Source organism: Emydura macquarii, unplaced genomic scaffold (assembly GCF_026122565.2).
Source record: "Emydura macquarii macquarii isolate MOO-44397 ecotype Brisbane River unplaced genomic scaffold, CSIRO-AGI_Emac_v2 contig_629, whole genome shotgun sequence".
NCBI lineage: Eukaryota > Metazoa > Chordata > Testudines > Chelidae > Emydura > Emydura macquarii.
The window spans coordinates 9,028,397-9,242,650 of NW_027130766.1; the positions used below are offsets into that span (position 1 = coordinate 9,028,397).

The 214,254-nt window shown below is 57.5% G+C and overlaps 7 protein-coding genes across 19 annotated transcripts; 2 read left to right on the plus strand and 5 right to left on the minus strand.

Moving 5' to 3' along the window:
• Positions 1 to 1,134: 1,134 nt before the first annotated feature.
• Positions 1,135 to 7,180, minus strand: GHDC (GH3 domain containing). Its single transcript, XM_067540961.1, has 9 exons — positions 7,091 to 7,180; positions 6,611 to 6,887; positions 6,299 to 6,426; positions 5,178 to 5,754; positions 4,586 to 4,775; positions 4,351 to 4,422; positions 4,043 to 4,176; positions 3,328 to 3,416; positions 1,135 to 2,635 (listed from the first exon to the last, which is right to left on the minus strand). The coding sequence occupies exons 1-9, from the start codon at positions 7,178 to 7,180 to the stop codon at positions 2,435 to 2,437; spliced, it is 1,758 nt and encodes a 585-aa protein (XP_067397062.1). The 3' UTR covers positions 1,135 to 2,434.
• Positions 7,181 to 8,112: 932 nt separating this feature from the next.
• On the minus strand, positions 8,113 to 42,420 carry LOC137148497 (signal transducer and activator of transcription 5B). 4 transcript variants are annotated; one of them, XM_067541348.1, is made up of 20 exons: positions 42,332 to 42,401; positions 36,500 to 36,594; positions 20,512 to 20,649; positions 19,530 to 19,686; positions 18,874 to 18,963; positions 18,435 to 18,609; positions 17,815 to 17,945; positions 17,551 to 17,702; positions 16,906 to 17,061; positions 16,362 to 16,541; positions 15,598 to 15,685; positions 15,397 to 15,519; positions 14,805 to 14,897; positions 14,276 to 14,482; positions 13,416 to 13,510; positions 13,196 to 13,326; positions 11,627 to 11,782; positions 11,272 to 11,323; positions 10,343 to 10,450; positions 8,113 to 10,175 (listed from the first exon to the last, which is right to left on the minus strand). In XM_067541348.1, exons 3-20 carry the CDS (start codon positions 20,637 to 20,639, stop codon positions 10,049 to 10,051), a joined length of 2,349 nt encoding a protein of 782 aa, XP_067397449.1. In that variant the 5' UTR covers positions 20,640 to 20,649; positions 36,500 to 36,594; positions 42,332 to 42,401; the 3' UTR covers positions 8,113 to 10,048. The 4 variants fall into 4 exon arrangements, with proteins under 4 accessions (XP_067397449.1, XP_067397450.1, XP_067397448.1 ...); XM_067541349.1 differs by lacking the exon at positions 36,500 to 36,594 and having other exon boundaries at positions 42,332 to 42,420; XM_067541347.1 differs by lacking the exon at positions 36,500 to 36,594 and having other exon boundaries at positions 42,212 to 42,332.
• Positions 42,421 to 69,370: 26,950 nt separating this feature from the next.
• LOC137148296 (signal transducer and activator of transcription 5B-like) lies at positions 69,371 to 79,130 on the plus strand. Its single transcript, XM_067540941.1, is given in 20 exon segments — positions 69,371 to 69,416; positions 70,089 to 70,226; positions 70,923 to 71,079; positions 71,646 to 71,735; positions 72,000 to 72,174; positions 72,665 to 72,795; positions 72,908 to 73,059; positions 73,549 to 73,704; positions 74,069 to 74,142; positions 74,145 to 74,247; positions 74,921 to 75,008; positions 75,087 to 75,209; positions 75,747 to 75,839; positions 76,162 to 76,368; positions 76,798 to 76,892; positions 76,982 to 77,112; positions 77,467 to 77,622; positions 77,936 to 77,987; positions 78,651 to 78,758; positions 78,925 to 79,130. Coding segments are annotated over 19 exon segments (2,346 nt in total). The 5' UTR covers positions 69,371 to 69,416; positions 70,089 to 70,098; the 3' UTR covers positions 79,052 to 79,130.
• A 2,784-nt stretch (positions 79,131 to 81,914) lies between these two features.
• STAT3 (signal transducer and activator of transcription 3) lies at positions 81,915 to 109,196 on the minus strand. 3 transcript variants are annotated; one of them, XM_067541354.1, is made up of 24 exons: positions 109,169 to 109,196; positions 95,419 to 95,565; positions 94,292 to 94,436; positions 93,827 to 93,925; positions 93,144 to 93,239; positions 92,933 to 93,014; positions 92,414 to 92,508; positions 91,840 to 91,991; positions 91,174 to 91,332; positions 90,972 to 91,064; positions 90,055 to 90,114; positions 89,639 to 89,668; positions 89,441 to 89,534; positions 89,311 to 89,358; positions 88,828 to 88,911; positions 88,284 to 88,382; positions 87,476 to 87,611; positions 86,976 to 87,028; positions 86,784 to 86,878; positions 85,741 to 85,880; positions 85,079 to 85,291; positions 84,758 to 84,800; positions 84,141 to 84,253; positions 81,915 to 83,953 (listed from the first exon to the last, which is right to left on the minus strand). In XM_067541354.1, the coding sequence occupies exons 2-24, from the start codon at positions 95,544 to 95,546 to the stop codon at positions 83,898 to 83,900; spliced, it is 2,313 nt and encodes a 770-aa protein (XP_067397455.1). In that variant the 5' UTR covers positions 95,547 to 95,565; positions 109,169 to 109,196; the 3' UTR covers positions 81,915 to 83,897. The 3 variants fall into 3 exon arrangements, with proteins under 3 accessions (XP_067397455.1, XP_067397453.1, XP_067397454.1); XM_067541352.1 differs by having other exon boundaries at positions 85,076 to 85,291; XM_067541353.1 differs by lacking the exon at positions 109,169 to 109,196 and adding an exon at positions 97,458 to 97,478 and having other exon boundaries at positions 85,076 to 85,291.
• A 4,608-nt stretch (positions 109,197 to 113,804) lies between these two features.
• CAVIN1 (caveolae associated protein 1) lies at positions 113,805 to 141,921 on the minus strand. The gene is made up of 2 exons (XM_067541355.1): positions 141,329 to 141,921; positions 113,805 to 117,075 (listed from the first exon to the last, which is right to left on the minus strand). Exons 1-2 carry the CDS (start codon positions 141,746 to 141,748, stop codon positions 116,410 to 116,412), a joined length of 1,086 nt encoding a protein of 361 aa, XP_067397456.1. The 5' UTR covers positions 141,749 to 141,921; the 3' UTR covers positions 113,805 to 116,409.
• Positions 141,922 to 148,158: 6,237 nt separating this feature from the next.
• ATP6V0A1 (ATPase H+ transporting V0 subunit a1) lies at positions 148,159 to 194,157 on the plus strand. Of its 8 annotated transcripts, XM_067541364.1 has the most exons (23): positions 148,159 to 148,227; positions 149,970 to 150,130; positions 150,442 to 150,520; positions 150,913 to 151,010; positions 151,671 to 151,799; positions 157,649 to 157,752; positions 159,042 to 159,168; positions 161,191 to 161,273; positions 162,080 to 162,173; positions 163,908 to 164,120; positions 166,602 to 166,752; positions 168,917 to 169,056; positions 169,885 to 170,042; positions 170,699 to 170,789; positions 171,675 to 171,793; positions 172,238 to 172,454; positions 173,275 to 173,382; positions 174,114 to 174,188; positions 177,186 to 177,293; positions 178,060 to 178,077; positions 181,145 to 181,262; positions 183,246 to 183,417; positions 192,103 to 194,157. In XM_067541364.1, exons 2-23 carry the CDS (start codon positions 150,014 to 150,016, stop codon positions 192,194 to 192,196), a joined length of 2,613 nt encoding a protein of 870 aa, XP_067397465.1. In that variant the 5' UTR covers positions 148,159 to 148,227; positions 149,970 to 150,013; the 3' UTR covers positions 192,197 to 194,157. The 8 variants fall into 8 exon arrangements, with proteins under 8 accessions (XP_067397465.1, XP_067397460.1, XP_067397457.1 ...); XM_067541359.1 differs by lacking the exon at positions 174,114 to 174,188 and having other exon boundaries at positions 157,670 to 157,752; XM_067541356.1 differs by lacking the exons at positions 174,114 to 174,188; positions 192,103 to 194,157 and adding an exon at positions 191,705 to 191,906 and having other exon boundaries at positions 157,670 to 157,752.
• A 2,929-nt stretch (positions 194,158 to 197,086) lies between these two features.
• Positions 197,087 to 209,918, minus strand: LOC137148501 (serine/threonine-protein kinase 17A-like). Its single transcript, XM_067541365.1, has 7 exons — positions 209,331 to 209,918; positions 204,530 to 204,742; positions 200,937 to 201,081; positions 200,544 to 200,670; positions 200,238 to 200,286; positions 199,439 to 199,618; positions 197,087 to 199,220 (listed from the first exon to the last, which is right to left on the minus strand). The coding sequence occupies exons 1-7, from the start codon at positions 209,423 to 209,425 to the stop codon at positions 198,953 to 198,955; spliced, it is 1,077 nt and encodes a 358-aa protein (XP_067397466.1). The 5' UTR covers positions 209,426 to 209,918; the 3' UTR covers positions 197,087 to 198,952.
• Positions 209,919 to 214,254: the final 4,336 nt, after the last annotated feature.

Genomic DNA, 214,254 nt, shown 5'->3' on the forward strand with positions numbered 1-214,254 from the left:
AGGACTGAAATCACGGGGGCTGTGCAGGCAGTGCCTGTCCCTGCTGACGGGGGGCCCTGGACCAGGGGTGCTTTGGCAGGGGGAGGGGCTAGGCCCACTGACCATGGCAGAGCATTGCCCAGCGCCAGGGCTCTGCGGGAGGGGTGGGTTTTGCAGGGCTGAGGCCTGCTACCCCGTGGCGGGGTGCAGAAGGTGGATTTGAACAGAGGCTGCAGGAAGAAAGCCCTGGCCACCAGCTGTGCTGACATGAGGCAGCTGCCCCTCTGCCCCCGCGCCGAGCCGGCCCTCTGCACGCAGCAATTCCTGACAGCCTGGTGTACAGAGCTGCCCTCCGGAATCCAGGCAGGGGCTTTACCCAGCCCCACGCCCCATGCACGGTGCACACTGGGGGCCAGACTTTCAGGACAGGCTGAGCCACGCCAGGCGGGCCGGCTCCCCGCAGACCGCCCGGCTCCCCGCAGAACACCCTGCCCTCTTTCTCCCAGCCCTGAACTCTTGGGGGCAAACACCTGAATGGCGTTTTTTCCCCACTTGCAACCAGAATTGTGGTTCACACTTTTCTCCCCCTCTGGACCGGGCGGGGGGAGAGGCTGGACCGGGTGGGGGGAGAGGCTGGACCATGGCATTTTTCCAGCACATGTTCCGTGCCCGACCAGCAATTCCAGGAGCACAGGGGGGGCTGCTTTTTGTGCCACTTCTGAAGGCAATACCTCCTGCCAGCGGCTCTGCCAGCCCCTGCTCCAGGAACAGCTGTCGCCCAGCAGGCTCCCGCCGCTTCCCAGCTCAGCTGCCCTCACAATAAAACCTTAACAAGCTGTTGGGAAGAGCTGGCTCCTGGGCCCGCTGCGTGCGTATCTCACAGGCCCAGCAGCCGGGCGCTCCCCAAGGCCCCGCGCCAGCTGTAGAATTGGTTAAATATTCATGGGGTGGCCTGACTTCCTCATGGCAGCGCGGGGAACTCTTTAATCAAGCTGAGAGTCGGCCTTCACTCAAGAAATCTCTTAATGGGGATTAAAAAAAAACCCACTCACAGCACACGGCCCATTAGTCATGGATTGCCAGAGATAATCCGCCTTTATTTTGCTGTTTTAAACATTAAACGCAGCCCCCCCACACCCCGAAGTTCATGAACTGGAGGGCAGACGCTGGACGCAGCATAAAGGCCACCCCCGAATTCAGCCTTGCAGAGGGCAGGCGCGGCCGCACACGCGAAGGACGTCTTTGCTAGCAGGTCCAGCCCGCTGTGAGCCAGGCGCCTGGCACAACGCAGGACACCTCAGCTGGGAGCTTCAAAGCAGGGGACAGGTCAGACAGCCCCAGGCCTGCCATCCCTCCCTGCCCCACAGCGCCCAGCCGGATCCGCTCATCCCCGTGGAGCAGAGCCAGCTGGTTGCCAGGACACACGGGCTGGCGGTTGGGAGCTGGGAAACGAAGGGGCTGACGGCGCGGCGCAGGCGCCGGGTGCTTCCCCCCCCCGGCAGAGCAGGGATGGCTCCCGTCTTTGGCTGAAATGTGCCCGACCCCTTTGGCTGCTGCCACCGCCCCGCGGGGGCTGCATTCCAGGGGGGCCTGGGGCAAAAGGCACGAGCAGAACATCTGGTGAGACATTTGTCAGGGACAACCACAGCCGCCAAGCCCAGGGAGAGCAGCTCCGAGCCCAGCTCCCCCGGGGTGCAAGGGGAGAGCGGCCCCGCCCGGCCCTGCCCCACTGCCAGGGGCACAGGATCTGGGGATGGGGCAGCCCGTGCTGCCCAGCCCGCCTTCATCCTCTTCAAACCCGGCCCCAGGCAAACCTCCCTCACTCTCCGCCCCCTCCGCGCATGGGGCAGGGACACCCAGGGAGGGGTGTGGGCCGGGTCTCCCCTTCCCTGACCCCCGACAAACGGCCGGGACCCTGCCCCGCCTCACCCCTCTGGACAGTGAACGTGATGTTGGCGCCACCTGGTGGGCAAGCCCCAGCTCGGCAGGGCCACCCCTGCAGCCGCACGTGCCCCAGCCCCCAGAGCTGCTGCCCCGGCTGTGCCTGGTGGGGGGTGTGGGGGGGGCCTCTCGGGGCAGGATCGAGCAATTTCTCCTCTCTGCACCACTGCCTTGTGCTGCTGGCAGGGGCCCGCTGCTCCCAAGGCCAGGAGGGTGCAGCGCCCCACAGGGTACCCCTGCTTGCTGCAGCACCATGAAACGCCATGGGGCAGAGGCCATGTCTCCCTCCATCTACCCCCCGCCCCCGGCCAAGTTCCCCATCCAGCCTCTGCTTGTGGAGCAGCGTGACGCCAGGTGGGGCTGCCCCACTCTAGACACAGGAGCCCCGACCTCTCCTGCCCCACGGCCTCCCTACGCCAGGGACCCTCCCTGCCCCACTGTGAGCAGCGGCAGTAGCCAAGAGCCTGAGTGTGAGCTGACGGCGCCGTGGGGCTGGCCGGGCGCCCTGCCGGCCTCAGGAGATGACTCTGCTCTGGATGAAGTGCAGCGGGCGCGTCTCCCTCAGCACTCTGGCCATGGGGGCCGGGAGGCCCACAGCGTCCCGCAGCTCCATGAAGGCCCCCGCCGCCACCAGGTGCAGCCGCAGCGGCCCCACACTGCCCTTGAAGCGGAAGGATTTGTAGACAGGAAAATCCTCCTGGAGACACTGGTCCAGCTGCAGGGAGAGGGAGGGGGTGGATCCCAGGTGTGGACGCCACAGGCTGCCCTGGGCCGCACGCAGGCGAGTTCAGGCCAGCTTGGATCAGTGGGGCCCGGCCCGCCCAAGCTCCTCTCCCCACAGCGGCGGGGCCCAGCTGTGGCAGAGGAAGGTGCCCGATGCCCTGGAGTGCCAAGACAACCTGCCCCTGAGCGCTGCTCGCAGGAGTGGCGACCTCCCAGCCCCGTTTTCTCCTCTCACTGGCACCCGGGGGGTCACTTTACCCCCAGCAACACTCTGGCCTCCTCGGAGTCCTGCTGTGCTCCCAGCTGCAGCCAGACCCTGTGGCGAGGAGTTCCATCGGCTGAGCCGCTGGCCCCGCTGCGCTGCCAGGGAGGTGCTGCCGCTCTCTGCCCCCGGCTTTCCTGTGCGCCCCAGCACGCCCCCTTGGGAGCAGGCAACGGAGCTGAGACCCAGCCCCATGGGGCTGGGGGACTCCCGCGGGACCCAACCTGGGCACTGACCCATCAGTGCTGCCACCTAGTGGCAAAACCCAGCCACAGCCGCACAGACTGTGCAGAGGGTGGGGGAGCCCAGACCTGGGAGCAGCCCCAAGCAGACAAGATCCCTCCCTCCTGCCGTCTGGAGGGGCAAGGGCCCCCCCCACACCCCCGGGACGGGGAGACACCCCGCCTTCCCACGCTGCTCACCTTATAGCGCTGCCCCTCCGACAGGTCCCGCAGGCCCTGCAGCTCCACGAACACCTGATAATGGGGGGCGGAGGCCCCAGAGGAGGCACCTGGGGGGAGGCATAGACCCACATTAACCCCCCTGCCCAGAAAGGGCAGGAGAGACAGCATCTCTGCCAGGGGACTCAGGCCAGCCTCAGGCCTCCCCCATGCCAGGAGCTCAGGAATGGGGGCAGGGGGTGGAGAAATCCCAGCACAGAACCGCCCGTAGGGGGGCAGGAACCCAGACTGCCCCCGGGCCAGCTGGCTGCCTCGGTGCCGGCCCCTCGCTCCAGACGGGCACGGAGCCGCACCCAGGTGGCACCGTCTTGTCCCCAGGCTGCACGGGGGCTGCCCCGGCCCGGCCCGGCCCCCCCTCGGCTCCAGGACCTGGAGCGCAGGCGGGGTCTGCGAGGAGCCAGTGGGCTTCCCCCGGCCCAGCCAGCCCACTCCACCACACCCAGGCCAGGATCAGAACCCAGCCCAGGGCTGAGCCAGGCTGGGGGCACGGCCAGGGCCAGGCAAAGCCCGGGGTGCTGAAAGGGGCAGCAGCCGCAGAGGCAGAGCAGCGGGGGGAAGGGGCCATGCTGCCTTGAGCCAGGGGCCCTGGGTCACCTGTGGGGCCCTTGGCCGGGGTGGGACTGGCCCGGCCCGGCCCAGGGGGTGGGGGGAGGAGGGTACCGGGAGAGGCACTTACCCAGGAGGCTGCTCTCTGCACAGACGTAATCAACCAGCCGGGCTCCCGGCCACAGGGCCACGGCGCGGCGCAGGCTCCGGTAGAAGCCCTCCTCGGGGATGCCTTCCCCACGCACGCTCAGGGTCTGGCTCAGCCTGGGGAGAAGAAGGGCAGGGGGTGGGCGCAGGAATCGGGGAGACTCAGAGCACTGGGGAGGGGAGCCCCCAGCCCCCGCCTCGCTTCAGCCCCCCACCAAACCACCCCGCGGGGCAGCTCCCATCCGGTCCCCGGCGCCCCCCAGGCAGCAGCCGAGCAGCCACTCTCCCCACCTGCGCACGGGCTGCACCACGGGGCACCGGTCGTGGAATCCGGCCACCTTCAGCACCTCCCCGACACGGCACCTGCCGGAGAAAGCAGGGGAGAGGGAGCGTGAGCCACAGCCGTGTCCATCCCCCGCCGCCGGCCCCACTGCATCGCGCCCCATGGGCAGCAGGGGCAGTGTGCAGGGCCTATGGGGTGGCAGATGTCATGGGGCAGAGGCCGTGGGGCGTGGGCAGGGGGCACCTGTACAGTCCAGGCTGGGCCGTCAGGACCAGCTCGTACTCCTGGCCCTGGCACACGTCCGACAGCAGGAGGGTCTCCGGGGGCCCCTGGCTGCCCGGCCCCACCGGCAGGAACTCGCAGAAGGCCCAGCCGGAGCACAGCAGGTAGCGGGTGTCAGGCTGCTCCGGCCACAGGTTGACGCCGAGCAGAGCTGGTGGGAGACGCCGGGGTGAGCAGGGCCAGCGCGTGGTACCCCCCGCCCCAAGCCACCCAGCCCCCATGGCCAGAGCCACAGCTGCCCCGGGCCAGCACCGAGCTGCTGCTGCCTGGGGGGCGAGGGGGGGCTGCAAACACCCACAGACCAACATCTTAGAGCCGAGGATCACGGACCGGCAGGGGAAAGACCCAAACAGCCAGTGCTGGGCCCTGGCCCCTCAAGTGCTCCCAGCCGCAGGGCCCCAGGCGGAGCTCCCCCCTCCTGCCCCTGCTCCCCGGGGCTGTGGGTCACCGTGTCCCCCCCGTGACGCAGCGCCGGGCACTGCTCCCAGGGCTCCCGTCCACGTACGGCGCTGACCGGCCCCTGCCTGGCATGGCCGGGCCGACGCCTCTTTACCTCCTGCGGCCCCGTAGAAGGGGGAGTAGAAAGGGAGGCCCTGGCACTCGGCCGCCCGCAGGGCATCCCCATAGAAGTGCTCGCTGCTGGGCTCTGCCGCCACCACCACCCGGAGCCGCGGCCACAGGCGCCGGGCGAGGCCGTCCCAGCCCCGGGCGCACTCCGCCCTCAGCACCGCCGCCCGGGCCGTGTCGGGAGCCAGCCGCGCGTCCAGCCGGCGCCGGGTCTCCGCAGGCAGCTCCAGCCGGCGACTCAGCTTCCCCGAGGCCAGGTCCTGCGCCAGGCCCTCCCAGCCGGCGCGCAGGAGGCCCAGGGCGTCGTACAGCTCCGAGACCAGCCCGGCCTCCAGCACCCGCAGCGCCCGCTGCCGCAGAGCGAAGAGCAGCTGCACGTACAGGGCCACGGCTCGTGAGGGCACCGTGCCCGCCTCGGCCGGCGGGGCGCAGTACAGGGTCGGCAGCGGCCAGGCTGCGGCAGGCAGGGAGCGGCCCGGGGCCCAGGAGAAGCGAGCGGTGCCCAGCGGGCTCAGGGCCTCCGGGTGGGCTCTGCCGAGGACGTCCAGGTACAGCACGGAGCCCTGGGCAGGGAGAGAGACGGGTGGGGAGACGGCGCCAGGGCAGCCGGGGTAGGCCAGCCGGGGACCAGCCTGAGACCCCCCCCCCCACCGCCATCCCCCCCATACCAGCCTGACGACCCCCCCGCCGCCATCCCCCCCTGTACCAGCCTGACGACCCCCCCACTGCCATTCCCCCCCCTGTACCAGCCTGAGACCCTCCCCCCCCACAAGCCTGAGACCCCCCCACCGCCATTCCCCCGTACCAGCCTGAGACCCTCCCCCCACCAGCCTGAGATCTCCGCCCACCTCTCACCCCCCAGCCTGAGACCCCCCGGGGAGGAGGGGTGGTAACAGCCCAGCCTCGGACACTCCCTCCCCCCAGCTCGCCCCCATTCCTCTCTCCCCCTCCCCGGGCAGCCCCCCCCCCAGCTCGGCCGCAGGCAGGCGCAGCGGGGCCGCGGTCTCTGGGGCTGGCAGCGCCGTGGGGCCCGATCCCCGCAGCCCGGACCGGGGGGAGATGGGGGGGTCTGGTCTGCAGGACCCAGCCGCGCCCCCCGCTCGCTACCTGCAGGGGCGGCTCGCTGGAGCAGGCGCTGAGCAGCAGGGCCCGGAGCCCCGGGCGCAGGGCCGGGCTCTCGCCGCCCGCACCGCCCGGCCCCACCAGCGGGCGCCGCCTCCGGAACGTCTCGGGGTCTGGGGGGGAGAGAACGGGCCAGGGTCAGCCTCAGCCCCCCGGCCCCGCCCAGCCCCCCCCCCCGACACCCCACGGGCCCCCCGACCCCACAGACACCCCACGGGCCCCCCGACCCCACAGACCCACCCCTCCACCCGCCCCCCGGCCCGGCCCCACGGGCCCCCGCCCGGCGCCCCCCGGTACCTGGCTCCGGCGCCCCGGCTCCGCCCAGCAGCCGCCGCAGGAGACGCTCCTGGCTCCGCCGCACGGCCCCGGCCTCCAGCTCCCGCTCCAGCCCCCGGCGCTGCCGGCCCGCGGCCCAGCCCAGCGCCCGCAGCGCCAGCCGGTGCCGGAGAACCAGGAGCCAGCGCGGCCCCGCCCGGCCCCCCCCGGCCGCCGGAGCGCAGCGCCGAGCACAGAGCAGCAGCAGCAGCAGCAGCAGGGCCAGCGCCGCCAGCCCGGCAGGAGCATCGCGGCAGCGCTGCAGGGAGAGAGACGGGGGGGTTGGTACCGAGCTGGGGCCCCCTAGCGCCCCCAATGGCCCCCCCAGATTCCAGAGCCCCCCGGACCCCCACCCAGTGGTCCCCAGTGTCCCCTCCCACTGCCCCCACCGATTCCCCTCCCCCTGGCCCCTCGGACCGGACCGGACCGGACCCGCCCCCCCCGGGCGCCCGCGTCTCCTACCAGCCCCCCCGGATATTCCGCCTCCGGTTGAAGTGACGGAGAATTAAAGGGACTGGAGCAGCCGCGGGTCTTAAAGGGCCAGATGCCCATTAAATCCGCCGCCCCCCCCCCCCCCCCCCGGGCGGGCCGGGGTGTCCCTGGGGCGGGGCAGGGCCGGGGTAGCTGTAAGTCGGGAGTGAGGGGCACCGGCAGAACTGGGGGGCAGCAGGGGGCTGTGGGTGGGGAGTGAGGGGCATCCGCAGAGCTCACAGCAGCATCCTGCCTGGGGGCAGGGGTGCCGGGCACCACCCCTGGGAACCAGGCCAGGCCCCCAAACCTTCCTCCTGCCAGCCGCCCTTCTGCCCCAGTGAGCGACTTGCCCTCCCCAGCCCCACGCCGCCAACAAGGGACCCGAGACACCCAGCAGAGCTGTCACCGCCCGCCCGCGCCAGCCGGGACTTGACCGGTGCTCTCTGGTTTAAGGGGACGGGGCCCTGACACCGGGGTGAGGGGAGCAGGCTAGAGATCCTGACCCTTGCTGCCTGCTGGTGACTCTGCCAGGGGGCAAGTCCATGAGCCCCAGCGCGGCGCCTCCCCCCTCCTGTAGCACCCACCGTAGGAGAAAACAGCGACTACAAGCAGGCTCCAAGGCCCCTTCCCCTCCCGAACCTTCCCCATGCCCGGGCAGCAGCTGCCCTCCCCGGCACTGCCAGCCTGGATCGCCCAGCACTCCTAGCCCTCAGCTCCTGGCACCAGCTTGAGGCCAGGCCCCGCTAGTTCAGTGGAAGATGCAAGAAAAGCTGCAGCAGGGGGAGAACCTGCCCCCAAGGGGAGTTCCTGCCGCCCTCAAAGCCCTCTGGGGATTCTCCTTTCCCCTATAAACATCCCATTCTTTCCCTGCAGCTGCAAGCTGGGGTGGGGGGGGGGGGGGGGGCGTCCCCAAGCGGCCTGGGCGCTGTGCTTGGACTCTAGCACACGGGGTTCCCCTCCCTGGAAGGGGCCTTTCTGGTAAACGCAAAGCCACACAATTTTGCAGCCCGCAGAATAGTCAACAATGCTTTATTAGTGCCGCAGGCTCGCCCGGCGCAGAGGGTAACACTGAAAACAGGCAGACAGAACTTCCACATACAAGGTTTGCTGGGTTTCTGTTCTGTGTTTTAAAGAAAAATGGTGGCCAGTGCCGGGTTTGAAGGATACTCTTTATTGCAGTTCTTTTCCTTCCTACAGAACAGGTGACGGGTCACCTGCGGGCAGCCCACCGCGCAGCTACGCCTTTCCTGCGCCTCTTTGCAATGCAAGGTTAATTCTGAAAGACGAGCGCTCACCCCCACCGCGCCCGGGCAAGAGAACGCGTCGTTTCTTTTTCAGCAGTGGAATTCGGATTTTGTTTTTTCAGGACAGCATTAGCCAGAACGGCAGCAGCCACCTGGGCACGGCTGAGCTGGGCCAGCTCCGAGCACAGGGGCGAGCCCCATCCCCTTCCCACACAGGCAGGCAGCCTGGCGCAGCAGGGCTGAGCTAAGCAGTCACACGCCAGCTGCCCCGGCGGAGCAGGTTTAGGACAGAGCATCACATAAAGCTTCCCCTCTGCCTTCTCCCCTGGTGCCCAGACTGCATCCGGGGCTTGGCATTTCAGCGACTAGCGCAACTCCCGGCTGGGGCGCATCCTTGGAAGGGCCACAGCATCTCCCCGCCAGGCGACAAGCACGGCGCCTCTGGTCCATGCTCCTGGGGCGCTGGCCAGACATGGCCTGGCTCGGCTCCTTCCACCGAGGGCACACGCAACACATGGCAACGCTGGGGGGCGACGGGACCTGGCTGGAGCCTTACGAGCCCGTAGCCAGGATCAGCGCCGGTTGCCTCCAGCCAGGTGGGGCCTGCCCAGCCAGTCGATTGTCTGGGGGCTGCGCGAGTCCTCTGGAAAGGGGGGGAGGAAAGTCACAACTTCCTCGTCCTCCCCCCCAGCTGTCCCCCACGGAGACCGGCCATTGAACCTAGCTGGCAAATGCAGCCTTGTCCCCAGAGCAGCTCCTCCCAGGACATCCGTCCCTCCACACAGGGTGCGGGCGGCTCAGCCCTGGGCTCAAACGCCTACTGACTGGTCCCCCCACCACAGCCCGGGGACCACCCCAGCCCCCGGGGATCTGTCTGAGCCTTCCCCAATCCCCCAGCTGGCTACTGAGCCCAGAGCTGACCCTCCCACAGAGACACCGAAAGCCAGAGCTTTGTGATACAAAAATAGTCTGTGCTTTATTTACTCAGCCGTAGAAAAATAAGGTCGACGGTCGAGGGTACCAGGGGCGGGGAGGGCAGCGTCCCACCAGCTGAGTGAACACTGGGCAGCAGACCGGGCCCCACGGCCAGAGAACAGATCCCAATTCCCTGGTGGGACGCCTTCCCAGAAAGCCACGGCCCAGGCGCAGGCTGCGTGGGCTGAGAAGAAAAAGCCCTCCCAGGACGGGTCAGCGAGCACTCCCCCTGCCCCGTCTCTGAGCACACAGACAGGAACCCACGCCCCCCCCAGGACGGGGTAGCTAATAACAAAGGAAAGAACACGAACATGAAAGTCCTAGATGTAACAATGACCACAAACTACCCCCCTGTCCCCGCTGAGTGGCTCCTGGCTCCGAAGGCAGAGATCCGAGCCCAGGGTGCTGGGAACACGGGTGGGGCTCCGGGGCGCTGCTGCACGCACAGGGGCAGCTCTGCAGAAGCGGGACGGCGAAGGCAGCCTCTGAAAGGAACATACGGGGAACCACACGACAAACCTACTGCCTTTAGTACACAGGGGAAACACCAGCGAGCCAAGCGCAGCCCCGGACGCTGCAGCTGGCGCAGAGCAAAGCCTGCGGACGAGCAGCCTCCCCCACGGGCCCACGCACACAGACACGAACGCAGGGCTGCCCTCAACGGGGCGCGGTCCCCACATCGGTGGCCAGGGACACGGCTGCCGGGCCGGGGCCGCACCAGGGCGCAGGGTCACGACTGGGTGTGGGGGATCCACTGACTGTCCATCGGCCGCCGGAGAAGTTCCTCGACATGTCGCGCGACGTCCATCGTGTCGTCCAGGTCGAAATCGCCCTCGGGATCCAGCACGGAGTCGGGGCTGAGAGAGAGAGACAGGGAGAGCCTGGGGGAGGCAGCCCACAGTAGCCCCGGCGGGGGGCCGAAAGCCGCGTGCTCCGGCTAAACAGCTCCCGCCCCCGCTGGCACGGGGGAGCCCCGTCGCCCCAGGCCCGGCTGGCTCGGGGCCAGGGAAGGAGCAGCACCTACTTCTGCGTGTAGACGTTGTAATGCGGCTGGGAGCAGACGGCGGGCGACGGAGCCTGATCCATGTAGGTGACGCCTACGGCGGTGGGATCCCCGGACGCGCTGGCAAACCTGGAACAGACGAGGGGCTGGCCCGTCAGCCGGGCTGGGGGCACCGGAGCCAGGGGGAGAGAGCATGTGGGCGAGCAGGGACTCAGCGCTACACTGCAGGGCAGGCTGCGGATCTGCCCCAGCCCTCTGGCTCTGCTCCCTGGCCGTGCCGCCGGCCCCCTCCTACCAGCTCAGCCCCGGGGCTTATCACAGCGGGGGGCTGGGGGATTTCACGTGGGTCTGGCTCCTGGATTGATGCCGTGCTCAGCTCACCCGGGGTGAGGGGCACACGGCTGTGCCCGGGGCACTTTACACCTTCCCCCGCAGGCCAGGGGAAGCCAGACCAGCAGGGGCCAGCTACAGCCACAGGCAGAGCTGGAGCCATCTGTGCAGATCCTGCTCGGCCCATGCCAGCCTCTCCTGAGTGCCAGAAAACTCCCCCACGGCCTGTTCGGTTCTCAGGGGTGTTTTAAATCCTCCCAGTGCCACACACACCCGGCACCAGAGCCAGGCTCCAGCCATGACACAGGTTCCCGGCACTGATCACGTACTGCTGCAGCCTAGGGGAGCTGCCTGCCGGGGCTCCAGCCTGGAGCGCTCATCACCTGGCCATCTGCTCTGCCCCCGAGTGAGCAAACAGGGCAAGCGGCTTCCCACCCCTGGTACCTGCAACCCAGAGACCCAGGCCCCGGTCAGGCCCACGGCTGTGGAACAGACTCTCGGGGCTGGGCCGCCGGTTCAGTATCTGACATTTCCTCCGCGCGGGGCGTTAACGTCGGGGCAGAGGGACAGACGAGCACAGCACAGCACAGCACAGCACGCGGGGGCACGGACGGACTTACTCTGGCACCACTTGTTTGATCTGCGGCTTCACGTATCCATCCACGGCTTTAGCTGCAGACAGGGCGAGAGAGAGAAAACAGCGCTAAGACAGGGGGATGCCAGGGGCCGTTCCAGGCAGACTGAACTGACAGCGTCACCTGGGCTAGCAGCCAGCCAGCACGAGGACGCCGACTAGCAGGAGAGCCGGTCACCGCTCAGGGTTCGGGTCTGTGCCACGAAGCCAGACACCATTGAGAGGAACTGATCGACGCCGATGGGCTAGACCCTCGGCGGGTACGAGCTGGTGCCGGCTCCCCCAACGCCAGAGCGTGCCGGAGGGCTAGGGGAGCACAAGCGAGCATGGTGCAGACTCACAGAGAACCGGCGTGTAGTACTTGGAGAAGACCTCGTCCTTGGGCCGGTCGGGGAACACGTAGTTGAGGTAATTGAGGTCGCCCAGGCGGTCGGCCAGCGAGCGGATGGAGAAGTCCCTGGTCGTGAAAGGCATGAGGTTCCAAAACATCCTTTCAGCTAGAAACGCAACAGCAGAGAAACAAAACAGTGAAACGCAGAGTCCGGAGCCGCAGAGGAGCCTCAGAGCCGCAGAGGAGCCTCAGAGCAACTCGGCTTAAGAGGAGCACAGCCGGCCCCCGGCGTTCGAACGTCAGGAGTCAGGCCTCCAGAAATCACAGGGCTGGCTTCAAAATCATGAAGTCTCCAATAATAATCAACACTAGGTTCTTTTTATCCCTTTCTGGCTTTGGGCCTTTAGGATTCCCTCCATAAGGGCGGGAGACATACTGGTTTTGTACATGAAAAGTGAGAGTCTCATGCAATCACTTGATTCCAGGAGCTGGGGCTTTAAGAAAAAACCCGAATATCACCAGACTTGCAATTCAAGTCCCACGAGTTTCCCACCTGCTTGGGTGGAGAGTCAGGGCTGCTGCGGCAGGCAGGGTGTACCAGCTCCTTTCACATTTTCCACAAGAATATTTTTTAAAATCTTAAGTTAATGAAAACAGCTTTTCTTTGAGTTCAGCCCTCCCTTGCGGCCCGGAATTTAAAACAAAGGCCCGTTGAGAGAGCCAGAAACTGAAACTAACTAGAAACAAAAGTGAAATAAAACCTCATCTGGCATCGGCCAAGCTGAGCTGCAAGCCAGAAGCAAAGCAGAGCTGGGAAACACGGTCACCTGCCAGTAAGTGCTGTGCTTCGAGATGTGCTGCTCATGTCCATTCCACGATAGGTGTGGGCCGGGAAGGACCAGGTCGAGATCCCAGGGAGGCCCTGGGTTGTGGGCCTACGGTTAGAGCCTCCCACCCCCCTCAGGGGCCGAACCTGCCCTCATTGGCCCCGGATTGGCTCCGTTAGAAGATTTCCTGACCGAAGAGCCACTGCTCTGTACGGCCCCACCACACAACGACTCCCCTGGGCTCACAGATGGGAAAGGAAACCTTGTGATGGCAGCACATTAGCTCCGGTGTTGTGAGCTAAAAGGAAAAAGCCAAGCCCAGCCTGCTGATGGTTCTCGAGAGCTCACACACAGCCGGCGTAGGCTGCGTCCCCTGGACAGCAGCACTGGTGTAGTGAAAGGTCAGACCAGTCTGACAGTGCTTGCACCAGTACGACCTATTCCTGCGCGGGAAGGGGACTAAGTTATCCTGGTCTGAGGCACCTTTATCCCAATATCACGACACTGGTAACAACTCACCCCCAGCCCACCACAGGACAGCTTCCAGCCCCATAGCCGGCCCTCCAAGCTGGAGGAGCCGGAGGCAGGAACTGCCCCAGCGTGCTGACTGGGTCTGCTCTGTAACATGCACAGCTCACGGGCCACAGACAGATTCAGCCCGCAGGAGAAAGTCCCAGTCACACGCGGGGGCTGAGTCAGCCCCGTTCCAGCCCAGGGACAAATCTGGCTCCGCGCTGCCGGGCCACACTCACGCGAGTCGAACTTCCAGGCGATGGTGATGCCCCCGATCTCCGAGTCGCTGAAGCGCAGCAGGAAGGTCCCGTCCGGCTTGTTGATCAGCAGGTCGTGCGCTTGCTGCTTGTTGACGAAGCCCAGGATGGCCCTGCAGCACAGAGAGGGGGTGAGGGGCCGGCGCTCGGAGCAGGGGGCTCGGCTGGGCCGCGCCAGCTGTTCTGGGAAGGAGGGTCTCACCCGTCGTTCCAGTGAGGCTTCAGATGCTTCTTCAGCACCTCCATGACCCCGTCAAACCACTGCCAGAAGGTGTAATTCCGCCCCGGCAAGTTTTCCTGGGCAAAGAAAACAGAGCCCTGAGCGTCTCTGAGCCGGGAGCCCATTTACCAGCTGCTCCCGCCCCCACGTCCCAAGAGACGTGGTTTGGCAGCGGGGCGAGGGGCCCATCCTGAACACCCTGCCAGGCAGTCGGGTTCAGAATTCCCGCCGTCAATGCGGCAGTGCCAGGCACCCATCCAAGCAGGCTCTGCTCCCGGGAACAGCTGTGGGCACGTCCCCCCATGGGCACAACCCTGCCAGGGCATCTCTCCTGAGCGAGTTCGAGGCAGGCGGGCAGCAGAGCAGAACCGGGGAAGTGTGTTGGGCCCCTAACCCAGAGGGTGATGGATCATCACCATGCCTGCCTGCTTGCTCTGGACAGGAAGGCCAGCCTAGCCCTGGTGTCCCGTGCCCTGGGGCCAGACGCCTGGCAGGAGGCCGGCTGGACGGCCCCAGGGTCCCCCTCTGGCCTCACAGTCTGTCAGCACCATTTGCGTCTTGCTCCTTTCCATGTGCTGTTCTGCAGCGAGACGCGTGCCGGAGGGATTTCTGGCTGCATGTCCCAGAGGGACAGCGAGACACAGGGCCGGATCCCTTGGTGCCAGGCTGGCCTGGCCAGGAGCCCTGGAGGGGAGGGGCACGGCGGTGGTGACTCACCAACACCCACAAATGATCTCTGTTGCTAGAGGATCCCCTGGCCCAATGTGGCAGGGAAACGCCCATCCCCTGCCCCACCCAGAGCCAGGTGCCCTGGCCCGGGACCGGCCCCGCGGGCGGCTCACCCTGTTGAACTGGGACCAGGAGACGGACATGGCGCTGTACTCCTCCAGCTGGGCGCTGCTGCTGTTGAAGAGCTTCTGGGCCAGGAAGAGCAAGTTCTCCTTCGTCAGCCCCCGGCTGCTCTGCACCTCGGCCTTGAACTTCATGTTGAGGGCCTCGCACAGCTGGGGCCACAGCACCTTGTCGGGCACGGCGAACGGCACCCGGCCCTGCGGGAGGAGGGGGCGCGGGCGCCCCGGGTCAGGGGGCTCCAGCTGCACCCGGGCAGGATCTGGCCCCAGGCGCCAGCCGCAGCCCGGCTCCCGGCCCAGCGCTCCCGGTACAGGGCCCGCCCGGGGCACGGATGGAGACAGACCCGAGAGGGATGCAGGAGGGGCCAGGTGAGGGGCTGGGGACCCAGACCAAGGAACCTGCTGACGTGGGGCGGCCCAGGGCAGTGCAGATGGGCCCCAAGTGAAGCGGGGAGGGTGGCGGGGAGGCCCCCCGTGTTTGGGAACCGGCCGCGCCCCCAGCGCGGTGCTGGCTACTCACCGGCTCGGCGAAGGCGTTATCCCACAGCACGGTGGCCGTGGCGTTGTTGTCCTGGCTTCCGTGCACGATCACCACCACGGGCAGGGACAGCGTCTGTGGGGACCGGCGGGGACGGGCTGAGTGTGGGGGGGCCGCCGCAGCAGGGGGGGCCGCCAGCCCCCCAGAATCCCAGGGGCCCGAGGGAGCAGGGTCCTGCCACGTGCTTTGCTGGCATCTGCCCTCGGGTGGGAACCAGCCCGGCCTGCGGCCGTGCCGCCCTGCCGCCAGGCGCTTCTGAATCAGACCCACCCGCACGGAGCCCAACCCCCCCATGCTCCTCGCCCCCCACGGAGCCCGCGCCCCCTGCGCCTGCCCCAGCTAGTGACATTCCCGCCACCGGGAGACGCCATTCCCGGGACGGGGACACGTCCTGCCAGTGCGTGGGTCGGCCTTCCCCCCCCCCGATACCAGCCCCAGAAGGGCTCCGAGGGCCCAGGGCAGGGGCCACGGGACGCCGTGGGGCTAGGGCAGGGCAGGGGCCAGGGGACGCCGTGGGGCCAGGGCAGGGCAGGAGCCAGGGGAGGCCGTGGGGCCAGGGCCCGGCCAGCCGTACCTTGACCTGGAAGACCAGTTCGTTGCCGCCGACGCTGAACTGCGACTCGAAGAGGATGGTGAACTTCTCCTCGGTCACCGACTCGGCGCCGCGCCGATCCGAGCGCTTGATCCGCTTCAGGGACTGGGGAGGCAGGAGAGTGTGAGGGGCAGGGCGGGGGGGAGCAGAGGGCGGGCGGGGCGGGGGGGGCCCGGCTCTCACCATGTTCCTGAAGTGGGCGCTCAGCGTGCCCGTGGCCTGGTGGTACTCCATCACGCAGCAGTTGTTCAGGATCTCCCCGCTGCTCTCGCTGCAACGGGAAAGGCAGGGTCAGGGGCCGGGCACGGGCAGCTCCCACCGCCACCGGGCCTGGGGGCAGCGCGGTGCCGACGGTCACCATGGGGGCAGCTCCCAGGCAACCACTTGGGGGGCTGGAGTCCGGCTGCAGGGGCAGAGAACAGGCCAGGGCCCGGGGAGACACAGCGCCCCACTTGCCAGCCAGGCTGGGCGGGGGGTCTCCTGGGGATGGGTCCCCATGGGGGGGCGCTGGGCGAGGGGCCAGTCTCCAAACACACAGCGGTGTGGGAGGCAGGGACCGCACTCAGCTCACCCGCCCCCCACCCAGTGATACCCTGGGGTCAGAAAGGCCAGCACCAGCCACGCTCTGTGCTGGGCTCCCCACGGCGGGTGGGGGGATCCAGGCCATGTGGGCCACAGGATGCAGGGAGAGCAAGGGACCAGCCCCACGGAATCCTGCTGGAGCCCCCCAGTTTCCTCCCCCAGGACTCCCCAGGACCTGCACTGGTTGGCGCCCCCCGGCGAGGGGCAGGGACTGCCCGGGGCGAAGGACAGGAGGTGCCTGGGGGGGCGAAGGGCAGGGGTGCCCGGGGCAAGGATTCCCAGGGGGAGGGCTAGGGGTGCCCGGGGGGGCGATGAAGAGGGGGTGCCCGCAGGCAAGGGGCAGGGGTGCCCGGGGGGGGCATTACTTGCGGGTGCTCTCGTTCTTCAGCAGCGCCTTGGCTTGCTGCTCGCTGATGATGGTGGCCTTCACCTGGGGCGGGTTCATGTGGACGTTCAGCTTCCCCCCCACCAGCAGCCGCACCGTGGCCGCGAACTTGGTCTGCGTCTTCAGCACCTGGGGCGGCTGCTTCTCGATGATGAAGGTGCTGGGGGAGGAGCCGGCGTCAGGGCCTGCGGTTCCACGATGGGGCCGGGGCTACGGCCGCCGCGCGGGGGGGAGTGTCTGTACCGGCACCTCCCCGCTGTACCCCCCCAGCTCACAGCACCTGCCCCCAGATCCCCTTCGCGGCACCAGGCCAGGCCCCCCACCCAGCGCCCCTTTCTCTCGCCCCCGGCCGCAGCGTCCCTGCCCCGGACTCAGCTGCCAGGGCCCCTTGCAGCCTGGTTTTCTGGCCGGGATCGGAGCGGGGGCCCTTGTGGAGCCTGGCCCTGTTCCCAGCCGTGCCCCGACAGCCCCTGCTCCCGTCCCCCAGCCGCATGCGGCGACGGCCTGGCCCGGCCTGGCTTTACCTGGTCACCAGGGCGGAGATGATGTCCGTGATGGTGCCGTTCAGCTCGGCCAGCATCTCCTCCACGGGCCCCGGGATGGGCAGCTGCTGGCACAGGTGCTCGGCCCGACGGATCTGCTGCCGGTTCTGCCAGATGATCTCGGCCAGCTTCTCACACCTGGGGCGAGGGGCCCGGCTGGGTTAGTGCTCGGGCAGGGCCCAGGGACATCCCGAAGCCACAGACCTCAGTGTCCTGTGAGGGCCGGTCACAGGGCTCCGTCTGCACCCCGTCTCGGGGTCCCCCAGGCCACGCCATCCCCAGCCCAGGGCATCCAGCCCGAGCCAGGCCATCCCCGGCGGGTGCGGTCCAGCCAGAGCGAAGCCCGGGGGGCGCTGAACCACCCCAGGACGTCCGTCGCTGGTGACCCCCTGGGCCCTGGACTATCCCCCGACTGGGGGGCAGCGTAACCCGAGGGACACCCCTCCCAGGGCCACCTCCTGGGACACGGGGGCAGCACTGGTGACTCCCCGGATTCCGTGTTGCCAGCGGCACCGTTCGGTGGCTTCCCGGCCCACCAGCCAGGAGCCAACCGGCAGCTCCCGGGTGCCCAGCCCCAGCCCGTTCCCAAGGGGCCGCGAGCCCCGACCCCGGGCGGCGCGGACGCACCAGGACTGCAGCACGTCCAGGGTGCCCTCGGGGGGCCCGCCGTTCCCCGCCAGCTGCTGCCGCCGCTTCCACTGGATCAGCTCGTCGTCCAGGATGGTCGTCTGTTGCTTGCGCAGCAGCTGCAGGGTTTTCTGGTGCTTCTCCGCCAGCTCCTGCCAGGGGACGGGATGGGACAGGTGTTACCGAGGGGGCAGAGAGCGTCCAGCACCGGGGCGGGGACGGGAGGGGAGGGAGGGAGTCCCGGGGCCCCGGCAGGGCGCTCACCACTCGGTACTGCTGTAGCGTCTGCGCCTCCCGGTGCAGCCAGGCCTCCAGCGACGCCTTCTTCTGCTGCAGCGTCGTCTCGCGGGACATGCGCTCCTGGGGGCCCAGCTGGGAGAGCTGGGAGAACTGGGCTGGGGAGGAGCAGAGAGCTTCAGGCCTGAGCCCCGCCTGCCCCGGGGGCTCCCGGACCCCCTGCGCCAGGCCTGCCCACCGGGGGAGGACTCGCTCCCAGGCTCCATGGAGCCGGTGGGACGGTGCCGAGCTGGGGACGCCCGTGGGACTGCGGGGAACCGTCCCTGAGAGCCAGATACCTACGGCCTCCTCACAAGGGCGTGCGGGGGGTGCGACGGTGCCCCCAGCCCAGAGGCCATGGCAGAGTCTCACCGGTGCCAGGCGGGGGGCCCGTTTCCCCCCAGGAGACACCTTGTCCCAGCGCCTTGTGCGCCAGCTGCAGCCCCGCCGGAGCCAGGCCTGGGCACCCCCTTGGCAGCTGGGCCCTTTGCTGGCACGGGCGGGTGTCTCCCCCAGGACAGGGTCTCAGGGTGAAGCTGCCTCTGCCCCGTGGGTCCTGCCCCCATCAGTCCCTCCCTCCCCCTGCCCCAGGCGGCTGTGCCCCCGACCTTGGAGGCGCAGGTTCTCCTGGTACTGGATGATGAAATACTCCTGCGTCTGCTGCAGCTTCTTCAGCTCGTTCTCCGTGTCCTGGGTGAGCAGCCTCAGCTCCTCGAAGGTCTGGTTTATCTGCAGGTGCTTCTGGGACATGGCGTCCGCCAGGCTGCTGGCCGGGGAGGGGCTCTGCAGAGAGGGGGGCCGGTCGGGAGGAGGGCTCAGCTCAGGGGCAGGGAGAGGCAGGGCTGCAGGGGCCGCCGTGGGGAGCAGCGACAGGCCCAGAGGGCGGAGGCCGAGGCTCGCGCCGTGGGGCAGTGGCTGGAGCCCCTGGCGCAGGGCGGGGTGACGGGCCCCAGGGTGGCCCCAGCTGAGGCTGCGCCTGGGCTGGGGCCGTTCCCCGGGCCCCCCCGAGACGGGAGCGAGACAAGGCGCCCCTGCCTGGCTACTCACGTTGGTGGCCTCCCGCACCAGCCGCTGCTCATGGTAGAGGATGTGGCGGATGCAGCGCACCAGCTCCATGGGGCAGCGGTCGTACGTGTTCTGCAGGAGGAGAGCAACGGCCCTGAGCCAGGCGCCGAGCGGGGCTGGGCCGGGGGCTCTCACGCCCCACAGCCCTGCCTGCCCCGAGCTGGGGCAAAGGGGGGGCCGGGTGCACTGGGTGAGGGACTGGGGGCTTCTGCTGGGGAACCGCCCCGGCCCGGCCCGGCCCTGCCCGGCCCTAGCCAGCCCTGCTGGCCTCCCTGGGCACATGTGGGGGTCACCGCAACCCGACCATGCCAGGACGGCAGCTCCCCGGGCAGACAACGCCCCGCGGGGGCACGGAAGTGGCTGGGGGCTGCGACACGGCAGGTGACGGAGCTCGGGGCACCAGGGCTCGTGGCAGTAGCGGCCCCAGGTGTGGGGCTCAGGGGCAGTGGCGAGGGGGCTCAGGGATGCACTGGCCCCACGCGGTGAGGAGAGGGGAGCGATGGGCACCACAGACCTTCTGCCCTCACCCCCTGCACTCACACCCCTGCAGCCCCAGCCCCGGCTACGTGCTGGGCATGGCCGGCCCATGGGGAGTCCCGTGGGCGTGGCCGGCCCCGGCAGGACACGGAGGCACCGACCTGCAGCTGGGTGGCATAGTGCCCCAGCTTGATCTTCAGCAAGAAGCCGTCCTCGCCCACTTGGTGATCTGCCTTCTTCTGCAGCTCCTGGATCAGCCCCTCCAATAGCTGGGTGGCTTTGATATTCTCCTGGGGGTTATCGAGGTCGATGGAGTCCCTGGCACAGAGAGAGGCGGGCGGGGTACGGGGGGGAGGTGAGAACGCAGCTGGGGCCCGGCCTACCTGCCCCAGCTCTGTGCAGGGACTGACCCAGCCCGCGGCAAGCGAGGCCCCCGGGCGTCCGTCCCTCAGCCCCGGGGCCGATCCAACCAGCCCGCCACACAAAGTCCAGAGCGAATGGGAGCAAAGCCCCACCCTGAGCCTGCCCCCCCAACTCCACACCTGCCCCCCGGCTCTGAAGCTGCCTCCCCCGACCGTGCACCTGCTCCCCAGCCTCATGCCTGCCCCCCACAGCTCCTCATGGTACCTGTGTCCCCCGACCAGCCGTGTGGGTCCGACAGGGTGGGGCCTGCCTTTAGTTGGGGTGTCTCCGAGTACCCAGGTGGCAAAGGGGGAATAGGGCACTGAGCGCGGCAGGGCAGGGAGCAGGGCCAGACCCAGGAGTCCCTGTGCTCGGTCTAGCCACTAGACCACGCTCCACTCAGCTGTGGCGCTGTCAGATCCCAGGAGAGACGCGACGCCTTAACCCACCGCCCCCTCCCCGCTGCTTGCTGCAACCAGGCGACGGGGACACCTCGCGACGGGGACACTCTGCGCCTGGGCCCTGCCTGGGGGTGTGCAAGAGGCGGCTGCCCAGCTGGTTTACGTGACACGGCCTCTGGAGCGTGGTGTCCTGCAGGGATCCCAGCAGCTCCAGTTCCTGCTCCTTGCAGACAGGTGTGTCAGGGCACGTGGCAGCCGAGCCGCTGCTTCTCTTGCCGGCCAGAAGGGCCAGGGCAAGGGCTGGAGCGTGTCAGGCAGGCCGTGGGGCCGGCTCACCTACCATGCCTGGCTCTCGATCCACTGCGCCAGGTAATGCCGCACCTCGATGGGGAAGTGCTGGCCGTACAGCGCCTGCATCTGGCGCAGGGCCTCTCCCTGCAGCTGCTGGGCCTGGATCCACACGGCCATGGCTCAGAACCTGGGGGCAAGGAGACGACATCAGGGCAAGGCCCCTCCACACACATTCGGGGGAGAAGGGCCCTCCATGCCCCCTGCCTAGAGCAGCGCCAGCCCGATGGCCAAGCCCCTGCCCTGCCCGGGGCGGGCTCCATTCCAACCCAGAAGGATTGGAATCTCCTTAGAGGATGGAGAGCCCATAGAGAAGCGAGTGATGGACCCATGTTTCCTTGGAATCACATGCAACACGATAACCATCTCCCGTAGCAACACACCAAGAGAGCGCAGCCTGGGGCCAGCCAAACAAGAGAGAGGACGTGTGCCCAGGGAGGCAGCTCCAAAATCATCCGCCCTGAAAAGGGGCCCAAGGGAAACTGACCTGCAGAGAGGAAACGGCCACCCCCCAACAACCAGCCCCTGCCCGAGGCTGGCGCAACGAGCTGGCCGAGGGCGCGACAGCAGGGGCCGGCACCCGTCTAGGAATCACCCACAGTACACACTCACAATGCACTGTACACAATCACATAGTACAGATTGCCGGGGGGGATGGGGGGTGTTTGCCCAGGACAATCCGTGCAGCCCAATGCCTTGGGGGGCAGAGACCCAGCTCTTCTACAACACAGTCCCTGCCCCCTTACACTGCCGTGGGAGCGGTAAATGACCAAGCATTCAGGGCCCTCCACCCAAGACAGCCCATCTGCCGCAGCCTGGCAGACAGCACCGCCCCTGGGTCTTACGTGCTTCCCGCGGGGTCCGTGCAGCACGCAGCACTCAGCCTGGGGGCACCGGGCTCAGGAGCCCGGCCAGCGCCCACCAGCTCACCGCCGACTGTACGCAAACGCTCGGGAGAAAACAAACGTGTGAGCTGGGGGTTGGTTCTGAAATCGGATTCTTGGAGCTATTCCGGGCTCCCAAACACTAGGGGAAAGGTGCCAGCTTCTATTCTGGGCCCAGGCCGCGCTGCGCAGCGCCACGCCTGGGCTGCACTTTCGTCTGGGCTCTCAGGCACTGAAACGGGCTGGTGGCAGGGGCACCCACGACAACACATGCAGTCACTGGAGACAAATATAGAAAGGACAGCCAGAGAGACAGCACCTATAAAAAGCAAGAGCTTCCCCTGTCGCACGTGACGCCTGGAAAACCAACTCCTCAGCCGCAGAGTTTTTAAAGGTGACGCAACGAGGCGAGACGGGGGGAGGGCTGTGCCAGGAGCTGCATGGACAAACTCAGAGCCAAGCAGTGGAAAGTTAGGAAATGCCCCAATGCTCCCCCCCCTCCCCCCCCCCCGGCTCCCTGCCCCGGTCCCGTGCTCCTGCCCTGACTAGGCCGTGTCTCCATGGTTTCTCATCACAGTCCCAGTCTCCAACCACTTCCAGTCCTCTCCTCCACCAGCCCGTCACTCCCAGCCAGCTCCCAGTGTTATGTCTCTGCACCCCACACACACGTCCCCCAGTCCCACTGGTTCCCAGGGCCCCCTCCCGGATCTCTCTGTCCAATCTCCGTGCCTCACCCACTCCCTGTCCCAGCCGCTCCCTATGCAGTCCCAGTTCTCCCCCCACAGCCAGGCTCCTCGGAAGATCTGTCTCCCTCGCCTCCTTCCTCCTACCCACTGGTTCCAGTCGAGTCCTGGCTGAACCAGTCACCCCACTATTTCCCTCCCTGGCTCCCAGTCCCCGACCCTCCGGCCCGTCTCTCCTGCCCCCAAACTCCCAGTCCCCATCTCCCCCACCCCACTTAAATGCAGACCCTACTTACAGAATGGGGGGCTCTGAAAACAACGTGGGGCTCGTGGTGGAAAATCAGCTAAAGCTGAGCTCCGAGCGTGACACGGGGGCCAAGGGAGTCAGCGTGGTCCTGGGCTGTACAAACAGGGAGCCCGGAGTAGGAGGAGGGGGTTATTTTACCTCTGTGCTTGGTGTCCTGCTGTCTGAATGAGGGGGGCCCTGGCGTGTACTCAGGAGCTCCGATTACTCCTTCCTACACCACTCTCGTTGGGAGTGTGACGCTGGTTAGATGGGGGGGGAGGGGGGCATTTGTCATACTGGTTAACATCAGTGTGTCAAAATCATAATAATTCACGTGAGACAGGCCATGTCAGGTGCTGTTAGAAAGGTTATAGTGGCTAAGTCAAATGACAACGCTTATCTTCACGTGTTGTATCTGTAATGGAAGCTATGGACATATTTGATGTCCCTGTATTTCAAATTGTGCTGGCTGGGATACACCCCAGACAGAGAGGCGGCAGGACAACAGCCCGCTTAATGGCCCATCAAAACCTTTACAGAAGCAAAGGGCCCAGGAAGAAACTAAAGGCATACCTGAAGAGTTACCAGGATTGCCCCATGTGACTCTGGACTCCATTTTAGTTCTTGTGACATTCCACAAGACAGCATGGCCAGGGACAGGGGGTATATAAGGCCAAGCCACAGAAACCATTTTGTCTTTGTTCCTGTCCAGCTGCAGACACACACCTACCTCTGGATCAATCCATTTGCAACTGGACCGAAGGACTTAGACCTATCCAGGTACTGGATGTGAATCAGAGGAACTGTACAAGCCTGCAAACTCCACAATTCATGTGTATGTATCTGATTGCTCTAATCCTTTAACATTTCTCTCATGGTTTCTTTCTTTCTTTCTTCTTACAATAAACCCTTAGTTTTAGTCACTAAAGGATTGGCTGGCAGCGTGGTATTTTAGGTAAGACCCAAACTCATATTGTTCTGGTGCTGTGACTGACCCTTTGGGGTCAGAGGGACCCTTTGTAGTAAAGAGCACAGAGTTTAAATAACTGGTCTCTTTACTGGATCTAGTGCTGATTTGGGAGCCAGAAGCTGAAATGCAGTAAAGGGCTGTGTGTATTTGTGTACTGGCTTCTATGAGGATTCAGAAGCGCAGTTTGTGGCTGGCTGGGGAGTCTGGCTTCAGTGCCACCCACCAGTGCTGGGAGAATCTGCTCTCCGTTTGCAGCCTGCCCTGACCTTGGCATTATCAGTTGGCTGCCCTGGGCACGGGACGGGTCACACTTGGCCCTGCCGGGTTACTGTGCACAATTCCAGGAGGACGTTGGTAAACTGGAGGGGGTGGGCGAAGCGCCAGGAGAATGAGCGAAGGACGAGAAAGCCTGCCTTACAGCGACATAGAGCTCCCTCGATCTAGCTTAACAAAGCCAAGGTTACAGGGTGACTTGCTCACGGTCTGTAAGTACCTGCCTGGGGCCCAGATACTGAATGATGGCCTCAGACAAAGCTCTGACCCGAGCCATGGAGGAAGCGGAGGCTGGAAATTCAGGCTGGAAAGAAGGTGTGCATTGTCAACAGTGGGTCATTGCCCACTGGAACCCAGCCTCCCTCAGCTCCGGCTGAGCTGTGCCGGAGCCCAGGGCTCAGCAAACCCCCGCAGCCCCCAGCGAAGCTGCACTGAGCCTCGTGATGTATATGGCGAACGCCAAGCTCTTGCTAAGCATCTGGGGCTGTGTGCGTGAGGGTGGGGGACAGGAAAGGTTCTGTGCAGAGCTGAGTGCCTTGCAGACCCATAACCCTCCCCTGCGGGCATCTCTCCCGTGCCCCGGGAGGTTTTCACCAGGGAGCCTGGGGGCCGGCAGCAAACTCCCTCTTTCCAGCACAGAGCAGTGTCCCTGGCAGCGATCCCCTCCCCCAGCACCGGGTCACAAGCTGCCAATCCCACCCCAAGTGCAGGAGATACTCACGGCAGGACCAGGTGTTCTTGCTCTGCCTTCACCCTGCCCCATCCACTGCCTGCCCCGCCGGCTGGGCACCCCGACCCTGGGCAAGGAGGAGAACGCTGCCCCTTGGCGAACGGTCCGTGCCCCGCAGCTCCCAGCGTGGCAGCCCAGCGCCGCCGTTTCACAGGCTGCCCTGCTACAGGAAGGAGCAAACAGCAGCTATTTCCTTCCAAAATGTCAGCTGCCGCTCACAGACCAAACAGCAAGCGCGGGGCTCCTGGCAGTTTCCTCCCTGCCCCTGCAGTGAGCGCACAACAGTGCGCGGCTTCCAGCCACGCTCGCTCGGGAGCGGCGGCACGAGGGCGCATGGGACCAGCAGCAGCAGGAGAGTCTCACTCCGCTGAAGAGGGGCCATAAAAGCAGTGGGGCAGCTGCAGGCCCCAGCCCGTGGGGCTCTCAGAGTCTGGCTTCAGGCTCCAGCAGTTCTCGCTTTTCACCAGGGCGCAGAAGCAAGTGAGGGAGTCTGTGCCCGAGGCACCTGGCAATGCCAGCAGAGAGAAACGGACCCTGGCCGAGGAGCTGAGACACTACAGCCCCACGCCTGCTATGGGAGGGCAGGGAGCCAGCGGGGAGCACACACAGCACACCTGCCTTCGCCCAGGAAGCGGCTCCCAGGGTGGCTTTGAGGAGGGGACAGCCGAGGCCATTCACCTGCCCTGGGTGCGTGTTTCCTGCCATCAGGCCCTGGGTAAAGGTCGCTCTCCCGAACAGCTTTCCAGCAGGGACAGGCTGAACTTCCCAGTGCCCCACCGTCCACGCACGGCACGCCTGGCCTCTCCCGCTTCTCCCTGACCATTTCACAGGCCGCACTGTCGCCTGGGCTCCCTCCCCTGCGGCGTCACTCTTCTTACCCACAGCGCCCCGGGGATGGGTGTGGGGTGCACAGAGGCAGCCCCGGAGTCCAGCCAGCCGGCACAGCGGCCAGCACGCGGACCCGCACGTTCGCCTCCATCTGACATTTGATTTTTTTAAATTAGGCGTGCACTCACTATTGGGCAACACCCAGCCATGAGCAAGGTGTCAGCAGCCTCTGTGCCGCCCCAGGGACAGCCAGGCTCGAGCCCCTGAACGGCCAGGGCGGCACAGGCCAGGAATGCTTTGGAAGCAGGGTGGGTAAAAATCAATGGGGTTTTTTTTAAATCAGATTTTTTTATTTTTTTTTTAAATCATCAATAAAACACTAAATTTCTCTCGTTTAAAAAGTGACAGTTACTGTTAAATCCCATCACGAACATGCCAAACCTACACTTACTGTCTCGTAAAGATGAATTAATGGCTCCAGCCTAACTACCAGCTCTTGCTTCTTGAACATTCTGGGTTTTCACTTTCAGTTTCTCAGCAGATTAACGTCAGGTGTGCAAAGACAGACACGGGCTGGGTAGGGTTGTTGTTGTTCTGGGCTGATGTGGCGGTGGAGCTGGGCCAAGCAAGGCAGAGGAGTTCGTTAAGACACTGTCTTAAAGGCACAGAGAGAACATTTTCATCATTTGGTATTATTCACTCAGTGCTGCAAACACGGCAAAGATGTGAAGATACTTAGAAGAAGAAAGGGAAGGATGCTCCTTAACAACATATGGCTGCAGTGGCCGTTTAACGCATCTTTGAGCCAAAGACTCAGTACGTCTTCTCCAGGAATAAAAGAAAACGTTGTTGAAGTCACAAAATACTTCCGTAACAACCATTTTGCTTCAGCTTCACTGAAGAGAGCAGGAGGATCCAAGCTAACTCTTCCTCAAGACGGTCGATGGAATTCTGTGGTTGATTGTTCTGAACAATTTATGAAGAACTGGCCTATTCTCATAACACTTTGTGAAGAAAAGCGTGATCAAATAGATGGAAGTATCTCATCCAAAGCATCTAACATTGGATTCCAGGGGAATGTAGAGGATATGCTCAGTATACTGAAGCCTACATCCATAGCCTTAAACAAACTTCAGAGAAATCGTTGCTGCATTGCTGATGCTATTGAAATTTGGAAGGCACTTCAAGAGACATTGAAGAAAGAAATACCTCACCAGAAAGTTCAACAGAAAATTAAAAAGTGTTAAGGACAGCGTGTGTTTAGTGTTGTGATGACCTGTCTGTTAGAGTTAATAACATTTGAAAATTTTTAAAAAAGCGTTTAAGGACAGCCGTCAGCCGGCAACTCAGGAGAGGGCTGCACTTGCAAACGTGAAACATTGATGTAACATTTAAGATTTAGTTTAATAAAATGTAAGTGCTATTATATTTGTGTGTGATTTAGTTCTTACCATTCCTCATGTGCTGCTGCTGCTGCATCTGCAGCTTGACACAGGTAAGGAGTATTATGTGCTATTTCCTCAATTAATAAAAACCAGGTTATCTAAAGAATTACACCAAGTATATACCCCCTCGGTGTTGTAAAATGCTGTACTGAGTTGTACATTAACATGTTTTAGTGATCAGATTTGCACCGTTGTTTAAGAAATACGTGAAGAAGTATCAGTGGGAAACTTGATTTAAATCAATGGTTTTGTTCGTGATTTAAATCATGATTTAAATCAATGAGTTAAATCGTCTTGATTTAAATCAATCCACCCTGTTTGGAAGCGGCTCCTGGAGCGAAGGTCGGGGAAGCCGGCTCACCACCGATGCCTTATGGAGCTCAGCAGGGACTCTTCCTGACCACAAAGGGGCAGCACCCCTGGGAGATATGGGATGCACCCCAGAGCTCTCTCGCCAGGTGACTGCTCACTAAGCAACATGGCCGACCCCAAGCATTCAAAAACCTCGAAGCAGGCCCCAAATAGACCTTGGGTTCTTTTCTTTGCCTACTGCAACCACAAGCGTAGAAATTTCCTTTCCCTTCGAACAGATTCTCTCATCGTCTCAGGATTCTGGAAGCTGGAGCTTTAAGGAAGTTGCCAAACACTGCCACAGCCAGAGATATCCCAGGCAGGGGAGCCGGAGACGTGAACGCCTAGCCTCATCTCCATGCCGGCTGCAAGCCATTCGCTTTGGAAACGGTTGTGCAGTTGGGCCCTTTCATGTCTGCCTGTGGTTTCCAGCGCGTTTGTTTCAAGCGGAGCTGGCACCAGCTGCACTGGAGACACAGGCTTGTTCTCGGGGTTCGGCGGGTCGACAGGTTTTTGTTCTTCTCTTGCAGACGAGCACAGCGTTCGCCCTGCCTGCCTTTCGCTGCAGCTGGTCTGCACAGGACAGCCGACGTTCCCCGGCATGTGGCGCTCTGACAGCCCACACTGAAAACTCTCTGTGCCAGGCGAGCGAGGGAAGGGGAACGTCACGGCCTGCTCTGCATTCACAGAAGAGAGACAGTATCAGTTGTGGAAATAAAATATTTCCTCTTGACAACGAAGGCGAAGGGCCCGGCTACAGACAAAGCCGTTGAAAGCCAACCGTCAGGAGCCAGCAGGCTCTGCTTGTGCTCAGCCTGGCGTGGGAATCCCCAGCAGGCCAGGTCTCACTTGGCTGGATAGGTCCCCAAGAGAAACCTGGTGCTCCCACATGAACAATCAGTAGGAGATGCTCCCCTCTCGGTCACTAGCAAACCAACGCTTCAGCGCGGCACCGGGAGAAATGGAGGGTGAGGGGCTGGAGGTGGGAAATACGCGTTCTGATCACTCACGGGCATGAAAGACCCCAGGGATTTTTCACAAGAACTGGGGTGCTGTTAACTCCAGTGTCCTTCCAACTCCCGCTGTCAGTGGTCTCGCTTCCCTGCACCTACCCTTTGACAGCTGGATGCAATGCTCTTCGCTTCCTGTCTTGACGCTCTAGCAATGTGCTGCTAAAAAGCTGCTGTGCTCTGCCCCCGAGATGGCTGCATTTCAGAGGAGGGTGGTCGTTCTCCATACTCTGTGAAGTGTTTGGACGTTGTTCAGGATGAAAGATGCCATGGAAACACAATAGCTCAGTCTCCAAATCGAACAACACAGTAATCGCATATGTGATATGTAACCCACGTTCTACTCTGCCACCTGCCACGCAGGGAACAAGCAATGGAACCGAGATTGACTGGCTGGATTTCAGCGCTCACACTCTGCATACACTTGTTTTCCCCGATAGTGTATCAGCTAAAAACACTCAGGAGTAAAGACGCAGCCAAGAGGGGACTGCCTTCCCTGCCTGGAATTTCTGAATAGCCACGTATGAATTGGAAGTTCAGAGGCGAGACACCGAACCAGCCTGGACCGTTACATTCTTTGCTGGCACATAAGACTGCTTGAATAGACGTCTCACTCAGGCTGGCCAACACATGAAAGTCAATCAGGGGTAAGGCAGGGTGTGAAGTAAAAGTAGTTCAACTGTTCGTGATTAACTCCATGTGCGGTTGCTCTTATTCCAAATTAGCTGAATCCACTTCCAAAGTGGAGTTAATCAGGAATAGCTCTTGACTCCAGAAGCTGGGGCTTTGAGAAAAAACACCAAGTATTGCAAGCCGTGCGATCTAATCCCAAGAGTTGGCCATACTTGCAAACTAGAAGGAAAGGTGATGCAGCATCTCGCTGCTGGCTGAGGAGGACACACTCATAACCCCCAAGGAAGCAGAGTGTCCGGGGCTCGGCCAGGGCGGTTTATCGCAGGAGTAGCTCTGCAGGCGGTAATCAGGCCAGGAGACTGTGAACACCCGCTTAGCAAGCTCTGGGGAAGCCTAATCTCCGCTATTAACACCAGCCCAGTGCCCCCCCCGTCGAGGATAACCCAGACACAGATTAGACAGGCCCTGGCGGCGCTTTAATAACAGCCCCTGCGTCACTGGGGCCACGGGGGCTTGACCCAGCTGGGAGCCAACCCGGCATAAAGCAGGGACCCACCCGCGCTCAGGCTCTGCCACAGCCCAGGGGCTTTCCCTGCTCAGACGGGATTCCCCTGGGAAGGGCTGCTGCTGGCTGGGAGCAGGCCGGGACAGGTATTCAGAGCCAGGAGCCTCCCTCCTCAGCTCAGCCAGCTCCATCCCGTCCAGTCACAACTCACCTCCCTTCTCGGGAAGGGCCCAGCAAGCCCTGCGCCCGAGGCCCTCTCCCGGCAGCCAGGGACGGGCTGCAGGCTGCACTATCTCCCCCCTTCCCTCCACGCTAGCAGACTGGGACAGCCAAGGATTAAAGCAAAGCTGCCAGTCGAGGGGTTCCCCAGGACCCCAGGCAGGCCTGTGCGTCCGGGCCGCAGACCCATGGCTTCGCCCAGCCCCGGTTAGAATGACGGGAGCAGCTGGGATAACTCAGCCCCGGCGCAGTGAAGGTTCAGCTGCGCAGACAGCATGGAAACCTCGTGATCTAATGGGCAGGCCCCTGCCTTCTCCCCAAAGCACAGTCCCCTTTAAAATGACCTTCCCTCTTCCGTCTGCACGCTGTGCCCCCTGCAAAACCCAAAGGGCTCGGTAAGCCGTAACCCGGAGCTTTCCACAGCCAAACCCAACAGGGCGCGGGATCCAGAGCAGGGCTGCTAGCGTCACAGGAGGAGAGGAGATAAAGCGACGCATTTAGAAGCAGAGAGATTACTTCACCCCTTCACCGTGGCCAGGAAACCAAACAGGGTCTGAGGGCTTCTCCGCCCTTGGCTGGCTCCTCTGCGCACCTTCCCGCAAGGCGGGTATCTGCGCTCCCCGGCAGGGCATGCGGGGAGGGCTGCTTTGCCGCCCGGCCGGGGTGCATTTCAGAGAGCTGCACCAGGGGAGGGGCAGGCTGAGGCGGCAGCTCCCACCACTTGCTATTCTAAGTCCCTAACCCGACACGCTGGATCCAACAAGGCATTTTCCCCACCTGACGAGCCACTTCGCAGAGCGCTTAATCTGAGGGAGATATTCCCGGCCAGGCTGCCCTAAATCTCCGTAATGCAATCGCTCGGGATCAAGCTTCTGTCTGAACAAACCCTCACAAGCACAGAGCGAGGCCAGGCCAGGCTCTAGCAAAGGCCCCAGCAGGGCCAGCCCCACCGCAGAGCGCTCCCATGTTGGACCAAACCCATTGCCTTCCACTCCTGCGACCCCCGCCAGCTGCTCTGCACAGCCGCTCTGGGGCCCCGTCCATCCTGCTGCCACGTACGGCCTGCATCCAGGGCAGCCCAAGCCCCGCTGGACCCCTCGAGAAGGGCAGAAGGGAGACACACCATGCGGTGCTGAAAAGCAACAGAGGGGATCCCCCAGGGGACACCCAGGCTCCTGCTCGGCCAGAAGGATGTGGCTGGCAACGCGGGGCCCGGAAGCAGGGGGAAGTGTTCAGGCCTCCAGAGACAACCCCTCAGCACTCCCAGCTAATCCTCCCCTGGCCCCAGTCGACCTCCCAAAACGGGGTAAGGACTCAAACTGCAGAGGGATCTCCCCCGGACAGGCACAGCCAGGCCCGGGAACCCAGCCAAGAGCAAGCTCTGCTGAACATCCGGTGCTCCAAAGAGGACGCCCAGTTTGGCTTTGCCTTTACCGCAGCCAATTCATTTCCAGGCTTGGCAGCCCCTGCCCTGCCTTACCTGTCTGCCAGCCCTTCAAAGTCCACAGCCAGCGCTGGCAAAGGCAGGCCGCAGCAGGACTGACGATCTGCATTCAGACGCAGCGTCTGCAGGCGAAGGGATGGCAGGGTTTCAGCTCATTTCAGAGCAGAATTTGTCCTGCTTTGAGCCTGGAGACCCAATTTCATTTGATCTGTGAGGCTCAGGCAAGCCCACACAACACGACAATCCGAAGCAGGCCCCGTCGGCCCGAGCGGGGCCCCTGCAGCTTCCGGCACCACAGCCACGTTCTGGACCCGCTCACAGGCAGCTCTGGGAACACAGGCCCGTGTGGCTGGCGCCAATGACTCGGACAGAGGTCGGGACACGAGTTCGAGCCACAGGCCAGCCTGCAGCCCTGCTGGATGAGGCTGACTAGAAGAAGGTGGGAAAGCAGCTCCAGCCAGCCCCTTGTGCCATGGCCCGGGGCAGCAGGAAGAGCGACCCTGCATCTTGGCCTGGAGCAGGATGGGCGCCGACGTCCCAGGCTGCTGATCACAGCAGCTCGCCCAGGCCCCGGTGGTGCCCACCCTGGGGCTATGCAGGCGGTTCGGCGGGCTACACAGCTGCAGCCTGGACGGAAACGATTCCACGCCAGCCATCGGCGGGGCAAGGCGGGGCGGGGCGGGATCTTTCCACTGACAAACTTCCTCTTCTGGCCCACATGCACAAGTAAACACCCCGCCTCTCCGGCTCCTCCCTCCGGCACGTTCACGGCTCCTCTCGCCCCTCCCTCCCGCTTTCCAACCCAGGCGCTAGGTGCCATGCTGCTGGGACAGGCTGGCTGACGACAGCCCACGCTGCCTGCAGCAGGAGCCAGCAGCCCAGCCCCATCCCGCAACGGGGCCGGGCTCCCAAAAGCCTCGTCCTTCTCGCGCCGGCACAAGGGACACGGAGTCACGCAGGGCTGGATCCGCGGGAGTCGAGGGACTCCGAGCGCCAGGGCTCATCTCTGGGGCGTTTGAGAGCCGCGGCACGGAGTGTAACCGAGGGACACGGCCGAGGGGCAGGGGAGACGGGCTACAAACGCCAGCAGCATCCATCGCCGGCAGGCCCCTGCTTCTGAGTCACAGACGAGGAAGGAGCCCGCAAGGGCTGCCTTCAACCTCCACAACCAGTTCACACCTCTGCCACGGGAAGCGGGCTGAGCGGCCTGGCCCCTGCATTCAGACTGATCGCAGGAGGCCGGGCCACATGGCAACAGCCTCTCTCTTCCCCGCTGGAGGGCTGGCCGGAAAGGGAAAACGGGGGCTCACTGTGGGATCAGCAAGGCTCAGTCTGGGTCATTTCAGGGACATTTGTCCACAGCCAGAAAAAGCCACAACTGGCCGCGCACTCGAGAGCGGTCAGCGCCGGGATAGCGGGGACAGAGAGCACCGCGGTGCACCAGCAGAGCAGAACCCCGAGGGCAGGCCAGGGCTAGACCAGCAGCGGGGCTGCCCGGCAGGAGTGAGGGACAGGCAGGGCCAGAGAGGCAGGGGAGCAACCCCAGGCTAGGCTAGCGCTGGGGAGCTGTGTGTCGGGGAGGGGCGGGCAGCAGATTTCCTGCCTGCAGCACACCTGGCTCTGGGACGTTTGACCGGTCCCCAGGCACCCCAAATTACACACACGGAAGGCAGAAGGCATCCTCTCCAGCAGGGGGCAGCGGGGACGGACGGACAGACGGACCAACACAAACACACACACACACACACACACACACTGAACTCAGGCAGCAGTCCCTCGCACACTCAGGGTTGACGGAGACAGAAGAATGAATATGAAACACTTATTTTTAAATGCCCGTTGTGACCAAAAACCCTTGAGCCATGCCAGGGCCGACTGCGTTTGTGCAGCACCTGGCACAGCGGGGCCCGTCAGCCTCAGGAGGCTCCTGCAACAGAGATCATCATCAGTAAAGCCCACCCTGGGAGCGGGGGCCGGCAGTCAGAGTGGGGGCCGGGGGCCAAGGCCGGCGTGGGGGTCGGCAGCCGAGAGCTGCAGCTGGGAGCAGGAGGTCAGGAGCGAAGCCAGGGCAGCAGCTACGTCTGGGGCTGGCGCCGGGGCAGAACGGGGGGCAGAGCGAGGCTGGGTGGCACTCCCCCCACTCCTTTGTGGGGGCTGGCCTGAGCCCTGCCACGGCCCCCCGGACATTCCTTCTAGGGGGCGCACCCCACAGTTTGGGGATCACTGGTCTAGAGCCTTTGGAACATTAGCCTCACAAAGCGCTTTATCTTGCAAACAGCAAACAGCCCTCCGTCTCGGGAGAGGTTTCCAGCTTTTAACGATGCTCCAGCTTCTACGTCAGAGAACAAACTGTACCTTCCCCTCACCCACCAGGAAACACAGCTCTTGAAGATACATTTCAAAGCAAAGTTTTTGCGTGATGGGATAGAGTAAACCCTTGTCTACACACCAACGCTGCACCAATGTAACTGAATCGGCATGGAGAATGGCGCGACCAGCCCCCTTTGTGGACACTCGGGCATTGATTTCAGAATGCCTGACACTGATTTAGCTTAAGACAATGCTCTCTTAAACCAAATGAAGAGTGTCACAGCCAGGAAAATAAGAGCCAGAATTAGGGTGTTGCACCTGTATCACTAAACCAGTTTGCAATCCACTTCAGTTAAATCCATGCAACTTGGGTGTCCAGACAAGGCCTAAGCGACTTTCACCAAAGGAAATCCGCCCCTGGAAGCCTGCGCTAATACGCAACCCAGACACTGCAGTCCAGTCCCAGTCAGCAGCATTCTGAGGTTATAGATAAAACATTTTTACAGAAGAGCTGAGAAGTGTGACCAGCTACACAACAGGTTTCCACACGCGGGCGTCTGACACACGCCAGCTAGCATGCTGCGAAGAGCCCTGCAGCTCATAACTCCAGCTCCGACATTTCTCCAAATCACACGGTCGCACGACCCTGACAGCACCTGGCACCCAGAGATCTCCAAGCACGTCACAAAGGTTAGCGATTCCACCGACGACTCCGCCAGCATCACACAATGAGCCAGCGACACAGCCAGAAGTAAACCAGCTCTCCTGACGCCCAGGCCAGCGCCCTCGCTGGTGGGCCATGCTGTCCCTCTAAGAAGGGTTCTGCATCTGCCCTGTCAATAAAGGCCACCACAGAGGTTTGATGCTCTATTCAGAGGGGGGCTGTCTGAGCCCAGCGCTGCACAGGATTCCCTTGTTCCAAGCCGTCTGTTGCAGACGTACTGACTGCATGGCCAGGATCAAAGCCATCCCTGTATTCGGAAAGCAAGAGGCTTGTGCTGCAGATCCGCCTCCCAGAACACCCTCTGCACAAGGGTACACTGCACACTGAACCAAGACGGGCAAGCCACCCGCAGGCTCAGAAGACCAGCACCTAAGTTTGCCCATTAATATATTTTGCTCAGTCTGCCAGTCAGTGGGCAGCTCAGTCCGCTCCCTTCCCCCCATGAAGGTCTGAAGTGACAATACCACGCGCTCCACGCCCTCAGAGGAGCGATAGCCGGCTACGGTGCCCACATGCTGCTCCCTGAACCTCCACGGTCCCCAAACCATGGCTTTTTGGCTCTCCTCCACTGGCATGACCTCAGCAGCTCTGCCAACGAGCAAAGAGCTGGACTTTCCAGAGACTCCCGAGGGGAAACCCAGACTGATCAGGCCTCTGTCGAGTGCAGATTCGTGGTCGATGTGTGTCCCGTTCAGAGAAAGGTACCTGCCGCCCGGTGCCACAGGGCAGCAGCCGCCACAGCTCTCCAGGACTGGGCGATGGGCTCTGTGCAGCGACACGGGCAAGCCAGGCTCTGGCATGGAAGCGCCAAGCTCCTGAGAAGCAACAGAGCAGCTCAGAGAAATGAAGCCAGGGCTAGGGAACCTGGGAAAAGGCCTCGTACAAAGAGGCAGAGTCCGGCTCCACTGCGATATCTTTCCGCTCTCCGCTCTTCCGGCCCTGAGCGCACTGCAGGAGACTTCGACCTCAGCCCACGGGAGCCCCCAACTCTGCGCGGGGCGAGAAGCTACCTGGACACTCAGTGAAAGGGGTCGTCAGATCAGTCAAGGAGACCAGTATCTCCTCAAGGCTGAGGCGGAGGGGAGGCGTTTTGGATTTTACGGGAGCTGCTCAGGAACTGGGATTTCTATTCCAAGGGAGCTGTGGAAAAGTTTGACTTGGAACAAGGGTTTGCCAGCCTGAAAGGACTGAGAAACTCTGGTCCATGCAGCAGTCCAGGTAGCAGCAACTTTGGGACCGGCCATAGAAGGTCAGCTGCACCCAGGGGGATCGCCTGGCTTATCAATCAAAGGAAACTAGAAGCCAAAGACCAAGGTCTCCATCGTGGTTCACCACAAGCACAGTTGTTCCTGCAGCTCCATACGGGGATAGGGACCCTGGCTGTGAAATTGTGGTGCTTGCCAGAGTGGTTGGGAAGGTGTGAATCTCTGCGGACTAGCTCCACTGTAGCTAGGCACAGGTGACAGCAACGTACCAAGAGCTCAGGGTTACACCAAGGCCCTGGCCAAACCACATGGCAAGCGAAGTCGAGAGGAACGAGTCACAAGGCCCATTAAACGGGGGAAGGGGGGCGGGTTAGGGTGAACCAAGGACCGAGAACGAAAGAAGCTCAGAGGAAATGGAAAAATCAAAGGATCCCTGGAAACCTGATGGGAAACAAGCGGAGCGTTTCTACACACACCGAGCGAACTTGCTGAACCGCCGGCTGCTGACTAAGGTGTGAATAACAAAACCCCCTGGAGAGCAGATCAGGAAAAGGCTAAAGTTAGAAATATGACTAAGAGAGCAGCTCCGAAAAGCCCCGAGGGAAGCACTGGTGTAATGAGCTGGCCAGCATGCGGCAGGGTGGAGGAAGAGGGGGACTCTCTTGTGGCCACTTGCTCATTCCACACAGAAGGGAGACGGGGAGCTTTGGGGCGTGCTCTTGAGAGGCAGGTGCCGCGCAGAGCCAGGAGAAGGGGAGTTTGCTCCCACGCTGGGACGATTCTAAGAAGCTGGGGAAATTCTGGTATTCATCTTCGTGACAATCTCCCCACCGCCCTGGAGCTACCAGCGACACGTGAAGCTCCTGCTCTCGCTTACCCGGGGGACTCCCGTAAAACAGGGACTGGTGCCACGGACACAACACAGGAAGGGCCCGGGAATGCCAGAGCACAGCAGCCCCTGACATGAGCAGTGACACTTGCCCTGGGAAAGCGAGCGCTCCTGTTGTAAAGGTTCATAAAAGGCCCGGGTGACTAATGGGCTCAGCAAGGGTGGGGGGAAGCGCGCCAGGCTGCGGAAGCCAGGCCCACCACACGTGTCACACACGAGAAACGCCACGGCTGCATTTCAGAAAACAACAACAAATGGGAGAGACTCAAGAGCCTTTTACACCACTCCTCAGCCTGTGCAAGGGGCTGGGATCCCCAGCAGGCAAGAACCCTGTCCCCCTGCCACGCTTGACAGACAGCGTTTGTGCCTGCGGAACAGAAAGACAGACAGCGTGTGTACACACCGCGCAGCGTTCACATCAGTCATGGAGCACAGAATACTTGGGGAGCGAGTAACCCCCCGTCTCTAATAAAACACTAGCAACTCCCCAGCCCAGCCCGCCAGTCACAGCCGGGCGCACACTCCCAACCCCAGCGTACGTCGCACAGCACGGAGGTAAGAAGCCGAGAGAGCAGAGACTGCAGAACTTACCAGTAACTGTTCCAGTAAAGCTGTCCCAGCTGTGACCATGTTATGGCTGGACTATAGCATTCCAGTGCAAGAAGCTGCTACGGCGGGAATCCAGCCTACAGCGAAAAGGTAAAACATGGATCCCGGACTCGGCCAAATGTGAGCGTCTGCACAGGGGAAATGCGCACCAAAGAGCGTAGTTTGTTTTGCAAGCAACAAGCGCTCCCGTCCCCTCTCTGGTGCAGCTAGATGGGCGGATTCTGCGTTATCAGCCGCTCAGCTCACCCCTATCAACCAGGAAGCTGTGTTCACAGACGTGCCTCCCCCTGACGTTTCCCAACCTTCTATCAACAGGCAGATGTTGCAAGGCTAAAACTATCCCTGCACCCAGCACGTCCATTTCAGGCAGGCAGTGCACACTCAGGCCCTTCCACCACACCAGCTGCTCCTGGGCAAAGGCCCCCCCTCCCATGCTGCAAGAACAATGCCCCCGGGTTTGTAAATATGCTGCTCACCACCGGAAAGGCAGGGCATGCTTTCGTCTAGCTACAGACCCAGAACCTGGCTCCCCAGGAGCCAGCTGACTCTTTTGGCTCAATAGAGCATCAAGGTACCAGGCTCACAGCAGAGACAGAGCTGGGGCAAGCAGAAGGGCGGTACCAGAAAACCCCCCGGTAAGTGCCCATCCACGGGCCAGGCTGACATTTAACCAGTACCACCACCTCCAGTTGAGCTGGGTGCAAACATCAGCACGCGCCTGCGACGGCCCCCCTCTCATCACACCCCAGAGGAGTTTTGCTCTTGTTGCTTCATCTTTATAGGAGTAAAATAAACCGAACTCCCGCTGGGCTTCCCTGGGGCCTGACTGACTCTCTGAGCATCCTGCATGCTTCTCCTTCTGGGAGCGAAGGTCTGAGACGCTGTCAACTGGGGAAGGGGGCTCAGGTCTCTCTCAGTGACTTTCCTGCACACAAACAACCATTCAGCTGCTCAGACTGCTTTCCAGATCCCCAGTGACGGCTGGTCTCAGCGCTGACACTGACAAGGCCGTGGCTTGTAGGGGAAGAATGGCTGCAGCTGGGGGAAAGTGACTTGTGGCTGGGGCGAAACACTGTAGGCGGCTCAGCAGGGCCTGAGCAGGCGCTGCACCGAGCTGGGACAAGCAGCACCAGAAGAGGCATGGGACACGCTGCCTAGCACACACAAGGCCTGCCCCCACCCCAGCCGCTGCGCCTGCTGCACCGGAGCGCTGGGAAGGGCCAGGCTCCTCAGGCGGCTGAGACGAGGCAGAAAGCAGCAGACACAGGTCAGGGACACGGGGCTAGAGAGGCCTGAGCCCTCTCTGTGCTGGGACAGGCGTCCTCCGGTTGGGACTTCCTGCTCCTGCTCCCTCTTGTGACAGGTACCACCCCCATCAGGCTGCCGGGGCTTCTTGCCAAACCCAGCGAGAAACTGGCTTTTCAAACCAGCTCAGCGGATTCCCCACATCTCTGACTCCCTCACTGCCCGAGCGACAGGAGGCAACACGCTGCATTTCCACAGCCCCCTTCTCACCTGGAGATCTCAAAGCATGCTAGACCCCACAGCGGCCAGGGCGCTCTCGGAAGCCAGGTGCCACACGAAACATTGTGACGTGCGTGCGCCCCAAGGCACCGTGCCGGGCGCGTTAAAAACAAACGCAGACATGCAGCTGCACCAAGCAGAGATGGCCTTAGAATGCAAGGCCCTGGAGAATTAATGAGAAGGAAGCCAATGGGCGCCCTAGAGAACCCACTCTGAACCCCTATAGAACTTAGCAGAGAATGAGATCACGTCTGTAGGGTTCTCTCAACCCTGCGCTAGGTAGGCTTGGCAGGACTAGAGTTGTACTGATAAGTGTTGGTAAATAAACATCCATTTCAGCAAACACACAGAAATACTGACACCATTAACAATCCAAATTCACAGAGGAGCAAACCAAGCAAAATGCTGGTTGAGAACCTACTAGAGCCTGTCCCTAACTAATTATTGGCTCACACCCCCATCGTTTCCTGCAACTGGGAACATTTCAATCGATACAAATTGAAAGAAAATCCTTACAAATCAACATCGATATTATACGTTGAGATGATAAAAAAATCAAAATCCACTTCTGCCAAGCTGAGCGATCAAGTTCTCTCGCAGAGAGGGAGCAGGGACAGCGAGTTCTGTGGGCCAACACAGCCTGTAGGACTCGCCTGCCGGCCAGCCTGCACAAATGCACCTTTCCTTATAGACGTAAGGATTGTTTTATTACACTGGAGTCAGAGATCCAGATTAACGTATTGTAGCTGTCACGCGAGGTACCTGACAGGCCACATCCTGTAGGAAAGCGAAGGCAGTTAGCGTACATCTGTTCGGGATCTTTGGCCCAGATAAGTAATGATGAGTTAAAGGATAAGACATGTACGGTTATAACCTTTACCCTAGATAAGTCAGAAGGCATCAAGACAGGTGGGGCTGCCTCCGTTTATGCCCCAAGTAAACGTCACAGATACACCAGAGAACCCACAGAAAGGGCCAGGAGTAACAACGGTGAGACGAGGGAACCCTCTGGAAAGGATGTGGATGTGTCATGAATACACACAAACCCGCCAGCCTACAGAATACGTGCACCCTAATAATCTGGGGGACTTCGAAGGAGGACCCGTACTGCTCAGGGTATAAAAAGGGGCAAACCGTGTTACTTGGCCGTGACCACCAGCTATTGCTTCTCTAAGCGTCTTCTTAACTAGTGTTTGTTCGAACCTTCGGTTCGTAGTTTCTCCGTAGTATTATTTGTAGTATTTGTAGCCTTACAGCTCTCGAGCAGCGCCCAGCTCTCCACCCCTCCACTGAAGAGTCGGGGAACCAGACATCTCCCTCAGCCATGTCATCAGGGCAGGGTGTGAGTATATTGACCCAGAGCATGCCGTATAAATATCTATATCACACGGGGCTTTACAATCAGACTGTAATCCTACCCATCATCCGTGTGATTGTTCATTGTCTTTTAATCAGTCGTTTGTCTACCATTTTATGTTATCTTAATAAAAGCTTCTAAAACAATACAGATCTGGCTATCAGCGTGAGCATTCCTGTGGTGCACCCCGGGGGTCCCTGTACAAACTCTTCTGGAACCTGATTCCGGGACTAGAACCTCCAATCAGATCAACTGGCGAGCCTAGAACCCCATTCAAATGACTGAACACCCCGAAATCAGGCAACACTAGGAAAACCTGGCTGTTGGCTGAACTCTGTTGGGACAATCCACCCCCTGGAACGCGTCTGAGGCACTTTCAAGTGCAAGTCACACTTACAGTAATTCCTGCTCAGCTAGAAAGTCATTTCCGAGCCAGGCACGCTTCTTCACTGTACTCTGCGGCGCACAGCCACCAACTGCTCGCCTCACAGCTCTGCACTGGCGAGCACAGGGAGTTTGCATAATCTAGACAGAGTCGGGAAATCCCATGAGCAGAGACATCACTGCTTATCTGGGGTCAGAGCTTCCCCAGCTGTCAGCAAGGAGGCAGCTCCATTGAATCCAGGGCCGAGCACCCTGACTGCTGGTGGACTCCACCCAGAGAGCAGCAGAGCAAACATTCCCCACAGTGCCCCACTCACAGGTACCATGCCCTTCTCGCTGCCCTGCCCTGCCCTGCCCTGCCCTGCCCTGTCCTGTCCTGTCCTCTCCCAGGGGTCTGGCTTTCGCACTGGAAGGGGAGAGACTCCACCATCCCACTTCATGATAAAACTGTGGGCATCAGCTTTCCCGCAGGTGGCAAAGCTGCTCCTGAAGGGATCCCGGTAACCCCCAGCTGAAGCCACAGAGCATCTGCTGGTCTCGGACACTGGAGTCAGAGTAGTACGGCTCCTGGCTGGACGCCAAACCCAGGCGTGGCACGCAAGCTGGTTTAAGGTCCCTGCCACCGAGTGGTTTTAAGGAGGCGCGCCTGGGGGCCGGAGGAGCGGGCTGTCGCAGTACAAGCGCTGACAGGAGACAGTCCTACTGGGACATTACGGCAACACAGACTCTGCTAGCGCCCCTCAGCCCTGGCACATGGCACCTGCTTCCACATCACCTCGGACCGCAGCCCGTGCTGCTCCCCGGCCTCACCCTGTTGTGAGCATCTGAGCCCCTCCTCCGAGGAAAAATGTCCAAAACAACAGGCTGGGCTCTCCTGGCGCATCCTTCCACACCCCCACCCACAGCCACAAGCAGGTTTTGCTCCCAGGTAACGATGCCAGGTGAAATTTGAAACAAGACACACGCATCACCGAGATATGGAAGGCAGGATGAGGAGTCTGCCCTCTTTTCAGTAACTCCATGGAAAGGGAAATGAAACCACGCCAGGCAAATACACTGCATCCCAGTTACAGCATCAGACCAAATCAGCTGCCAGCCGCTCCTCACGGTCCTGGCCTCCTTGGGGGGTGAGCCCCAGACAGACGCAGCAACCCCCGGCCACGCAGCGGCTGCTTTCCCCAGGATCTCAGGGACAGCTGCTCGGCACCCACAGTCAGAGGCACGTTTCCCAAAGTGCTCCCAAGGTGGTGCGCTGAGCGCCTGACACAGCCTTGGCCCAAAGCAACCACGCCGCCCTGTGCCTGGGGAGCAGCTCAGAGCGCTGCTGGAAGCTGAGATTCTTCTCACTGTCCCAGGGACGCGGCCCAGCTTTGTCAACACAAACGCCGTGCAGGCAAAGGACTTATGGAAAGTTTAGCCTCGTAACCATTACAAAAGTGGAAATCGCCCTTTCTTCAGTCTGCGGATTTCAGCTTTTCACTAGTCCTCAGCTCAGTTCCCAGGATGACACAGGAGACTAGGAAACGCTAAACAGCTACGTAGGAAGAGACGCAGATGGGGGGAATACCAAGGCATCTTTTTTGTCCTGCGTTTGTACAGTGCCTAGCACAACGGGTGCTGGTCTGTGAGCAGGTCTCCTGGGCACCGTGATAATGCAAATAATAAATAATAATCATGATAATAAAGACGATGCCAGCATTCCTCGGGGGGCGGGGGTCTGAACTGCGGAGGGAAATCCACTTTCTCACGTGATACAACAGGGAATGGAGACCGTACATCAGCGCCGGGCAGCAGGCTGAACTCTCACCTCCACCGACTCTGCCCGGCCAGACAAGCCTAAGGATTTAGGAGGGGAGCAGGACAGGAATGTCCTCAACCAGCCCCGGGAGTCCGGCGCCGGCTGCATCGCTCCCCTCGCCGGGTTCACCCCCCAGCCCCAAGAACTGGAAAGCCAAAGCAACCCGCCTGCGTCCAGGGCCCAAGGTGTGGGCAGGGACGAGCCAGTCAAGGGTGAGAGGGGCATGGGGGGCACCCGCCAGCGTCACGCAGAGCGACCCCTGGCCCTGCGGGGCTCCGGGGCGTCTCCTGCCACTGCTCCCCCACTGGGACCACCCAGACCCTGGCTGGCTGGCTGGGCCTCGGTCTCTGCCAGGCAGCCTGTCTGTGCCAGCCTGTCACTGTCTGTCTGTCTGTCAGTGTCAGCGGCTGTCTGTCTGTCTGTGCCTGTCAGCCTGTCTGTGCCAGCCTGTCAATAGCTGTCTGTCTGTCTGTCTGTGCCAGCCTGTCAATGGCTGTCTGTCTGTGTCTGTCAGCGGCTGTCTGTCTGTCAGTAGCAGGCAGTCTGTCTGTCTGTCTGTCGGTGCTCGCCTGCCCCACTCCCCGCCCGCCGGGCCCAGCCAGGCCGCGGGCTCCCGCCGGCCCTTGTTTACCTGCCGCTGCCCGCAGGCCCCGCGTGTCCCCGGGCCCGGCCCGCGGGGGGCGAGCGGCGGCTCCCCCGGGGTGGCGCGGAGCTAAACCCGGGCCGTCCCCGGTCCCAGTCCCGGTCCCACCTCCGGCCGCGCCGGGCGGCTCCGGCTCCGGCTTCGCTCCGCGGCGGCTGCTCCCGACTCGGCTCCGGGCCCGGCTCTGCCCCCTCCGGCCGCCGCCTGCACCGCCCCGGCCGGGTCCCTCCCTCGGCACCGCCCCCGGGCAGCCCCCCCCCCCGGACCCGGCACCGCCCCCATGGGCCGGGTCACCCGGTACCGCCCCCCCCGGTACCGCCCCCGTGGACCCAGCGCCCGGCACCGCCCCCCGGGCACCCCCCGGACCCGGCACCGCCCCCGTGGGGTTGGGGCCTCACGTCCCCCTCCGCCGGGCAGGGGCAGGGGCAGGGATCCAAACAGGGCAGCTGCCCCCCGCGGCCCGGAGCTCGGAGCTGGGGGTCCCGCTCTGCCCTGCCTGGCTCAGGGTGGCCCCGGCCTGCCGAGGCCCGCACCCACCCCAGGATGTGGATGCCATGGCAGCAGGACCCTCGCCCCCCGGACCCAGCAGGGCGAAGGGCGAAGGGGGCTCCCAGGACCCCTGGCTGGTCCCTCCAGACAAGGGAGTCCATCTCCCTCTTCTACCTGAGCCTTAAAAGGAACCCCCTACAATCTCCCAGCCTCTCAGACCCTCTCTCTGCAGCACAGACATGATACCCGGCTCAGGGCTGCATTTTTCCAGGTCGGCTCCCGGGTACGCGTCTCTCTCTCCTTGTGCCCCAAAATAATCATGCGTGAAATCCAGCCCCACGCCGGGGCCAGTGCCATCCCCTCTCCTGAGCCTCGAAGTAGCCGAGGCCGGTTCCCAGCCTCCAGCGGCCCCGCTCGTTACGTTTCCACGCAAGCACCCTCCTGCTTTCTCCCACCCTGCCCCTCACCCTAGCAGCGGCGCCTTCTAACCCCCACACAGCGAGCGAGCTGTGCTCTTACAGCCCCCTTCTCAAAACCCTCCTGTGCTGGGACGCTGACAACAAGATCAGGGCTGGCGTCCACATCCTGCTGCTGGCCAACCCGTCTTCGTATTCCTCCCCTTGGTCGGGCTGTTGTCTCTTGTCTCATACTTGGCAGTACACGGGCTGGGGCCGTCTTTGTACAGCGCCTGGCGGACTGGGGTCCAGACCCACGGCTAGGACCCCTAGCTGCTACGGTAAGAGATAACAAAGAATGAGCCAGGTTCCAGAAGAACTGCCTACGTGCAGTGTGCTCCAGCCAGCCAATCCTGAGAGAAAGGCGCTTCCCGCAGAGAGGTTTCTTTGGGCTGCAACACCAGCTGTGCCAAGGACTTCCACCGAACTGGGCGGGAGAGGGAGAGGGAAATGACTGGTAAGTGGGTGCAGCGTGAGTGAGGAGATCACCCAGAATCCTGGCGGTTTTCTGGCTTCCTTATTTCTGTTTGATCAGCCAAGGGCATGGCAATGCTGCTTTAGTTTGTTTGGGGGTTTTCCACATTTTATCTGCTCTATTCAGAGTTCAGCTGGATCTTTCCTGTCAGACCACCGGGCGCCTTGTCCCATTAGCCAGGTGCCCTGTGGAAGGTGTCCAATGGGGACGTGACTGCACAGGAACTCTGGATGCTACTCCCACTCCACAATACAAGAACAAGGAAATTAAACAGGCAACCATTTACAACTGCTGACGGCAACATCTCATTAATCAGTGGCACTCCCTGCTGCAGGATACGACTGAAGATTCAAATAGATTAGACACACATGAATAAGGGGCGCGTCCCCCCCTTGCAGTAGTTAAGATACTGATTAGGAACATAGGAATTACCGGAGTGGAGTGGTCCAGTATCCCATCTCCAACCGCAGACACTGCCCAGGGCGTGACCGAGCTCCCTAGCCAGCAGCGTGCAATACTCTGCCCCGACGGTCTCAGCTTGCTGTCTAGTAGTTGGAGAGATGCGAGCCCTGTGCACCAGATTTAACACCCCTGCTCCTCACACTCCAGCGCACAGCTGCCTGTAGGAGACCAAGGCAAAGCGGGGCCTGGCCTCACGGCAGGCTGTGTCACGGCGCACACGGGCGTCTCCGTTCTCACCCAGCTGGAGCACGGTGGTGGGTGATTTGCCCATGCGCAGAGAGTTATGCTTGTCAAGCTGTGTCCCGAAGGTGGGTCGCTGTAACTCCAGTAAGTCTGAGTCACTCTCCGTGGCATGGTTTCCCAGCAGCGGGCCCAGAGCTTCCTGTTGTGTGAAGTGGGGGTTAGGGGTCAGTGGGGGCCCGAGGCCAGGAGGTTTGTTGCTTCTGAAGATCAAAGGGAAAGAGGCCAGCAATATTTCTGGCTCTTCTCGCTCCCCTGGGCTTCCAATTGCTTCCTGGGCCACCCTGAGCCACCAAACGCTTTGTGAAGCCACTGCTGCCCCCAGGAAAATCTGATGCTTTTCCCCAGTGGGGACCCCCCGCCTGCCACACAGCTGGAGGCAGGGGCTGGAGAGCAGCTACTAACCCCTGGCCACAGGCACCACTGAGAGAGACCCAGTGTGCAGGGCCCAGTGCAGTGCTGGCAGACAGATGCAGCTGTCTGTGCCCGGTGCTGCCCCTGCTGACTTCCTGCGGGTTTTTGCCTTCCTGCGTCGGGCGCTGAGGGAGACAGGATAATAGCCCAGAGGTTGCATCGGCCTGGCGGGTCCTGATTCCTGTGGCCCAGGCCTTCTGCTGCAGGAAGCAATACTCAGCATGTTTGCTTCTGCTTCAGCGCTCTCGCTGGCCACATGGGATTTGCTGGGCTTTCACTTTCACTACCAGCCAGGGCTACGCCGGCCTGGGAACTCTTCTGAGCAGAACCTTCCCAGGGCCAGCTGCGGAGCGGGGAGACCCACACCCCCCCGTGAACAGATCTCTGCATCACAGACAGCCCCACTGAAGCCACAAAGACCACCTGGGAGGTGAAATGCTGCGCACAGGAAGCGAGCTGGCCCCTGCTGGGGAACAGCCAATGCTCTGAAGCACACACAGATCCCCGCCACGCCTGCTCCCATGGGCCTTTGACCTGCAGCCCAGTGCTGCCCTGTCAGCCAGAGGAGCTGGAAAGCACCATGCGACCCGGCTCAGCAGCCTGAGTGTTGGACCCAGGGCTCAGCAGAGTTGGTAAACGAGCAGGTAGGATTTCCCCTTCCAAATAGGCAGCTTGTGGCCTGCCTCGGCTTGGCACCTAGGCCCTGGAACCGTTATCACCACAGGACTTTTCAGACATCTGGATAAAAGCCACCCACGGCCAGCCTCCTAGCGGAACCAGCAAGCCAGGCTGGTGCTTTCTTTACCACCCGGACGTGACAGACATTGGTGGGGCAAATGACTAGCCCCCCAGCTACCGCCAGGAGAGGGAGAAAGCTGGCACCGCTCTCAGCCAACGGCTGCAATGCCGTGTGGAGGGGCTGGCTCCTGCAGCGCTGGCCTTCCTGCTCCCTCAGCCCCTTCTCGCTTGCTCCCCTGGCACGGGCAGACGGGTTCAGTCGCACAATAGGGTTCATTTGTGTTCAATAACACCACATTTGCTGGCCCCTCCCATTCCCTCCTTTGTTCCCACCTCTGAACGGCACCACGCTGCACCAACACAGTCGGCTCCATGGAGGGTATCCCCTTGTGCCCTTTCTCCTCTCATACGGTCACAGACCTTGGGTCTCCTTTCATAACCGGCGTTTTGCTAACTTCAGGTCGCCCCGCTGCCCCCCCGGCAAGCTGTTCTTGGGCTGTGTTGTGCTCTGGGAAGGCCCAGGCCGCACCTTGTCTAGACTCAGCAGGTGGCCGGGCTGTGCCAAAGGGGGTCCTTTGTTCTTCAGATGGGGTCATCTCTGAGAACCGCCCCGCCCCGCCCCGTCCCGTCCCAGGGGCTCGCTGGGGAAACACGCCTGCCTGGGCACGTCCAGGCAAGTCCCTGGGTACACACTGCCTCTGGTGTCCCGCAGCTCTATTCACCACGGCCAGACCTTATGGCCCGTCCCACAGGGTCCCACCCCAGTGCACTGGCTTCAGAAAGGTGCTGTGGGCTCCCCTTCCAACCCTCTCCCCGTAGCAGATGAGCAGACAGGGCTGGCCCTCGCCTGGGCCCCCGCAGGCAGAGAGAGAATGATTGATTGCCGGGTGGGACCAGCTGGCTGCACTGCCTCCCTCTGCCCCAACACGCTGGGAACACAAGGCGCGACTGCAGCCTGCCCCCTCTGAACTGCTCCAACACCACCTTTGTCCTTTCCAGCCTGCACCTGGGCAGTGGACTTTGTCTTGCAGCGGCTAATCCAGCGGTGCTCCCTGGTTCCCGGCCGCCTCTGCACCCTCGGCCGGCTCGGGGCTGGCACTCAGCGCCAGTGAGGACACAGCAGCTCTGCTTTTAACGCAAGTCAAAGCCGATCGGGCACCTGGGATGGAGCTGGAGCTGCTGAGCTGAGTGAAAGGCGAGTTGCTGTGCCCTCACTGCTATTTGAACCCGGGGTAGCTGACCCTGGGTTAAGGACACACCTGTTTTTGCAGAGCCAACGTACCCCGAGTCACACACTTGTTCCTGAGACTCTCTAATGGAGGCCAGGCTGGCAGATCAGGCGGAGCTGGTCCCAAGAGAGAGACCTGGCTTTGATTGCCAGCCCTGATCCCGTGAGGCCCAGACTGGGAGGACCAAGGCAACGGTACTTCAGGGAGAAGCTGCTTTTTGGGAAGAAGTGCTGCTGGTGACCTGGGGTGAGCTCTGTCATTGGAAGCCAGGAGCTCTCAAGTCGCTGCGCTGGCTAGAGGCCGTGGGTTCCGAGAACAGAGCCCCGCTTGGGGCATCCAGACAGACAGACAGCTGCCACACCACGTTCCTTGCCCTCCCCGTGACAATGACTTGACCTGCATGTTACCGACCCCTATTAACATAAACCTCTTTCTATTGACTCTCCACGCACCACACCAGATGCCAAGGGTAATCAGTAATGAGGGGACAGCAGAGCGGCCTGAGCCCAGACTCAGCCAGTTACAGTGAGAACAGGCTGGCGTGCCAAGGAAGACTGCCCAGCTTTCCCGCTGGCCCAGTTTCTGTCCCCTCTTGCAGCAGCTCTGGCCACGTGCCAAACATTTACTCTCCCTTTTGAGGGGTCGTTTGGATTTTATTTTCCTTTGCGGAGAGCAAGAAGCAGAAGCAAAGTGGGCAGCTGAGCATCACCTGGTAGGTGGCACACGGGCAGAGGCTCCCGGAAACTCCCACAGAAAAGCTGGACCCAACACTGGGAAATGAGCATTGTATACACACGCTGGGGTCACCAAAAAGTCTCATGCCAGTTGTGATTACGCAGCCCAGCAAGCTGCAGTTCAGAATCCAGGATGTCACAGGATGTTTCTTGGGCGGTTCCACCTCTTCTCCCGTTTTGGGGTTATTCTCTGCTCACGATAATTGCTAGAAACTCCAATTCCCTTTTTTTGGGTGGAAACGGATGGAATAGCATGAGGGAGTCAACAGAAAATTCAAATCACCTCCCTCTCCAGATTTCTGAAGGAAACACTCCCCAGCAAGTTGTACCAAGCAAACAAACCTCTTTCACAATACAAAATCCACATGACCCGTCAGCAGTGCCATTTGGTCAGCAGCTGATCTAGCTGAAAAAACCAAGGTCACTTTTAACATCTCCAAATCCTGGGGTTTCGGCTGCCGCACAGCATGGCCGGACGACTCCAGCAGAGAAGTCTTTTGATAGCTCCCAGTTCTGGTATAACAGTTAGATACACACAAACGGGGGAAAGCTGGAAAATGAAAAATAAGGGTGAAAAGTGGGTTTTTTCTCCACTTCCACTCACTTTTCCTCCTCTGTTTCCAGTGGAAAAAAGGGGGAAAGTAAAAATGGGGGAGAAAAAATCCAAATCAATGCAAATTGAAACCAAAATTTTTCAGTTACCAAAATTAAATTTAAAAATCAAAACAAAATAATCATTTTCATTTCATTTAAACAAATCCCATGGAAAACATGGAATTATCAATCCAAACATTGCAAAAGGGGATTTTTCCAGTGACCTTTTCGTGCGGAATAACTGGATTTTCTAACCAGCTCTCATCAGGAGTAACTGATGGAGTAGAGTCCTGGCAGGGGTCGGAATGTGCTGTGGAGGGTTTTGTACTGGAAGGAGATCAGATGAAGCAGAGAGGATGGAGTTTCTTTGCGATTAAGTTGGCCACTAGACTGGCTCGAGCAACGCATAAAAGGACTGGTCATTATATGACACCAGCTCACAGAACGTCTTGGATGTGAATGTGTGTGAATGCGACGGCTCTTTGCTATTCCTACAGGTACAATGAACGCGGCGTGTTGCCTTGTCCCCCTCAATAAGATGCTGCTCATCTTTTCTCCTACAGCAGAACGCTCTGTCCTCGCCGCTGAGCTCCCCAGGACATGCCACAGTGCAGCGTGGCTGAGCTGCGGAGGGAGTGCAGGGCTTTGCAACTGATTTCCTAGAAACCGGTCTCGCTGGCTCCCGCATTTGGAGCTCGAGCGTGACACTTTCATGGCAACCTTCCCCTCTAATTAAGCGGCATTTTGGGAGTCTGAATTATTGTCCAGGGCTGGAAGCATCCATTTAGCCAGAAGACAAGAGACAGATGTTTCAGAGGTAACGAGAGGGTTTGACACTGTACGGGTGCACCCAGCCAATCACGCCTCCGCTGGGATCCTCTGCGCCACTCACGCCCCTTCTCTCTTTAGACCTCCCTTTGCTCTTGCAGCAGGCACCCTGGAGGGACACAGCAGAGCTATTTGGTGTTGTCACAGCACCGATCACAGACACCGTCTCCAGAGATGGACCAAGGCTGGGTTCTTCGGTTCAGACCCATTTGGGTTTAAGGATGAGATGGCAGGTTTTGCTTGGAAGCCTGCCAATCCAGACCCACGTCTATGGTTTTGGTTCCATAGATTCATAGACTTTTAGGCCAGAAGAGACCATTGTGATAATCTAGTCTGGCCCCCGGCATAACGCAGGCCACATAAGCCTTCCTTTCACTAACTCCTGCTACGAGTCCAATAGCTGTATCGAACAGGAGCATCTCATTTCGAAAAAATCCACTCCTGATTTACGGATTTCCACCCAGGCTTCCCAGGGCTGAAACACCTTGCTACCACCTGCCCTTCACACGAGGGAGCCTCGTCTGTCTGCCAGGGGTCAGCTCCCCGGCACGCCCAGCCACACGCAGCACAAATCCTCCTCTCTCTGCCCACGCGGGCTCCGCTGTCCCTCACGCAGCCTAGCGACAGAGATGCTCCAGCCCCACGGCCACCCCTCGTCCGCTGGATGCTCACAGAATTCCCAGGCCCGCTGCTCCCGAAGGAACAGTTACATGGCAGTTTGCTAGTTCCACCCTCGACCCCAGCTCCGCTGGACACGCACCACTTAGCTTGGTTACACAGGAAGGCAGGATAAAGATGATTTCACCACGGACAGGGATTCAAATGAGAGCAAACCGAAATATAGAAAACCCAGGGTTACAGGTAAAACCAAATCACAGCATGCGTCCCAGAGCCTCGTCGGAACTACCAAGACGCCGGCTTGTCCGATAAGCGCCGAAGTCCTTCCCACAGTGTTTTTCAGCCAGGCTGCTGGCGACCCTCCTTCCATGAATCCGAGCCCGTTGACAACCGCTCTGCCCTTGGTGAAGAGTAACGGGGGTTATCTGCAGGCCAGGTATTGGTCCATACTTCACTGTCTTTGCTCCTAACCAGGATTTCCCCTGCTGCTGTTTCTGCTTTTGTTTTTTTCTGCAGCCTCGGAGGTCTATTCATTAGCGTTTTGCTCCGACTGTAAATGGCCATCCATTGTGAACAGACAATGCTCAATTTGCACACGAGCAGCCGGAGTGACAGCCACATCTCTGTCTCCCCCTGTCTGGCAGCAATTTGGAGAGCATCTTTTGGTGACCTGCCGTAACTCCTGGGCCTCGAGACCAGCACGGTTAGTATATATCCAGGACTCTCCATACATACCTCGCGCAGTGATTCTGGTGCTTCTCGCAGTCCAACGCAAGCCTTCCTTAGAGACCTTCCATGGCATTCTTCAGTGAATCCAGCTGTAGAAACCACCTCCAGAGGATCCCGGTAGCCCTCTGCCAGTTGTCACAAAGTATAACTGGCTTCATAAAAGAATGAGATAAGTTCATGGAAGATTGGGCCTTCTGTAGCTATTAGCCAAGATGGGCAGGAACACAGCCCCATGCCCTGGGTGTCCCTAAGCCTCTGGCTGCCAGAAGCTGGGACTGGATGAGGGGGGACAGATCACTCGATAAATTGCCCTGTCCTGTTCATTCCCTCTGAAGCACCTGGCGGCAGTGGCCAGTGTCAGCAGACAGGACACTGGGCTGGATGGACCATTGGTCTGACCCTGCCTGGCTGGGTCACACCCACGTAGGTACTTTAAGCCCTTGTCTACACTAGAGAGCGTTGTCGATGCACGTGACAGCGAGGATCAAAAGGCGCTACAATGACAATGCGCGTGCCCGCGCACACAGCCCGCGCTGCACCTACCGTTGGTGCTCTAGCACGGCCAGTCAGAGCAGTGCGTCTGGGCAGTTCCCCCACCGGGCGCCTCGCCACCGTCTCAGACTGCCCAAAGCCCTGGGATTTTAAAGGGGGAGGGGCAGCTGGCTGCAGGGCAGCAGAGTTCAAACTGATGGCCACAGTGGCCAGGCCGGGACCATTGTTTTGGCGCTACAAGCTGACTGTGGTCGACAAAAGCCTATAGTGCAGACTGGGATCAAGTCACCCACTAACCTTCTCTCTGAGAAGCTAACCAGGGGTCGGCAGGACTTTGAACGGCACGCAGTGCCCTGGCTGGAGCCGTGCCGCTCTGTGCTCACCACGACACTGCTGCCGGCACGTGGCTCCAGACCCGCCCCGGCCCCGGCCACTGCCGCCGGCAATGGGAGCAGGGCAGGCGGGGGGGAGATTGGGCATGGCCCTTTGTTAAGGTTGCTGAGCGAAACGGCCTGTAAGGCATGTCTTGTGTCTCTTCCTTCAACCCTCTCCAACTGATCAACATCCGTCTGCACTTGTGGGCAGCAGAAGTGGACACAGGATTCCAGCAGCGGCCGCACCAATGCCAAACACAGAGGTGAAATAGCCTCTCTGCTCCTGCTCTTCACACCAGAACCACATGCTGGGTCGGCTCCAAACCCAAAGGAGTCTGTTTGCCAGTCTCACCCCAGATACGAATGAAATCTGACAAGAGTCATGACAGTAGACACCAGCAAGAGCAATTTATCTTACAAACCAGCCGCTATCCAAATGGGCTGCAGTGGTGGGAGATCAGCTCAGGAGATGTTGGCACAGGCACATCTGAACCTTGGACCAAACCAGAACCGATCCCGGTCTCACCATGGCCTCCTGCATCTCTCTCCTTTCAGAGATGCTTGTTGCCCAGTTTGCAAGTTGACAGAAAGACTCTAACCTGTTTCCGAAAAGCAGCAGAGAGAGGGGCAGAGTCACCCAAGATTCCAGTCCAGCTCCGGCTGTGGCGCAGCCGCTCTGTTGCCAGTGCGATTCGGTCGCTCCAGACAAATTGGCTACTGGGCACGGCCCTGCCACTGCTGTTTGGAATCGCTGGGGGCTCCTAATGATTCCTGCTTGGTGAAACTGCCTGGTCCCTTTCCCATGGGCACAAGTGAGCCCCTCTCCAATACTCTCCTGCCCCAATAATCCTCAGAACTCAGACGGTCGCTTGGGGCTCTGACTCTCTGTGCCCTAGAACTGCAGATCTTTGCCCTGTTTGGCAAAGTTTGCCTGTCCTTTCAACAGGGCAAAACTTCCCTGGACTGTTCCCAGCCTCTCAGGCCTACACAGCTGAACCCTCCTGGGAAGAGGCCATTTCCTGCAGCGTCTTAGTAATGCCAGGAGATTTTTCCCGCACTGCATGTTCAACACGTCAGCAATCCTCTCCGTTGTCACGCACTCCCTCTTCTGGATCCTCAGGGCCCAGCCCGCACAGGAGCTCAGACATTTCCCGCTCTAGGAGAGAACACTCTGAGTTAGGATCCAAACTGCCCACGCTCTCTTTGCTGTACCTGGGCAGTAATGGGGTAACCACCAGCTGTTGTGGTGCTGGGAGTTTCAAACTCATCTCACGTACGCCCTCAAGCTGCCGTCAGTCCTGCTGCGGGCTGGCTTTGGACCAGCTGCACAGAAGTGACTGGTTCTCATTCCTGGGCCATTGCCATACCACGGAATAGCTCAGACTGAAACAGATTCTGCACCTGGTGTTCTTCCCTTTTCAAAACATTCACAGTGACCCAAGACAGATCCTGCCTCGCATGCACAAGCAGGACACTGCGTGCAATAGGGCTGGGGCAGGCACAGGTGTGCAATGAGCACCGACAGGCTCACTGCACGGACTGCGATAGCAGAACCGCGTGGCACACTACAGCAGACCCAGCGGTGTGCACAACAGGGTGCGGTGTGCCCAAGGGAAGAGGGGTGTCCTGTGCACCAGTGGAGACTCTGGCAGCACTACTGGGGTGCTATGGGATTTGCAGTCTCTCTGCCTGCCTGCACCAGTGGGGAGTCTGTGTGCCTGGCTCCTCTTCACTCAAAGGCAAGGAGATGCCCAGGTGTGTGGGGTGAAGAACAAGCCAGGTCAGGTTGGGGAGTTGGTGCTTCCAGATTCCATGTATTTGGCGGCAAAATATTCCTTCAGGGAAAACTGAAATCTGCCTGCTGGTTTCCAAAGCCGTGTCGAAAGCTGAAGATACCACGACCATGGGCAGCTGGGGAATGCAGAAAGCAGCTGACAGCGAAAGGGCCCTTGAGAGCTGAGCCATGGTGAATTCCAACCGAAGCTAGGTCCTCGTTTTACTGGGGCAGGGGGGATGATGCAGAGAGAGGGTCGAACCGAACTGGTCCTGCAGGCCTCACACCCATCTCCCCAGTAGGCTGTGTGCCTGCAGGGGCCGGGAGGGAGGTGGGTCAGACCTGCCCTGCTGCATTGCTGGAGCACCAGCCATTCTGATCCGCGTCTGTCACCGTGTGTGCTGCCTTTGCTTTCTCATTTCCCCCTCAGATGCTTCTGCAAAGCACAGGCAGCTCAGCCTCAGGAGGGGAAGAGAAATCGCACGCTGAGCTGAACCACCCAGAAGGAGGGCAGGTGTCAGAGCTGTGTCCCCAGCCTGATATTGTGAACCCCCCCGCCATTACAGCCCTAGCGAGGCGTCTATCGCACACACTGTAGCAGCTCGTGCTCTTAGCTCTGGAGTCCCTGGTTCAAGCCCAGCCTGGCAGCAGCAGCAGCTTGGAAACTGCTCAGGAGAACAGCAAAGAGCCATTGACGAACTAGATAAAACTCCAGTGCCGAGGCCCAGCCAAGTGGGTGAAGGGGCGGCAGCGTCCATGCGAGGAGTCGCATGTTCTCTGGCGGTTCCCATATAAACCCAACAGCGAGCTCCAGAGAGGGCTGCACAGTGCGGCAAGGACAGGGTGCGCGCCCCCGGGGCAAGATGCCTGCCCCATTAGTGTGCACACCATCTCTCCTGTGTACAGAGCGGGGATACACCCCGCGAGACAAGCAGGAGATAAAGGAGTCACGTCTCCAACAGCCTGTTTGTCTTCCCTGGTGGCAACTTCCTTCACAGAGCGAAAACAAGGAGTAAAAGTGCCTCAGCCAGGACAAAGGCTAGGGGGGATGACATGCCCAAGCCCTGAACTCCCTATGCAGCCCCTGCACCCTGACGGTCCCATCTCTGTGCATTGCGTTCCCAGCCTCCAGCACAGGGAGTGCCAGGGCTGCCTCTCCCTGCTCCAGGAGAGGCATGTGCAGCAGACTTCAAAGGAGATTTCAGCTGACCTCAAAGTCATAGAGCATCCCGTGGCTGGTCGGAAAGCGGGTGAGGACCTCCGGCCTGGTGCTAGCAGACAAGTGTCCACCTCCCAGTCGCTAGAGCAATTGCCCCTCTGGTGCCAGCTCTCAAGAGGGGAGCCACGGGGTGACTGGACCCTCTGGGCGTGGGCTGAGGCACAGGAATGGTGTGTGCTGCATAGCTTGCCTCGCTGCAGCCCTTGGGGTGTCTGAGCCAGCCTGCAACACAATGTAACAGGGTGAGGTGCAAAATAAGTCTCTACCTGAAACTCGGGAAGCTGGCAGAGTGTAAACATGGGAGCTGAGATTTGGCCTAGACTGTTGGATTAGAACATCACTGCTCATGATCCGCGCCAGCAGATCCTTGCTAACTGCCAGCGGTCAAGGCCTGGGCTTTGTGTGTCATCTGCAAAAGACCTTTGGGCCCGACAAGAAGGACGTGTTGAAGGAGGAGGCAAGACGCATTTCTTATACCACACACGCCTCTCCAGAGCCTCTTTGCCATACATCAAAAATGCAAATACCATTACAAACAACTGCGAAATGTAACAGCCTCTGCCAGGCCAGGAAGGGGATCCAAAACCACTGCACCCACATGTTCAGGCCTCTGCTCTCTGCTTCCTCCTGCAAAGCCTGGGAAAAGAAATGGGCCTTGCAGCGTGTCCTGAAAGTCAACAGATCTGGGTAGAAGGAACTTGGAGGGAAAGTGGCTGGTATGTTGAAAAGGGAATTTCCACAGGCAGCCTCAGTTTTCAACACATTTTGCAGGGAAATTCACGGAAAAACTGAAAACGAGAACATTTGAAATGTGCCGCAATCAATAAACCTGGAATGTTGCAGGTGGCTGGGGCAAAACTGTTTGGTTTTACTGAAAATGTTCATCTGGTCGTCTGAAAATGGTTTCGATTTCTGGTGGCTGAAAACTGAAGGCAAAGATGGGGTTTGGGTTTTGCAATGAAAACCTGAAAACTCTGCAGGAAAAAAATGTTGATGGCAATGGACAAGTTTGGGCATTTTTACAGGACAAAAAAAAGAAAAAAATCCAATGAAACTTTTCCCCTCCAGCTCCAGGAAGGGCAGCGAAGAGAGAAGAACCAGCCTGGAATATTCCAAGGAGATGGCAACTCCCGGACGCAGCTGTGGGACAGGGACCCCGGCAGGTAGCAACTAACACAAGCTGATGCCCGAAGGCAGCCACCTAGTGCCAGATCCTGGCCCCTAAAAACTGGCCTGATTTCAAGTCCCACCAAAATCCATGGGAGCTGCGGTGCTCAGCGCTTCTGGGCCCTAGCTATGGATTCAGGGGCTCAGCCGCAGGTCCCTGGGTTTGTAAAAGTACCGGGGGTCAGGAGGGATAAGTCATGAGCATGGGGTCCCGCACGCACCCCTCCCCAGTCCGGGTCGCCCTGGATCCTGGGGAGGGAAGGCACAAGCCTGCTTGTTGCCATGAATTAGCACATTTGATGTATTTGCTCCCTCTTTGGCTGGAGCTTGCGGTTGCCATGGTAACTCCTCCACTGCCTCTCTCCCCTGGAGACCTGGTCTTGTGCAAGCCACGCTGGTAAACACGGCGGGCGCGGGGTCACCCTGGTTCATTGACATGGGCCGGTGCGGCTGCTGGCGCCGGCGATGGCTCTGCACCTCACGCACAGGAGCTCCGGCAGGAAGCTCCCTCGGGGCTGATCTCCGGGTAAGCCCCTTTGAGAAGTCTCAAGCCCGCTGTGCATTTGCTCATCCACCCCTCGGCCAGCCAGGGGCTGCTAGAGTCCAGGGACCAGGATCTGTGCCCTGGATGGCTCAGGCGCTCAGGGAGGATTCACTGTCTGGCAAGACAGCACCATAGACATCCGGGCGTGACTAATCTGAGCTGCCCATCCACTGGGAATTACAGCCTTGCCCGCCCTGCATGTTCACAACCCCAGAGACAGGCTTAAAAATCGGAGGTTCTCCGTCTTTGCCTTTTGCTGTCTGAGCCTTTAGGGGCATGCTTGGGGACAGCTTTTCTCCGCACCCCCCAGGGCTAGAAACTCACCTTTTTCAGTATCCATGCTGAGATTCCTAGGCCATCACGCCACTCCAGGAGCTGGGGCTTTGTGACTTTTTTTGAGGAAGGTCAGCAGAAAAATCCCCCCCCCCCCCAGCCCCACTGCCCATGTCGGTAATTTAAAACAGAAAAACAGCAGGGAAGGTGAGACGGGGGGGAAGAAATAAGAGGTCGGACAAACCAGAGAACTGGGCCTGGCACCCCACGCCAGGAGGAATCAGGGGATTCCCAGCTCCCCAAGGCCTTTCGGCAACAAGCAATTCAGCAAGAGCCAGGTTCTGCCGCCCACGCCCACGTGGAATCATGCCCTCGGCTTCGCCAGCACTGGCGTAGCTGAAATCTGACTGTGGCCAATACGCTCCCTGTGGTCCCCCTGATTTACATGGATAAGGAGAAAACCCAGGGTGAGAATAGCTAAGGTAACAAACAGTTTGGCAGGGACACTGAGCCTCATGTGTGACACCCCCCGGGAACTGGCTACCGCCTGCCCTTAGCGTGAGGGTTTTGTCTGTGCCAGCCGGGGGTCAGCTCCCCAACTCCACCAGCCTCTGGCAGCACAAGCACCACCTAGCAGGCCCCCGCAGGCCTCGCTCGCCATGCACACGCCAGCCTCCAAGCATCCCGTCTCCCAGAGCTCTTGGATTCTGTACTCCCGAAGGAACAGAACACGCCAGCTCGCAGGACTCCAGATCACCGCTCCGCTTCCCACACAGAGAACAGATCTTCAGAACATGGTCCGAACTCTTCACACACTATCCGTGCATACATCTTACCGTGACTCTGGTGACCCGTGTGACGCAGGCTTTCACTGGAGCCTTTACCTGACGTTCTCTGGTGGGCTAGTTTGTAGAGACCAGACCCAGGGGATCCCTGGAGTCTTTATGCCCCCCGTGCTCTCAGCCAGGTGGCGTCAAGAGACGTTTGGGTCCCCAACAGACTTCAGTGTTTAAATCAAGCTCTATCAGAGATCTAGAGGAGACTAAGGTGGAGGCTATTGCAGGGGTCTGACACCTTCCTTTGGAGCGTCGGGTGCTGGCCTTGGCTGAGACGGAAGGCTGGCCTCAAATCCTCTGCTTTCTCGGGGAGCTCTCTGCATGCATGAGGGTGGCAGCACAAGCCCTCAGGGAGAGGGGGTGTGTCCCGGTAGCAAAACAACAGCTGTTTGCCACTGGTAAGAGAGGAAGGATTAAGAGAAAAGGCTCCAGATCAAACTAAGTGGAACAAAAATAAGATGGGTTTGTGCAGAGTAATAAGATTACTTTCCTAGCCTGGGTGATACTTCAACCCAGCAGCAGCTTGGCTCATTAAAAAAAAGGACCTGTCCAAAATAAACACCTTGTGTCAACAGCACTGACAGTTTCCCAGCACAGCCAATGTACCTGGATTAAGGAAGGAGAGCGCTTGGGACTCCAGCCTGCAGCGGACAGACCACAAACAACCGCATTGTGCTGATTCCCAGGCCATGTGCTGAAGGCCACTAAGCAATGAGCATGGGGGGTGTGCACTGGCGGGAGCTAGCTGGCAGAGCCGGGCGGCCTGGACAATTCCCCACACGGCAGCAAGGGCCGGGGAGGGGGACACCTCCCCACAACCCCCCCAGGCCTTCAGGGGTAGAATGGCTGCTGCTGAGCTGGCCCCAGTGGCCTGGTGGGACTCCAGGCACGCCCTGAAACAGGTTGTCCTTGCGGATAAATCCTCCACCTGGGGGCAGGGAGCCGAAATGGGGGGCAGTGAAAGTGGGGTACGGGGAGGTGGGGGGGGAGGAAAGGATCTGGGGGAGGGGCTAGGGTGTGGTGAGGTCTACGGGGTCCAGGGGAGACGGAGGCACCGGGTACCTGGGGCAGGGTGGTACCAGGTGCTGGGTCCACGGGAGGGGCGGTCCCGGGTCCGGGCGGTCCCCACATTGGGCCGGGACCCGGCCGGGGGCGGTGCAGGTGGGCGGAGGGGGCAGAGCCGGCCCTGGACCGGAGCCTAGTCGGGAGCCGCCGCTGCAGAGTGAAGCCGGAGGTAAGCGGGGGCCAGGCCGGGGTGCAAAGCAGGGGACCCCGCGGGGAGTTTGGAAACCCGGGACCTACCCCAGCGCCCTGCCGGGGGGAGCCACGCCGAGCCCAGCCGCCCCGCAGAGCAGAGCCTGCCCCCCCTGGGCCACCCCCCGAGGCAGGGACCCCAGACCCGTGCCCAGGCGGGGGGCGGCAGCAGGGCCCGGTGAAGCGGCGGAGAATCGCTGCCCCTGGCGCCCAGGGCGGCCCTGGGGCCCGGGCTGACCAGGACGAGGACAGGCACCGCTCAGCTGCAGGCTAAGTACGACCAGGCCCCCAACACAGGTTCCCCAGGCAGGCTCTGTTCACACGGTCACACCTGTTGTAACATCCCTGGGGCTAAGTCGCCAGCTGACCCCCGTCACGCGCAGCCTGTCCTGCTGGGGCCGGGTTGTGAAACACCTGCACACCTGTGAGCTAACCCTGGGGTCACGGCCCGGTTCGGACGGCTTCGCAAGATGCGGTTTGCCCGTGTGGACAGGCCCTCGAAGGGGCAAGGGAAGCCCAGCGCCCAGCAGGGCAGCTGGCAGCCAGAGCACAGGCTGTGCCCGCCCCGTGCGGACGGGTTGCCGGTTTGCAGCTGCAAGACTGGCTCGGTTCCGGTCCCAGCAGCTGCTCACAGGGGCTGCAGGGCTTTGCTTCGACTTGGCACGTGCCAGGTTGGCTGGCCTGGGCGGTTTTGCCTTTGTAAGGCAGGGATCTCGCTTGGTCTCAGGGCAGCACCCTGCCCAGCCCAGCCCGGCGGGCTCTGAGCCCTGCTGCAGGTGGTGTAAGGTGTGTGTGTGTCGCTGTGCGTTTACAGCACGCAGGACTCGGCTGGATCCTGTTTCAGCCCCTGCCTGGCAGCTCAGCGGAGCAGCTCGGGGCCGTGGGCTGTGACACGAAGGGCGGCTCCACACTAGAGTTTTGTCGACACACGTCAGCCTTTGGCACACGCGCCGCCCTGCTCCCCCTGCCGACAGCACACCTGCTTTGGCAACAAAATAAAACCACCTTGAGGAGAGGCACACAGCTTCCCGCGGCGGAGTCAGTGCGCCAGAGCCTCGGTGTGGATGCTGTGCGCCGTAGCCGGGCTCCAGGAGCTGTCCCCCAATGCCCACCCTGCCCGCTCTGCCCTGCACGCCGGCCACACAGGCAGGCGCCCAACCCCGCCAAAGCCCCACCAAGATTTGAAATGGCTCAGCGTGGAGAAGAGCCCCACGGAGCAGGCAGCTCCTGCAGCAAAGGGGCCTGCAGGGGAGGGGGCGGCTCGTTCTCCTGGGGCTGTGGGAGAACTCGGAGGGAATCGGTCCTGCTCTCCTAGGGCCGGCATGCAGGCAGCGCAGGCTGCTGCTGGGGGAAGAGCGGGAGAGACTCCTGATGTGCTGTGCACCGCCGGGGAAGGAGACGGGCTGATGTCAGGGTGTCCCCTTCCTCCTCTGGTGTACAGGTCTCTGCTGAGCTGAGGGGCGGGACGGGGGGACACCAGCTGTCTGTGCACCAGCTTCTGCCTCAGCCTTGGTTGCTTACAGCTGCTGTCTGAACTTAAAGAGGCAGCGTGTGGACACCCTCACTCCCCCAGCACACACTCGGTCTCTCTCTCACACAAGCACATGCACTGAGGGCTTCTTGTGTTTGCCTTCAGCAATGTCAGTTTGGCTGACAGGGCCCTTGAAAAGCGGCTGTCCGTCCAGTAGGATGCCCATGGAATGATGGATTCAGAAACCTTCGTCCTGGGACGCTGGTTAGCTACCCCCCAGGGGCCTGCTCCTTGTGTCGATGCAAGCGCTGGTGGTGTGAATGCACGGCCCTGCCACAAGAAGCAGAGTGACGACCTGCAAGAGCGGGTCCATTACAGCGGTGGCCGCACGCCAGCGTAACCGGCGTCGACAAAACTCTGCAGTGTAGCACTCCATCCGGGGGAGGTTGCGTCTCTCCTCCTGGTTTATAAACTCCCTTGGCTTGCGGTGCCTGTGACATCCTGGCAGTTAAGCTTCGGTTCTGGGGACAAAAGCTGAAGGCCGCACACAGTCCAAGGTGGTCAGCGCAGGTACCCCACAAATGCTTTTTCCCTGTTGGATGTATTGCCAGCTGCAGAATTAACCCCGGACAATCAAGGCATGCGTTTATAATGGAGGTGAATTAACTCTCGCCTTCCCCGCTTGGAAATGACTGTCTCTGGGTGGGCAGAGGAGTTTTTAATGCCCAGTCCGGGTACCACAGGCATGGCTCTGGACATGGCTAAGACTGTCTGCAGTGTGTGTGTACATGCAGCACCCAGTGCCTGAGTAGGCTGCTAGCTGCAACACAAACAGGTTGTGTAACCTTTCGCTCCCCCTACTTTGACCCTGAGCCTGCAACCAGGCTCTTCTGCCCGGGGAGATTCAAGGCTTGTCTACACACACCGTTGCAACAATCAAAACGGTAACTTTAAATCGGTTGAGACATATGCAAGAGGCTGAGTAGAGACTAGTGGGGTTTGTGTACGCAGGGAGTTCTTCCTGATCAACTCCATGTGTGAGCACTCTTACTCCGGAATACGAGTGCCTTGTTCCTGTTTATCTTACCTCACTTTGCAGTGGTTTAACTGAACCAGGGCACCGTGGTGTGTAGACAAACCTCAGTGGTAAGATCAGAGCCTGTTACCATGGCCTTGGGAACTCTTCCTCTAACACCAAACTCCCCCGAACAGCCAGAAGAGGGTTTAAAATCCAACTAAAACGTTGGGGAGCAGAAAACACAGCAGAGAAATGAAAATGTGCTATGCTCCTTCCAGCTGGAAAAGCCAAATCCCACACCCCCCTGCCGCCTCCCTCCTTCTGTAACTGGGAATTATAGCAGCAATATGACCAATAAATAACCCCATTCACTGCTCCTAGGGGCTGCCCAGTCCCTCCCACCTACTCTGGGTCCCTCTGGCTTGACTGCGAGCTCCTCTGGGCAGGCACCCCAGCTGCATTGTGCAACGAGCACAGGGACATGCTGCTTACAAATGAAAAATGTAGTTAGTGCAGCTACCAGCCGAAGGGGGACGGGGTCCCTGGGCCAGGACGCTGCCCGTGTCTGTAACAGGGCGAGCACCTAGAAGATCTTGGGCACCTCAGAGGAGAGGAACGTTCTGAAACGGACGGGGCCTGTCTGCCAACCCCCCGGTGCTTGTGTGGGGCAGCAAGGAGGTTTGTGCAAGGCTCAGTTCCTGACCTCTGTCCTGTCCGGCCAGCGGCGGTGCTGCAGGGGCCTGTGCTAGCACAGTAACGCTGGCGTGTGACGCAATGTTGTGTTAGGAGCGCTGAGCGCGCTGGGCGCAGGGACGGCGTGTGTTCCCCAGCTCCGCACAAAGCCTCGATTCTGCTTGAGACTGGAGTGTTTTATTCGCACAGAGCTCAGCCTGCCTCCTCCAGCCATTGCTCAGCGAAGGGCCTGTCTTGCTCGTGGCTCGTAGCTTTACAAAAATGGCCTGAGCCGGGACCTGTACGGCTACCGTTCCCTTTGCGGGGAACAGGCCTGGAGGTTACCAAAAACCCCAGCCCCTTGCAGGAGTTGCAGAGGGTTGGGAGCGAGGGGCTTTGGCAGGGACGTGTGTGGGGCGCCCAGGTCGGGCTGGCAGTGGGCTCCTGGTTGGACTGAGGGTTTTACTACAGCGGTTTTGTTGAGGCGTGTTTTAGGGCGGTAAAGGGAAGCTTGCCAGGCTGCCGTGCCTGTTCTCGGCCAGAGAGGGCCCCGGTTCCAGCTCCAGCCCTGCCAAGCCAGCAGAGTTGAAGAGCCCTTCTCATTGCAGTGCGAGGAGGTGGCCAGGTAGCAACGTGCCCCTGGCTGGCGTTGGGCTGTGTGTGTTCCCTGGTGTAGCCCTGGTAACTGGAGAGTGCCTGGTGCACGCAGGCTGGGGCCGGCCCGCTCTCACGGAGACTCTGGCGCTCTCAGCTTTGTCGGCAGCAGGCAGATTGTACATTTCAGGCACAGTTCATCTAACACCCTCCCCTCCCCAGGGTGCCAGGCCTGTCTCTGCCCTCACCCCCTACAGCAGCCCTGGCAGTTCTGGAGCCTGAGCGACTAACCCTGGGGGGTGAGCAGCCCCCACTGCCTGGCCGGGGAGCAGCCGCAGGGTGGGGATGGTAGAGGCAGGGCTGGCACTGGTGAATCCTTCGTGTCCAAGGCCAGAGACCTGCCCCACAATGAGCCCTGGAGCCATCGTCTAGAAAAACCCGTGCCCACAGGCAGGCCGTGCCACGAGGGGCTGGGTGGTGCGGTGCCGGGGACGGCTGTGTGTCTGCAGAGCGCCTTGGAGCCTGTTGACGGCTGGAGCCCACTCCTGCGTCGGCTGCCGGGTCGGGGGGGCTGAACAGCACCGCGGCAGAGGGCGTCTCTCTGAGGAGAGAGTTCTCCTCAGCATGCCTCATTTCTGGGCAGCTGGGCTGGTGTCGCTTTGGCTGAGCGGGAATCCCCCATCGTGAGCCGCTCCTCTGGGGAACTCCAGCCTGACTCAGCCTGGGAGGCAGGTCGCCTTGTGCGTCTGTCTGTCTATCTGACTGACTGACTGGTTCCACCCAGGCGGCCTGGTGCTAGGCCCTGCATGCACTAGGCTCAGGTGCTGTCCTGGACGCTCCTCTCTTCATTTCTCACTGCAAGGGGCCAGCAGCTGGAAGGGGAAAGCAGATGGCACAGCCAGGGGCAATTCAGCGTGGCCCAGGCCTAGGCCCAGCCCCAGCCCGATCCGTGGTGGTGTCATTACCCATCGCGAGCGGATTTTGTGCCCGGCTGGCACGTTGCACCGTGACTTTGCCAGCCGAGCAGCCCCCTCCTGGGCTCTGGGGATTCCTCGCCGCTGCTCCGACAGATGCGAACTCTGTAGGACAATCCCTTCGGCCCAGGGCACTTCAGAACAACATCGCTGCACCCCTGAACTGCAGCCCCCCCGGGGAGGGGACGGCCGACTGCTGAACAGATGTGGGGAGAAAGGCCCGTTGGCGAAGGCAGCTGTAACCGACCCCTGAGTTCTCCCACGGCGCGCCATGGAGTCCGGGGGAAGATCGGTGTGTTTGTCTCTTTGAGCGTGTCAGCTGGAAAGATGGGCTCATCCCTGGAACTGCCTGGAGAGGGGAGGGGCTGGGTCAGTCTGAGCTCCTTGGAAGGTAGAAAAGGGAGGCTCCAGTCCAGGAATTTCAAGCCTGCAGCTGAGCCCTCCAAGCCGGCCCCTTCTGCCGGGATACAGCAGCACTTTTCACTCGCTTGCCAGCTGTGCTGCTGTGAGGGGAGCTCAGCCCGTTTTCATGACTCAGTGCTGTAGTGCTGCTAGCCAAACACGCAGAAATGCCAGGCATTCGAGAGAATGGATTGCCCAACCTTGACCTGACTCATGCTGCAGCAACCACAATACCCAGTAACCAAGGTAGCAGTGAGGAAGGGACACCCCCGAGTGTTTGTCTCCTGAGCGTCTGCTTTGGTTGGAATGCACTGGCTGGAGCATTGCCCCCAACCCGCCAGTGCATCCCGGGGTACAGGCGAAGTGCTGTTCATGAGAGAGGGGAAGCCAAGAAGTCGGTTTTGCCAGCCCGTCCTCATTATCTGTGCACACCCTCACGGGAGCGGAGCCAGAAGTCACAGCTTGTAAGTGAACAGACGCCTGTGTCGAAGCCGATGTGCACAGGGCGTGTGAATGCTCTCGAGAAGGAATGTGCATCCCTAGTCCCAAACTGGGGTTCCTGCTCGTACACCCAGCATCTTCCCCTCGACCCGCATTCTGGGGCAGACTGAGATGAGCAGCCCTGGCTAAGGCAGTCGGCCTGGCTCAGCCAGGGGCCGCCTGAGGCTAACGAGAAGCCTCAGCAGGACATGGCGTGGTGAGTGAGTTGCTCCGAGGTCTTGCTGCTCACTTCCTGCGTCAGATGCCGAGGTAGCCCGGAGCCAGGCAGTCTAGTGGGCAGAGAACAGAGGCCACGAGCAACACCCGAGTTGCTGGGCGAGGCTGCTACTGCCCATACCCTGCCAAGGGCCGAATATCTCCCCTCCCTGGCTTTGGAAAGGTGCAGGAGATTTGTGCTGTGCAGGACCTGGGTTCTCTGCTCCAGGAGTGGGTGATGCCCTAGCAAATCCAGACCCACCAACTCCCCTGCTCTGGGATGGAGCTGGCTGAGCAGAGGAAGCTCCGGGCTTGGAGTACCTGTGCTGGTACGTCCCTGGGGAATCCCGCTGAGCAGGGAAAGCCCCTGGGCTGTGGCTGAGCCTGAGCGTTGGTGGGTCCCTGCTTTGTGCCGGGCTGGCCAGCAGGGTCAAGCCCCCCGTGGACGGCCAGAGAGACGGTAATTTGGCCGCTTGGCCTCCAGCAAGGCAGCGGCTGATATTAAACGCCACCAGGGCCTGTCTAATCTGTGTCTGGGTCTATTCACAACGGGGGGCACTGGCATTAATAGCAGAGATTAGGCTTCCCTGGAGCTTGCTAAGCAGGTGTTTAGTCTCCTGGCCTGATTACTGCCCGCAGAGCTACTCCTGCTCCAGGGCTCCAGGCATGGCTGCAATAAACCCACCCTGGCCGAGCCCCCGGATGCTCTGCTTCCTTGGATGGCTCCGTGCGTCCTCTTCACACAGCTACTGCCAGCGAGAGCAACACACCCGAGAGCTGCACGTCCTTCTCCCAAGAGTCCTGGGAGTTCTGCCTCCACTGCGCTGTGCTGCTGCCTTGCAACAGAGCTGTGCACGGAGCAGGGGAGTTTAGAAACCTCCCCCCTTCCCCTTCTCTTACTCAGGGGACGGGAGCCAGCCCTGAGCAGAGAGAGCCTGGAGGAGATCTTGTTTGCAAGTGACCGTGTCACCCCAGAATCTCAAGGACTAGTTACTAGTTACTGTCCCAGTGGGGCAGGCAAGTCCTACACGTAAACTGAGGCAGAGAGGCCACCTGACTTGCCCATGGGGTCAGAGGCAGCACCAGGAAGAAAACCCAGGTGTCCTGACCCCTAGTTCTCAGCTCTAATGGCCAAACGAGACTCCTTCCCCCCGTGCAACGGTCGCCCAAACGTGCACGGACCTGGCCTTCTGCTGTTGCCTCTGAGCTCTTTAAAAAGGGAAGGAGAGTGCGTAATCGAAGGAAACAGAAGCGGAGGCCGCCCCTCCTCGGTGGCGCACTCGGTGGTGCCCTCCCTCTTCCTATAGGTCTGCATTGCAGAGGGAGCTGCCTGGGCCGTTGGGCAGAAGCTATTCGGAGACGTCTGCTCCTCACTGCAGGGTTCAAGTGCAGGCTGCTCTTCAGGCCGAGCTGTGCAGCTGCTCCAGCTAGGGGAGGTGTCCGGTGGCCACCCTGAGCATTGATGGGAGGCGTCAGCTGCCGGGTGTGAGCTGCGCAGAGCATTGTCTGAGCTTGTGGCTTTTCCTTTTATCCCCAGGGGCTGCTCCGCCAGGGGCTGCCCTGTTCCCCCACTGCCGCCTGAGCGGCTTCGCTGTATTTGGAAATCCCTAATCCAGGAGGGCGTTCAATTTTCATTCGCACTTTCTCACCAGCCCCTTTCCTGCGGGGCAGCTGGCACCGTGGATCGCCCGCTCCAGTGGCCTGCTGCAGGGGGGTGCCGAAGGGGCAGCTCCCCCCCTTCGGGAAGGAGGAAGCCTGCTCTAGTGGCCTACTTTTCTAGCCGCAACAAAGTGCTGCTGAGCAGAGGCCCAGCCCACGGCTGTCCAGCTGGCTCCCTTGCACTGCGTGCGCTGGAGGGGAGGACAGATCCCCAGGACACCCTGCTGCTCTTCCTAGGGCAGGGCCCTGGCTGGGCCGACGCTTTGGAGACCAAGGTACTCCTAAAGTGGAGAGAATCCACCCGTCGGGGCAATCCCGGTGACTGTAACCATTATGAGAAGGGCAGAAAGAGGGCAGCTCCTGGGGTCGGAAGGGGCAGGCAGTCGCCACCCCTGCCTCGCCACGGGGAGTTACGGCTTGTTACCACCACCCCCCCCCCGGAGCTCCGTGCCGCTTTCCTTCAGCCCTCCAAGCTCTGGCTGCTTGTTCTCCCTTGTTTCCGAGGGCCAATGCTCCCTCCAGCCCGGTGGGCAGCCACAGGCCCATCTCCTGCCCTCGCGCAAGTCCAGCCTGATTCCCAGCATGCTAAGCACAGCGGTGCAGCCGCAGCGGGATGGGCTTCCTGCCCTGAACACAAGCCCCTCTGAAATGCTGGGGGTGCCCTTGGGCGGCTAGCTCGTGCAGGTACGTCTACCTGAGCAGGAAATCTCCCCTCCAGCTGCAGTGTAGAGGGGCCCATTGCCGCGTGCAAAGGGCTGGGAGCCCACAGCTTCTGGCTTCCAATCCCGGCTCTGACACAGATTTCTTCCACAGCCTTGGGCAAGTCACTGAGTGTCTGCCTCAGTCTCCGCAGCTGGCAGAGGGGGATAACTCTGCCCCTGCCGGCAGGGGGATTGCAGTTACTCCACCCGTCGTTGCGCGGCACTGGCCGACTGACAGGACTCGGGGATCTTACGGCCGCACACCGCCTAGCCCCATTCACATGAAAGCCAGAACTGTAAATCGCCGTTTTAGGCTCTCGCGTGAAAGCGCCGTTTCCAGCTGGTTTCCTTCTGTTCTGCCTGTGCTGGCAGTAAAACTAGAAATACCTCTCGGGCAGCGAGCATTGCTGTAACATAAGCCTCTGACTCTCACGTTGCTGCCAGTCCCATGCGCCCTGGTGCTGCCCTCCCGAGCGAGCGTGGCTGGAAGCGGCTGGGAGGAAACTGCCAGGAGCCCCGCGCTTGCTGTTTGGTCTGCGAGCGGCAGCTGACATTTTGGAAGGAAATAGCTGCTGTTTGCTCCTTCCTGTAGCAGGGCAGCCTGTGAAACGGCGGCGCTGGGCTGCCAGATTGGGAGCTGCGGGGCACGGACCGTTCGCCAAGGGGCAGGGTGAAGGCAGAGCAAGAACACCTGGTGCTGCCGTGAGTATCTCCTGCACTTCGGGTGGGACCGGCACCTTCTGACCCGGCACCAAGAGAGAGATTTGGTGCCGTGGCCACCGCTCTGTGCTGGAAATAAGGAGTTTGCTGCCAAACTGGTACAAGCCTCGTGGGTCTTGGAGAGATGCCGGCACGGAAGGGTTCTTGAGTCGGTGAGACACCGACACTCTGTGCAGAATCTCTTCCTGAAATGCTTCTGCACCCTAGCGAGGCGCGGGACGCTGCGCCCAGCCCTTTCACAGGCTCCCACAGCAAGAGGGCACAGCTGCACGTGCCCCGGGGTTGGCTGGCTGGAACCCTGCTGCCCAGCTGGAGAACTCAAGGGGGCCGTTGACGGGGATGTGTGGGAAAGCTGTGAGTTAGCCTTCTCCCATCATGTCCAGTACGTGAAGACCGCAGCTCCCTGGGCTGGAGAACGGGCGCTCAGGGTTGCACAGGGCAGGGGGGTCCAGCCTTAACGTCACCCTCACTCCCTGGGTCCTTGGTGGTGAATTTAGCACGGTGTCTGCGTGTGCAGCTGGGCCAGCAGGCGTCTGGCTGGACTGGCTGTAACTTGGTAACGTGTGTGCCGCGAGTTAATGGGCAGTGGGAACCGCCAGACCTGGGAGAACAGGCTCAAGTGGGTGCAGGGAGATGCAGAGAAGTCACACGTGGGTGTGTTTGTGCGGTGCCAGGGGGAGGGGATGAAGCCCTGGGAACGTTCTGTCCCCTGAAGTCACCTGCAGCCAGCGGGGCCCATCGAGCCCAGCCGCCAGGGACTGCGAGACGCTGCACTGGGAAGCCGTGTCTGCTGAAGGAGCAAGAGTGGGCTGCAGACTAGAGCGGGCTGCGTTCACACCTGCTCTAAAAGTCCAGCTCACGCCTGCCCTGCCTCGGTGGGGCTGCTAGGAGGGTAGCAGGGGGCGTGCCGGCCGCGTCGGCCAGGGCCCGTTGTCTGGGTGGAGACACAGCTGTGAATTTAAGCCAGTTTAGTGGAGCTGGGGCAAGCCCCGGGGGATGTTTGTTGGTTTATCTTACCAGCCTGGCTGACGCTAGCCAAAGCCGTTCCTAGGTCACAAGGAGCGTCCAGGGGCCCTGCGTGGAGCTACCTGGAGCAGAGCCCAGTCGCAGGCTGGGTTAAATGGGGCAAGCATCCGGTGCAGCTGAGCCCCCATTCGGCTCCATGCTGGGGAAAGCTCACATGCCACTGCAGCGGCTCCCTCCAACCAGCCCAAGATCATCCCCCTGGGGAGCGTGCCCGGAAGGGGTTTGCTGAGCGCAGGCTGCAGGCGACGGGCAGAGGGTGCTGACTTCTTAGCGTTTCCCCTTCACCAAGGCAGTGCGTGTCCCCCTCTTCCCCCCACAAGTGGAGTGTAACGGGACGAGGCTATTCATACCTGTGGGGCCCACCTCCACCGTGGAAATGCAGCATGTCAGGGAAGCCAGGTACAGCTGGGCTCAGGGGTAGCAGAGGGAGATCACTGGGGGTTTGCGAGGTGCGCACCAGGCCTGGCCTGCTCCAGGGACGGGCCCCTCAGCTGCCCGCTGCCCTCACGCTGGCACTTTCCTTGCTGCGGGTGGCTGGACGCAGCTCATCTCCCAGGTCCCCACTGGAGCAGGGCTGCCTGCCCCTCCGCCTGGCTGTCTCCCGATGGCAGAGCCCCCCACCCCCCAAAATCCAAGCCATAAAAGCCTCCCCCTTCCAGGGGAATAAAACTCCCCAAACCCTCCTTCAGCCTCCCAGCCCCATTCCTGTCGCTCTTCAGGCCTGGGGGAAGGGGCTTCCTCCCCAAACAAGCACAGGGGGGCAGCACTAGCCCTTGCGTTGCCACAGGCCTGGCCCTGTGTTGCGAGGCCTCCCCACAACCCTTTCCTAGCCTTCCTGGGGGCTCCCCTGAGCAGCTCCTCAAGAGCACTTCTGACCCTTATATCCCCTGGCCAGTCTTCCCAGCATGCCTTGCATTGGCCTACAAGTCCCAGGATGCCCCTCCTGCCCCCAGGAAGGAACTACATTTCCCAGAATTCCCTTGTTCTATATGACAGGAGGGGGAGTGCAAGGGCTGGTTCCCTTCTGACAGCTGAGGCACTTGGTGCTCAGGGGGACGTGTTCTCCTATTCCCTTTGCTCCGGTGGCGGTGCCGCCTGCTGGGTGTGAGGCTTTGTCTCCTCCAATTCCCCTTGGCCAGTGAGACACTCTCTGCGGCTCCAGCGTATGGCCAGCGGTGACCCGCCGGGCCGGCCGCCTCCTGCGCGTGCAGTCAGATGTGCAGGGTGCATGCAGGTCCCGTGTCCAGAGCAGCCCTCGCATCACTCCTCGCCTCCGCCGACGGCAGCGGGGTTCTTGCAGGAGGAAGCGCGTTCAGCCAGGGGTGGGTCCCAGGCTGCGTGCGACGCTGAACTCGGGACCGGGGGGAGCGTGGGCACGTGGAGCTGGCTGGCGTCGCGCTCGGGGCACGGGGCGTTCCGTCTCGGAGTTTTACCCACCTCATTTTCGGCACCACTCCCGGCGGGTCACAAGCCTGTGTCTCGCTCCGCCTGGCGCTCGGGGGGGGCTGGTGCGTGGGGGCCCAGTCGAGAGACTCGTGGGGTGCCTGATCTTTAGGAAGTGCCCAGCCCCTGCCCCCTGGAGAGCCAGGCCCCACCAGAGCCCCACAAATCGAGTCTGGCGTGGCAGGCCCAGGCCTGAGCTCATGAGACACAGAAGCTGCTCCTGCGGTTGGCCTTGGCCTGCCCCGTTGTGCCCGTCTCCATTTGTCCCTGTGGCCTGGTGATGTTTGGTGGCTTTGCCAGGCTGCCAGGCAGCTCCTGCTCTAGGCTCCCTCCAGGAGCAGCTCCGGCCTCTCCCCTTCTTCACGTCTCCCTCTGGGTGCCAGCAGGATCCTGTCCCCTCTGTGCCCCTTGCACCCAAACTCATCTGCCTAGGCCAGAGGCTCTGAGGGCGGCAGACGAGCTGCGTCTCCCACAGGCACTTAGCACAAGGTGACAGTGGCCACCGAGCCTGCGAATTCCCCCTGGTTAACCCATCCCGTGCCTCCCGCCAGGTGCTGAGCCATGGCCGTGTGGATCCAGGCCCAGCAGCTGCAGGGAGAGGCCCTGCGCCAGATGCAGGCGCTGTACGGCCAGCACTTCCCCATCGAGGTGCGGCATTACCTGGCGCAGTGGATCGAGAGCCAGGCATGGTAGGTGAGCCGGCCCTGCTCCATCCCCTTCTCACTGCGCCCGTGAAATCTCTTCCTCCCGGGGCTGCAGGCTGGAGCCGGGCGCCGGCTGCGGAAGTTGCTCTTTGCTGCTCGCAAAGGTTGCGTCTCACGCCCGTCTCCTCTTCCACCCGCAGTCCCAGGGCGCTGGCACGGTGCTGCTGCATCCACGCTGCAGCCCGGCTTTGGCCCCAGGCCGCGACTGCCTCCATCCAACGCGTCCCACCCCCAGCCCACTGTGGGTCCGTCTCTGGTTTATAAATTAAAAATCCGGCTCACTCTGCCTCAGTTTACCCGGCAGCTAGGCTGCCTTCACCCGTCGTCGTTTGACAAAGCCCGAGCCCATGGGCCGGGCACCACCCAGGCTACTTCAGGGCACTTCGACTCCACGCAAAGCTGTCTCATGAGGGTCCTGCAGTGGGGCACTGCCTCCTGCTATAGGGAACCTGGGCACAGCCTCAGCCCCCCCTGCCCCCCGTCGCTGGCTGAAATGGCTCAGGGCTGGTGCGGGATGGGGGACAGTCCCAGAGGCAGGGTCAGCTGAGGGACGGATGCCCGGGAGCCTCGCTTGCCGCGGGCTGGATCAGTCCCTGCACAGAGCTGGGGCAGGTAGGCCGGGCCCCAGCTGCGTTCTCACCTCCCCCCCCCCCGTATCCCGCCCGTCTCTCTCTGTGCCAGGGACTCCATCGACCTCGATAACCCCCAGGAGAATATCAAAGCCACCCAGCTGCTGGAGGGGCTGATCCAGGAGCTGCAGAAGAAGGCAGATCACCAAGTGGGCGAGGATGGCTTCTTGCTGAAGATCAAGCTGGGGCACTATGCCACCCAGCTGCAGGTCGGTGCCCCCGTGTCCTGCCAGGGGCCGGCCACGCCCGCGGGACTCCCCATGGGCCGGCCACGCCTGGCACGTAGCTGGGGCTGGGGCTGCAGGGGTATGAGTGCAGGGGGTGAGGGCAGAAGGTCTGTGGTGCCCATCGCTCCCCTCTCCTCACCGCATGGGGCCAGCGCATCCCTGACCCCCTCGCCACTGCCCCTGAGCCCCACACCTGGGGCCACTGCTGCCACGAGCCCTGGTGCCCCGAGCTCCGTCACCTGCCGTGTCGCAGCCCCCAGCCACTTCCGTGCCCCCGCGGGGCGTTGTCTGCTCGGGGAGCTGCCGTCCTGGCATGGTCGGGTTGCGGTGACCCCCACATGTGCCCAGGGAGGCCAGCAGGGCTGGCTAGGGCCAGGCAGGGCCGGGCCGGGCCGGGGCAGTTCCCCAGCAGAAGCCCCCAGTCCCTCACCCAGTGCACACGGCCCCCCCTTTGCCCCAGCTCGGGGCAGGCAGGGCTGTGGGGCGAGAGAGCCCCTGGCCCAGCCCCGCTCGGCGCCTGGCTCAGGGCCGTTGCTCTCCTCCTGCAGAACACGTACGACCGCTGCCCCATGGAGCTGGTGCGCTGCATCCGCCACATCCTCTACCACGAGCAGCGGCTGGTGCGGGAGGCCACCAACGTGAGTAGCCAGGCAGGGGCGCCTTGTCTTGCTCCCGTCTCGGGGGGACCCAGGGAACGGCCCCAGCCCAGGCGCAGCCTCAGCTGGGGCCACCCTGGGGCCCGTCACCCCGCCCTGCGCCAGGGGCTCCAGCCACTGCCCCACGGCGCGAGCCTCGGCCTCCGCCCTCTGGGCCTGTCGCTGCTCCCCACGGCGGCCCCTGCAGCCCTGCCTCTCCCTGCCCCTGAGCTGAGCCCTCCTCCCGACCGGCCCCCCTCTCTGCAGAGCCCCTCCCCGGCCAGCAGCCTGGCGGACGCCATGTCCCAGAAGCACCTGCAGATAAACCAGACCTTCGAGGAGCTGAGGCTGCTCACCCAGGACACGGAGAACGAGCTGAAGAAGCTGCAGCAGACGCAGGAGTATTTCATCATCCAGTACCAGGAGAACCTGCGCCTCCAAGGTCGGGGGCACAGCCGCCTGGGGCAGGGGGAGGGAGGGACTGATGGGGGCAGGACCCACGGGGCAGAGGCAGCTTCACCCTGAGACCCTGTCCTGGGGGAGACACCCGCCCGTGCCAGCAAAGGGCCCAGCTGCCAAGGGGGTGCCCAGGCCTGGCTCCGGCGGGGGCTGCAGCTGGCGCACAAGGCGCTGGGACAAGGTGTCTCCTGGGGGGAAACGGGCCCCCCGCCTGGCACCGGTGAGACTCTGCCATGGCCTCTGGGCTGGGGGCACCGTCGCACCCCCCGCACGCCCTTGTGAGGAGGCCGTAGGTATCTGGCTCTCAGGGACGGTTCCCCGCAGTCCCACGGGCGTCCCCAGCTCGGCACCGTCCCACCGGCTCCATGGAGCCTGGGAGCGAGTCCTCCCCCGGTGGGCAGGCCTGGCGCAGGGGGTCCGGGAGCCCCCGGGGCAGGCGGGGCTCAGGCCTGAAGCTCTCTGCTCCTCCCCAGCCCAGTTCTCCCAGCTCTCCCAGCTGGGCCCCCAGGAGCGCATGTCCCGCGAGACGACGCTGCAGCAGAAGAAGGCGTCGCTGGAGGCCTGGCTGCACCGGGAGGCGCAGACGCTACAGCAGTACCGAGTGGTGAGCGCCCTGCCGGGGCCCCGGGACTCCCTCCCTCCCCTCCCGTCCCCGCCCCGCTGCTGGACGCTCCCTGCCCCCTCGGTAACACCTGTCCCATCCCGTCCCCTGGCAGGAGCTGGCGGAGAAGCACCAGAAAACCCTGCAGCTGCTGCGCAAGCAACAGACGACCATCCTGGACGACGAGCTGATCCAGTGGAAGCGGCGGCAGCAGCTGGCGGGGAACGGCGGGCCCCCCGAGGGCACCCTGGACGTGCTGCAGTCCTGGTGCGTCCGCGCCGCTCGGGGTCGGGGCTCGCGGCCCCTTGGGAACGGGCTGGGGCTGGGCACCCGGGAGCTGCCGGTTGGCTCCTGGCTGGTGGGCCGGGAAGCCACCGAACGGTGCCGCTGGCAACACGGAATCCGGGGAGTCACCAGTGCTGCCCCCGTGTCCCAGGAGGTGGCCCTGGGAGGGGTGTCCCTCGGGTTACGCTGCCCCCCAGTCGGGGGATAGTCCAGGGCCCAGGGGGTCACCAGCGACGGACGTCCTGGGGTGGTTCAGCGCCCCCCGGGCTTCGCTCTGGCTGGACCGCACCCGCCGGGGATGGCCTGGCTCGGGCTGGATGCCCTGGGCTGGGGATGGCCTGGCCTGGGGGACCCCGAGACGGGGTGCAGACGGAGCCCTGTGACCGGCCCTCACAGGACACCGAGGTCTGTGGCTTCGGGATGTCCCTGGGCCCTGCCCGAGCACTGACCCGGCCGGGCCCCTCGCCCCAGGTGTGAGAAGCTGGCCGAGATCATCTGGCAGAACCGGCAGCAGATCCGTCGGGCCGAGCACCTGTGCCAGCAGCTGCCCATCCCGGGGCCCGTGGAGGAGATGCTGGCCGAGCTGAACGGCACCATCACGGACATCATCTCCGCCCTGGTGACCAGGTAACGCCGGGCCGGGCCAGGCCGTCGCCGCACGCGGCTGGGGGACGGGAGCAGGGGCTGTCGGGGCACGGCTGGGAACAGGGCCAGGCTCCACAAGGGCCCCCGCTCCGATCCCGGCCAGAAAACCAGGCTGCAAGGGGCCCTGGCGGCTGAGTCCGGGGCAGGGACGCTGCGGCCGGGGGCGAGAGAAAGGGGCGCTGGGTGGGGGGCCTGGCCTGGTGCTGCGAAGGGGATCTGGGGGCAGGTGCTGTGAGCTGGGGGGGTACAGCGGGGAGGTGCCGGTACAGACACACACCCCCGCGCGGCGGCCATAGCCCCGGCCCCATTGCGGAGCCGCAGGCCCTGACGCCGGCTCCTCCCCCAGCACCTTCATCATCGAGAAGCAGCCGCCCCAGGTGCTGAAGACGCAGACCAAGTTCGCGGCCACGGTGCGGCTGCTGGTGGGGGGAAGCTGAACGTCCACATGAACCCGCCCCAGGTGAAGGCCACCATCATCAGCGAGCAGCAAGCCAAGGCGCTGCTGAAGAACGAGAGCACCCGCAAGTAATGCCCCCCCGGGCACCCCTGCCCCTTGCCTGCGGGCACCCCCTCTTCATCGCCCCCCGGGCACCCCTAGCCCTCCCCCTGGGAACTCTTGCCCCGGGCACCCCTGCCCTTCGCTCCCCCAGGCACCTCCTGTCCTTCGCCCCGGGCAGTCCCTGCCCCTCGCCGGGGGGCGCCAACCAGTGCAGGTCCTGGGGAGTCCTGGGGGAGGAAACTGGGGGGCTCTGGCAGGACTCCATGGGGCTGGTTCCTTGCTCTCCCTGCATCCTGTTGCCCACATGGCCTGGATCCCCCCACCCGCCGTGGGGAGCCCAGCACAGAGCGTGGCTGGCGCTGGCCCTTCTGACCCCAGGGTATCGTTGGGTGGGGGGCGGGTGAGCTGAGCGCGGTCCCTGCCTCCCACACCGCTGTGTGTTTGAAGACTGGCCCCTCGCCCAGCGCCCCCCATGGGGACCCATCCCCAGGAGACCCCCCGCCCAGCCTGGCTGGCAAGTGGGGCGCTGTGTCTCCCCGGGCCCTGGCCTGTTCTCTGCCCCTGCAGCCGGACTCCAGCCCCCCAAGTGGTTGCCTGGGAGCTGCCCCCATGGTGACCGTCGGCACCGCGCTGCCCCCAGGCCCGGTGGCGGTGGGAGCTGCCCGTGCCCGGCCCCTGACCCTGCCTTTCCCGTTGCAGCGAGAGCAGCGGGGAGATCCTGAACAACTGCTGCGTGATGGAGTACCACCAGGCCACGGGCACGCTGAGCGCCCACTTCAGGAACATGGTGAGAGCCGGGCCCCCCCCCCCGCCCCGCCCGCCCTCTGCCCCCCGCCCCGCCCCTCACACTCTCCTGCCTCCCCAGTCCCTGAAGCGGATCAAGCGCTCGGATCGGCGCGGCGCCGAGTCGGTGACCGAGGAGAAGTTCACCATCCTCTTCGAGTCGCAGTTCAGCGTCGGCGGCAACGAACTGGTCTTCCAGGTCAAGGTACGGCTGGCCGGGCCCTGGCCCCACGGCGTCCCCTGGCCCCTGCCCTGCCCTGGCCCCACGGCGTCCCCTGGCCCCTGCCCTGCCCTGGCCCCATGGCGTCCCGTGGCCCCTGCCCTACCCTGGCCCCACGGCGTCCCCAGGCTCCTGCCCTACCCTGGGCCCTCGGAACCCTTCTGGGACTGGTGTCGGGGGGGGAAGGCCGACCCACGCACTGGCAGGACGCGTCCCCGTCCTGGGAATGGCGTCTCCCGGTGGCGGGAATGTCACTAGCTGGGGCAGGCGCAGAGGGCGCGGGCTCCGTGGGGGGTGAGGAGCATGGGGGGTTGGGCTCCGTGTGGGTGGTCTGATTCAGAAGCGCCTGGCGGCAGGGGGGACACGGCCGCAGGCCGGGCTGGTTCCCGCCACAGGGCAGACGCCAGCAAAGCACGTGGCAGGACCCTGCTCCCTCAGGCCCCTGGGATTCTGGGGGAGCTGGCGGCCCCCCCTCCTGCGGCGGCCCCCCCACACTCAGCCCGTCCCCGCCGGTCCCCACAGACGCTGTCCCTGCCCGTGGTGGTGATCGTGCACGGAAGCCAGGACAACAACGCCACGGCCACCGTGCTGTGGGATAACGCCTTTGCCGAGCCGGTGAGTAGCCAGCAGCGCGCTGGGGGCGGGGCCGGTTCCCAAACACGGGGGGCCTCCCCGCCACCCTCCCCGCTTCACTTGGGGCCCATCTGCACTGCCCTGGGCCGCCCCACGTCAGCAGGTTCCTTGGTCTGGGTCCCCAGCCCCTCACCTGGCCCCTCCTGCATCCCTCTCGGGTCTGTCTCCATCCGTGCCCCGGGCGGGCCCTGCACCGGGAGCGCTGGGCCGGGAGCCGGGCTGCGGCTGGCGCCTGGGACCGGATCCTGCCCGGGTGCAGCTGGAGCCCCCTGACCCGGGGCGCCCGCGCCCCCTCCTCCCGCAGGGCCGGGTGCCGTTCGCCGTGCCCGACAAGGTGCTGTGGCCCCAGCTGTGCGAGGCCCTCAACATGAAGTTCAAGGCCGAGGTGCAGAGCAGCAGGGGGCTGACGAAGGAGAACTTGCTCTTCCTGGCCCAGAAGCTCTTCAACAGCAGCAGCGCCCAGCTGGAGGAGTACAGCGCCATGTCCGTCTCCTGGTCCCAGTTCAACAGGGTGAGCCGCCCGCGGGGCCGGTCCCGGGCCGGGGCGCCTGGCTCTGGGCGGGGCCGGGGGCTCATTGGTTTCAATCCTGTGGGGTTGGTTGTGGGGCAGCAGGAAGCCCAGGGCAGCCTGACCCGTTAATGTCCTTCGGCTGCCCAAGGTCTCGTCCCGCCCTTGCTGAGCGCCTTCCCGTCCCGCAGCCACAGGCTGACCTCCGGCCCGGGGGTTCTCTGCCCACGCCCCAGCGGAGACGTGCCAGTGCCGGGGGCATGCAGGGAGGCTCTGTTCTGCGGCAGTGGTGGTGTGTAAACGCCCAGGCTGCTGCGGGTGCCGCCCCGGCGTGCTAACCTCCCCTGCCATGCACGGCAGCTGGCCGGGAGCCAGCCCCGGTTCACGGGACACAGGCCCGGCCGCCAACGGTTCCCTTTGCTCTGAAACCAGGAGAATTTACCCGGCTGGAGTTACACCTTCTGGCAGTGGTTTGACGGGGTCATGGAGCTGCTGAAGAAGCATCACAAGCCTCACTGGAACGACGGGTGAGACCCTCCTTCCCAGAACAGCTGGCGCGGCCCAGCCGAGCCCCCTGCTCCGAGCGCCGGCCCCTCACCCCCTCTCTGTGCTGCAGGGCCATCCTGGGCTTCGTCAACAAGCAGCAAGCGCACGACCTGCTGATCAACAAGCCGGACGGGACCTTCCTGCTGCGCTTCAGCGACTCGGAGATCGGGGGCATCACCATCGCCTGGAAGTTCGACTCACGTGAGTGTGCCGGGCCCGTAGCTTGGCCGCCCGGCTGGTGCACCTCGCTGCTGTCCATGGGGGGGGCACGGCCCAGCGGTTGCTGATGGGAGCCTGGCGGAGAAAAGCTGAGTGAGTGGAGCGTGCCATGCACCCTGAGGCCGGCACGGGCAGACGGCGGCTCGGCTGCGCTCTCCAGCCAGCGGGGATGGGGTTTGTCAGTGCTCCTTTGCCGGCTGCTGGCGTAGGAGGACGTCCCAGCCTCTCTGCCCACCCGCCGGGCATTGTCTCGCACTCGGCTCCCTTGCCCGGCCACGCCAGCCCCCTCGCTCGGCCCTTCTCGGCCCGGCTCACGCTGCGCCCTTTCCTGTCTAGCTGACCGCAACCTCTGGAACCTGAAGCCTTTCACGACCAGGGACTTCTCCATCCGCTCGCTGGCCGACCGCCTGGGCGACCTCAGTTACCTCAACTACGTGTTCCCCGACCGGCCCAAGGACGAGGTCTTCTCCAAGTACTACACGCCGCTTCTCTGTGAGTCGCTCTCTGCGTGCGGCAGGCCCCCCGGCGCGGCGTGGGCTGGCCACCGGGCTCTGCCGCAGACCTGGCCCCAGCTGCTCCCTGGGCCGCTGGCGGGGCTGCTGTGAGGAAGGCAGGTTCCTGGAGCCTGGCCGTGCTGGCGGGGCAGCTGCAGGGCTGTGAGTGCGCACACGCGGGCAGGCGGCAGCGGGAGCCTGTGGGGGACGCACGTAGCCGGGCCCCTGGCAGCAGAGTCTCCTCCAGCGCGACGGGTTCTCGCCCACGGTTCACCGGCGGCGAGGCTCACGGCTCTTTCCTCCTCCTGCAGGCAAAGCTGTGGACGGCTACGTCAAACCCCAGATCAAGCAGGTGGTGCCCGAGTGAGTATGTCCCTCCCCCGACACGGCTCGGCCGGGGGTTCCCCGGGTCCCTGCTCAGCTCCAGCGAGCACAGGTCTACCCTGGACCAGTCCCACGGCTGACACGGCTCCCTGGTGGGTTAAAGTCCGTCCCCGGCTCCCCGCCGACAGCTGAGCGTCAGGGACTGGCCCCCACTATGGCTCGGCTCGGGCGGGCGCCAAACTGGGTCCGCTGCCCCCCCGGCCACACCTGCCCCTCATGGCAATGTGGGCGGTGCAGCGCGCCGAGGGCACGGCCGTGCACGCAGCCTCGCTCATCCCAGCGCCCGAGGACTGACTCACCAGCCCGCCCCACGTGAGAGCGCTCCCCCCCACATCCAGCCTGCTCCCAAAACCGCCCCGGGCTGCAGCACCACGGCGGCAAAACGGAGACGGAGCCAGGACGGGGGCTGGCGTTCCAAGGGGGAGAGCTGGGGGCGGTCTGGAGCCTGCCCTGCAGCGTAACGCCGAGTCCCCCACATCTCTGCCTCCCGCTGGAATTAGGGGGGTGGGCGCAAGCCCCCTTACTACTTCGGGCAGTTATCTCAGTTCTGTCTTGCTTATTTCCCATGTTTGGGGCCCTGCTCCTTCCCCTGGCTCCGGCGCCCCCAGCCCGGCTGACGGGCCGGCCCCTCGTCTGTTCCAGGTTTGCCAGCGCGTCCGGGGATCCCACCGCCGTAGGCGTCACCTACATGGATCAGGCTCCGTCGCCCGCCGTCTGCTCCCAGCCGCATTACAACGTCTACACGCAGAAGTAGGTGCTGCTCCTTCCCTGGCCCCGAGCCAGCCGGGCCTGGGGCGACGGGGCTCCCCCGTGCCAGCGGGGGCGGGAGCCGTTTAGCCGGAGCACGCGGCTTTCGGCCCCCGCCGGGGCTACTGTGGGCTGCCTCCCCCAGGCTCTCCCTGTCTCTCTCTCTCAGCCCCGACTCCGTGCTGGATCCCGAGGGCGATTTCGACCTGGACGACACGATGGACGTCGCGCGACACGTCGAGGAACTTCTCCGGCGGCCGATGGACAGTCAGTGGATCCCCCACACCCAGTCGTGACCCTGCGCCCTGGTGCGGCCCCGGCCCGGCAGCCGTGTCCCTGGCCGCCGATGTGGGGACCGCGCCCCGTTGAGGGCAGCCCTGCCTCTGTATCGGGGTGGGGTGGGGGGGGGAGGTTGCTGCTCAGCTGTGGGCTTGGTACTGTCGCTTGCGCTAATCGCGGCTGCACTGGGGGGGTCCCCGGCATCTCCCCTCCCGCCCGCTCAGTGCTCACCCCCGCCTCGTCCCAGCCCACGCCTCAGCCACCGGGGGCCAGCCCGCTCCTGGGTGCTGCTGCAGGCATGGCAGGGGCCCTGCCCAGCTAGTGTCAGTGGGGCAGGGGGCAGCTGTCCATGGGTACAGGCAGCACTCGGTGCGGGCGACACAGCCCGGCCCAGCCTCGCCCTTTAGCAACCGTCTTCCTGCTTCTTCATCAATAGCGTCCCCTGCCCCCTCCTCCCCAACACGCCCCAGGCCTCATTTCCCGTGGCAGGGAGTAATCCCAGCCGCCCTTCCTCCACAGACAGGCATCTGGGGGGCAGCCCCCCTTCTCTGCGGGGAACGCTGGGCCTCGGGCTGCGGCAGGCCAAGCAGGGCTCGCCCACCCCCGTTCAGCATGTGGCACCCGGGCTCCTTCAGCACCCGGGAAGGGGTGATTCCCCTCATGCCCCAGGGGCTGCTCTGCTCCTCGCACAGCCCAGCCCATAAAGCTGCAGGGTGTGTTAAAGACAGGTTGTGAGGGGAGGCCCTGGGGCCAGCCGTGGCTGCTCCAGGCAGGTGCTCAGGGGCGTCCAGCCCTCCGTCCTCAGTGGAGGCAGGGTGGCTAGCCGTAGCCATGTGCAGGGGGTGCACGCTGCTGGGAGCCAGCGCTGAGTGCAGCCGGCTCACCACCTCCGCCCCCTGCGCCAGCAGCTGGGACCGGCAGGATTCCCCGGGCTGGCCCCTGTGCAGCCCCGCTGGAAGCGTGGCTCTGCTGTCTGAGCGCCTGCTGGTGCAGCTGGCACCTGGTCCACAGTCACCCCAGGAGGCTGGGGCCGGGCTGGTCCTGGCCCCTGACCCACGGCACCAGCCTTCCTTCCCCCGGGTGCTGCGGTCACATGGCTCTGGGCCAGACCCCCCTGCTCTGCCCAGGGAAACACAGTGAAACTGGGAGCTGCAGGGGCCAGAGAAAGGAGCAGCCCAGGCTGGCCCTCGGCATCAGGCCAAGCCCTAGGGTGAATCTCGAACCCCTCACATGCCCCCCAGCCAGCGGGGGCTGGGTTCTGCTCTGGCTGTACCTGTCCTGGCCCAGCCCCTCTGCAGGCCAGTGCTCAGCTGCAGCCTGCCCACTCGCCCCCAGGGGGCAGCACCTCACAGCACTCCAGCCCTGCCCCAGCCCTGCAGGCGCGCCCCACGCTCCAGCCACTCTCTGCCAGGGGGCAGGGGCTGGCACCCAGCCTCCCAGCCCCTCGTCTGCACAGCACCTGGGCCCTACCTCCCAGCTGCCGTGGGCCAGGCGCTGAAACGGGTGGACGAGGACGGGGTGTGTGGGGTTTGGGATGCCTGCTCCTCCCGGCCATCTTCACACAGGGGCCCTTGGGGCAGCTTTCTCTGCAGGGCTGCACCCCAACAGCAGCCCCAGGGGGTGCAGAGACCTTCTCCCACCCGTGCTGCCCATAGCCTCTGGCCTCCACTCTCACCCCTGCAGTAAGAGGGTGCTGGGCTCCTGCCCCCATCACCCAGCTGCTGGTCTCTAGCCCCACAGCTGGCCGAAGGAAGCAGCTCCTTTTTATACATGGGGAAACTGAGGAAGGGAGCCTTCATGCACCCCAGCAAATCCAGGAGGTTCCCAGGCCAACATGGTGCATGCGTGTGAGAGCCTAGGTGTGCCGCTGGCCCCAGTGCTGCGCTTGGGTCAGGGAACGGCCCCTGCAGGGAGCACGGGGAGGCTATGAACTGCCGTGCTGCACGGGCTGGCCTGGCTGGGTGCACTGCCCCGCACGCAGAAGGAAGGAGCAGCCATTGCCGGGCACAAGGCCCCTTCCCCATTCCTAGAGGCCAGACACGCGGTAGCCCTGGGCTGCTCTGCCTGGGCCCGGCTGTGGGTGGTGAGCCAAGGGCAAGGGACACTCCAGCCCGTTTATGGTGCTCCCCTCTCCTGGTAAGAGGCAAAGAGCAGCCGTGGGACCAGCTGACAGCTGGGATGGAGAAGAGCGTGAAGGGAATGGCGCTGTATAAATCCCTGGTGCCCCCAGAGCTGGACCCTGCATGCAGGCCTGGTCACCCCCTCCCCCCCAAAAAAAAAAAAAAAAAAAGAGCGGCTGGAATTGGAAACGGTGCGGAGAAGGACGACAACAACGACGATGAAGGGTCTGGCCCAGCTTCCATGAGGAGAGACTGACAGGGACTGTTCAGCTTGGCAAAGGTGGAGGGGGGGTGTAAAATAGTGACTGGAGGGGGGAAGGGAAGTGGTATTTACCCCTTCCCCTAACACAAGCAGCAGGGTCACCCCAGTACATTACTAGGCAGCAGGTTTAAAACAGACGAAGGGAAACACCACCCGCCCCAGGCAGCCTGGGGCCGCGTGGCCAGGGGACGCTGTGGAAGCCGACAGCATAAAACAGGGTTCAAAAAAGGAGATCAGTTCCTAGAGGCTGGGTCCATCAATGGCTCTTTGCCAAAATGGGCAGGGACTAACCCCCCTGCTCTGCCTGTCCCTAAACCGCCAGCAGCTAGGACTGGACAGCACATGAATCACTGGATAACGGCCCGCTTCTGTTCATTGCCGCGGAAGACAGGACATCGGCAGACTGGGTCAGACCATTCTCATGGGCCCTGGTCTTTGCCTTTAAGCCAAGGGAGGCTGTTAGTTACTGCGCGGATTAATGCAGATGGGGCCCGTACAGTCGCTTTAGCACCTTTATTTAAGAGAAAGTGAAAGCCTGTAAATACAGCAATAAAATATACAAAAAATAAAATCTTTCCAGTACTGAGCTTCCACTGGGGGCGTGACACACACAACAGAGGCGGCTCGATAAGAAGTGAAGTGAAGGGGGCAGCTGGGAGGGGGTTGCTAGTTGGTAGCTGGACAGGTTCCCAGCCCCCTGGCCAAGGCTGCCCTTGCACCCCTGCCCGAAATGCAGGGCCTGGAGCAGCAGCTCAGACTGGCCCTTGCCCCAGACGGGGAGACGTGCTGCCAGGCCAGCACCGCAGCTGCTGGCTTAAGACAGGAACCATCCCGAGGCGTTGAGCAGTGTGGGTTTAGACCGCACTGTAAAATGCAGACAGCTCTCGCTTTGCACCCCCGGCCCACCCCTTTCCCAGTGCCAGCCGCCTCCCTTCGCTCCCCAGTGGCTCATGCTCACCCAATACTGTGACGTCAGCAAGTCTGAGAAATTTGAAGCCTGGCGTCTGGTTACAGCAAGCTCCCTATCTGGCTAAATACGGCGCAGAACTGTTAGTAGCTTCATACGCTCGCCCGGCCGCTATCTACAGGGTGACCCGGGCTCCACAGAGCCGAGCCGCCATCTCTGCCCAACAATACTGCTGGCCGTTTGGCACGTTTCCAGCACAGGCTAGGAAAGTAGTCAGCAGCCTCCGCCCGCCCATGCGCGCCCGCAGCTGGCTGGGAGGTGGCTGCTGCGGGGTAGCTTATCACTGAAAAACCAACATCAGATTGAAATGAAGCGCAACCCCCCCCCCCGCCCCCACGTTTCTGCTCCCAGTTCCAACCGGGCCAGGACCAGCCGGCCGCAGAGCAGCGAGAGCCGACGGCAGCAGGCCTGGAGAGCGGGTGGGTTTAAACGTGAAATAGAGAGCGCCAGGGGAAAGCTGCCCCGCCTTGGTTTGTGTGACCTGACTGCAGGGCCCGGCCGGCTGGTTATACCCCCTAGCGGCAGGGTAACCTCGCCCCACTGGCAACCCGGTGACCACCCAGAGCAAGGACCCAGCTGTGTCGTATCAGAGAGCGGACGACAGCCAGGCAGAACCATTGCCTCCCCCCACGGCAAGCCAAGGCTCCCTGCTGGCGCATTTCCAGGGTGGCTCTGAGCACAGCGGCTGGCCGATCCAGGCAGGGAGCGGACCCTGGTCGGAGGGGCAGGGGCTTGAACTGCGCCATTCACAACTGAATCCGGTTCAGGGGCCGCGAGAACTTTCCCCTCGGGGGGGACGGATCGTAGGATCACCAGGTACCACAGCAGCTTGGCTGATGGTCCATCTAACCCAGCTTCCTGGGGGCCAGAACCCAGGGTCTCCTGGGAGGCACAGCCATTCTGGACTGACCCGCCTAGAGGGGAAGTCGCTTTCCAGCCCCCTTAGCTCGATGCCGTCTGGTGCCCTGACGTGGATGACCCTGGCAGACCAGCACGGAGCGTTCGCCCAGGGTTATGCCCCCCTCTGCTGACTAGCCAAAGCACTTTGGGCTAGGACTCCGGGGGCCAAGTCCCTTTTCCCAGCTGCCTCTTAAAGAAACAGCTTGTTAGTTAAAAGTCCTCACGGGTGTCTGGAGGCTAGCAAAGGGCAGGAGTTGGGAAAGTGGCTTCTGGCCGCGCGCAGTGACCCAGGAGGCCTGGCAAGCGCCTTGCACGACAGGACGCGGCACTCGATCGAGCAAAAAAGAAAACAAAACGTGTGTTATGGAAGGAAATAGAAGAAAGGTTCCCTCCCCCGAAACCACTGACACCACCAGCTGGTGGCTCCGGTTACACGGCTGCAAACTGATCAGGACCCTGGTCCTACGTCTCTCCCCAGGGATGCTCTGGGACACGGAGCCAACGCGTGACCTAGCGGGACGAGGGCGAGGAAATGACTTGGAGCCAGGAAGCTAGAGTTGTTGAGATGCTCCCCCGAGAGAAGCTGCAGGAGCGTGGAGCTGGGCGTGCGTCCATCACATGGGCGAGGCGGCACACTCCGGAGTCAGCTCCATGTCAAACGTCAGAGACTCTGCCGGGAAACACACAGGGACGGGGCCACAGTCAGAGGGGGGGAGCCCCCGGCGCTGGCTGAATGCGACGCGCCTGGGGGGCGCCGACGCCGGAAGGGTCTGTGGTGAGCCCAAGCCAGACCCGAAGCGTCCACGGCTCGGCCAAGTGCTCAAAGAGCCCGGGGGGGCCTGGCCTCGCCCACTTACCAAACTGGCCACCCGCGGTGGCCTCGGCTCCCTCGCTGTTATTGCCAAACTGCATGAGTGAGTCCAGCGTGCGCGGGGACATGGGCAGGTCGATGGTGTTGCTGCAGGTCGTGCTGTATCGGGAAGGGGGGACAGCACAAGAGAAGCCATGAGAAGCCAGCCCTACCTGCGCTGTGCCAGCTGCGTCCCGCCCCAGCGCACCGGGGCTGCCGGCGTCTGCTGGAGCTGGGCTGGGGGGAGACAAATCTGACGGGGAAGGCTGGTGCCGTGCGCCGGACACAGGACTGGCCACCTGGGTTTAATTCTCAGCTCCGCACCCACTTCCTGGGTGACTGGGGCCCGTCGTGGAATCTCTTTGGGCCCCACTTCTGCGTCTGCAGAACAGGGATAACCCCCCCTGCATCCCAGCCAGCCAGCCCTATGCTCTGAGCTACGCCGAGCCGGGGCGCCTCTGTGCAGCACCTGGCCCAAGAGGGCCCGATCTTGGGGTCGCTGCAGCCCAAAGAGCAAGACTGTTTTCACAGTCGAGGCGGGTCTCCTCGTGGAGCAGAGCGACCCGATGCTCAGACACACCCCTGCAGCCGCCCCCCACAGCAGCCTCCTCGCAGAACACTTACGGGGTGACACAGATGAACTTGGTCTTCAGGTAGGGTGCAGTGCCTGTGGGAGAAGAGCACGGTTACCGACTGCCGTGGCCGCACAGCCCCGGACATGCCCAGCCCCGCTCGGCCCTGCCATCAGGAGCCCCGGCCAGCCACAGACAAGACGGCTTCTCCCCCCCCCCCCCAGCGGAGGGTCTAGGTGAAGCAGCAGCGAGCCAGCCGGGCAGGCAGGCAGGTCCCTGTGCTTGTGATGCTGCCGCTGTTCCCTCTCTGCAGACCTCGCCGCTCCCGGCAGCCGCGGGACAGAGACGGCAGCTGCGGAAAGTCAACGACTACCTGAGTCCGTGGCTTCAGGGTGCTCCTGGCTCTCGGGGCGACAGTATTTGCCAAAGGCGTCCTCCTTGGGGATGTCGGGGTACAGGTAGACCAGGGGCGAGACCAGGATGTTGGTGGCGTCCATGATTTTGTAGCCCATGATAATTTCGGCGAAGGACATGCTGTTGAGCTGCTGTTTGGTGTACGGCTCCACCGACTGGATCTGGGTTTTCCCTGGAGGAGGAGGCGGCGGCGGCATGTAATGCAGGCCCCCCGCACACGTCCCTTGCGGAAGGGCTCCCATGGGAAACGCCCAGAGAGAGCAGGAACAGACACAGACCAGCCGGCTGCGGTGCCGCAGCTTGCTGCAGTGGGGCGGCTCAGCCAGAACAGCCTGGAGCCCCAGGACCCCCCGGTTCTGGCCACACCAGGAGCTGAGCATCCTGGGGGCCGTTACGAGGGTTTGACCCACAGAGAGGCAGCTGCTGGGTCACAAATTGGCAGCACGGGTCAGGGGACAGGACAGGGCAGTGGTTAGAGCGCCAGCTGGGGGGTCTGAGCCCCCGTTACACGGGCTGGCTCTGCTGGCAAGACCTTCCTCCTACCGCGATGGGACCATCCGCCCCCAGCGTGGGGAGGGGCCCCGTGCGGACTCCCGGGCGCCGCGGGGGCGGGGCACGTACCACTGATGTCCTTCTCCACCCAGGTGAAGGTGATGCCGCCCTCCTTGCTGCTCTCGCTGAACCGCAGCAGGAAGGTGCCCGGCGGCTTGGTGCTCAGGATGGCTCGTTCCCGCTCCTTGCTGATGAAGCCCAGGATGTACCTGCGCCGGGGGGGAGACGGCGCGTGAGCGAACAGCAGCAGCTGCCAGCCGGGCCGTCCGCTCCAGCCCCACTGCCTGCCCTGGCCCTCTAGAACCCGGCTTCACGGGCTGGCCAGCTGCACGCCGCGAGGGGGGCTCTGCAGGCGGCGCAATGGCAGGATCGGACCCACCCACCCACCCACGCAGCTGCCCTGGCCCCGGCAGGAGCTGCACACCCTTGGCGGAAGGGATCCCTGGCCCCCGCTGCTGCGGAGCAGGCCTAGGCACAGTCTCAGCCGGGCGCGGGGGATTTGAAGAAGCTGCGCCAGAGGAACTTACTCCAGGGGCTGATCTGCTCCTGGGCACCGGCCGAGTCAGATCCAGGGGAGGAGTCGCCCCTGCTGGAGGGAAGGAGGGAGCTGCTCCCCGGCCCCCTGTGCGCCCGGGCAACCCCACCCGGGGCTCACGGCCGGCACAGGTGTCCTGCGGGCCTGATCAGCTGCAGAGCGTCCCATTGCTCAGCCCAGAAAGCACCTGCCACGCATCCGGGACAGGCCGGAGCCGCACGTTCAGCCCGCAGCTTGGCGCATGTTTTAGGGAGAGGCCAGTCTTGCTGCAGAGACTGCACCACGGCCGGGGTGCCCTGTCCCTCCCCATTGCCACGTGCACCCCCCATTTCTGATCCGCATGGTCACCCGAGAGAGTTAAACGAACGCCCAGGGCCCCGGCCTGGTGCTCAGACCCCAGAAGGGGCTCACAGGGGCCGGCTTTAGGGAAAACGACATTTCTCCACCTGGAGAAAGCGATTCCGCAAGCCCCCGTGCGGAGATCCCAGGGCCGGGGCACACCCACCCGTGGCCATCCCACAGCTCCCGCCTCAGCCCTCCCCTCCCCTGCGCCAGCTTTAGCGCCGCCCAGGCTCACCCTTCGTTCCACAGCGCCAGGATGTATTTCTTCACAAGGTCAATGATGTTGTCCAGCCAGACCCAGAAGGAGAATCCTTTGCCGGCCATGTTCTCCTGCAGAGGAGCAGAGACACACCCCGTCAGGGAGGCCCCTGCACAGGGAACGTGGGGCAGGGGTGCAGCTCGGGGGGGGGGCGGGGGGGTGTCTCACCTTGCAGAACTTGGCCCATGTGATCTGGCAGCCGGAATAGTTGACGCCTGGCCCTGAAGCGGGGCAGAAGGGAGCGTTAGCACTGGGTGAGGAGCCCTGCACGCCCCCCGGGATCCTGCTGCTGCAGCTGCCCTCCAGGCCAGCGAGCCAGGCGTCCCGCGAACGCTGGGACCAGACCCAGCCTCTGCCTGCAGCCCTCGCCCTGAGCCTGCCCTTCTGTTCAAGGGCAGCCGAGGTTCACCCCCCGACACCGGCCCCCAGCTCTCCCCAGGCTGGAAGGGTGCCAGCCACAAGCCCGTCTCTCTCACACGAGCAGCCTGTGTCCAGATGCATTGGACACTTGGCGGGCGGGCAGGCCCCCCTGCTGCCCAGGGACAAAGCCCCCCACCCTGCCATAAGAGGTCCCCCGTTTTCCAATTGCCCCTGGCAGAACCCGCCTGCCTCAGGGGGTTTCAATCCCCTGGCACAGACACAGCCCAGCCCTCTGGCAGGCGGGTTACCCAGGAGTTTCTCGGCCAGCGTCGTCAGCTGCTCGATGCTGAGGCCCCGCTTGGTGGTGGAGGAGAACTGCCAGCTCAGAACCTCGGCCACCTGGTCCCAGGTGCCGATCGGGGGCTTGGTGAAGAAATTCACGTTCTGTGGGAAGACACGAAACCTTCCTGGGGAGGGGGATGCTGCTGCAGCCTGACGACACACACTGGCATGCAGCGGGCCAAGCCCGCTTGGTCAGACCCTGAGATAGATGCTGCCCGGCTGGTCAGGCCACAGGCCACCCCCTCCCCCGAGATTGCCACGTGGGCTGCTGCACGAGGAGGGGGCACTCCAGTGCACGTGACCTCGGGCAAGTAACTTCCTCTTTCTGTGCCTCAGTTTCCCCCCTTCTCCTCTCGGTCTTGTCTGGGTGGACAGGGCGCGCTCTGAGGCGGGGACGGTCTCACTGCCTCCCTGCAGCACCCAGCAGGACGGGCCCAATCTCCCAGGACGGAAAAGAGGGGTTTCTGCGGCCCCCGCCCAGCGGCTGCTCCTCTGACCGTGGGATGACAAACCGGTGTCGACAGCCCCCCATCCCTCCCCCGCTCGAAGAGCTGCCGAGAAGCCGAGCGCAGGCGGGTTTGGGGAGGTTTCACCTGGGAGTCAGTCGTCAGGCCCGGGCAGCTCAGGTTCAGTTTCCGCTCAGGAGAGACAGACGCCCCCGAGCGGGTCCCCACCACCTGCTCTCACCCCGTGGCCCCCAGGAGGCCCTGCCCAGCCTTTCCCGCCCGGGGCCACGCAAGGGGCGCAGCACAGTTGGGCCGGCCACACACGCACCTTGGGGTTGTTGGTCAGCATGTTGTACCACAGGATGGAGGCCCAGGCGTTGGGCATCTGGCAGATGTTGGAGATGACAACCACAGGCAGCGAGTGGGTCTGGAGACGAGACATTGCTGTTACCTCAGCCCGCCCCAGACACACACAGACACACACACACCCCCCCACACACACACACACACACACACACACACACACACACACACACACACACACCCCGCCCGGGCCCTCCAGTGATCTGCAAGCAGCGCCATCTGGCTGGTTCCCACCGGGGCTCCCGGGGCGACCCTCCCCGAAGCAAGCGCAGGGAGCCTCGTCCAACGCCCTCTCCTGTCTCAAGCCGACCGCCCCCTGCCCTGCTGCTTCCCCTGGCACGAGCGGCTTTGCCCACAGCCACTTCCTGGCTCTGCACCCAGCCCTCGCGGGAAGGCCAGCAGGAGAGCAGCGAGACGGAGCGCTGCCTTGTTCGGGGACCAGCCCCACCGTCACTGGAGGGATGAGCCGGGCTCAGCTTGGCCAGGCAAGCAGAGCCCACGGGACTCACCTCCAGGTCTATCTTCAGGCCCTGGTGATAGACCTCGGTCTCGAAGGTGATGAGGTGCAGCTCCTCCGTGACGATCAGGGAGGCCTGGGGGGACGACAGGGGGCGTTCAGGGGACGTGAGCGACCCCTCGACTCCCCGGGGGCTGGGCAGCCAGCAGACAGGTGCTGCCCTGGGTCGCAGAGCAGCAGGGCTGCCAACGGGCTGGCACCGTTCACCGCAGACGCCCTGTGGATACACTCGGGCCTGACCGGTTTCCGGGGGAAGGGGGGGTCATGGGGGTGCGACTTTGCCTCCCTGCAGAACGCAGGGCGCAAGCTTCGCTCCCAGCCCGTCCGGAGAAGGAGGTCACTTTACAGTGAACCCCGCAGGAGATGGCCCGAGGGGGAGGGCCCAGTGTCTCTCCCCGGCCCAGAGGGATGGGACAAGAGGCGTCTCCTCCTTCAGGGCCCTGCTCTCGGCACGTGCACGGGCTCGGACACTCACGTCGCAGTTGGCTCTGCCCCCGTTGCCGCATCTCTGCTCCCGCAGCGTCTGCAAAGAGAAGCAAGGAGCTAAAGTCAGGGCAGCACCGAGCGCCTCCGGGGCCAGCACCTTGCACGGCCCGGTTACCCACCAGGTGCTTGAACTCCGCCGACAGGCTGCCGTTGTTCGACTCCTCCATGTTCATCACCTTGGTGTTTGTGCCCAGGATGTTAAACTTCCGGGACCTGGGGGGGGGAAAAGGACTGTTAGGACCCCCTGAGCCCGAGGGGGAGGGACACGTCGTGCACCTGAGGGACAGGGGAAGACGAGAGGCGTTGGCTCCACTTACCCCCGGAGTGCAGCAACGTCACCGGAGTCCCTGGAGAGGAGAGAAAGGCAGAGTCGGCTCACTCCGGAGTGGAAGGCGTGTCCCATTTACACACGCCAGCTGGGCACTGCGGCTCCCCAGGGAAAGGGAAGAAGAGGACCCAAGGGCCTGTGCAGACGGCTCATTTGCACGAGGACACCTGCACCCCAGGGCACCTGAGCGAGGGCCGCGTGCAGTGGGCGGGAAAGCCTCCCAAGAGCAGGGCCCGGGCACCACGGCTCCTCCTGTCACCCTCTGCCCGTGCTTGGTCTCAGGGTAGGAGCAGGTTGGTGCCAGGGGAACGTGCCGAGCGTGGGGAGAGCCCCCGGCTCTCGGCCCTTTCCTAGGTAACGCTCCCAGCCCCGCGGACACGGCCTGGTCTGCAGCACGATACTCACTTGTCAATGCAGACTTTGATTTTCAGCTGATAGTTCAGCTCAGGGAACTTGACGAGTAACCTGTTGGAAGGGAGCAGCCGTTTCAGCACGAGCGGAGCCGTTTGGACACCAGAGCAGCCGTGGTTCGTGCGAACGAGCCGAGCGTCCCAGGAGATTTAGACACGGCTGCCAGAGGCAGAGCCACGCGCAGTTCTCTGGCAGCACTGCTGCTCACACGCACGCGGTGAGGCTGGGACAGAGCTTTGCCAAGCTCCAGGGGCCTCTCCTCTTCCGGGAGACTAGAGCCCCATCCCCGGCAGCGGCTGCTGGGAGCTGTGGGGCTCCTCCCGAATGCAGGCAGGGGCACATCTGGGGAACGGCGAGGGGAAGGGACTTGTCCCAGGCCCCGCGGCAGGGCCAGGGCAGAGCTGGGATTGGCATTCGGGAGCCCGGCTCTCCATCCTGCACCCGTCCCTTCCCTCGCAGCTCCGACGCCGGCTGCAGGACGGCGCTGGCCTGCAAACCCAGGCGCCCCGGATCTCTCTGCTTCTCGCTGCTCCCCGGGACGAGCAGGCAGAAAGGTGCCATGGGGTGGGCAGAGGCTGGGCTGGAGAAGACAGGCAGCCATGGGAAGGTGCTGACGCCAGGCACCTCAGAGCCGGCACGGCGGCCAGCGGAGGCTCTGCGCCCTGAGAAATGGGTCACGGCAGAAACGAGACCCAGCGCTTGACACGTCCTCCCGCCACCCTTGGCTGCAGGGGGAGGGGAACAGAGCAGCCGGCGCCGCATCAGCAGCTGGCCTGCCACTGCAGCGTCTCCTCCCAGCGGCCACAGCGGGGCCGGATTCACCGCCCTGGCTGCACGGCCGTTTTCCAGCCAAGCTCCATTTCACTGCCGACAACAGCCTCGCGCCCCCGTCCCCCCAGACACAGACTGACCTGACTTTGGTGGTGAACTGCACGCCGGTTTTGATAACCAGGGGGCGATCGGGGTGCATGGGCATGCAGGGCTGCCTCTCCACCACGAAGGCGCTGCAGGAGGAGAGCAGAGGGAGCATCAGGGTCAGATGGAGCCTCGTCCCCCGCGCCCCCCCCCCCCCACACGGGAGCAGCCAGGACCCTCGGGAGGCGCCCCCGGTACCTTTTCATGAGATTCCTGAACAGCTCCACGATCCTCTCCTCCAGCATGGGCCGGTGCTGCACGATGGGGTCTCCTTTGTAAGATACTTTCTGCTGCAGCTCCTCCAGCTTCTTGATCTGCTGACGCGTCTGAAGCTGCGACTCTGCGAGGGACGTTATCCTACAGGGGGGGGCGAAGACGCGTTAGGGTCTCGCTCGGCGGCTGACAGCGCCTCCGACTAGTTCCGCCCGCTCTGGCCCTCAGCACCGGGGCACCCACGTGCCCGCCTTCTGCAGCCAGCAGAGGGGAGCCAAACCCCTGGCCTCCTGGCTCCCCGAGGCTGCAGGGCAGGTCTCAGCAGGAGACGGGAAAGGCTCGACATGCAAGTTTCGCAGAGGCGAACGGTGTAAATGGCTCAGTCGTGGCCTGGGCGGCGCCCCAATTCTTTACAGCCACCTGGCAAGATCACGCCGGCCGGGGGCAAGCGGCTGTTCTGACCGGCAAATTGAAGACGGCTGGTTCTAGCGGCAGCCAGCGGGATATTGGCGACTACTCGGCAAGGCTGGCGAGGGGCCGAGACTGCTCCCTTCCTGCTGGTTTGAAGGAAAGCCCCGCCTGGAGTCCAAGCAGTGCCCAGCTGGGGGGACTAACGGGAACAGGGCCACGGGGAAGCTCACGGGGGCTCACCAGTTTTCCAGGCGATCCAGGCAGATATTGGGAGGGCCCCCGATACACGCGATTTGCTGCCTTCTCTTCCAGTCAGCCAGCTCCTCATCTGCCAGCGTCTTCTGCACATACTCCATGGCCGACAGCAGCCCAGCCAGCTCGCTGACAATCCCCTGTCGGGGGAACAAGACGTTCCAGTATCACCCAGTCCCTCCAGCCCCTGCAGCTCTGCAGCCGTTACACAGCAGGCTCCTGGAGGGCACCTGCAGCTCTGCCAGCATCAACGGCTTTTACAAACCAGATTCCACAGAAGTCAGGTTTACACAGCGCCGAAGCCTCCACTCTGGGGCTTGAGCTGGGTTAGCGAGATCCTTTAAGACGACACCGCTAAGGAAAGAGCCTCAGTACGCAGGCAGACGGGCGGCAGCGTCCCGCTACGCAGCTCAGCTGCGCGTTGCCAAGAGGCTGACGGCGGCAGGAGATGCCTCGGCTCTTTCCATTTCGGTCTTTTCTCCCCGTGTCTAACACAGACAAAGCCGGCTCGGCGCCGGGGAGGGAGCCCCCAAATGAGAGACCGGGGAGGGGAGCACCATACCCTTCGCATCTGGTCCAGCGCCGTCAGCATCTGCTCCAGCTGCTGCATCTTCTGTCGTGTCACTGACTGATTGTTTCCGTTCAGATCCTGCATATCTGGTGGGGACAGGAGCGAGTCACTCGCCAGACACACGCCCCAGCCCTCGCCTGGTACGGGCCCCCCACGTGCCCCTCGCGCCCTGCTCAGACAGTCCCCTGCCAAGCGGAGATGCCGGGACAGCAAGCCTTTGGCTGTCTTCAGCTGCACTCTCCACACCCGCCCCCCACAGGAGCGTCGAGCGCCCCCAGCCCATCCTGTGTCTATCCTCGCAGGCCCCAGGCAGAGCGGTCACCCCCCCGCCCGGCGCGGGCTGAGGCACACAGACTAAGTCACGCAGAGTCTATGGCAGAGCTGGGAACAGAACTGGGGTCTCCTGGGCCGCAGGCCGGTGCCCTCTCCTAGCCCGGCACTGGGCAGCGAAGGCTCAGACAGACTGCGCAGCGCGTTCCCCTGCAGACAGGCCGCGTGCTCTCCGTTTACCTCCCTGGCTTTTCAGCGTCTTGTAGTTGAAGTCGAAGTCGTCCTGGAGATTCTCCACCACCTTCATCTTCTGCTCCAGGTCCTGCAAGGCAGGGGCTGGGGGTCATTCCAGGGTCAGCGGCCCAAGTGCCCCCAGGACTTTGCACCGAAGGGCAGCAGGGGGGGAAGGGGGGCACAGCCGGCCACTTCCAGGGCAGCTGGGCTGACCTACCTGCACCCGCTTCCTCACGTCCTGTAGATGCTGCTCCAGCATCTGCTGCTTCTCCGTCACCACGGCAGCCGTGGGGTGCGACGCCTGCCCCCCTTGCTGTTGGGGGGGGGGGGGGGGAGAGAGCAAGAAGGGCATTTGTGTCCAGCCGGATCACAGACCCTGCAGCGATCCCTTCTGCCAGCTCCCGCGCTCTGGCCTCTTGCCTCAGGGAAGATTTGCAAGAGGATTTCCCCCTCTCCCCCCCAGCACTAATAAAACCAGCAGCTGGGGAGTTATTTGGGTCGGGGCTCCCGGATCTTAGTACATGCCACCCCGCCCCCGCCTACACACAGAAGAGGGGAGAAGGCAGGCGAATGCAGATGGGGAGCCCCTGCGACCCAAGCGGGGTGAGCCTGTACCCCATGCTGCGCTTGCCAGGAGCGCTCGCTGCCCAGCAAACAGAAGGGACAGCGGCCGAAGCCAGCTAACGGCCGCCCTGCGCTGCCAGGAACGCGCTGCTTTCCAGGCGCTGAGCTAACGGGACCCGTCTTGTGAATGGCCACTCACATCCCACAGACCGTGGGTCCCACCTCTGCCCCACCGCAGCCCAAAGGGTGCTTAGGCCTCGTTCTGCGTCAGGACAGGGGTGAGCGGCCGCCCGGCAGGGAACAGCCTCAGCAAAGGTTGCAGCCCCCGGCTCTCACCTGGGCCGCGGTCGCAGCTGTCTGGAGGAGGCGAGATTCCTCCCAGAGACACCGAGCCACGATGCGGGCGATTTCCATCGGCTTCTCCAGGTACCTGCTCTATACGCGTTTGTGGAGAGACGAACAGGGAAAAAATCCAACCAAAATGAAGAGGTGAAGAGCGCGGCGGCGATTCCCAGCCCCACGGCAAGGGCGCGGCATTTCCGAGCGGCTCAAGGGAACTGCTGCGGATTGTGACAGGACCTGGGACTCCAACCCACCTGGGCGGAGCCCCCAAAGCTGCCGACAGCGTAGAGTGGGTCAGGCTCACGTAGTCCCACACGAGGCGCCGCCGTGCAGGCCTGCAGGGCTAGGTTACGCGGTCTCGCGTTTCTCCCATGCACGCACCCCTCCACCCACAGGCTCTCCGTGGGAGCCCCCCCCCACCTCCAGCTCTGCAGCCCCCCCCCATTCCACGCCGCCCACCTGCAGGAACTGCTTGATCCTGCGCAGGTTGTGCTGGTACAGGACGTTGGACTCCTGCAGGAACCGGCTGTACTGCTGATCGATCTCCCCCAGCAGGTTGTGAAACACCAGCGTGGCGTGGGACTCCTTGCTGGCCGCGTATGCCCTGCAAGTGGGGACCGGAGAGGGCTGGGACTGAAACAAACCGATGTCCTTCGCACGTACTCAGGGCCACCAAATGGGCCCCGCTCTGCTCCCCCAGCCTCAGCCCCGGGCAGCTCCACCGGCAGCAGAGGCGGGACCCCCGACGTGTACTGTGCGGGCTCCCGCTGGGATGTGAGCCGGGGCACCTACTTTCCTGGAGTTTCCCTAGGAAAGCCCCAGTGAGTGCAAGCATTGCCACCTGCATACCCGAGTCACGGGGCTGCAAACGCCGGCTCATCGGGGCGTGCATGGGCCCGACTCCCCATGCAGGCAGCGGGACACACAGCTTCCAAGACGGCATCTTTAGGCAGCCACCAAAAGTTGGGCCTGGAGCCAGTCTTTGTGAGTTCAATACGCCCCCTGCACGACCACACTCTGCGCTCCCCACCGGGCGGAGTCGTCAAGAGCCAGTGCCTCACCCTGGACCCGTCTGCAATGGGCATCATGTCAGAACGGCACGTCTGTGTGGGCACTTCCTTTCCCCAGCCCCGGGCACTGGCACCATGCGCCTGCCCGAGGGCGTGTTACACACCAGCCTTCATCCCCAGGGCAGCATCAGGTCCGCCAGGGACGCGGGCGAGAGAGGCCAAGGGACGGGGAGTTCGTGTGTTTATCAGTCTCCCCACAGGCACCCGTCTAGGAGAGAAGCTCAGGAAGGGCAAAGCTGCCCCCGTGCAGGGGGCTAAGCACCGAACCCAGAGGGCTCCAGTGGCACCAAGCCCTGGTGCACGGGGAGTGTCATCCAGTCGGCACCCGGCAGGCCAGAGTTCAGGTGTTTCCAGCCACACCGGCCGTTTGCAGCCCCCCCCCCCCCAGCAGCCTGGACAGTTCCAGCTGCTGCAAGGAAGAGCCACTGCCCTAACGGGATCCCCCTCCCCAGAAAGTCCAGGGCTGACCCCGTGTGCTCACGCCCTGCCTGCCGCCGGCAGCGCACGAGGACTCACCAGTCCTGGCTCTCGATCCAGGGGGCCAGGAACTGCCGGAGCTCCATGGGGAAGCTGTCGCTGTAGAGTTGATGCAGCTGCTCCAGGTAGCGGGTGTCCAGCTGCTGCAGCTGATTCCACTGCGCCATCTCGTCGGACTCTGGAAACCTGGCAACGCACACGGAACCGCGTCAGAGCCGCAGGGGCACACGCGGGCAGCCTCCGAGCGGGCACTGCCTGCGGGCGCCAGGGGCGCTCCTGAGCTCCCCAGGGAACGGCTCCGCGGGGCATCCGCAGCGCGGTCACAGCCGCACAGGGCCGGACGCTCTGCCAGAGCGACTCAGCCAATGTCGCTGCAGGCACGTGGCCAAGGGTCCAAGCCAGATTGCAGCCCCCCCCCACCCTCCCGTTTTGCCAGGCTCCTGGCCCCACAGGTGGGCTGCTTGGAAGAGCAGCATCGGTGCTGCTTGATCCGAGCCCCACGCTCCCGTTTATCTAATTGTTAAAGCGGACGGACGTCCCCTCCGCCATTCTTGAATTCAGCAGGAAAAACAACCGCGCACTGTCTTCCTGATTTTGACAGGAGTTCCTGTCGTCCACCCACAGGAGACACAAAAATAACTCCAGTCTCAACCTCTGCCGAGGGGCCCGCACTGCGGCCCACCCCCGGGCCAAGGGGGAACGGTCAGAAATATTTGTACAGAGTCTGTGTGCGCCTCAGTTTCCCCCTACGCTTTGCATTGCTGTCCACTGGGGCGAAAAGGATTAGGTTTGCTTGCAGGGCAGGCTCAGAGACTGGGGTGAGCGTCAGCTCCTCGCTGGGCCGTCCATGGGGAATGAGTCATTAATGAACTGCCTGGAACTGGCCCAGATCAACAAGGCGGCCAAAGAAACAAAGCCAGCTCCAAGTGACCCCAGGGGGAGAGCACAACACTGAGAGGAGTGAGGTGGCCAGGGCGTCTTAAACAGAGCTAGGACCAAGTGCTCGGACTAGGGGATTTAGAGGCGCCCTAGAAATAAAATACAAACCCGACAACCAGAAGATCAGGCCTATCTTGTGACCCATCTGCCCTCAGGTACATTTGCAACTGGAAAGAAACGGTCTAGACTCCACAGCCAGGTGACCGGATCTCCTGTCATTAGCGACAACAGGGAAGCTGCATCTTGAAGGTTAAAATTCACCCGGGTGCAGAGTCTGCCCATGCACCTACTCCCCCCTCCTGCACCGGCAAACCTGTGCCGGCCTCCGCACAGAGCGAAGTTCACCCTGAGACACGGGGGCCTTGCATGCACGGCTTTGCAGGAGCTGGATGCCAGGGCACAAGGCACAGGCTTCTCTCTCACGTCCCTGGGGCAGACACACACGGTCTAGCGCTGGCGAGAGCTCAGCTCTGACCAGCGCAGAGATTACAGCGCTAACGATGGCAAACAGAGGAGACCAGCAAGCCAGAGCCCGGAGCACCCTGCCATGGCGCTTCTGCTGCCTCCGTCCTGTCTGCTGCCAGGGTACAAATGCCCTCACTTGCCCGTCCCTCCTGCCCTTTCCCCAGCAGCGGTGCATGGAGAGAGGCGGCAAGAGCAATGCCAGGCTCCCAGGCATTTGCACAGGGCTAGTTCGACACCATCGAGCACAAGACAAAAACGAGCACAAGCTCCATGTTCCAGCAAAGCCCCGAAACGCACCCCACAGTCCCCCGGTGGCCGTCCTCGGGGCCCAGGGCCAGAGCCTCTGGCCATTTCCGCTCTCCCACCTATCCCTTCTGCCTGTTCTCTCGTTAGCCCGGCAGCTATTTCTCAGGGCTGCAGGAGCGTTGGCGCTTCTGTACAGCCCCCAAGTGCGCTGGGCTGCACACAGACCCATCCCACTGAAGTTCATCAACACAGAGTAAAAGTCAGATCCTCCCGGGCGAGCCATTTCCCACACACAAACCAGTGTTCTGCCGCGGTCCAGAGCCAAGGACCTTCTGAAAAATAACCGTGTCCTTGAAACAAGACACAGAGTCCTGGCCCCAGGCTCAGACATGGCCCCGGATGCAGCTAGGGGTAAAATTCACTCTCACCCTTACAGTTCGAAAGGTCAGCGACCAGAGCGCAGGGAGTGGAAGGAAGGTCTTTTCTCTGGCGACTGGCGAGGCCCGGCCTTGGTAGATGTCGGTTTATTAAAGCATAAATAAGCCACAGGAAGCAGCATAACCACAGCTCCGCTGCACGGTAGCCAGCCTGCTATCAGCGCTGATAAGCACAACAGAAGAGTTCGCCTGCTCAGTTCCTAGCACAACGCTAGCTTCTCCCGGACAGTTAAGGGCCCGCAGAGGGGAGCCTCCTGTCCCGTCAGCTCAGCTGAGGTCCTTGCAGACCCAGGATCTGCCCAGACCAACCCTGCCACAGCAGGGATTTAGAAAACAGACTCAAACCTCCTCTTCAGGAAGGAGAGGAGGAGGCTGCAGACAGAGAAGTGAGTTCAGGTTTCCAGGGGCAGAATCAGAGGACGTGGCAGAGAACGGCCATAGCTTTCGGATTCAGCAGCCCAGAGGAAATGGGTTTGGGTGGTCACGGGGGCCCCGCGCCTGCAGCTGCCGCTGACTTCCCTGGGCGCGCAGCACTTCTGAAAACATCTGGCCTTTGATTTAGTGCCTCCCTTTCAGCTCCCGACTCAGGAAAGCCCCTTGCGCACGTGCAAGGCCGCGGCGAGGCAGAGGACGTCCCTCGCTGAGCAGGGGTGGGATCGCTCGCAGGCCTGGGCGAGGCGCGCGCCCCAGGGACTCCTCTGGCTCCATTCAGCCAAGCTGCCCTTAGGAATCCTGGCAAAATCCACCTGCAGGATGGACCCGAGACCTGCACGGATTTGTACCCGCTGCACGACAGCCTTCCCCCCGGGGTAACCGACAGCTCGGGTCCAAATGCAGGCCACGCAAAGAACGTTGAAGCAGAGACCCCAGCCACGTCATGGGGGGTTACAGAGAGGTCAGGGGCAGTGGGCACGGGTTGTCCTCCGGAGGATCCCTGCCCCGCCCCGTACAAACCCACCCGAGCCCCTCACGTAGCCACGTCAGTTTTACCCTCACGCATGTTGCTCACCCCAGGCGAACCAAACACCACCCGCTCCTTGGGTGGCCACAAAGCAAGACGCTAGACGAGGAATAAAGAAACCCCAGCAGCCAGCATGACTCAGCGCCCCTGTCACCCGGCCAGCCTGTCACCAGTGCTAAACTAGTTACAGGCTCCAACCCTCCCCCCCTCCCTCGCCTGGAGAGAGGCTTAACTCCTCCATGGGTCTCAGCTGTGCGCTAGGAGACAGCTTCTTAGGTTAGCCTCCTCCTGCTAAACAGCCAAGACATCAAAGCCTCAAAGGGAAGAGGAGACAAGGGAGAGGCTGAGAAGATGCCGACAGGCAGGCAATGCAACGTCCTAGACCCCAGGGACGGAATCCAACCCTCTGCAGAGCGGCAGCTGCAAACCACCCCTGTGCCGCTGGTTACATGACATCAGCAGGGTGCCGGCAGACACCCCCCACCCCCAAACAGAATCTAGCCTGATGCTGGTCTCTGGCTTCCCACCAGACCCAGGGCAGGGAATGAGCTGGACTTGACTTACAGTAAGTGCGGGAGGCGGGGACTGCCAGGAATCGACAGACATAAGGAAGAAATAACCCTTGGGTTTATTCCATGTGTGTCAACGGGAATCAAACAAAAACCAGCAGGGGAAACCGGGGCTTGTTCACAGGGCAAGCTGCAGCTCTGCAAAGGCATGAGCCCATCCCCCTGCGAAAGATCAGCTGAGCACAGCCTCCTCAGAGAGCCTGGCTTTTAGAAAGAAACACTTCCCGCATGTGAGGTGTGGGGGCAGAGCTGAAAATCGGGCTATGGGGTCAGTTCAGCATTTCAGGCCGGAAATGGGGCAGAGACACAGTGGTAGAGGGGTTGGCATTGCAAGTCTTGGCGTTAAAGCTCGCTGAAAAAGGCCAGGGGCAGAGAGAGGAGCTAAGAGAGGTTCGGGGTCACGTTTTGCTCTTGGAACAAACAGACAAAGCAATGCCGGGGTCCCAGACTGGAGAAACAGGAGACATTCTCCTCTCTCTGGTCTGACGTGGCTGTAACCCTACTAACCTCCAAAGGGATCCCCCCGATCCATGCCAGAGGGCAGCCAGGCCCTGCGGCTTCCGTCAGGGTAAATAACCGCAGGGAAAGCCCAGGCAAGGGAAGCCCCCACACAAAGGCCATCAGAGCAATCATTTAAAGGACAAGCTGAACGTCAGGAAAGCTGGATGGCGGGGCAGTGGTTTTGTAAGAGGTTACAGGAAGCATCTGAGATCCCATCAAATGCACCCAGGAGTCCCCTGCACTTGCCACCCATGGAAAGTCTGGAGGTAGAGACGGGGAAACCCCCAAGGTCTCCCCAGCAGTTCAAGGTTGATTTCTGCAAGCTCTGAAGCCTGTTCCCAGCTTAGACACCTGCAGGCAAAGCAGCAGCTCAGCAGGGAGAGCAGCCTGGTGCTGGTGTTTGCACATGAGGAAGCACAAATCACACTCCAGATGAAAGCGAGAACAGCTGCTTTTCTGCTTCTGTTTTTACAGCAGCCAAAACCCTCAGTATGAAGCAAGAGAAACTTATCAGAGGAAGGAAATCAGGACGATTGCCCTCCTCTGCATGCTAGGGTCCTGGATCCTGCACCCACTCGTGTATCCATTAGCAGAAGCGTTGAACATTTGCAACACCAGATGCCAACGCTCTGCACCTCGGAGAGTCAGGGCCTAATGTAGGTCAAACCTGTCACTCAAATGCAGGCATCCAGAACATGTAGCTGCGTGAGGAAAACGTAGCCCCAAGTGCCCTGCCCACAACAAGTCTGTGGCCAAGCCACTGGGTTCGGGCGACCAGACAGCAAGTGTGAAAAGCCGGGAAGGGGATGGGGGTAATAGGCGCCTGTATAAGACAAAGCCCCGAGTATCAGGACATCTGGTCACCCTGCCCAGAGTCTGGATTCCTAAACAAACGGATAAGCGTTGTGCACCACAACAAAACCCAAACCCAGCTCTTACGCAAGAGAGGAGTCTCCAGCACCAGCCACAGACCTGGATCGGCACTGCTCTTCCACTCTCAACAGCAGGGCTTTGTTAATCATCGCCTTCCAGCTTGGTCCGTACTCACACTGGGGGTGCACCCCTTTCAGAAAGCCCAGAGAGCCTCTCTAGGCTTACAAGTGAAAACGGCTCAAAGCCGGACGGAGCAGCTGGCAGTGAGTGACAGCAGCTTTCTAAGGGCTCCATGCCACATTTCAAAGTGCTGCCCACCCAGGAGCTCAGGTTACAGCTGGGGGGACCCCTGGAGAGAGGGAGGGGCTCACCCCACCCACACAGAGGGAGCTGCGCTGCTCTCGCTTTGCGCCCCCGACCCGCCAAAACCCAGGATGCTGGCGGCATGTGAAGAGGTCAGCGGGGCTGCTGGGGGCTGATCCTGCTCGGGGAGTCGATGGAAGGTCTCCTCCTAGCATCAGTGGACTTTGCCCCAGCCCTTTTACACCCGAGGACGGGGCCCCAAGCGTGCCATGCTTCAGCCAGACGGCTGCTGCCCCCTCCAGAGTCTCCGCACAGATTTTAACCTCTCCCTCTGCCGCTGAGCCCTCTAGGAGCTCAGGGACTTGACACTCCTGCTATAAACAGACAGACTTTCCTGGGCACAGACCCCCCAGCATGGCCCCGCTACATCCCAAGCCTTCCTCCCACAGTGTTGTGCCAGCGGCCCTGCCTGTCTCCGCCAAGACAACCTGCAACTCAATCTGGGCTTCCTTCCGCTAAAGGCAGGAGGTGCCCCCTGAAACACAGCTCCGCCCTGCTCTCTTCTTTCTGTCCAGTGCCTGGAGTCCTGCCGGCCGTCAGCGGCTCTCCCCACAACCGCCTGCACTTCCCCTCGGGCCATGCCCCCTGAGCATACAGCGTGGCGGTTCCCTTCTGCACAGCAGATCCCAGGCCGGCCCCTGCCACGGGCTCCGAAAGCTGCTGGACATACAAGCGGCAGCAAAGCCCCCCGAAGTACCCCGCTGGTACGACTAGGTGAGATACCGGGCTAATCACGGTCAATCGCCCGCCTGGCCTCGAACACCCGAACGCTGTCAGCCCGCGGGCAGATACAGCGAGAGGATGCTGCTGGTGGGGAGCCCAGGCACAGGCCAGACCGCAGTGGCTTTCAGCCTTTTTAGCAGCGCCAATTAACCCTGAAATGCAGTGGCGTGTGGGTGAGAGATTCCTCGGCTGGCGTGCTGCTTCCGCACTGAACAGATTCGGGTCCTCCTGGGTTTACAGCTCCACCCCCCAGCGTCCCCTGTGAGGTGCTGCCAGCTAGGAGAGATGCTTGCAAGGCCTCCTCTGTCATTCACACTCCTGCAGAACATCCCTGGAGCCCTTCCTGCCACCAGACGGTGTGGGAAAAACACCGCTGCAGAAGTACAGAGCAGCCAGCGCCACGCAGCCAGCCTGGGCCGCCTGAATGGAAATGGAAGGGACTTGGATTCTCAGTGGTGTCTTTGTAACATTACCGAAAAAAATCCTCCTCCCTCTGACGTCACTGGCCCCAGGCATGTGTCGGGGAATCCAGAGCGCGCCTGTTTTGGTTCTAAAGGGCAGGTCATCGGAGATCATCTGAATTCAGATCTTGACCGCAGGTTGCTGTTTTATTCAGCATGTCACTGGGGGATGTCTCAATACAGCCATGAGGGTCAGACCAAACGTGTATTAAGGAATCAGGCAACTCTAGGCACCGTCCTGCACGGCCCCCTTCTCCATACGCCCGGCTACTCAGCCGCCTAGTGAAGAGCAAAGCAAACCATTGCACTGAGAAAGTGCTTATGGGACATGCCCTCTCCAGCGCTGGGCTGCCCCATTCGTCTTAGCGGCAGGAGAACGGGACACCTGCTTCCCAGACTGGCCCGTCCTGGGGCACTGCAAACGTGCCCCGACCACCTTCTAGGAGCGCCCAGACTACTGCAGGAGGCTCACCAAGGCCCAGATGGTGTTTCCCCACCAAGCCGCCACCAGCATAGCTGAACTGGTGCCCCCGCCACGTCTTTCACGCCGTTTATTTGAAACGACTCAGATGACTTCTGGAGAGCGGCTGTGTGCACAGCTCCCGGAAGCGTTGGCAGCCCGAAAGCTGGAGTCCCCAGGTTGCAGCGTGACAGTGACATTCTGACCACGTCAGCCACTGCTCACTTCCGGGAACAGTTCCTGGACTGGCTGCCAAAACCAAGCTGGGTCCCATTCTGTTGAGACATGCTTCCGAGTTCCCACGGCGAGCACTGCGCAGGCTGCAGAGAACACTGCTTCCCCTCAGCCCCCGGCGCTCTCTCGTAAATCAGGGACTGCAGGCTTCACCGGAGCCCCCTCCTCACACACCCCTCACCCCTGGTCTGTGTGTCCCAGCTGCCTCTTGCCAGCTTGTTGGGGCAGAAACCACCCGAACACCCAGCACAAGGGGGCCCTTCTCGAAACGGCCACTCACAAAAACCTCTCAAAGGTGATTTGCAGAGTTATGCTACTCTTTGCCCATGCTGGGCTCCTGCAGCCATGCATGGATCCCATCGGGGGTGATTTAGGATGTCCCAGGCTGACTGGCCCGTCACCAAGCTAGGAATGGACAGGAAAGCACAAGCGGAACTGCTGGAAGTTTTAACCTGGCTGGGGGCAGCTTTGCCATCTCCTCTGTCCTGCCCCTTCTGCCCAGAGGCAGAGTGGAGAACTGAATGCAAGGGGCTCCTCTCTGTGTGTGTGTGTGTGTGTGTGTGTGTGTGTGTGTGGGGGGGGGGGGGGGGGGGGGGGGTAGCTGCTGGCATGGCTGCATCTATGCCAATGCCTACTGTAGAGTCCCAGATTATAAAGCCAGAAGGGACCATTGTGATTATCCAGTCTGACCTCCCACAACACAGGGCAGAGACCTGCCCTGCATCAATTCCTGCTTTCACTTTACTGGAGCATCTCTGGTCAGAAAAGCCTCCCGTCTTGATTTAAGACTTGCCAGTGATGGAATTCCCCACAGCCCTTGGGAACTTGTTCCACCAGGAATCTCGTTTCCAGTCCGAGTTTGTCTAGCTTCAACGTCCAGCCGCGGGCGGGATTTCGTTACCTCTTTGTCTGCTAGATGCAGAGCCCTCATCACACTTCTGTGCCCCACCGCGGTGCTCACAGACCCACCAAGTCAACTTTCACCTGCTCTTCATTCTGCTAAACAGCTCGAGCTCCCTGCCTCGGTCACCAAAAGCACGTTTTCCAATCCGCTCTCATTCCCGCGGCTCGCCTCTGAAATTTCTCAACATCCTTCTTGAACCATTGACACCATCACCAGACACGGCATCCCAGCAGCAGACCCCCACTCCCGTGCAGGCAACGGAAGTCCTCCACCGCACTCAGGATCCCCCGCTTTATACACCCAAGGATGGCATTGGCCCTTCTGGCCAGTGTTGCACCAAGCGCTCACGTGCAGCTGATTATCCACCACGCGCCCCAAGTCCGCAGAGTCCCCGCTTCCAGGAGCCAGTCCCCTATCTGGTAGGTGTGGGTGACAGTCTTCGGTCCTCGATGACCTTGTGACGGAGTCCCACAGGGATCGTGTCCTTGAACCACTCGGGATGCAGCCAGTCAGGACTCTAGTGCTTTGCAACCTGCCCTCAGGTTTCCACACACCCGTGCCGCCTCCTGACTCTGGCCCCGCAGTGTTCAGCCCCCCTGCTCCGCCTGGAACTCCCCCTGTGGGACCACCCCCCTTGGATGGGTCCCGGGGACTTCCTCCACCCCCGAAGGGCCAGGCACCCACCTTGCAGTCAGAAGCGATTCACAGCCAGCGTGGAAGTCAGAGGGGTTTATTAGTTCTAGACTTTGCTAGCTATCGGCTTAACTAGGAGTTACAGCAGCAACTACCTGGAGAGCCCCATTCTCGGGGCTCCATCCCTGCTGGGCCCCCCACGGGGGACTCGCCTCCTTCCCCCAACCACCCCCAGTCCTTTGGCTCCTTCCCAGGCAAGGTGGCCGCTCCTCCTAGTCTTCACCTGCCCCAACCCATCCCAGCTGGCTGGCTCAGGAGGACAAAGGGGTCTGGTTGGCGGACATGTGGCTGGGGGGTGGCTCTCCGGTGGCCTCTACAATGATCACACACCCAGGTCCGATCACCGGAAAACATAAGAAACATATGGGGCAGGGGAAACTGAGGCATACAGACCACACTCAGAGAAACCCCCCAAAATACTTCCACTGCGTCACAGTATGTATTTACCCTTAGCCACATTAAGTGTATATTGTTTGCTTGCACCCAACTTACAAACCGTCTGGATCATTTGGAAACAGTGACCCTGTCCTCTTCCATGTTTGCCACTCCCCCAATCTGTGTCTCATCTGCCAACTTTATCAGGGATTTCCTGTATTCTGCCAGGTCATTGATACAAGTGTTAAACCGCATAGGGCCAAGAGCTGGTCCCAGCAGGCCCCTACTGGAAACACACCCACTCGATGCTGATCTGCTATTTACAATTACAGAGACCTGTCCGTCAGTTTTAATCCATTTCACATGTGCTACGTTGATTCTATATTGTTCTAGCTTTTAAAAGCAGAATGTCACACAGCAAAAAGTCTTACAGAAGTCCACTCTGTCAGTGCTATTGCCTTTATCATCCAAACGACACATCTTTTGGATGAGATTACAAATTAGTTTGACAGGATTGATTTTACATAAACCATGTTGATAGGCATTAATTACATTACCCTCCCTTCATTGTATATTAATCTAATCCTGTATCAGCCACTCCCATTACTTTGCCTGGGATCAAAGTCAGGCTGACAGACCTAGAGTTACATGTTTACCCAGTCAGATATTGGCACAGCATTAGTGGTCTTCCAGTCCTCTGCAACTTCCCCAGTGCCCCAAGAGTGATTAAAAAATCAACATTAATGGGCCATTGAACTCCTCGGCCAACTCTTGTAGAACTCTTGGATGCAAGTTATTCACACCTGCGGATTTAAAAAGTGGCCAACTTCAGTAGCTGCTGTTCCGATTCCAGGCATAACTCAGGAGAATGTTAAAGTGTTTCAGCACATGTTGTGACTACATCAGCTAGTGTTTTTCTCACATGCCGCAAAGGGAGAAACGTCCAACGAATATTTCTGTATTATCGCTCACAATGGTCTGCGCTGCTCCAGGGTGGGCAGTGACTGGCCCCAGCAGGGCCACCTACTGCCGGGCTTTGTGCTGGTGGCTAAAGCCCCAACACAGACAAGCCCTAAGGGAAAGGAGGAAGAGCTACACCATCTCTCACCAGCATTCAGGTCACTTGCATTATTAACGCTTTCATCCGGCTGACCCTGAATGGGGCCCCTCACCCATCTAACCCAGACTGGCTACCGCTCATTCTCCCAGACTAGGTTTAAAGATCTGACGGATAGACTGTTCCGATTCTGCATGGCTCATGTCTCTCTGTGGTTAGCCTTTCCTTTCATCTCTGGGGCAGAGCCAGCGTGTAACCAAGCCACCAGGACCTTGCCTGACATCACAGGGGCACCAGGTGAAAGAACCAGAAACTTTGGAGAGGAACAAAACAGAGAACTGTAGCCTCAAGTCTCCAAGGTCACACTCCAGCTGCATTGGAGGTGTGTGCCCGGGGGCTCTGGGAGCCGGTAACTCCGATCACTGCGAATGGGGGGGACTGGCCTGTAGGGCAAAATGTCCATATCAAGGGGCACAAGAAATAGACCCTTGAACCTTACTTCAGCCGTACAGGAGGCCTGGCTCCCTCCCGCACAGCTTGCAGACGCAGTTATTTTCCTAGTATGCCTCCTTTGGGACCCAACTTCCTGAGCAGTTTCTGTGCCATGCCAGCAATTATGCGAGGCCATTTTAAGCTGGTGCATTAAATAAGCCCTGTTACAGCACACGCACACACACTTCTTCTGAGCACAGTTCTCTAACCCAGTCTAGCAGCCAAAAGGTTTGGAAAGCCAGAGGATCATTAACCCTACGTGTCTTGCAGGGGTGGAGGGCGGGGGCGGCAGTGAATGGTTAAAAAGTAGCTTTTATTCAATATCTTCCGTCAGTCCTTGCACTTTGAATGCTTGCTTACCAGCCAGCCTGCCTTGGCAGGCATTCACAGGAGAGCCACGCTGCAGGGAGTGAGAGGTGCTGTTTAATTGACAGAAGCCACCAGTGGCTTCCCTGCAAACAACCTTTGCTCTGGGGATTGATTTCTGAAGTGCAGCTGAGAAACAATGGCCTGCAATCTGTGCTCCAGATTTCCCAGGCAGGGGGATTGTAAGGAACCTAAAATGCAGCAGCAAATACTGAAGTCAGCATGCAGAGTGGGGATCTGCGTGGCAAGCTGTGGGGACAGCCAGACCCCTCCAAAAAGAGTCCCTGTTTTCTCAGAAGACTCCATGCCAGTCTCCCGCCTCCACTGTGCGAAGCCAGGAGAAGGACGCTGGGCCGTTTGCTGTACTATCACACTATCGATGAGGCTGGCTAGAAAACAGGAATTCTGCTTCATGAAAAGTTCTGGTGGTTTCATCGGATATTTCCTTTCCACACTGGAACAAAAGCGAGAGCAACACCCACCCACACTAGGCTAGCCAGCCACCTGCTGGTGATGGCACCCACTTGGGGTGCGGGACACCCAACTTTGAGTCTCTGCTCCAAATCAAGCGGAGAAGAGATATGAACCTGGATCTCCCACATGCCTTCACCACCAGGCTAGGACAGGGTGGGTCTGCGTCTCCCTCCCTCTCATCCCAGACCTGAGAAATCTCCTCAACAAACTTTTAATCAAGACATTTTGCTTTTGATAAATTGGCATTTTCTGCTGAAGAAACGTTGTGTGTGTCAATTCCCGACCAGCTCTCAGTGAGTGTCCAGATGGACTGTAGCAGGGTCAGGCCCACTGTCCACTAGTCTCACCAAAGCTTTCAAACAAGTTTCTCCTCGTTGTCCCCCCAAGACAATTTTGTGAGGCTGCAGTCGATGAATGGGACTCCACCAGCCCAGGTGAAGTTCTACCTGTCTGTCTGTGGCATGATAAAACTACCAGTAAAAACAAAAGTCTGGTCCCGCGGAGAGCTCTCAGCCAGCACAAAAACCACTCCCCTCACTGTGATTTTCGGAGAACAGTTGTAACAGACAAAGGACAATAAAACGCAAGCCAGAGTTCACATCTGTCAGAAACATGAATCAGTTCTTTAAGTTTTGGTTTGACCAAATACAGAATCACAAGTTTTCTGGTTTTCAGTCCTGACTGCAGGTAATCTCAGTAACACAGCACTTCTGATCTGCAAGCTCTCTTAGAATGTTAAGAATAAGGATTTCTGACGTTCCTGACAGGAGGATCCTTTTGTGATCCAAGCCCTGAGAGCAAAGTCCCTTTGGCACTCCAGACCACCACCCAGTAAAAACTAGATTTTGAATTTCCATCGTTTGGCGTCTCTAGTTTCTGTTAAGTCTGTCCACAGATTTCCCCGCTCCAGAAAGGCAGTTTACAGTCAAAGCTTTCTGAAAGGTCATTTTAAACAAAAGGTAAGCTCTAAGAGCACATTCACTGAACTAACAAGGCTGTCTGGACACTCCTCCTTGAGTGGCTGACAGGGTGTTTGCAGTAAGATGGACACAGTCACCCCAGATCTCCACAATGCTCACTGCAGAGGCTAGCAAGAGGGAGGAAGGCACAGTGCCGGAGTCCAGATGTTTTACAGATTGTCTAGTATTGACCGAACTGTTTCTTCCTTGTAATAAACTGAGCAGGCTTGGTGGGAGGGACACAACTAACTCCTCGTTGTCACAGCGCCAGGGGGTGGATCACATACACCCTCCCTAATTCGGATTCCAGACCTTTGGGTACAAAGCTCTGACCTGTTTCTCTGAGGTGCCTAGCTCGTCTCTGGTGGCTAGAGAAATGCCCCCTGCTCCTTCGCAGTGTCTGCAGACTGAAGGCCCCAGGACGGACGGACGGACAGACAGACAGAGGGGAATGACTAAGAACAAAAGCGAAATTGTGGCATCTTCTCACGGCCCAGGCCAGGAGAACCACACACCCCCAGCACCACCGTCGAAAGAAACCAGCTTCCCAGGACGCTGGGTCTTTTCAATGTGCTTCACCGTCCCGCAGGCCAGAGGCGCAGCGACTAGTTTGCAGCCGCCAGGCCACGTCCCCACCAGCCCGCCCGCGGCCCCGGGCGGGAGAGCGCAGCCAGGCCGACTTCCAGCGCGGCGCTCCCCGCTCAGCCTCAGCGGCAGCCCGGCCCACGCGCGGCGGGTCGGCCTCGACCACGACCGGCGGCGGGGACCAGGCGGCGGGGACCCCTCCGCGGGCATCCCGGGGGCCCGCAGCCAGCGCCCCGCGCCCCGCCGAGCCACGGCCCCCGAGCCACGCGCCGGCCTGCCGCAGGGCCAGCCGCCAGCCCGGCTGATGCAAGACCAGACCGGACGGATGTGCGCGGGGGGCGGCCGCCAGCTGCACCGGGCACCGCCGCGGTGCGGGCCGGGCCGGGCCGGGCCCCTGCCTCTCGTGCGCGGACAGCCCCGGCCCGGCCCGGCCACTGCGGGAGACACGGGAGTCGCCCTGGCCCTGGCTTCTGCGGCAGGGACCCCCCCGCACCGGGCACCCATGGGGGGGCTGCCGGGCCCCCCGCCCGCACCCAGGGCCCCCCGCGGCCCCTCCCCCCGCACCAGCTCTTTAATGCCAGGAGCACCGGGGGGGGTCACACGGGGGGGGGACACTCAGCACCCACCTCCGAGCCCCGCCCCCACAGCTCACCTGCCGGGACGGGACGGGATGGGATGGGATGGGCTGGGTTGGGCTGGGCTGGGCTCCCGGGCCGGGCTGCGGGCGGCGGGTCCGGCTACCTGGGGCGCTCCGCTCCGCTCCAGCTCCTGCCCCTCTTCCGCGGAGTACCAGACACCGTACTGCCCCGCCCCCTCGCCAATACGTCATGGCGCCGCTGGCCAATGGCACTCCGCCTTGGCTCATTATTCAGCAGGGGACGGCCTCTCGGCCAATCAGCGCCTGGCAGCCCCGAGTCTCGTTAATTATTCATGCACTCTCGGGGGCGTCGTCTGCCTCCGGGTGGCTCTTCCCTTGTGAAGTTTCCCCTCCCGCCGCGGGGCCGGGCCGGGGAGACAAGGAGCCCAGAGGCCCCGGCGGGGGGAGCGGCAAGTGCCGGGAATGTCCATGCTGGAAACTCAGCTGAGTTCCGGGCACCGCCTGACGTCAGCGCGGCGGGGCTGTCGCCGTCACCGCCCCTTAAAGGGCTAGGGGCAGCGGTGGGGGGGCAGCTGGGGCGTGTGTCCTGCGGCCAGCATCCCAACCTGGGGGGCGGGGGGACCTGTGGGGCTGAGCCGGAGCCGGTGGGGTGGGGTCTGGAGCTTGGGGGGGCATGTGAGGACTGGGCTGGGCCGGGCCTTGCAGGGGGGCTGAGCCTGTGGGGCGGGGGCCATGGGAGGACTGGGCCATGGGGGGCTGGGGCGGGGGGCATGGGAGGACTGGGCCATGGGGGGCTGGGGTACCAGGGGGGCCTGAGCAGGACTCAGATTTTTTTTCCCTAGGGAGGCTGAAAGACTGAGGCCTTCCGGGTGGGATTTAGCCTGCGGCTCTTGGAGACCTGTGAGTGTGACCCCAACTTCTCCTCCCCCTCACTATCCCCACTGTGAAGCTGGGGTGGCCCTGTGCTCCCAGAGCCGAGATGCAGCTGCCTCTGGGGCTGGCCCAGGTAAGGTTGCCAACAGCCCCTTGTTCTTCTTCGAGTTGTGTTGCTCATGTCCATGCCACGCTAGGTGTGTGCACGCCTCCATGCACGGCTACCAGGACTCTTTTCCCCTGAGCAGACCTATCCTGGCATGGACAGGAGCAACACATCTCGAAGAACAGCAGTTACTGGTAAGTGACCTTGTTTTTCTACATCTTGGCACAAGGAGATCAGGAGTTGCTGAGGGTTGCAAAAAGCAGCAAGAAATACCCCTGGCAACCGTGGTGAGTCCTGCTTAGTGTTGTTATTAATAATGCTATCCAGAGGAGGGGTGGGGCGGGGGGCCCCTTATTTCTGCAATGCAAAGCTGGCATCCCGCAGTGGGGGCCTGTGAGCAGGCAGCACAGAGTGTCGCACAGGATGTGAAGGGAGTGGGGATTTTTGAGAGGTGGAAATTGGCTAAATTATCCCTGCAATTTATTTCAGCTCCATATGTCTGTGCCGGGGCTGCTGTATGAGGCATGTCTGTAGCATCCCCTTGCGGCCCTTCAGCATGCTAGGGGGGAGCATGGGTAGTCTGTCCTGTTGATCACATCCGAGCGCTGCTAATCGGTCCCAGAACGGGGCCAGCGCCCCCCAGCCAGGTCACGTTCACCTTCACCGTAACTTCATCTCTGAGCCCGGGGCCTCGGGCAGAGCCACCAACCGCTCTGGGAGCTCAGCCGTGTGCAGAGATGTGGAGCATTCACCTGCTGCTGCAGAGCCAGCACGGGGTATGCGTGATCATGGTGGATGTGGCCTCATGCCCCGTAGGACGAGGGAGCTGGGAACAAGCCAGGGGTCTCTGCGGGGAAGTGACCATCGCTGTGTGCCTGGAAGCAGCCAGACACCTGCCTAGCCTGGCTGGGCCTCACAGGCAGGGTTGCATCATGCATGGGCTCAGAGGAACAGGTCACTCTGTCCCAGCTGTGGCTGGGTTTTGAAGTAATTCTCTGGCTTGTCCCTGCTTTTGCAATCCTGAAAACATCCCCCTTCCCCCCACCCTCCCACCCCCGTGTCTGTTGCTGTTGGAGAAACCGGCTGGCTGCTTTGTGGAGCTGAAAAGAACCCGGCTGGCTTATTTCGCAATAGCAGCCCTGGCTGCGCTGTTCCCAACTGCCTGTTCCCCAGGATTCAGAGCAGCCTGGGGCAGCTCAGACACCCCCTTGCCCTACTGCTGGACCAATTACATTGCCCCCTTTTCATGGGGGTGAGCCTGTGTAAAACCGACTCCCCCCCAAAAAAATTCCAGTGTGAAAAGCCAGCTAGAGTTTCTGTAGCAGTGTGAGTAGCTCAAAGAAGCTGACGTTTGGCACCCTCCTGGCAGAGCACGCAGCATCCCCCCCGCTGCTCTGCTGGGTATCAAGCTCGGCGTGGCAGGCAGAGGACCCGGCCGGTGGGGAAACAGCCCCTCAGACGCCATGTCTGTGTCCTGAGGACGCAGGGGGAGGCGCTGGGCAGACCCAAAGAGTAGCAGCTGAGGGCGCGTCAGGTGCACCCTTGCTATTTGTCAGGAGTTCGGCCGTCTCCAAGGGCTGCCCTGCTCAGCTCCCCACGCCCACCATCCCAGCCCTGGGCGCCCCTCTCCCGCTGCCCCTCAATCCCTAGGCCAGGCCCCCCGCTGACCCTGCCCATCAGACACCCATGCACGCGAACCTCAAAGGCCAGCCAGCGCATGCTTCCGCCCTGCTGCCGTGGGGCTGCTGCGTGAGCGCTGCACCAGAGTTGCTGAGCCCGGGGTTGCGTGTCTGGCTCATGGTGTGCCTGTCATGGAGAGGGGAGCGCTCTGCCCCGGGCTGGGGAGGACCCCAGCTCGGAAGGGCTTTGCATGGGTGGGGATGGATTTTCCCAACTTAAAAATTAGGCCTTGGAAGGCCAGCTGAGCACCTCTCACTCCCTGGGCTTTCCTGACACACACAGCTGCGAATCCTGTGGGCTGCAGTGGGGCGGCTGGCGACGTCACAGGGAAACCCACCCAGGCAGGGCTCGCTGTGTGAGCGGAGCCCTGGGCCGCCCCTGCCCCCTTGCAGACTCTCTCCAGCTGAACAAGACCCAGCGGAGGCTGCCCGATTCCTGACACCACCTGCCCTCTGCTGGGAGCCGGCCTGGGCAGAGCCCGGCGATGGGGCTGGAGCCTGTGTGAGATAAAGCCCAGGGAAGGCGAGGGGATTTCTCATCAAACGTTGCAGAGCCCAGCCTTGGGGAAGGGCCCTGACATGGCTCCAGGGTGTGGGGCCACCCCGGTGCCCCATGCTGCACGGTGCCGGTCACTGACACACGGGGAGGAGCTTCCTGGAGGAGATGCAGCCGGAACCGTCTCTGCTGCTGGGTTACCAGCTCCGTGCTGCAGCAGGTGGGGCCGGGCGCTGCCAAACAACCTGGGGCCCCTCAGCCCACCTGCCCGGCAGCTCCTCCCTGCTCCCGTGCGGCCCCGGTTCTTGGGCAGCGTCCCCAGCTGGGAACCTTCCCCCGGCCCCCTGCACACGTCACCCTCGCCCCCACGGGGACTGCAGCAGCTTTCTCTCTCACCCCCGTTCGTGTGTGCGGAGCTGACGCCACGAATGGCTGCTCTGGGAGGAAACCTCAAGGCAGAGCCCCCGTCCACTCCCCTCCGCGAGGCCTGGCTGTGTGCACAGCCCTCCCCGGGGAAGCCCCCTGCCTGCACCAGCCCACGGTGCCAGAGCTGCGAGCCGGCTCCCTCCGTGCTGGAGAGCAGCGGGGGGTTCCCCCAGGCCTTTCTTAACCCAAAGTCCCAGTGAAGCGGGCAGGGCAGGTGAGGGGAGCGTGCTGAGCTCCCGCCTCCCAGCCTGGCCACGTCGCTGCACCCGTCTCCCAAGAGCCACAACCAGCGGGAGGCCTGGGCACCAGAGTCTGGGGTCAGCTCCTGCCTCTGCCACTGACTCGCTGTGGGGCCTCCCTGGGTCTCCATCCCTGCAGCTGGAGCGGGGTGGGGGGGCACCACAGCACTGCAGAACAGGCTGTGGGAGCAGGGAGGAGCCAGGCTGCGGGGGGTAGGGGGCTTGCTGGGGCAGCGGGCGATTTGGACACTGGCAGACTCCTAATCCTGCAGCTGAGGTTGTGGCGCTGCTAAGTCGGTGCCCGGCCCAGCCTGGTTCCCTGCGCAGGGCTGGGCTCGCTTTGGGTCTCTGAGCTGGTGCCAGCCTGGCTGCGCTGGTGCCTGTCTACCTCCTCTCTGCCCCCCGGCAGGGGGCTCTGAGTGCAGCCTGGAGGTGGGGGAGCAAGCGTCTCGTTGCCCAGCCCAGGCTGGTGTTTACTGCTCCGCCGGGCCTGTTCCCAGCGCACCCAGCATCCATGGGCCTGGATCTGTGCTCTCGAATCCCCCTTGAGCTGGCCCAGACCCTCTTCTGTGGGGGGCTGAGAACGAGGTGTTTGCGGTAGGTTTTCATCCCTCCGAGCAGGGGAAGGTTTCTCCTGCTGGGGGCTGCTGCCCCTTGGTTCTGTTTTCCCCCCATTGGGCGGGGGCACCAGTCCGAGGGGGGTGAGGGAGCCAAAGTTTGCTGCCTCCTGGGCAGCTGGCTTCCCCGCAGCCTTGTCCATGGGACAGAGCCTTCCCGCCAGCCACGGAGACGTGTGGGCAGCACCAGCCGTCCCCTGCTGTGCCGGGGCCCTTCGCCCGCCCATCGCTGGGAAACAGGCTCGAGACGTGGCCTTGTAGAAAAGAAACTTTATTAGTCGAGCTGCTCACCAGGATGCAGTCATAGAAAATGGATAAAGCTCCGGCTAGCGCCCCTCGCCCCAGCTCTGCGTCAGCCGGGGCGCTGGACGTGCTGGGGCACAGGAGGGCCCTTGGGTTCTGCTCCCCTCTGCGGGGCGCTACCAAACCCTGGTTCCTTGGGCCGCGCGAGCCGAGCGCCTGCCCGTGCCCCGGGAGTCGGTTACTTTCAGCTACTGCTTCTGGGTAAGAAAAATATATCTGTAAAAAATAAGAGCTGGGCCCTGGAAACGGACGCCAAGTAGAGCAGCCACCTGCCCCAGCCAGCACCTCCCCAGGCTGGGCTGCCAGGCTCTCATGCAGCCCGGAGCAGGAGCGTGGGGCGCAGCTGGTCAGTAGGTCCCCCTGCGTGTGCTGAAGGAAGGGCCCAGGCAGAGGGGCGAGGACTCTGTGGGTCCTGGGCTGGGAGGCTGCAGAGCCTCTGGCTTCTCTGCCTGATGCACAGGGGGCAGGGGGCTCTGGTCAAACGGACACTGATGGGCAGCTCCGGCAGTGAGCAAACATCCCAACCGAGGACAAGCAAGGTTCCCCCTGCCCCCCAGGGTGTCTCCACTGCCTGGAGCTTGGCATCCGCTCACAGCAGCCGTGCTGCCCTGGGGAGCCTCGGTACCCTCGGGGGGTTGGCAGGGAAGGGCCGAGCGGCCGTCTCCGTCTGGGCCCCTGAGCCAGAGTACGGCAATGGCCTGTCCAGCCCCACCTCTTCCTGCCCCTCCCTGGGGGCAGCGCCAGAGACCAGAGTCGCCTCCTCGCTGCTCAGAGAGACCCCACAAGGGAAACGAAGGAGCATGGGACAGAGCAGAGCTGCCGGGGCCATGCCCGCTTTAGCCTGGGCATCGCCAGGCCTGGCGTCAGCTCCACGGAAGGGGAAGGACCCGGAGGTGGGACTGGGATGGGCAATAAGAAAGAAAATGCTCTTAACGAAGAAGCAAGTGTATATATTGTGGCTGTGTTAACAACAAACCTCTGCTCTGACTGCCATGTGCCATGCAGGAGGACGGCGGCCGTGCGTGCCCAGTGGGTCTGAACTGAAGGGAAGGATGGGCGCAGACACAAGCCAAGCCTCTCCACGTCTCCCGCCCCTCGGGCGCTGCCAGGGGCTGCAGGGCTGGTGGGGAATTGCCAGCCCCAAAGCTGACCTTGGCATGTAACCGACAGCTCGCCAGAGGGGCAGGAGACGCAGCCCCCGTGCCCCAGCCCACGCGGCGCCTCCCTCCGTCCTGCCTGGCCGCCGCGGCGTGTGTGGATATGCAAGCTGCAGTAGCGCCCATCCTAGAGCTGCTGTGGGCATCTGACATCGGTATGGAAGCAAGAATGGCAGAGAGCCAAGGGGCTGGGGGGACACGCTGCCTGAGCCCTGCTGGGTCTCCCTGGAGAAACTCACATGCTCGGGGCGCGCCCGCAGCCCCGTGTCAAGACTGCTGGCTGGCTGGCCAAGAGCCTGCTTCGCTCTGAACCCTTTCCATGGCATCCGCCTGCCCTCCGACCTCCTGGAAACGAGTCGCAGCTGTGCCCTGGGCACCTCCAGCACCCCCGCCTGCACCCTCCCCAGCCAGCGAGCGTGCACCTCACGGCCTGCTGATGTCACGCCAGCCACGTGGTGCGGGGCACCCCAACTCCACGAAGCTCCCTGGGGGCGACAGCGGGCCCGCCGGAGCAAAGCCGTTCTGGGCCCCAGCAGGCAGATGGTCCCTGCTCCCTGGCCCCGGGCACTGTAGACACACACATGGCGCGTTCAGCTCCCCGCGACCCTGGGGCAGTCCCAGCGTAGCTGGTGGTGGCCACAGGCCCTGTGTGTGTGTGTAGGGTGCCCGCATTGCCATGGGCTCACACCAGGTGGGGCCGGGTTCTCCAGAACTGGACCCTTAACTCTGAGCCCTCTGGGGTCCAGAAGCGCCAGGGAGCCCCTCCGTGCACCATGTGGCATTGCACATCCTCACACGCTTAACCCTTCCCTCACCACATGCTAAGACATGTCCGAGATCCACCTTCCACTGGAGGCCTTCCAGACCGAGCTGCCCCGGGCACTGGCTTTTAAGCAGGGGTGGGAAATGTCTGCGAGTCAGCTCGGCTCCTGCGTTCTCTCCTCCATCTGCCTGTGGGCACGGCTGCTTGGTCTGACAAACGGACTGGGTGCTCTCCGGCACTGGGCAGGTTGCCAGGCAGGAAGCCTTCTTGACATCAGGTCTGGGATAGCAGAGAGGAGGGGACGTTCCCAGGTGTACCACAGTTACCTTGGTTTTAGCACACTCCCATTCAGCGGGGTCCCTGGAGACGAGCAGGCTCTCACCTGGCCTCCCGTAGGAATGGTCTCCAAGAGTGTTTGAATGCTGCCAGGAAAACTGTGCCTCTGTTGCTAACTCCGCTGTGTGCTAAAACTAAAATCTAAAGTACACCTCCTCCAGGATGGCGGGGGATTGGCTTGGACTTCCACAGTAATACGGAGACATCGTGTAGACGTTTCCTGGGACGCCTGGGGCAAAGGGAGATATTGCAATGTGAAAGATTACATGTTCAGCCATCCGTCCTGCGCCTCCACCCGGCCTATTCACTGTCACTCTTGTCCACCAACACGGCGTCCGACTCCTCCGTGATCTCCAGCAGCGTGTGCATCTCCGGGCTCTCCTCTCTTAGCAGCTCCGTGTTCTCTGCCTCCTCTCCGCCCACCTCCACCATCTCCGTGGCTTTCACCTCCACCTCGCCCTCTCGGATTTTCTTGACGTAGAAGGTGAAGGGCGGCACCTTGTAGACCGCCGTCTTGGACCTGGCGTAGATGGGGTGGTCCGGGGTGAAGGACTTCTTCAGCTTGTCCCGAGAGGATTTCATCTTCTCCCTCCTCTCCGTGGGCACAATCTTGGTGCCCAGCTTGTTCATCTTCTTCTCCAGGTTGTGCCTGGTCTTCTCCAGGTTGTGTTTGGTCTTCTCCAGATTCTCCTTGGTCTTTAGCTTGGTCTTCTCCATCTTCTCCTTGGAGAAAGCCTTCTTGAAGTCGTCCACCTTCTTCATGCCACTTCTCTTGATGCGCTCTGCCCGGGACTCCTCAATGATCTCCTCGACCTCCACCTCCTCATCTGAGGAGAGCTGGATGTGGTCCTCGTCCACGTGCTCCTCATCCGCGGGCATCTCCTCACCCTCCTCTTCCTTCTCTTGCTTCTCTGCCTCCTTCAAAGACTTGCTGATGCTCAGCTTGGATGGGAGCTTCACTTCGTCCTGCAGAAGACAAGAAGGAATCGGTCAGACACGAGCAGGGTAAGGCCCCACGGCGTGTAGCGCTACCAGGAGTTCATAGCTCCAGGCTGCCACCCAGCAGCTGCCAGAAGCAGCTTGCGCTCCACATCCCATGGCCCCCTGTGAACACAGACCAGGGGACCTTCTGCCTCAGGGCTTTGTCAGGCAGCAGCCCCGTGGCTCCTGATCTGCTCCCTGCCCTATATAAACCCCAGGAGCCTTCCAGGCAGTGTCCAGGTAACCGTGTGGGTTCCCCTTTGGCTCCCGCAGGTGCCTCTGCCGCCATCCTGTGCGCTGCTGGCGTCTGCAGTGAGCCCAGCTTCTCACCGTGCGCAGGACTCATTACAATCGCACGACTCAAAGCACAGGTTCCCCCCGCCACACACACGTGGACAGCCTCCCTGATGCCAGGTCAGCCACGCCTGATTCACGCTGGTGTCAGACCGATTCCAGCCCGTGCAAACCGCAGTGTATAGGAATTGGGTCGTATCTCTTTAAACAGTTTGTGAGCCCTGGCGGGGCGCTCACCGTGTTGTATGTTTTACATCCCAGCTCGGGCAGCAGTGACGTGTCTGCACATAGTTACTTGCACTCGGCCATGTCCGTGCAGTTTCTTGTTGCGCAAAGAGCAAAAGACACACCACAAAGCTCCCGCGTTTGCTGCTCGTGTCTGATCTCCCCAGCGCAGCCCGAGAGGCCGGTGGATCACTCTGCAAACGCTGCCTGGCAGCAGCACGCGGCCTGGTGCTACAGAGGAGCAGAGCTGGCGTCTCTACCCCCGCGGCTGGAGCCACCTGGGTTTCTGGCTTGTTCTGCAGAGCAAGAGGGGCTGGGATCCACACCAGCCAAGCTGTGTGATGCAGAAGAAACCAGGTAAAACACCAGGTGCGCCAGTCTAGTTCCATGGCCTTAGTACCTTGGCCTGGGAGAACGGCCCCGGAGGAAAGGGAGCTTTCGCCTATGCATTTGTACTCCACCGCCCCTCGACCTGTCCCAGAGCAGCCCGGCACAGGACGCACACCCAGCCAGCCCACATCAGACATGCTGTCTGTTCCCGTGTGCTGCTGGGGAAACTGCCTCCCTGGCAGAGTCCTCCTAAGGCTGCTGGCACAGTGAGATCCCTGCCCCCCACCGGTCGGGATGGTGCCTGTGCGTTCCCCAGAGCCTTGCCAGCACCAGCCCCCTGCCTGGGAAGGGGCAGAGACTTTGCTCTTCCAGTGGCAGTTGTCTCTGATTTCCCATCGCTGGCACGGCCACGACTCAGCGGCTGGATGCTGAGATCAGCTCCCTGGGGGGCAGAGGAATTCAATCACGTGTGGTCTGTCATCGAGGGCACCTGCTGACCTTTCCCCTGGGCGAGGCCTCCATTCCAAAGGCCTCCTGCCTGGGGCAGCCGGGCTGGGAGTGGAGAAGCTCCAGTCCCCCAAGGCTTTCGTTCCGCCCCATTCTCACGACACGGATGCCTGCCCTTGCAGCTGGCCATTGGCACCGGTGGGAGGGAGAAGCCAGGGAAATTTCCCCCCACTTCCCAGAGAGAGAAATGATCCGTAGCCGGCTCTAAAGCGCTCCCAGCCCAGCAAGAAATGGCCAGAGCCAGCTGCCTCCAGAGAAACCGAGTTTCCAAACGCCCTCTGGTGCACAGCGAGGGGCGTCCCAGCAGCCTGGAGCCGCCGGTGGGGTGCTGAGGAGGGCGCCCCTTTGCACTGGGCTTTAGCATGTTTCTCCTTCCCCGGCAGCCGATGCCCCAGCGGAGGGGGGGCCAGCTGAGCTTGCTGCCCCCGGCCGTAAAAACCACGTCTGTACCAGCAAAGCCCCACTGGCTCCGTGGTACCATGGGCGTTTTCTCTAGGGGTTAGGAAGGAAGTGAGGGCCAGGACTCCTGAGTTCAACTCCCAGTGTAGAGCGGGGGTGACTGGGAGCCAGGACTCCTGGGTTCTATCCCAACCTCTGCCACTGACTTCCTGTGGGACCTTGGGCAAATCACTTCCCCTCTCTGAAGGCGGCTGGTGTCACAGAGCCTGTGGAGAAGTCCTTCCATGCCTTACTAATCCCCTGGCTATTGAAAGGCTAAGCCTGCGAGGAGCCCTCTGTAAGACTGTCCCTGGACAGGATCCCCCCGGGCGTGGTTACGCTTACACCCGGCAGCGAGCGGACTGGCGGGGGGAGGCTGCGACCCATTCGTAACCCTCGGAATAAGCATTGCCCCGAAACAGGCTGAAGGACAATAGCCCCACAACCTTCCCATGCTCGGGGAAAGTGCCGTTCGCACACTGATGAATGGACACACCTGTGAGATGGAGCAGCTTCCTTACCCCACGGGGGAAACTGAGGCATGGAATCACAGTCTGACTTACCCCAGGTCACGCTGCGAATGAGCGGCAGGACCCAGGAGGTCGGGTTTCCAGTTCTAACCAGCAGACGCTGCTCCCCCCCGCACCCTGCCTTTTTCTCTTCTGGGCTGCAGAAATAGCCTGGCCCGGGTTTGTTCACAGCCTCAATACGCCCGAAATCCTTGACAGAAATAGCCCCCGGGCATCCTGTTTTCAAGCAGTAACCCGGCTAATGGCAGGATGGTTTCAGGCACATTTTTTGTCGATTAACTCTGTCCGCAGCCTGGGACGCGAGCTCACGATCCCGAGGACTCCCGGGAGGGAGGAGGGACCTTGCACTGCGATGCTCAGAGCTGGCCCCTTGCTGGTGCTGTGGGGGCAATCGATGTGCCCTGACCAGCGCAGTGAGGATGGGCTGGCTGCCCCACCCGGGCGGCTCTGAGCACCGTGCCAGCAAAGCCCAGGACCAGGACGGGCACGCTGCTGTCTGCATGGGCTCGTACAACGCTGCCTGCGGGTGCCAGGCGGCCAGCATTCGAGGGGTAGGTTCTTACCCTGCAGATGGCACCTTCTCCTCCGGCACCGCACGTGGGGCGGGGCATGGGGCAGAGAAGGGGCACGCTGCGCCTTCTGACCACCTCCCCTTGTTTCCCCACAGCCCTGACGGCTTAACAGGCCTCAAACGCTCCCCCCAGCCCCTGTTCTGCCTGGCAGGCTCCCCTCCATTGGCTGGAGGCTTCGTGGGGCAGGGCTGTGGGTCTGGCCGGGGCCCAAGGACCGTTTCCTTCGCCTCCTGGGCCAGCCAGGGGCATTACTTCATTTTCTCCATGTACCCTGGAGTGCTGCCATCCTGCCTTTGTTTGCCAAAGCCGCCAGGGGAGCCCATTGGCTGGATTGCCCTGCCCCCCACCCAGCCCCCGGCTTTAGCGACAGCTTTTTCAACAATCAGAACTTTCCTATTGTTGTTCTCGGGGCCACGCACAACTGCAGGGCCCTGGCTTCCCATCTTTCCCCGGCTAGAACATCTCTGCACAGCAAACCACTGGCATGACTGCGGGGGGGGAGGGGGCCAGGCTGCTGGCGTCAGGCGGAAAAGAGCCGCTGCTTCCTCTGCGGCCGGTGGCGAGGGCTTTCCCTTCTCCAGGGCCTGCCTCTGCCCAGCCTGGGGCCTTGCAGCATCATTTCCCCTGGTGCAAAGTGGGTGTGAAATGCTCCCAAACCAGAATTTTCGGCCTCTCTGCTCTACCCAGGGCACCGGCCGGGCCTCGGGGATGCCACTAGCTCTCACGAGCCTGTCAGGAGTCTTGTGACATTGGATGGTTCGAGCCCCAGCTTCTGGAGTCAGGGTGATTCTGAGACTCTCAGCCAGGGCCGGATTTAGGGGCAGGCCACTGCCTGGGGTGCTGGGATTGGGGGGCACCGGGCTTGGGGGGGCTGGTTTTGGTCGTAGCGACGAAAGGGGGAAATAGAAGGTTTGAGGTCAAACGTTTCAGGGAGTCCGTGGATCGGGCCTGCAAATGGTGTAGCAAAGTCGTGAAGTGGGCAAGAGAGGCAATAAAAAGAAGCATTCAGCAGTGTCAGGACGGGAGGGGAGAGGGCGCCGGAGACGCTCCTCGCTGGGGCACCGTGTGCTCTGGGGCTGGCCCTGCTCTCAGCTTTCAGCTAAAAGAAGATGGACATTTCTACCCCTCCGGGCTGGGCTGGGCAGTGGGGACACAGCCCCTGGAGCCCAGACAGCAGGAGGCTCATTTTATAGACCTACAATGTTATGAGTTTTAAGCCAGTCCGGAGGGACGGAGGGACAGACAGAGGCTGACTCGTGGTGTTTTACCGCGTGGGGCTGGCTGTGCTGCAAAGGGAGGAGCCCGCTGCCCACTCCCTAGCGCCACGGGCGGTGATTCACGCCGCGCAGGGTTTGAAATAAGAAGCTGCTCTCTCGGTGCTCAGCAATACAACGACAGCCACGTCCCGCCCAGTGACCGGCCTCTGGCCTGGCTCCCGGTGGCCGTGCTTAGCCAGGGAACGTGACACGCTTGCTCCTTCGCAGACTGAGACAATCACAAAAGACGAGGCCGGCAGGCTCCCCTGGCTTAGCGTGGCCGTGCAGCGCGGCCTGTGGACACCTGATTTACACCAGGCCAGCTCGGTCCCTGTGCTCGGTCTGCCTGCACTGCCTGCGGCCGGGGGCAGGTTTCAGAGGGGCAGCGCAGCGGGAAGGCTCCTGGGGGCATTTCCAGAGCTCCTTGTCTCCACCGAGAACCACGGCGCGTTTCAGACTTTACCCACCGCCTCGGGAGGCGTCAGTGGGCTCAGCCCGGGGCCGTGGGGCAGGGTGCCCCGACATGAGCTATTGACGCTGCAGGACTGGATCGGAGCCTCTCCCACGCCCCACCTCACCCCCTTGCTCCTGCTCCCACGCGGAGCTGACTCGCCTGCCCTCGGCTTTGTAGCGGCTGGGGCCAGGCTGGCTCGTGCGCTCCAGCCCTGGGCTCCAGACAGGCGGCCCGGAGCGGCAGCGTCTGGGGTTGCCTAGTCCCCATGTGATGCTCAGCTTCACTCCGTGGGCCAGAGGGAGCGGCACGGCCTGAAACCCAGCGCCTGCTGGGCGGGAGGCTCGCAGGAACTGCTGCTTCCAGCCAGCCCTGCTCCTGCTAGTCAAGGGCTGCCCAGCTAATCTCAGCCCAGCAGACCTGCAGCGCAAGGCGAGGTGGGAAATCCCCTCCTCCCTGGGATCCGCACGTCCTGGCACGGGGAGGGGGTCTCTGAGCTGGAGGGGCCTTTGCTCCCTTCCACTCAGTCTGGATTTGGCCCCCTGCGTTCCCTCCCGCCAGCTCTGGCCCCGTGGCACAGATCCCGGGTCCATTCGCTTGCTGCATTGCCCTGGGCGCTTTCACCTCTAATTCAACGTGACGCCCGCCCCGGCATTTCAACTCTTTTCCCTTTGGGGATGTTTTACTGTGGTGACTTGTTCCCCTCTGCCCCTGTGTCTCCTAGTGCCTTGGACCCGCCATGAGGATTCAGAGCCAGGCACAGAACCCCAGCGTCCAGGCCCCCATGTGCTCCGTGCACTGGTTGCTCTGCGTCTCCGGGGGAGCAGAAGAGAGACGCGGGAACAGCCAGGCCTGTGGTCCTCAGGCAGAGGGAGGCACGTGGGCGGGAGGCAGAACAGGGCTGGAATGAGATTGGTTTTCATCCGAGCAGCACATAGCGTGCAGCCCCGCTGCAATGAATCCCCTGCGTGTCCTGGGGCCGGGCTGGAAATAGCCCTCGCTGTACGAAGCGTCACAGCTGCAGGGATTTATTATGAGTGGTTCAATCTCAGGCGCTGGCGGGGGAGGCATGGAGCCGCTGCCTGTCAGGAAGCCAGCAAAAGACCAAAGGGAGCGTGTGAATGGGCTCGATCCTAGAGCGAGGCCTGGCCCTCGGGTCTCTGTCCAGGCCACGGCCGGCCCCGGGTGCGCATAGAGAAGGCTGCTTGCCCCAGGATCTGCCTCCCCCACAGCACCATGGCCCAGTCATCCGCACTCACCTAGCAGCTGCTGGGCTATGCCCAGGAAAACCGGCACCGACCCTGCGTGTGCCTTGCTGGGAACACATGCCGTCACGTCTGAGCGGGGGCCCGAGCACGCAGCACTCGCTGCCGCGCTCACTGGCAACGGCCCCAGGCTCCCCCCGCGGCCGAGTCTCCCCTCGCTCCCACGGCGGGGCTCCGGCAGAGCCCCACCCAACTCGTCACAGCAGTGCCAGCGAGAGGACAGGCTCCTTGGTCATTCTGCAGTGCCACCAGGAGGCAGGTGTGCTAGCCCGGCCACCCTGGCTGCCTTGAGGGGTGTCTGCTGGTGGGCCTGGGACCGAGGAGAGGTAAGAGCAGCCGGCCCTACGCCGCTGGCTGGGAGGCACCCGGTGCAGAATGACAGTCAGGGCACATCTGTCCTTCATAAGTGAGGATCCCGGCCAAGGGTCTGCACAACTGGCCTCCCATCAAAACCCGTGGAACTCCATAAAGCAGGAAGTGGGGGCTGGGCAGCCGCAGGGGGAGCCGGCTCAGCTCTTGTCTTTCTGAACCCATGAAAGCCTCAGAGTTTCACAAGTTCATTTTGAAAGCAGGGAGGGGAGGGGCGGGGAGCCAGGATGCCTGGGTTCTATTCCCAGCTCGGGTGCGAGTGGGGACCCGTGAAGTCCGGGTGGCAAGCCCGAGGTTGCCAGTCCCGGCTCACGTTCACTTTGGAAAGGGCTGAACTGAATAACAAACCCTGCCCGCTTCTCTGGCAGCCAATTTCCCTCGGTCTCCCTTGGATTCCAGGAGGTCTCAGCAACACGCCCCGTGTTCTGGGAGGCCGAAGGCCACGTGTCCAGGCCAGCACTTCACTTGTGAAGTCTCCAGTGCAAGTCCGGCCGTACGTTACCCTGCAGACCCGTGCACGTAGCTGCTGAGCCAGCCCAGCTCCAAGCTCTGCAGGTGGCAAGGCTCAGCGGCCTCTTGCCAGTCGAGACTCTTAACCTGGCACCTACAGGAGCAGCCATCGGCTCCAAAATTGCCCAGGTCTCCAAGGCACCAATAGGAGCAGGTCTGACAAAAATGCCCCCGGGCACAGAACATCCCCCCCACCAGAGCAGTGGAGAGGGAGTCCCTTTCACGCGCTCCCGATAGGCAGCCAGCCCACGTTACAGCGAACTGCCCGGCTGTTCCAGGCACCAGTCAGAGGCACAGCTTGACTTGCCTGTGCATAGCCCTTCCCCCCCCACAGCCACACACCGATGACGGGCAGGACGGATCCCCCGTGCAGCTGCAGAGCTGTTGAGCCCCCACGCGCCCGGCCCCACCTCCGTTTGTGAAGGCTTTCGGGGTGCTCTGCAGCTGTGATCTTACATGCTTAGACACACGGACAGGTCCCCGAGCAACCCCATTGGTTCAAGAACATTAAAATGTCCTGCATCCTTCTAAGGAGTGCTGGTGTGCTGTCTAAAGCGCCAAGCCTTCAGCGCTCCTGAATCCCTGCCCCCTTCCACCCACCCCGCAGAGCACCTAAAACCTCACAGTGCGTCTATCCTCAAGGTGCATCCATGCCATTCAGAAGGGGGGAAATCTTAAAAGATTTCTGCCAGTTTGAGAAGAATCTGCCAAGAAGAATTTAAGGCCTTGGCAAGACAAAATCCAAACTCTAGCACTGGCCCAAATCCTAGCCTAACGCAAGGGCAGATCAGAGTCCAGTGCACCTTCCTTTGGCGACCAGCAGACACTGGCAATGCGGACGTGCAGTAGATAATCAACTTTTTTTTTTCACCTCCGTTTCTCTCTACTTACCCCAGAACGGGAGCTGACTTTGGTTCATTTCAGCTACCTTCCTGCCAGTTCAGTCAAGTTTAACCCAGAGCAAATGCAGGACATTTCTCACCACTCCCCGTCTTTTCAGCACAAGAAAACTCTCTGTCTTGAGGGAAATGATGGCATCTCCCCCAGACTCCCTCCCATTTCCACAGCTATTAATGGTGCAGAAACGCTTGGCTCCACAGAGCAGCTGGCTCAGAAATCTGGGCAATACCTGGCTGTGAAAGCCGGGGTTGCAGCTTGCAGGAAGGGCTGGGGTTCAATAGCGCTGAGAAGGGTTTGATTCTTGGGGTGTCTTTAGAACAGGCAGCCTGGCCCGAGGACTGCTGGCTGTGCTGCTTTCTGGAGATTAAGGTGGAGACGCCAACATCTGCTTTAATTCTATATTTAGCAGCGATAGAACAAAACCAGTTCCAGGGGATCAGGCTACCCCAGAGCAAGTCCACAGCCCCCTGCCGGAGCAATCCCTCCTCTCCCGGAGACCCTGACCACGGCTGAGCCAGGAACATCAGGAACTCCAGCTACTTCCTTCCCTCCGAGTCAACACAATTAGCAAGAACAAAGGCATTCCCCCCTCGCGGCCTGGCATGGCTGGGCTGGAAAGGGGCCATATCCTGAGTGCTCAGATACTTATCTGACTCCAGAACATTAGAGCACAGAGCAGAGGCTGGTTCAAAGCCTCCATCTCTGGCCTGGGAGCCGTCCCCTACCCCTTTCATGGTACTGAGGGGGCTGCGGCTCCCTGGGACTCACTCTTTCTTTTGCACCCACAAAATGCAGCCCTCTTGCAACCACCCGCGTCTGTGCTGTGGAGCTGTGGCCAGCGGTGACCGCGGCGTGGCTACGTGGGTCAGACGGAGCATTGCAAGCCAGGACCCGGTCTCCCCGGTAAAGGTGCACAGCTCTGCAGGCCATGTTGCCGAACTCCCAGAGCTGCATCTGGCCAGCCTGGTTCCTCATTTGAACAGCAAGTCCCAGTGATCCCGTGTGACCCGGCACAACCTGCCCCAGATGGGCGCCCTGCACGCTGGCCCTCCCTAGGGCCCTGCTAACGTGGAACCAGCGTCTGCCTCATCTTATTGCAGTGCCTGGGCGTAGCCTGCCGGAACGGGGCTGAGTCTGCACGCAGCACGATGCGCCTGATCTAAAGCCCGCAGGGGGCCGGGGACGTGAACAGGATGGTCCACCCCAGCCACCCTGTGGGATTATCACACCCAGCTGGGACGGGGACGGGGATGAGCTGTGGGAGGACACTGCTGCAGTGCGCGCTGAGGGGCCGGGGGCATTCTGGGCTCAGCACTGGGGGAGGCTGAGGGCAGAGGAGCTGTTTTGTGTTTGAGTTACTGCGCTGTGCCCGAGGGAAGGGCCTGCCAGAGACCGGAGCATGGCAGTGCGTCCCTCTGGGGCTGCTGAGGGAGCCTCTCCCCGCTCTGATGGGTGCTGGAGCAGGCCCTGTGTGGTCAGCGCAAGAACAGAACCGTTCGGTTTCCACAGGGGGGCAGCAGGGTGGTGCCGGAGCGGCTCGGGCAGGGTGGATTCCTCAGCTCCTGGCTGATCTCCACACCCATGTGCTGCGCTGCCTGGGACAGCGAGGATCCTCCCTGTTACACAAGAGCCGCTGGGGCTCCGGGCGCGTTTCAGGGCAGTCTGCTGCTGCAGCTCCCTGCATGGAGGGAATGTGGCCGCAAATACAGCCCTGGTCTGCAGGCAGTGGCAAGACAAGGGGAGGCTGCTGGAACAATCAGGAGCCGCCCGGGAGCAGGCTGGCTGGTGGTTCATTCACACACAGCACCGCAGCTCACTCAGCTCTTTCAGAGGACCCCCATTTTTTAGCACCCAGCATTTCAAGCACACTATTTTTTACAGGGAAATGCACCAAGTCTGGTGCTGGGTGTGTCCTGATCCCCAGAGGGGCCTGAACCAAAACCCTGCTCTCAGCATCCCTGAACTTTGGGCCCTTCAAACCGTGATTCCCGAGCTGTGGTTGAAGCCCACGCTGTACTCCAGCATGCCTCAGTCGAGCTGGCTCAGAGACTGCGGGAGAACAGGCCTTCCCACGGGGTTTCTGGTCCAGCCCCTGCCACAGAGATACCCAGGAAAACCGTGTGTGAGCCGGGCAGGGTCTGAGCTCACTTAACTCTGCTGAACTGCACAGAGGGGCTCAGGTGTGGGTGCGAGTTTGAATGAGCTGCTTTTCCTGTCCCTGAGCTTCACCCGGAAAGGAGGGGACCCTCTTACTGGACAGAGTTTCACGGTCCTTGTCCTGCAGAGCCATCTTGTCCCCTGCCTCACAAACCCCCAGGGGAGCAAACTGAACTGAGGGTCCCTCCACTGCCAGGACACAGCAGATCTTGGGGAACCCACAAGGAGACCGGTGTTGTTTTTGAGAGCTGTGAAACCTGGAGCTGCCAGCTGGGTTGAGGGGTGTCTGGCACCACTGTTTGGTCTGTTTCAATGACCCAGTACGTCTAGGTCCAGTGGACAGAATCGCCCCCTGCTTTCCTCCACTAAGTGTGCTTTTTATCTGATTACATCTCTGAGCTCAAGTTCCCTTGCAGTGAGTCACTGGATCAGTGCCCTTTATGGTCATGTACATACTGCCTGGTTGCTACAACACATGTAAACACTTTGCTCATTGTATAAAGGCCAGTGAAAGGCACAGCTGAGCTGCATTCCCGTCCTGGTCAGCCTGGAACCAGTCATGTTCCCTAGAACCACTGACAAATCCAGGGAACCTTCCCCATGTTCTAGGAGCAAACTGCCCCCGGGACTCAGAAGATCTCCTGGGTTGTTGCTGTTGAGGGAGATTTTTTATTTTGTTTTCAGTTTGTGTAAAACCCCTAAACTCCCAGCCGCTCTGATCGCCCACCGGAATGTTTAACGAAGCCTGTTTCGCACACATGCTGTTACACAGACACAGCCCCACCAGCCTCTGCCAGGGGAAGAAAGCAGGGGCTCGTTTTACATGCCATGGCAAGACGCAGACCACCACCAACTCACTTGGCCAGCCCACACGCCTGTACTGCCAAAAAGGGCCCAATTCTGGCTCATGCGGCGCGCCCACAGCACCTCCTGCAGCCGCCCACCCTCTTTCATTCCAGGCCCTCCTCTGCCCACCAGGTGCAGCTCAGATAAGCATCAGCCGCAGGAAAGGCTGAGTCAGGGATTAGAAGCAGCTGGGCAGGGGGAGCATTTCTGAGCCCTACGGTGCCTAGCCAGGAAAGTAAAGACTCCCTGCTCCAGCTCACACAATAACAGCGCGATCACTGCTTTCCTTTGCCAGGGCCCAAAAACTCCCCATCCAAGAGGACGCATTCCTGCGGTAACCCTGAGCCAGCTCTGGGGCGAGGAGGATTCCACTCTTCCAGTGAGTAAGAGCAGAAAACCTGATAAGCAGCCACAGAATGGAAAAACTCCAGGATTGAAGGTGATCTGCACAGAGGAAACGGGGGTTGTGCTTTTTTCTGCCCGAGCGGGTCTGGGTTTCCCTTTCCCATTAGAAATGCAGGTCTGTACTCTCCAGCCCCATGGCCGGTGTGACACTTGGAAAACCAGATGCCTTTGTTGAGGATTCAACGCTCCTTGCTCCTTCAACAGGAGCTGAGAAAACTTACACTCCGAATGCCAGGCCTGCGAAGAGTTTTCTGGCAAACGTGGGCCCTGATCCTGGAGTTGGGCCCATGCAGGTGGGCCCCAGTGGAGCGCCTCACACATGCAGGGCCCAGTCTGTGCTGCCGTTGCAGGGCTGGGATCTCTGGAAAGACCAAACTTGACATTCCTAAAAGGAAAGGATAATACCACGGCCCTCCTTTCACGCTCTCTTCCCCACCCCAGAGGGCACAGGCCCACCCTGCAGGTCTCTTTTCACAGGGGGCAGCTTTTCCCAAGCACTGAACTCTCTGGCTCCAATTCACCAGTGTCCTGGGCCTTGTGGACCATTTCGATTTGCCAGTGGCTTGGGGTGGACAATTCCATGAGCAGCAGGGCCACGTCTCTCAGGCCCTTCGCAGGGAATCGAAGATCTTTTCCCCAGTAGCCGCCCCGGTAACAATTTACTGAGGCTTTGTCTGTTTCAGCTTCCTGGCCTGTGAGGGGCTTGACTCGTAACATCCCACAGGATTCGTTGTGCCAAGAACACGTGGGGACGCAAAGAGACGAAGCCCTCTGCACAATTGTTGAGTGGATCAGAAACGAGGTCACGGTGCCCAAGGTGGCAGGGAGCACGTCATTAACGACCTCCCTGGCTGCTCGCTGACGGGACGCAACCTGCTGCACTCCCTGCGCTGCTGTCTTGGTTGGTCGCTCTGGCGACCTCAGCGTCTAAGGGAGGAACTAAACCTCCCACCCAGCGAGACGTTAGCCGTGTCCACAAGCCAGAGGCCGCCCTGTGCCCTGCCCCCTGTGAAATCCACAGACTCGGTCCCCACCAGAAGGTTTCCCTAGCGGCCGAGGACTACGTGCCCAGCCCCAGCACCGGTGGCAGCGCGGCGCTGCGCCTGCTAGTTTGGTGGGGCTGCTGTGCGTCCCCACGAGCCGGTGCCAGCGAGCCCGTGCTCACGGCTCTGATTGCGAGGTGCATTTCACCACAATCTAAACGTAAGTGCCAAGAGACAGGGTGTCTCTCGCCCACTCGCCCTGCCGAACTCATTTGCAGGGTGGGGCTTCGTCTGACCCGACCTTCAAAGCCAGACCTGGTCTGGCAGGTGCAGGTGGTTGACGGGACTCACCCACCGCCCATGGTCGTAAAGCTCAGCCGTTGGGGGCGCTCACACCATGTCCTGTCCACCACAGCTCCCGGCAGCCTTGGCCCCATTTTACAGACAGAGCAACTGAAGCATGGAGAAGGCAAGTGACGTGCCAGGGTCACACAAGGAATCTCTAGGAAGAGACCCCAGGCCTCCCTGGTTCCGCCCCCATGACCATCCTGCCCTCCCACAGTTAGAGTGATCTCCGAGGTAGAACGAGGCCGGAGAGGAGATCCGGGTGTCTCGCACAACCACAAAACGACGTGCAGCAAACGGACTGCTTCAGCAGGGGAGGCCTTTATGCCAACTCTGAATATCTGCCTCACTAGTCGGGATGCGCAGTGCAGCTCCAGCAAGGCTCTGGGAGCCGCAGCTTTTACAGCTTCAGGAGAAGAGGCTCAACGCAGTCTCCAGACGGCTGCTTCTGAAGCCCTAACACTGCCGCTGCCTTCACGGCTGTGGCTGGTTGGGGCCAGGGCACTTTCTCTGGGGCAGGGCCAGAGGGCTCAGTCAGGCTGAGATGAGGAAAATGAATGTCCGTGCCCAGCAGAAAGGAATCCGAGTTGGGAGAATTTCCTGTGCCCCGTTAACTGCTGTAAGCAGGGACTTAGCCAGCGAACAGAGAGCAGGTTCGCATGACAAGGGGCAGAGGGGAGACGCCTGGGATGGTTCAGTGAGTGCAGATACTGGATGCAGAGGCAGCCAGCAGAGCCTGGCGAGAAGGGACGGAGCCTAGTATCTCTAGCTCCCTGCCAGGCTTGGAAGGTACAAAGTCCCTGCGGTGAAATAAGGTGTGTTTAGTCATAGGACCAGATTCAGCTCTCATTTGCACTGCTGGGAATCTGGAGTGACACCCCTGCACTTGGTGGAGTTGTTCCCAATTTACACCAGGATAGCTGAAAGCAGAATCTGGCTCTCGAAGTATCCACGTGTTTCAGACTGGATGGTTAGAAAAATAATAGCTCCGTTTATTAAGAACTAAATTCAACGACATGAGGAAGATGGAGCAGGAATACTGTGGCTGATTCCAGACCTCCATCCAGACACCCCGCCCAGAAGGATACAGACAACTCCCTCTACCGAAGAACCATGAGACCCAGCAGGCTACAAACACCCTCCGCCAATGAAACACAAGATAGAAGTCTGACTTCGCAGCGCTCCTCTCATTTGCTGAGCATGCCTGCGGACAGGCCTCTGCTACCTAGCAAATCCCTAGAGCAGCTGGCTTTGTGAGTGCCACAGAATCCAGTTTTTATGCCTAGATTTTCAGAAAGTTGTGTGTAAGTCTCCACTCCCAAGATCATCAGCTAAAAGGCCGCAGATAAACGTTAAAGGGCTGTGCTTGCTGGATCCCAAGTGACCTTGCCACGTCCAACAAAACTCCTTCCATCCTCAAATATCTTCCCTTAATGCACAATCTCAGTGCCACTGGGATTCTCCCCAACATTTCTAGCGTCTCCATGGCCTGGGAACTGAGCTCTTACAGGCTGCTTCCCTCTTCGATAGGCTGATGTGAAGAAGGGGATTGGTGCTTTAGACCTTCTATGAAATGGCCTGGTGCTAATTTGGACCTGATGGAAAACAGCGTAGGAGCCTAGCAAAGGGTGGGGCTGGCGGGGAGAGTGAATATAAACAGTGAGGTCATGTTTGGAAGGCTGCTTTCGCCCAGCAATGAATCCGATGAAAGGCAGGTCCCTAGGAAACGGGCAAGTAAACAGAGTGCGAGGGAAAAATCCCTCTTTTCTCTGACAGAAGGAATGTCTGAATCACATGAGCAGTCTGTTTGTGTAGCTAATTCCAATCTCAGGACTACCCCGGCCAGGTCGGATTAATACCCCCAGGGCTGTTTCTGAGCAGTGGAGCTGGAAAGATGGAGGTGGCTCTGCAGCTGATCTGCAGGGAGATCAGCGACCAGCATCCATTGACAGCAGCAGCAGCAGCTGAAAGGTGTGGACTAAACGTCCTGGGGCTTCTTATTTAAATGTTTACTTTGATTCTCCTGCTCCCCATCATGCGAATCAGCATGTCTCCTTTCTGACCCCTGCATCCCAGACTGCAGCCGGACGGTGGGTCAGGGATTCCTTGAGGCCTTTGTAAGCTGTGGGATTTAGTGCAGAGCCCATGTGCTGTGCGGTTCCAGCAGGACGCCGTGCGGGGCTGCTGATGGCCGGGGACGGCCGCCTTCCTATTTATGCACCGGGTTGCAGTTGCAAGCTGTTTTGTTCCTTATTTAAATAAAGACAGTGGGGCCCAACTGAAACCTGGCGTATGCCAGAGGGGGTTTGGCCTGGGATCTTGGTCTGTAATCCCCTTTCAGTCCACTTCCAACTCCCATTCACTTCAGTGGCTGCTCCAGTCAATCAGGCCTGGGGTTTGAGAAAGAAGCACAGAACAAACCGGGTGCCTGGCCTGATGAGTCACGGGGCCCAATTCTGTGGTGCAATGACTTCAGTGGCATTGCACAGGGCAGACATTTGCTGCTTAGATGCTGGGGCGGGGGGGGCGGCACAGGAGAGCTGCTAGGCGATCCGGAGGGATGAGGCGAAACCTTTTGCATTTAATTTCAGCATCCAACTCACATGTCTTTTTATTCAGAGCCTTTTGTTTTGCTCTTTGCTTTGGGGAAGTTGGTCGCTGCACAGCTCAGCATGAAAGTATCATCCAAAAGGACTTCAGCAAAACAAACTGCCTACCAGCAGCTGCTTATAAATAACAGCCAAGCAATGAAACAGCAACGAAACGGGTCCCAGCCCGCAGCAGAGGGCTCCAGGCTTCACAAGAGGCTTTGACTGGAAGTCCCGACAGTGTGTACCAAGTAATCTCCTTGGACTTTGTTCTGGGGCCGCGTTGTGCTGTGGGTGAAGATCTTGAGACTCTGCTAATGAACTGATGGGGAGGGAATTGTGCAGCTGCATTCCCTGTGCACTGCTTTGGAACTGCAGCCCTGAGGAGCTGAGTGAAACTGAAAACAGCCGGAGTGAGCAAGCCTACCCTGGCTCCCCAGGGATGGGCCAGACCTGACCTAACAGGGCTTTTCCCATCCCTGACTTTGCCGGTTCTATGGCCAAAGGCAGGAGAGTCAGAGTGGAAGTGGAACCCACTCATACTACTGCAGCTCGGCAGCCGTCCTGCTGAACCAGAGGCTGTGCTCCAGCAGCGAGGCCGGCGGTGCAGAACGGCTCAGGGCTAGAGTGTGATTCCTGGCCGTCAGTCTGCAGCGTTCAGCTTTTGTGGCATTGTGCATTGATGCTGCTTGTAATGTCTGGTAACGGTCGTGTCAAACCCCGGAGCTAGTGGCTTTCCCTTGGGACATGTTGGGCCTGAGGTTCTTGGGACCTGAGCCAGTGCCTGTGGGATTGCTCTGGTCCCCCATGTCACAACTCAGACTTGTCACTGGATCAGGCATTGATGGGGTTTTGCAGGGTGAAAACTCCCAATTGCTGATGCATGGATCTAGCTGCTAAAGGCCCACACGGTAATTCTCGGCAAAACCCTGGAGTGAGGCGTGTCTGTGGCTGAGTGTGACAGTGGACATGCTGGAAACGGCACAGCCCTGGGGGCAATTGGAGAACAGGACCCAGCCAAACTTACCCAGGGAAATTCCTCCCGGACTAGCAGCCTGGGCGTGGTCTTGTCTGGGCTGTGCACTGGGCTGCTCAGAGCATCGCTAGTGCGCTGAAAGGGAGGCAGGAGGAGGAGCTTCGAGGTGGGACGGAGGTGACACCGAGCCAAGACCCTGGCAGTGTGGCTTTTAGCAGCTTGGCCGGAGAGAAGTGACTCCCGGCTGACGGGCATAGTAGTGAGCAATTCCCCATGGCTGGTCTCAGCTGCCAGTCACACACCAGCTGAGGCCAAGCTGCTAGAGATGCCGCGGTCTGGCACTATCTTGGTCAGAAGTGGGATCCCCAGAGCAGCTGTCTAATTTCCATGCTTGTTTCACTGCCCAGGTCTCTGTTCTGGTGAGAACACATCGACTGGTTGCATTTCTACCTGTAGCGGCCCTGGCGTGACCACCTGGTTCCCGATTTCTGCCAGGGGACGCAGACACTGTGAGAGGACAGCATCGGATGATACTTTATCCACTCAAGCGACATGTTAATGTGAGCTCTTGGGCTGGGACAAGTGAAATCAGAGTCGGGCCTGAAAGCAACTTGTCCACAGCATCCCTCCACCACCCTCCATACGCAGCTGTGCTGGGTTTCTATTCTCCACAGCTGGATCTGGGGCTTTCTTATACAAAAAGCAGCTGTGGGCCAGGGAAAGGAAACATTTAGCCATATGTGACCCCTTGAGACCATTGCATAGTTTAGTGATCAAACTCTGGGCCCTCATCCCAGCAGGGTCGTGTGGAAAATCATCCTGACTAATTTTAGGTAAAATCAATCCCTAGTTTACCTTCTCTCCTAACTCCTGCATGACAAGTCATTTGTAAGAGCCAGTGGTATAACTTTGGCAAAGCAGGATCAGGGACAAGCCCCAGCATATACAAAAACATAATGTGATAAAGAACTGTTCATGGCCTCCTGAATCCAGAAAGCTAGAGAATGAGATGCACCTTTTTAATGTGGGATCTGATTCTGTATTGCTTTCCCTGTGTTGCCAGTCCTTTGATGCTGATACTATATTCAACACACATAGAGTACAGTGACTATATATGTGCAATATGGACGTGCTTGTGCAAATAGAACACACACACACACACACACCAGTAATGGGAAAGCCTCTAAAGGTTTGGTTGAGGTTGAGACGCTTTTCCCACCTGTCCGAGCCTTTTTGGTCTAGAAATCAGACTGGCAAATCAGAGCTGATTTTTTTCATGGGGTTTTGAATCTTTCATTTCTCAGAAGGAGGCTGTATCACCACCAGAACAGCCTTGGTATTTCCATCGGCTGGCTCTGCTCCTCCGCAAATCTTGGGGAGCACAGAGGATGTGAAAAGGAAACCAAAAGCATCGATCAGCTATTCTGGGCTCTCAAGACAAGCTTAGAGCCTGGGCTGAAAACTGAGCGAAAGTTGAGCTTTATCCAACCCAGCCCGCCTAACCTGATGTTCATCAATGCAGAGGCCCTTTCCAGAGCCACTGTAATCTCCAGGAGGCAAGCTGCACGTGCGCTGCATAACTCCATATGCCTCTGGATCACAAGGGTTTCTTTGAAACGTTGTTTTCTTTGCAGAAAGCGAAATGCGAGCACACTGTGCAGAGTGCTAACATTCAGGTCAGTATTAACGCTAAACCAAAGGGCTGCGCGCCAGGTATCTGCATCCTCTCTGGAGAAGTCCAGAAGAGTAAAGGCCCTCAGGCTAATTCTCTACTCTGCAAACTACAGAGGCCTAGCTACGGCACCGTAGCTATACTGGCATCACCCCAGAGCGTAGACACCGCCCACAGTGAGGGAAAGGTTTTCTCCCACCTGCCCAAGTGACGGTAGTTAAGTCAACAGCATCATTCTTCCACTGACCTGACTGTAGCACCAAAGGGGTTTTTTACATAGCTCCAGCACGCAAGCGTGTGGATTTTTCACAGCTCCGAGCACCGTGGATGTTAAGTGTAGACCAGCCTGAATCTTATTTGTAAAGAGAGCTTAAATGATAGGTATTCCCATTTCAAGGCCCCTTTGCAGGGCTGGAGCAGTATATCTCATCCAAGGTGTATCTCAAAACTGAATCCCATTCCTGGGCTAAGATGTTCTTGATGCACCAGAACTCACTTCAAGTGGGGCCTGTGGACAAACGGTGCAGCACTGCAATCAGTCTGGACTTTCATCCGACTTCACTCTAAATGGAATTTGTATTTCTCCTGCAGGAAAGTCTCCTTGGGCCGGGAAGCTGCATTCCTGTGCTATGCTGATGTGTCCTCTCATCGCAACAAGACGTCGCAGCACAATTCAGCTCATCAAGGCGCTGTGCAGCGGAGCCCCAGACAAATCTAGGGCCCTTTACCTGCCCCATAGATCAATCTCATGGGACACGGCACACACCCATGGAATCCGAGATTATCCTGCAAATCTAGGAACAACTAGCCAGCCGCCCAGCTACACTGTGGTCTGAGTTTGCCGGCCCAACCCCTGGGGCTGTCGGGCAGCTGTGTGTGAGTATTAGGTGATAAAAAGAAATACTGAAAACACTGGCAGTGGAGGAATGTCTCTCCAGGGCGTCCCTGGGAAATGCTGATGCCATCTACACCAGTGCACTGAGTATTCTTGGCCACACCGTGCCAGCTGGCTGTGTAAGAGAGGCTGAAATGCAGCACCACTGCCCCGCCGACCTCCAGCACCAGGATTCTGGCTGTTCTTCACCCCCTAAAGTTTGCAGCTGGGCAAACGTTGTGGGGTCCCTGAGTCTGTGACCCTTACAAGTGGGTTTTGCGTTTGCAAATCTAGTGGGCTGTCACGAGTCTTTTCTTGTCATTTTAACCCATGGGGTTTCCCTTCAAGAGATTCATTTGAAAACTCTCCTAGTTCAGCAGCAGCCCCGCTCTGCAGCAGAGGGGAGCTCGCCCTGCAGCTCAGCTGGGCAGAACGGGTGCCCTTTTCACAGTACCCGAGCTCCCGCTCTGCCCTACTCTGCTCCATTTTCCACCCCCGTTTGATCTTTGCATTCTCTCCCCCCCACACACTCCCACTCCTTTTCACACTGTGCTTAGCAGAGCCTGAACCCAATAATGTCCCACTTTGGGTACAGCTTCCAGACCCGCCACATTCACAAGCGGATTTGCAGTGAGTCCGCCCCTCCCTGTTGCAGGCGTTTTGCCGCTCCCAGCCCTATAAGGCCCATGGAAGGCACAAAAGCCAAGTTGTGCTATTTATACTTCCTTTCACAGCCCCACCTACCCTACACATTGTGAAGCTGGGATCTGTTTTCCAGCCCGTCCCCAGTTGCCCCCTGGCCTTTTTCGGAGAGGCGCAGCCCCTTGGTTTTGCGCGGCTGTTCTGATTAATCCAAAAGGCAGATGAAGTTCTTAAAGAATTTCCCTCCCAAATAGAAAAGACGCTGCACTCAGACGAACAGGACCGGCAACTCCCAGAGATTTCTGAAAGCGTCGAAAAATAGTCCCCACCATGCATGGGTGGCCAGAAAGTCCTCTGAAAGCATCCGTTGGGGGAGGCTGGCTCTGCACCTATTAGTGTTGGGTGCCTGCTGCCCCATCCAGCCCAACTCTGACAAAGGCCGTGCACCATGCGCCAGCGAGCCCAAAGAAATCAGCCTCCCTTTAAGCCCAAAATAAGTGGGCAGAGCTTGACGATAGCTGAGCAGCAGCTTGAGCGCCCGCTGGGTGCTGGAGTGCAGACAGCGCTTGTGGGGACCTGCCCCTAGGAAAATCCTGCCCGCGGTGTTTCAAGGAATGCGTTTGACGATTGTTAAACGTTGGGAGGAACAACACATTAGTGGAATTGTAGATATCTGTGCTGCTCCAGGTGGATGACAAGATACGCTGGCCTGTCCCAGGCGAGTTCCCCCGGCAGTAGCTTTTATAACTGGTTCAGGAGCCCCATTATTGTAGAGCGGGACCCGCAAAGAATCCAGCCCCAGATTTCCCACCCTCCAAATTCAGGAGTTTTGCAATGCGATACAAGCCTGCCTGGCCTTTGTTAGCAAACAGCCCAAATCTGAGCCAGGAGCTGCCCTTCCAGGCTGCCCGAGGATATGGATGCAGCACAGAGGGTGCATTAAAAGCAGCTCTGGGGATACAAGCAGCAAAGAAGGGCACACGCAGCCCTTTGCTATCCAGCTTCTTGGGGCATGAAAGTCTCCCTTTGTGCTAAAGAGATTAAATCTCTGTTTACACAGGCTTTGGCAAGGAATTACAGCCTCTCCATGGCAGATTTCTTCTCCAAGACCCAAAGGCTGGTTAATTTGGGGGTTGTTTGCTTTCTTTTACATAACTCTCAGGGCCTGATCCAACTCCCAGTAAAGTCACTGTAAAGATCCTCACGTCAACGGGAGATCGATCGGGCCCTGGGTGCGTGCGTGTGCGTGTGTGTGTGCACACACGTGTTCAGAAACCCCTTGTCCTCAGCAGGCCTCTCTGGGTGCGGTTGATCTTTAGTACTGCACATTCTCTCCCTAATTCGGAGGCAGACAAGACAGATGTGCTTTTACACTCAACTTTCCAGCCCAAAACCCAGCTGCCGAGAAACAGAGGAGCCCACTGGGATTGTCTCTGCGCTCCTGCTACAAGAGGTACCGATATAAAGCTCTTGCCTTTTGGCTGCCCTCCCACCACAAGCAGTCCCAGGGATCTTGCTTGCGCCTTTGGTGTCACTCCTTGCAGACCTTCTCGAGGTGCAGGTTGCAGCCAGGCCTCCTTGGCCTGTTAAAAGTGTCTTATCCGCTGCGTCCTTTTGCTTCTGCAGCTCACGGACTCATTCCACGCTACCTTCACCTGGGGAGCTGCCCCTCTGCTCAGCAGTCCCCGTCGGACAGAGGCCATTCCTCCTCTCCTCTAACCCTGCAGCTTTATTAGGCAATCTAGCTCCCCCCTCCCCCCAATAAAACAAATGCAGAAATCGTCACAGTCTTAACCCCTGGCTACTGGACTCACAATGGAGCAGGAAAGTGCATCACAGTTTCTTAAAGCACAGATGCGGTGCTAGGCTGATAATGGAACTGTTCATTAACATGAGATGAACAAAATTAGTCCAGACAGCATCTAGAACAACCCTCCTTGACTGCTCGTTTTGGAAAGTGCTGAGTCTGAGCTGTAGACCGAGGGCTTGTTAGGTTCCAGCTGTAAATGCTCCAGGGCAGGGATTATTATCATGATGTTTGTGTCTTGCACATTGTTGGCGCTTAGCAAATAATACATCATAATTGTTACTAAATAGCCAGAGAAGTGCCTTAGCTCCTGGGTAATCCCGCTGGAAGGCCTGTCTCAGTGCACGTGAGGTGGCAGAAGCTGAGCCCTGATTTGTTACAAATGCCTCTAGAGCTCACGTACAAAGGTGATGGGCTTTTTTCTACGTTCAGCCTTTTATTCATTAATGGAAAGTGTTACTCTTGGCACTCTTAGCCACACCCTGGGCCAAATCCCACTCGCTTTACTCAGATGAGTAGAACCGCTGACTTTGATAGGGCTCCTCGAAGGAGTAAATCAGGATTGGGCCCTGCAGCCTGATGTTTTCACCACTATCCTGTCTCATTCGTGCAAGCAGCCTGCGGCAGTAACTACTGAAGGTCCTCAGCCCCATACTTGACTAATTACACAAAGACACAACCTCGTAAAACATAGCCCTGCCCTGCAGACAGCAGCCCAGAGTCTTCTCTCCCACATCCATGGGGAAAGCTCTCCAGCTACACAAACAAGAGACCGTCCCGTACGTAGTAAACACTGCCAGGTCATCCCAGAGTCAGAGCCACGCAGCCCCAGTCACTGCACAGTGGAAGACAAATGATCAAATGAGTGCAGGGACACCATGGAGTAACGATACTCCCTAATACGCCGTTGTTTGCTGTGTGAAAAAGTCATAGTTATTGCCTGGCGAATGGCTCAAAGCTAGCACCACTGCACAGCAGAAGCATCCAGAAAGACAGTAAGGGCTGACACAGTGGGAACATTTCTCTGTTGACTGCAAATCTGTTTTTCCATTGTATGCAAGGGAAAGTGAACTGGAAAAATATTCCCAATTCTTCCAGGGGATTCCCTGTGATCTGTTAGTGGCAGTCACAGTGCTGATTGTACCAGGATTATCTTTGCCTTAGCTAACATAGTAGTGGAGTAATATGGAGGGTGTTGTGCTAATACATCATTATTATTGCTGCCCAGCCCAGCCCAGCCCAGCCCAGCTCTCAGCCACTGGAAGTCAGGGACTCCCATAGGTTTTGCTCTCCAGGTCATGCAGACTCTGCATGGCTTCTCCTCCAGAGAGAAGCTTCATTCAGCTCAGAGATGTTTGGAGACAAGTCCGCACCCTTGCCCCAAGACCTCCTTCAGCCAGGGCGGGATCACTCTCTTACTCTGGAGGCTTCCTCCGGGCATGGGATCAGAACTGTGCAAATGCTTTGCTATGTGAGGAAAGGTTGTGTGTTTTCACAAGTCCACGCCTGGCTGCATTTTACACCAAGTGCCTTGAGAGCGTCTCCCTTGTGCTTTAATGCACTGGGGTCTCACACTGACCCACACTGGATAATTCAATCTGAATTGCAAAATAGGCTCCCTGTTCTCTACAAAACAACTTTGACTCGCCGCAGTTCCTTTCTCAGCTGATTCAAACTCAGGGGCTGAGCCTGCACCCACTGCAATCAAGGTGTTTTGCCATTGACTTCAGCGGGAGCAGGATTGGGTCCCGTACAAACATTTTGTCCCAGAGGAACGGGGGCAGTGGGTGTTTGCTTTCTTTATTTTGCATGAGGAATAGCCAGTGATTGTGACGGATAGCAGACAATAAAGAGCAGGCTCTAACAGTGACACTCTGCCAGGGATTAGGACACTTCACCTTTTCCCTACTCTTTTAAATACTTCTTGGTGACGTTCTGCCTGAGCTGTCCCTTTCGCTCCCTCCCTCACCAGCTGTTGCTTCCACTGTTGTTTGTTTAGGTATCTGCATTTTTCCACAGCTGGATCTATCCCTCTGGGCAGGCCCAATAGACAGAGCTTCCCATACCTGTATTTGTAGATCTGTTTAGGTCGCTTACATGCGCCTAGTTTACGTGAGTCTTTCAGCCTTTCAGCCATGACAGAACTCAGAATGCTTGAGCTGTGAATCAGAGAGCTATGTCGGTCCTGCTGCTTGCTAGATTCCTCACTCTGGCATGACTAGATCAGACTCGGGTAGTAAGAAATGCTTTGGATTTTGTGGTGGTTTTCTCCTCCCTTTTCCTTGTTGGCTGCACTGGAAGTTTCTCTGTTTAGCCCTCACACAGTCTGCTATTAATCCAGGTGCTTCGAACTGTCCTTAATTCGTTAATTGTCTCATGTGGATTTTCTCCAGCTTTCCCATGGGGGGGGGTCTGCTCTGCAAAGTGAAGCTAAACCCAGACAGACGTAGGAAGAGGAGGCGGAAGCCTGTGTCTGCATTTGTTTTGCTTGTTTCATGTTAAAAGATTAAAGGCAAGTCGAGTTCTTAGAGGGGTGCTGAGCCGTCAGCAGAGCAAAGCCGCTGGTTACTGAAACTGAGCGACTGGCACGCTCAAGACCTGCAGGTCACAGTTGAAGGAGTCTGTAACACACACTGGATCACATTTAATTTTACAAGCAAGATGGCAAAGGCAGATCCAGGGCTTTGGAAAAGGGGGAGCTAATGAACTCAATGGACTGTACCGTATTTTCTGTTTAATGTTTCCACGACGTCCCCTGTAAGAGGGAGGTTAAACATGGCTCTGGAGTTATTGATCCATGTTACTGCTGTAGGATGCATATTATAAACCTGAGTCTGCATCACTGCTGCTTGTCGCACTAAGCACTTCATCCCTAATAGCAAATCCTCTGCCTGAAACGACCCATTTAAAATATCCCTGTCCCGTTTCCAGTACATTTTTGTTCTTCCTTTACTTAAAGAGCAGGCTCTGCTAGGTAATCAGATCCTGCTGATCTTGTGCAGTGGGGCGTTTGCGGCGGGGGCTTGAGGCCAGTCTACCCATCTTTATGAAATCTCCTGTGCTAATTTTCCTGCGCATGCAAGACATTATTATGTTCACCCTCCTGTCCCATGATGAAACCAATGATGTGAGGCTCTGAACGCCCTATTTCTGGCACACTTCAGCAACGTATGGTAGATGAGTCCAGAGGAGCCATATGAGGGCAATGCGCCATCATTCACGCCCATCAGGACACTACTGTTAGCACTGAAAATGCACGCTGATGGTGCCTAGAGAGCTGCAGGAGGTCTCCTTACCTGGTAGATCATGACTTTGAAGTTCCTTCGCTTCAACAGCTCCGCCTCGTTGACCTCCAGCTTCTTGATCTGCCCAGCTTGCTTCTCCAGGTTCTGCCGGACGGTTTTCACGTTGACGCTCACCTTGCGCACTTTCTCCAGCATCTTGTTCACGGTGTTGCTGGTGGTGGTGTGTGCTTTGGTGAGTTTGGTCAGTTCACCCTGGATGCTGGTCACTGCACTATCCATCTCTTGCTGCCTCTCCTCCAGCTGAGTTTGGGTCAACTGGATCTGATCCACTGCCCCGATGATCTTGTCCAGCAGGGTCAGCACCATCACGCCATTGATCTGGTCTGATTTAATGGGGTCCTCTGCCACTTGCTCCTCAGAGGCCTCAGAGGGAGCTGGCTGTTCAATGATTTGCAAAGGGGTGTCTGCCATGACTGACTGGGTGTCCCGACTGGCAGAGCCTGGAGAAGCCGTCGCTGCAGCTAGGAGAGTGAGAAGAAAAAAACTGAACCCGAGCCCTCGCTAAACTCTCTGTGCTGGGAGGCAAGCCAGAAACAGAGAGCACAGTGCGTGGATGTGTGTGTGTGTGTGTGAGTGTGTGTGTGTGTGTGTGCGCTTCAATTCAAATGGCACAGCTCTGCAACGCTGTCCAGTGAAACTGCCCAGCAAAATTTTCCAGGCTTGCAGGCCATTGGCTGACTCCACCTTAGCTATATAAAAGGAGCCACTGCCAAATGCCTGATGACCCACCCTTTTTGAAATGATTAAAATAGTTGGAGCAGGGGGAGGCGATGGCTTTTGCATGCACGCACAGGCACGGATCACTGAGGAATGTGAAGCTCCAAAACTCCAACAGCCTCTTCTTTACCATACGTTCAAAGGCATTCTGTGCAAAACTCCAAGGAATCTGTCCGAGAGGAAAAAACAAAACCCTTCTGTAAACTGCTCGGGAAGCTGCTAGACAGAAATAAGCCCCTTCTGAGCACAGCTGTGTACATTAAAGGACGGCTGAAACAACTGCACATCGAAGTACAGGAACTCAGACTGGAAAGTTAGTGTTTCTTTCCAGGTCTATGTCAGGCACTGTTTTAGCAATTTTAGCACTGTTTTGAAGAGAGGCCGCCCAGCTCAGTTCTGCAGGCCCCAGTTCATCAGTGAAATCTTGTTACGAGCTGTTTAAGTGCAGTCCGTGCTCTCTGCACATGCTGAAGGCAATGCCCAGGGGGAAGATAGTGCGGCTCTACATCTCACAGCGCTGTGTATGAGTGGTGAGGGTGAATTACATTGCACTGATACCATGCTCATCGCTGTGCTGCAGGCAGAGGAGGAGCAGTCCCTGTCCCGAGGAGTTTTCCATTGAAATATTCATCAGAAGCAGTTCACAGCCAATTCATTGCCTTGGCATTTGTTTATGGCCTTGAGGGTTGTCTGCAGCTTAGTGCCATAGAAGATCACGTTGGTGGGATGTTCGAGGCAGTTCCTGAAGAATGCCTGTTCCAGCCAAGAGGCACCTGCATGGGCAGACGTGAAGGAGGAAGGTTTAGGACGTGCATGGAATGACTCCCAGCTGAGAGCAGCTCACCATTAGTCCTACTGGCTCAGCCAAGGGAAGCAACCCCCAGCTGCAACAGCTGGAATGCTTGGCCAGGAGGAGCTGTTTTCAGGCTCAGCTGGGAGAAGTGCTGCCCTGCCGCCAGACCTTGAGGGTCACAGTTTGAATCTCCTCTCAGCACTGGATTGTAGGGATGCCCTCTCAGCTTGGCTTCTCTGTCATGCTTGTGTTTGGCCACAGGGTGGCAAACAACAGACTCAGTGTTACATTCGGTTGTTTTCGTAACCCGCCTTAAGACAGTCTTAGTTGTGTCATAACAGGCAAGCGGGGGAACCCACCATCCACAAGGATATCTATGGCAACCAGCAGCACTTCAGGGCCCCCGGGTTCCCTCTCATGTGACAGCCTTGCTTGGTAATGCTGTTGGCCCCACACCATGATATTGATTTAGAGTCGGCTGAAGCCCACAACACACTTTTTATGTCCCAAGCTAAAAATAGGCTAGTTTTGTATACACTGGTGTTTCTCAGGGAACTGGGTTTTTTTCCCTCGAGGATTTAAAAAACCCATTTCCAGTGCTTGCAGCTGATGAGTCAGTGCTACATGCACACGCGCACAGACACACAGAATTCATTTCAGCCAGGACACACTGCGGCTCTGCAGCTGTTCTTCACATGGGATCCGGTTCAGAGCAGCTCTCTAGGATGCGTGGCATGGTGGCGAACACACGGCACAGGAAGTCAGCAGATCTTTGGTCTCTTTATAGTTCTGCTATTAATTCACTGTGTGACTTTGGCCAAATGACATCTCCTTTCTGTGCCTCAGTTTTCCTGTCTGTAATTTGGGAATAACACCACCAAACTACAGGGGGTTGAACTTGTAAAGCTGGGTGGAAGGATCTAGAGAAGATACAGGTATAGCACTATATTTTTGATCTGGCTATTTTCTACAACAGGCTAAGTGGGATGTTCTAAACGTGTTCTGCATGGGGCTGTCACACCCCTGTGAGCTGAAATGTGATGAATAGCTGTCTACACTCAGATTCACTGGAACACAGCCCCTGCTTCCGCTCAGAGTGACATAGCAGGATGGCCCACTAGGTGGCAAACTGAGTCTGCCCCTTTTGGACCTGAATGTCCCTTGACATTTTAACTCAAATATACCATTGTTCTTGTTATGTTACAGTCCGAATTTGTGCTCTGCAGTTTCCATATCTCACTGGATTTGACAGATTCTCTCTATATCCAACCTGTTAATTTTATGGCAGCGGTATCAGCTTCTTTATAGGGAGATAGGAGACTGGATCCAAACAAAAGAAAATGTGTCTCAGCTTCAGAAAAACTGCCACCGATCATGAATGGACCAGCGAAGGACAGTGACATGAGCCGTTTGCTTCCAGTTCAGTCCACGAAAGTTCCTGTGAAAAAAGTGAACTCTGCTCAGCAAGAAGTTCCTTCATTTCACAAACAGCAGCTGATGGCAATGTTCTCAGCTTAGTTCTTAGCAGACTGCAATTGGCTTGTTTGACCCTCTTGTTGGTAGGGCAAGTAAACAGGCCAAGGACTGGCTGGGCAGTGGGGAATAAATGACCCTTTCTACCCTAGGAGAGTCTCCAGATCAGGAGGGGAATGGGGAGGTAAACTGGCAGGCAGTAATGGGTGGTGGAAGGAACCTAGTCTTTTTCTACAGTTGCTCATGCTGTCTCTGTTCCAGGGAAACATGCAGTCCGGTCGCCGGGGTGCCAGCAGTGTGGTGCATTTCAACAGCAGTGAGCTCATTTTTAAACAAATGGGTCCTTCTCAGGGCAAATTGAAGTATTATGCCAGATACATAATGAAAAATAGAGCCTTGCTCCAGCCGTTTCTGTAAAAGGAGGCCCCAGTCTCACTCATATGCTGTGTTTGTTAGGTTGGGGATAAGAGCACTGCCTCTCATGCTGACCAAGATTATCTCACTGTTTCCTTCTGCTCCCATAGCTGTCTGTTTGCACCCGTCTGTTGCCTTTTGTTTCACACTTAGATTGTCAGCTCCTTGGGCAGGAATCATCATTTTGTTCTGTGTGTGTACAGCTCCTAGCACCGGGGGTCCTGGTCCATGATAATACATAATAATACAGATAATACATAATGATAATAATCTGTATCCCCTCCACTGTGTTAGGCATCCCCTGACAGGCTGTGCAGGGAGATGTACAACTCCTTTTTGCTGTGCAGAACATGGACAGGTGATTTTAAAAACAAGGTATTTTTGAAAAATTAGAAGTGGAGAGACTGTATCATATGGGTGCAAACTGAGGCAAAACAAGGGGATACAATGTACCCAAGGCTCTCAAACAGAGTCAAATACAAGCACAGGAAAATGGGCAAGGACTGATCTGGTATCTTGGCACTAAACTCTAACGAGGGAAGCTGGATTTTGCTCCAGTATTTCTTTCTGGAGTCAGGAAACAGCTTCGAGGAGGTAATATATCCCATCACGTCTGCTGAATCTGTACCACATTATTTCTGTGCTGCATATATTGATGTTGGTGTACAGTAGGGGTGCCTTCTGTGTGTTACACCTTTCCAGCCTCCAGTAATACATGACTTCCCCACAGCTGCCTATGTTCCTTTCTATCCCTACTGTTACAGAATGTGGCAACTAGTGTTTTCCTCCCCAGAGGTGGCTGCATAGAAGTAGCGCTGAGCATATTTTGTGAATTACTTCAGGATGAAGTGTGCACCAAATTCATCCACTGGAATCAGTTACTTTCTGTGACAGTTAGCATGAATTAAAAGCAAGAGTCAACAAATCCATTATTAGATCTGACATATTTTCCACAGCACAAGAGCCCCTCTTTAAATTCTTTAACTGGAATAAAGATCCAATATTTACCAAAAGACACTGTCAATAAACATGAAACGTACTTAGCAGTGAAGTGTATTTTAGCTAAGTTCATTTCATTTGTGAGGTGTGGCTTCCTTCCTAGGAAATCATGTTTCCATTTAACAATCTAACAGCAGAGGAAATTATGAACTCTTACTTGGAGGGAGGTTTCTTGTACATCAGATTTGCACATTATGCAAAGCTACATGTGGAGATCAATCCGGCTGTTGCTGGGTGGCATTGGGTCTGCACTGAAACGCACTCCCTTCTGATCGCATGGAGTCACAGCAAAGAGACTGATTCTCCTCTCACTGTCACCAGTGTGGCTCCATTGACTTCAGCAGAATGACTCCTGTGTGATACCACGGTGAGCGGCAAGACAAGCAGACCTAGAGAGTATGAAGTCGCTGCGCTATTCTGGTGTCAGTCAAATGGGCTGGGGCATTTTACTTCCTCAGTGGATCTTAGTGGAACAATCAGCCTTAGAAAAGGTTAAGGGACAAAATACAAGCAAAAGTAATTACCAATATTTACCCAGGATTAGATTTTCCACTCCTGGTTGGATCATTGCTTCATCTCTCTAGTGTATATCTGCTGCAGAACCTAACGCTGAGGAGGGAGGTGACCTATTGCCCCCCCAATCCCAGCAGCATACCTGGCTGCTTATGCAGTGCTGTATTTAGGGCGTAGGTGGGAGTATTTCCTTTTAGCTCATCATAAAATTGAAAGGAGTCCTGACCTCCTTGGCTAGTGGTGAGAAGCAGCTGGAGGAGGGGACTAAATCGGGGAAACTGTTAGGCCTGGTCTATGCTACAACATTAGGTTGATGTAAGTAGCCTTGCGTCAACCTATTTGTGCACGTGTCTACACTCAAACTTGGCTCCGGCCGCCATAAGTACCCGTTGTGGTGACACAGGAAGACCACGTCCCCAGGGCAGGGATGCAGTGCGAGTGTAGACACTGCATGAGGTATGTCGACCCTCACAGGCCTCCAGCAGGTGTCCCACAATCCCCGACAGTGACTGCTCTGGTCACAGTTGTGAACACCATCACCCAAGAGCCAGAGCTCCAAAGTCTTCCCTGCATTTTAAAAGCCCTGTATATGTTTGAAACGCCTTTTCCTGATTGCCCTTGCCAAGCACACCTAGCTGCTCTCCCTGTGTGCAACTGTCCTATTGACTATGCACTGTCTGGAGCAGACAGGAGGGATTAGATCTCCTGGGCCTGGGGGGAGAAGAAGCAGTGCTGGCACAGCTACGGACCAGCTGTAGAAAAGTGGACATCTACAAAAAGATTGCACGGGATACAGGCGACAGGTATGACAAGGATCAGCAGGGGAGCTGCATGAAAGGGAAGGAACGGTGGCAGGCAGACCACAAGGCCAGGGATGCCAGCAGTCGATCTGGTGCTGAGCCACAGACCTGCTGCTTTCACAACGAACCAGCACCCCGCAGCCATCGTGGATGGCGGGGCTGTGATGATGTGTCAGTGTGATGTTATACAGTGGCGTGACATGGTGATGTGTCAGTGTGGTGTTGTACGGTGCTGCGACATGGTGATGTGTCAGGGTGGTGTGGTATGGTGGTGCTACACGGTGATATGTCAGTGTGGTGTTGTACGGCGGTGCTGTGACATGGTGATGTGTCAGTGTGGTGTTGTACGGTGCTGTGACATGGTGATGTGTCAGGGTGGTGTGGTATGGTGGTGCTACACGGTGATGTGTCAGTGTGGTGTTGTACGGCGGTGCTGTGATGATGTGTCAGTGTGGTGTTGTACGGCGGTGCTGTGATGATGTTCAGTGTGGTGTTGTACGGTGCTGCGACATGGTGATGTGTCAGTGTGGTGTGACATGGTGATGTGTCAGTGTGGTGTTGTATGGCAGTGCTGTGATGATGTGTCAGTGTGGTGTTGTATGGTGGTGTGATGATGTGTCAGTGTGGTGTTGTATGGCAGTGCTGTGATGATGTGTCAGTGTGGTGTTGTATGGTGGTGCAGTATGGAATGTGACAACGCTCCCCGATGCACCCACATTCGGGTGCAAGCTGCAATATGCTGAAGTACACGACATGCCCCGTCATGACGTCATCACATCGCATCAAGCCATCCCTGTTTTCCATGGTGACATCACAGGTTGTGCTGTGACGTCATCAGATCACACTGTGACGTCAGGTGTGCCTGGTGACACCGGCCGGGACCCCACGACGAGTGAGCAGGGGGCCGGGGCTCCCCCTGCCTCTGCCCCGCGCACCGCCCCACACCTACAGCCCCCGCCCCCGCTTCGGGCACTTCCGGACGCTGGGCCCCAACCGGCCGAAGGGAAACAATATGGCCGCCGGGCCGTTGCTAGGAGACGCCCCCGCGTGATCCGGGTCATCCGGCACTGCGGCGGGGCGGGGACGACGTCCGCGTGCGCGGTGACGTCAGGGACGGGGGCCGGGGCGGCTCAGCTGATACTGCGGCGGCTGCCGTAGGGGCTGGAGGCGGTGGGCCGCAGGTAAGGGGGGGGCGTTACCCCCGGGGCAAGGGGCAGCGGCGATCCCGCTCTCGCTCTGCAGGGCGCTTGGCGGGCGGGTCCCCTGGGCGAGGCTGGGGGTGGGGGAGCCCCGGCGGTGGTGGGAGCCCAGCCCTCAGACTGCCCCTCCCCCCGCTCGATCTCCGGTCCGCCCTGCTGGGCGGGGGGGCCGTGCCTTAACGAGCCCCCCGCCCGGCTGTGGGCGCAGGCTCCCCGCGTATTGCGTTAGGTGTCCCCGAAGCGCCCCCCCCACCCCCCGGCGGCAGGCCCGGCCCGGCCCGGCCCGAAAGCCGCTCAGGCTCCATCTTTTTGCGCATCCTCCCGGGGCGCAGCTGCAGGTGCCGTGAATGTGTAAACAGGCTGCGCGCGTCGGTGTTCGTGCCGTGCTGGTGTGTGTGTGTTGTGTGTGTTGTGGTGTGTTGTGTTGCTGGTGCGGGGGTGTGTGTGTTGTGTAGTGTTGTGTAGCTAGGGATGCATGTTGTGTAACTGCACGGCTGGTACCGGCGCTAGACGGCACAGCTCTCCGTGTAAAAACACCTGTTCTGCAGAAACCCAGAGGCGAACAAGTCACCGCGGCCGTTTCCAGGCGTGCGGGTCTGTGGATGTAAAAATGGCACACACCGCCCTTCCGGTGGGTGTTGAGCTACAGCCTCCTGTTCACACAGCCGCTGGGTCTAGATAAGATAGCGAGAAACCAGCCCTATGGCCGCACACGGCGCCTGATTCCTCTCCGCAATAGGAAGTCAGGAATTAGGGTGGCTGGACCTGAAATCAAGTGTCGTTCATTTCGAGTTCGGTCTGATGGCTTCAGCTCATTTGAGCCAATACAAATTCAGGACCACAGATAGCACCGGCTTCTCTTGGGAGGCATTTCTTCTGTTTTAAAATCGCCTTGAATGAAGCACTCCCCTGCTTGTGAGGATTATGTGACAGGCCTCCCAGTAGGCTGTAGATTTAAGGTGGGATGGGATGGGAATTGCTATAAAATATAGCAGCTGAATGAAGGGCAGAAGGATGTGTTCTCTGCCCCTAGCAGTGATGCACTGCAATTCAATACACAGTGTGCTGGATTTTCTGAACTGCACTGGTGTTGTGTGATGCTAATACTCTTCTATTCATGGGAGAGCTCTTCCCTGCTCATTCAGGCATGCTGTCAGCTGACAGTCAGCTGCTTCCAGGGTGACATTTCAGTGGGCAGCCTTCAGCTTTTAGATACCATGTAAATTGGCTTGTTTCTGAGAGCTGCACTTCTAAGTGCAAGGCTTAGAGCAGAAAGAGACCACTCTGGAAGAGCAGAGTTCTTAGGCTGCTGAAGAAGAAGGAATTGTTTGTGGTGCTTTGCAGTTCATGTGAGGTGGCAGGTTTCCCCTCCCTTGTACCACAAGTCAATGAGTAGCATCTATTATGATTCACCAAGGCGTGTTTCCCTAGAAAGTTATGAAATAGCCTTTCATCAGAAGATGACAAAAAAACTAGTTAACCTTTCAAGCATCTTATGAAAGAATCCTCACTTCCTCTTGTATTATTTTTAAAGCATAATATTTGCATGCAGTGTGTAGAATTGATCCAGAGAACTAGAATTTGCCATCCATTTCACTCCTTTTCTTCTCTGACTAGAGGGGTGAGTGAGACAAATTGTCCTTTCACAGATGTGCCTGTATAGGGGGGAATGTGGGATTCAGACTCTGCTGCACATTCTCAGCCTTACTCCCTTTGTATTTTAGGGTTAAAATTCCACTCCTAGTCTGACCGGCACTTTCCTTTCACCATGGGGGAGCTTTTCCGAAGCGAGGAGATGACCCTTGCCCAGCTTTTCCTCCAGTCTGAAGCTGCATACTGTTGTGTCAGCGAGTTAGGAGAGCTTGGAAAAGTTCAGTTTCGTGATGTAAGTGGCTGCTTTCCTGGGTCTGTAAAACCTGACAAACCATGGCTGCTTTTTGTATGGTCGTGTGTCATAGTTAATCTTTGCTCTGTCAGTGTCTGCTTGTGCAGCAGGCACGTGTATGGATTCCAGCTAGTTAATTATCAGTAAAGTAGACCACGCTGCACAACGATCAGATCTGCTCTGCACTTTCCTTGCATCATTCTTTAAAAACAAAACAACCCCTCCCCCAACAACATGCGACCCTGCTAAACTGGTAATCACGATCCTTCACATTTAAACATTTCTGTGGAAATGTGTGTTTCTGTTTGCAGCTGAACCCTGATGTGAATGTGTTCCAGCGGAAATTTGTGAACGAAGTCAGGAGGTGTGAAGAGATGGACCGGAAACTCAGTATGTCGTCGCTTTATTTTGATGAACGCTTCTAATTCTATCTGAGCTCCTGTAGTTTCTAGGCAAGAAAGCAGGCTAAACATTTGAAATAATGTGCCACAGCTAAGTGTTGTATGGGTAGTAAGGTAACGGTTGTTTTCCAGTGGGCTAGGCTGCTTTTGGAAAGATTTGTTTCCTGTGGAGAAGAGAACTTGCAGATCTTTTAAAGCAGCCAATGAGCTGTATTCGGATAGAGTTCTGCCTGATATGATGGATAGGTTGTGGGGGCAGCATATGTGGCTTCTGGTCAGATTATGTGATGGGGAAGGTTAAGATGGAAAGAGACTGAAGTTGTAGTTTCTTGCTTTTGTTTCTCATGGTGATTCTTATCATGAAGCATTTTCTGTCTTTAGGGTTTGTTGAGAAGGAGATTAAAAAAGCGAACATCCCGATCCTGGACACCGGTGAGAACCCAGAGGTGCCTTTTCCACGTGACATGATTGATTTAGAGGTAACAGTGTTTCACTAAGGCTAAATTAGTATCTGAGGCTAGATAGCAGAACTCGTGTTAATTAACCTCAATCACTGGGTTCTTTGGAATTTAGTAGTAAGAACATACAGGGCCAGATCCCCAGCCAATTTCATTGAACAGCACTCTATTGATGTCAGTGTAGCTGCACCGATTTACACCAGCTGAGGATCTGGCCCATAAATATTGTGGTGTTTGCATAGTTTGCTGTAACTTCAGTGTATGTATGTATAAGATGCAAATTAATCCTTATTTTTAAGAATGAAGGACAGAATTTAGAATTCGCGTAAACTGGTTTCAACTCCTCTAAAATGGCTCGGGTTGCACCTGTTTATACTGCGTTTGAGGAGTTTATGGAAGGCTTCCATAATCTATAAAGAACCTAATTATTAATCTTTATATAGAGTAGCATTATTATAATCAGATGCTAATGTTTTAAGATGTACTGTGGAGAAAACCACAGAAATCCAGAGCAGCTCTGGGTGCCCCAGGATGCAGGTAACATCTAGTAATTGTGTGTAACATGAATATAGTTAGGAAAAGATCTTCCACAGCACACTTAGAACTGTGGGGTTAATTAGGGCAAAGTAGGATTTATTTTTAGTTCACTTTACATTTTTCCCCTCTCCTTTTCTTCCCCAGGCAAACTTTGAGAAAATTGAAAATGAGCTTAAAGAGATCAACACAAACCAGGAAGCTCTGAAGAGAAACTTCCTAGAGCTGACAGAATTAAAATTTATACTGCGCAAAACTCAACAGTTTTTTGATGAGGTCAGAATATCCGGGGGATTTAGCACTGAACAGCTGGTGGTTTATTGTCACAAATGGCCATCTTTATTCTCCAGTGTTATTTTTCAGTTGCTATTTTGAATGACTCATTTTTATACTTTTTTTTAATATAAGAAAGTTTCTCAATTATTTTCCATTTTTCATGCAATACACATGCAGCCAATCATGGTTTTACATTTTCTAATTATTTATATTTACTGCGTGTGTTCCCAGTAAGAACAGAGAATTAATTGTGGAGACAAGTTTTGAATAAATCATTATTTCCTGCCTTCTGAAAAACCTACAGCCTCACTGCTAGACTAGGCTGTTTCCCCCTCCAATATGCATTTTTCTGCCTGGTGTAAGTACATAAGTAAATCCCATAAATCCTCAGTTATGAGCGATGAATAAAATTTCAATGTAGAACCATTGAAAGATTTCTCATTATGAGCCTGATTCATTGCAGTTAATAGCAAGACTCCTGTCAAAGTTAGTGGGGTTTTAATCAAGATCTAAAATGCTAAGTGGCAAGTTCAGGAGCACAGCCACCATTTAAATCCCTAACAATTGGACCCTTTTGGTTCATGGTCATTTTGATCAGTGGTTGACAGCAGCATTGCAAGCACTTTCTCCAGAACAATGAAATGCTGCCCTGCTGTCCTTCAGAGTAGAGCAGCAAAGCAAAACTGAGACTTACAGATAAAGAGCCCAGGTAGAGGAGACTTAATCTTTACAAAATGCCTTAAGTCATATTAAAACATATAGGACTCTTACAGTCTCACTCTCTCTCAGGAGAGGAAATTGGCCATGTACCTTTTTGAGAGGAGGAGAAATATTTTGCCCAGTATGTGATGTGTTCTGTGCCAGCCTAGAAAGTTGGCCATGGAGTTCTGAAGAGCTTTGTGCCCTGCTGATTGTAAAGGCATGAAGTGTATAATCCTGCAGAGTTGGCCTCCTGCCCACTCTATCTAACTATCCTCCCCTGGCACAGGCGTGGGTTTTATATGAACAAAAAAGTTACCATTAAGGTTGTCCCCCCATATTCACTCATGCATCATAGTTGATAACATGGGTGCTACTGGCTATAATCAGCCAAAGGGCTGGGAACTGTATGATGTCTTCAAGTGTTGAATGTCCATTTGCAAGTTGCTGATTCCATTGTGAGAGTCTGTTTAGGCAAACAGTGATAACCTGATAATCTACTGCTTGACTGCAGTAAGTAATAAGGGTTATTGCCTGCCTGTTGTAATTTCACTTAGTCTATATTTTCTATATTCAGTCAGTGTGGTATAAAATAATTACTAATGCACCTCTTTTCAGGGTACTTATAGTAACAAAATTTATAGTAAACACCCAACTAACGCCTCTCCAGGTACAGTGTTAACATCATATTTAAATGTAATCAGATCAAAATCCATGTAATGTTGAAACAGAAGCATGGGTCATTCTACCCATTTTAGAGTCATTTATGACAAGTGTTCCTATGAGGTTCACCTTCTCAACCAGACAAAATTAATATAAATATTTATTCCTTCTATCAACCAACTGGAGTAGCAGATGTTACACAGCAGCATATAGATTACAGAAAATTAATAACAAATTGAGATTTGTAATACGGTAACGCAATGAAGATTTATCCTCATACCTTCCATTGAATGTATTACATTGAGGACTGTTAACTACTTCAGTTTACAGTCTACATAATTTTACATAACACAACCACTGGACCTAGTCTGTGTATCTGCCTTTGGGAAGATTTCTTGACTCTTAAGATTGTGCAATTCAGCTATTATCATTAATTACTGTTTATTTCTTCACTGCAAATAACATCTTTGCAAAGTGCCTTTAACACTTGAAGACATTTTTCATCTGTAACTAAATCTGTGTATTATCAGTTACTCATAGTAATTAGTTACACAAGAAATGGCTCACAATTGACCTTACTTTGTATTCAACTTTTATTGTTTTTCTAGAGTGTGCAGAGGGAGAAGGAGAATGAATATGTTAGTCATAAAAGAACAAAAGATGTCTCCAGTGTAGCCATTTCTTGTCCATTACATAACATGCATACATAATTATATTGATGATGATAATGATGATCCTTTTCTCAGTCTTCTTGTCTTTGCTTATGAAGAGCAGTATGAGCTGGAGAGATTTCTCTGAATCTTTACCATAAGCATCCTAGAATATGAGAGCCTAAAGAAGACTGGAAAAGTAATGGTTAATGGCATGCAGTCCCCTGTCTCCCTTTCCTCTAACTCCTCTGACCATCTGCTTGCTTTAATTTGTTTTGCATCTGTCACACTGCTCTGGACTCTGGGTTAATAAATTAAATGTTGAAACGAATCCCCTTCAGTTCTTGTGAAAATGAAGGTAGTGAAGGGGCTTGAATTGTATGTGCTACTTACACCTTTGCAGAGCAGAACAACTGGCTTTTTGCTGTTTCTCACCCAAGAGTTGATTTTCTTTCCTAACCAAGAGTAGGAGGGTGACCTAATTTCTAAATTAGGGCCTTGAAATTAAGGCACTCCTAATCTATGTGACTGATGCTCAGAAGTTGCTTTAAATGATTGTTTGATGTTATTCACATCCCCTTTCTAATTTGTATAGTCATATACATATGAAAGTTGTAGGGGTGGGTGTTTAACAGAATGTTATTCAAAATAAGTTAAAGTTCTCCTAAAATCCAGTTCTGATGCTCTGTGACACTCCACTATAAACTGGTAAAAATTATGATCAGAAGGGACCTTATGGGTTGGCCAGTCCTCCATCTTCCTACATCATGTCTGAATAACTCTCATTTTCCCTAACAAACTCCCAGTAGTCTATTCAGACTGAATAGTTCTGCTACAGTTATGTTCTGTAGTAACATTTGTTGTAAAAAATGACCCCACCAGAAGATTGATTTGTTACTAAGATGTGCCCTCCCTAAGGCATGGGATGCCACCAACATTAGAGGGTTTTGGAAGAAATAAGGAAAACTCTCATACAACACTTTATATCCAGGCCACACTTATCCTCTCACTCCATAGATATATACTTTTGTTGTTTCCTAGTTTTACTCTTTTACTTTCAGATTGTAAGCCCTCTGGAGGAAGAGCACCGTATTCTGTGCTCGACCAATGCCTCAGACAAAGGGGTCTACCATAATTTCTATGAGAATAACTCTCTCAAATAAGCAAGTTAGGACATAAGATCATAAGAATGGCCATACTGGGTTGGACCAATGGTCCCTTTAGCTTCTATCCTGTCTTCTGACAGTGACCAATGCCAGACACGTCAAAGGGAGTGAATAGAACAGCAATTATCAAGTGATCCATCCCAGTCTTCAAGTCCCAGCATTGGGCAGTCGGAGGCTTATGGACAACCAAAGCATGGGGTTGCATCCCTGACCATCTTGGCTAATAGCCAAGTTCTAGAGCTGTTTCCACACGTGATTTAAGCAAGAAACTATCCTTCTCCCTTGACAAATATTCTGAAGTATAAAATGTGTTGGCAAAAATGAGATGTGCCTAATCTAGTTTAACACATACCTTACAAAATCTAGCAACAGTAAATATTATCTTACTAACACATACAATACACGCCCCTTTGGTAGAATTGATCCAGTTTTCCATCAATGTATTAGATCAGGAAATTCTGCCATTTTAATTTTAAAAAGTCATTTCAAGTCATTCAGTTTGGTGGGTGTCCTTGTGTGTGTGTGTTGGTTTGGGGCACTGTCTTTTTTTATGTTCCTTTATGAAACATTAAGGTTCCCATGCAGTTTACTCTTGCTTGGGTTGAATGCCAAGATGGTGCAATGGATTGGCTTGTAAGGGAAAACATTTCTTTATCACTCTTTGAAAGTACACTAATGGTTACCTTAATCTTGTCATTTATTTTTACTTTTTGTAAGCTGAAGCTGTAAGTGTTCGTGAGCAGGCAGGTGAGCTGTATCCTGTGTGTAATACGTAAGCCTTGCAAAATTCTCCTCTGCCAGAACAAATGGCCTTTTTTGACTGGCAAGTAAAGTATCTTTCAAGGGTTTTTCATTATGATAATACATGGGCAGGTGGATTTTGTGCCTGTGCTGGTAAACTTGGATGACATTTTTACAAGGCTCTAGCGTACACACAATTTACATCTTTAGGGAAAAATTCTGCCTTCATATGTGTGCAGGGAGTACCCATTGAAATAAGTGGGAAATCCATGCACATCTCAGAGTAGCATTTGGTCCTTACTGACACAGAGCAGTTCCTTAATTCCTCCATTTCATTTTCCCCATTTCAAACTGGAGGGGTGGAAATTTTGGGACAGAATCCCTAATGATGCATTGTGTTAATGCTCTGTGAGAGGATGAGGTATTAACATCCTTCCTAATTTGAATCACTAATATTTACAAGTTATGTTCCCAGGAATTTCAGCCTGTAAATTAGTCACAATAAATAGAAAGTAATTTAGTTATCCATTTTAATATATGCGAGAAGGTAGGTCAACTTCTGTTGCTGGAAGTTACAAGTTTTCGAGCTATGCAGAGCACTTTTTCAGGTCTCAGGAGAGAAGCAGAATGTTTGAGCTGAATACAAGGTGGGACAAGCAGCAGGGATAATGAATGTTAGTGGTGATTCCTTGAAATGAAGTGGGCAATTGTTATGCATAAAAGGTTTGAAGAGAGCCATTAAGGGCAGCAGGCAGTGTGATGTGTTTACAGATTGTTGTAATGAGCCATAAAGTAGTGTCCCTGTTAGGGCCCTGAGGTTTGAGTGTCTAGCAGAGTTATGAAGTTAAGTTCCCAGGTTTGTCTTTTGAAGGTGTTGTGCAGGATTCCCTTGAGGACAAGTATTGAAAGATCAGACATGGACCGATCACTTTGTATGAGTCGTGCCCTTTCTATGAGTCATGTGCTTACTTTTGAATTGGTGGCACTGACACAGTCAGTTGATGGTATTAGATCTATGTACATCACCACCATATATATTTATCTAGGTATTGAATATCTTCCAAGAGAAAAAAGGCATTCATTCTCTCAGATGCATTCTTCAGGTTATAGGGATTGTGTGTTTATGGAGGGAGAGTTAGTGTCATCGATAGAAAAGGCACCTGCCAGCCAGGACACTCAGGTTTTATTACTGGCTCTGCCACTGACTCAATATCTGCACTTAGTGTTGAGAGGTGAAGGGACTAGGTTATCATCAGTAGAACATTGCGAGGTGCAAAGACCTGTAAAGCATGTTGTTCTTGGGTGTAGCAGAAGTGCAAACTTTCTTCGTTTTAGTCAGCTGTGTCTACTACAGAAATCTTGCCTGGGCAGTATTCTTCTGAATCTGTCCAGAGTGGACTGCATTTGAGAGAGTGAAAGAATCATGACTGCTGTTCCACTTAAAAAGGCATAGCCCCTGGTAAATATATAGAAAATACACAAAAACAAAGTAGTTGTACAGTACATGAAAGAATATTTATCTGTACAACTCTTCATCCATTTTCCCTAAGTTCAGAAAGTAGTGATGGTAGTTTGTTGGCTCATTCAACACCATATTTAAAAAGTTAAGAACATTCCTTTGAAACATAACTTCAGGTAAAATCTAACTTCCACCCATCTTCAGAATTATATATCCCACAAGCATCTTGTTTTTGTTTTCCCCAGAAGCTTTGCTGAGCCATTCTGCTTACCTCGTGTTTTTCTCCTTCCTTGTGTGATCCTTGCTCTCTGTTGTTTCATTTTCCTTTTTTGGGAGTCCTTTGGGGTTTTTTTTGTTTGTTTGTTTTTTTGTTTTTTTTTCCCTCCCCCTCCTGCAAACTGTCTCCTGGTTCCTCCTTCCCTGCATGCCACTAACTAGTTTCATTAGATATTAATTGATTTGTGAATTCAGGCTGAATTGCATCATCAGCAGATGGCGGATCCAGACCTGCTGGAGGAATCCTCTTCACTCCTGGAGCCAAGTGAGATGGGAAGAGGTGCCCCTCTACGACTTGGGTAATGGCAACTTTTGTACCTTCTGTTTTGTCTGTTCACTCCCACCATGTGGGATCCCTAGTGCAGGGGTGGCCAACCAGTCAGAGGCAAAGAGCCAAAAAATAGCTGTTGATAATGCTAAGAGCCACATTTTCCTTACCCTCTGCGGACAATTCACGCTGATCCCTCTTTTTTGGTGGCACCTTGTCAATTTCACTTCTCAATTCACAAGCTCCCCTCCTCCCTTACCCTCTGGGGACAATTAGTAGTAATCCCTCAGTGGCAGCTTGTAAATTTCACTTTCCCCATAGCTCTTACCCTCCTCCACTGATCCGTAAATTTCCACAGCAGATTGTCGATTTCACTTTCCCCTCCCTAGCTGCTTCAGATCAAAGAGCCGCATGCAAAGAGCCATGTGTGGCTCGCTGCATTCAGAGAAGCAAAGAGCCGCATGCGGCTCATGAGCTGTGGGTTGGCCTCCCCTGCCCTAGTGCTTCAAACGCAGCCCTGAGGACCTCCACACTGTGACCGTAAGCCTATTAATGTCAATCCAAAATCAACCAGTAATGGTCTCCGTCCTTCCCTGCACTGCATCTTCAAACTTTCCAGCCCCTGCTAGCCCCGGGGGAAAGCCGAAGGAGAGAGTCACTCTGGTGTCTTGCATACCAGCACAGAAAATTAGCGCTAGTCTATACCTTAAGCATTTGGTGCCTAACTTTCAAACATACAGAAAATTCATAGCTTCCATTGGTCAATAGGCGCATAGCATCTTTTCGTTAGTTGATTCCAGCTCACCTATGACACACATGTGGAAGCTTCTGCTGTAGTACCCCTTTATCTGGACCTAGGAGTTTGGTCTCCTCTAAAGCAAATGCTTATGGTCTTTGAGAGCAATGTAGCCTGTTGCTGCCATTCCAGCCTTGTACAGTCCTTGGCATGGAAGTTACCAGGAGCGGTGTGAAACGGACAGTAACAGGCATGGAAGTCTCATGACTAAAGGTGAAATGAATGCATTCAAACTGTAAAGAGCTTTTTTTGGTACGTCATTTGCTGACAGTAAGGCTTGCTCTCAAAGGAAATGGGGAATACTGCCTTTGACATGTTCCAGCTGTTTTGTGTGCATGCAAGTCTCTCTCATTATGATTAAAGAACTAACTGAAAACAGATCAGCTGGATTTTGTAGCTTTAAGCTTTGATTTATTAGCTAGCCTTCAGTTAACCTCTTGCAGCTCCAGGTGCTCTGTGTGCCTGTTCTCTCCCAGCACTACAAGGGGCAGCATCCTAATCCACAGTTTTTCCGCCTCATGCAGGTTTGTGGCTGGTGTGATCAACCGTGAGCGAATCCCAACCTTTGAGCGCATGTTGTGGCGAGTGTGTCGAGGGAACGTATTCCTGCGTCAGGCTGAAATTGAAAACCCTCTAGAGGATCCTGTGACGGTAAAATGAATTGCTTTTCATGGAGGCAAAATACTATGAGATCCCAAATGAGTAACAAATAGACATGCAGATGTAGGCCATGATCCTGCAATGAGCTTTGTGAGGATGGGCCTCTTCACTCCATCTACTTGCATGGAGTTTATTGCAGGATAAGGTTCTGAAATGACTGAGGGCAGGTCTACACTGCTGCAACATTTGGCGGCAATCGACGGGAGTTACGCAAGCTCTGCAGAGTAGCTTGCATAACTCCCATCAACTTTGTAACTTACCCTTAGCGCGCCGTCTCCATTGCGCTGCGCCAACAGGGAATGCATTCATGTCAGTGCAGCGCTATGCTTTTTTTGGAGATGATTTTAATAGATCGACTTCTGGATCGATTGAGCGTGTCTTCACTGCTGCTCAATCGATCTGACTGCCGTCAGTGTGTACATAGCCAAAAGCATTTCTACTTGAGAAGTGGTTTCTCCCTGACGTAACCTGAGTTCAGAATTGTTTTTCACCTGCAATACTCGTCATCACTGACCTTGCATGTTCTTTTATGATTTAAATAAGGTGTAATTCTTGTGACATGCATGACTGTATTGTCTTCATTTTGGTCCTCCCTACTGACTCCCCGTGTTAGTCATCTCCTCTTGTCTTAGTGCTAGAGTTGCAGGATCAGACCCTTCACTTGTAACCTCTTTGGGGTAGGGACTCCTTTTTTTTAAAGTGTCGTGTCCATCTACAGTACCATGTAAGTATTATTCCAATCTGCAGCAGAGGTTGAAAGTCTCTTGCCTTGTTTGGGTGGTAGTGATGACTGGTTTGGAAGTCTGGGTGTAGAATCTGTTACTTATCTGGAGTCTTATGCACTATTTTAAAAAAAAACACCTTTCCTTCAATCTTTCAAAGATGGTCACCAAATGTGAGCATCAAGATCTTACAGTAGCTCTTAGTTCTTTTGGCCTTCCTTCCAATTTAAATGGTAAGCATTCTGACTAGGAGGGATGCTTATTTTATTTTGTTAATGGCACACTATAGTACCCAAACACTGGAAACTGTGCAACTCTGCAGCTGCTTCAGTTAAGAATTAGAAAAAGAAGGGCTGTGGGCTGCACTGAAACAAAGATTGAAACATCATTCAACTGTTACTTCCTATTTTCCCTATGAATTTGGTTACTGTGTTGCTCTACTGATTGCTGGTATCTGAACTGAGTACCAACTGTCTGCCAGAGAAACTGTATCCTTAATTTAAGGAAGTGTTGGACAATTAGGTTACACCTAGTGTAATTATTCTTAGGATATTTAGCTTAATGTTTCTAAGTAAGGTAGAACAACATCTTCTTAACAAATGCAGGAAAGGGGAGTTAGATATCTAAATCCAAACAGCTGCACAAAGAATGTGCTGTTGATCTCCCTGGAGTATTCCAGGTTTTTAGACTCTGGGCATTCCTTTAAGTAAATATACCACATACATCACCTTATTTCCATTCATTCTTTTCCTTGCTGCCTTATGCCAGAGTGTGGGGCTGGTTGGAAGAGATAGTGATACACACCTAACTGCAGCCAAAGATAAGCAACAAAATCTTCTAATTTCCCTGTGATTTTTCAGTTTGTTTTTGGGTAGGCTTTATAGATCTGGTAAGCAAACTAATGTCGTGCTTACAGGGCATTTAGAGCCCTTAGCTCCAGCACGGAGAGACCGCTAGACCAGTGTTTCTCAACAACCGGTCTGTGGCAGCCTCCTTGCCAGTCCCTGAGATGTCCCTGGTACGGTTTAGGAAGACAGTAAGCCAGTCCATGGCATCAAAAAGGTTGAGAAACACTGCATTAGACTGAAGCGACCCAGAGAAAGTTCCTTTCACAGTGAATTTTTTTGTGACAGGGTTTTAGGATATTTTTTTGACTCTGTGTGCAGCTACAACTTCCTGTATGTTTGTACATGCAAGAGGAAAAAGAAGAGGCTGAATTGTAGTTTGCTACAATACCTAGTTCCTGTGTAGTACTCTGGTCTCACACCACATCTGTTTTTGTCTGTTCTAGGGAGACTACGTGCACAAGTCCGTGTTTATTATTTTTTTCCAGGGTGATCAGCTAAAAAATAGAGTCAAGAAAATCTGTGAAGGGTAAGAAGAAATTAGACTTAGAAACATGTGTGGCTTGATTTTTCAGCTGTGCCATATTTGTAATGCAAATTGAGTGTTTTAATATGTACTTTAACAATTCCTTAAGCCTGATTTATCAGAAAACCTATGATGATGAAAAGAATAGCATAATAGAAATCTTTAGTTGACCTTGACATAGTAAATCTAATAAACATCACATGGTATGTGTTACTGAAGTATGTAGAATAACCAAGTTAGCCACCTTTTAATCCTTAAAGTGGACAAATTGCTTTTGCTGTTATAGAAATAATCTGAAAGCAATCAAGTTATCACATACTGAAATTAACTCCCATACGTGCTTCTCATCAGAAACACGAAAGATTTTCTTTTTGTGGAGATTAGTGCTTCTGAACAGCAGCCACATTGGCATAATAGCTGTCAGTCTGATGCACCCTTGATTGCTAGTTAAAGGTGGTGTTGAGACTTGTTTTGTTGCCTAAGTTCTCAACATCCTTTTTTCTCAGTTTTGCTGTTTATCTCTTGCTAAAAATTAATTTTACACCTGCAAAATGTATGATGTTAATGTCAAGTGCTTGAGGTGGATAAAGAAGGCTGTGTTCAGATAATGGTTTTGCCTTGAACAAACTTGTGTTGTAGCTATCTGACTTGGTAAATGATGACTGCACATTTTCACCAACAAAGACCAGTGCTCCTTTACTGAGCATTATGTATCAGTTTGGCTTTTCATCTTAAACCATTCAGGTGAATTAGTTTCCTGTGCTTCACAAACAACTCTTTTCCACTGAGGAGCTTTGCATGCCTTTCAGGTTCCGGGCCTCCATCTACCCCTGCCCAGAGACACCACAGGAGAGGAAGGAAATGGCTTCTGGAGTCAATACCAGGATTGATGATCTTCAGATGGTAATAACGCAGAACAAACAGGGTCAATGCTGCTTTATCCTAGCGGAGTGCTGAGTGGCTTAGATGAACCTGAGGGTGGTATTCCATTTGTATGAGACTAATTGGCCAGGCTAGATGTGGATATGGCTTGTGCTAACAGTTTCCAGCTAAAAGAGACATAGAATCTTCTGTGAGATGAAACAATTTTGACATTGCAAGATCCGAGAATAATTTTGTTTCTCTGCTCTGTTCCATTCATCTGCCTAGCTAGGGTGGTTTAATTTTTCCAGAAGGCTGAGTGAATATCCCTTTGTGTAAATATTGGCATTGGTATTGAAATTCATATTAGCAAACAAGGGGTTAATATGCACACGTGAGTAAGAGAGGAGTCTGTCTTCAAAGCTAGATGCATGATGGTAGGAAGATTTCTTCTTTATGGTCATTGTAGATGAAAATGGTCAAATCTGTGTTCAGAGACTGATTGATTAAAAACAGCACTGGTGCTGCCAGAGGTTTTCTGCCTGTCTGAGTACTTTCACACCATGGTGCCCTGGAGGTCTGCTGTATTAAAAATTGATCTCTTTTGTGCTGCCACTCAGGGTGTTAGTGAAAGCAGTGAATAAACGAATGGTTAGCAAAAACCTGAATCAGCAACCTGGGAAGCTGCCTGGTGCCAGCTTGGTCACAGCTGAATCCAGAGGAAGGGAAGCAAGATGCATTGCAGGAAAACTGAAAAGAATTTGCTGTACAGCGAGATTTATGGAAATAACATTTCAGGAGAGGAATCAGATGCAAATGCTACAATGAAAAGGCGTTGAATACTGGGCACTGGTGTTTTAATTATAGGTGCCAACTCTCCAGCACGAAGCTGCTGAGAGCAGTTGCTTAGCAATCATAAAATGGACAAGAATGCAGGAGCAACTTAGTTCCAAGCTGCACATGCTAGCTTTGCCACGTACCGCCATTTCCACTTGAACTTGAGTGGCTTTCCAGTCTCTGAAACTGTCTTGGCCTGATCTGGAGGCACATTCCAGTGGGACGCTGCCAAAGAACACCTTCTCATTTTTCCTCTCTACTCAGCCAGCTTTGAGAGCCAAATGTGAATGAATTCTGACCCTTTAAAAGTAAGCTCCCTGTGTCCCCTACCACCCAAGGCGGAGCTCTTCCAATGCACAGTATGCACAGTTGTTTATCTGCAGCCAGGCCCAAGCATAATTTTTTCAGGCCCAGTACAAACTTGTACCATGGGCCCCCTCCCACACACATACCACAATCCCTCAGCCCGGACAGAAAATCTCATGAGCCATGAAAAATGTTTTCCTATGGTAATGGGGGTTGCAGCCTGGGCCAGGCCCTGGTAAAGTTATCCCATGTGGGGGCCCTGTTTGCAGCTTCTAAAGCAAATATCCGTTAAAACGGGGTGGGGAAAAAATCTCCACTTGGGAATCTGAACAATTCCCATTTTCCCTGTGAATTATCTGCTGGACTTGAGGTGGGGTGGGGAGGAAAATAGACTAGAACCATTTATATATTTCTTTCCAGGAGTAGCTTTTGTCTAATCTAGAGTGCATGTGAGGAGACGAAAGAGCAAGTTCCAGACATGCAGCAGTGAGGGGGCATTGGGCTCTCAGCCCTCCACTAAATCAAGCTTGTCCATATGTCCTTGCCACTAGCCACAACTGTTTTGTGCCCTTTGTGTACTACAAGTTGCAACTGAAACTTCACTGCAGTCTTTGTCTCGCTTTTCCATGAAAGGTGCTGAACCAAACAGAGGATCATCGCCAGCGGGTCCTGCAGGCAGCTGCTAAAAATATCCGCGTCTGGTTCATCAAAGTGCGGAAGATGAAGGCTATTTACCATACGCTGAACCTGTGTAACATTGACGTGACCCAGAAGTGCTTGATTGCTGAAGTCTGGTGCCCTGTCGCTGACCTCGACTCCATCCAGTTTGCTCTCCGAAGAGGCACTGTGAGTATCTCCTCCCTTAGAACTTCAGCAGATCTCTTTAATGCTTGCCTTCCTGACTGACCATTGCGCCTGAGGAGCCGGCTCGGATTGGGGGGTTTGAACGACATCCCTTAGGCTGTGTGTAAAAATGAGGGTCTTCACAGAGGACACTTTTTTATTTAAGCTGTAACAAGGATGGTTACCAGAAACGCTCGCGTCTGGAGCTCCAGCAGGTTTTGGCTGCTTAGAGAGATGGACTGAACAAACCTTGGGGATACTTCAAAGCTGGTTGCTTGCTTGGGCACATAGTGCCATAAAGTCAAACATGGAGATTACTTGTCCAGAACAATATCTGCACTGTCCCCTTTGATGGGGCAAGTCTCCTGATCTGCTTGCAGCTTGGGCTCCCTCTGCTCATTGGACAGAGATGACTAGAGCTCTGCAGGTTGGCATGCATGGCCAATAAGGAGCCCACCCACCAACTGCCTGCCAGTGATGCTTGCCTCCCTTGGAGGGAGCTGAGTAGCTGGCACAGTCGACATGTCCCTCCTCAGAGGTGCAGAGTCCACCAGGGAAACAATTCCTGTCATCAGCATTTTTGTGAAACCCGCCTTGCTCGTCAGCTGCGGAGCTGACCTATAGCTCTGCCTCCCACAAAACCCTAAAATTCTTTTGGGCGCCAAACTCCTTGAGGATCAGGCCCTGGAGAACTGGCTCCCTTTGTTCCGAATCCTTCCCTAGTACTCACATTACCTTTCTTGTGGAGAAGAGTTGCATTTGATCTGCTGGAATCCTTCCAACCACTAAAGCAAACAGAATCTTTAATTTAGATTCTTGTGTTCTCTGTCCTCACTTGACTAGGGTACCTGCCTCAATTAATGATCAACAGGAACACACACTCGGCACAAAACCATTTCCACTATAGACACGCTTTTTCTTTGTTATCCCAGCTATACTCCGTTTTGAAGTGAAGCATTTATACTTCTTAACAGCAAGCACTTTGTCTGTAAGATGGTTTGTCTGTAAGATCTGCTGCTTAAGCAAGTCAGATGCTGAGTACATGCCATGTCTGAGTGGTGGAAAACTGGTGCCTGTGTGCTTGACTCCCAGCTGATGAGACATGACTAGTGGCCTGCCAGGCACAGCAGCAAGCTTATCTTCCGACAGACCTGTCTAGCCGAGCATACGTGGCCCCATGCTCCAGGCTTACTGCTTTTTTATCTCTTTGTCATGCAGTAATTTGGCTGTCCCATCCAATCAATTCCAAAATTTCAGGGAACGTTCTAGGCATCATAGGCAGATCCCCCCCTGCCCCCATTGGTTTTGGAGAAAATTGGAAAACCAGGAGGAAATGGGGCACATGTGGAATCCCTGGTGTCTGGTTAGCAGAGACAGCAGCTGAAACCACCTCTAACTGGCTATAGATTAAAGAACTGGTTGATGGGAGTCATCAATAGATTCCCGCATACCACCCCATCTCAGCACTGCCCATCCTCCCAATAGAGTTCCTAAATGTTAACATCCCTGAGCACGTCCCAGACAAGGAAGAATGAGGGAGGAGGGACACACCAAGCCCCTGCTGTATGGGGGAGGGTGGAATGGGAGGGAACACAACCTCTGGCATGGGGGGAAGGCAGGAAGGGGGAAACAGGGCTTGTGGGGAGAAATGGAGGGATGTAGCGAGCCCCCTGTGCGTGTAATGTGCTTTGCATTCAGAAGCAACAGAGGGCAACCCCCTATTTCTGTTAATAGTCTTTGCACATCTTTGTTCTCCAGGTTCAGGTTCCAGGCTACTCCCAATGCCTTAGACCGCTTCCTCTGTATGTTGTCCAGATGGCAGACACCTCAACATGCTGCTTCTCTTAGGCCATCTTGCAGTGTGCCCACTCATGCCCTCAGTGGTGTCTGGAACAGTTTCTTACGCCTGTGTATTGTTGTTTGGGCTGTGCCGATTTGGCCCTATGTTCTGCAGTGTCTGACTCATCCTTTCCGAAGTTTCACAAATCCTACTTGTTAGCAGCATGTCTGGCAAAGTAGTTGGCATCACTGTTTGTTTCCTAAATACCCTGGTTGTCTTAATGTAGGGTTACTGATGGCTATCGGTCATGTGGTCAAAGTAATGCTTGTGTGAAATCCTTGCAACAAAGACTACTTGATGCCCAGTAATTGCACTTACTCCTTTGTATGTTTTCAAATGGGGTATTTCTGTTGTGTGTTTAAAGGCAGTTCCTCCCTGGAAAAGGCAAATTCACTCCTACATAAAACCTGTGTGAACCTGGTGGGCATCATCCATCCCCCTTCTGCTAGTACGGCTCACATGCTCTCCACCTCACAAGGCGGAGGAATGTTTTCCTAGGGCTGCAGTGTGTTGCTGCATTGTGGACCACGGACATGCAAGTTCTCTTCAGCTTTCCTGGTGCCTGTGAGAGGCAAACCTGCCCCTCTGTCTTTTGCTTGTCAAGGGAAGGCTGCATCTCTAACCCCAGTTTGTTTTTAAAACAGGAACACAGTGGATCCACCGTTCCATCCATCCTGAACAGGATGCAAACCAATCAGACCCCGCCAACATACAACAAAACCAACAAATTCACTTCTGGCTTTCAGAACATAGTAGATGCATATGGCATTGGAACTTACCGGGAGATAAATCCAGGTAAACACGCAACCTGCCTGTTCGTCTCTCTGATCCATTCCTAGGACCTCTGATCTGGTGACTTGGTGGCCTGGTTTCTCTCCTGATATTCAAAGCTCTGGTATGGGATTGACCCAGCTATCTGAGTAAGCCTATCCCTCTGTTACCGTGAATTATAAAACAAACATTATTGCTGGCTAACGTTGAGGGAACAATTTTGAAAACTTATAGCCCAGTGGGTACGTTATTTCTTTGGCTCATGGCTTGCAAATGACGGGTACTTTGCCTGAAAAATCAGGATCTTAGCCCAAAAGGGCTGAAAAGGAAAGCTGGACCTGCATTTCATTGCTCATGAGATGATCTGACCCTTTGACTTACTTAGCATACACACTGCATTATATTTTGTTAATGTTTTAGTATAGTTCGAGAGCCTTGTTGAGCAAGAACGTTATACCCAACCATTTTTTTTAGATTTACCTAGATCAGTTGTAATAACCCCCAACTCATGTAAAATTATTTCTTGTGCTGAAATTCCCACCAAAACTTACTGCTTGCTTAACTTTATTTACATTACCCCAAAGCTCTTCATACAGGCCAGCTGGCCTTAGCTGACACTTGTGTGCTTTTTTTTTTTTTTTTTGGTAGGAAGAGTAAAACTTTTAGCTTTTCCTTTGCAAGTTTTGATGGTTGTGCTGTGCAACACCCCACCTTCCTGTTGCAGCATGTTGCAAATGGTGCTGGATGAGGGGAGTGTGATCTTTCCAAAACTTTCACAGAATCTTCTTACAATGTCGTCTTGGTGGCAAACCAGTGCTGCAAAATCAGTGTCTGTTCACTGAGTGAAAGTGTTCTGGGAGATGTAGAACCTACTCCATTACACTCAAAGTTGTTTTAATGATAAACTCTTGCCAACAAAGAGCCATTTTCTGGGCACTAAACCAAGAGTGGTAGAGTTCAAAGCAAGAAGGGCTTCCTATCAGCTGAATAATTCACTTTCAGGAGTGGCAAATGCAGAAGTGCTCTGAGTGATCAGTCTTATCAGAAAACTTTACATTCTATGGATTTCACTTCTCCCTCTGAGTTGTCATTTGAGGCTAAATTATCATGATGGTAGGCACATCAGGCATATCACTTTACAAGAGTACTGGGGCACAAAATACAGACTCGAAGCAGGTGTGGTTTTAGCAGATCAGAATATAGCTGGAGATAGAACTGGGACATGATGATAGAATATAAATAGGTACTTGGTCTTTTGGACTGGCTGATAAGGCTAGTTGGAGGATTTAAAAAAATTAAGTTTAATAACTTTAAATTTGCATTCCTGATAGTTAGAGGTACTCCAAAAAAGTAATCTGTGGTAAATTCAAGATGTTAATTAATAAATCTTAACACAAATATAACTACAAGGGGACCAGAGAAATTGAAAGGTTTAGTACCTTGCAGCTTTCTTGCACTTGAGCAACTGCATCCCATTAAACTGCTGCAGGTTTGTTTCCATTTTCTCCTAGAAACTGCACGAATAGTTTTTCTAGTAACTGAGGACGCTTGTTCATATGCCAGGTTTAAAGAAGTAAAAGACTGCAAAATGAGACCTTGAAGTCAAGTCTGGGAACCAGTTGGACCAGAGAGTAGAGAAAAATATTTCTTACCGTTGAGAGAAAGGCAGAGATGGAGGAGATGATTGAGGTCACACACAATCCAGTCTCTCTCTTGCACAGCCCAGGCTAGTGATCAGTGCACAGTTGTTCCAGATGTGTTCTCTCGTGCCTGTCTTTAGTCTTACACCACCGTCAAGACACTGAGTAGTATTCAGTGTTTCCTCTGGGAAGATTATTAAGGTGAAAAATAATGGATGCATTGGATGAGAGGAAGAAGTCTGCATGGGACACAGATCTGAGGCTTAAGGAGAAGGATGGGAGATGGGATAGGAATTGCCAACATCAGAGAGGATATAAACGTCTTTCCTTTTCAGTTTAGTTAAATATTTCTGGAAGCTTATTTCCACACATGAACGGAGCTGCTTTTATAAGTCCCGCGGTGGTAGTGTTAGTTTCTTTCAGTATCTCCACTGGAGATTGATCTGGTTTGGAAGATGGGAATGTATATATGAATTGTATTGCTAATAGAGTAAGTGGAACTGGAGAACCAAACAGATATGTCTGATCTGTTTTCTCCTCCCTTCTAGCTCCATACACAATTATCACTTTCCCATTCCTGTTTGCTGTGATGTTTGGAGACTTTGGCCATGGAATCCTGATGACGTTAATTGCCGTGTGGATGGTGGTTCGGGAAAGTCGCATTCTGTCACAGAAGAATGACAATGAGGTAAAGAGCTGGGTCAAGCTCAGTTTTGTATTAAAGCAAAGAGACCTATGCTGATTTTTCTCTCTAAATTGCTAATAGTACAACTATTTCTGTTTCATTTATAGTTTGTCAAGAACACGAGCAAACTAATATCAAACCAGAGTCCATAGACCACAGAGTAATGTTCTTTCTCAGAATTGTGGGGATTCCTTTTGTTTGCATTTTAAGTGTCTGGATCGTTGTTTCAGACAGTGTGGTTTGATGGTTAATCTGGGAGGTTTTCACCACCTGGGCTGCTGTTTCCAGTGATAGGTGGATGTAAGCTGCCATCGAACTTGTTCTCGCTCACAGCCCACTTTCCAAAACCTCTCCAAAATGTGGTTAAATTGGTCATGTTCACTTAGGTCTTGGCCTGATGAACAGGTATAAGTCAGGACTGAAACTCCTTGGCAGAGTTTGGGGGAAGCTGGTGCAGCATCTGCCCATCCTGTGTTTATCTCTGGATTAATACTCCCTGGCACCAGTTCACCCCGCAATTTTAAGAAATTCCATCAAATGTGATATTTTTGTACATCCCCTGAGATGGAAGATGTGACAGTCAGACCTAATAGAGTCTGATAGGCTGGGCATCTGTCCTCTGTGCTCAATTTGTGTCCTCTTTGCAGTTGTTAACCTTGCCTTAACTCTTGCCATGGATTGGCAAAGGCTCAGTGGGCTTAGTCCATCACAGGCAGCCTTTGCCCTGGAATTGGGTGGTTTGTGCCTCTGTTGTGTTACAGATTTTTGGGGGGCAGGTTGTGCTTGTCTCACTGATTTGTTTGGGTTGTTTGTTTGTTTTTTTTAAAACAGATGTTCAACACCATTTTTAGTGGTCGGTACATCATTCTGTTAATGGGAGTGTTCTCCATTTATACCGGTCTTATCTACAATGACTGCTTCTCCAAAGCACTTAATATGTTTGGCTCATCGTGGAGCGTCCGGCCGATGTTCTTGAGAGCCAATTGGACGTAAGTAATTAGGTCCTTGGAAAGCAAAACTACAAGGTCGAGTTCCATGTACCAGAATCTGTTTTTCAGGATTTGTGATTGCATAGGAATGTATTCACAGCAGGAACCTCGGCATTATTTCTTTAGGAAATGTTTGCAGAGGGAGCAAAGCCACATGCTGTGTAAAGAAATACAAAGAGCTTCAGATATTTAAGTGAAAATTGCTTTTGGATAAAGTGGGTATCAGTTGGCTCTTCCTGGTCTGGCTCACCTAACAAAACCATAGGTGCACTATTAAAAATTTGTGGAAAGAGGCTGACTGCCTTTATTTTTCCTTCCTTCCTCCTGCATGTGCATTCCACAAATTCAGTTTCTAGCAGGCCGGTGATCCCTCTCCACCCGAAATAGTTATTGAGCTGTATGTTGCCAAAGAGCCTGGCTGTTCAGATTCATGCAGGAAGGTCCTGCCCTTAAGTCTCACATGAGCATTGAACTGCACAGGAGAGGCTGACATGCTGGTTCAGTAGGCAGGTTCCCAAATGATACAAGGGTAACTAACTCCAGTTAATTGAATTGAGGTGCACTTCCCCTTTGTGGATAAGGAGGAAGCTGCTCTGCTGTGGTAAGCATAGTTTTTTATAGTTGTTAATGCTTGATATCTGTTTATACCCAAACAGAGAAGATTTGCTTCGGAACACCCCTGTTCTGCAGCTGGACCCTGCTGTGAACGGGGTCTTTGGTGGCCCATATCCTTTTGGCATCGACCCGGTAAGAGTTCTTCCTTCCACCACTTGTGGCCTTAGACACTTTTCAGGCTTATGTGACTGTAGCTTTCTGGTGCATTGTTACACAAGCTAAAGGGGTATGTGTTCTCTTAGCAAACTCAGGGCAGTAACTTTTGAGGAAAACACTGAGATGGGTAATGAAGTGGATTCCACTACTGATATCTGATATGTCGCCTATTAGTATAACGGCTTTAGGGTACTGAAATATTGACCGGTAGGATTTCTGAAGCTCTCTTTTGCTGACCCCCTTTACCTGATTATGTAGGGCTGCAGTATCCCACAACGCTGGAGTTAGGTTTGAGGGCCCATCACGCATTTCCTAGTAAACTTTGTATCTTTTTCTGCTAAAAGCCACCGTAGAGCCTTGGAAATGTATATTTCTGGGTAACACCATTTGACTGAGTCTTCATAAGCTGCCTGGATTCAGAAAACTGCCCTTAAGAACCGACTGTGTTTGACATTAGAGAGGTATGTTCGTGTTAGGGGCCAGAAGACTGTTCGTTCGGAAAGGGAACTGCAGGATTTTTTCTCAGACAATGTCACAGATCTGAGTTTCAGTGTTTCTCCTGAAACAGCTGACCGTCTTGAAAATGTGCAAGGCTCAGACCTTGCTCTCCTTAGGTGCTGATGAGATCAGCTGTTACAGGAAACCACAATCCCTGAATTTAAGGTTGATTGGTAAGTGAAGAAACAACAGATGATTGAATGTTTTATTTTAAAATGTGTTGATTTGTAGTGTTTGTCTATGCTTACTTTCTGTTACTGATTAGCTATCTTGTGCTGTGCAGCTTAAAATAAGTGAACACTTCTTTGCTTCCTCTGTGTTCCTTTCACTCATTAATTCTAATTGAATCCATGTTTATGACAGATTTGGAATATCGCCAGCAACAAGCTGACTTTCCTCAACTCCTTTAAGATGAAGATGTCTGTGATTCTTGGCATTATCCACATGCTTTTTGGTGTCACGCTGAGCCTTCTCAACCACATGTGAGTGCTCCGTGTTCTGGTTTTACTAGGACACACACTTCAGAGGTGGAGACTGCCTCATATACTAGTGCAGAATGTTTGCATTCGATTTTTATCGGGATGAGATTAGATTCTCACATCTAACTCCTTATGCCTTTAAGCTTTTAAGATGGAGAGCATTCAACATGTGTTATTTCATTATTCAGGAAACATTTCATTATGGTTATTTCTGATCCTATGAGACTATATTTGCATATCAAATATTTGTTTAAAAAATTTAGCTCTAAAGATCCTTAGAAATGCGAGACTCAGGATTCATTTGTTTTAAAGACTTTTCCCTTTGTGTATTGTCCATTAAAAGTTAATTTGACTGTCTTAGCCTGCATTAAGTTTATCGAACTCTGATCAAATGTGGTGATGCTCTAATATATGTCAAACTCTTTAATAATTCTTCTTTCTCTGTAGCTATTTCAAGAAACCACTGAACATCTACCTCGGGTTTATTCCTGAAATGATTTTCATGTCGTCATTGTTTGGCTACCTTGTTATCCTAATTTTCTATAAGTGGTCCGCCTATGATGCTCACACTTCAAAGGATGCACCAAGCCTTCTAATCCATTTCATCAACATGTTTCTTTTCTCCTATGGGGATACCAGTAACAAGATGCTTTATAAAGGACAGGTGTGTGGTCTCACTAAAATGATACAAGGTGAATGATGGTTTGTAATATTAGACGGAGCCTTTCACTCCAAAGAGCTTAAATACTGACGATGAAATAAAACATGAAACAAGAACCTAATGATTAGCACACTGTATCCTGAAGCATCCTAAGGTGTTAGAGAGGCTCTTTCTATGGTGATTGTTTTCTCTCCCAGGGTGGGAACACAGACAATTTTGAACCAAAACATTACACAACATTCTCCGGAAGAGAAACAAAGAACTTCTCCAGAAAGAATCTAAGTCTGCCTGAAAGTAATGATCAGCTCTTGAGCATGTTCAAGACACCAAATACCCTCCCCTATTTTTCACAACATATCACAGGTTCTTTAGTAACCAGAAGTGGTTAGGGCTTTCTTACTTTGTCCACTTCAATAGCATAGTGTCCTTTAACTCCGTGCTAAGACACATGCATAGCATAGACTCGGGAGAGAGTATGGCTGCTGCCTGCAGATCCACTCAGATTTTCCTTAGAGGTCTCCACTGCAAGTGGTCACCAACCTCCCCTTGCTGACCGTGAACAGTCTGATGTGAACACAGTCCGAAGTGCGGCCGCTTCAGACGAACAATAAGAACAGTTCAGTCTGCTGGTTTGGGAAGTGATAGACTGTTACAACAGGTACAAGTGTTCTTTAAAGATCTGTATGCCAAAGAAACACTTGTAGCTGGGAGTTATTCACAGTTTAAAGTTGCAATGTGCATGAGACCTGTTCTGTAAAGAACTTCAGCGGGAATGGAACATTGACTGCATCACCCACCACCGTGTCTCTGTTTTTTTCCACAGCTAGGGCTTCAGTGCTTCCTGGTGGTGGTTGCGCTGCTTTGCGTGCCATGGATGCTGGTAGCTAAACCGTTGGTCCTTCGCCATCAATATTTAAGGAGAAAGCATTTGGTGGGTGTCTTTTTGGTACTTCTGATTAAAACTATTAGTAGTTCAAAAGCTGCAGGCTCCATCCTGATCTTGGCTATGTAGGTTCACCTTGGGGCATGACCTCTGAAACCACCTTTGTGCACACACTTGCACAAAGACTAGTGGATTTTACCAGACACTAGGTGATGCCTGCTTGCCTCTGAGATCTGGATCTAGCTCCAACTCTGCATTCGAAAACCTGTGTGTAGATGCCAATGTACAATAATACATCCTGCTTGGGCACTGTCAGCCCATGTGGGAGCACAGATGCCATTGATTATTGGCCTCATTTCTGTGACTTTCCTGGGTTGCCAAAGTGCAGAAGCAGAGATGTAATTATTAACGAACTGGTCGACAGTGATGTCATCAGCCTGATTAAAGGAGTTTGGATATAAAAATAAGACTCAACCTTGCTTGTGAATGTGAGAACTTGTCTCTTAGGGTATCTTTGTGTGTTGTGGCTATGCAGCTGTACTTAAACATATATAAAATGCAGGAACCTGGCAGACATGCACTGAGACTACTCGAAAATTCTCCTTGCATGTGTGGCAGACAGCTGTTAGGATGTTATAGTCCGTCAAAGTACAGTTCAGTTAAAGACACTCCCTCTCCCTTCTCTGACCATCTTCCATCCTCCCATATCCCCTCCATTCGTCTCCCTTTCTCTTTTGTTTTTCTTCCTCTCTCCCCTTCTTTCTTCCATTCACTATCAGGAAGGGCAGCCTGTGGAGGGCCAAGTCAGCACAGTCCAGAACGAGCAGACACTAGAGGCAGCAGCGGCTGCAACAGTGAGTGGCTTTAAAATCACATGATGGATTTAAAGATGGGAGTTGGTTTAAAATAAATTATACTCCAAATCCTCTGAATAAGTCTATACATATCTGCACGTCATAAGTGGGTTATGAGATCACCCCTATAGTGACGCAGTCCCTCTCCCAGAGAGAGAAATTCCACTACCCTCAATATAATTGTGATACAATCCTAAATAGCTATACACACAAATGAAGGAGAATAACAAAGCGACCCTGTAATGCAAAGACCCTTCTCTGAAAAATGCTAAGGAGATTCTATCCCATAAGAATGCCTTATCGTCCTACCTCCAAGATGAAATCCCCTTGTTTTACGTTCTTGCATATTTGTTTTTATAAACCAGGTTTGACCTCTTATGTTTGAAACATTTTTGTTTACATTCCATATTCCAAAAAGTTATACCTATGTGTGGTCCTTTCAGCGGCATGAACCCTGTGGCTTCACATCAACAGGAATGGATTTTTTTTTCTCCTCCTTTATGGAGACTTACAGAACCTGCTGTTACAGTGAAATGGCTGTGTACAGACAGAGTTCACTTGCAACTCTCTATTGGTTTGTGTGTAAATCTATTTACTACCGTCCATGGCCAAAGCCCACTGCCAACTAGTGAGTGAAGCAGCCTTCATGACTTGCTTCACCAGAAGACCATATTTCAAATGGTTGTAACACTCATGAAATGTGGCCTCTTTATCCAAAGACACTAAGTCATGCAAATAAATTATCTGAATTGGATTTTGCACTCAGTCTTGTAATAAGTGACCAACTTAAGGTCAGGTTTAGTATTTAGATATTAAACATGTCCATAACAAATCTGTAATAAATAACACTCCTAACAGTTTTTTGTAAGGCCGACACATCTGGTAAAGTGTGTGTGTGTGTGTGTGTGTGTGTGTGAGTGTGTGAGAGAGAGAGAGATCCATCAAATGTATTAAGTGTGTAAAAAGGCCAGCTGTGAATGAGGCTATTTACACACCTCTTCTAACATGATCTGATCCAATGCTCAGCAGAGGGCCAGCTCCCACGGTGATGTAAAATGTCATGGCTGTATTGACTTGAGTTGAGCTAAAGCAATTGACACGAACCCAAAGAGAATATGCATGAGCCAAGTGCATGAGGAAAAAGCTGTATGTTAATCATGCATTGATGAAATAACCCATGACCACAGATCTCCAGTGGCTAGAAATGTGATGAGCAGAACATCAGCTAACACTCACACTGTTTGTAACTTATAACACTTCAATGCTAGTTTCAAATCAGAATCCAAACACAAACCTTATCACTCTTATCTAGAAATATACTTCGTACTGTCCTTAATGAGTCACTTTTTTCTATATTCTGTTTTTATTAGCCACCTATCTGGAAATAATCTGACATGAATTAAATAAATGAGTTCCAAGTTTGACAACTGGCCTGTCCTGACAATAAATTATATCAAGACAAAAACAAGGCTTTGAAAATCAGCCTGTTACAATAAATGCATTACACTAATAATCAGTGCATTAATGTGAGAAAATAAGCATGTTAGACTCTTACTCCATGTCACCAGAATCCTGATGAATTATGAAAGCAGAGCTGGAGGACACAAAGTTTGAGCTTTGTTGTTTTTCATAGTCATCCTTAAATTATATGTTTTGAATTTAAAAGCCATTTTGTGTACATTCCATACCCCAAAATATTTGTTTGCTGAAATGCTTCTGGCACCTAGAGTTTATTTAGGTGACCATCTCCAGAATACCTTCAGATGGACTTTTCCTATTGTCTATGGGAACTTTCCAAAATCGCCTTTACTATATGCACAGCTATAACTGCTAAATACACCACTATCTAAGGGCAGATGCTAAAGTTGTAGGTCAGGTCATATCACATTCACTGCATTTTAAATTCGCATCCTTTAGGTCTGTCAAGTTTTAAAGTTCTGAACATATAAAGTAGTGTCTCAGATTGGCGATAAGTATTTTACTCCGTGTTACTGGATATTTTTGAATGAAAATGAAAATAATGGAAATCTGCCTACGGCGTGCAAATGTTGGTTGCTGTCTGTTTGGATTCCTGAAAATAAGGTTAAGTGCAAATTGGATTTTCATTGTCTTTAAATTACACTTACAATGCATGAAAGCTCTACTATAAGGGATGATGTCAAAGAACAAATGTGCATGTCATTATTGATGGTGTTAATTGTTTACTTGGGGTATGAAATCTGTAACAGATTTAATGTAACTAAATGGTGATTACACTTGAACTTGCAAAGTGAAGCAGTCCTAACTTCACTAACTTGATCAGTTAAGACTGAGTGAAGTTAGAGCAAAGTGTTTGAGGACGGACCAAAGGATGGTTGTGTCTTCAGTACTGAATGTCTGAGCAAATGCCTATAAAAGGAATCATTTCCAGAACTTCCGTGTAAGGGGAGCTCTGATTCCCATCACATCCCCAGCCCTCTCAATGTGTGCTATAGGCATTCCTGGTACACTTTGGTGCGGAGCAGGCATATATATTTGCTGTTAGCATGTGGAATAATGCTGTATCACTATTTGCCATTAAGTGATTTATTTAACATACAGCAGTACTGGCCTTTCTGTCAAAGATGCCAGGAGTTGTGAAAGCTGTTGGAAATTTTTTACAAATTGTTGCACAGAAACCATCAATTTCAGCCTGGGTGCCACTTGGAGAGCGTATGGCTCTTGGTCAAAGGTGAAATGATTTTGTGCAAAGCTTTATTACATCAAAAATTCATTCGAAGAGGTGTCCTTGTTTTTCAGACCCAGCAGGTATAAGCAGGTGTTTCCCATTCAAGCAGGAAGAGCAGTACTCTCAATTTGTGAAATATAAGCATGTCTTGACCTTAACGTTTATGTGGTTTTCTTCGAGGAGCTGCTGCTGGTTTCTGGAGGTGTACAAAGTGCATTCTCTGATCCCCTCCGCAAGTGTCTCATTAAACCACAGTAACTCTCTGCTCTTTCTCTTTGTGCATGTATTAGGGAACTCACAACTTTGGTGGGATCCGGGTAGGCAATGGACCAACAGAGGAGGATGCAGAGATTATTCAACATGACCAGCTTTCTACCCATTCTGAAGATGGGGATGAGGTAAACGTCTGATCATCTATTAGTTCAGGATTATAAAACTATATAACCCCCAATTAATGGGGTTATTTCCTGCTTAATATATTCATTAGTTTAAGTTCTTAACTCAGTAACAACAGTGCCAGTGAAACTGGAACAGTAGAAATTAAGATCTGTTCTAATTTCCTACTTCTTCACACGGCCTTTAGTCATCCTCATGACTGTTAATATCAGTGAAAGTTCTCTGCACAGGTCAAGGGGAGTATGTTGCCCTTTCTGTCTGAACTCTTCTTACAAAGAATGGGCGTCTGACAGGCTAGCTTTTTTACCCTTTTGGGCTGAACGATAAAATCTAGGCAGTTGCCACAGACACACTTTACCCAGTTTACACTCCAGTTGAAATGATAATTGTTTGTTTATTTGTTACCCTGTTTGTTTCTCTCTCTGGCATTGTAAACCTGTCTTAAAATAAATCCAAGCGCTGTATTTCTTAAGTACTCAACTCTTGTTTCAAATTCACGTTGATTAACATTTCCCTAACCGCCCTGCCTTTCCTATCACACATGAAGAGGAAAAGAGAAAGCGATATTATTTATCTTCTTGGGGACATTCTACTGCCTGTTTGCATAGAGTAGTCCGCTGTTATAGGTATGCATTATACAGCCTGCACAATATATGTTAAGTGCTACCAATTGAATACATCACGTTAATAGGGATTTATTACACTTGTGTTCATGACTAATGTTATGCTTGCGGGACGCCACACTAAATGTAAATTTATGTTTACAAGCCTGCAGAGGATGAGGTGGTAAGATTACAGCCAGCTTTGCATTCATATGTTTCTGGGCCATTTCTCATTGATGTAAATCATCTGCTGAATTAACACATGGGTTTTTTTATGCCACACAACTTGTTTTTCCATCAGATCTAGCTATTTACATGTCATAAGCCATTTCTAATACTCCTTACAATATCTCCATTTTAAAAAAAAGCTTGTCTGAATTGCTGCATCTCTTTAAATTGTTTGCTTTTTATCTCCCTCGGTTTTTAGATTGTAAATCCTTCTTAGTTGACCTGCTCACCTATTGATCAAAAGATCTACAAGGGGCTTCTAAATGTTTATTGTGGAGTTGCTGGAGAAGCAAGTCTCTCTTGCTTTAATACTTTCTATTGCATCTGTTTTGTCAGTGGGAATGTCTGGTTTTTTTTGCAAACTGCTTATAGATTTTTTCCCAGCTATCATCCCGAGCTAGGTATTTTATTGACTGAATGTTGCCACTAAACAAATGCAGCCAAATATTGGAACATACAAAATTGGACTTGCTGATAACTAGAGAATCAATATTTTTCTCTTTGAAAGAGGGGGTTTATTGGTGAGAATTGCTTATAATCTGACTATTTGTGTTTGAATGTCTGAGAGTTGGAGAAGTATAAAATACCATTTGGGAGCAGACTGTTAAATCTAACCAGCCTCTCTGCTCTTCCTGGTACCAAAAGACCGTTTATTCTTCATGTTCTTCCTACCTCCGGTGGTCCTAGAGTTGGTGGTATAGATTATTCTCTTTGGGTGGGTGTCTTTCTAGGCTCTAGCAGTGCCAAGGTAACAAGTTGTGTTTCTGGAGGCAGTATGTTAACCTTAAGAGTAGTTGTTCCATTTGTAGGTCTGTGCTGTTGGTATTCCTGTGTGCTTTTTGTTCTTGTTCTGTCTAAATAGACTTGTATGTGGGTTGTCCACGCAAAAGGCCTTTGCACAGTCTTCAAGAAAGCTGGTGCATACCCTGATAAAGATATATGGATTGCTTCAGCATCAACAAAACCTTCCTCAGATTTTTTTGTTATGGCAATAAATGATGCTAGAATGCTAAGTAGTAGACTCTGTACCAGTGTAGCTCTATCATCTCCACACAGCCAAGAAAAGCACAAATCCCTGTTCCATTCCAGTTCCCACACTACCTCTTCAGATTTGGGTTTTTTTTACATTTACATTTTTATCTAGCCCAATACTGTTTGGGGCTCTGGTAACTAATGTTGATACAATGATGGATATTGGTCTGATGGTGAAATAACTGTAAAGTTCTTCTCCACCCTCAAGGACAAGGATGTTCAGTTTATCCAAACGGTAGAGCAGAGAAACCTAAGTGTATAACATCCCCTGACACCAGCACTTGTTTCAAGACTTGACCTAAAGGATCAGATTTCAGCTTCTAGTTCCTTGTGTGTAATCCCAGTAATGTCAGTGCAGTTCACACGTAACCAGTAGCAGAATTTCGTCCGATCCATTGTAGGTGTATGAGTGAAGCTAATTTTGAATGTGTTGAGTGTAGCGAAGTCTCCTAGAACTAAGCACATTCTAAACACCCCACACGGTGTACTCTCATATCTACCCTTTACCAAGTTGCCTTTTTTAGTGTAGGGCTGTATGAGGGCAGCTGTGTAATAGACAGACAGTAAACCTGAAATGCATAATTCTGAAACAACTGTCAGTGTGGAAAAGCAGTGGAATTATGGAAACTTTGCAATGAGATACTTTGCTTCTGTAAATTTTGCTGACCATGGACCTTTTAAGAGAGCTATTGCATTTAGGAATAAATCCTAGAGTTGGTGAAACAGGCCTAATGCAGGTTTATCTAATCACATTTGAATTATATGAAATCACACGAGCACTTAAAAAAAAAAAAAAAAAAGGCAGATTGAAAACTAACCCATAAGGCTAGAAGAAGTCTGCTACAGCCATCCCGTGAGAGTCTTTGGGTTGAAGCACAGGAATGATAATCTGCCTAGCGATTATTTACTGCCTCTGCCATGCACTGTACTTATTGTTTAAATATTTATGGGATTCAGTTTATTTTACGCTGACTTGCTGCGTGTGCTGGGCAGAGGACTCTGTTTACCAGAACAGGTTTTACTGAGGAATTCTGGCAGTTCATGCTCCTAGGAAGAAAGAGATCTGGGCTCGACCGCTAGTTTGACATAGTTGTTTGAAATGTTTATTGCTTTGGCTATTTAAGGGGGGAACAAGAATAAAAATAGCATGCTGTACTCCTTTCAGAGCAGTGATCACTTGGTGTCATAAAATTCTGCATCCCCTTTAGAAACATGTTCTGAGATGTTCAGAGCTTGGATTAACTCCAAGATGCAATAACATGGAACTGCAATGTGGCGAACAATCCTACATTTATTCTGAAATCACTTTATAATTGATTGCCAAAATGGTTGGAAGGCATAAAGACTCTGCAGATGAAAAAGTGAAGCAGAGAGGAGATTTTTTTTCAAGATAACTTTGTGCATTATTTCTTCTTTCACAAAGAGTCAATTCCTGCTCTTACAAGATCGCTTCCATTGTTCCCACAGCAATGCTAAAGATGCAGTATTGTCTCGAGATTTTTCTGATTTTATTTCATACATTTATCTCATTCCTATGGAGAAGGAAAACAGTATTTGTAATCCCTCTCCTCTTTTGTAGAAAGATACTCATTACCTGGGTGTTCATACAGAACCACTTTTACTGAACAGTCTTTTCCTGGTAAAATCCTGGATCAAATCATAACTGTTTTCATTGCCTGTTATATTAAATTAGACACTTTTTAGTCAGTCAAATGGCAACGTGGATGATTATTTCAAATTAGTGTCTCAGACTTAGCAAAAATTGTCAACTTTCACTGCAATTGTGAAATTATATTTGATGTAATCTTCCTAAAGGATCTGTATCCAAATGGCCAGTAGAAGAAATGATCAGTAAGAGCCCAAACTGGAAACATAGTACCCTTGTAATAGCCATAGACAGTGAGCTGCTTCCCTAATCTGCCAAGCCTTGTTCATTAAAACCACCTTGCATCTGATCTCACTTCCTCTTTGCTCTGCTCTTCCTTCTGCAGTTTGATTTTGGGGATACAGTGGTACATCAGGCCATCCATACCATTGAGTACTGTCTGGGGTGCATTTCCAACACAGCGTCCTACCTGCGGCTTTGGGCTCTCAGCCTGGCCCATGCACGTAAGTATCTTTCCCAAAGCTGGAGGTGTGGTCAGTGTTTCAAGATCAACTTGGACAAAAAGGCACTGGGGAGATGGCATGCATGTGTGTATGTGCAACGGGGAGAAACTGCCCTGTGTGCGAGTTGCATTCTGGGGTGCAATCCACACCAGTGAGGGGCTGTCACCACCTGCCCTGCAAACTTGGGGTGCCTCACAATGCCTTGCTGCTGTAGCTCCCAAAGTGGGCCGCTCATCAACAGCCCTCTCCTGGACAGCTCAGATATTGGAGGCTCGTTGTCCCCTAAGGAATCAATGTGCAACTGTCTGCTACCTTAATTGGAGTTACCAAACAAGTCAGTTTAAACACAACACTGGATTTGTTTGGATTAAAGAATTCTGATTAAAGAAAAAGTTTAACTACAGAGAGCTTTTAAATGAGTACAAGTACAAGGTGCTAAAGTCATAAATGGTTACAAGAGAGAAAAATAAAACACTTCCTAGTAGTTCAGACTTGACAAACTAGACTTGGTTCCAGGTAAAATCCTTACCACGCTCCTTGTAAAGTGCAGATCAAATTTTCAAGTCAGGATCTTTCACACAGTCCAAAGGGTGGTTCCTTTGTCATCTTGGGTGAGACAGAGAGAACCTGGGGGTGTGTTTGCCCCTCACTTTTATAGTCCAGTCACCCTTTGAAATGCATTTCCCTGAGGGTTACCCGTAGATAAAGTTCCTTCCAGCTTAGAGGTTAGTGGAATCTCAGGGTGAAAGAGGTTCCATGTCAATTGTTAAAATGAAAATCGATCTGTTCCTGCCCTGCTTTGCTGCCAAAGAATGGCCACTTGACCGGTGAATGCCAGTCAACTTTGACACCTGGCTAGAGGTATCAGCTTGTCTTTGAGGAACTGGTTTACTGCCTCTCCAGATTTGTCTGATAAACATATTTTAGCTTATGTTCATAACTTTACATATAATATTGCTACATACATTTCACCGTGATATTGACCAGCAAGTTATTAGTTTTCAAATGATACCTCACAAGGCATATTTTGTACAAAGATTATTCCACTAGTATGTAGGGTGTGAATACAGGGTGCATTGGGTCCCCAGGTGATAGGGTCAGGCAGTGCTGGGGTAATGGTGGCAGGGGTGTATTAACTGATGTAATCAGAATTTTAGCCTTTGCTTTACTTGTTTCGTAAGGAGTGTGTACAGAATGATGGCACTTCTGGCCGTGGTGCCTAAATGTAGCTCAGCTGTGGGGGTTGAATTAGCAACTTGTCAGGAGCCCAAAGGAATCCGCATAAAATGGAGCGGATTGCAGCTGCCGTCACCTTTAACACAGAGCTGCAACCTCTTTAGACTACCAACACCAAGATGAAGCATGGCATGCTGGATGAGGGGAATACCTTGTAGCCCTTCATGGAGCCACCTTTGGCTCACGGGCTGTGCTTTGGCCAGCCTGTGATATGGTCTGTGTGTGCAGTAGGATCAGTTTCACGTATAAATCTTCTATAGACCAGAATTGTCATTTACTGGAGGTTACAGGGAAAAAAATCCTTGGCCAAGTTTCGTCTTTAAATTCCCTGCCCCTCTCGTATAGTGCCACAGCTGCAGTGTCCTTCCATTCTTGTATGCGGGAATGGATCTGTAATAAGATGCAGGAGTGGTTGCTGCCCGGAGTCCACTTATGCAGCTGTGTTTATGAAGAGCTTCCTGGGCTTAGAAGATGTAGGTGGAATGTATAGGGTTCAGTAAATGGGAGCTCTGGCCTTGCAACCTGTGCAGAGAATTGGAGTTTAGGTCTTGAGTTACCTGGCTACGAGCACTTCTTGTTCTATACAAGCAGCCCACATGGAACCATCCCTCCGGCTCCTGCGGTGCTAGACACAGCCCCAGATGTTTCTGAACATCACTGTAAAGCCAATGAACTCTCAGGGAAATAAAACTTCCCTTCACAACCATCCTGAAATAATCAACGTTCTTCCTGCTCTTCTCCCTACAGAGCTTTCGGAGGTGCTCTGGACCATGGTCATCCACATCGGCCTCAGTGTGAGAAGTTTGGGTGGAGGTTTTGTTTTGTTCATCATATTTGCTGCTTTTGCTACCTTGACAGTGGCAATCCTGCTGATCATGGAGGGCCTGTCTGCTTTCCTTCATGCTCTCCGTTTGCACTGGTAAGTTTACTGGCACATGGAGATTTTAAAGCTGTTATAAGCAAGATGATTGCCGATAATTCACCGCCACCAACATTAATGCTGTCTCCTAGAAAGTTGTATACACTTGCCACCTCACCCTGAGCAAAGTTTAGGCTTCGGTTAAAAAATTGGGAGCTGGTAATAGTATGCTGAAACCGGCATCGCTTGGTGCAGCTGGGCCAGTGTGTGGATAATAGTACTAAGTGTCATTAAACATCTGAGTGCTTGTTCTACAGCTAGTCGGCTCTGGCAGCATGAGGGTTTTAAAACCTTGTTAAAGGCTCAGGAACTTATTTTCTACTTTAGTGGTCCTAGTAATAACCCTCGCTTCCATCCTCGACTATGAAGTCACTGGAGTTTACTTCAAAGGAGCTGGGTGTAACCATTCTGTGCCACAGAAACGTTCCATTTAAACCAGCTAAACTTTTCTAAGCTGCCTGTGTTGGGGCATGGAAGAGTTGGGGCCTTCAACAGTTCCTCTGTTTTGCTGCTGTGCCTGATTATGGCATTTGTTTCTCTTGTAGCAGTAACAATGGTACATAGTGATTGATAACTGTAGCTCCATGTGCCACCGGCATGCAGCTAGTCCATTCTTTCTCAGGAAAATCGAGCAGAACAATCGCAGTTACACTTTGGGGCCTCAGCCGTGGGTGATCATTAGCCAGATCTTGGGCAGTGGTCAGGAGAACTGTCGGTATTGGCCCATTCTTCTGCAAGAGAAGTTAGACTTGTTTTCAGAAGGGACAGCTGTGTTTTGAGATATGAGGGATCTGGGCAGAGGTCACGGCTGAAACCCTCATTCCTTCAGTAACTGATTATGTGCCTCTCAGTTCAGCTTAAAGTTTAAAAAAAAAAAAAGCACTGCTTGGACAACATCCAGTGAGGCCGGGTGGAGTGGAGAAGGCTGCTGTTACTGCTCCCTTCCCTTTGTCGCAGTTAAGGAATGCAGAGGGTTGCCGCAGGAGAGCCTGGAGGGGTTTCTCTCTTTCAGATAGTTTGTTGGTTATCATCGTAGATATACACCTTAGTCCCAGCAGCAAACGATGTTCATGGGTCACAGTCAGCCCTGATTGGAAGAGACCTTTAGCTGTAGATTTGCTTCTTAACCCATTTGACGGGGAAGTGAAGTAGCTCTTTAAACCAGGGTGTGGCTGTGTTAAGTACATGGATTCTTGGATTCAGTAGTTCACTACTCTCTCTTGCTGCCTCATGGCTTTCAAGGCAGACTTTGGAATTACAGAACTTTCTTACTGAAACTCAAACTGAATGTTTAGATCTAATTTTAGGAATTTTGAGCTCTAGGTCATTGGCTGGACCCAGTAAAATCCAGCCAATGTAGCAGATTCTCTTTGGTGTTTCCTCTGTCTAGATAGTAAATGATTTGTCCATTGTTCTTGACATTATCCTCTTTCCTACATTTCACTGGCTTAGAACACAGTTCATTTTACCCTTCTGTGCATCTAGAGAAGACCCATTGGCCGCTGCTCTTTGTTAGCCCCTCTCAGCTGGTAGTTAATATTGTGTGTTCAGGGAGTCGGTAAGTGAAGAGGAGTGAGATGACTCAGTGGAGCATTAATCAATTTCTCTCCACCTAGGCCTAGAGTGAGTGGAGGAGCATTCTCCAGGCCCTGTTTTTCAAGAGCACCTATTGTTTCACATTGAATTCCATCTGCAGTGTGGCTGGCTGTCTTCTTGGTGTGATCACAGGGAAGACAAAACAAGGAATTGATTTAGCTAACATTCTCCCCCTCTCCCCAAAAAGAAATCAACTGTGCTGGTAATGATGACTGCAGCTTCTTTGGACTTCCTCTGATTTTGTTTTGGAATGAAAACTTAGTCCTTTTGCACCCCCTAATGGCAAGGTTTTCAGGTGCATATCGAAACTTTCCAGTATGTTCAGAGATCTTCAGAATTCAAACCACAAAGTCATGATTCATACAGGAATTTTAAACCGTAGCCATCTTATGTAGGGACTGGGAGGGGATCTTTGCTGCAGTTGTCTATAACTACTGAAAATGGCTCCTGGATGGTGTGTCTGTTTTTCCTGGCATCCAGCCTAGAAAACTTCACATCAGTTATGTTCGAGCCCGTTGCTGTCTAGCTAGTGTTCCTTGTCCTCACACAACTGTCATTCACAGTATGTCATATAGCAAAGTACAATGAAAAGAACATTGCTCTTACACTACAGTGGGTGTATTATCTCTCATTATCAGACAGGGCCAGAACAGTGCATCAACTTGTACATGGTGTTCCGAGTCTTTAGATATTTCACTGCATCTTTGGATTAGTAGTTGACCTTCTAAATCTCCTCTGTGAGCTGCCACTTTCAGTCACACATCTGCAAATAGGTGGTAAATTATTTTTTAAAACTTTACGATTTTTTCCTTCAAAATTAAAAAACAAACTGATTTTCACTATAAAAACCAATTCTGAAAGTACAGTCTGAAATAAACCAAGCCGGGTACATTTTAAGACATACACCTCTTCTGCTAAACAGTCATAGCCTCCCTACGTATGCATGGAGTGCACACAGGGCCTGATTCAGAGCCCCCTGCAATCAGTGGGTCAGGCCGGACGTGATTATGTTGTCCACAACGGGTAGCTGAAAGTACATGTTCACTGTAGCCAAAGGAACAATTTTGAAGAATGGCAGGTTTTTAAGAACAATTTTTTAAAAATTAAACTTGTGTAAACACTGAAGGGAAGGTGGCGCACCACCGCAGTGGCAGGCAAGCTGAGAGAAACAAATGGGACTTCTTGAGCCAAGGAATGACAGTAACAACATGCAACACAGTTGCTGTGTAGAACAACTGCAGAGCATTTCCTGGGAAACTACAGAGGCATAACTCTGGAATGAAGTCATATTTCCCCATAACGCATGTGCCTCAAACCTGTAAAAGTTTGGAGATGAGAAAAGCAATTTAGCAAGAGAAAATGAGATCTCAAGTTCTGTGCGGAGACTGTCGCCTGGGTTACTGTTATCACTATGAAACAGTCATAAGTTTCTTGGTTTCCAAATAATATAGTGTTGGCATTCCTTTTTAGTCTAAACATGAAATCGGTGTGTTTCCAATGCTGTCTTTTCTAACCTGGAAAACTATAAGAACAATAGGATCAAATACCGCTGTCCTAGGAGGAGCAGCTCCGGAGAAGCTTTGTGTAAGATTTGTTGGCTTTTGTAGCTGTGGATGAGTTGTCAACTATCAGGAATTCTAAAGTCGTGGGTGGGTGGCTCTCTCCGTGGAAAAGAGAAGTCATTTCACATGTGTGTTGCTGGTAGAAAACCAGATTAATTTGAGAGTTTGGCCTGTCATGCCCAATTGGACTTTTTTTAAAAAAATACAGATTCCTCCATCGGTAACCTGGACTATTTTTGGAGTTAATATTTAAATTACCTGTTGAAACAATAAAGCTCTCAAAGTCGAAGTGGAATCATCTTTACACACAGTGATATCTTTAGTTTTCCTCCTTAATAGATCTTTGTTGCAACATGAAAAGCTGCTGTCTCAGTTATAATGGAAATGCAGGCTATGACTTTTATTTCTCTTTGGCTAGTAACTTGACTACTTGTTTTAAAATCTCCTTTATCTCTGTATTTGCTTTTCATTAATACAGTTTGTGGCATCACTGTGCAATCAGGCATGTTCACTTCCTTGAAACCCCCTATTAAACTTTGGAGAGAAGCAACAGTTCTAACATGGAGATAGGCAGAGCCCATCTAGTGACATGGGCTTGTGACCAGCTGACACCCATGAACCCAGCGTTGATAAATTGGCATTGCATTTGAGTGTCTATGGAGCTGCCATCTTGGGGGAAGCAGTCTTCCAAACAGGTCTCTAGGGTGGAGTGCTTCCCCTTGCCACCTTAGAATAACAAGGGTGGTTGTGGAATTGGCCAGGAAACCACTGACGGATGCTGGTGTGTTCCAGCTGGAAGGAATGTGTGGAATCTCTCTGTGAGCACGCCTCGTGTTCTGCGTGGAACGGATGGGTAGCAGCATGCCTAACACAGAAGGAGAAGTCAGGTTGGGTAAGCTCATGGGGGACTGAAGGTTTGGTTTGGCTTTTGTTGCAGGGGAGAGGATTATCTCTGCAGCCACACTGTCCGTATGGGGGAGTCAGGTCGAGGGTGTAGGGAGCACTGGAATTAATGGATTTCAACCTGCTAATGTTCTAGAGGAACCGTTCAATTCAGACGTGGGTCTGGTCACTCAAGTATCCATTTTCCCCCACCCCGGACTCTCATGAATTAATCCCAGGCAGCACTTCATCCACTAACAGCTGCCCAACATCTGCACCACCATCTAAAATGTACCATTCAAGATGCAGAACAGAGAGTATCAGTCCTTGCAACTGTTATAGGAAAGTGGATTAAAAATGCAGTCAGCCATGCAGACTGGTCTCGTGGTGATATCTAACCAGTCTAAACGTTGGTGCTGCAGGAACTCAGTAAAATGACCAGGATCTGCCTTAGCAGCTAATCCCAATTCACTTCCATGCTGGAGTCCCAGAGCTATTTCCGTCCACACTGAGAGTGTCTCCCCAGCAATCCACTAGCCCCAGTTGAGGCAGGGCAGTTTATATCACTTTGGCAGCTGTTGCTGAATTTTGCTACAGATTTTAATCTGTATTTTTCTGCTTTCTGAGTTTATAAGATGACTCCTCTGGCAGGTGCCTGCTGCTCAGGGTGCTTCTCTTCCAGGCCTGTGGAAAGCATTTTTTTATGCTCTGTGTTGCCTGAGCTGTAAGCTGCTGATTCACAAGCGTTCATGGAATGTGCTGTTGCTCAGACATTGGAGGGCTTAAATATCCCTTTTGGCTGTGAAGTATTAATTTCTTGCGTGCAACTGTTGTTAAGTCATACAATGTCAGTATCACTCCAAATGGTGAGGTCCCCAGGAGGAAGGGTAGGGGTAGCAATTTGGGATGGTGACGTTAAAATAGGCTTCACACATAACAAACGTGGTAAACCGCGAATGGGTGTGTAAAATAAATAAGAAGGAATATTAACGTGTTGCTTCTGTGGCCAGCTCTTCTGAGCTGTAAACTGAGACCTGCGCTCTGGATAGACAGACAGGCACACCCCGTCTGCCCTAGCGAAGCTCTTGGTGTTCCGTAGCCAGAGGGGGACTATTACTTTCCAGGAGATGTGGGTGGGCTGTAGTCCTACTCGGCTTGGAATCCAGGGGGCAGACGTGGGTGTAGTAAAGCCCAGATCCCCACCCACTTGTTCCAAACTATTTATTTTTTTAGGTTGTGAAAGGTCATGAGCTCAGCCAGCATAGGGCTGTAAAAGGGTATCTCCATTTTGCTTACGCGCAGGAAGGGTGGTCGGCCATGCTGAAGAAAGCATGGCTGAATATTTGAGGAAGCCTAATAACCATGACGGATCTAACTACAGGTAAGGCCACTTGACTTCGAAGCTAAGGAGGCTCGCTTTCAAAGGCAGGCCCAATCGACCCTTCAGCACCCACTCAAGCACCTGGCTGGTGCATTGCAGCTTATGCCCCAAGCATGGAAATTGAGCTTCGTGGCTTAACAAAATGCCTGTTTAGATGCTCACGAGTTGGGGAAAGAGGTTGCCATGCAACCTTGCAGTTCCTGGGGTGGGTCTTGCTAGAAAACCCCCAGGTCTGCTGTCCCTATAGGCTCGTGGTTGGAAAGACCTGTTCATATGAAAACCCTCAGGGGGAAGGTCCAGGGGCTTGAACACAAATGAAAAAATCCTTTAAGTCCCTGTTTACTTGAAGTGCAGAACTAAGGACAGTGAATTGTTCTGCAGCACTTGACCAGAAACAAGAGACTTACAAAGTTCAGCAGTGAGGTTACCCCCCATGAGGCTGGGGAGCAGCAGGCAGCCAGCCAGCACTGCAGAGAAGATCCTTGTGAACTGGGTGTTCCTGGGAGTAAATGCGACGAAGCCTGGGCGGAACTTGGTTTCCTTAGACTTTAGAGTTCCATTAAATGAAAGTGATCTGATGTCGCCATTTACTTAATCCTGCTATTTCCATGCTGCAGCAACTTCCCTGAGAGTCGGGGGTCTAAGGTCGTGACAAGAACTTCATGTGTTTGAGCATGCCTGAGAGTAGCTTCCAGATGTCATGAGCAGGTGGATCAGAAAGATTAGCAATCCTGGCTACAATTTCATCTACTTGTGATTCTGTGTGTGGGTGACCCAAATGCTCACCCTCGCCCCGCTTATTTCCTCTCGCTTACAAAATAGGAATTAGTCACAGGATACTTATTGTCAAGGTTCCTGAAAAACACAGGAGGGCCTTGGCAAGGACACTTTCACTCCCCCATGGAAACTCCTACTCATCCCAGGGATTCCTTAGCAGGGAACTCTGTCCCTGTTTGCACAGGCAGGCAGGAGAATCTATCAGCAAAATGTTTTGTCTGAAAGCTTCACGCTTTGGCTGTGGCACAAGAGTCTCATTTTTGCAGACTGGGTTATCAGTGGCTTAATGATACACTTGCAGTAGTAACTCATGACTTCTCATTTGGTTGCTTTCCAAAGAATGTTACCAGTGTCCCTATGAAACATTTTTTATTTAATTAAAAAAAAATTCATCATGCAAAATGTATCCTAAATATTTGAGTCTGTGCTGAAAAATTGCTCTGCTAAAGCTCCTGTGAGATGCATGATCATCTGATTCCTCACAGCAGTGATTTAGTCCCAGTGCACAGGAGAATGGAAAGTATTTCTCATGGAGCACAAAGAAACATTGCACTTGTTTTTATTATGAATCATGGTTTTTTCTCTCCATATTTGGCAGTGGTTGCCCATCAGGCAGCTTTCCAAGGTCATTCCTTTCAAATTTAGTTTATTAGGAAACACTAACAAAAAAAAAAAAGTCAGTGGTGAGGTTCTGAGACAATGTGCCTATCTGTGTTCCTCCAGGAGCACCCATGAGGGCCAGATAAAATGTGCTTCAACAAATAAACCTGGACAACTGATTGAGAGGCTCTGGAAACTGGGGATGGCGGGAGAGTGAAGTTCTAAACTATTTAATCAGAAAGTAAAACCTGAGAAGTGTTTTGTTCTGTGTAGGACGTATTGTCTGTAGTTTGGAGGGTTGTGTAACTTTTCCTGTACCCATTTGTACAGCTTTGAAATAATAATGAACATGACTTTAGCAAGAACGGCCATTGGTCACGTGGATTTACTAGAATTATGACGTTGGCCTCAATCTGCAGGAAACCAAATGCTCTTGTGTGAGGGTGTCAGAAACTGGACAGTCCATTTCAGTCAGCTTGGCTTTGTCCTGGTGATTTGTTGTGGATGATGTCAGAGCCTTAAATGATGATGATACCTGAAGCATGTGAGGGCTCCCAGATTAAGGTGACCAGATGTCTTGATGTTCGGGGCTTTGTCTTATACAGGCATTTATTCCCCTTCATCCTGATTTTTCACACTTGCTGTCTGGTCACCCTGTCCCAGGAACAGTGACTTGCAGCTTACCGAGAATTGGGCAGGTCTAGATCTGAGTTTTGTGAAAACTACTAGTGAGGGTCAAAGACTGCAGCAGTCTGACATGGAAGCCCTTGTTCATGAGCAGAATGGATTGGGAGAAGTTCTTGTCTGTGCTAAACTTCCTGAGAATCTTGTGAAAGGAATCTACAGGCTAAATAGCTGGGGGAACTGACTGCTTGTATAACAGTTAGCACATGCAGGCCCTAGGTGAGATCAGGGCCCCATTGGGCCAGGTGTTGTACATCTGTCTATATAGAAAAAGACCCTCCCCTCAAAAGCTTGGTCCAGGGCCCTGATCCTACCACAGGCTCCCCAGGAGTGCAAGGCTCCATCCAAGACAGGCCAAAGGTGTGAGGAGGGAGGTGTTCTCTCCAGTTTAAGTCAGGGGTAAATGTCCGAATGGCGTGGCCTGTCCGTTTGCCAAGGTAAGTGTGTAGAAACTCAGTCTCACAAGATGTGTTAAAGCGTAACTGGGCAAAGCACTCAAAAATACTGGGTGCCATCCTGGCCTCTCCCAGAGGCAGGATCAGAGGGAGGGCTTTAGTTTGCACCTGGGTGTTTGTCCAAGCTCTCTGAATTTCACAACAAAAATGCAATGACAGGTTGGAGGGGTGAGTGCATCCGTCATTTTTCCAGCCTTCAGGACAAAGGAAATGCAAATATACAGAGCTGATGCTTTGTGCTTTTCACTTGTTTGTTCTTTCAACCTTCTGGTTTTTTTGGGGGGTGCCAAAGGGAGCCCAGCATCAGATCATGAGATCAGGGTGTGACTTACAAATGTCGTCTGTCTTAGGGGGAGAAAAATGCCTTCTAAAGAACTGATCCCCTGCAGGAGACGCATGTTCCCATCATTGTCATTTCAGTGCTTGCATGGAACACCAGCGTCTTGGATTTCTCCCCATTTTTGTTGCTTGTATAAAATTTTTCTCCATTAAAGCAGTATTTTGGCAGCCTTCTCCATTCCACCCAGGAGGTGTGAGAGAGGGGAAATCTGAGTGGTGCATCTCTTACTACTAATGGTTCGGTTGGGTCCCGATCCCTGCTGTCCTACTGAAAGCTTCATTTCATCTGCCTGTCCCAATATGCAGATGTTAATGAGGTTGTAGCCAGTCTCCACTTCGCTTCCGAGGCTGTGTCAATAGCTGCTGCTGTTCGGCGAGGACTGACCATTCTTTCCTGTCTCGTTCGCAGGGTTGAGTTCCAGAATAAGTTCTATGTCGGCACTGGATTCAAGTTCCTCCCATTCTCATTCGACAACATCCGGGAAGGAAAATTTGATGAGTAGAGAGCCCCCTCGGCCTAACTGAGCAGTGTTAGACTCCAACGCTCGTGTGTTGTGCTGTGCTTAGCCCTTGTCCCAGTGTGTGTGTTTGTGTTGTGTGAAGTTGTGTCGCTCCCCTGTGCTGATGTGCTGCTTCTGAGAAAATAGCATCTTATAGCTGCCTCAAGGATCTCTTTGAGGCTGTGAAGTGGAGAGCTGACGTCACACTGTGTAGCAAGCGTCACTGTCATGGCTTCAAAGTACTTTCCTTCCTTCCTAAGCAAATAGCATGGTTAGTATTGAACATGTTTACAGTGGGGTAGCACAAGAAACGTCTGGACTTGCTGTATTTAATCATGGAGTGGTTTATGACATTGGACAGTAATTAGCTTCTTGGCAGATTCCTGCAAAGCATTGTGGGGCAAATACAGCCCCCCCTGTTGCAATAGGAACAGGACGTGCATAGGGGAGATCCAAACTTGGGCCTGGCCAGAGCCCAGCTAATCGGAGTGCCGGTTGAACTGCTGGCCGGGTCCCTGGGTATTCCTTTCCCTCAGGGGCCAAACTCTTTCCACACCACTCCCAGCTGAGCTGGAGAGCAAGGCCCTGGATTCAGATCGCTTCTGACTAGGTCAGGGCCAGAGTCGTGCTTTGAACTGATGATGGTCCTTGTGGTGTGGGAGGAATAATCCGGTATCAGTCATGTCAGTTCAGTTAATGGCCTCATGGGTGTTTGGGTCCTACTGGAGCTGCAGGCTAGCGTCACTAATGTGTCCCCCTTCTCTGTCACATACGTGCCCGCACAGATAAAAGCATCTGGTGCCATTTAACCTGGCGTTTGTTCCCGTCTCGGTGCTGGCACACTGCATCCCGTTTTGATTGTGTCTGCTGCTGTCGCTATCTCTCCCTCTGCCAGCTCTGGCCTATTCTTAGCAACCGAGGAGTGAACTCTTGGCTTTTTGTTCCTAAAATTCTCTTGTTCTTCTGTGCGGCCCCTTGGGGGCCAGGCTTGCGATGCAGTGTCTGTGGGACTTGGACACCATGTGCTAGGGCGTCTGGTCAAGTTACCAACATGTGAAACGCAACATTCGTCCCCCCAAATAGAGGGGAGGGGTGGGGCAAGAGCTGGTCTGAAGGAGGTTTGCATTGCGCTTCCTGCTGCTCTGGTTTGGATGAAGGATGGGCTCCGACCTGCAGAGCACCTCTGACTAGTGCTTAATGAAGTTAGTATTAGGAAGAGTCGGATATCCACAGACTCTGAGGTTTGGCCATGGCCGGATAACTCCTGCCTCAGAGATAATTGCCCCAAAGAACCTCAGAAGCACTGACTATTACACGGCAGGTGTCCTGGGTCACTGGGCCAGCCACACTCGTCCTGTTGAAAAAGTCGCCTTGTGAAGGGAATAAAGGCTGAGTCTCCATTCAAATGGGGGAATAGGATTTAAATAGGGTCGCTCATAGGGCAGCGGGACCTTTTCTCCTTCTACAATTACAAATAGTTGCTAACCTTCCACACTGGAAACAGCCTCAGGAGTGGTGGGGGGGGGTGTTAAATCCTCTCTATTGCACAGTCTGCCATACTAGCTGCACTGTATGGGGTGTGTGTAAATAGGTACTGTTAAAACAATGACTGGAATCATTTTAAACTGGCCAGCAAATGGGAAAGTGCAGGGTTCTCCCAAAAGTGGTTTGAGAAAGGAACAGACCGACTGTGGTGCTAGCCGGGGGTGCGGCAGGCAGGTATAGCTGCGTGTCGGGGCGGTTTGCATCCCACAGCGTACTGTCTAGTGAAGTGTGTGTAAATATCCCGGGGGGGAATTGAGCCTGTCTCTGTTTACGTGCTGTAACTGTATGTTTACAACAGTGTTTTGTGCGAAACACAAGGTGAAATGAAGTCTGCTCTGCAGCCGGAGCAGTAACACTAACTCGCTCTGCCAGTGCTGTTGTGAGGGCCGTGGACATTAAACTGTTGGAGTTCAGTGGAACAGGAGCAGGCTGCGTTTATTTCTTCCGATGCGCATCTCGCCGTGGCAATGCCTTCCCAAGCACAGCAGGTCGCCTCTCCCCTGGAGCTGCACTCTGCCGTCCGTCCGGGCACTGTGGGCAGAGCCCAGCAGGTACCGACTGGCCACGCCGGGCGTGGGTGGGTTACTGAGATGCACTGTGCACTTGTTGCACGCTGGCTGCACGCTGGCCTGGGTTGGGTCGGTGAGTGATGGAATGCGGGGCGGGGACGACGACAGATGCAGCTGCTTAATAAGCAGCTCAGGTGGGAATCCAGATTCATGCGCTACCAGGGCCCGGAGCAAGCAGCCTGCGTCGGACCATGAGGTTCATTGGGCCATGGGACTGGCGAGTCCTGTTCCCTGCTACGCTCCGCGTCGCTCTGCCCCTCCCCTGGAAGGGCTGTGCGGCCAGGAAGAGACCGGCCACTGCCAGCCAGTCACTTTACGGTCACTGTCACGGTCACTTTAAAGCAGGTTCGGGGAGGTTTTTGCTGTTAACGGACTCGGGGCTAGTGCTCCCCTCTGTTCCCCTCGAAGGGCAGATGGGCCCAGCCCTGTGTGGAGCATCCTTCCCTGGGCCCAGCTTCTCGCCTCCACGCTGGGGCTGCTGAGCCGGGCAGGACTCCCACCCTGCAGGGCAGCTGCCGGGAGGCAGGGGCGCGGTCCTTACCCGGTATTGCTGCGGGGCTGAGTTGAGGGAGGTAATTCTTTTGGTGTAAGGGGAGGGCTGAGTTGGTGCTAAGCCCTGTCTCTGTCTGTCTGTCCCATGCTGCAGCATTTTTTTTACTGGGAAGCCTCTGGCTGTTGTGTGCTCAGAGGGGCTGGCTCTGGGCTGGAGCTCTGGATATTGGGAAGGGTGGGGGGAAACCTGTGTCACACTCACCCTGCTCCCGGGGACAGCCAGGGCCCTCCCCAGTTGCTTTCCCCTGGCTAACTCTGACCCCTGCACTCTTGCACCATCCCCCTCTGAGCAGAGTTGCCTCTTCCCGCCTCGCATCAAAATTCTGCTGCTGGGTTCCCGGGCTCTGTGGGGGACTGTTCAGCCTGTCCTGCTCCTCGGCCTCTGCTTAGTGCGGCCGGGCGCGCCCCATCATCCTGCTGGGGCACCAGGATCTCAGCTGTGCCTTGGGCTTCCTTCGCTCTGGGCCTGGGCCAGCCCCGTCTGCTCTCGTCCCACATGCAAGAGCAGGTCCTGCCGGCCTGTGTCCCATCTGCACCCGGCCGTGGGTGGAGGAACCTGTGCTGTGCGTCTGCCTGCTCCTGGCCCACCTTCCAGGGTGGCAGTTGGCTAATGAGGGGCAAGGGCTCCCCGGGAAGCACGTGTTTTCCCTCAGCCAGTGACCCGAGTCCCTGCGTTCACCAACTCCCCTTTTCCCTGCAGCTGGGCCAGCGTGGGGGGCTGCGTGGCTCTCGTGCTCGCTGCTGGGCAGGAAACGCTGGTGCCCGTGGGCTGGGGTGTTTGACCCACCTCCGGCCAGCACTGGGAGTGGGGGGCAGGGATCCCATTTCCTTTACTCTCTCGTCCTGCTGTTTTCTGCTCTTAGAGCAGAGCAAAGGCCCAGCTCTGGCCCCTGCCTGCTGTCCTCTTGGCAGCTGCTGGTGGGGCCGCAACCAGGAGCCCACAGCAGGGCCCAGGCACATGAAGACTCCCCTGGCCTGGAGCCCAGCCTGGTTTGGAAATAGATTGTCCACACCCATGGCTCCTACCCTCGCAGCAGTCACCTCCCCTGCCAGGCCCTGCTGCACCCAGGCCCCCTGCCCCTCTGCTAGCCCACAGAGCCACGCAGCCCCTGGCACTGACATCTCACACATCCCAGCCCCCCCTTCCCGCTATCAGCCCTGACTTCTGCACAGCACGGGGGGGGCAGCATCAGCTAGTAACCCTGCTGGGTGCGGCTCCGGGCACCGGCTCCTGCCCTGCTCCACTGCCTGCCCAGCAGTAATGCTGGGGGTGGAGGGGGCCCTGCCCTCAGGCCGTAAGGGGACCAGGCCCCACAGCAAGGCTGCAGCGGGGACAGGCTGAGAGCGGCATGAGGATGGGTCTCTGCAGCCTGGGGGGAGGTGGGACGGGGGGCCCTGTGCACTGCTGGGGGGGCATGACATGGGGTAACCTTGTGCAGTGCCTCAGACCCCATGTGGGGTAGGAAGTGACGCCGGGACCCCTCTCCGCCAGCCCTGAAAATACCCCCCCCCCCCCCACACCACACCACACACAGTCCTGCCACCCCTTTGAACCAACGCCCCCCGCAGCGCCCGGGCCCCGTCCTGCTCCAGCCCCACGGGTGCAGTGTGGGCGAGCGGGCCCCGAGGGCAGGGCAGAGGCAGGGGACGAGCCAGAGCCCTGGAAATGCAGGGGCAGTTTGGGGGCCTCGCCCCCTGCGCACCCCATGGCCCCCGGGCGGCTGCCCAGCCATCCCCAGCCCGTGGGCAGGGAGACCCGTGGGAGCCTGGCATTTCCCCGGGGCCGTGGCCACTGCCCCGGCACCCTCCCTGGCGCACGGGCAGCGGGGCCAGCTCGGGGCCAGCTCCCGGCCCGGCGGGGGCCAGCAGGTCCCCTGCTCTGGGGGAGGGGGGGCTGGGTGCCCGACCCCCACCCACCGCTGGTGCTGCACTGCCCTCTGCTGGCCAGCCCAGCCCCCTGCAGGGCCCAGCCTGATCCATGGGCCAGGGCAGAGAGCGGGTGCGGGGGGGCGGGGAGGGATGCTGGATCGTGGCCCTCAGCAGACAGGCGCTTGTGGCCCCTGCAGTGATTCCTGCCGCTCTGCTGCCAAGCAAGTGGAAATCCCAGGCAGTGGGTGCAGGCAGAGAACACCCCCCGCCCCCTCGCCCCCGGCCCTGCCACCCCCTCGCCCCAGCCACCCCCTCACCCCAGCATCCTGAGCAGGGGAACTACAGCCACGGGCCGGGCTCGGGTCAGAACCGGGGCGCTGGGTGTCGGGCCTCCCGGGTTCTGTGCCTGGCTCTGGGAGGAGAGTGCGTCTAACGGGCTGGGCTGGGGGGGCCGGCAGCCAGGATTCCTGGGTCCTATCCCTGGTTCAGACGGGGGTGGGGTTGGGGGGATGCCAAGCAGAATCCAGGGTTCACCTCCCACGGCCGGCCTGCAAAGGGCTGTGGGCTCAGCAGGGGCGGGCTGGGATTAGCACGTAACAAGCCCGTGGGCTCCCTGGCTGTGGGCTGCAGCCTGTTGCCCTCGGCTGCAGCCAGCCAGAGCCGAGTGCGAGGGGCTGTGCACACAGCATGGGAGGGGAATGCCACCCTGGGTGGCGGGCAGCCGCAGGTGTTCGCCGAGCTCTCACTAGGTGGCAGCAGAGACAGTGGCGCAGCCTCTTCAACGGCAGGGCCGCACCGTGCTGGGAGCTGCACGTTACCTGAGGTCTGCTTGTCGCACCTGGGCATGCAGCACCTGCCTGTGCACGATGCCTTCGCCAGCCAGGGGCTGAGCCTACCCTAACCCTGCCCAAACTGCTCCTGCACAGCGCTGGGGCCAGGCCCCCTCAGGAGGGGGGGCAGGAATGCAGGGGGCCCTGCTGGGGTCTGACGCAGGCACCCCTGGGGCAGCCTCCCATTGCCTGAGGGGCAGAGGCTGGTTCTCCCATCCCTGGGCAGGAAGCCAAGGGGCTGTGCCTGGCTGGGTGAGCGTGTGGGGGCTGGGGGGGCCCAGGGATATGGGCGCCTCCTCAGGGGAGGAACCGACATTGTCACAGCCAGAAACTTTAACCCTTTATTTTAGAAAACGAACCACCGCAGTGGCGCACGGCGGCAGCGAGCAGCGGCGATGGGCAAGGCCTGCCCCTGGGCTCCAGCATGGCCCTGCAGCTCAGCCGCAAAGCCCAGCGCCCCGGGGGCACGGCTGCAGCGAGGGGAGCCCCATGGCGCCAGCTGCTGGGCCAGGGACCCTGCTGGGTGCTGCCCTCACCTGGCGCTACCCGTCCATGGCCCACGCCCAGCAGGTTGGCACAGAGCAGCGAGTCCTGGCATGCAAGCGCTCCACCTCCCCCCCCCGGCCCCAACGGGCCGTTAAATGATGGGCTAATTAGACAATTCAGAAACCATCTACCAGGCTGCAGGGCCCCTCCCTCCCCCCAGCAGCAGTCCCAGCGCCCAGCACCCGCAGGCAGGGCCAGGCCCCGCTGAAGCGCTAAAGCGGCCTTTGCCCGCCGGGCTCTGTGCTCCCGCCTGCAGCTGCCCTGCCTGGCAGGGGCCGGGAGAAGCGGCTGCAGGTTTTGGTTTGCAGTTTGAAGGAGGGCGGGGGTCTAGGCGTGACCCCGCTGGGAGCTGAGCCGGGGGCTCGCTGCTCCCCTTTGCAGATACCCCGGGGCTTTTCCGCGGCGTCGGTCTCCCGTAGAAGCAGCAGGGCTTCGGTCTCTTCCTGCAGTCGCTGCCGTGTCTGGCTGTGCGGGGCCCCGACCCCCACACGGGCGCCTGCCGGTAACAGGTGCTCCCCTCCCCCCACATTGACAGTCCCCCCGAGGTCCCAGTGACCCAGCCCCCATCTTGCAGGCTCCGGGCCCCCCCATCGCACCACATACACAGGAGCATCGGCTCCGGGGTGGGGCATGGCAGCCCAGACGCCTCCAGCAGCCGGGCGCCCGTCCGGCTCCCACGGGACTGAGGCAGAGCTGCTCTTGCTGCCCGGGCAGCCGGCAGGCGGGGAGTCCACCCCTCCAGGGGCCGCGGCTGCAGGGCAGGTTCAGAAAGGCGCCGGGCAGGCCCGGGGCGAGTCCGGGCATTGCTCTCTGCGAGGCAGCAGGCAGAGGGGGCGCGGGCGGCCGGCTCAGCACACCAGCTCCTGGGCGATCTCCTGCAACGCTGGGAACGGCTTCCGCGCCCCAGCCAGCTCCGTCTCCCGCCCCTCCAGGCCTCCCAGCTGGCGGCAGGGGCAGGGCACAGTGTAGGAGGCCACCAGCACCAGCTCCTCGTCCCCCTCGGGGCCACCGCTGCCCTCGCGCGCTGGCGCCAGCGCGTGCTCAGCCCGCAGCAGGGACGCCAGCTCCGGGGCCAGCCAGGGGTGCTGCAGACACTGCTCGGCCTTGGCCCGCTTCCTGCAGGTAGGAGAGAGGGAGTTAGTGCCCGCCACCGTGCCCCTGCGCCTCGCCCCTCCCGCCTTGCTCCCCGCGTCACTTGGGCCAGCTCCCCCCGGGCACCCCGAGCCCGGCCCATCTCCCCAGCGCAGGCAGCGCGTGCTTGGCGGGTGGCTGCAGCCCGGGCGCCGCGTGCCCCTGAGGCCGGCATGGCGAGGCCGGGTGGCGGCAGTGGGTACCTGGGGTTCTTGACGAGCAGGGAGCAGATGAAGTCGACGGCCCGGTCGGAGACCCCCTGGAAGGCGTCGGGTGGGAACTCCACGTTCACCTGCGAGATGTTCAGGAAGGTCTCCTGCTTGGTGTCCCCCCGGAACGGCGACTCGCCCGTCAGCATGACGTAGGTCAGCACCCCGATGCTCCTGGGGAGAGCCGCTGGCCGTGAGCCCGGCTGGTGCAGGGGGGGCGCAGCCCCCACGACCCAGCCCCAACCCATGGGACTCGCCTCCTGTGCTCACCTCCCAGCCCAGCCCCAGGCTGAACCAGCCCCCTTGGGCCGGGGAGGCCGGCACACCCAGCCCCGCGCCACTGGCAGCTCCTGCCTCCCTCCGCTCATGGCCACGGGCGGAGACTTTCCCAGAGCCTGGGGGGACGGGAGCCGCTGGGCCCTACCGCTGCTGGGCCCCTCGGTGCCATGCGGGGGACGTAGCCCTGGGCCTCCGCGCAGCAGGACTGGGGCGTGCCATGAGTGGGTGTTGCACCCACCCTGCGGGCTCCCCTGCCCCATCTCCAGCCAGAAGCGGGGCCCCTGGGGGCTGGGCAGGGCCGTTTCTGGGTTCTGGGGGGACAGTATCTGCAGGGGCCGGCCGGATGCGGCCCCACCAGCAAACACTGCAGCTACCTGGTGACCTGCAGAGCACAACCATGGCGGGGGGGGCACCAGCACCTGCCCCCACCGCCCGGAGCCAGGACAGACCCCCTCCCCCGACCCGCATCAGGTCAGCGCTGGCGTGTGGCCCCGGAGAGGACCCAGAGACCTACCACATGTCGGTGGCTGTGCTGATGGGCTCATAGTTCAGGATCTCGGGGGCTGCAAAGGGAAATGCGGGAGAGTTACGGGCGCGGGTCTGAACGGGCTCCGTGGGGGCGGGGGGCAGACCCATACCCAGTCCCCCTTCTCTGCTGGAGGGAGGTGCAGGGGAGCCCGTGGGCAGGCGCCCGGGGCAGATTCTCCTTCGCGAGTGCACGACCAGTGTCTCTGTCCTCCCCCCACACCCCCACCCCACCGCCCGCCCCCGCCCAGCCCCGGCAGCCGGTCTCTGACAGCCCAGCCGTGGCGCCACTCACCCACGTACTCCGGCGTGCCCAGGATCTCGCGCACCTCCCGCACGGCGTCCACCCGGCGTGACAGCCCGAAGTCCACGATGCGGATGTCGCCCAGGGGGCTGCTGCTGGTCAGGAGGATGTTCTGGGGCTGCGGGGCACGAAGGGCAGGGCGTGAGCGGAGAGGGCGGGGGCGCCCCCCCCCCAGACCCCTGCAGAGAAGGGGGGGCAGCTGGGAGCACTGGGGAAACCAGCCCTGTCTGAGCTGGCATCCGTCTGTCCCGCCCTCCCACCAGCCTGCTCCGGGCTGGGCCCCAGCTCAGCAGTGGGACGCCCCATGCGAGGCAGGTGCCAGCCCCGTGTCAGGCAGGAACAGCCGCCCCCGCCCAGCCCAGCCTGGCCCGGCCCGGCCGGTACCTTCAGGTCCAGGTGGACGACGTTGTTCTTGTGCAGGTAGGAGACACCCCGCAGGATCTGCCGCACGAGCCGCACGACGTCCTGCTCGGTGAAGGCCTCGTCCTCCTCAGCCACGCACTGCTGGAAGATCTCCCCGCCGGCCGCGCTGGGAGAGACGGGACGCCGGGTGAGGGGCTGGCGGAGCCCTGCAGGCGCCAGCTCCCCCCCAGCCCCACACGCACCCCCTCTGTGCACAGCTCCACACCTAATCCTGCCTCTAGTCCCAGCCTCCCCCACTCCCCTCACTAGACCCCGCTCCCCTCCCAGCTCTGGGGGTCGAACCCAGGTGTCCTGACTCCGCTGTCTGCACCGCAGGGCCAGATCCTGTCCCACCAGCACCAGCACTAGCACCACCCTCCTTCCGGGGCTTGCCCGGACCCCACAGGGCCCCAGAGGCTGCCCGCACGGGGCTGGTGAGTGCTGGACGGGCTGGTGGTTTCGGGGGGCGGGGGGTACCTGAAGGGGGCTCCACCCCCACCACACACGCCAGCACAGCCTCCCCTGGGCCCCGCACCCCTGCAGCTGACCTCTCGGGGCCCCCAAGCAGCCAGGACACTGCATGTTCCCGGGCGCCAGCCGGGCTGGCTCCATGCCAGGGTGTCTCTGGGCAGGACGGGGAGCCATGAGCACAGAACGACCCCAGCCCTGCCCACCAGTAACCATCACTCCCAGTTGGGATGGCAGGGCCCTTTCCACGCCAGCAGGCACGAGGGGCTGTTCCCCACCTCCCAGGAAGGCCTGGCAAGAGCAGGAAGGGGGAGAGCCAGAAACCTCTGTGAGGAGGCCGGAGGGGCACCCACGGGACCAGCGAGGGCGTCAGGGCGGGCCGGTGCCCAGGTACCCAGTGATGGGTGGATCTTTGCCCATCCCTGGCCCTGCCACCCCAGAGCCGGGCTAGGACCCTCTTTCCAGACTCCCCCCTTGCAGCCCGTGATGCAGGGGCTAGAGCTGAGCCCCTCACGCCTTGGCTGCCCTCAGCCACACCTGGGCTCCATTGGCCGCCTGCCCAGCTGGCTCAGCTCAGAGGGTGATTGCCCTGGAAGGGCTGGGAAACGTCAGGTGGAGCCGAGGAGCCCTGGAGAGTGGCCGGCCCGGCCCAGCCCAGCCCGCGTGAGGGTCTGCAGCACAGCACCGGGGGACTCCGGGGAAGGTCCCAGGGAGGCAGGGCTCTGTTCCAGAGCCGGGAAGGTCAGTCTGACGGGACGGGGCCTGAAGGGTGGGCAAAAGAGGAGGCCGGGTTTTATCTGGATGGTTGCAGCCCACCAGGGGCTGGGTGCTGCGCGGCCCAGGCAGAGGGCTGAGCCTGCGAGAGGCAGACAAGGGGCAGGGAGTGCCTGCAGTGCCCCCCTCCTCCCATGGGGCAGCCATGCCCTGTGGCACCCCCTGAAGCCGGAAAGGGGGGGCACCCTCCACAGGCAGGGAGCCTGGCTCTCCTTGGCTGCAGGGGCTGACTCTGCAGTGCCCTGGCCCTGCGCGCCCGCTCACGTCAGAGCACAGCCGGGGGCTAGCAGCTGGCGCAGGCGAGTCCGGGCATGGCCAGTTCCCAGTGCGGCGAGGCTGTGGAGGGGTCAGTCCAGGCAGAGCCGCCCTCCCTGCACATGCTGCCCAGGCCCGGGGTTCTCTGGGGGCCATCGGAGGCAGTGAGGCCCAGTGGTTAGGGCCCTGGACTGGGTGTCAGAACCCCTGATTTCTACTCCTGACTTGCCGTGTCACCTTGGCCCTCTCCCTCCTCATCTCTGGTCTCCTCCCGCCCCCGTCTTGTCTATTCAGCTTGTGAGCTGGGGGGCAGGGACGTGTGCACGGCGCTGCACGTGCGTGCCGTGGGGCCCTGAGTTCGGATGGGGCTCATCAGCCCTGCTGCAGGAGCAGGGGGAGCGCGCTGCCGGGCAGGTTTGCTGTGCTGTGGTTACGGCGAGAGCAGCTCCCCGCCACAGCCGCGCTCTCGCTCTGGATGGAGAAAACACACGCACGAAACCACCCGCCGCTTCTGGGAACTCTGAGCTGAGCCAGCGCCGCGTTGCAGGGACCAGCCGCCCACGCGCCTGCCCCGACGGCCAGGTGCACTCACAGCGCGTGGGTGGGCGGGCGGGCGGGGCCAGGGCAATCCATGTGCCTGGCCAGGGCAAGGGACCGACACCCCCCCCGGGCCAGCGAGGGGCTGAGAGGTTTGGTTTCTGCCCCGTGCCCGGGCAGGTGCCGTGGAACTCGCTGCTGTTCATACCCTGGGCCCCGGCGCCAGCATCCCTAGTGCCTAACGAGCTCGTTACCCAGGTGCCCAGCCTGCCTCACGTGCACACGGCCCAGAACCAGCCAGCCCCAGCCCCTCCTGCTTGTCCCCAGGCCAGCAGCAGGGGAAGCAGGAGCAGCCCCAATGGGTCCCAGCACCTCCGGGTCGCTGGCTCCAGCCCTGCCTCAGTGGGGAGCCCCCAGGCCTTGGTCAGTCCAGTGCTCCCTGGGCAGGTCCCACGTCAGGTGGAGGCTGAGCTCCTCCCAGGCAGGTGGGGCTGGCGCCACCCCACGCTGTCCCCTCCCGACCCACCTCCAGCCTACAAGCCCCTGCAGGCAGGGGAGAGGGACCGGCTAGAGACCCTGCCAGGACCAGGGCTCGTTTCCCCACTGCAGCTGGGCACCCAGGTTCACAGGGCAGGACAGGACCAGCTCCCTCTGCCAACAGCATCCCTGGAGCCATCAGCGCCGGCTCCTCCACGCACCCTGCCGCCCCCCGGCCAGCCCCCCGGTCCGTGTGTGGGGGGGGGGGCCCTGCAACATTGCTGCGCTCTCCTGCAGCTACCGTCCCTACGTCACCGTCCCACCCCCACCTGGTCCCTTTCTGGGTAAGTGCGCCTGGCCTGGCTCCTGTGGAGGCCCCAGGCAGGAAGCCGGGTTCTCTGGGGACCCAGACGGGGCCCTGTGGTGGAGCCAGGCAGGCAGGATGTGGCCCCGAGCACAGCAGCTGCCCGGAAAAGGAGCTGAGAAGCGGCGCTGACGCCGTTTCTCAGACACGCTCTGGTTCCGTCACTTCCTGCCGAGTTCGGCAGCAGGCTGCGGGTGCGGGTGCAGGCGCCCGGCAGGGCAGGGAGCTCCCTGGGGCCTGGACGCGGGCGCAGCCGCCAGCCTGTTGATCCCCCCCACATCCCCCTCGATTGGCACCCGGGAGAGGCTGTTCTAGGACCCTGGGAAAGTCGTTTCTGGGCCCAAGGAGGCAGCAGGGCTCTGGTCGGAGACACCCCCCGGCAGCCCCGAGACGGTGTGAGCCTGCCCCGTGTAGACAGGATGTGCAGGACGACCCCAGCACCCCATCCAATGTCTGAACCCGCCCCGGGCCGAGCGAGGGCTGGACGAGGAAAGGCCTGGGGCCGGGAGACCCGCCGGGAGGAACACGGGGCAAGAGCCGTAGCGTGAGGCAGTGTGAGGACCCTGCTGGGCTTAGTGTAGGGCAGAGGAGTGGGGGGAGGGGGTGCCGCACTCTGCCCCCCCCCCCAGCCGTGAGGAGCCCCGACCCGGGCCGCCACTGACCAGCAGCCCCCGTCCCCTGCCCGCCCCCCGACACTCACTACTCCAGCACCAGCACGATCTCGGCGGGCGTCTCGTAGACCTCGTGCAGATCCACCACGTGGGGGCTGGGGGCGGCCAGCTCCAGCACCGCGATCTCGTTGATGATCTCGGGCCGGCAGTCCTCCCCCTTGCGCCGCTTCCGCAGGAACTTGGCTGCGAATTCCCGGCCCGTGGCCTTCTCCAGGCACTTCTTCACCACCGCGAACTTCCCCCTGCGGAGAGCAGCCGGGAGGGAGCTGAGCATGGGCCAGCCCCGGCCCCTCCATCACACCCCCCCACCCCACACTGTGCTGCCCCCATCCTGCCCGCCCATTCCTCGCCCCACCCGGCCGCTCGCTTTCCAGCCGCCTCTGCGCAGCCGGCCCCAGGGTGCCCAGCGAGGGGCTGGCGTTGCCAGCCTGCCACGAGCCCCCTGAGCTGTGAGCGTCAGAACAAGTTGCAGCTTCTGCCTTTAAACAGGGGGGACCCAGGAGCCCCAGGGACCAGCTGCCCAGGCCCTGGCACCGCTGAGGAGGGCAGCCGGGGCCTAGGACTGAGCCGCGCCTCCCCTTGTGCGAATGCGCCAGCCCCGCTCGCCCGGAAGCTGCAGGGCAGAGGCGGGAGCAGCCAGGCTGCGGGTGCCGGCCAGAAGGGTTTAGCCTGTGCTGGGAGCCTGCGGCCTCCCCTGCACCCACGCAGCATGGCCAGGAGCCCGACTGGCCCTGGCCCTGGGGGGGGGCTGGAGTTGGGGTGAACGGGGGGCAGAGGTGGGCTGAGACGGCTCCACTGAGGGCTCCAGCACGTGGTGCTGGGAGGGGGGGCGCAGGTCTGCCCGGAGCCATGAGCCCCACCTGCCACCCGGCCCCCAGCACTGCAGAGACGTGACGCTGCTCCCAGGCGCCCCCTGAGCAGGGAACAGCCCAATTTCCTCTCCCCTCCCCATTAGACAGCAAGTTCAGGAACAGAACCCAGGACGCCTGGTCCTTGGCCTGTCCTCCCATCACCCCTCTCCCCGCGGCCTGATCCCGCAACAGCCCAGGGCCGAGGGGGCCCAGCATTGCACAGGCCCGGCCCAGTGTCTGCGCTCTGGGGCAGGAGTGTGGGAATCCCTGGGGCCTGCAGTACCTGGATGGGGTGGGGGGGGGAGGCACAACCTGCATCTTTGCTACCCTCGGCTCAGCTCCAGAGCTGCTGCCCCAGTCACTCAGCCACCCCCGCCCCCCGCCAGGGGCGCCTGCAGATTTCCACCCCATGGAAGGAGCCGCTGAGTGGGAGCGGGTGAAGACTGGGCAGCTCCCTCCTTGCGGGCAGGAGGAAGGGTTACGCCGGGGCAGGCAGGAGACGTTCCCGGGATTTGAGTGTAAACAGAGACGTTCCCGCCCCGCTGCCACTGCCAGGAGCCCGTCGCCTAATGGGAACCATGTGTCCTGGGCACCCGGCTCAGCCCCTGCGCAAACGGCAGCCGGGGGCACCCCAGAACCCCGGCACGCAGGGCACCACCACCGCAGCCCCAAGGACAGCGGGCACAGGCCCCTCTGCGCTGCACCCGCCAAGCCCCCACGGGAACCCAGGGCAGCAGCCAGCTGCTCCCAAACCTGCCAGCGCCCAGTGCCCCACACGTGGCTCCTGCCCGACCCCACCAGCTCCATCCCCGGGGGCCTGCGCGCTCCCCTCCTGGGACTGCAGCCAGTCCACCCCCACCCCCAGCTCTGGCTCCAACACGCCCAGGCAGGACTCCCACGCAGCCCCACGGCCTCCAGGCAAAGCCCTGGCCCTGGTCCAGCCCTACCAAACCCGCCCCACAGCTGCGAGAGAGGGACAGCGCTTTCCCAGCTGCCCCAGGCCACCCCAGGCGCCCTTCCCCCTGCCAGCCTGCCCCGCCTGGGCTGGGCCGTGCCTGGGAGCGGCTGCAAAGATCCGCCGGCAGCGAGACCCCGGCCCGGCCTGCGCTCAGCCACCCTGGCGCTCGCCTCCTTAGCCGCAAAGAGAAGCTGGATGAAGTCCGAGCAAATCGCTGCCAGTTAGCAGGAGCCACGGATGGAAATGGGCCGTACCCCTATGCCCCCCTCCCGGGGGCACCAGCCAGCCCCGACCTGCTGCACGGCACCCCTGGGTCCTAGCAAGGGCCTTTGGTTGGGGATCCGGCCGAGGCCATGGGCAGAACTGCAGAGCTGCTGTGAGAGCAAGACCTGGCTCCCCCGTCCCCCGCCACAGCCCAGCCCGGAGCCGCTCTCAGGGCAGCCTCTGGCCACAGCCGCGTGGCCCCAGGAAGTTTGGAAACGGCCCCGCAGCAGAACTTCGTGCCCCGGAGCAAGAGCTGGCGGCAGCGGCTGGGGCTGTGTGTAAATGGGACTGGCACTGAAGGCCTACAAAGCGGGGCACCCAGCCTGCACCGGGGGGGCCCAGGGCCCTCAGGAGAAGGCGGGGGCAGGGGCTAGTCTCGTTCACTGTTCAGCTGCCCCAGCCCGCCATGGCACTGCTCTGCACCCTGCTGGGCCTGCGGGGGGGACGGGCCTGGCTGCACCCTGGGCACTTCCTGTCTCACTTTCACAAGCTCTGATTTTCATGCTTAAAATTTAAAACACCAGAACCCGCAGCGGAAGAGCAAGAGCTGCCCCAGGCCCGGCTGGCTATGTCGCCCAGCCCCCGCTCAGCTTCACTCTGCTTGTTCCCAGCTGCAGGGGAGTGCAGGAAGGACCATGCAGCCGGCCAGGTGCTGGACAGGGTCGTGAGAGACCCTGCCACCGACTCCCTGGTGACCTTGGCTGAGTCCCTTCATCTCCCTGGGCCTTGGTCCCCAGCTGTAACATGGGAAGGATGTTCCTGACATCACAGGGGTGCTGGGGGGGTACAACCCGCCTGTGCCGGTGGGGCTCAGATCCTGGGGTGATGGGGTTAGATTGGGGGGTGCAGCTGGGCATAACCAGGGGCCATGTCTGGGCTGCCCTCGCACCTGCTGGATTCCAAGGAGGGCGTTAGCCCGAACGGCCCCGCGCCTGCTCCCAGGGTGATTTCTCAGGGTGGGGCCACCCCCTGCCGAGTGCAGGCAGCAGCCAAGGCGGACCAGGACGACAGCTGGGACAGGGAAATGCCAAGTCCCAGACCAGGCTCTTCCATGAGACGCTAACTGCAGCCATCCACCCCAGGCAGCCCGTGCTGCTCCAGCCAGCCAGGCGGGGGACGAGGCTCAGGCCTCACACGGGGGAATCCCGGGCTGCGTTCAGCGCACCGGCCGGCCGGCATGCTGCTAAATACAGAGAGCGATCCCACACCGGCGGCTGCTTCTGCTGTGCCCGGGGCACTTCACCTGCTCAGCACACGGGCCCCTGCTGCGTGCACAGCTGCACACCACAACCGCAGGGCCCAGGCCCCGGAGATTTGCCTTCTCTCGGCTTCCAGGAAATCAGCAACTAACAACCCGCTCTGAGCAAGAAACCACACCACGCTCAGCTTCCGATTGTCTGCAGAGCATTGCAGTGCTGGGGGGTGGGGGGGGCATCCTGGCACCCCGCTCCACCCGCCTGGCACCAACAACCAAACTGCATTTCAGCGGCAGCTGAACCCGGGGGAACGGTCTCGGGGGGCAGGGGTACAGGGTCTCTGCCTGGGGGGGTTGTGTATAGGGCTCCCTGGTGGGGGTAGGGGTCGGGGTAGGGGTGCGCGTCCGCGGCTGTGACAGGAGAGATTCTTCCTCCACCAGAAGCGGCTGTATTGACTTTCCCCTGCACAGCCTGATCTGTCAGCTGGGGGAGGAGATGGGCCCTGGCCCTTTCCTGCCCCACACGGGGTTAGCTGACTTCCCAGACAGGGGGGTCCATCCCCCCATGCTGCTGCCATCTCCCCGCTATGAGCCTGGCTCAGGCGGGGGTCAGCCGAGGACACGGGCAGGGCCAGCAAGACGCTCGCCCCACCACCCCTCCAGGCAGTGGCGCAAGAGCCAAACCCCAAGGGCAGCGCTCAGACAACCCCAGCTCTCAGACATGCCCTGCTGCCGCAACCCACAGGGCCCCAGCCCCAGCTCGGGGCTCATCCCCTGCGGCAGAGGCCTGGGCTGTGACACCAGCTCCGCTCGCCCCTTCCCGGCTTTCCTCCAGGCCCCGCACACGGGCACCGTGGCGCAGCCCTGAGCGGGGCTTGGTCCCGACTGGCAGACCCACAACGCGCTCGCAGCCGGGGTGAAAGGCCCCAGAACAGCACGTGGGCTGCACTCCCCAGACAGCGACACCCCGCCACTGTCACACACACAGTAACACACACACACACAGCGACACCCCGCCATTGTCACACACAGTAACACACACACACTGCGACACCCCGCCATTGTCACACACACAGTAACACACACACACACAGCGACACCCTGCCATTGTCACACACACAGTAACACACACACACTGCGACACCCTGCCATTGCCACACACACAGTAACACACACAGCGACACCCCGCCATTGACATCATGACTGACCCACACACACAGTGACACCTCGCCGTTGTCACACAGAGTAACACACACACACACAGCTACACGCCTGCCATTGACACACACACACAGCAGCACCTGCCACCTGCCATTCACACCGGGACACACACGACACATCCCCAACTGGTTCACGCACAAGCGGAGTGCTCATGCACACCTGCACACGCAGTTGCACGCACAAGTTGCACACGCAGTTGCACGCCCCCCGCTCGCCCTCTCGATGCCGCAGACAGGCGGGGGGGTCTCTAGTGAGGAGGCACCACGGGGGGGCCGCTGCAGGCGCTGCTGAGCGGGGGGGGGGGAGCCCCGGCCCCGCCGGCCCCGCCGCGCCGGCCTCACCTGCCCAGCTCCCGGCCCAGCAGCGCGTAGCTGTCCGCGAACCGGTCCGTGCGGATGCGGGTCTGCGCCTGGGCGGCCAGGCCCTGGCGGCTCATCCTGGCGGGGGGCCCGGGGGCGGCTGCCCGGGGTCGGGGGCGCTGCTGGCGGAGCCCGGCCGGGTCCTGATGCTGGCCCGGTCCCAGCCCGCTCGGCCCCGCTGCCCGCGAGAAGCGGCTCCGGGCGGCTCGGTGCCGGTGTCCGGGCGGCGGTGCGCAGCGCAGACTGGCTCGGCCGGCCCGGGGGGGGAGCCCGGCTCAGCCCCGGGCCACAGGCGGCGTCTCCGCCTCTCGGGGCGGCTCCAGCCCCGGTCCCTCCCCCGGCGGGTGGCTGGGGAGAAGGGGGGGGTGTCCCTGCCGCAGACACTGCAGCGGGCAGCGGGCCCCCACGAGAGACCCCAGCCGCGGGGGGCGGGAGCGGCTGGGACAAGCCTGGGCCCCCCCCGGGACGTGGGAACCTTGCGGACGGGCAGCCCCGGGCCCCATAACAGCCCCAGACCTGGCACAGGCCAGCTGCAAAGGCAGTGCCTCCCCCCGCACCCGCCCCCCAGCCCCGCCTCTGCCCCCCAGCACCCGCCGCTCCCACGCGCCCCTGCCCCCCAGCACCTGCCGCCTCTACCCACCTCTGCCCCCCCCGGAACCCGCCGCCCCTACCCGCCTCTGCCCCCCAGCACCCGCCGCTCCCACACGCCTCTGCCCCCCAGCACCCGCCGTCCCTACCCACCTCTGCCCCCCCAGAATCTGCCTCTGCAACCCCAGCACCCGCCACCCCCCACCTGCCCTCTTCCAGCACCCCTCCAGCACCCGCTGCCCCCCAGCACCCACCTCCACTGCCCCCACAGCCTCTGCCCCCCAGCACCTGCCGCCCCCACCCTCCTCTGCCCCCCAGCACCCGCCGCTCCCACCCGCCTCTGCCCCCCAGCACCTGCCGCTCCCACCCTCCTCTGCCCCCCAGCACCCGCCGCCCCAGCACCCGCCTCTGCCCCCCAGCACCTGCCGCTCCCACGCGCCTCTGCCCCCCCAGCATCCACCTCTGCCACCCCAGCACCCGCCACCCCCCCACCTGCCTCTGCCCTCCAGCACCCGCTGCCTCCCAGCACCCACCTCCACCGCCCCCACAGCCTCTGCCCCCCAGCACCCGCCTCCCCCCCAGCACGTGCTGCCCCCCCAGCACCCACCTCTGCCCCCCAGCATCCACCGCCCCCCACACGCCTCTGCCACCCCAGCACCTGCTGCCCCCACCTGCCTCTGCCCAGTCCCAGGCTTCAGCTTCCAAACCACACAGAAACAAGCCGCAGACGTGAACCGCCCGCCAGTAACAAACCCTTGTGTATCGTCTGCGTCACCGTCAACCCTACGGCATCGAACCCTTGCTATTTCGCATGGATTAGGGGAGCAGGCAAAGCCGATGGGCCCCCAGGACCAGGCCTTGGACAGGCGGGTGGTAAGCGCATCTCGCAGGTAGAGGAAGGATCACTCGGGGTAAGGGGATTTCACAGCCGTTCTTCCAGAGAGGAATTCTGGGGGCTAGGCCGTGTCCGTAGGCCATGAAGAAGCTACACAGACTCATGCCCTCCTGTGCTTTAATGAAGCTGGGGAACTGGTTGGCGCCCAGGTGGGTCAAGGTGACCAGAGAGCAAGTGAGAATCGGGCCGGGGCTGGGGGTTAATAGGCTCTTGTATAAGAAAAAGCCCCAAATATCGGGACTGTCCCTATAAGATCAGGACATCTGGTCACCCTGGTCAAGGTTTGCACTGGGTTCTCCTCCATCCCAGCCCGGCAGCCCTGCCCGCGTGTTTCTGGTTCTGCGATTCCCAGTGAGGCAGACGTGCGAAGCCCTGAGAGGCTGAGTGTCTGGTGCAGGCTCTGCTGGGACAGCTGCCATTGCGTTTCCGCCCAGGCTGGCCGCCAGCCCTCCCTGCACCCCAGGTGAACTTCACCCTCCATGCGACTGGCCTGGAATTCCTGCCCGGTTACTACTCCAGACAGACCATAAGGAAACAGACCCTGGCACGGCCCTTGGGAACCCCTGAGCTCACGGTAAATGACAGGACGCATGGCGCTTCATCACAATGCTCATTATAGAGCCCCATCGCTGCCTGGGACTGCTCCCCACAGCTGTGAGGAAGAAGGAGGCTTTTGAGCTGCAGCATGGGACAGAGGAAATGACTCCGAGAGGGGACGGGGCAGCACCAGCGAGAGACACCCTTGCCCCTGCGATCTCTGCTGCAAACAAGCACTGCTCAGCAGAGACCCTGCATCCAGCCCCGGGGTCTGGGTTCTCTCAGGCAGACGGCTCAGCTGGGGGAAGGGCAGGTGAGGAGGCTGATGTGTGACTGGAGCAGGTGCAGAAAAGAGCCTCCAAAGTGATGGGAGGTTTTGGAGGAAATGTCGTGCCGTGAGACTCAAAGAGCGTGGTCTGCTTGGCTCCTCGGCGAGAAGACGGACGGTGTGTCAGGCCCTTCACAAGCAGAACACACCCACTACTACCGGCGTCTCGACGCTCGCAGAGAGGCAGGACAGGCTGGAAGCTGAAGCCAGACGAGTTCCAGTTAGGAATAAGGCCCCTGTTGTTAACGGTGCTGGACAGGCGATTAGCCGCGGGAACGAGCTCCCAGGGCAGCGGTGGGTTCTCCGTCTCCTGGCGTCTGCAGATCCCAGCTGGCACCTTTCTGGACGATGCTCTAGCCAAACACCAGCTACTGGGCTCAGAACCGGGTGAAATTCTCTGGCTCTTGCCCAGCGCTGTCCAGTGCCCAGCCGCGGCTCCACTGGGTCAGGCTGAGCTCCTGCATTGCTGGGTACCTGGCAACCTGCGTGGCACTCCTAGGACTGGAGCACGCCGATGCTGCTGCTGAGCACCTCAGCAAAGCTGCGGGAGCCTGGGGCCGGGGCAGCCTGGGACAAAGTTACCGTCTGAGCGTCTGCCAGGGGACGCTTGGCATGAATCAGCTGATGAGAGGGGCCGGGTCTCAGGCCAGGACTGACTGAGATGCCGTGGAGAGGAGCAGGTGCTGATTCACCCCTTTGGCTCACTTGGGGAGGTGAAGAATCACCCTGGCATCTCTCGGACACCTGCCTCCTAACGGGCTCTGCTACCGCGCCCCAATCCACCTCCTCCATCAGCGAAACGCTGCCACCTCTAGGGCAGGCCACGGCCACGGCTCTGGGACAGGAAGGGACAACTGAAGCAGGACCCCCATGTCCAGCTGCGCCAGCCAGGCGGGTTCATGTGAGAGGAGCTGGGGCCCTTTCCGGCACCCCCAGGGGTCAGATGGTCACTGGGGGCTAAAGAGGAAAGCCCAGGACCAGGCTGGGTGGAGGCTGGATGGCTTCTGCCTGCCAGTGTCCCCCCTTCTCCTCCCTCCCGCCCTGGGAGCAGCAGGCCCATCCTCTCGGCTCCAATCGGCCCCAAATCCCGCAGCCCCTGGGGGCTCCAGGCAGCTGGCCCTGGGGCTGTCCTGCATGTGTTGGCAAGAGCGGGTCAGGACCTGCTAACTGAGCACCCTGCCAAGGTCAACCAAGAGCAGGGGGTGGGGAGCCGACACAGCAAACTTCATTGCCCTGCACAGAGACGGGCTTGGGACCACAGGCCACAGCTCCGCCCCACCAGGCCCGTCTGTCACCGGCTCCCTGCCAGCCAGCCTCTGCCTCCGCGGGCCAGTCTGGTGAAGATGATCAGTGACGGACAGCGAGGGGTGCAGCGAGGGGCTCTGCAAGCTTCCCACCCCCCAGCTCTGCCAGTGCCCCTCAATCCCAACCCGCAGCCCCCTGCCAGCCGAGCCCTGGGCTTCCCTGAGCAGGTTGCCCACCAGGCTGAGCTGGGGGGTGGTTTTGTGGTGTGGCCAGGTATCCACCAGGACCCAGTGGAGCCGGATCAATCCATTTCAGGAACACTCCGCCTCGGGTTTACACAGAGCTTCTTACGGACTTTGTGCCTCTGAATCCTTGGGGTAGCCCCCAGGAGGAGCAGGGGGAAGAGCCTGACCAGAGCAGGGGGCCAGCAGCAGAGCTGTCTGAGATGCACCGACCAGGGACGATGATAAACCTGGTGTCACGGAGCAGCCGCGGGGCTGGAGCAGCTAATGGGCGCCGTGACGCCATGGTGATGGGCACAGCCATGCGTGAGGGACAGCCCGCAGCCTTGAGATCACTAGCCCAGAGTCCCAGCTGGCCCTGCAGGCTAGGTTACCGGGCCGTGGCACGTACCCTGCACACTAGCCGGCGTCGCTGCTCAATGCAACTCTCCTGCAGTTCTGCGCTGAGCGGAGCTGCCTGTCTGGACGTGTTTGCGACGGGGGAAGGGAACAATACAGCCCCCCGGGCTTGTTACACACACGGCACATGCTCCAGCCCCCCCTTCCCACAGGCAGGCGGCACTGGGCTGGGCAGGGAACGGCTGCCAGGCTGAGAGGCCCTGCTCCCGTCTAGTCTGAGCTTCCAGCAAACTGCACCGCACCCAGCCCAGCTGCAGGCCGCCTGCCCCTGGGCCCAGCTGGCAGGAGCCGCAGCCGTGGAGCACAGGGGAGAGGGAAGGGGCTGGGGGGGCCCAGCAGGCCCTTGCTGAACCCAGAGTCAGGGGTCCTGTTCAGTCGTGAAGGATGTGGGTGGGTCCCTGCCCGGGTGGGTCCCTGCCCCGCCCTGCACTAGCCACAGGGACGTGGCTGGCAGCTCAGGTGCAGGCCTGGCCTGAGGGCTGGCCGGGGGTACAGCTCCGGAAAGGATCTGCGTATCCCTGGGGCTCCGTGCGGTCAGTGCTAAATGGGGAAACAAACGCTCCCCTGCCCCACAAAAACATCTGGGCTGGAGGCAGCCCAGGGACCTGCGCGGGGGTCAAGGGATCCGGTGACTGGGTCAAATGAAATGAATGGAAATACCACAGCTGTAAC

Excerpts from the sequence above, each read along its gene's own strand:
- GHDC (XM_067540961.1), bottom strand. The coding sequence starts at position 7,180 with ATGGGCATCTGGCCCTTTAAGACCCGCGGCTGCTCCAGTCCCTTTAAT. Across the intron at positions 5,755-6,298 it reads CCAGCGAGCCGCCCCTGCAG|GGCTCCGTGCTGTACCTGGA; the intron begins GTAGCGAGCGGG and ends CTCCCTGCCCAG. Across the intron at positions 2,636-3,327 it reads CGGAGGGGCAGCGCTATAAG|CTGGACCAGTGTCTCCAGGA; the intron begins GTGAGCAGCGTG and ends CTCTCCCTGCAG.
- LOC137148497 (XM_067541349.1), bottom strand. The coding sequence starts at position 20,639 with ATGGCCGTGTGGATCCAGGCCCAGCAGCTGCAGGGAGAGGCCCTGCGC. Across the intron at positions 15,520-15,597 it reads GCGCCCACTTCAGGAACATG|TCCCTGAAGCGGATCAAGCG; the intron begins GTGAGAGCCGGG and ends CTGCCTCCCCAG. Across the intron at positions 14,483-14,804 it reads ATAACGCCTTCGCCGAGCCG|GGCCGGGTGCCGTTCGCCGT; the intron begins GTGAGTAGCCAG and ends CTCCTCCCGCAG.
- STAT3 (XM_067541352.1), bottom strand. The coding sequence starts at position 95,546 with ATGGCGCAGTGGAATCAGCTGCAGCAGCTGGACACCCGCTACCTGGAG. Across the intron at positions 89,535-89,638 it reads GACGTTGCTGCACTCCGGGG|GTCCCGGAAGTTTAACATCC; the intron begins GTAAGTGGAGCC and ends TCCCCCCCCCAG. Across the intron at positions 84,801-85,075 it reads TGAAGCCACGGACTCAGGTA|GCACTGCACCCTACCTGAAG; the intron begins GTCGTTGACTTT and ends CTTCTCCCACAG.
- CAVIN1 (XM_067541355.1), bottom strand. The coding sequence starts at position 141,748 with ATGGCAGACACCCCTTTGCAAATCATTGAACAGCCAGCTCCCTCTGAG. Across the intron at positions 117,076-141,328 it reads TCAAAGTCATGATCTACCAG|GACGAAGTGAAGCTCCCATC; the intron begins GTAAGGAGACCT and ends TGTCTTCTGCAG.
- ATP6V0A1 (XM_067541364.1), top strand. The coding sequence starts at position 150,014 with ATGGGGGAGCTTTTCCGAAGCGAGGAGATGACCCTTGCCCAGCTTTTC. Across the intron at positions 170,043-170,698 it reads TTCTTGAGAGCCAATTGGAC|AGAAGATTTGCTTCGGAACA; the intron begins GTAAGTAATTAG and ends ATACCCAAACAG. Across the intron at positions 174,189-177,185 it reads AGGCAGCAGCGGCTGCAACA|GGAACTCACAACTTTGGTGG; the intron begins GTGAGTGGCTTT and ends TGCATGTATTAG.
- LOC137148501 (XM_067541365.1), bottom strand. The coding sequence starts at position 209,425 with ATGAGCCGCCAGGGCCTGGCCGCCCAGGCGCAGACCCGCATCCGCACG. Across the intron at positions 201,082-204,529 it reads ATCGTGCTGGTGCTGGAGTA|CGCGGCCGGCGGGGAGATCT; the intron begins GTGAGTGTCGGG and ends CGTCTCTCCCAG. Across the intron at positions 200,671-200,936 it reads TCGTCCACCTGGACCTGAAG|CCCCAGAACATCCTCCTGAC; the intron begins GTACCGGCCGGG and ends CGTGCCCCGCAG.